The sequence below is a fragment of the Mus caroli genome, unplaced genomic scaffold, assembly GCF_978045245.1.
Source record: "Mus caroli unplaced genomic scaffold, Mus_caroli_1 scaffold_12, whole genome shotgun sequence".
Taxonomy (NCBI): domain Eukaryota; kingdom Metazoa; phylum Chordata; class Mammalia; order Rodentia; family Muridae; genus Mus; species Mus caroli.
This window is the reverse complement of record NW_028227267.1, coordinates 19,527,931-19,752,359: the sequence shown is the minus strand read 5'-3', so window position 1 is coordinate 19,752,359 and position 224,429 is coordinate 19,527,931. Positions and strand designations below refer to the sequence as shown.

General features: G+C 40.3%; 2 protein-coding genes across 2 annotated transcripts; one reads left to right on the top strand and one right to left on the bottom strand.

Annotated features, from left to right (window-relative positions):
• Positions 1-1,233: 1,233 nt before the first annotated feature.
• Dnah12 (dynein axonemal heavy chain 12) lies at positions 1,234-201,620 on the bottom strand. The gene is made up of 74 exons (XM_085828463.1): positions 201,513-201,620; positions 201,195-201,397; positions 198,415-198,496; positions 198,092-198,118; positions 197,054-197,243; positions 195,029-195,101; positions 194,188-194,346; positions 193,788-193,983; positions 191,733-191,921; positions 190,562-190,718; positions 189,778-189,869; positions 182,697-182,875; positions 181,379-181,514; positions 177,521-177,646; positions 176,214-176,348; positions 175,709-175,902; positions 175,121-175,364; positions 165,568-165,753; positions 164,420-164,620; positions 160,887-161,081; positions 126,942-127,063; positions 126,563-126,845; positions 123,067-123,186; positions 122,600-122,756; positions 122,045-122,217; positions 120,429-120,581; positions 119,894-120,133; positions 118,847-119,092; positions 118,383-118,502; positions 113,002-113,111; positions 110,425-110,608; positions 110,149-110,289; positions 106,329-106,412; positions 105,594-105,782; positions 99,730-99,849; positions 95,110-95,298; positions 92,530-92,681; positions 91,391-91,529; positions 89,893-90,059; positions 85,916-86,171; positions 83,811-84,110; positions 82,950-83,128; positions 82,162-82,354; positions 79,585-79,746; positions 73,873-74,067; positions 71,441-71,574; positions 70,432-70,594; positions 69,078-69,158; positions 66,707-66,887; positions 65,896-66,023; positions 63,435-63,524; positions 60,497-60,637; positions 54,106-54,347; positions 52,915-53,062; positions 52,441-52,586; positions 49,524-49,738; positions 48,286-48,478; positions 46,554-46,746; positions 44,036-44,208; positions 41,519-41,659; positions 38,297-38,455; positions 33,335-33,479; positions 23,820-23,970; positions 23,225-23,478; positions 22,902-23,042; positions 20,358-20,495; positions 18,703-18,936; positions 17,497-17,685; positions 15,958-16,061; positions 9,378-9,582; positions 7,628-7,765; positions 6,580-6,671; positions 4,519-4,586; positions 1,234-2,409 (listed from the first exon to the last, which is right to left on the bottom strand). The coding sequence occupies exons 2-74, from the start codon at positions 201,362-201,364 to the stop codon at positions 2,219-2,221; spliced, it is 11,883 nt and encodes a 3,960-aa protein (XP_085684589.1). The 5' UTR covers positions 201,365-201,397; positions 201,513-201,620; the 3' UTR covers positions 1,234-2,218.
• Positions 201,621-214,339: 12,719 nt separating this feature from the next.
• Pde12 (phosphodiesterase 12) lies at positions 214,340-219,401 on the top strand. The gene is made up of 3 exons (XM_021182361.3): positions 214,340-215,950; positions 217,799-217,877; positions 218,454-219,401. Exons 1-3 carry the CDS (start codon positions 214,646-214,648, stop codon positions 218,894-218,896), a joined length of 1,827 nt encoding a protein of 608 aa, XP_021038020.1. The 5' UTR covers positions 214,340-214,645; the 3' UTR covers positions 218,897-219,401.
• Positions 219,402-224,429: the final 5,028 nt, after the last annotated feature.

Genomic DNA, 224,429 nt, shown 5'->3' with positions numbered 1-224,429 from the left:
ATAAAGTGTTATCCCTTGGAAGCCACCCTCCTTTTAGAAGATTTCTATTTTATGTGTATGTGCCTGCATATATGTGTGTACCATGTGCATGTGCCAGAAGAGGCTGATAGATTGCTGCCCTATCCACTCCTCCCTCTTGGGGTAGCCAGCTGGACTGGAGAAAGCTTAGCCAGGCTGGGTGGATGCAATGCAGGGCCTTGGTAGGAGGCGAGTGCTTGGGAAAGAATACACATACCCAGGACCAGCTTCAGAGGGTAGTTTGTTTATTGGGGGTGGGAGGTATTTATGCCTCTGAGGAGGTGTCCAGGGTCTCTGGGACAATGTGTCTGTGGCCCTGTACAATTGGCCAGGACAGGGGTGTTGGAAGCTACTTCATCTGCATACGCAGAGCTTAGGGGAGCTAAGGGGTCAAACAAAGAGTTAGGCCTGAAAATGGTGAGGGTGATAAATTCTTACTAGGGTTAATGATGGGGGAGCCAGCTTTCTGGTGCCAGGTTGGGAAAGGGAAGGAAGCCAATAACTGCCACCCTCATCTGAGGCGTCCTGGGTTGAAGCTCTCCTTGTCTTTCTCCTTTAATCCTGGGCCCTCAGGGTCCCACAATGGATGCCCTAGAGCTGGAGTTCCTGGTGGTTGTGAGCCACCTGATGTGAGCACTGAGCACTGAACCCAGTTCCTCTGCAAGACAGAAAACACTGTTAACCACTGAGCCTCATTTCCAGCCACCTTCTTCTTCACTGAGACTCAGGGCTTGCTGGTTACACAGGCTGGCCAGAGACTTTCAGGGTCTGCACATCTCCACCTTCCCTAGCCCTGAAATTACAACGTGCATGTCACTACAGTCTTGGTTTTAAAAACTTGAAAAAATGTTTCAAATTATGTGTATATTTGTTCATCTCTGTGTGGACTTCTGCACAATGGTGAGCGGCCCACCAAAGCAAGAGGAGGAAATTGGATTCCTTGGATCTGGAGATACAGGCAGTCCTGTGCCACCTGAGGTGGGTGCTGGGAATTGATTTCAGGTCTTCTGCAAGAACAGTAATATCTTATTGCTGAGTCGTCTCTCCAGCTCCCAATATAGCTTTTGTGTAAGGTTCTGAGGACTGAATTCAGGTTCTCATGCCTGAATGTCAAGTGCTTTACCAACAGAGTAAACATGCAACATGCAACATAATACAATTTTGACTACATTTTTATTTTGCTGAAATATTTATAAATTCTCAGTGTATGTTAATATTATCAGTACATACTAAGTAATAAGAACATCAAGTATCAACAATAACAAAGGAAAGATGGAGTTACCAAGATGGCTCAGAGGGTAAAGGGGCTTGGTGTGCAAACTTAATAACCTGAGTTCCAGTCCCCAGGAGGAAGTGGAGTGTCAGCTCCAGAACGCTGCTTTCTGATACACACACACACACACACACACACACACACACACACACACACACTATGGCATGCACACCCGCCCACATCTCTGTCTTTGTCTCTCCTTCTCTTCCTCCCTTTTTCCTCCCTCCCTCCCCCTCTCTTTCTACACACACACAAATAATATTACTAGTAATAAAACAAAATGGAAATTTTAAAATAGTTGGAAGACTTGACATTTCTAATGAAAAACGAAATGCCAAGAGGAGCGATGCTGCTGTAACCATGGGAACTGCACTAACCACCAGCCCTCTTTGCCTGTCACTTCACTTCCTTGATAGTCACAAGGGTACTTGGAGAAATTGAAATAATATCTTAGAAGTACAAGATACAGGCTGTGCTCCTTGCCTTAGCAGTTTCCTCTCCGTGTTTTTAAGTGTTTGCGTGTCCATGCATAGCAACTTCAGGTAGCTGAGAAGAATGTACGGAATGACTGGAGATGAAGATGGACTGCCCTAGTGAAGGGTAATATAATATAATATAAACCTAATTACACCCACTGAATGTCCAAATCTTTCTGTGTGTTTTATCAAGCTTTAAGAAACTCAATGAAATCTATAAAGATTTTCATGTGCTTCAGAGTACTTTGTTTTACATTCTCGCTGAATGTATCCAGCTAAACTCACACAGAAATCTGGTTATAGCACTTTTTAAATCTCGGGGTGGGGGGAGCATCAGATCGAATGCAGCAAAGACAAGGTCAAAGAATGACACCACAATATTCAGTTGGGGAATTTTTTTAAGTAGGTGAAAAGTTATAAAATGATCAGACATTTTCTAAACTCGTTCGACTTAGTTATCCAACTGACAGAGCAAAGCCACCCCACGCTTGATCCAGTGTTGAGTAGGCAGGTCTGTCTTTAACAGCATTGCAATGACAAAGTTGGTAGAGTGTCCTGTAGTGGAAAGAGTCCCTTTACGCTCGCTCGTTTTGTAGAGGGGACAGATATAGGCCTCTGTCTTCACAATCTCAGTCTTTAGATCTTGAAAAAGGAAAAGAAAAGAAGAGAAACATATTCATTAAAGAAAGAGGAAACAGCCTGTTTCTAAAAGAACAACTGTTTACCTTATAATAGAATGGCTAAGATTTTGATTGTGATATTTGGAAGATTTAAATATAAATATAAATAGTTGGTATATTAAGGCAAGCACTTTCATATGGTACATGAGTCTAGGCCAAGAAATGAGGAGTTGACTGTAAAGTTCTGTTCTCTTATGGGACTGGAGAAATGGCTCAGTGGTTAAGACCCTGCCTGCTGTTCCAGAGACCCCAGTTCACTTTCCAGCACCTATATTTGGCACCTCACAACTTTCTATAACTCCAGCTCCAGGAGCTACACTGCCCTTTTCTGACTTCCACAGGCACTGCAAACAGATAGCACACAAAGACAAGCACACAAATTAAAAAAAGAAAACTCTTTAAGATAATTGTGTATGAGCATCTTTGTGTGGGGATGGGTGTATGTGAAGATAAGTTTAGTTTCCCACAGAGCCCAGACAAGGACACGGGATCTCCTGTAACTGGAGTTAGAGGCAGTTCTAAGCCACCCGACATGGGTGTTGGGGAGACATTTTAGGTCCTCTGGAAGAACAGCAAGTACTCTTAACTGCTGAGCCGTCTCTTCAGCCCCATAAAAATAAATCTTTAAAACACAGTTTTGATCTCTTAGCAGGCATGAAAAACCTCTGGAGAGGATACTAAGGGAAGGGAAAGGGGACAAATGGGAGAAGTCAAATATAGTGTGATAGAAGAGATTTAGGGAGGAACGACTTAGATCTCTAATAGGCGTCTTTAGAGCTGCACTGGACATCTTGAATTACAAATGAAGCAAACACCAAGAAGTCCAGTGGCCATGCAGGTGTAAAGCCAGCATTACCTGCCAGCCAGCTTTAGCGTCAACTAGAAGAAGCACCTTACTAATGAGGAAAATATGCCAACTCCTGCAAACTCACAACATAGCCTATGTACAACTCCCAGAAGCCAGATCTAAGGTGTTAGGAGTTTTTCTAAATGAAAGTCGCCCTTGTCAGGGTTGAATCCCATTAATAGGAAAGATGTTTCATAGGTTGGGTGGGGACTATAGGTAATTTGTGAATATGTTTATCCACTGTTATTTAAGAAAGTTGAGTATAAGCTGGGCGTGGTGGCGCACGCCTTTAATCCCAGCACTCGGGAGGCAGAGGCAGGCGGATTTCTGAGTTCGAGGCCAGCCTGGTCTACAGAGCAAAATCCAAACCAAACCAACAAAACAGGAGGAAAGGGAAAGGGGACAAATTGGAGAAGTCAAATATAGTGTGATTTAAAAAAAAAGGAAAGAAAGATGAGCGTGGTAGACAAAGCAAGTGCCTCCTCAAGGGGAAAAACAAAGCAAACAGCAAGCAAGGCAGCATCTTAAGAAGATGGCTAGTTCTTACTTTATGTCTATGTGTGTGTGTCTATGTGTGTGTGTCTATGTGTGTGTGTCTATGTGTGTGTGTCTATGTGTGTGTGTGTCTATGTGTGTGGGGGTCTTATGCCTACTAAGACCAGAATAGGGTGATAGACACCTCAGCTAGAGCTATCAGCGGGTCGGAAGAGAATCTCAGATCCCCTGGAGCTAAGAGTTACAAGCTGTCAAGACAGGCTGGGTGCAGGAAACTGAACTGTACCCTCTGGGAAAATGGCAAGCACTCTTTTTTTTTGGGGGGGGGTGATTTCGAGACAGGGTTTCTCTGTGTAGCCCTGGCTGTCCTGGAACTCACTTTGTAGACCAGGCTGGTCTCGAACTCAGAAATCCACCTGCCTCTGCCTCCCAAGTGCTGGGATTAAAGGCGTGCACCACCACTGCCCGGCCGGCAAGCACTCTTAACTTCTGAACTATTTCCCCAGCCCTTAAAAGCATATCTTTTATAGGCTAAGAGCATAAAGAAACAGAGCGATGGTTCCAGAATAATATAAATGCCACAAAATATTTACAGCACCGATATTCCGTCTTTTATAAATAAAAACTGAAGTAAATCCTACAAGGTTTGAGCAAAAACTTATTCAGGGGACCAATTAATATCTGCCATTATTCCCTGTAAAAATCCAATGCTCTTTGTTACACACTTACTTGGTTTTATCCATATGATGGGCATCAGGTCAAACAAAAGTTTGGGATATTGTTCAGCAAGCAATCCACTGCAAGAGAAATTGATAGACATTATTAGTTACTTCTGAAATCTGCTCATTAGAACAAGATTGCCAATGAGACATTGGCCTTCAATATAAGAGAGGACCAGAGATACAGAGGAAAGATTAGACTTATCGAGAGAGAGAGAGAGAGAGAGAGAGAGAGAGAGAGAGAGAGAGAGAGAGAAGAAGAAGAAGAAGAAGAAGAAGAAGAAGAAGAAGAAGAAGAAGAAGAAGAAGAAGAAGAAGAAGAGGAGGAGGAGGAGGAGGAGGAGGAGGAGGAGGAGGAGGAGGAGGAGGAGGAGGAGGAGGAGGAGGGAAAGGAGGTGAGGGAGGGGAGGAGGAAGCAAAATGAAGAGCTGAGAGAAAGCCCTGAAGATGATGGAAAGAGTCAACCAGTGGAGAAGTCTCAACGCCTGCAAGCGTTTATGCCAGTGAAGCGGACACTGTGCTAACGTAGACCATCCTCAGAACGACCGTGTCCATTCCCAGTCCACAGACAGAGTGGGGCTTCAAGGACTCTGAATAATCTTTTAGAGTTCCTGACAGGGTCAAGATTCAAATGTAAGCTGGGCATGGTGACTCACCCCTATAAGCTCAGCACTAGAGAGGCTGAGCCAGGAGGACAACTGAGTCCAAGTTAGTTCTTGGCTATAGAGTAAGACAAACAAGATAAAAACAAAATAAATTAAAGTTAAAAAAAATAGGTTTGTCTCTCTAGAGACTCTGTTTTCTTTTCAACATGCGGAATCTGTTATCGTTGTTGTTATTGTTGTTGTTAGAAAGGAAGGAAAACAAAACAGTGAGAAGGCAAAGAAGATTGCAACAAATTGATGAGGTGGTAAGACCAGCCATGGGGCTGCACTCCAGCAGGACAGTGCTTAAGAGGATGAGGCAGGGGAATACTGAATTCAAGGTCAGGCCAGCCTGGGCTACACTTCTGTGGGGAATATAACTCAGTAGCAGTGTTTACCCAGCATGAGTGAGACCCTGGGTTTAAGTCCCAGAATACACACACACAGACACAGACAGACAGACAGAGACAGAGACAGACAGACACAGAGAAACAGAGAGCTCAGAAAGAGACAGAGAGAAATGATGTACATCTGGGTATGGCGGTTTGAATTTGGAGATGCAGAGTTTGGAATTGGCCCCGCTGGTTTTAGCCCTGGCATTGGTTCCGTAATGCATCATCATGTCTCCTTCCCTGCCTTTGGAATAGTAATGCGTGTCCTGTAGCAGTGTCTGTAGGAAGTATGTGATCTGCTCTTTGGTTTTACAGGGAGTTAAAGAGATTGCCAGGAGTCTCAGAAGAGCCTTTGAACTGTGGACTCTTAAACAGTGTTTAGAGTGTGACAGACTATGGGGACTTTGGAAGTTGGACTGGATGCATTTTGCATTATGATACAGCTACAGGACTATGGAGACCCGGGAGTGGTCTGGGCCTCTTCGTTCCCTGTCTTGAAGTTATCTCTGTAGAATTAGCATATTGCTCCCTCATTAGCAATTTTCCCTGAGTCCATCTGTCACAGACTCTGGTGCAAAGTCCAACCCTGCCTTTGAAAATAGATTGCTTGGATAAATGAATTGTTAAGACCAGGGTTCCAAGGGAAATTTTTTCTGCCTTTTTATCTCTACTTATTTTAAATCAAGAAAAGCTTGATAGTTTCCTCTCATGTTTCTCAAAACAAAGCTGGAAATCTCTCTCTCACACAATCAAATGTAAACAGATTTTCATTCAGTAACTGGGAGCTTTATTAAGCTGTCAGTTGTTTAAGATCGATTCAGTCCTACACATTACAAGATGGTGAGCAGAAGCTGGAGAACAATCTCACCTACTTACTTTTCTAATAACGAGGCCACTAGAATATTAGCTAAAACTGATAGGACCTAAAAATAATTGCTCACCAACTGTCCCAACCTGAATAATGATTTTGTGTAAGGATTCTGAAAATTCTTTGGTTTCTATGGTGGCAGAGGACCTCTCATTCACAGTACTGACCTGAACCTGTCCCAGCGTGCTCCATCGAGATACAATCCATGAATGTAAACGCCGTCTTCTGGTGCGGTGGCAGAGTAATCGAAAGGAATCACCTGAAGACATTAATACTACTATCAATAACCACATTATTAATATTGCTCACCACATACCTTCATCTCATGAGGAAAACTCTGGTGGATAGCCAGGATACATAAAAATAAAACTTGCTAGACTATAAAGTTTTTCAGCCATAATCTATAAAAATATATAATATTGTATAGCTGTTGGTGTGTGTGTGTGTGTGTGCAGTGTGCACACAAAGGTGTGCGTTAGTGTGCACGAGGATGGATGTGCATCTGTGTCTGGAGGCCAGAGGTCATCCTTGGGCGTCATTCTTCAGGAGCCATCTGCCTTGGTTGGCTGGCTGGTGAGCCTCAGGGATTCAGAGGTGGACGCCTCTGTAGCACTGGGATTACACATGCACGTCCCTGCCCAGCGTTTTTACATGGGTTCTGGTAGCAGATGCCATGTGCCTGTGCGTCAGTGGTGAGCGTTTTACTAACTGAGCTGTCTACTCAGCGTTGTAGAGTTATTTTGAAGCATTTTATCAGGTTTTACTGTACCCCACTTTAATTTTTTTTAACATAAGAACAATGCTGGATTGGTTGTATCAGATAGTGAGATTATGAAAGTTCTAGATACAGCAAGACAAAAGTTATATACTTTATATAACACAAAGAAAAAAAGTAGCCGGGCGTGGTGGCGCACGCCTTTAATCCCAGCACTCGGGAGGCAGAGGCAGGCGGATTTCTGAGTTCGAGGCCAGCCTGGTCTACAGAGTGAGTTCCAGGACAGCCAGGGCTACACAGAGAAACCCTGTCTCGAAAAAAACAAAAAAACAAAAAAAACAAAAAAACAAAAAAAAAACAAAAAAAAAAAACAAAAAAAAAGAAAAAAAGTAATTTAATTTGATTATATTTGGCCTTAACATGTAACTTTTACATATTCTTCTTGCTTAAATATATGACTGATTTATTATCACACCGTTTAGTTAAAGGAGTAATTGTACCTCAAATTCGTAGCCTAGTAAGTCAATAGGGATGGTGTATTTTCTAGCAAAATTCTGCATAGCTCCAGTTAGAAAGGCTTGGGTGAAAAAGAAACCAGAGATCCAAAACACGCTGGGTTTCCCAGAGGAGAACCAGTCCTATAGAGGAGAACAAGTGCATTATGTCTATGTTTAGCACACATAGTAAAGTACACAGTCCACGCGTCACTACACACAGTTCCTGCTTTCATCTAGGCTCCCCTACTTTCATTACAAGATTGTCCCTGACATCAGATGTTCTCCCCGACCTCTTTTTTCCCTAGTTATTCTTCTTGGAAATCCAAAGTGGTTTCAGCATTAATTTGAATAAAGTTAATTTGAAGGTGTCAAATCTCCTGCAAAAGAGATGTCATTTTGAGCATTCATTGTATGGCGTAGCCCAGTGAGGAGCCACCATCTTTAGAACTTGTACCCACTGACTGAAGCTTTACCCTGTGCGTTCTATCCCAGATCGCAGCCCTGGTGTCCCTGTGTCTGCAAGTGCACTGCAGCTCAGGACCAGGACTCTCGGTGTTCTTTCTGCACCAGTGTGCGCAACCCTCTTGTTCCTGTCTTACTCGGCATCTGAACGACGTCACCGAGACACATCTGACTGCATGGTTTGAACCAGATTTGTTGTCTTGCGTAATTCTTCAGCAGCCCATCAAAGTAAAACCAAATGCCCTGTTCACGATCCTCTTTAATCTGGCCCCAAAGAATATTTTTCAGTGTGTCCTTTCCTCTCGGGAACTCTTTTCTCTAACTACCCAGGACAGCCTGGTGGTCCTGTCTGTGCAGAGTGAGTGAGCACTGTGTTTCTCGGCCCCTGGGAAGACACTGCTGCTCTTCCTCAGTCCTGCTGCAGGACTCACTCCAGCTTTTCTGGTGGCAGAACTCTGCCTATCAACTGGAGTGGGACATGTGATTGGTGCCTGGCCAATCATACTTCATGGTGGCAAGTGACACAGGGTAAGTCAAAGATATGGAAGCACCGGTACAACTTTCGGGGAGCACGCTACTCTCAAAGTATGCCTGTAACTCTCCCCACATTGTACTTTGCTTAAACATAGTCTATGAAATAAGGAAGCAGAGGGCCAAGGAAGAAAGCAGTTTCTTACCTTATACTTTCCTGTACCCTGAACATCTCTGTGTATGAGCGCACACATGTCTGCATATGCATGGACACATGCTGGGAAAGGCCTGGAAAGGGAGATTCTAAGAACTTCCTCCCATTTTTGAGATAAGGTAAAAGAAAAAGCTCTGATTTTTAAGACAAAGGACAATGTTGATAAAGCCTTGGGCCATTTTGTGACTTCCTTTGAGAATTAAAGTCACAAGGTAACATTAAACAGTAGTGTCTGGGAACTGCAGACTTAGAACTTTCATAAATATAAATGTCACTTGAGTTTGACTAAAGTAAATGTCCATTTTCTACTTGGTGTTTCTAAGTGTATGTATCTTATAATATTCATACATATGGTTAGATAACCAGGAAACTACTAATTACACTCCATTTAACCTGGGGACTTTGAAATGACCACAGTTCATTACTAGTATCTCCCTATTCAACAATGATAAGTCTATATTGCACTATATGGTCATTTGGGGCAATATTTGAATAAATATTTTTCACTTGAAGAATATACATTTGAAGTATACATTTATCTACCTAAGCTATCAATCTATCTATTATCTACTTATCTACCCATCACTTATCTACCTAAAACTTTACCTCTAAAAACCTCAGCCGGGCCAGGAAATCTGTAATGTAACTTCCAAGGGGCTTCAGACTTGGGTATGATCGTTTTGCCCACATTTCTGGGACTTTTCCAATAAGCAAACTGCCAGAAAGTGCTTCCAAGGCAGAGTCCATCACAACCAAGCCTTTAATAGCCTTCTTGAGGTCCTGTAGAGTATTACGTATAGTTCTAATTAAGCTGCAATGAAAGAAACTGTGTCATCAACATATTTGATAGTACGCATCAATGTACAATCTGCAAAAGAAGAGCCAGCAGGAGACAGTTATAGCTTTATGGGCATGTTTCCCAAAGCACGGCCATGAGTATTGGTTGGTAGTATGTGAGGTAACTGTAGGTGCCATTTGAATAAGTATTTTTTCATTTCAGCCATTACATACTTTTTTTTTTTTTTTTTGAGACAGGATCTTACATGTAATCCTGGATGAGTTGGAATTGGCTGTGTAGACCAGACTGGCCTTGAACTCAGATCCCCCGTCTCTGTTTTTTGAGTACTGGGATTAAAGATGTGCACCACCATAACTGGCAAACCACTTTAAAATTTACAATAATACCAGTCACACACATTGTTTTATATTAGTATCAAATAATATCAAATAATCTTCTGACTATTATTTCCCAGGACCTAAAACTCTAAAAATTATATATTGATAAATTGTAATTGTATATGTTTATGGACTATAAGGTGGTGTTACAATTTTCAATTCAATTGGAAAATTATATTAAGCTCACTAACATGTTACTGCAAATTTCATACTTGCCATGAGAACATTGGGAACTTAGTTTTATGGTATTGAAATGTACCGTGAGCAGAGTTAGTATGCGTATTAGGCATGCTGTGTGACTGGTGTGACAGCCCAAACTTCTCCCTTTTGTGTAGCCGAGACTTTGAAGCCCATCCCCCAGTCGGTCCTCCCATCCCCGAGCCTCGGATAACTGCCATTGTACTCTTCACTCATATAAGATTAGTTCTTGTCCTCAAAAATGAGAGTGTGCAGTAACCGTCCTTCTGGGTCTGGCTTGTTTCACTTAGCAAATATCCTTCAGTTCTATCACTGCTGTCACAGATGAAAGAATCCCTTCCTTTTTAGAATAAACACTGCTGTGTGAGTCTGTGGGGTGCAGGTTGATGCTATAACATGGTAGTTGTGAAGAGTGCCTCGGTAAGCACAGGAGTCAAGGCATCACTGTGACACAGTGACTGAAAACCTTTAGGTAATACATGCCTGAGCTCCCAGGGACTAAACCACCAATCAGAGTACACATGGAGGGTCCCATTGCTCTAGCTGCAGATGTAGCAAAGGATTGCATTCTCTGGCATCAAGGGGAGGGGAGCCCCTTGTTCCTGTGGAGGCTCGATGCCCCAACATAGGGGAATACTAGGGCAAGTAGGTGGGTGGGTCGGGGAGCACCCTCATAGAATCAGGGGGTAGGGGGGTGGAATAGGAGGTTTGTAGAGGGGAAACCAGGAAGGGGCATAACATTTGAAATGTAAATAAAATAACCAATAAAAAATACCGAGACCGCTGGGTGGTGTGGTAATATTTCTCTCTCTCTCTCTCTCTCTCTCTCTCTCTCTCTCTCTCTCTCTCTCTCTCTCTCTCTCTCTCTCTCCCCCCCCCCACACTGAGGGCCCACCATGCTGTTTTCTCAGAGTTGCTATATTAGTGAGGGCGAGGGATGGCTTTTGTGGCTCTCATGTGCATCTCTTCTAGGTGTGGCTAATAGCCTTTCTTCTAATACTTTGCCTTTAGATATCTTGTGTGACAGGTTCAGAGGTTCAGTCCATTATCATCATGGTGGGAGCATGACAGTATCCAAGCAGGCATGGCGCAGGAGATGCTGAGAGTTCTATGTCTTCATCCAAAGGCTGCTAGTGGAAGACTGACTTCCAGGCAACTAGGGTGAGGATCTTATACCTACACCTACAGTGACACACCCATTCCAACCAGGTCACACCTATTCCAACAAGGCCACACCTTCAGATGGTGCCACTCCCTGGTCCAAGGATATACAAACCATCACATTCCACTCCCTGGTCCCCATAGACTTGTTCAAAAACATGAGTCTATGGGGGGCCATACTTAAACATAGCATAATGCAAAATGTATTTACTCCAACTTTCAAAGTCCTCATAGTCTATAAGCAGTCATAACAATGTTAAAAGTCCTAAGTTCAAGGTCTCTTCTGAGATTCATTCAACTTAATTAACTGTAATCCCCAAAGCAAGGCAGGAAACCAGCTGGGCAAACTCCAAACTCTGCATCTCCATGTCAAAACGGTCTTCAGATCTCCACTCCATTTTCATCTTTGTTGACTGCAACACACTGCTTTCTCCTGGGCTGGTTCCACTCCCTGTTAGCAGCTTTCCTCAGCATGCATCCCATGGCTCTGGCATCTTTAACATCTTTGAGTCTCCAAGGCAATTTCAGTGTTACAGCTTCTTGTTTCAGTGTCTGGGATTCCACTTGATCTTTTGGACTCCTCCTAAGGGCTGGTATCACTTTTCCATCTCTGCCTTCTGTAGCACTCTAAGCTCAGGTTGATCCACTCCACTACGGCTGCTGTTCTTGGTGATCATCCCATGGTACTGACATCTCCAATACACTGGGGTATTCCACTCCAACTAGGCTTCACCAATAGCCTCTCATAGGCTCTCTTCAGGGTGCCAAGCCTCAAATCCTTTGCATGACCTCTTCAGTCCTGGGCCATCAACTACAGCTGAGGCTTCACCTTCTCCAATGTCCTTCCCTGGCCTCTCACAGTGCTAAGCCTCAGCTTCTCTCCATGATCCCTTCATTCCTTCACAAGCAGTACCACCTGAGTGACTCTTACACATTACCAAGTCCAGCCGCAGCATGAGGTACAACCTTGGGTATCTCTGGAACACAGTTTCTTTGTGCTCCCAGAAAACACTTTCCAGAAGATTTCACCTCAGTGATGCTGGTCTCTTCTTAATCACTGCTAAATCCTTAGCTCCAGCTAACCAGCATCAATTTTTCCAGTAGTTCCTTCCATTCTTAAGTCTAGAGCCAAAGCCACATGGCTGAAGCTGCCGAGTTCTGCTGCTTACCGGAACTAGAATATGATCCCCTTGTACTATTACATTATCACTAGCTTTATGTTTTCTAAATCCTTCACTGCTTAAGCTTGGCTATCCTGGTTCTTGCTCTGTAGATTGAATGCAGAGATCAGCATGCTTGTCTCATGGGATTAAAGGTGTGTACCACCATGCTTGGATCTAATTAAGATGGGTAGAATCTTGCCTCAAGGTCCCACTCCCTTAATCTGTTATCTCCTAGAACACAAGATTTTGCTCCATTTCACTTCCTGGTACTCCTAATTTAATACTCTAACCATATATTTTATATTTTGCCTTTCTAAGCTTGCTATGCTTGTTCAAACTTCTCTTTGTGAGACTTAACCAGAGAACAAAGTCTCTGCTGGGCTATTTTGAAACTTCCTTTGTCAATGCAATTAATGCAATTAATCCAAGTCTCTTCACCTTAGCCTCAGGCAGACTTTTCAGACAAGGGCAAAAAGTAGTCACATTCTTCACCAAAATACCACAAAAACAGTCTTTATGCCACATTCTGAAATTCTTCTCCTTTGAAATCTCTTGGGCCAGGTCAACACAGTTCAAATCACTCCCAGCAACAAAGTCTTCCATATTCCTACTAGGATGACCCATTAAGCCCCATTTAAAGCATTCCACTGAGTTCCAAATCCAAAGTCCAAAAATCCACATTCTTTCAAATAAAAGCATGGTCAGGCCTATCACAGCAATACCCCACTCCTGGTACCAACTTCTGTCTTAGTTAGGGTTTACTGCTGTGAACAGACACCATGACCAAGGCAAGTCTTATAAAAAACAACATTTAATTGGGGCTGGCTTACAGGTTCAGAGATTCAGTCCATTATCATCAAGGTGGGAGCATGGCAATATCCAGGCAGGCATGGCACAGGAGGAGCTGAGAGTTCTATGTCTTCATCCAAAGGCTGCTAGTGGAAGACTGACTTCCAGGCAACTAGGGTGAGGATCTTATACCCACACCTACAGTGACACACCCATTCCAACCAGATCACACCTATTCCAACAAGGCCACACCTTCAGATGGTGCCACTCCCTGGTCCAAGGATATACAAACCATCACATCCCCCCCCCCAGTCCCCCCCCCCTTACCCCCGGGAGCATCAGATCGTAAAGAAAAAAAATCACATGACTGTTCAGACTAAAGTTCTATAATTTTCCTCTGTGTTTTCTTTCAGTAGTTTTATAGTGTCTGGTTGTTTGTTTGTGGTGTGGGTGACTAGCTCAGGGCCTTATGCATGTTAGGCATGTAGCCTATCACTGACCACATCTTCAGCTCACTTTCAGTCTTGTGTTAAGTCTTTATCTGCTTTAGGTTAGTTTGCACTGTACCCATCCAGTTTCCCCAGCAGCAATGACAATGAGTCTACAGCTCCTCCACTGTATGTCACTGGCATACACTGACTACCAGTGGACTGTAAAAGTTCAGATTCTGTTTTCTGAGCTCTCTCTTCTGTTCCATTGCTTAATGTTGTTTCTGTTACAACCATTTTATAGGGTACATTGAGTATAGGTTGTGTGATGCCTCCAGCTTTGCTCTTTTTGCTTGTGGCTACGTTAAATATTGTGATTCTTCATGAGTTGTGTGAACTTTAGGATTGTTTTTCCTATAGCTCTGAGACATCACATTTAAATTTTCATAAGGGCATCTTTGGATTTATGGACATTTGGATTTATGGACCTCTCTGCAGACCCAATGAATGCAAGCAATGAATCACCAAGGAAAAATATTGGGTAAATGCTATTACAGGTAACATGCAAATATAGAAAGAGGTGGGAAAGGTATGCAAACAGAATATGATGGCGTACCATGTGGTCTCAGTGTGTGAATGACTAAGACAGAATTTGTGTTTGAGGCCAGCTTGGGCTACATAATGAGGTCAAGGACAGTCTGTGCTATGTAGCAAGGCTCTGTTGCACAAAAACAAAACAAAACAATGTATTATATAATGGCTGAAAATGTATCAAAGCATAAAGCACTAATGATCAAATGTAATGACTTATATATTTCCAACACTGCTTTCTACTCAGGTTCAACAGTTGAAAGCACCATATGTATCCCTTAGTGGATAAAGAAACCTGACTAGCTGAGAGATTATGTATATATAATTATTGTATTTGTATAAGAAATACTAAATTATGCTTGGAGACGTAGCTCAGTGGGAGTGCATCTGGCTTGCATCCATGAGACCTTAGGTTCCAGTCTCTAGTCCCACCAAACAAAGAGGCAAGGAAACAAACTCCATCCCCTAAAAAATTCCAGAGTTAAGTAGAGCATCATGGTATTTTAATACACTTTAATATATCGACAAGTCCAGAAAGCAAGATAAACATGGAAATATTACAGAAAACTTGTAATGAAAAAAATTCTTGATCCAATATTGAATTACAAAAAATTCAATAGAAGTCAGAGCACATAATTTATTTAGCATGGTATACCCAAGCCTCTTCGGTAAAAATGGGAGCCAAGCATAGGGCTGCACGCCTGCCATTCAGCACCTTTAGAGGTGGAGGCAGGAGATTAGGAGCTCAAGGCCAGTGCAAGCTTGAGGTCAGCTTGGGCTATGCTCTGTCTCAAAAACCAACCGACCAACAAACCAACAAAGCCTAACAGATAACTGATGGAGAACCTGGTCCACAGCATTTGGAGAAGAGAAAGGAAGCCCATGCCAGTGCCAGGCACTGCCAGAGAAGACACAGAGACCGGTCCAGGCTCACTCTGTCTTGGTTTATTTTATGTTTGTTTGTTTGGTTGGTTTTTGGTTTTTTAAGATTTCTCTTTTTATATATGTGCATGTTTGGTATCAGTGTTTGGGTGCAGTTGCAGGTGGAAGCCAGCGGAACAGAGAATTGGAAACTGTGGAGCTGGAGTTACAAGTAGTTGTGAGCTGTCTGATGAGACTGCTAGGAACGGAATTCAGGTCCTCTGGAAAGGCTGCAGGGGCTCATAACCTCGGAGCCATCTCTCCAGCCCCGTCTTTACTTTGTGAAGAGAGAGGACAGTAACAGAGAAGAAGTCATGTGACTAACAACTATTTCCAGCCAATAAGAATGGTCTCTTTGTCATCATCATTTTTACATGATAAAAGAGTTTCTTGCTTGGCAGTGGTGGCATACACCTTTAATCCCAGCATTTGGGGGTCTGAGGCAGGCAGATCTCTCTGAGTTTGAGGCCAGCCTGGTCTATAGAGCAAACTCTAGGACAGCCAGGGCTATACAGAGAAACGCTGTCCTGAACCCCACTACCCCCCCACCACCACCCCCCACACAAAATTCTCCTGGGGCCAAAGGGTATGGTACTAAAATAACAACAACAACAACAACAACAACAACAAAAAAAAAACCAGAAACACAACCAACAGGAGAACATTTTAATACTTTTTAACGATTTTTAAATTCAATACCAGCATGTCATTTTGTCAGCTTTGGCTGGCTGTGTTCTGAACTCCCAGGGACTTACTTACTTGTTAAACCGTTCCATTTCCTGCACTAACACAGTGTTCATGCTCTCTTCGTACCTCACAGGATAACTCCTCAGTGCTGCTTCAATGTCAAAATCATTTGGGAGCTGAAAGAACATATGCTGAGAATCACAAGTTGCTCTCGGAGCAGACAGTAAGTTTTATTCAGCTTTAAGGTCAATAATAGCTAACACTTAGGTAAGCATTATTATTCCCACTTTACAGATAAGGACATTATATTTCCAAAAAGCTGTGCAGTTTCTTTTTGTAAACTAAGTCTCGTTTTCCAGCAATAAAATGCATTTACAATTTTATAATGGTTTTATGTTCATTTATAATCAATTGTTGCTGGTTAACTTACTCTCCTATCAAATAGCCAATCCTGTAAGTGTAGAAATGGTCTAGGGCCCAGGGAGAGAGAAAGTGTGTGATTTCTATGCAGTATTCACAGACACTGAGGTGACAAGATGACAAGGCTTGTGGACTGCTGACAAGTCCTGAGACATTGGAGTTCATGCTCCTCGAGTGACAAGGGAGTCTCCCAACCAGGGAATGGTTGAACTGAGAGTCAAGTTGCCTTTCCTGTCCCAGAGCCATAGTCCATGCTTGGCACTAAAGAACCTAAGTGCTGTCATCCCAGTGGTTGTGACTCAGCACACTTCCCTTATCCCAAATAAGTCATAGGGCTCTTACTGGAGAGAGAGCATTCGTGAAGTCAACAGCCTTTCCCCACAGAGGAAAACCACGGAGGCAGGTGTGAAAAGAAGCAGACTGCAGAGTCAGCAGCTTGGAAGCCTGGACTGACTACTGGCTTCCACTGTGGTGGCAAGTAGTGCCTCGCCCTTTCCTACATTGATGACCATAGCTAGGATCACCGTGGGAATCCTGTGGTGGTACAGCCCATGGACTCTGGAGGCAAGTGGACTAGGGGCCAGATATGTATGGGCATATTTCCAGTATTTACATTGCAAGGGAACCATAAAGATTGCTGGTGAGGATTATAATCTGTTGTAGTTTCTCTTAGTCACTATTGACCTTCGCCATAGAGTAGAGGTGACAACACAGCACCTCTCTGCAGAACCCAGCAGGCTGAGTCCTTTGGGCTGTACCATGGGATGCACAGCTGCTGGCTGATTACTGACCTCACCTCCTTGAGCTTTCCACCTCCTGAGGTATAAATAAAAAAATCCATGTGTTCCTCAGACCAGCAAGTTCAGAACATTCCATTTTTAAAAAGTCTTTTATTTTTTATTTAGAAATAAAAATAAGCATTATGCACATTAGTTCATCCACAACTATAGTTACTAAGCACTTGGCTATGTAGTAGGCATTTTACAAACTATTTTAAATTAATTTCCCATTAATGTCCTCAAAAAAAATCCTTATAATAATTGAAATTATTCTCACCACCTAGCAGATTTGGAAACCAGTGTTTGAGAAGTAAAATGTCTTGCTAATCATTACACTACCACTTCCTTGTATTCCCAGTACAGGCCACGTTTCCATTACAGCATGAGCGCTGCACTTTAAGTCAACCGTTACCTGTGTGAGGATATCTTCAGTAATTTCTAACAGGACCTGGTCAGTGCTTCCTGAGGAGCCTGTCTGTTTGGCGCCACCCTGGGTTAGGAGCAAGGACTCAAAAAGGACTTTTGTTTGTTGAAGATCTTTGGAGATGTCAACATTTTCGTGTAATCCGAATATTTCGGGCTCTTGAGTAAACGGAAGTTTCTAGGAGAAGATGTGAAGCACACATCATATACTCAGTGGATCAGGATGCGCCACTCAGAAATACGCCGCCTTAGCAGTTACTTTAAGCTCAAGGTTATTTAATATGAATGGGTTTAGAGTTTTCATCCTACCCTAATCTACCTAACAGCAGGGCATAAGTTTCCCTTTGTGCTGTGCCAAGAAGAGGAGAGATTTTCTTCTTACTCGAGACAGAAAGCTAGCTATCCACCAGGAGTCTGCAGACTACACTGAGGTAACGTTAGCCTCCCTTAGTCCCTGCAAGTGTCCCAATCACTGTTTATCACCCCTTAGGGTCCAAGGTTTCCCCTTTGTGTAGTCAGTTCTCTACAGTCACCGTGTAGTTAAATGGCTTTATAAACGCCAAAGGAAACTGCTTCTTTAGGTTTTCAATCTTTCGGTAAAGCTGCTGGATACATAAAATATTAAATTAATACAAGTTATATGCTTTTTCTCCCATTAAGCTGCCTTTCATTCAGACAATACCACAAGGGCAGATGAAAGTTGGTTCTTTTTTGTTTTCCTACTATGAAGCATTAATCCATAAGGCAGATACTCAAAGGGTTAAGAACCAACTAAGCATCAAGTACCAAAAACTTAAGATTTCCTGATGTCCAGTAAGTATCTGAGCAAAAACGAGTTTGAGAGTTCATTAAAATCTTGCTTGCCAGCCAGGCGTGGTGGCATACACCTTTAATCCCAGCACTTGGGAGGCAGAGGCAGGCAGATTTCTGAGTTCGAGGCCAGCCTGGTCTACAGAGTGAGTTCCAGGACAGCCAGGGCTACACAGAGAAACCCTGTCTCAAAAAAAAAAAAAAAAAAAAAAAAATCTTGCTTGCCTAAACTTGTCATTAGTGGATACTGCTCATCATTCACTTAAATTTCTCCCCCTCCACATCTCTCTCATGTGCATGCACAAGCACACACACACACACACACACACACACACACACACACGCAGGCACACCTGTCTTATCCTAGCTTCAGAACACAATTTACCTTAATGAATTCAATGTAGTCATCATAAGTGCCTTTGGGAGGCGCATAATAGTTTCCACTGGGCGAGAACTTGTAGTGAGGATTTTCAATGATGAATGAGTTGTAAAAGTCAGCTAGCATGGTCAACAGGAGGCGCCTGTCCCAGTCGTCTGTCACTCTTCCTCCGTAGTTACACTCCCCAGTCAGGTAGGAGATAGCTTCAAATGGGATTGTGTCATATTCGTTTATAAACAACTGAAGCAAAGATAAAAGTGAGAAAAGAAAAAACTAAATCCTTTCACTTCACTTCAATTTGAAAATGGCAGTCTCTTTTCTTTCCCCCGCCTATGCAGAAAGGGTGTGTGTGTGTGTGTGAAAGAATTATCATGGGTGCTAGGGAATGTATGGTATTCAGTATTTGATTTGGAATTACTTTGTCCCATTCTCCATTTTTCTGATATGTAAATCTATTGCTATTTAATTATTTACGTGAACTTTATCGTCCAGGCTGGTCTCAGACTCATGCCGATAGACCTGCCTCAGACTTTCCAGTGCTGAGTTGGCAAGAGTGAGCCACACCATTCCTGGCTCATATGCCGATGTATGTGCATGTGTGTCCGTGTCTATGCATGTGTGTGCACTAGTGTGTGTGTGTGTTGCAGTGCTATGTTACTGACTGATAGAGTTTTACCTGTCTCTGAATTATAGAATAAATGGTACATGGTTAAGAAAATATTTTTTAAGCTCTCCAGAGTCCAGTTAAAATAAGTCTTGTTTGAGACTCCCATGTTTGCAGGGAAGAGAATTGTCAAGAGATTTGTGAGAGGACTGAGAAAGATGGAAGGTTATTCTTTGAGGGAAAGAATTTTGTGATATATGAAAACATTACCCCTTCCTTTTCTTTAGGGGAAGGTATATGCATGTTCATCTGGGTCTCCCCAAAACTGGAGGAGCCCTCAAGAGAACAGAACGTTAAATTTGTACGATATGCAAGAATTGGAGACAACCCTCCCTATTGACTACCCACTTAGCTGTGAGTTTTGGCTCTTTGGAGAGAGGTATCCTGCTAGCGTGACCAGATGAGGATGGGTTAAAGATGAGTCTCTCGCATGTCTCCACCCCCTAAAGGTATGGAAGATGGATCTAGCTGATGTCTGTGGATTTCAGTGCTGGTGCTGGGAAGGTTGACCTCAGAAAATGCCATCTGGGGTCTGGCAGACGTCAACTTCTTAGTTAGTTGCTTACAGTTGTGTGGCAAATATTTTAAGTAGAATATTTTCCATATTGACTACTAGTTTCAAAATCAGTGTTCAAATCAAAGCCATTCAGCATACATTACAATTTGTAAGTATGGATTTCAGCAACTATATGGATTCTCACAATGCAGGACTTATTTCAGGGAAGGTTTCTCATTCATTATTTTTATAAGATTTGATAAAATACTAATAATTTATTTTCAACCCTTTTTCCCCCTTCAGTGCTGGGGACCAAACTTAGGGCCTCATGTATATGAGGCAAGTGCTCCACTACTGAGCTACATCTCCAGCTAAATATCAATAATTTCTATAAAAATAATCTGTTATCTTTGTTATAAAGGTTGGCATAAATACCATTAATTGTAGCCTAGCGGCTGTTAGGCAGTGATCTTCATAAACGCTGGTTCTGTTTTGTCTTACCTGTAGCTGCCGGATACTGATGCGTAGGTCAGACTCATTAAATCCATAGGGAATATTCCAACCCAGGGGACCAAATTTCTTTCTCTCTTGAACAAGGGCATGAAAAAAGCAAACTCCAAAAAGCAACTTCTCCCACGCCTTTAATGCAGAAATTGTACAAGAGGAAAGTCTGATTAGATTTCCATCAGTAAAACTAGAAAAATAGATGATCTCTTCATTACCAGGGTCTATTTTCAGATGTCATTTCAAACTTCTATTTTAAAATGGCATGTATCTAAAGACATACTTTATATAAAAACATTCATCTTATGATTAATTCAAATGCCCAATACTAAGCAAACCATAATACTAAACTCTACTAAAATACAGATTATTACATTTTATAAATGTGCTGGTTAATGATGCCTGTCGTTCCTAGATTATCTCTGATCTCAGCACTCAGTATTAGCTTGTAGACTTGTGGGCATGTGCTTCAGACTATAGGCGCAAAAGAATGACTAAGAAAGAGAATATGAATAAACTCCAGTATATAATTCCCAGTGTTGTTGCTTTTCTTTCCGAGAGCATTGGTAAAAGCATTTTTAGTTGATGTATTCATGAGGTCTTCCGGTATTTAATATGGACGTCATGGATGCCTCCTGTATCGGTGCTCTGGGGCATAGTCACCCATCTCTTTAGATCTCTCATAGTAGATTGCAAATCTTTGAAGTGGAAACTTTAAACTTAAGGGTTTGGAGAGGGGCCTATGGATGGTGTTTTGCTGGAGCAAACACATGAAGAACATTTTGTTAAGGTGAACACAGCTGTGAAATGCTAACAACATGTATGTATTGCTCTGCCTTACATTGCATAGTTGAGCTGCATTTGTTGGGACTCCATAGAGAGAAATGCACCAAAAATCTTTCTGATGGTGTGCGGCAGTTTCTTGCTGCTTTTGAGGACTTGGGCTGATTGGCAGAGTGATGTCAGCTGAGACAGACCCACATACTGAGGAAAAACCCGTACTGAGGCAAGACCCGTGGAGGGCACGTGGTGTTGGAGGGTATAAATAGGATTCAATGGACAGTATATTGTACATTGAGCATATTTCCTTCAGACCCCACATTTTCTTTCTCATGCCTCTCCCCAGCTTGTTCTATTCCTTTTTATTTCCCTAGATATCTTTGCTTCTACTTTGATGTCATACATATACATGATTTATTATATAAAATAGAGAAAAACAAATTAGAGAAAATATTTTGACTTGGCTTAATTCACTTAGTATGTTTATATATTGTATATTAATTTTTCTGCAAATGACATAACCCCACTCTTCTTTATGGCTGAAAACGTCCACTGTGTCTATGTACCATAGCTCCACAGCTTAGCTACTGAGTAGTACTGCAATAAACATCTGTGTGCAGGTGTCTCTGTAATGTGTTGACTTGGAGCCCTTTGAAGAAGGATCCACAAGTATTGTATGGTAGATTTACTTTTAGTTCTTTAAAAAGTGATGTTTAAAAAGACTTTTATTTCATGTATAATATGTGTGTCTGCTTCCATGGATGTGCAGTACCCATGAGGATCAGAAGAGGACATTGGATCCCCTGCGGCTGGTGTTACAGATGGTTGTGAGACACGCCAGGGGGGTGACTCACTGTTCCCCAGCCTAAATGGCGGCCATTCTTCCTTGGGTCAGAGATAGCCTTAATGTAGTTTTAATTTGTGTGTCTCTGATAACTAGTGAGGTTGTGCCTGTTTTCATGTTTACTGAATGTTTGTGTTTCATCCTTTGACACTATTCATTAGTCCATTGATTGACTGAGTTGTTTAATTTCTTGTTGAGGTTTTCAAGTTGTTTGTATGTTCTAGATATTCATTCTGTCAGCTATATAGTTAGCAAAGATTTTCTCCAACTCTCTAGGCTGTCTCTTCAGTTAACTGTTCCCTTTCCTCTTTGACTTACTTGGAGTGGATTTTCGTGCAGTGTGAGAGGTGGAATCTATTGTCATCCTAATATGATATTCTCAGTACCACTTGCTGGACAAAGTCTCATTCTGTAGCACAGGCTAACCTAGAGCTGCTTACATAAGCCAGGCTCATAGCAATCCTCCTGCATCAGACTCCTGAGTGCTGGTATGACAAACCACGAACCATGATGTCTAACTGTGAAATGATTTTAGTTATATGGTGGAAAACACAGTACGTGAGGTTTTCAAAGGCACATTCCTCAGCATGTAAGTTCTCCTTGCTTTATATCTAGTACTTTGGAAATGCGCAACATACATATTGGTTGAAAGAGTGATTGGTATAATCTAAAACTCTTTTGGCCTTTAGTATATAGACTAAACTACATTCATTCAAAAAAAACTATTTATTTCAGTATTTACTGTGTTATAAGCAGAATATAGACCATGGGGGATAAAATGATGAATCAAGTAGAAACAATTTCTGTCCCATTAGGAAATACACCCAGTTTAGAAAACATACTAAATAAAAACCTTATACTAACATATTTAACTACTGTAAGAACAAAACTGGAGAGTGCTGAGGGCTGAACATTACCAGTTCTTTGCCAGGGCATCCCTTGAAAAACTGAGTATCAGAAATTGGATCAGAGAGATATGATTGAAGGAGATTTAGCCGGAGACCAGTGGGAGGTTCATTAGTCATTTTTACTCCGTTCTGCAGAATCGTTACTGGGAACTAAGACAAAACAAATGTAAAGTATTATGCAAGACAACAATCTTAAGCCCTAAAAATGCAAACACCAGTACATTAAAAATAGGAAAGTCTCTAAGGTTAAGAGTTTAAAACTCAATTAAGAAACACAGTATAACAGACAGCTAAATAAAGGTACTGGGTTCTATCATAGGAATTAAACGTACTTTTGGAGATGGATAGCTTGTAAGCCAAAGCCTAAATGTTGGATTGCAGGTTTCAGGTGAAAAATCTTCACATATTTTTTCTAACATGGGCATCCAGGAGACAGCAAGATGACAATTTTGTAGACAAACCCAAGTTCCTTCTTCTATTGCTGCTGTAATCATTTTTGATGCAACTGGTCCTTGCCCTTGTCCCAGTGAAATAGCTTGAAATTTATTTCCAGACATAGATTTATCATTTGCAAATTTCAGCAGGCCTACAAAGGGCAAAAATAGATGACATCCTTCTTTCTCTATTCTAGCTTACAGTTCCTGTGCATATGTGTGTTATCCTGAAATGGTCTGGCTACCTTTGCCTAAATACCAGGTTTGTTAATGAATTTATAGTCACATAACAAATGTATATTGAACAAAATGTTTTAGTTATAAATTAAAAGCTTACAATATATGCTGCATACACATGGTGCATTCATATACACATATGCAAAGCATACACAGAAAATGAACTCTGTCTCTGTGTGTGTGTGCATGGGTGTGTGTGTGTGTGTGCATGTGCATGTGCGTGTGTGTGTGTGTGTGTTACAGTAGATATACTTACTGGCCATAGGATCTGCTCCAGGAGACAGCACAAAAACTAAAGGGATGGTGCAATTTGAATCCAGGTAACTCTTTGTCAAGTCAAATGGTGGAGGCTCTACAAATTTTTTCCCTAGCTTGTCAGTTACATAATTTGTTATAGCTGGGGTTATCTAGGAATAGAGAAGACACAGTCTTTTGAGCATGTTTTGCTGCATAGCACAGATTTATTGAAAAACACAAAATGTTAAAATTCGAGCATAATTTCCCAAAGGCATACAATGCATCATAAGACCAGTAATTTCTCTAATGTTAAAAAAATAATCTGAAGACTGATAGGACGAGGAAGACTGTCCAAAGGGAAGTGGGCAAGGGAGAGCATCTGTTTACAGAGGAAGAAACACTAGTGAATCAAACACAGGAAGGCACCTCTCAGGACTGGAGAGACAGCCCACAGTCAAGAGTGCTCACTTCTCTTCCAGAGGACCTGATTCTGTTTCCAACACCACATCTTACATCCACAACTATCTGTAACTCTAGCTCCTGCGGAGCCAACAGCCTCCTCTGGTCTCTATGCACGTGCACTCGCGCGCGCGCGCGCGCGCGCGCGCACACACACACACACACACACACACACACACACAGACAGAGCATATTTTCTCTCACACACATACATAAAATAGTTTTTAAAAAAATCCTTAGAAAATAAGATCTTTCCATTTAATATGGAAAAAACTGAAAACTCTCAGCCTATTTTGCGTCCTTTAGGTAATAGTACCCCATGGATTTCTCAGCATTTTTTTCTGGCTAATGTCACATGTGACTGTTTTAGGTAGAAAGATACAAGTATAAATTATTATTATTGTTTAATTTATTTTACTATATGTATTTACTTATTTTTGTATATGTGTTGTGTAGGTCAGAGGATAACTTGTGGGAACTGCCTCTCTCCTTCCACCATGTGGGTCCTAGAAATCAACTTCAAGAGCATTGGGTTTGGCAGCAAATGCCTTTACATTACTGAGTCATCTCACTAGCCCATAGGTAAAAATTACATATATTATTGCCAGAACATAGTTTTATAAGGATGTTTCCTTCAATACCTTCTTTTCAACAGATGTAGTGCTCATGAGGAAGCTTCAATCTGGTTAAGGGACTTTTCTAGATGAGCAAAAGAACCTGAATTTCTAGGTGATCTCAAAAACAAAGTGAGCCTTGCAGGGGAGCCCCTGAGCAGGGACAGCAGTCGACACCTGCTGGGTTTCAAAGCAAAACAGTCTCAGATAAGAACACAAAGAGCTGGAGAGCTGGCTCAGCAGTTAAGAGGCTCACCCTTGCTGAGCACCTGGGTTTGGTTCCCAGCGTCCATGTGGTAGCTCACCACTCCCTGTAACTCCAGTTCCAAGGGATCCAATGCCCCTTTGTGACCTCCATGGGCACCAGGCATGCACAGAGTGTAATGCACATAACATACATGCAGGCAGCACGCTTACAGGCATAAAATAAATACATCTTGGAAGGAACGAAGGTAAGAAAGAAGGAAGTAAGAAATAAAAAGGAAGCTAATTTATAAGCAAATATGTTAAGGTGCCTTACCACGTGTCTTTGAGCTGTGGAGAGAAAAGCTAATTTCTAAGCAGTTCTATATTTTTGGTGTCTTTGTTATAGTGGGTTATTTTATACTAATATTTATTATAAGAAAATATAAATTATAACCATACTTAGATCTATTATTTTGCTTCTCATGCTACGACACAAATAAGTAAAAGTTTTTTTTTTTAAGGCCATAATACCCAAGTATTTGGCCAGATAGTAGTCTACTCTTTGTTGCTAAGACTTTTTAGCAAGATTAATATTTAAATCCACAGATTAAATAAAAGCTGTCCCCTGTATAATGTAACATGGATAGGTCTTATTCAACCAGTGGGACAGTTTAGAGGACAACAAGCAATGGGGACAAATGTCTTCTCAGACCGGTCGCCTGTGGACCTGAGCAGCATTCTCAGTGTTTCTGTGGGTCTCGGTTCTCCTAGGAGTCCTGCTGAGGTGACCATCTCATGACCCCCTTCCTCAAACTCAACAAGTCTCTCTCTACCCGATGGGTTCTGTGGCTTTGGAAATCCCTACATGACACACATATGAATTCAATTTGGTTCAACCCACTTTGTAAAAATTGACCGACTATATAATATCCACCATGCAGTACTTTAAGTCTTGGAGATACACAGCAGAACAAGATATCGGTCCCCAATGTCAAGAGTTCCCTTGTCTCACTAGGCCCACCCTAACAAATGAACAAATATTGAGTTTTCTAGTGGAGTAAGTTCTATGATATGTGAGTTCAGCCTTCAAAACACACAGGACAAAGCAGTAACTCCACAAGGCAGAGGGCTAACTCTAGTGCCCACCAGAGAGCCCATCAGCAAAGCAAATGGGTGCGTCCAGAAGAATCTTATTGGGCCAGTTCAGCAGTCTTTTGTTCTTCAAGAAGAAATTACCCTTAGTTTACTATAGCTTCCTAGCTTTATAAGCTTATACAACTTTCAAATTTTTTAACATGTAGCTTATATAGACATTGTACAGCATCCTAGTTCTATATGCTTTCTGCATTTAAATATTAAAATTTTTATTTAGGATTTATGAAACAAGGTCTCCCTCTGTGGCCCAAGCTAGCATGGACTGCATGGCAGTTCTCCTGACTCCTTACTGCTGAGATCACATTTTCTTTTTCTTTTTATTTATTTTTTTAAATTTTTAATATTTTTATTACATATTTTCCTCAATTACATTTCCAATGCTATCCCAAAAGTCCCCCATAGCGCCCCCCACTTCCCTATCCACCCATTCCCATTCTTTTGGCCCTGGCATTCCCCTATATTGGGGCATATAAAGTTTGCAAGTCCAATGGGCCTCTCTTTCCAGTGATGGCCGACTAGGCCATCTTTCGATACATATGCAGCTAGAGACAAGAGCTCCGGGGTTCTGGTTAGTACATCATGTTGTTCCAACAATAGGGTTGCAGATCCCTTTAGCTCCTTGGGTACTTTCTCTAGCTTCTCCATTGGGAGCCCTGTGATACATCCAATAGCTGACTGTGAACATCCACTCCTGTGTTTGCTAGGCCCCGGCATCGTCTCACAAGAGACAGCTATATTTGGGTCCTTTCAGCAAAATCTTGCTAGTGTATGCAATGGTGTCAGCGTTTAGAAGCTGCTTATGGGATGGATCCCTGGATACGGCAGTCTCTAAATGGTCCATCCTTTCATCACAGCTACGAACTTTGTCTCTGTAACTCCTTCCCTGAGTGTTTTGTTCCCAATTCTAAGAAGGGGCACAGTGTCCACACTTTGGTCTTCATTCTTCTTGAGTTTCATGCGTTTAGCAAATTGTATCTCATATCTTGGGTATTCTAAGTTTTGGGCTAATATCCACTTATCAGTGAATACATATTGTGTGAGTTCTTTTGTGATTGTGTTACTTCACTCAAGATGATGCCCTCCAGGTCCATCCATTTGGCTAGGAATTTCATAAATTCATTCTTTTTAATAGCTGAGTAGTACTCCATTGTGTAAATGTACCATAATTTCTGTATCCATTCCTCTGTTGAGGGACATCTGGGTTCTTTCCAGCTTCTGGCTATTATAAATAGGGCTGCTATGAACATAGTGGAGCATGTGTCCTTTTTACCGGTTGGGACATCTTCTGGATATATGCCCAGGAGAGGTATTGCTGGATCCTCCGGTAGTACTATGTCCAATTTTCTGAGGAACCGCCAAACTGATTTCCAGAGTGGTTGTACAAGCTTGCAATCCCACCAACAATGGAGGAGTGTTCCTCTTTCTCCACATCCTCGCCAGCATCTGCTGTCACCTGAATTTTTGATCTTAGCCATTCTGACTGGTGTGAGGTGGAATCTCAGGGTTGTTTTGATTTGCATTTCCCTGATGATTAAGGATGTTGAACATTTTTTCAGGTGCTTCTCTGCCATTCGGTATTCCTCAGGTGAGAATTCTTTGTTCAGTTCTGAGCCCCATTTTTTAATGGGGTTATTTGACTTTCTGGAGTCCACCTTCTTGAGTTCTTTATATATATTGGATATTAGTCCCTTATCTGATTTAGGATAGGTGAAGATCCTTTCCCAATCTGTTGGTGGTTTTTTTGTCTTATTGATGGTGTCTTTAGCCTTGCAGAAGCTTTGCAGTTTCATGAGGTCCTACTTGTCAATTCTCGATCTTACAGCACAAGCCATTACTGTTCTATTCAGGAATTTTTCCCCTGTGCCCATATCTTCAAGGCTTTTCCCCACTTTCTCCTCTATAAGTTTCAGTGTCTCTGGTTTTATGTGAAGTTCCTTGATCCACTTAGACTTGACCTTAGTACAAGGAGATAGGAATGGATCAATTCGCATTCTTCTACATGTTAACAACCAGTTGTGCCAGCACCATTTGTTGAAAATGCTGTCTTTCTTCCACTGGATGTTTTTAGCTCCCTTGTCGAAGATCAAGTGACCGTAGGTTTGTGGGTTCATTTCTGGGTCTTCAATTCTATTCCATTGGTCTATTTGTCTGTCATTATACCAGTACCATGCAGTTTTTATCACAATTGCTCTGTAGTAGAGCTTTAGGTCCGGCATGGTGATTCCACCAGAGGTTCTTTTATCCTTGAGAAGAGTTTTTGCTATCCTAGGTTTTTTGTTATTCCAGATGAATTTGCAGATTGCACTTTCTAATTCGTTGAAGAATTGATTTGGAATTTTGATGGGGATTGCATTGAATCTGTAGATTGCTTTTGGCAAGATAGCCATTTTTACAATGTTGATCCTGCCAATCCATGAGCATGGGAGATCTTTCCATCTTCTGAGATCTTCTATAATTTCTTTCTTCAGAGACTTGAAGTTTTTATTATACAGATCTTTCACTTCCTTAGTTAGAGTCACGCCAAGATATTTTATATTATTTGTGACTATTGAGAAGGGTGTTGTTTCCCTAATTTCTTTCTCAGCCTGTTTATTCTTTGTGTAGAGAAAGGCCATTGATTTGTTTGAGTTAATTTTATATCCAGCTACTTCACCGAAGCTGTTTATCAGGCTTAGGAGTTCTCTGGTGGAATTTTTAGGGTCACTTATATATACTATCATATCATCTGCAAAAAGTGATATTTTGACTTCATCTTTTCCAATTTGTATCCCTTTGATCTCCTTTTGTTGTCGAATTGCTCTGGCTAGGACTTCCAGTACAATGTTGAATAGGTATGGAGAAAGTGGACAGCCTTGTCTAGTCCCTGATTTTAGAGGGATTGCTTCAAGCTTCTCACCATTTACTTTGATGTTGGCTACTGGTTTGCTGTAGATTGCTTTTATATTGTTTAGGTATGGGCCTTGAATTCCTGATCTTTCCAAGACTTTTATCATGAATGGATGTTGGATCTTGTCAAATGCTTTTTCCGCATCTAACGAGATGACCATGTGGTTTTTGTCTTTGAGTTTGTTTATATACTGGATTACGTTGATGGATTTCCGTATATTGAACCATCCCTGCATCCCTGGGATGAAACCTACTTGGTCAGGATGGATGATTGTTTTGATGTGTTCTTGGATTCGGTTAGCAAGAACTTTATTGAGGATTTTTGCATCAATATTCATAAGGGATATTGGTCTGAAGTTTTCTATCTTTGTTGGGTCTTTTTGTGGTTTAGGTATCAGAGTAATTGTGGCTTCATAGAATGAGTTGGGTAGAGTACCTTCTGTTTCCATTTTGTGGAATAGTTTGTGAAGAACTGGGATTAGATCTTCTTTGAAGGTCTGATAGAACTCTGCACTAAACCCATCTGGTCCTGGGCTTTTTTTAGTTGGGAGACTATTAATGACTGCTTCTATTTCTTTGGGGGATATAGGGCTGTTTAGATCATTAACCTGATCTTGATTCAACTTTGGTACCTGGTATCTGTCTAGGAACTTCTCCATTTCATCCAGGTTCTCCAGTTTTGTTGAGTATAGCCTTTGGTAGAAGGATCTGATGGTGTTTTGGATGTCTTCAGGATCTGTTGTTATGTCTCCTTTTTCATTTCTGATTTTGTTAATTAGGATGCTTTCCCTGTGCCCTCTAGTGAGTCTGGCTAAGGGTTTATCTATCTTGTTGATTTTCTCAAAGAACCAGCTCCTTGATTGGTTGATTCTTTGAATAGTTCTTCTTGTTTCCACTTGGTTGATTTCGCCCCTGAGTTTGATTATTTCCTGCCGTCTACTCCTCTTGGGTGAATTTGCTTCCTTTTGTTCTAGTGCTTTTAGGTATGTTGTCAAGCTGCTAATGTGTGCTCTCTCTAGTTTCCTTTTGGAGGCACTCAGAGCTATGAGTTTTCCTCTTAGAAATGCTTTCATTGTGTCCCATAAGTTTGGGTATGTTGTGGCTTTATTTTCATTGAACTCTAAAAAGTCCTTAATTTCTTTCTTTATTCCTTCCTTGACCAAGGTATCATTGAGAAGAGTGTTGTTCAGTTTCCACGTGAAGGTTGGCTTTCTATTATTTATTTTGTTATTGAAGATCAGCCTTAGTCCATGGTGATCTGATAGGATACATGGGACAATTTCAATATTTTTGTATCTGTTGAGGCCTGTTTTGTGACCAATTATGTGGTCAATTTTGGAGAAAGTACCATGAGGTGCTGAGAAGAAGGTATATCCTTTTGTTTTAGGATAGAATGTTCTGTAGATATCTGCCAGATCCATTTGATTCATAACTTCTGTTAGTTTCACTGTGTCCCTGTTTAGTTTCTGTTTCCACGATCTGTCCATTGGTGAAAGTGGTGTGTTGAAGTCTCCCACTATTATTGTATGAGGTGCAATGTGTGCTTTGAGATTTACTAAAGTTTCTTTAATGAATGTGGCTGCCTTTGTATTTGGAGCATAGATATTCAGGATTGATAGTTCCTCTTGGAGGATTTTACCTTTGATGAGTATGAAGTGTCCCTCCCTGTCTTTTTTAATGACTTTGGGTTGGAAGTCAATCTTATCAGATATTAGAATGGCTACTCCAGCTTGTTTCTTCATACCATTTGCTTGGAAAATTGTTTTCCAGCCTTTCATTCTGAGGTAGTGTCTATCTTTTTCTCTGAGATGAGTTTCCTGTAAGCAGCAAAATGTTGGGTCTTGTTTGTGTAGCCAGTTTGTTAGTCTATGTCTTTTTATCGGGGAGTTGAGTCCATTGATATTAAGAGATATTAAGGAAAAGTAATTGTTGTTTCCTGTTATTTTTGTTGTTAAAGTTGGCATTCTGTTCTTGTGGCTGTCTTCTTTTAGGTTTGTTGAGGGATTACCTTCTTGTTGTTTCTAGGGCGTGGTTCCTGTCCTTGTATTGGTTTTTTTCTGTTATTATCCTTTGAAGGGCTGGATTCGTGGAGAGATAATGTGTGAATTTGGTTTTGTCGTGGAATACTTTGGTTTCTCCATCTATGTTAATTGAGAGTTTGGCTGGGTATAGTAGCCTGGGCTGGAATTTGTGTTCTTTTAGTGTCTGTATAACATCCGTCCAGGATCTTCTGGCTTTCATAGTCTCTGGTGAAAAATCTGGTGTAATTCTGATAGGCTTGCCTTTATATGTTACTTGGCCTTTTTCTCTTACTGCTTTTAGTATTCTATCTTTATTTAGAGCATTTGTTGTTCTGATTATTATGTGTCGGGAGGTATTTCTTTTCTAGTCCAGTCTATTTGGAGTTCTGTAGGCTTCTTGTATGTTCATGGGCATCTCTTTCTTTAGATTTGGGAAGTTTTCTTCTATAATTTTGTTGAAGATGTTTGCTGGTCCTTTGAGTTGAAAATCTTCATTCTCATCCACTCCTATTATCCGTAGGTTTGGTCTTCTCATTGTGTCCTGTATTTCTTGGATGTTTTGAGTTAGGATCTTTTTGCATTTTACATTTTCCTTGATTGTTGTGCTGATGTTCTCTATGGAATCTTCTGCACCTGAGATTCTCTCTTCCATCTCTTGTATTCTGTTGCTGGTGCTGGTATCTATGGTTCCAGATTTCTTTCCTAGGGTTTCTATCTCCAGTGTTGCCTCATTTTGGGTTTTCTTTATTGTGTCTACTTCCCTTTTTAGGTCTAGTATGGTTTTGTTCATTTCCATCATCTGTTTGGATGTGTTTTCCTGTTTTTCATTAAGGACTTCTACCTGTTTGATTAGGTTATCCTGTTTTTCTTTAAGGATTTGTAACTCTTTAGCAGTGTTCTCCTGCAATTCTTTAAGGGATTTTTGTGCTTCCTCTTTATTGTCTTCTACCTGTTTACCAGTGTTCCTTTGTATTTCTTTAAGTGTGTTATTAAAGTCCTTCTTGAAGTCCTCTACCATCATCAGGAGATATGCTTTTAGATCCGTGTCTAGCTTTTCCGGTGTGTTGGGGTGCCCTGGACTGGGCGAAGTGGGAGTGCTGGGTTCTGATGATGGTGAGTGGTCTTGGTTTCTGTTAGTAAGATTATTACGTTTACCTTTCGCCATCTGGTAATCTCTGGGGTTAGTTGTTGTCGTTGTCACTGTTTAAAGATTGGAGCAGAAGCTGTGTTCCACTCACCAGCAGTATCAAAATCCTGTGGCGGGGGTCGTGGGTAGCTGGCAGGTGTCAGCCGACCCTGCGCTCTAGCTACACTGGTGCTGTTCTGGCCGGATGAGGCCTGTGGCCCTACTCAGGCCGGTTTCTGCTTCCCTAACTAATGCAGTCTCAGGTCCCGCGCGCAATTGGATTGGAGCAGGAGCTGTGTTCCACTCACCAGAAGTCTTAAGATCCTGTGGCAGGTGTTGTGGGTAGCTGGCGAGTGTCAGCCGACCCTGCGCCCTAGCTACCCTGGTGCTTTTCTGACCGGAAGAGGCTTGTGGCCCTACGTAGGCCGGATTTCTGCCTCCCCAACCAGAGCAGTCTCAGGTCCCGCGTGACTGGACTGGAGCAGAAGCTGTGTTCCACTCACCAGCAGTCTCAAAATCCTGTGGCGGGGGTCGTGGGTAGCTGGCGGGTGTCAGCCGACCCTGCGCTCTAGCTACACCGGTGCTGTTCCGGCCGGATGAGGCCTGTGGCCCTACTCAGGCCGGTTTCTGCTTCCCTAACTAATGCAGTCTCAGGTCCCGTGCAATTGGATTGGAGCAGAAGCTATGTTCCACTCACCAGAAGTCTTAAGATCCTGTGGCGGGTGTTGTGGGTAGCTGGCGAGTGTCAGCCGACTCTGCGCCCTAGCTACCCAGGTGCTTTTCTGACCGGAAGAGGCTTGAGAGATCACATTTTCTATAACAAGACCCAGAAACGCGAGTTCTTCCCCTTATTCTTTCAACTCTGGCTAGAACTGTGAAAAAAAAAATTCCACTTCCCTTTGCCTATTTCTGTCTCTACATTTTCAGTACAGCCACAGAGCAAGACTGACTGCGATTCCAGTTCCACCATTTTCACAGGTAAGAGGCCCTTCCTAGACTACAGTGTCATTATGTAACATGAAGCGGTTGTGTTTAGGACTGGTACATCATAGACTGCATTTTATCTGGATTTCAATTTTTTTTTTACCTTATCAGGCCTTAGACATCGAAGAATTATTATTTTCTGCAGTTCGTTCAGCGTCTTATCCATTGGTTCTGGAAATTTCATATTGTGCGGCTCTTTGCTGTCATAGATTTCCTCCCACATATATATGTAATTACAAAAATGCTCCCTAGTAGAAAAAAAAAAAAGATTGCATTTTCACTGAAAAATATTTTAAGAGATGACTGAGCAAGGGAAGGAATAAGGCAGCCAGGGGACCATGTTAAAGTCACTAGACTGCAGGAGTTGTTCTCGAGGAAGGCAGAGAATGTGCTCCATCTAGGAACACACAGAGAGGTTTCTGGAGGAGAGGGGACAGAAGCTGGGACCCTGGACCAGGCGGCGGAGTTGTAGTGAGAGTTGGGGCCTGAGTCTCCTACAGCCTCGGGGGTGACAGATACAGCTGACTTCATTCAGCGGTGAGTTTCCTGCCAAATGCACCATAGGGTTGTTTCAGTCTTGAAAAGACACGCCACTTTTTCTTGCTCTCTGATATAAGCATTGTAGTATCTCCACAAAAGAAGAGCACCATGTATGAAGAAATGGAGAGAGATGAGCAGAAAAATAACCGAAGCTTTTTTTTTTCTTTTTCCTATTGTCATCAATGACTAGTCCATATGCTCTGAGTTAGAAAGGGCCAGGGTCAGACCTCAGGCCTCTATGTTCTGGTAAGGGACCAGTTTTACCTCACACTGACAGACATTGCCACAAAGAAGAGACTCCGAGGCTATCAGTTACTTAAAGGTCTCTATGTTCATTACACACGAATATCAACGCCTCTCCTTCATCAACTTGAAATACATTCCGTGTTCTGGGTGTTACCGGGTCATTTGGATGCCCACGCTCTATTGTACTAGTGAAAGGAAATAAAACTTGAGACCTGTGACTCATGTAATGTATGCCAAATAGCCCAAAGAGTTGTTTGTGAGCTTTGAAACCCGGGGCTGAGAACATTGCAGAACAGACCAGGACATGCCCGGGCAGCCCCATTGCCTCCCTATCTCCCACCCCTCTGACCTCAGGCTGCTGATGTTTAAATGGACCAATCATGTGAAACCGCGCCAATTCCTCCCCCAGCCCCACTCCTTTTCTATAAAAACCCCTAGCTTCCAAGCCTCGTGGTCGAATCCACTGTCTCCTGTGTGAGAGACCCGGAGCTCCGCCATTAAAATACCTCGTGTTGTTACATCAAGGCGTTGTGTTCTATTCGTGATTCTTGGGTGCACGCTGAATCGGGAGTTGGGTGAGGGTTTCCCCACTAGGTTCTTTCATTAGCATATCACCGCCAGGTACTTTACTGCTAACTGGGGATTAAAAACCTTAAAACAGGGTAAAGCAACTGAAAACGGATTGCCATTCAGGATTTAAATGAAGTGGATTTGAACTCCCAGCAGCAGCGAGACCATTTCAGGTCTGAGAAGTGTCATGGCTCTAGAAACCAAGAGCAGATGTGAGAGCAAGCTGCCAGTCTGGGCGTGTCCAGACCAGCAGGTCTCAGAAACCTTTGTTTCTGGAAAGTGCTTGCGGAATGAATTACCATCTAAGTCTGAGATAGGTACAGGTCCCCTTTGCCTGTGGTAAAAGATGAGTCCTGGGGGAGGGGGGGGACACAGGGGAGGAGGGGCTGGGTCAAGGGATCTGTTGTCCCAGTACAAAGGCCATAAGCAATAGGCAGCCTGCTCAATCCAACCTTGACCTGCGCTCTGAAGCCTAAAGTCACAGGATGCCAGCTAGGTGACTGAATGCAGGCATGCAAATGAAGTGAAGAAAATAGGTCCAATCAGGGAAGAGAAGTTGAACCTGGGGGCGGGGGACACACTCTGAGGTCAGCAAGTGGTCCTTCTCAAGTCAACCTCTGCAGACACTTCCCTTGTTAAAGAGTTCCAGTTGCCAGGGTGCTTCTCTCAGGCTGCCCGCTGTTTCCCACTTCCTTCACTAGGGGGCGTTCACTCGGCCGAAGTTTTTCCTTTGTGTGTTTGGTTGCTTCTAGCTGTTGCTGCCACTGAGTTAACAGCTACCGACAGCCCACTCTGATTCTTTTGCCCACAAGGTTTGAGCCTTCTTGCTGTCAGAGGCTGTTGGAAAGCTCTGTGTTGGGAGTAGGAGGTTGTGGGCAGACAGAACACCTCTACCTGTGATGTTACCTTCCAGAATGTAAGGTATAACAGGTTGTGTTTCTGTTATGGTGATTCAAATGTTAGCTTCAAGGATACAGGGTTAAATAAAAGTTGCTTTGATTTCTTATAATGCAGGAGCGATAACCCGTGAATCGTTTATGAAACCCTTGGAAACTGATTTTGAGAATCTATTGACTCCCCACTTGGGCCTAAGTAACCTAACTTAGTCACAATAAATATCTTGCCTTCAGTTTATTATGCCTGTCTCTTTTACTTTGGGTCATCTAATTACTTCTGCAGATCTTCCTGTAAGTAACTCACAGTGTCCGTTTAACCCCTATGTCAACCCTTCAAGGCAGAAAGCACAGAAGTGAGTTATAGTTCTAAGCCCGCAGTCACCTTCTGTGCCTTGGAGGCACAAAACCTCAGCGGGATGAACTCCTGCCTCCCAGATGAAGGCACATGAGGACCAGGCTGCATGTCGCAACGAAGTCCTGACTCATCTCCCACAAACCCTTGTGAAGATTTCTTTGGACACTTTGCAGGACTGGAGCGATGGCCGAGAAGATGCCCCTGGACCCACAATGACAACAGGAGATAGGGATTGGTTGGGTGCTGGAGAACAGGGACCTTGGTTCCTCTGCTTGGGCGGAAGCTGGAAACAGCTTTGGTTCTGTTCTGGCCAGAAGCTAGAAATGGCAGGAAAAGTAGGGTGGGCTTTTTTTTTCCTGCTTTGGTCTCTTATCTTTTCTCCTAAATGCACATTTTTGCCTGGAAACTTTGTGAGGTCGTGACTGAAGTCTGAGAGCATCTGGACAACACCGAGGCTGAGCAGGCTGAGCAGCTCACCCCCACTGCCTCACCCCAGTTTCTTCTACAAGCCGGATAAAATCCTCCTGGGCCACTCAGTCCACAGCAGCCTGTTCCCTAGGCCCTGCCTTCTTTCTTTATGCTAAGCTCCCGCCTATGGTCTCTACTAAAACTTCTAAAGCTCGTCCTTCTGGGGCTCAGGAATTTCAGTTTTCAAGTTTACAAGACAAGAACCTGGACTCATGGACTCAGGAAAAGTCTGTGAGCTTATGTACCCGAACTCTAGCCCACCTGAGGCTAGCATTCTCTGGCATACTCAAAACCCCTTCTTTTTGACCTTAACGGCCATCACTTTTCTAGTGTCACTGGGACTAATTAATTACACATACCTCTTGCCCTAAGTCTGCCCCTGTAGACCTAGATCTTATATCAGAGCTCTGAGTATGGACTTGGGAGAGGAGCTACTGGACTCCTTGGTTTCTCTTCCCAGTGTGGCTGCCTGGTCAGCTATCTCTTTTTTTTTTTTTTGACCTTGCAACAAGATAGGCTTTAATCTGGTCTGTATATAGAGTTAGACCCTGTTTCAAACACAAAAAAAACACCCTACATTATTCTATGAGAATTGATATTTTAAATTTCAGATTTGTTCAATTTTAAGATTTTATTATTTATTAATATTTTAAGGTTTATTTTTTTCCTTTTTAAAAAAATTTTTAATATTTTTTATTACGTATTTTCCTCTATTACATTTCCAATGCTATCCCAAAAGTCCCCCATACCCCCCCCCCCACTTCCCTACCCACCCATTCCCATTCTTTTGGCCCTGGCATTCCCCTGTATTGGGGCATATAAAGTTTGCAAGTCCAATGGGCCTCTCTTTCCAGTGATGGCCGACTAGGCCATCTTTCGATACTTATGCAGCTAGAGACAAGAGCTCCGGGGTACTGGTTAGTTCATCATGTTGTTCCCCCTATAGGGTTGCATATCCCTTTAACTCCCTGGGTACTTTCTCTAGCTTCTCCATTGGGAGCCTTGTGATCCATCCAATAGCTGACTGTGAGCATCCACTTCTGTGTTTGCTAGGCCCCGGCATAGTCTCACAAGAGACAGCTATATCTGGGTCCTTTCAGCAAAATCTTGCTAGTGTATGCAATGGTGTCAGCGTTTGGAAGCTGATTATGGGATGGATCCCTGGATATGCAGCTATCTCTTTCATTGGTATATTGGGATGATGTCGCTGCAGGAGACCATGGTTTTGTGTGTGAAGTGTTACCTTATGTGAGGAGACTGTCTTTCTACTAGCCAATAAACTGGAAAATTTTTAGATTACAAATTTTTATGTGACCACTCAATGTTAAGAGTTGGAAGCCATTTTGCAGCTTCCCTGAGAGAGAGAGAGAGAGAGAGAGAGAGAGAGAGAGAGAGCGCAGAGCACTCCTGCCAGGCAGAGTCAAGGCAGGTTGGGATCTATTGGCAGATTTCCTGAGGCATGGACCCATAAGAGGAGGTGCACCCGAGGCTCGAGGCTAGGGACAGAAGAGTCTGTTGACCTTGGTGGAATGAACAGAGGCTTTTAGGATGGGACGGAATGTCTTGTGTACATTTTAGTAAATTGTTTGTTAACTGTAAAGTATATAAAGCTTAAGAAAATTAAACTTAGCCGGGTGGTGGTGGTGCACGCCTTTAATCCCAGCACTTGGGAGGCAGAGGCAGGCGGACTTCTGAGTTCGAGGCCAGCCTGGTCTACAGAGTGAGTTCCAGGACAGCCAGGGCTATGCAGAGAAACCCTGTCTCAGAAAAACAACAACAAAAACAAAAACAAAAAAAAAACAACAACAACAAAAAAATTAAACTTGAGGCTGCTGTAGTACTGACTGGACAGCCCTCCCAATTTCTAACCTTTGTCTCTGAGTCTTCTCTTCTGTCTTTCCTATAATCATCCTCCCTCCCCCCCTCAGAGGACTGTTTGAGTAGTACTGACCAGACCAGGACAGTTAAGTCACCAAATGCACATAGTTACCTGAGTCCATGGAAGACTGGAAGTTCACTTGCTCTGCAAATCTCCTCCCAGCTTTTATCCTGTAGCCAGTCTGGGTCAGGATTTTTCTCAGCACTCTTGAGACTTACTCCTCCAGTTAAAAGAAACATCAGTTCCTGGTATTCAATCTCTTTCTTGGCCCTGTGTTCCCAAACATTAGCTGTTGTAAACTGTTGATGTTAAAATGGGATGCCATCTTCATGCCTGTGTCAGCTATGGATCCTCAGAAATCCTTTCTGCCAGGGGCCCTCAGTGGCCACCCTGGACTGGGCCTCAGGTAGGTTATTTTCCACTAGCCTCCTGGCCCTCCTCTACTCTTACTTACAGAGAGGGCAATAGCAACCTCAGGAAAGAACCAACGCCCAACAAAGACTTCAAACATTATAACTCCAGATGCCTAGGCCCAAAGCAAAAACACAAGCATGAAATATCAAGACAATATGCATCGTCCAGAAGCTTGTGATCCACTGGAGTAGGCCCTGAGAAATGAAATATAGCTAAATCACAGGACAAAGACTTCAAAGTAGCACTTATGCAGATGTTCAAGGACCTTAAAGACAATATGAATAAATTCCTGAAGGAAGTCTGGGAAAATACAAGCAACTGAATGAATTAATGAAAACATTTCCAGACATAAAGGTAGGATTTAACAAAGAAAGAGAATCAATGACAAAAACTCAAAGTGAAATAAAACTGGAAATGGGAATTTTAGAATGTCAAAACCAAGAGGAAAGGCTCACCAGAGCACAAGGCATGGAAGAGAGGATCGAAGGCATTGAAGACAAGGTAGAGGAAATGAATAGCTCAGCCAAAGAAAATGTTAAATCTAAAGAAATTGAGGCACAAAACATCCAGGAAATATGGGACACTGTGAAAAAAAACAAAACAAAACTGTGAATAACAGGTAAGAGGAAGGAGAGGAAAAGCAGGTCAAAGGCAGAGAAAATACATCAACACATGAAAGGGAAATTTTCCAATCTAAGCGAGGAGGTTACAAGAAGCATACAAAACACCACATAGACAGGACCAGAAAAGAAATTCCCCATGACACACAATAATCAAAACACCGAATGTACAAAACAAAGAAAGGATGTTAAAGATTGCTAGGGAAAAGTAGCAACATCTAAAGGCAGACCTACTAGAATAACACCTGACTTTAATGATTAGACAACTATATGCATTAAAGCTAAAATCTCATGTTTATGTTAGATCTTTTGCCTCTGGCTTAGACCAAAATGTAAAAGGAAAATAATGAAGTTTAAAGATAATTATGAATATCTTTATAATAGTCGACTGACAGCAAAGTATTTTCACTAACCAAAGACTATAGACCAGGTAATATTAAAATTAAGAATTTGTGTTAAGAGAATGAAAAGGCATTTTTGACCCTGAATGACAAGCACACATTGTTGTTGGGTTTGGATCTAGATTATATGAAGAACTCATGGAAAACAGTTAGAAAACAACAAAATCCCAATAGAAACAAAGGTATGTGATATAAATAAAACCTCCCCCCAAAACCAAAAACAAAAAAACAACCCAAACCCTATGTGTATGTGTATGTGTATGTGTATGTGTATGTGTATGTGTATGTGTATGTGTATGTGTATGTGTATGTGTGTGTGTGTGTGTGTGTGTGTGTGTATGTGTATGTGTATGTGTATGTGTATGTGTATGTTGTGTTGTGTGTGTGGTGTGACTGTGTCTGTGTGTATGTCTATGGCTTGACATCTTTAATCATCACAGAGATATCATAGAGATGTAAGCTTAAACAACAAAGGAATAATGCTTATCACATACTAAAATGTATTTTGAAAATGACAATAGATGGCACATACCTATAATTCAGCACTTGGGGGACTGAGGCAGGAAGATTGTGGGTTCAAGGCCCTCTACTTAGGAGGACCCTGATGTAAGAGGAGTATTTCTGGGTACTACAAAGTTTTGGTGCATACCTACAACAATAGGAGCTTGCACTGTTGTGGGATATAAGTGGGAGCATCTGGTATATACGTTGTGAGTTTCTTTCTAGCTCTCTTCAAAAAAGAAGTGTGTGCACGAGAGCACCAAGACCTTCACACAATAGTGTTTGTGGTGCTGTTATTTATAACAGTGCCAAACTGAGAACAACTCAAATGTCCACCAAAAGTGGAACAGAGAAACTTTAATGAACTCTTACAATGGAATGCTACAATACAACCAATGCAAACAAATAATATGTTCCCAGATGAATCTTATTAAAGTTAGGTTAATGGGCCAATAAAGAGACTTGCTACCAAGCCTGATGACCTGAGAGTGATCTCTAGGTCCCAGGTGATGGAAGGAGAGAAAGAACTCTTTTACACACACACACACACACACACACACACACACACACACACAATAAAAAGTTTGTGTGATAAGGAAAAAACAGACAAAAGAGCTACATTTGGATACTTTTTCTATAAAAGCAAAATAAACTGCAGCACTGGAGATGAGAACAGTAGCCCCCTTTGGAGAGAATAGGGGGTGAAGCACAGAACAGACTCAGGGATGACTGCAATGCTCTATTTCCAGCGTCACCTTTGTAAGAATTGATTGAGCTTTATGCTGTATTTTGTAAACTTTTATAAAATATGTAAACTTTAAAAATTAAAAATAAACACCAGAACATCAATACGATTGTGGAAACTATTGTTATGCAGGAAATAATGAATTAAGCCAAGCAAGGCATTATACCAATCTCTAAGAAGCCATTTTGTAGATATATTTCCAAGGCAAGCTTTTTTAATCAGTAAATAAGGCCCTGAAGGGGACAGGAAGACCATCAGAGTCAACTAACCTAGGCCCTTGGGGCTCTCAGAGTCTGAGCCACCAACCAAAGACCAGGCTGGACACAGACCTCCCCATTCATATGTAACAGACCTTCATGTGGGTCCTGAGCAGGTGGAGGAGGGGAGGGGCTATTCCCAAAGCTGTTGCCTGTCTGTGGGATGTGTTCTTCTAGGTAGGCTGCCTTGTCTGGCCTGAGTGGGAGAGGAAGCACCTAGCCTCAAAGAGACTTGAAGTGCCAGGGCGGGGGTGTGTGACACTTGCTCAGAGGAGAAGGGGGAAGGGGCACAGGGGAAGGATTGTGATAAGGGGCTATTGGGAGGTGGGCAGTGAGAGGGATGTAAATTGAATAAGTAAAATAAAAATAAAATTAAGGAAACACAAGTCACTTACAGAAGAAGATTAGCACATAACAAAAAGGAGAACAACAACTTGTCTTTCTCGAACAGAGATCGGCATATGTTGCAATATAAGTTGTATGTGAAGTGGTCATTTAAATAGCGCAGGCGCTTTTCCAAGATTTTGGATCTGTTGCTAAAAAGTCAAAAGAGAAGAATATGTTGTCAAACAAATATAGGGAAAGTAAGTGACCTAGATTAACCTATAAAATGTTCTAACTTTATTAAAGTTTTCATCACTAGAAACATTCGAAATCACTCACATACAAATATAAAACTTGTCCCATCTGAGCGATTTCTAATCGTTCTAATTCCTCCAAATCATCACTGAAACTCGTAAATGACAAATGACATTTTAAAATTCTTCAGCCTGTCTGTCTTCCTCCATTACAAGCACAGTGTAAAATCACATTCTAAGTCAGAGCCCTTAGGGATTTTAATTATTCTACCAGGCGCTGACATAGAAAGAAATTTCTTATGGTACATATGTGGGTCTGAGTCACATTTAAATACAAGGCATTTTTTCTTAACACTTTGAAAATATCTCACTTAATTCTCAGAACTACCAGAGGAGACAAGTATAATTACTATTTCTGTTTTTATAAAGAAGGCAACTGGAGCAAATGCACAAAGGGTAACTGTGCCCTTCCCCCCAGCCTTGAGCAGGCTGGCTCAGACCTAGTTTGCCCCAAGGGCTAGCTCACCTAGGGTGGAGTCTTCCAACCTAAGTAAAGTCTATTGTCCTGCTACATCTGTCTTCCTCCAAGACTCCACTACCTGCTGAGAGGCTGAACCTGTTTTCCTGATGCAATCCTGACAAAGCACCAAGATCCTGGCATGGTGGGGGATGGGCCCCACCCTCACCCCCCTTTATAAGCTCGGACTCATAGGTAAACATTGGCCTTGATCAGAGAATTTTGTCTTGGTTCTTTATTTCTCTCACTGCCTTTCCATATGAACCCCATCGTTCCTTTCAGGAACCCAGTAACCCGTGGCCACTGGCAGCTACAGGTAACTGACTCTTCTAAAGTCCTGTGGCTAGTATCAGGTCAAATGGAGATTGAACAACATCAAAATGTGGATACACTCATTGTGACAGTTAAACTTGCTTGTCAACTTGATTGATTTAGAATCATGGTTTAAGATAACCTCTAGGAATGTCTGTGAGGGTTTTTATAGATTAGGTTAAAATTAGGTTGAAATGGTGGCATCATCCCGTGGGCTGGAGGAGGAAGGGAACTGAGCACCAGCGTCTATCTCTGGCTCCCTCCTTTAGAGACACAATGCGACTACCCACCTCACACTCTTCATCACGCCTTCCCCTGCTGGATGGACCTTCAAAGTGAGACAACATAAACCTTCCTTTCTTAAGTTGATTTTTTTTTCAGGTGTTTTGTTTTGTCCTAGCAATAAGGAAAGTAACTAATACATTTATTAATCTGTTAAAGTGAAAATTTCTAGCAAATAAATATAAATGTGGTACAGCCTTTTAGACACCTCAGAGCTGGAAAAAGAGACATTAGAATTGTCAGCAAAAAGAAGTCTTGAGCATCATTGGAATATATAAAAGACAGAAAGAAGAGCCAGGTATGGTGGCACACTTGTAATCTCGGCATTCAGGGAACAGGGACAGAAAGATTGCATCCAAGTCTTTGACTAGTCTGGACTAACAGCTAGTACTAGGTCAATGTGGGCTACATAGTGAGACCATCCCTCTATGCATAAATCTTAGGTGTGTGAAACAATTTTTTAAAGGGAAGACTTTAGATGTCTTTTGCTCTATTTTTCCTTCTTCCACTCAGTGATCTACAATGAAAACTCTACAGAAATAAGTAGAAACAATAATTGATTTTTTTTTTAAATCGAAACGATGGTGAAGAATCCAACCTAGGGAGAATGGAGGTGAAAAAATGTAAAAGCAAAATTCTAGGCCTTTAAGCCCAGGCTTGAGAATGTGACCTTTGTGACTCATTGCTCCAAGGTATGCTAATCATAAAACAGATAGCTACATTCCTCCACCCACCCACTTCCTGGGTTCAAAGAGTGTGCATTCAAAGAAAGTCACCCTGACCATTGAAAGTCACCCTGACCCACCCTGACCATTGCTGGAACCCACTATGCAAATGTGCTATTGTTAGGGCTCTTAGAAACTGTCTTGATAAATAACCCCCACAATTACCAGGTATTCCTTGTGACTCTTGTGACTTTGCACTTCCTTGTGACTCTTAACTGGTATTTTTGGTATTTTTCCAACAATGCCCTCCCCACCTCCTTGAGTTGTGGTTTCTTCCTTTAAATACCCCCTTACCCAGCTACTCGGGGCGCCACGGTCCTCTACCCCTGCGTGGTGTATGACTGTGGGCCCGAGAGCGCTCTTGAAATAAAAAGTCCTCTTGCAGTTTGCAGCAAGACCGTTTCTCGTGAGTGATTTGGGGTGTCGCCTCTCCTGAGTCAGAATGTGGGGGAGTCCTCACGTTGTGGGTCTTTCAGAGGAAGCTAGAAATCTGCTTACCTGTCATGAATGGAGTTGATGTAAAGGTTCACAAACCAGGTGAGAGAGTACTGGTACATGGGATCAATGTTGGCCAGGTCTGCAATGCTAAAGAATAGCACTGAGGAATGTTTGGCGATGGGCCTGTATCCTTCTCGCGACTCTGCTATTTTGAGCTCTGTTTTTTCTGCAACCTGGCAGAGGAGAAGAGCCAAGATGAATGAAAAGGGATTTTCTCCATCATGTGCTTTTCCTATAATGAATTTTTACATATATTTGAAAAGCCTTTAACTCAATGACAAATTTTAAGAGGACAATGTACTTAATTCAAGTACATTCTACGGGAGAGGGGTTCCTAGCTAAAAGCTAGGAAAAAAGGAAAAAGGAAGAATTACAGAGGAAGGACGAGGAAGCTGAGAGACAGTAAAGAGAAAAGGAAAAGAGACAGACCTTACACCCCTCTCTTGTAATCTTCATTAAATAATAAAATTTTCAAAATCTAATATATTTTTTAAAATTTTAGCTAGTCTGAATAGAGGTCTGTTCTTTGTGAACTTTCCCTAAAATAGATAAAATATAATCACAAATGACCTGAAAGTTCTGAACCTCAGTCTTGACTCTAAGAAGGAAACAAAGTTAGCAGCAATTGAGAATTAATAGTCTTTCATGTAAACCTACTACTCCTATTTAAACCTGACTCACATTTCCTTCCTTCCTGCACCCGCCTCTTCCTTCTCAGCAGGGCCACACTGGGGCAGGTGTTGTATAAGAAGCCAAGCTGAACAAGCTGTGAAGGGTAAGGCCCTGTGCTCTTGATTTCAGTTCTGTCCCCAGTTCTTGAGTTCCTGCCTTGGTTGACCTTGATAATGAACTGCAACCTATGAGCCAAATAAATCGTCTCTCCCCCCTACCCCCATGTTGGTTTGAGGCAGTGTTTCACCACAGTAACAGAAAGTAAACAAGGATGTTTCTCCTCTCCGATGAATGGGAAGTTCACCAGTTTCCTTTGCTCTGATGAATAGGAATTGGGAAGACAATATCTCAGCCACACTCTCAGATATGGGTTGCTATAGAATATTTCTCTAAGACACTGTCTTCTTTGCTTCTTCAAAAATGTAAAAATAAGGGAGCAGACACCTGACAGAAAGAATCTTTATCAACACATTATTATAAAACGAAACCTCTTAAACACTTGTCCCAGAGTGGAGCTGGATTGGAAGGGGGCACAGTGAAAAGATGTTGAGTGACTGATATAACCTCTGCTTTGGTTTCTGTTAGATATCTGATATATATCTGATATATAGATATCAGGGTAAAGTGATAGGAGCTGGAGGGATGGCTCAGTGGTTAAGAGTACTAGCTGCTCTTGCAGAGAACCTAATTCAGTTTCCAGCACCCAGATAGCAGTCCAAACCACCTAACTTCACTTCCAGAGGATCTCCTATTCTCTTCTTGCCTCAGAAGGCACGAGGTATGCTTTTAGTGGACAGATATATTAAAAAATCTAATTAAAAAAATTAGCTAGTATTTAGCTGAATTTAGCTAATATATGCAGACAAATACTCATACACATACAAAAATTAAAACAAAACTTAAAAAATTAAAATCATTTAAAAATATTTTTAAAGGGAAGTAAAAAAGAGTAACAAATGTTTTAAAGGGCCAGGTCTGAAGCTGAGGTGGCCAGATGGTTCAGTTCACGTCCTGCAACCTGAATTCCCTCTCCAGAACACATGCAGAAAGCTAGGCATGGTGGCTCCCCTCTGTAAGCCCAGAACTTGTATGGCAAAATAGAAGGCAGGCACAGGAGAGTCAGCTTAATGTTTGTGACAGGGAGCAGCAGCAGAAACAAGAGAGATTTGGCTTCAGTAGGGTAGAAAGAGGGAGCCAATTCCCAGAAGTTGGCCCCTGACTTCCACACATGCACCACTGACCTGTCTCTTCATGCTTCATTTCATAAAGAACTTTTGGAAGGGGGCAGGGAAGAGATGTGCTATGAAAAAATAGCACTTTCCTGTTTGATGAATTTGGAGTGTATTATTGGCTATAGCCCATCTGGCACTTATTTCTGCTCTTCCCTCCCCCCTCTCCTTTTCCCTCTCTCTCCTTCCCTCCCTCCCTCTCCCCTTTTTCCAATAAGCCAACAGAACATCCCCTATTGGTCCAAGAACCACTCACGGCTCAGGCACTCGGGACTTATCTCCACACAGCCCAAACTCCAATGGCTAACTGTGGTGAGACAGCTTTCAAAGGTCAGTTTCTAGGCGAAGAGTCAACTAAAGTGTAAACAGTCCTGACCATGCTGCATACTTAGCCAGGAAATTAATTTGCTTCTTCGGTATATAGAAAATGTATAGACTGAACTACATGTAGAGAAATTCAACAGTAAGATATTCTTTTCTGAGTTTAACATTGTTTTCTAAGCCTGTGTATTTTATCAGTTTTTCTTTTCTTGAAAGCCTATGAGAGGATTTCCCCAGGAACCAGAGACAAACCCAGATACTAGGATCCAAACATTTCCACGAGTCTTGATTTTCACCTGCTGTTTCTTCGTGATCTCATTAGACATAATTTTGGCAGAGTCTAAGACTTTTATTGCACTTTCATCTTCCAAAATGTTGCCTTCTGAAGACGATAATGTTTCTAAAATCTTGGTCTCTATGTCTTTGAGCTGCTTCTTGTTAGCTGCAGACTGAAGAATGAGGGCATTCCGCTCCTCCTCTAACTCTGGTCTAAAAACGATAGAAACATTCACTGTCAATTTGTGGCATTTAATCTAACTTCTACCTAAATATTATGTATAACATTTTGTGAATATTTGAATTACTATATAGATGTAAAAAAATGAATCAATTTTACTATAGTAAGAAGAAAATAACTGCATACCGTGGTGGTTATTTTAATGGTTAACGTGATATAACTTTCCTGGAAAGGAAATCTCAGTGAGGGATTGATTATCTAGACCAGGTCAGCTACCACTTTACAGGCTGGGCCCTGAGCTATGACAGGGAGAGAGGAGACTGAGAGCTGACATGCACACATCTACAGCACTCCTGCTGCTGTGACTTCCCTGCAAAAAAGGACTATCAACAGAATGGTGGGCCAAAATAAACCCTTCCTCCTACAACTTCTTTTTGTCAACCTATTTGGTCACAGCAATAGAAAATAAAAAGGCTCATACAAATATTGATTTGAGAAGTTTAAGCAAAGAAAATTCATTTGTATACTTAAACAACAACCCTAAGATTATGTTAGATTGTTCTTATGATATTGCTGGTTATATATAGGAAAATAAAGATTTCTTATTAATTCACTGGGTTTGTCATCAGTAACTCTTCTAAAATAACCACCATAGGAAGGAGAACTTGTCTGGCTTTTTAAGTGAAAGGCAAAATTGATATTAAGCGTTAATGAGCAAAAATGGAGTAAAACTTCAAAATAATACCATCTGCTATAGAGAGTGTTATAACATAGGCCTTGTTTATTTTTAAACTTTGGAAGTAATAAAGTTACTTTTATATCCTTTTAATTTGATTGCACTTAACAGGCCACTTAATAAAGTCATATTAAGATTCAATTCAAATCTATTATTTTCTCCAGAAGCAGTTCTTTCTGGTAGCTTTCTGGGTTTTGTTATTTTTTTTTTCTCATTTGAAAAACTGTGTATGTTAGTAATGGAAAAATACAAACCAAACAATAAAGCCATAAAAATTACCTATGCTCTTATATATTAGGTAAAATAACTGCTAACATTCAGGTATATTTCATCTTAATCCTCTTTCTTTTTTTTTTATTTTGAACACAGATTCATCCATCATTTTTCAATACATTATTATTTATACCACATATGTAGTTTTATATCCTATCTTCACACCCTATCCTGAGCAGTTTCTAACATTAACACTCTGTACAGACGTCTTTGAACACACTTCTGATTTTATCCATGGCCTACATTACTGTGGACAAAGCTCCTAGCTCCGTCGGATAGAAGTTATGGCAGGTATTCTGAATCTCATCACCCATAACAAAAGGCCGATATAACAAGGCTTGGCTTAAAGTTATTACTGAGCGGCTATTTTTAATGACTATATAACTGATTCATAATAACAAAATATAATATTTTTAGTCATTTCAAAATAGTCCCAAAACAAAAGTATTAATGGCCTACAGATACTCTCTAAACTGCCTGCAGCATCAAAAAAAAAAAAAAAAAACAACAAAAAAAAAACAAGACAAAAAAAACCCCAAAAACCAAAAACCAAAAAACATACCTCTCCTTTGCAACAACAATGCCTAGTAATTGATCTTCAAGCCCTTCTGGAGTTATCATGAAATTGAGCAAAGACACTTTTGTAGCCAGTTCTGGCATGTAGTGCGGATTTCTCAGTTTTGTGGTGATATAAAATTTAAAATCAAAAGAATATTCAATAATGACTTCACCAAGTCTGATGCAATCAATACCACCTATATTCCAGGAAAAAAAATAGACAACAAATGAGCCAAAGTTACTTAGCCTCTCTTCCTATGCACTGCTAAGGCCCTACCTAAATTATAAGCCAAGTCCTAAGTAATTTGAGATAGAAAACGGCTGTGACAAAAGCCATCGCTGTAGAGACAAACAGGCAAGTACACAGTAGGGCTCATTCTGTCATAACATAGGACACTGTACCAGGCAGTCACAGAACTTTATAAATCAAGATATGTTTTGAGTCTGGTGGTGGTGGCACACGCCTTTAATCCCAGCACTCGGGAGGCAGAAGCAGGAAGGTCCAAGCCAGCCTGATCTACAGAGTGAGCTCCAAGATAGCCAAGACCACACAGAGAAACCCTGTCTGGAAAAACCAAAACAAACCACCACCAACAAAGATACTTTTTTTTCCCTGTCAATTTTTTTTTTTTTTTTTTTTTTTTTTTTGGTTTTTCTAGACAGGGTTTCTCTGTGTAGCCCTGGCTGTCCTGGAACTCACTTTGTAGAAAAGGCTGGCCTCGAACTCAGAAATCCGCCTGCCTCTGCCTCCCGAGTGCTGGGATTAAAGGCGTGCGCGCGCCACCACGCCCGGCTACCCTGTCAAATTTTAACTGTGATTCTAAACTTTTTATAAGATTAAGGCTCACCAAAGTATCAGAGCTTGACAGAGATAAATGCTCATCAGCAGAAAGACACATGTGGGTAATGTTTACCTAGATTGAACTCTGGCCCACGTTCTTGTTATTATTCACAATTAATGAACTTTTTGAGGTCAGTGATCATAAGACAAGGGGATTTCAGCCTGGCTTCAACTGTCTCATGCTCTCCACGGAGCTAAAATTCAGGGAAAAGTAGATAAGGCAAAGAAGATAGGCACAGACCTTATCTTAGGATTCCCGCTCAAGCTTCAGTTTTAAAAACTTGTCTCAGATTTCTTTCCATACATAACAATGACATGGGATTTCTAAGTTATTATCATCATTATTAAATTTATGTGTTACTTTTGTGCTTCAAAATAATCCAATCATCTTTCAGTTCTACCTTGTTTGAAAGTTTGTTTAAGCAACAAAGGCTCCAAGGAGGGATCCAAGTCTTCACCAACGTTCTCCAGGAGAAGTGGGGTTCCAAACTGAATGCAGTTCTCCAACGTTCTCATATAGTCCGTGTCCGATAACTTAATCACACTGAGCTGATTATCCTTCTCAGAGTTTTTGATCCATTTATTGGCTTGACCCTGGGGGTCAATCATTAAAGGCCTGGAAATGAAGAGGGAAATTCCAAGAGGGACAGATAAACACGGCAATTTCTTAGCAATCTATGCAATTTAAGTGAATTTTGTCACAAGTGCAAAGTATTTTACTTAAAGATTTTTCTTTTAAAAGGCCTGTGATTATATATGTATATGCATGTGACAGTAATAACTAAAAAAGAGGTTATGAATTTGCCAGGGAGGTAAGCACAGGAGGAGTTCCAGGGGCAGTAGAGGGGAGAGTGAAGATAGAAATTGTATAAATACAGTATTCCTGCATGCAGTTCTCAAAAAATTAAAACAAAAAGTAAAAAAAATGTGTTCCTGGCTAAACCCAGTGGTTGCAGAGCAAAAACAAATAGACATGAAAGTACAGTGGGAACTTGGTGGGAGGACGTAGGAGGCGGGGCTAATGGTGGTGGAAGGAAGTAGGAGGTGGGGCTAGCGGTGGTGCAGGGCTAGCGGTGGTGGGAGGAGGACACAAGAGAACAAAAGGATGAATGTGACCAGAGCACATTATATACACACATGAAATTGTTAAAGGAATACTTTAATTTAGAAAATAAAAGAGAATTTCATTCTTACAAATGAAGAAACTCAGCTCACATTGGTAAAAACCCCAAGGTTCTAAAACTACCCCAGTGTGAGAAGAACTAGGAGTTTGTGACTCGGTGGGCTGGGCTGTTTTCAATATAACAATGTCACCACAGCAATCTTTTCTTTTCTTTTTTTTTTTTTTTTTTTTTTTTTTTTGGTTTTTTGAGACAGAGTTTCTCTGTATAGCCCTGGCTGTCCTGGAACTCACTTTGTAGACCAGGCTGGCCTCGAACTCAGAAATCCGCCTGCCTCTGCCTCCCGAGTGCTGGGATTAAAGGCGTGCGCCACCACGCCCGGCATCTTAATGCACAGCGTCAGCTAGTATAATGTGAAAGATAATTCGCTAAAGGTTTAAAATAAAAGCACATCAGCTTATAAATGATTTTTACCAGTTTGTGAGTAGTACTATAGAGAGCGAGTGCCCAAGGTAAGTTTGGGACACAGACTTAAAAATCTATTTAGGGTGCTTCTCTAGGATAGCAAAGGTTTTATGTTTAAGACTGTCCAAATTGGTAGCTGGATTTGATGGCTTAGTGCTTAAGAGCATTTGCTGCTCGTGCAGAGCAGCTAGCACCCGTGTCGCAGCTTACAGGTGTCTGAAACTCTAGTTTAAGGGAATTTAACACCCTTTTCTGGCCTCAGTGGGAAACCAGGCATGCATAGAGCACACAGAAATACATGCAGGTAAACACTCATGCACATAAAATAAATAAATCTATTTTTAAAGAATATATAACTGATCAGGAGAGAATAGAACAGTGTTTACTCAGGCTGGGCCTTGCTGGAAGGTGGAGGCTGGAGGAGAGAATAGTGTATGGGCATTACATCACTGGAATAGGAACAATTTTCAGTGTTTGGAAAATTAGTCTTCTTTGAGAAAGTCTCCTCAGAGGTTATTGAGCTGGCGCGGCTGGGTTTAAGTCTTCCCATGGGACCATTTCTAACGCACATCCAGATATCACACTTATGAGTTCTCATCTTCAACAGATACTAAGCGTCTGTATTTTTACATCATTCTGATTCAGGCATACTTACTGCCTATATATATATACTGAGGCAAGGATGATTTTTAAAATATTTAATTTGGTAAGATACCTGAATAAAAGGTGAAATCATAAACACTGAGGTGTTCGTACAATAGAATATAACTCTCCCTGAAATATAATACTCCCTGAAACATAACCCTCCCTAAAACAAAGTACTCAAATGTGGAGTAATATGGATGAATCTCAAAACAGTCATGCTGAGAGGAAGATGTCTCATATGTATGTATCAAGAAATAGAGGTGATGTTCTATAACAGTCATAACTAGTCTATGATGTTCTATAACAGTCATAACTAGTCTATGATGTTCTGTAACAGTCATAACTAGTCTATGATGTTCTATAACAGGTATAACTAGTCTATGATGTTCTATAACAGGTATAACTAGTCTATGTTGTTCTGTAACAGGTATAACTAGTCTATGTTGTTCTGTAACAGGTATAACTAGTCTATGTTGTTCTGTAACAGGTATAACTAGTCTATGTTGTTCTGTAACAGGTATAACTAGTCTATGTTGTTCTGTAACAGGTATAACTAGTCTATGTTGTTCTGTAACAGGTATAACTAGTCTATGTTGTTCTGTAACAGGTATATGTTGGGATGTATTTGGAACGGTGGTTTTGTGGGGTGGGATAAGGTCAGGAATGGAGTGAAAAGGAACTCTCCAGGAGGTAGCCTTGCTCTGCATCTTTATGGAGTCAAGTTTGGGTGCACAGCTGTACACTTTTTCTGAACTCACTAAACGGTAAATTTGAGTTTTTCTGTTTTATTATTTCTAATTTTTACCTCAAACAAAAATATATAAACTAAATGATCTTTATCGATAATGTGCATGTTAAGGTTGCTAAGGGGGAAACGCATGACTGCAGCTCATCCATAAACACATTTAGAAAGATGGGTTGGTAAAGGAGTAGCTAGATTCTTGATTAAGCAGCAAATAGGACACAATGCTAGCTGCAGGGTGTAGGGGTGACCATTACACTGGAACTTCTTGTCAGAGTCTTTCAACTTTTGTACATGCTTGAAGACTTCCACATGAGACAGGAGGAAACTCTTTATGTTCCTTACCACCGTCTAGAATTATTAACGATCACGCCGTTGTCTATGGAGAAGGCATCTGTTGGTAGCCCGGCAATATTCCAAGCTCTAATCTTGACTGGATCCCCCAAGGTTTTACTCAATGAGAACTCCTCTGAACATGGGAATTTTTTCTCCTGTAAGAAATAAAAGCGCGAGGTTTTCTTTCATCTTATTAATTGAAATAATTTTAAGTTAAAATACATATTTAATTGTCATAACTAAAGATCAGAATAAAACTGCATTAAAGGTTAGACTTCGGGAGTATTTTACCATCAAAGAAGTGGAGGGAAGGAGAAAAGGAGGGTGGGAGGGAGAGAGAGAGAGAGAGAGAGAGAGAGAGAGAAGACTTCCCATATTTTTAGTGGGTTTTTTTGATGTTCTCATCACCATCATATTTTCCAACACATACTTTGAATGTTCTAAATCAACATTTACTATGTAAATGTCCCGTAAACGGAATACCTTGCACAGCTTGCTCCAATCTTCCGTACATTCTTGTCGAAATCCAGAAGTGAAAGCACCCAGGTAAGCTATGACTCCTGCTGCCACCAAGACGTCACCAGTTAGGTTTTCATATGTTATTTGAAGGTCATCTGCAGCTTGTGACCATCTGTGCAACAAACCAAAGGAGAAACAGCACACGATTGTTTGAGAAGGGCCAGCAGGAGGGATGGCTTAGTTGTTAAGAGCACTGACTGCTCTTCTAAAAGACCGGGGTTCAGTTTTGCGCACTCACATGGTGGCTTACAACTATCTGAGCTAAAGTTCAGGGATCCAGCATTGCCCTCAGGCCTCCACAGGCACCAGGCATGTAAGCGGTGCACAAACATACATGCAGGCCAATTAAAAAGGAAAGTGCACGGCCCTTCTTGTCTAAATCCTATAGAGAAAAGGCAAGTGAGCTGAGGCATTCGGATCCCCTCTAGCTCTGTTACACCGCACTATATGACTTTCTGCATTTCAGTCTTAGAGCAGTGGCTATGTCCGGCGGCACTCTGCCTCTCCAACAACCATAACCTCGAGTTTTTGCTTCAGAATCTTCTTTAGGGTGGTTTTTGTCCTAGTGTTTGTTTCAGTATTTACTTCTAGATAATAAGAACCATTTTTCATTCATTTCAGAAATGCTCTTTTGAAGCAAGACTATTTGATACACATTAAATTACAAAGTTGCATTAAATTACATTAAATTACAAAGTTGCATTAAATTACATTAAATTACAAAGTTGCGGTTCTGCAGACAAGGTTACTAGTTCCCCATTCAACAAAACTGACAATAGAAGTAATTCAAAAATCATTTCACCTGCGCCAAATTACTACATCATGCTATTCACGGAATAAACATGATCAATAATGAAAGAGCTGAGTGTGCAATCCAGCTTAAAAATACAGAGAAAGTTGGGAGAGAATCCCAATAGCACTTAGATTGAAAGTGCTCTCTTTTTCTCCTCCTCCTCTCTCCTTTTGTTTGTTTCCGTTTTGAAAACAAGTTATAAACTCCATCCTCAACACTGATCTTGCTCCTTTGAGAGTCCTAGCCAGGTGCTTTACAGAATGCTGCATATTCTCAAGCATCCACTGTCAAATCAGATGTAACTGTGACAAACAGGTGAGGACAGTCACTCAGTCAAGCCTGTTGAGAAGCAGCAGTTCTACCTTGACTTCTCTCCGCCTAGCCCTCCGATTAGCTTTGAGGCTCGTTCCAGCTTCTTAGCACACAGTTCCACCTGGTACTCTAGAGCTGCCTTTTCCTCTGTCTTCTCTTGAAAAGTCTTCTCTAAGTTTTCCAAATGATGTTCTACTTGGGCCAGTTCAGCTCTCTTCTGATTCAAAAGCTCCATTGTCTCTGCTAAGGACCTCTGAGCCTCTGCTAAGCGAGCTTTCTTTGGAGCCACAACCTGGTAGGGGACAATATGCAGATGTGGGTTTTGTGTAGATGCTATGGGTCAGACATGGGGTTTAACAATAAATTACATATAATAAGCTCTTAAATCTTATATAATGCAAAACACCTATATGCTTCATAAAACACAAATCATTTGGAATTGTAAACTATGGCATACAAAATAAATTATTCCAGGTGCTGGTGAGATGGCTCAGCGGTTAAGAGCACAGACTGCTCTTCCAAAGGTCCTGAGTTCAAATCCCAGCAACCACATGGTGGCTTACAACCATCCGTAACAAAAATCTGATGTCCTCTTCTGGAGTGTCTGAAGACAGCTACAGTGTACACACATATAATAAATAAATAAATCTTTAAAAAAAAAAAAGAAAAAAATTATTCTGGAATAATATAGTTTAATGTAGAGTAAAAATGTCATAATATGTAGCAAAGTGTTTTATTTATTTATTTTTATTAGATATTTTCTTTATTTACATTTCAAATGCTATCCCCAAAGCCCTCTACCCCTCCCCCCTGCCCTGCTCCCCAACCTACCCACTCCTGCTTCCTGGACCTGGCATTCCCCCCTGTACTGGGGGGTATATGATCTTCGCAATACCAAGGGCCTCTCCTCCCATTGATGGCCGACTAGGCCATCCTCTGCTATATATGCAACTAGAGACACAGCTCTGGAGGGTACTGGTTAGTTCATATCATTGTTCCTCCTATAGGGTTGCAGACCCCTTTAGCTCCTTGGGTACTTTCTCTAGCTCCTTCATTAGGAGCCCTGTGTTCCATCCAATAGATGACTGTGAGCATCCACTTCTGTATTTGCTAGGCATTGGCATAGACTCACAAGAGAGAGCTATGTCAGGGTCCTGTAAGCAAAATCTTTCTGGCATATGCAATAGTGTCTGCGTTTGGGTTGTATATGGGATGGATCCCTGGGTGGGGCAGTCTCTGGATGGTCTTTCTTTCCATATTAGCTCCGAACTTTGTCTCTGTAACTCCTTCCATGGGCATTTTGTTCCCCATTCTAAGGAGGAACGAACTATCCACACTTTGGTCTTCCTATTTCTTGAGTTTCATGTGTTTTGCAAATTGTATCTTGGATAGTCTAAGATTTCTGGGTTAATATCTGCTTATCAGTGAGTGCATACCATGTTTGTTTTTTTGTGATTGGGTTACCTCACTCAGGATGATATCCTCCAGATGCATCCATTTGCCTAAGAATTTCATGAATTCATTGTTTTTAATTGCTGAGTACTACTCCATTGTGTAAATGTTCCACATTTTCTGTATCCATTCCTCTGTTGAGGGACATCTGGGTTCTTTCCAGCTTCTGGATATTATAAATAAGGCTGCTTTAAAAATAGTGGAGCATGTGTCCTTATTACAAGTTGGAGCATCTTCTGGGTATATGCCCAGGAGAGGAATTGCTGGATCTTCCAGTAGTACTGGGTCCAATTTTCTGAGGAACCGCCAGACTGATTTCCAGTGGTTGTACCAGTTTGCAATCCCACCAGCAGGAGAAGTGTCCCTCTTTTTCCACATCCTCGCCAGTATCTGCTGTCACCTAAATTTTGATCTTAGCTATTCTGATTGGTGTGAGATGGAATCTCAGGGTTGTTTTGATTTGCATTTCCCTGATGATTAAGGATGTTGAACATTCTTTTTCAGGTGCTTCTCAGCCATTCGGTATTCCTCAGTTGAGAATTCTTTGTTTAGCTCTGTACCCCATTTTTTAATAGGGTTATTTGATTTTCTGGAGTCCTTCTTCTTGAGTTCTTTATTTATATTGGATATTAGTCCCCTATCTGATTTAGGATTGTTAAAAATCCTTTCCCAATCTGTTGGTGGCCCTTTTGTCTTATTGGTAGTTTCTTTTGCCTTACAGAAGCTTTGCAATTTTATGAGGTCCCATTTGTCAATTCTGGATCTTACAGCACAAGCCATTGCTGTTCTGTACAGGAATTTTTCCCCTGTGCCCATATCTTCGAGGCTTTCCCCCACTTTCTCCTCTATAAGTTTCAGTGTCTCTGGTTTTATGTGGAGTTCCTTGATCCATGTAGGCTTGACCTTAGTACAAGGAGATAGGAATGGATCCATTAACATTCTTCTCCATGATAACCGCCAGTTGTGCCAGCACCATTTGTTGAAAATGCTTTTATCCACTGGATGATTTTAGCTCCCTTGTCAAAGATCAAGTGACCATAGGTGTGTGTGTTCATTTCTGGGTCTTCAATTCTATTCCATTGATCTACCTGTCTGTCACTGTACCAGTACCATGCAGTTTTTATCACAATTGCTCTGTAGTACAGCTTAATGTTAGGCATGGTGATATCACCAGAGGTTCTTTTATAATTGAGAGTAGTTTTTGCTATCCTAGGTTTTTTGTTATTCCACATGAATTTGCAAATTGCCCTTTCTAATTCGTTGAAGAGTTGAGTTGGAATTTTGATGGTGATTGCATTGAATCTGTAGATTGCTTTTGGCAAGATAGCCATTTTTACTATATTGATCCTGCCAATCATGAGCATGGGAGATCTTTCTATCTTCTGAGATCTTCTCTGATTTCTTTCTTCAGAGACTTGAAATTCTTATCATACAGATTTTTCACTTCCTTAGTTAGAGTCACAACAAAATATTTTATATTATTTGTGACTATTGTGAAGGGTGTTGTTTCCCTAATTTATTTCTCGGTCTGTTTATCCTTTGTGTAGAGAAAGGCCACTGATTTGTTTGAGTTAATTTTATATCCAGCTACTTCACTGAAGCTGTTTATCAGGCTTAGGAGTTCTCTGGTGGAATTTTTAGGATCACTTATATATACTATCATATCATCTGCAAATAGTGATATTTTGACTTCTTCCTTTCCAATTTGTATCCCCTTGACTTCCTTTTGTTGTCTAATTGCTCTGGCTAGAACTTTGAGTACTATATTGAATAGGTAGGGAGAAAGTGGGCAACCTTGTCTAGTCCCTGATTTTAGTGGGATTTCTTCCAGCTTCTCTCCATTTACTTTGATGTTGGCTACTGGTTTGCTGTAGATTGCTTTTATCATGTTTAGGTATGGGCCTTGAATTCCTGATCTTTCCAAGACTTTTATCATGAATGGGTGTTGGATCTTGTCAAATGCTTTCTCAGCATCTAACAAGATGATCATGTGGTTTTTGTCTTTGAGTTTGTTTATATAGTGGATTACGTTGATGGACTTCCATATATTAAACCATCCCTGCATCCCTGGAATGAAGCCTATTTAGTCAGGATGGATGATTGTTTTGATGTGTTCTTGGATTCAGTTAGTGAGAATTTTATTGAGTATTTTTGCATCGATATTCATAAGGAAAATTGGTCTGAAGTTCTCAATCTTTGTTGGGTCTTTCTGTGGTTTAGGTATCAGAGTAATTGTGGCTTCATAGAATGAATTGGGTAGAGTACCTTCTGTTTCTATTTTGTGGAGTAGTTTGAGGAGAACTGGAATTAGGTCCTCTTTGAAGGTCTGATAGAATTCTGCACTAAACCCATCTGGTCCTGTGCTTTTTTTTTGGTTGGGAGACTATTAATGACTGCTTCTATTTCTTTAGGGGATATAGGACTGTTTAGGTCATTAATCTGATCCTGAGTTAACTTTGGTACCTGGTATCTGTCTAGAAATTTGTTCATTTCATCCAGGTTTTCCAGTTTTGTTGAGTATAGTCTTTTGTAGTAGGATCTGATGATGTTTTGGATTTCCTTAGGTTCTGTTGTTATGTTTCCCTTTTCATTCTTGATTTTGTTAATTAGGATACTGTCCCTGTGCCCTCCAGTGAGTCTGGCTAAGGGTTTATTTATCTTGTTGATTTTCTCAACGAATCAGCTCCTCTTTGGTTGATTCTTTGTATAGTTCTTTTTGTTTCCACTTGGTTGATTTCGCCCCTGGGTTTGATTATTTCCTGCTGTCTACTCCTTTTGGGTGAATTTGCTTCCTTTTGTTCTAGAGCTTTTAGGTGTGCAGTCAAGCTGCTAATGTATGCTCTCTCTAGTTTCTTTTTGGAGGCACTCAGAGCTATGAGTTTTTCTCTTAGGAATGCTTTCATTGTGTCCCATAAGTTGGGGTATGTTGTGGCTTCATTTTCAGTAAACTCTAAAAAGTATTTAATTGCTTTCTTTATTTCTTCCCTGACCAAGGTAACATTGAGTAGAGTGTTCTTCAGCTTCTATGTGAATGTTGGCTTTCTATTATGTATGTTGTCATTGAAGATCAGCCTTAGTCCATGGTGATCTGATAGGATGTATGGGATAATTTCAATATTCTTGTATCTGTTGAGGCCTGTTTTCTGACCAATTATATGCTCGATTTTGGAGAATGTGCCATGAGGTACTGAGAAAAGGTATATCCTTTTGTATTAGGATAAAATGTTCTGTATACATCTGTTAAATCCATTTCTTTCATAACTTCTGTTAGTTTCAATGTGTCTTTGTTTAGTTTCTGTTTCTAGGATCTGTCCATTGATGAGAGTGGGGTGTTGAAGTCTCCCACTATTATTGTGTGGGGTGCAATATGTGCTTTGAGCTTTACTATACTTTCTATAATGAATGTGGCTGCCCTTGCATTTGGAGAATAGATATTCAGAATTGAGAGTTCCTCTTGGAGGATTTTACCTTTGATGAGTATGAAGTGTCCCTCCTTGTCTTTTTGATAACTTTGGATTGGAAGTCGATTTTATTCGATATTAGAATGGCTATTCCAGCTTGTTTCTTCAGACCATTTGCTTGGAAAACCGTTTTCCAGCCTTTTACCCTGAGGTAGTGTCTGTCTTTTTCTCTGAGATGAGTTTCCAGTAAGCTGGAAAAAGTTGGGTCCTGTTTATGTAGCCAGTTTGTTAGTCTATGTCTTTTTAATTGGGGAATTGAGTCCATTGCTATTAAGAGATATTAAGGAAAAGTAATTGTTGCTTCCTGTTATTTTTGTTGTTTGAGTTGGGATTCTGTTCTTGTGCTGTCTTCTTTTAGGTTTGTTGAAGGATTACTTTCTTGCTTTCTCTAGGGTGTAGTTTCCATCATTTTGTTGGTGTTTTCCTATTATTATCCTCTGAAGGGCTGGATTTGTGGAAAGTTATTATGTGAATTTGGTTTTGTCATGGAATACTTTGGTTTCTCCATCTATTGTAATTGAGAGTTTGGCTGGGTATAGTAGCCTGGGTTGGCATTTGTGTTCTCTTAGGGTGTGTATAACATCTGTCCAGGATCTTCTGGCTTCTTCAGGCTTCTCTGGTGAGAAGTCTGGGGTAATTCTAATAGACCTGCCTTTATATGTTACTTGACCTTTTCCCTTACTGCTTTTAATATTCTATCTTTATTTAATATATTTGTTGTTCTGATTATTATGTGTCGAGAGGAATTTCTTTTCTGGTCCAGTCTATTTGGAGTTCTGTAGGCTTCTTGTATGCTCATGGGCATCTCTTTCTTTAGGTTAGGGAAGTGTTCTTCTATAATTTTGTTGAAGGTATTTACTGGCCCTTTAAGTTGAAAATCTTCATTCTCATCTATACCTATTATCCATAGGTTTGGTCTTCTCATTGTGTCCTGGATTTCCTGGATGTTTTGAGTTAGGATCTTTTTGCCTTTTGTATTTTCTTTGATTGTTGTGCCAATGTTCTCTATGGAATCTTCTGCACCTGAGATTCTCTCTTGCATCTTCTTGTATTCTGTTGCTGATGTTTGCATCTATGGTTCCAGATTTCTTTCCTAGGGTTAATATGTCCAGAGTTGTCTCCCTTTGGGTTTTCTTCATTGTTTCTCCTTCCATTTTTAGATCTTGGATGGTTTTGTTCAATTACATCACCGTTTGGTTGTGTTTTCCTGTAATTCTTTAGTCACTTCTCTTTAAGAGTGTTGCCATTGATTTGCTGACCATGCTCCAGTGGAAGACCACACATCTAAGAATATAGGAGCAGCCCAAATTGGGTTTGGTGGGTTAAAAAAACAAGAGGACACAAAGTTGGATAGGTGGGAAGGGAAGTGGGGTGGATCTGGGAGGAACTGGGGAGAAGTGACTATAATCAAGTCTCATTGTATGAAATTCTGAAAAGACTAAAACAAAATCAATTTTAAAATTTAAGGAGCACGTTTTAATTCTGAGAATATTTAAGTAAGAAGTGGATATGCAAATCCTGAAAGTACCTTTGCAACTCTGTCATACACTTCCATGGCCATGATCCATTTGCACAGACCCTCTGCAGCAGAAGACGCTTTAGCGACCTTGGGGGGATCAAATTCAGGGTTTGTCAAATATTCACTGCGAATCTTCTGCATAACAGCCACCTATATAACAAAGATTTAGATTTTAAAACTATAGATGCATCATATAATCATAAAGTGGAGGAAAGTCATATGTAATTTGAAAAAGTTGAGATGACTTATCTGTTGGGTAAAGATATGTGTCACCAAGCCTGATAATCTGAGTTCAACCCCAAGAACTCACACGATGGAAGGAGAGACCTAGTTACCCTAAAATAATGTCCTTTGGTCTCCACCTGAATGCCACAGCACATGTACCTCCCCCTCCCCTTTCCCTCTCCCCTCCCCCCCCCCTCTCTCACACACACATATTAAATAAATGAAATGATTTTTTAAAAGTTACATTATGCTTATTTTAAAACTCAAACATTTAGGGATAATTTCAAAAGTACAAAGACATCAACAAACCAAATGATCCAATTTAAAAAATGGGATACAAATCTAAATGGTAAATTTTGACAGAGGAATCTTTAATGGCTAAGAAACACTTAAAGAAATGTTCAACATCCTTAGCCAACAGGGAAAAAAAGTCAAAACAACTTTGAGATTCCATCTTACACCTGTCAGAATGGCTGAGATCAAAAACCCAAGTGACAGCTCATGCTGGCAAGGATATGGAGTAAGGGGAACACTCCTCCATTTTTTGTGTGAGTGTAAACTTGTGGGGAGCACTCCTTCATTGTTTGTGTGAGTGTAAACTTGTGGGGAGTGCTCTTTCATTGTTGGTGTGAGTGCTAACTTGCACAGTCACTTTGAAAGTCAATTTGGCAGTTTCTCAGAAAACTGGGACTTGATCTCATGACCCAGTTCCACTCCTGAGCATATATATAACCAAAGGATGCTCCACCATACCGTGAGGACACTTGTTCAACTATGTTCATACCGGCTTTATTCGTATTAGCTAGAAACTGGAAACAATCTAGATATCCCTCAACCAAAGAATGGATAAAGAAAATGGGCTACATTTACTCAATGGAGTATTATTCGGCTGTTAAAAACAATGACACTATGAAATTTGCAGACAAATGAGTAGAACTAGGGGGGAAATCATTCAGAGAGAGATAACCCAGACCCAGAAAGACAAACATGGTATGTACTTATTAATAAGTGGATATTAGCCATAAAGTAAAAGATAACCATGCTATAATCCTCAGATCCAAACAAGCTAAGTAACAAGGAAGGCCTAAGGTGGGGATGTTTGAATCTCACTGAAAAGGGGAAATAGAGTAGACCTGGTGGGTAGATGGGGGTGTGCTGGATGGGTGTAGGATCTCGGGATGGAAATAGGAAGGATCAGGTGCTGGGAAAATGGAGGGAGAGAGTACCAGGAGAGACAACTGGAATCAGGGCTGGGGGGGGTGGTGCATCTCTGGAATGAGCTAGAAACCTAGGGAAATGGAAGCTCCCAGTGTGACCCTAGCTAAGACTACTAGCAATGGAGGCTATAGAGTCATCTGCCATCTCCTGTAACCAGGTAAGACTTTCTTTTTTTTTTTTTTTAATATTTTTATTACATATTTTCCTCAATTACGTTTCCAATGCTATCCCAAAAGTCCCCCATAGCGCCCCCCACTTCCCTACCCACCCATTCCCATTCTTTTGGCCCTGGCATTCCCCTATATTGGGGCATATAAAGTTTCAGGTAAGACTTTCAATGGAGGGACTGAGACACCAACCCAGCCACAAAACCTTCAACCTACAATTTGTCCTGCCTACAGGATATGCTGGGGGTAAAGATAGAGCGGACATTGAGGGAATGGTCTAGCTTGATATTCAGGCCATGAAAGGGAGCCTATCCCTGATACTGATACTAATGATATTCTGCTATACTTCCAGACAGGAGCCTAGCTTAACCATCATCAAAGAGGCTTCCCCCAGCAGCTGATGGAAACAGACACAGAGATGCACAGCTAAATATTAGGCAGAGCCTGGGGAATCCAAAGTAATGGGGGAGGAAGCATCATAGGAGGCAGAGGTGCCAAATATACCACAGGAAAACCTACAGAATCAACTAACCTGGGCCAGTAGGGGCTCACAGAGATGGAAACACCACCTAGAGAGCCTGCAAGGGACTGACCTGGGCCCTCTGCACATATGTTTCAGTTGTATAGCTTGGTCTTCATGTGGTACTTATAACAGCAGAAGCAGGGGCTGTCTCTAACCCTGTTGCCTGCCTTTGGGACCCTTTCTCCCTGCTGGGCTGCCTCCATTAGCCTAAATAGGAAAGGATGTGCCTAGTCTTACTGCAACTTGATAGCCAGGGCTAGTTGATATCCACAGGAGGCCTGGCCTCTACTGAAGAGAAAAAGAGGAGGAGTGGAGGGGGAACATGCTGGGGGAAAGGACTGAGAGGAGAGGACAGAGGGAAGCTGTAGTCAGGATATAAAGTAAACAAATAAATATTTAATTAATAAAGTAAAAACTATAGAGAAGAAACAAAATATTCATGATAAAAACCTTAAATGTTTTAAAAAAAAAGACTCAGTGGATTAATAGGAAGTTTGAAAATAGAATACAAACAAACATTAATAAGTAACAATTCAAATGAAAAATCTGATACCTTCTTATTTTATGTAAATATGAGCAATATTTCCTAATAAAGGAACTGTTTATTACACAAAGATATTTAACTAACTTTTCAAAGTTAACACTATACCAAAATAGTAATTTATTAACTCTCGAATCTGAAAGCGGTTTGGTTTTTTTTGTTGTTGTTGTTTTTGGTTTTTGCACTATGAGCATTCACTCTCCAGCTGTTAGTAAATGATCTTCCATATGGTTACAAAATTACACTTAGAGAAGAAAATCCCACATCACTCACTGGGATGTTGTCCTTGTCATACTCCCGCAAATCTCGGAGAAAATTCATATCTCCCAGGAGTTTTTTGCTAGGTCCCCAGTAATCAAATATCTAAAAATAAATTTTATGGAAATGTATTAGCTGTAGAATTAAAAGTACACATTAGTTAGAAAGAAATGTTTACATCTTAAAAATCTTAACTTCTTTTTGAGAACAAAGACTCATTTCCTGCCAGATGTGGAGACACATGCCTGTAATTCCAGCATGCTAGCTAGAGGAGGCGAACAGATCTCTGTGAGTTCCAAGTCAGCCTGGGTAACTTACAGTGTTCCAGGTGAGTCAGGGAGATGTGTGAAACCCTGTCTAGAGAAGAGAGGAGGAGAAGAGAGGAGAGGAGAGGGGTGGGGTGGGGGGGGTGGGGAGGGGAGGGGAGGGGAGGGGAGGGGAAGGGAGGGGAGGAGAGACAAGACTCTTCTCCCTGAGACTATGTCAAGTAAATAAAATATGAAATATTTTAAACAAGGATATAAACATATATTAAAAATTTAATCAGTGAAAATAGAGGTGATTATTTCTTTTGACAATTTAAAAAAAGCAGTTACTGTAGCCACTATGATAACTATTTCATGTAAGAAAATAAACTTTTATGACTTAAGTCTTTTAAAAACCTTTAACCTATAATTTGCCCTGCTTGCAAGATGTGCTGAGGTAAAGGTGGCCCAGATTTTGTGGGAGTGGCCAGCCAATGACTGGTGCAACTTGAGACCCATGCCACAAGAGGGGGCCTCGCCTGAAACTACCTGGAGGGCCAGGACCCAGAGGCTAGATGGCAGCCAGAGACCTAAAATAGAACCAAATATGACTGAACCAAAAAATAAATAGATAAACAAATAAACAAAAGCGACTCCTAGTGATAGTCTACTATCCTTGTAGACCAAAGCCTAGTATAATCATCATCAAAAGAGGCGTCATCCAGTATAAGAGCAGATGCCAAACATTAGGGGGAGCTTGGGGAATCCTGTGGAAAAGGGGAGGAAGGATTGTAGGAGCCAGAGAGGTAAAGGGCACCACAAGAGAATGGCCCACACAATCAACTAACCAGGGCCTGTAGGGGCTCACAGAGAATGAAGCAATAATCAGAGAGCCTGTATGGACTGACCTAGGCCATGTGCATGTGTGTTATGGATGTGTAGCTTGGCATTTCTGTGAGACTCCTAACAGTGAGAGCTGATGTGTCTCTGACTTTTTCGCCTGCACTTTTCGGAAGGGAAACAGAAATAGTGGATTTGAGTTAATAGTGGTGGTGGGTACTGGGAGAAGAGGAGGAAAGGGAAACTGCAGTCAGGATATAATAATATATAAAAGAAGAATAAATAAATAAAATTTAAAATATTTGATTACTTCAATTTTTTAAAAGATTGGTTCTTTTCATTTTGTTTCATTAAATTTGTTTAGTGTATGTGTAAATTTGAATAACTAGACAATGTCTATTTTATGTATTATCTTAATGAAAAATATAATTTTAAAATTAATTTAGGAATTCAAGGCCAGGCATTATAAAACCCTGAAAAGAAAGTGTCTGTAAATTCAGTGTAGAATGCCTTCCTTCTTAAGGGATGCATGCCTTGAATTATAATAGCAATACAGGTTACATTCATTGTGTGTTTGCTGTTTATGAGGCTTTCGATATGAGAGCTTTATATGCATTAAAAGGCTAAGGTCCTCTAACTTTGTGAACTGGATGCTCTGATTATCTTTTGAATAGAATCCCTCAGAGATTCGGACACTTCATCCAGAGGTCACATGGTTACTGGGGCCAAGGTTTCTAAATGTGGATATTCAGATCCACAGCCCTTGCTTTTACGTTATTATTTTATAGACAGAATCTCACCCTGTGCTCAGGCTGCCTTGGAACTCACTGTAGAGCCCAAATAGGCCTGGAATTCACATCAGCCTTCCTGCTTCAGCCTCTAATGTATTAGAATTAGGTCAGCCACAGCCACAGAGTCCTGCCCCGCCCCCTCCCCCACCCCCAACCTCCACCTTTTTGAGACAGGTTCTCATGCTGCCCATGCTGGCCTTGAATGGTGACCTTGATCCTTTTGCCTCAAAACTGGGTTTTGTTTGTTTGTTTGTTTGTTTGTTTTCTTTTACTTCAATTCTAAAAAATCCACACCTGTATATTGTATGTCACACATTCTTACAAATCTTAGCTACAGATTACAGGCCTCAGCACATAGGACATCACAGAAGGGGGTCTGTATGTACAGAAGAGAAAATAGAAGCAACCAGAATTGCAGCTATCTGGTGCTATATTTACTAGGACATATATAGACCCTACTTTCTGCAGTTAATTCTGAGTCCATTCAATCTGGAAAGCAGTAGTTCTTCCCTGGATTACAGGTTGTTGGTATTTAACTTGATAACAGTTGGTACAAAAAGGTTCTGTGCATTCATGATTATGGTTTAAATCAATTATTACCTTGCCTCCTGTTCCTGAAGGATCTGAAATCTTTTCTGGTTTTATATCTTTCATGACACAAACAGCAGCCATGACTAATTTAACACCAGCTGGAGGATTCTTCATTGATTTTACAATTGTAATATCAGCTGGCTGTATTAAAAGACAACAAAGCATCCTTACAGAATAGCTTATTTTTAAATAATGTTGGGACCAGGTGTGGTGGTATTCACTAGTCTCAGCTCTCAGGAGGTGGTGGAAAGGGTGATTATGAACCTGTGGCTAGCCTGGGCTACATAACAAGACGCTATCTCAAAACACTGAAAAGAAGTTATTTGGGGAAATAATGAAAAAAAATTGAGTAGTTTTTGTTTTGCATGGTAATAAAAGAGAATTAGCAACAGAGAACTGAACACAGAACAAGCCTAATAGTTCTCAAATGTTTGAGGGCTCCTAAGTCCTTATGAAGATAACATGTGTTATCTCCTTATTAATTTCCTGACATCTTGGGTTATTCTAAATGAATTACACACATCTAAAGACTTGAAGCTAACATCCACAATGGAGCGAGAAGATATGACATTTGTTTTTCTGGGTTGACACTCGGAATGATTGTTTCCAGCTGATTCTGATTGAAAATTATGCATGACATAGGAAAAACAAATATGTAAATATAGCATTGTATCAAAGAAGACCAGTTTAAATGCAAGCTTCATTTAACTTGACAAATAAACCACAGAGCCCACCATAAGAGAGCCCATGTCCCATTAGCCAAAGACTTGCACATCTCCACCTGTTCTTGATGAAACCCCCCAGGTGGCAAATCCAATACTTTCCTTAAGCGTGTCTAGTGCGGACAGCGCTGCTTCCAAGGCTGGGATTGCCTCAGCCAGGTCACTCTCACACTCGTTTTTCAGAGCCTGGGCTTCCTCGGCCTTCCCGCTGGCTATTTCTTCATCTAACTTCACAAATTTCCTTTTTGCTTCTACTTGTGCAGATTCTACCTCAATTATCTAAACAAAAGAAATGTGGAAACATGAAGACAGAATTTCAAGTAACCTGTTATTTCTTCAAGCCTAGAGACAAGACTAGTTGAACATCCGGGAACTCAACACATGATGGTGGGAGTTAGAAAGGTCTGTTAACGGATGGAAGGGCCATCCAGAGAGTGCCCCACCCAGGGATCCATCCCATATACAACCACCAAACCCAGACACTATTGCATATGCCAGAAAGCTTTTGCTGACAGGACCCTGATATAGCTGTCTCTTGTGAGGCTATGCCAGTGCCTGGCAAATACAGAAGTGGATGTTCACAGTCATCTATTGGATGGAACACAGGGCTCCTAATGAAGGAGCTAGAGAAAGTAACCAAGGAGCTAAAGGGGTCTGCAACCCTATAGGAGGAACAACAATGTGAACTAACCAGTACCCCCCCCCCCCCCCGAGCTGTGTCTCTAGTTGCATATGTAGCAGAGGATGGCCTGACCGGCCATCAATAGGAAGAGAGGCCCTTGGTTTTGTGAAGATCATATGCCCCAGTACAGGGGAATGCCAGGGCTAGGAAGCAAGAGTGAGGGTTGGGGAGCAGGGTGGGGGGAGGATATAGGGGGCTTTGAGGATATAGCATTTGAAATGTAAATGAAGAAAATATCTAATAAAAAAAGAAAGGTCTGTTAAGAAAATTGTTATGAAATTTGAAGGCAAATGGATAGAGCTGGAGACAGTCATTCTGAGTGACAATCCAGACCCAAAAAAACAAATGTCATATCTTCTAACTCAGTTGTGGATGTTGGTCTCATTTAGAACACCCATAGGTGTCAGGAAATTAATAAGGAGGCGGAGAGGGGTTTCAAAGGAGGGAAGACTGACCACAGTGATGTAAACGGGAAAGGAGGGTGATGCTGCAGGAAGGGTTCCGTAGGGTTAGGGAAAGAGATTCAAGGAAGAACAATGAACACTCAAGACTTTCAGAGAGAGAGAGGCTTCTGCTGCAGAAGCCTCCTGAGACATCCGCATACGTAGAGAATTTATACATACTTACATACGTAGTGGAATTACCCTTAACAAGGCCCTACTGGACACTACAAAAGGCCCAATATCAGAAACGCGTTACCTCTATAGGACTTGTTGGCCAATATGTTTCCATAGACACTTAAATACAGCAGGCTATTCCCATTGATCTGGGTGACTCTGCAGAACTAAATGCTAAGACCCTGTTGTTGAAGACGTCACACACTGGATTAGGCATAGAGCTTGAAGAAATCAAGCTGGTGTTTAACTTGGAAGCTTCATCCCTACTGGCTAGCTGTCACAGTGCTGGTGCTGTGCATGTTACCAGAAGAGAAAAGTAATTATCAATCTTACCCGGCTGAGAACCCTGCCAGGTAAGACTTAAGACCTGAGTCACAAGATGCAACCCATACTTGGCACTGTTATTGAGACCGAGAACCACATGGGTTGTAGGCAGGAACCGTTACTATTACTTTGCTGATCCTAACAATTTCTCGTTATAACCAAAGATCAATGTAGCTCTCAAGTCTCATCCGAGACGCTTCTAAGTCACTCACATCCTTCTTCTCAAGGGTTGGGATCATTGCAGAGGAGGGGTAGAGAGACTTTGAGAGGCAGAGGCAGCAGAGGACTACAAAGACACAGAGGAGTTGCATATGTGACCTCAACAACTAGGACAGCATGCACCAGCCCCAGGCAAGCTCACACAACAGAAGAAGAGCGATGGAAAGTGATAGCTGGTGGGAGAGAGGGAATTAGCTTTCTTTAATGGCAGGCCCCTTGGCAGGTCTAACATTCTCTAGTATTTAGGAGTATATATGTGGGACTCAATGGGTTAAACAAATGAAGGCCCAAAGTTGGGTGGGTATAGAATGGGGAGTGGATCTGGGAGGAGATTAAAAGTGGCTAAAATACAATGTATGAAATTCTGAAAGAACTAATAAAATATTTGAAGACAAAGGCCAGTTCTAGAATAAAATAAGAGGAAATATAAATACATGTCACTTTATTTGGAGTTGGGTTTCATAACAGCCTTTAAAAGTGACAGACAAGTAGAACCAGTGAGACTCCCAGTCAACAGCAAAGTGCAAACTCCTTAGGTTCCAGTGAGAAAGAGTTAAGGATTACTTTCAGGACTCGTTTTACAGTATTTGATTGTCCCATGAATCAGTAAAAATATCGATACTATACCTGCATCATACGTGCATTTTCAATTTTAGCAGCCTCCAGTTTGGGCTGTAACTCAACAAGCTCCAGTTTCATTTCACCAACCTAAACAGACAGTTTGTCATTAGGTTTGTACCTCCTATAATAGCTGATATGGAAATCAGAAACGCAAATGCATCATAAAGTTCTGGACATGAAAAATCTTCATTTTCCCCAGTTCTTTGCATGGTTAACAGTATCATGAGGGCATATCCAGTTCTTCTCACAAAAGGCTTTGAATCTTTAGGTATTCACAAGGCACTGGGAAAAGGTAGTAACCGTGGAGGAAATGCACCCAGAGAGGAAGGTACCAGCTCAGGTAATCCCATTATTCTATGGTGTTCTACAATAACAACAGCAACAACAACAACAACAGCAGCCCACTAGTAACTATAACTATTGATAGCACTGAACTCACTAGAAAAAGCCCATTTCATATTTAACATCTGCCAAGATATATTTCTTATACTCTTAAATGACAAATTATTCGAGTTTCTGTGGTTTGGGCCAACTTAAAGAGTTTCTGTAAAAATTTTTTGTGGGTTGATTTATAACCCAAATAACTAAGTGAATCTCCTCTTTGTATTTTTTTCCGGAGCCCCCAGCATGGCAGAATTCTTTATGCTACCTTAAACACATTCTCTAAAACATCTCTGTCAGAATCAGCCAAGAAAATGTCATTCATAAATGATAAGTGATACACTAAGGGACTTGCTTACAAGCTATTTCTAATGCTTGTTGCATAAAATGCATATAGTGACATAAAGTTGGACTACTGAACATTCCCCGTGGAAGTACATTCTAATGGTATCTTTTCATTTGAACACTTACTTCTCTGTAAAATGAGGACTTGAAGACTGATGACCTCCTGTAGTTGGTAAAAGAGTAACTGGGACAAGGGATGTGATGTCCATAACCCAGAACCTTGTACATCACACACTGAGAGTAAACAGCTGCTCTTACAGCTCTTACATTTATCAGTGTTTTTCTTTTCTTTTCTTTTCTTTCTTTTCTTTCTTTTCTTTTCTTTTCTTTTCTTTTCTTTTCTTTTCTTTTCTTTTCTTTTCTTTTCTCTCTCTCTCTCTCTCTCTCTCTCTCTCTCTCTCTCTCTCTCTCTCTTTCTTTCTTTCTTTCTTCCTTTCTGTTTGTTTGGTTTGGTTTTGGTTTTTGGAGTCAGGGTTTCTCTGTGTAGCTCTGGCTGTCCTGGAACTCACTCTGTAGACCAGGCTGGCCTTAGAGATCTGCCTGCCTCTGCCTCCAGAGTGCTAGGATTAAAGGTGTGCGCCACCACCACCCGACTCAGAATATTTTATTATTTTGAACAGCTTATCAGCTTTACCTGAGACTCAGCAAAAGCTAACTGGTCAAGTCCATTCACATAGCGCTGTTTTGCTTCCATGACAGCTTGCCGTTTCTTAGTTAAAAGCTGCCGAAATGAGCCAATAAGTTCAAGATAAGAAGTCGCAGTAACATAGTTATGTCGTCCTAACTCTTCTAAGAACCTGAAAAAGAGTCAGGCAATAGATCACAGCATTAATAGTGGATTTCACAGTGGTGTAAATTCAGCAGAGCATTAAAGATAGGCAGTTATGAATAGAGGTTAAGGTTTATGAAGACCATGTTAAGTATTTAACTTCATGAAACTCTAGAAATTCAAAGTTCTTATCTGAAAAAAAATCAGACAATAATGACATGTTGAAAAAGTACAAATCAAGGATGCCTACGAAAGGTGAATTACTGCAAACAAAGATACAGTCTTTATTTTTCTATGTGTCAAATGCCAGCAGGCTCTAGCCTTTTAAGACACTTGAGCTATTGTATGAGGTAGGCAAGCCTCAGGAAAGGAGACTGCAAATGGGACAAGTATGAGTTATACTGTATGCTACATGCTGACTGAATGTATAAGACCAGTATATTGTATACATGGAAGGACATACAGGGATATACAAGGATGCAGACTACAGCATACTTCCTGGCACCACTGTCCAAGCCAAGTATGCAGGATAACTGACTCTATATGTACAATATAACAGCACTTAAATTCATGCTTCTAGATACAAGGGTTGATGATCAATAGTTAGAACACACATAATGATGCATGTCAGAAAACAATTGTGTGTTTTTAACAGATTCTAACTTCTGCTCATTTTCCAGATCTTTGTGAGGCATTCTTAGAACTTCAAAATAAATCCTTTCTATTGCTTGTTAGCTGAGGGTTTTAATTAATTAAATAACCAGAAAAATTAGAAGACAAAGAAATAACACCAAAATTACTTTTGTGGAAAATACAAGGCACTTAAAATACAAGGCATTTAAGTTGCACAATTTAAAGTATCATCATTACTAACCTTTCTGAAAGGCGCATAATGGAAGTATGAAAGTGTTTACAAATCGGGACTATCTCTTGTCGCTCAACCTTAGTGAGCTCCAGAGTTTCTAAGAAATTCACAGCTACACGTTCAAGAGCATCTTCAGGCCATGGCTGGAAAGAGAAAGAAAAATGTATTAAAGATGAGCAGCCTCAGTGCAGGCATATACGTTGAGACGTAACCTAGGGGAAGAGTTTAGGGTTATGAAGAGGTTAAGGCTTAATGAGAATCAAATAGACTCAGGGCCTGATGCTTTTTAGATTTTTTTATACATTAAAATGAAAACAAGGACACACGATAAGGACTAAAGACTTGTTGAATATTAAGAACATAATTATCCCCTTCTCCACCTCTCTACATGGTTGTCCATTAGGCATCTTGATTTTAGCATGTTCACTATAGACAATGTTGTCTGCTCAGTATCTACTAGACCCTTCTCCCATATGAGAAAGAGGAGAAAACCCTTTTTAATTTGGATTTCTGTCACTGGAAGTCCTTCATAATCCCTATCATGACTCCAAAACTGAAGTTTTTGGGTTTTTTTTACCCAAAAGTTCTTTTTGCCAATCTTTTCTGCCTCAGTGAAGTGCTTTCTTCTGCTCTGTCCTGAACTATGCCAACTGCGGTCTTGCTCCTGGACGATACTCTTGCTGTGTCCTCTGACCAGACCCTTCTTTTCTCAGACTGTGATGTGGTTCACTTTCCCACTTCCTTTATGTTTATGCCCCAGACGATGATAAAGTTCTTCCCAGGATGATCTGTCTAGAACAACTCCTTCCTGTTATTTACATGACCTCTTGTGGTGAGTGTTATCTTCAGAACTTACTAACCAATACCTCACACATCATTTACTCGTTTGTCTGTTACTGGCTTCCGTTCAACCCTTGACAGAAATAAAACCCATGGAAGCAAGGAGTGCCTACAATGATATTTGACAACTAACATTTTAAATATTTAATTAAACAGTTTATGCTTTTCTACTTTTTGTTAGAATATTTTCCAGATTTCCTTTCACCCAGTTTCAACAAAATGCTTTTAATTCTTTCCTTTTAGGGCAGTGTGCATTTTAAGATCCTCCCTTTTGGGGATGGGGAGTTCAGGACAGGATTTCTCTGTGTAGCTCCAGCTATCCTCCCCTGTCTCTGCTTCCCAAAGGCACAACCCACTACCCTCATGTCAGCAGGCCTCTTTTAATTAGAAGTCCTGAACCAAAGAACAGTATTGCTCTTCTTCCAAATAAAGGGGCAATTAATCCTCTCTGACTGCCCTCAGGCTGGCACATTGGTTTTACTGTTGACTTCGGAATTCAGAAGACCTCAAAACATGAGCTCTTCAAGGTCTTGAGCCTTGTGGCCTTCACACTAGAACTGTAGCACTGACTCTTCAAGGCCCCCACTTTGTGAAGTGAAGATCTTGTAAGGCTCCATAATCATGGGGACCAAACCCATTCATAATCCTCCCTCTACACACACACACACACACAGACACACACACACCCCTTTCTGTATTAAATTTTGGGGCCTATAGGCATGGGCTCCGTGTTTAAGAGCACTAGCTATCCTAGAGGACCCAGGTTTGATTCCCAGCACTTATGTAACCATTTACAACTGTCTTTAATTTCAGTTCCAGATATCTGATGCCCTCTCTCCACCTTCTTGGGCATAAGTGGTACACTGACATACATTCAGGCAAGATACCCATACACATAAAATTAAATTAAACTAAAAATAAATTAATTAAAACGTGTAGCTTAGAGGAAAATGCTACTGGCCCAATGGTGAAGGTTTCAGCCACTTTTTGATTAAACTGGAGGCCTGCTCTATAGGAGGACACACACACACTCTCCTTAAATGGAAGAGTTAATTAGTTATTTAACATGAAATTATAATACATAGTTGACACAAAATTATATAATAGAAGTTTGTATTAATCCCATTTATACAATATATACAGGTAATTACATATTTTGTTAATTCACTCTCCCTCCCCCCCCCCCACAAACACTATCTTATGGTTCCACATCACCTTTTTATGTAACTGATTCATCTTAATACTTTAGAAATTCTCTTTCTTCCTCAGTATACACTTTGCACATCAATGTTATGTGTCTTCCTTTTCCTGCCTATTGCCTTTCATGTCTTCTAGTCTAGACTATGAACTCTTTCTAGGAAACACATCATCTTCTCAGCTCCTACTAAGTGAGTACTATAGCTTCTCCTAAGTACTATGCCCATCATCATACTAACTGAACAATGAATATTAGTCACTGCTAATGACTAATTAGCAATGAATTATTAGTCAAATAACTGCTGAATATTAGTCAAGCTTAAATAAATTTGATAAAATTCTTAGAATTAACAACTCTGTTCTCTCATTAAAAACAAAACAAAACAAAATAAAGCAAAACCAACCTGAAACCAATCAATAGTACAACAATTGATGAGGGATGGGAATTGTCTCAGACGATTTCGGAATGCATCTCCAATAGGGCTAAAGGCCACTACGATGTGCAGATTATCTTTGCAACGGTTCACGAAGAAGGCAAACAGGGCTAAGGGACTGAGTTCACCATGTTTATTGCCAGCCTGAGCCACTGGACGGACACCCTACAGAAGAGAAAATAGAAACCTTGTAAATAAACATAGATTTACTATAAGGAGATTATCACCTATCAACTATTAGAATATCAGTTTTATGTTAACTGTCTTTAAATTTTTATTTTTATGAAAAGGGATGATTTTGATATAGTTTATGCTTAGAAAAATCTCTGCCTGCACTATAATTTTGCAATTTAAGATAAAATATCTGACAAGAATTTACCAAGTAAATCAGAAAAATTCATCAAGATTACATGTAGGCCTAAATGCAGCATTGGTTTCAAGAGGAAAAATAGAAGCTACTGCAATGCCCACCAGTAAGAAACAAAACTCACAAAACATCCTTATAACCTTTATACTGGATTTTACATAACTTTTTAAACAACAAAGTGAAAGCAGACTCAGAAAGATAAATATTGAATGCATGCTTTCTCTTATAAGCAAAATTAAGATTTTATATGTGTGTATATATTATACATATATAATAAATATATATGATATATATGATGTACAGTAGAAATGTGGAGAAAGGAGACTACAGAAAGGTTGAGGAGAAGGAGAAGATAATAGGAGGGAAAGAAAAATAGGCCAAATACCAAAAATTTTTCTCTGAAATGTAGAATTTAAAGTAGAAAGGGGAGTTTCAGGGGGAAGAGAAGGTCCAGAGGAAGGACATGAGCTACATACAGTGTCATAAGGAAAATCTGTTAGGTTTATATGCATACTAAAGTAACAAAAACAAAACGATTAAGACATTACCATGTGCTATGGTAAGATCAGCAAAATAAAATAAGTGGAAAAAAACCAATCAAGTTATGTAAGAATACATAGAATCTGAGTCTATCGTGTTAAGTTTAAAACTATGTAGTCTGGAGGCAAGGTATGCCCACTGGTCTAAGAGCAGCACGGCGGTTATGGGGGTAACCAAGCACTTTCTGATCGGACCTGAGGCCTGCTGCTCAGGAGGGATTCATGTCTGGTATAGACAGATACCAGGTACCAAAGTTAAATCAGGATCAGATTAATGACCTAAACAGTCCTATATCCCCTAAAGAAATAGAAGCAGTCATTAATAGTCTCCCAACCAAAAAAAAAAAAAAAAAAAAAAAAGCCCAGAACCAGATGGGTTTAGTGCAGAGTTCTATCAGACCTTCAAAGAAGATCTAATTTCAGTTCTTCTCAAACTATTCCACAAAATAGAAACAGAAGGTACTCTACCCAATTCATTCTATGAAGCCACAATTACTCTGATACCTAAACCACATAAAGACTCAACAAAGATAGAGAACTTCAGACCAATTTCCCTTATGAATATCGATGCAAAAATACTCAATAAAATTCTCACTAACTGAATCCAAGAACACATCAAAACAATCATCCATCCTGACTAAGTAGGTTTCATTCCAGGGATGCAGGGATGGTTTAATATATGGAAATCCATCAACGTAACGCATATATAAACAAACTCAAAGACAAAAACCACATGATCATCTCATTAGATGCAGAGAAAGCATTTGACAAGATCCAACACCCATTCATGATAAAAGTCTTGGAAATTTCAGGAATTCAAGGCCCATACCTAAACATGATAAAAGCAATCTACAGCAAACCAGTAGCCAACATCAAAGTAAATGGAGAGAAGCTGGAAGCAATCCCACTAAAATCAGGGACTAGACAAGGCTGCCCACTTTCTCCCTACCTATTCAATATAGTACTTGAAGTCCTAGCCAGAGCAATTAGACAACAAAAGGAGATCAAGGGGATACAAATTGGAAAGGAAGAAGTCAAAATATCACTTTTTGCAGATGATATGATAGTACATATAAGTGACCCTAAAAATTCCACCAGAGAACTCCTAAACCTGATAAACAGCTTCAGTTAAGTAGCTGGATATAAAATTAACTCAAACAAGCCAATGGCCTTTCTCTACACAAAGGATAAACAGGCCGAGAAATAAATTAGGGAAACAACACCCTTCACAATAGTCACAAATAATATAAAATACCTTGGTGTGACTCTAACTAAGGAAGTGAAAGATCTGTATGATAAGAACTTCAAGTCTCTGAAGAAAGAAATTAAAGAAGATCTCAGAAGATGGAAAGATCTCCCATGCTCATGGATTGGCAGGATCAACATTGTAAAAATGGCTATCTTGCCAAAAGCAATCTACAGATTCAATGCAATCACCATCAAAATTCCAACTCAAATCTTCAACGAATTAGAAAGGGCAATTTGCAAATTCATCTGGAATAACAATAAACATAGTATAGCAAAAACTCTGCTCAAGGATAAAAGAACCTCTGGTGGAATCACCATGCCTGACCTAAAGCTTTACTACAGAGCAATTGTGATAAAAACTGCATGGTACTGGTATAACGACAGAAAAGTAGGCCAATGGAATAGAATTGAAGACCCAGAAATGAACCCACACACCTATGGTCACTTGATCTTTGCCAAGGGAGCTAAAACCATCCAGTGGAAAAAAGACAGCATTTCAACAAATGGTGCTGGCACAACTGGGGGATATCATGTAGAAGAATGTGAATTGATCCATTCTTATCTCCTTGTACTAAAGTCAAGCCTACATGGATCAAGGAACACCACATAAAACCAGAGACACTGAAACTTATAGAGGAGAAAGTGGGGGAAAGCCTCGAAGATATGGGCACAGGGGAAAATTTCCTGAATAGAACAGCAATGGCTTGTGCTGTAAGATTGAGAATCAACAAATGGGACCTCATAAAATTGCAAAGCTTCTGTAAGGCAAAAGACACTATCAATAAGACAAAAAGACCACCAACAGATCGGGAAAGGATTTTTACCAATCCTAAATCAGATAGGGGACTAATATCCAATATACATAAAGAACTCAAGAAGGTGAACTCCAGAAAATCAAATAACCTCATTAAAAAATGGGGCACAGAGCTAAACAAAGAATTCTCACCTGAGGAATACCGAATGGCAGAGGAGCACCTGAAAAATGTTCAACATCCTTAATCATCAGGGAAATGCAAATCAAAACAACCCTGAGATTCCACCTCACACCAGTCAGAATGGCTAAGATCAAAAATTCAGGTGACAGCAGATGCTGGCGAGGATGTGGAGAAAGAGGAACACTCCTCCATTGCTGGTGGGATTGCAAGCTTGTACAACCACTCTGGAAATCAGTTTGGTGGTTCCTCAGAAAATTGGACATAGTACTACTGGAGGATCCTGCAATACCTCTCCTGGGCATATATCCAGAAGATGTTCCAACTGGTAATAAGGACACATGCTCCACTATGTTCATAGCAGCCTTATTTATAATAGCCAGAAGCTGGAAAGAACCCAGATGTCCCTCAACAGAGGAATGGATACAGAAAATGTGGTACATTTACACAATGGAGTACTACTCAGCTATTAAAAAGAATGAATTTATGAAATTCCAAGGCAAATCGATGGACCTGGAGGATATCATCCTGAGTGAGGTAACCCAATCACAAAAGAACTCAAATGATATGTACTCACTGATAAGTGGATATTAGCCCAGAAACTGAGAATACCCAAGATACAATTTGCAAAACACATGAAATTCAAGAAGAACGAAGACCAAAGTGTGATCACTTTGCCAGTTCTTAGAATTGGGAACAAAACACCCATGGAAGGAGTTACAGAAACAAAGTTTGGAGCTGAGACGAAAGGATGGACCATCTAGAGACTGCCGCACCTGGGGATCCATCCCATAATCAGCCTCCAAACGCAGACACCATTGTATATACCAGCAAGATTTTGCTGAAAGGACCCTGATATAGCTGTGTCTTGTGAGGCTATGCCGGTGCCTGACAAACACAGAAGTGGATGCTCACAATCAGCTATTGGATGTATCACAGGGCCCCCAGTGGAGGAGCTAGAGAAAGTACCCAAGGAGCTAAAGGGGTCTGCAACCCTGGTGGAACAACATGAACTAACCAGTACCCCCAGACCTCCTGTCTCTAGCTGCATATGTAGCAGAAGATGGCCTAGTCGGCCATTACTGGGAAGAGAGGCCCCTTGGTCTTGTAAACTTTATATGCCCCAGTACAGGGGAACGCTAGGGTCAAAAAGTGGGAGTGGGTGGGTAGGGGAGTCGGGGGGGGGGGAGAGGGTATGGGGGACTTTTGGGATAGCATTTGAAATGTAAAATAAGAAAATACCTAATAAAAAATTGCAAAAAAAAAAAAAAGAAAATATCATCCTGAGTGAGATAACTCAATCACAAAAGAACATACATGATATGCACTTACTGATAAGTGGATATTAGCCCAGAAACTTAGAATATCCAAGATACAATTTGCAAAACACATGAAACTCAAGAAGAAGGAAGACCACAGTGTGGATACTTTGGTCCTTCTTAGAAAGGGGATCAAAATACCCATGGGAGGAGATACAGAGACAAAGTTTGGGGCAGAAACTAAAGGAAAGGCCATCCAGAGACTGTCCCACCTGGGGATCCATCCCATATACAGTCACCAATCCCAGACACTATTGTGGATGCTAACAAGTGCTTGCTGTCAGGAGCCTGATGTAGCTGTCTCCTGAGAGGCTCTGCCAGTGCCTGACAAATACAGAGGTGGATGCTCATAGTCATCCATTGGACTGAGCACAGGGTCCCCAATGGAGGAGCTAGAGAAAGTTCCCAAGGAGCTGAAGGGGTTTGCAGCCCCATAGGAGGAACAACAATATGAACCAACCAGTACCCTCAGAGCTCTCAAGGACTAAAGCACCAACCAAAGGATACACATGGAGGGAGCCATGTCTCCAGCCCTATATGTAGCAGAAGATGGCCTTGTGGACATCAATGAGAGGAGAGGCCCTTGGTCTTGTGAATGCTTGATGCCCCAGTTTAGGGGAATGCCAGAGCAGGGAAGAGGGAGTGGGTGGGTTAGTGAGCAGGGGGAGAGGGTATGGGATAAGGAGGTTTTTGGAGGAGAAATGAGAAAAGGGGATAAAATTTGCAATGTAAATAAAGGAAACATCTAGTTAAAAAAAAAAAAAGCTAGGTCCCAGAGAAACAGGGTGGTTGTTGGTTGATTGTTGGTTGCTGGTGGACATGGTTTATTAATTAGTCATGTGCAAAGAAGAAATAATAAGAAGAAATTAGATATCCTGATAGTGAAGATCAAACTTGCCCCGAGGAACTCAACACTTTTAATCAGTAGGAAGTAGTTTAACAATTAACATTACCCCCTTCTCCTGGTGTCCGTTTTTCTCCCCTATCTAGTGTTAGGGGGTAGGAGGTAGAAGAATCTACAAGGTAGCCAAAGTCTGGCTACATAAAACAATTGCTAATTTATGAAGGTAATAATCATAAGATAATTTCTGACTCGCAGCTGTGCTAGAATTTAAATTTTACTTGGATGATATATTAAAGTAATATACTTTAAAATGTATAAGCTATGTTTAGTTGCTTAAATTGTATAAGTTACATTTATCCTGAAGAGCTGAACAAAGTTTTCATGATAAAAGGAATCCTTGTTCAGAGAGCAGGACTCCCCCCAAAGCATTTACCTCCATCACTTCTTGTTTCTCGTCTGCTGCAAAAATGTTAGGAACTTCACCGGTATTGAGCACATTGTCGATATCTTCTAGGAAAGCTTCCTCCTTAATCTGAGTGTCTGTGATCAGAAAGACTGTCTTCTGGCCTTTCACACCAACATTTCTCAACAAGGTCTTAAAGAGAAAATGTACTTATAAGCAGAATGTGGTGGACTTGGGCTGGGTTTGCTTTCCCCTTATTTTCCTGTGTTGATGTAAGGGTACTTTGATTCTGCTGGGGCTGTCAGTCAAGAACTCTGTTTTCCCCATCTTTTAGGTGAGCAATCCAAACTACTTAGTGCCCTCAAGTTTCTAGACACAACAGTTGGTTCAGAAGGCGTGTGATTAAGAAGGACTCAGTCAAACTGTTAGTTGGAGGACTGAGATGAACTTAAAACAGTCCTTGTTGTATGAGAAAGGTGCTTACAGAGACCAGTCATGCTGAATGCTACTGTGCCTCCTGGGCAATGAATCAGCTGGAGAAGGGAGACGGTAGAGAGCACTGCCAGGAAATGAAGAGACTACTACTTTGGGTCCTTAAATTGAGTCATGTTAAATGACTATATACCTCTGAACATTTAAATCCTGTAAACCAAAAACTTCCTCTATTTCTTAAGTTAGCTTGAGCTGGTTTTCTTTGTTTTTGGCCAATTGCAAACAAAATACCTGAAGTTAAAATATGGACTTCGTAGTATGATAGAGCTGACTTATATAGGTCTGTTAAAACTGACTCTTGAAATTTCAAGAACTTTTGAGGAGATTTTTAGATATAGCCAGGCTTAAAATTAAGTGATATGACAATGTTCTTCCCAGAAGTCTTAGGTTATCAAACAAAAAGCCCAGGGTCTGAGTTACTTCCCTTGGTGTTGTTAGGCCTGGGCTTCACAGGGACCCCCTACACACACAAAGGAAAAAGAACAGTACAGGCTGTTGCCACTGCTCTTGATCACTCTTCAGACTCCATGGTTTCCCGGCTAAATAGCTTCCATAGAAACTGAAAGGTGCTATGTAGGCTGCTGTGAGAGAAAAGGTCTTACTCAGTGTGAACCCTATGAACTGCAATGCCCAGTGCAACAATGGCATGAATATTCCGGGGTGCAGGGGACAACCAATCATTTTGTGATTGGTTTCAAGGCCTGATCTGCCGGAGGGAACTCATATATGGTAAACTTGGCCAAGAATCCTTGCTTGGAAAGATAACTTTTCCTGAGGGAAAAAAAACCATAAAAGTGTTATTTTTGCTAAGTGGATATAGCGTTTGTGCTGGATAGTTTTATATCAACTTGACACAAGCAAAGTCATCTGAGACGAGAGGACCTCAATTAAGAAAATGTCTCCATAGGCAGTGGTGGCACATGTCTGTATTCCTAGCACTTGGGAGGCAGAGGCAGGAGGATTTCTGAGTTCGAGGCCAGCCTGGTCTACAAAGTGAGTTCCAGGACAGCCAGGACTGCACAGAGAAACTCTATCTCGAAAAACCAACCAACCAACCAACCAACCAACCAACCAACCAACCAACCAAACAAATAAATAAATAAAATGTGTCCATAAAACCAGACTGTAGGCAAGCCTGTAGGGCATATTCTTAATTAGTGATTGATGTGAGAGGACCCAGCCTATTGTAGGTGGCATCACCCCTGGGCTGGTAGTACTGGGTTCTATAAGAAAGCAGGCTGAGCAAACCATGGGATGCAAGCCAATAAGCAGCAACCCTCCATGGCCTCTGCATCAGCTCCTGTCTCTAGGTTCCTGTCCTGTGTAAGTTCCTGTCCTGACTTTTGATGATGGATGCTGTGGAAGTGTAAGCCAAATAAACTCTTTCCTCCACAATTTGTTCCATTACAGCAATAGAAATCCTAACTAAGATAGCATTAAACTTCCTTATAAACACTTCTCCTTTTACCCACTGATTAGTTGGGCTCTCATCCCTCCTTAGAGAATTTTCTTATTGTAGTGGATGGTCATTAACGCAGACTCACAACCAGTCAAGCTGCAGAGAGCAAGTGACAGCGTAGTGCTCAGCTTCAAACAGAAAACCATGTCCCCCTTCTCCCTAGGGTCGGGAAACATCACAGAAAGACTGTAAGAGCCAGCACTTGGGAATGACTGTGTGAGATACTGCTTTTTTGGATAAGATAGGGCTGTTGCACTCATGAACTCAAAGCAGCTGTGGATGTCTATACAAGACCTTCTGGAAAGCATGTATTCACTTGAAATAAATCTTCTCAGACTAGGATAAAGACAGAGTCAGTGCCAACCATGGTAACTTGCATCAGGAAGCCTGTTCTTGTTATCTATCATTTCCTTTAGCTTCAGTGTCTTCAACAGTGAAACAGAGACAGCTATACCTACTTTTTCACAGTGTTGTTCATAGGGCATGAGATTACGTGATTAAAGCACCCAGGAGGTGTTCATCCCTCACAGCAGGCACCCAGTGGGAAGTATTAGCATAACTCCTCAAATATTCATAGCTATGTATGGTGGCTCCCCTTTACTAGTCAAGGAATGAACTATTTTCATTTCTCACTGTAGGTATCATCATAATTTTACCTTGATATCCTCTCTCCACTCATTCATACCATAACTCTTAGAAATTTCTGGTTGGAAAATCTGCATTTTTGCCATCGATGTAGCCAGTTTTGTTAAAGACTGCCGACCACTTCCTCCAAGCCCAATAAGCAAAGCGTTTCCACCAGACTGCTTTAGAATGCGGCATATTCTTGATAAATGTTCCAGGACATACCTGCCAAGAATAGGGTTATTATCCATAGTAATATACATGTAAATTTTCTTACCATTTTATTATATATATTTTATAACATCATGTTTAGTATATAGATACACAAAATTTCCTGAGAAAGTAAACCGTGCAGGAGGTGGGGTTGGGGGAGTTCTTGCTGCAAACAGAATGACTTAAATCCAACTCTCCAGAACTTACATACACATCTGGAGGTAACAGTGCAAACATCTGTAATCCCAGAATGGATAGGTGGGGGAGGGGAGCTTCAGATTCAAGACTCTCTAGAGGCTCATGGGCCCACCTTGCCTGGCTTATGCAGTGGCAAAGAGGTCCTGCTGTAAACAAGTGGAAAGATGAGGACAGGTACCTCCAGGATGTCCTCTGACCTCCATACTCTGTCCAAAAACACAGTAGTTTCTTTTTAGTTCTACAGACTAAGGGGAGGGCTGGCTGAAACAAGAACTTAATAAATTACTGATATTTTATATGGTAAGATATATGACAAGTGTTTATTTATTTATTTTTTTGGTTTTAAATAGTTCATGAAAATTTATAAATAAAAGTTTCAAGCACATACATAAATAGAAAAGAGAAGTACCTAAACACAACAAGATTCATTCTTCTTTTGTGAGTTTGATTATACTCATCTAAGCACTGGTCAACAACCTCATTAAAGTGGTGAATGTCTGGAATTTCAATATAAACTCGATCATCTCCTTCTAGATCAGGATTCATATAATCCCCAAACATGAGATTTCTTAAGTCTTCTTCAGTTACCTATTGAATAGAAGTTAAATTTAAAAATAAATTTAAGAAAAAAAATACAAAAATCTATTTTATGTCATAGTCGACTATTATCTAATTTTTTCAGACATTAAGGTTAAAAATTATATATGTATGACATTAAACACATAAAATGATAGGTTTATGCAATAAAAAGAAAAGATCAAAAGATGTATTTTTGTTTTATGAGTGCTTTGCTGGTACGCATAGAACTGTATCATGTGTGTGCTATGCCTGAAGAGGCCAGAAGATGGCGATAGATTTCCTGGAGTTGGAATTATAGGTGGTTGTGAGGTGCCACGAGAGTGGTAGGACTCTTAACTCAAATCCTCTGCAAGAGCAGCCATTGCTTTTAACTGCCGAGTGTCTTCAGAGACTTTTTCTATAGACTGGAAATTCACCTTTCTGACTTTGTTAAAGAAGAGTCTATGAGAGGTGGTACCATGCTCTGTACTCTGTACCATATCATTAGCAGCTACCATAAAGGACTTCATGCTCTAGATCACATGCATTCTTCTAAAGACTAATCTCAAAATAAACACACATTCACAAGAAAAAGTAAAAGAATAGGTTCAATAAAAGCCAAGTGCAGTTTTGTAAGATAAGTTCATTAATTACAACAGCTGCTGAGATTCTGTTTTCAGCTTGCATGTTTTTGATTACTAAGTATACTTACTGGAGCATTCCCATTCCGCAGATGATGAAAGACAGTATCAAATGACTCCTTAAAGTGGTCTTTTATGACATTTTTAATCAATAGGAAGAGCCAATTCCGATCTTCATCATTAATAAGGCGATCATAAAACACACGGAGAACCTCATGCACAAACAGGCGGATCATAGTGTGTTTGCTCTCTATAGCGTCTTTCTCAATGAGTAAGCAACCCCGGATGACACGTGAGAAATCACGCAAGTTGAAAGTATAATGAGATTTTGCAGGAGTGGGCAGAAGATTTCCCATAGATTGTTTATATACCTGTGAAGGAAAAAAAATGCAACAGTTCAAAAATAAAATGCTTATGATTAACAGTCCTAACAAAGTAGTATAAACAATATTTCATTTATCCTATTAGATTCTATCACTTTGGAACTGTGTATATATTGAGCGTAGCATGGAGTACATGTTTACTTTGCTCTATAGCATTGAACCAGGTCCCACTAAGTTGAATGAACTTACGAGTCCCTTAACCTGAATTCCCTTCGCTCTTACTTAACTTCCCATTTGTTATAATTGTTCCACTACAGATGACCTGAAAGTTACTAAGCAGCTTAAAATTGCAATAGAAACCAAAACCAGTTCACTTACTCTCTAGCACTCCAAATAATGTCTTTTAAATTACCAATAACATTACCCAATCAGTTCTCTCCCTTCCTCTCTTCTGGTTAGACTCTGGTTCCTCTTCCTCCTCCTATTTTAATTGGAGGAATATAGAAACAAAGTATTTTTTTTTCCTGAGTGCTGCATCCATTGTAAGAAAGTTAATATTTTTTTTAAAAGAAGGTTAACTAATTTCAAAATATATCCTGACAAAAAGAATGACATTATTTTTCATTTGGATGTGTTTTATAATTTATCCCCTGTCCCAACATCTCTCCTTGCTTCAAAGAGAGAGAAAAAAGTACCTTTTCTACCTGACCAAGGCCCAACAACTCATCCCAGGTAACATCTGAACCGCTACATTTTACAAATAAAAGCACTTTCTTGTGGTAGAATAAATCTACTCAGTCATGGTTTGAGTCTGAAATGTCCCCGCCAATGGCAGTCATGTTCAAGCTTGATGACAGAAGAGGGCTTAGATGCGGGGGGCTCTGATCTAATGATGGACTCACAGCACAGTGGCATCATCAGGAAGTTAGAGAAACGAGAAGATGTGGCTCAGCTGGAGGCCCATGTAGGCATGCCCTTGAAGATGTACCCAGATCCCTCTCTGTAGAGCTTCCCAAGAGCTTAGTTAGGTGAGGTTGTCACTAAATTTCCTTTGAATGCATTTTCCCTTGTGTCACTGGATGTGAGGCTGTTCTAGCTTCTGAGTGAGGGCAGATAATACACCCGAGCACACCAGGAGGCCTCTGACCACATGGGCATGGGTCTTTACTCCCATCCTTGCATGCTCTTATTTTTCCCAGCAATGTGTAAAAGTGATATGTATATAAGTTTACGGCTTCTTTCTTCCTTCCTTCCTTCCTTCCTTCCTTCCTTTCTCTCTTTCCTTCCTTCCTTCCTTCCTTCCTTCCTTCCTTCCTTCCTTCCTTCCTTCCTTTCTCTCTCTCTCTCTCTCTCTTTCTTTCTTTCTTTTTCTTTCTTTCTCTTTCTTTCTTTCTTCCTTCCTTCCTTCCTCCCTCCCTCCCTCCCTCCCTCTCTCCCTCCCTCCCTCCCTCCCTCCCTCCCTCCCTCCCTCCCTCCCTCCCTCCCTCCCTCTCTCTTTCAAATTATGAATAGCAAGAGGGAAGATAGATAGAAAAGAGAAAATGTAATAACAAACACCACAGTGTAACCTGACCATTCAGGAAATGCCTATGATGTGGCTGGTACTGGCTATGGGAAAATTTCTTACACATGAATTATGCGTCATTTCAGTGATTAGAACACTGGGCCTCCAAAAGGTCAAGCTGCTTGTTCCTGGAGATCCACCTATGGACAGCAGCCAGGGCACAATGCCAGTTAGATTCTCTGCTTCCAAAGTCCATGATCTTCCTGCTCAGAAAGCACCTGACCAGGATCGCTGAGTGGAAACCAAGGCCGGCTAAGGGAACGGCGGCGCATCTGTATTACTCGCTCACCTCCATCGTCCCACTGACTATTTGGTTTCCGAGTACAAAGTACTCTGGAGAAAACGCGTGGGTCCTAAGGTAGAACGCCATGATTGATGAGAAAATTCGGACCATGGTTTCGTCACTGAAAGAATTGATAGTGCAGATGTTGAAATGTCGAATAAAACGGGGGGTGACGGCATTCCTTCCGCCACCTGGAGGACCCATGGCAGCTATCAGCTCTATATCAATCAGTGTGATTTTACTGGTGTCCTTAAGGTCATACCTGGAAAGCACACACAAAGAGAAAAAAAAGAAAAAAAAAAAAAAAGAGAGAGGAGCACAGAATGAAACACGGTAGCCTTAGAAATTCAATACAGTTTAGTTCTGTAGAAGAGAATATTTTTCTTAAGCCGCAGCTCTAACTCTCCTCTCACAGATGGCGATCCTGTTTCCCTTTTCCAACTTTCCCTTTATATCCATGCTTCTTTACAATATGAATCTGTCAAATTTTCCTTTTCTCCAAAACCAGAATTCCTGAAGAGCATTCCTGTGATGTACTTGTAGCTGGTTATGGTTAGGGGTGTCAGTCCCACTTGGCCTACGGTGAGCCTGGTTTGTGCTTGTTATCCTGGAATAATATCAATAACACCCTCCTCCTCTTATTTTCAGCTCTGTCTCAGTTTGAACAATGAATGATACATTACTCTGGTTATAATAAAGTCCTGGTCTTATCATCTTAGGTTTTATCTTCAGAATGCATTAATAATAATCTAAATATTACCTACTCATTTTTTATATAGAGAGGGCTCCATTACAAAGAAATAAAGATGCAAAGAAGTTCTAATTACTTATTTAATTGACAAAATTTAGTTGACCAGTTTCAACAGGCCATCAAGTTCTTTAATATTCAAGCTTTTATCTGAAGAGTGGGAACTTGGGTTCAAAGGTCTTGCAAAAAAATGGTGTGTGTGTGTGTGTGTGTTTTTTTTTTTTTCATCAACTGGTGTTAGGACATCTGTATGTAGAAATTAAATTTAAATACTGACTCTATACACCTTTCACAATGTTTAATTCAAAATGGATCACAGACCTCAAGATTTAAGTGCAAACCCATCAAAGTCTTAAAAGATAACTGTAGCGAGAATTTTGTTTTTTGTTTTTTTTGAAAAACACAGAAATATTATAAGAACATGTTTTAGTTTCCGTCCCAGGTGTAGGTTGTGGGGCGGCTTCAGACTGTCCACAGCAGCCAGCCGAGCAGTATGATTTGCTTCATGCTCTAGCAGGGCTGTGATTTTGCCAGTGGCAGAAAGTTTCTGCAACTGTGTGATGTTTGGAATTCTGGGGACTCTTCTGAAGGTATATAAATGTTGGTGGGCTGCTGGCTGCAGTTTGTTAGTAGTTGTATGCAAAGAAGAAAGGAGGAGGAGGAGGAGGAGAAGGAAAAGGAAGAGGAGGAGGGAGGGGGAGGGGGAGGGGGAGGGGGAGAGGGAGAGGGAGGAGAAGAGAAGAAGAAGAAGAAGAAGAAGAAGAAGAAGAAGAAGAAGAAGAAGAAGAAGAAGAAGAAGAAGAAGAAGAAGAAGAAGAAGAAGAAGAAGAAGAAGAAGAAGAAGAAGAAGAAGAAAGCAAGTCTAGCAAGTCAGGGGAAGCAAGCCAGTAAGTAACATCCTTCCATGGCCTCTGTGTCAGCTCCTGTTTCCTGACTGCTTGAGTTCCAGTCCTGACTTCCTTTGGTGATGAACAGCAGTGTGGAAGTGTAAACTGAATAAATCATTCCCTCCTCGACTTGCTTCTTGGTCATAATGTTTGTGCAGGAATAGAAACCCTAACTAAGACACTAGGGCTCTATAGTGAGATCAAATTGTCTGCTCACGGCTTATAAGAATGGACCCAGAGCTGGGCTTCTCTGACAGTCTTAATGGCTGTTGGTCCAACTACCTGGTCAATCTTGGGAGCTGTCATTTTGGGTCTGACCTGTGCCCATTGGCTTTTGAGGAACACAGGGCACAACAAGCATCAGGTGCGTGTGGGAGGCACCTTCCAGGGGCTATGACCCTCTCCTGTGACAGCAATCAGCAGCGGTCTGCACCACGAAACCGGCCCAGCTGCCTACCCTGTGCCCTGAGTCCTGGGAGGCACCAGATGGGAGAGTTAGTTTTAACTATCAAAATCTAGAATCTCCTACGAGTTAGGTTTCTGAGAATATCTATGGGAGATTAACTTAATTATTTTAATTGTGGTTGGAAGACTTGTCCACTGTGGGCAGTACCATTTCCTAGGCCTGGGGATCCTGGGTTCTATAGGAGTAGAGAAAACAAGCCAAGCTGAAGCATGACGACATTTGCTTCTGACTGTAGACAGACTGTGAATAATTAGTTTTTGATATTCTGGTGTGTTAATTGGGGTTTTACTACTGTGAAGAGACACCATGACCAAGGCAAGTCTTATAAGGACAACATTTAATTGGGGCTGGCTTACAGGTTCAGACGTTCAGTTCATTATCATCAAGGCAGGAACATGGCAGCATCCAGACAGGCATGGTTCAGAAGGGGCTGAGAGTTCTACATCTTTATCTGAAGGCTGCTAGCAGAATAATGGCTTTCAGGCAGCTAGGATAAGGGTCTTAAAGCCCACACCCACAGTGACACACCAACTCCAACAGGACCATTCCTACTCCAACAAGGCCACACCTCCTAATAGTGCCACTCCCTGGGTCAAAAATTTACAACCCATCACACCTGGGTTCTCTCCACCATGGTAGACTGTAACCTAGAAGAGCTCAGATTTATTAGCTCCTTTTCTGTTAAGCTGCTTTTGGCAGAGTATTTTATCACAGCAGCAGAAGAAATTAAGATACTAATTACACTAGCTATTTTTGTAGTTGATATTTATCTAATGCAGTTTAAAACATATCCACATAATATTCATACAACTGTTGATAGCAGTTTTAGTATTAATAGTTGTCAAAATCTGAAAGCAACCAAGATGTCCTTCAACAGGTGAGTGGACTAACAAATTATGGAACATCTGTACAAAGAGACAGTAACTCAACACTAAGAAGGCACGGAAGAAATTTAAATGTGTACTACTAAGTGAAAGAAGCCAGTCTAGAATGCCACACATTAACTGATTCCAAGTATGTAGCTGCTACAGTTTAAATCTGGAATAGTCCCCAAAGACCCACAAAGGAAAGGCTGGATAGCCAGCTGAGAAGCAGCAGAACGCTGGAGAGATGAGGACTAGTCGGAAGTACTCAGGTCATTGGAGACAGGCATTGGAGGGATTGCAGAAACCCAGGATCTTCCGTTGTGCTTCCCAGTTATAAGATAAACAGCTTTGCTTTCCATGAATTCCCCACCATGATGTATTGACTTGCCACAAGCCCAAAACAAGAAGGCCAGCCAACTGTAAGTTGAAACTTGTAAAACTTGTAAGTTGATTGCCTCTGCTTTTTGTTAGTGTAACAAAATGTTTACTAATATTATGGGAAAGGTTAAACTGTAGAAATACTACAAGGATCATTGGTTGCCAGGGGCTTGGTGAGGGTCAGGGGAAGTGGAACACTGCACAGAGCATAAAGCTGTAGAAAATTCTCTATATGTCACCATAATTATGAATGAGTGACATTGTACATTTTAAAAACTCATAGGTCATATAAAACAAAAAGCAAGCCTTATACTAAGAACTCAGATTTATAATGGCATATTGATTCATGCTTAGTAACTGGAAGACACTTGCCGTCTGCTGAGAAGGGTAGTGAACAAGGTGAAGGCAAAAGAGATATGAAAGAAATCTCTGCACTCTCCCAGGATTTATTATGAATCTAAAACTCATCTATATCCTAGAAGATATAGAAGAAATCCTTCCACATTTTCTATATATACCATCAGACCAATAAACACTTTCTGTAAATAACCTGGAAAATATATCATTTTGCTTTGAAAAACTAAAATACAGAATTAGATATGACTTTAGCATGGCTTATTAAGACTTAAAGTATTTACCAATGTCCACAGTCAAAAAACTGTCGTAATAACTCAATAGGGGGCTGTGCTCCATATTTCTCCAATGAAGGCATATTCATATCATCTATAAATACTACACACTTCTTTCCCATAGGTGGTCCAAATACTCCCTTGCGCCTTTTGTCCAATCTAGCCATAATGATGTTCTAAAAATTTAAAAAGACAGAGGCATATTACATATGTTGGCATTATAACCTTGCTGTTATTATCATTGTTTAAGTCAATATCGAGACAGTATCCACAGACTAGCAGTAGCAGCTACCATTTGTTTAATTAGTCAATAACTTAACATAAAAATAGTTAACATCAGAAAAATAACCAGAAGAATCTTTGAAAAGAAATAATGTTATATTTGTTATAAGTTACTCTTAATTGATACTAAATTTTTTTTAAATTTGGTTTATTCGAGACAGGGTTTCTCTGTATAGCTCTGGCTGTCCTGGAACTCACTTTGTAGACCAGGCTGGCCTCGAACTCAGAAATCCGCCTGCCTCTGCCTCCCAAGTGCTGGGATTAAAGGTGTGTGCCACCACCGCCTGGTTTGGTACTAATATTTAAACTCAGCATCATTTCAAATTACATCTATTGAAAACCTCCTCTGCACTTAAAATTGTAACAGGTATGTAGATGCCATGCTTGCATTGCATGTATGTCTGTATGTAAGATTCTATAATACCTCTCACACTGGATACCCCTTTACCTAAGACTTAAAAACATTAATTTTTCTAACAATTGTTGGATTTCATATCCAACATAAATGGGTATGCTTTTTTATATTTCTGGATTTTATGGGGGTTTGTTTGTTGCTTTTTGTTTGTTTTGTTTTCTTTTCGTTTTGGTTTGGTTTGGTTTGGTTTTTTGAGACAGGGTTTCTCTGTGGATCCTTGGATGTCCTGGAACTCACTTTGTAGAGCAAGCTGGCCTCAAATTCAGAGATCTATCTGCCTCTGCCTCCTGAGTGCTGGGATTAAGTTGTGTGCTATCACTTCCCAGCATTATTCCTGATATTTTTTTTTTTAAAACTTGCTTGTCCATTGTAAAACTGAATATCAAAATTCTTTCATTTAAAAATTCTACAGTATTGTAACTTTGCAAGATTTTGAAGTTAAGACAAATCTATTGGCTAAAAACAACAGAAATATGGCTGGACCAATCCTATGAGCAGCAAGTGCCCAGAAAAGCCATACAGAAGAGTATAGAAAGAAAAATTGAATATTCAATTATGCCCACCCACCACCCTTGTGTGCACACACAAGTGTCTCTTACACTTTCTTCTCCAATTAAATCAAATTTTGCTTCTTAGGCCAAAAAAGAAAAAAAAAAAGTGACAAATCTTAAGTGCTAATATAAAAGTGTTATCTTTTGATTCATAGATTTATAAAGTTGCATGTTTGCCATAGAGCTTTAAATACTTTACTATTTATCAAATAAGATAAAGTATCATAATTATAGACCCCACGTTCTGACTTTAACTCACCTGAACCTGATTGGCACTGGTCCGTGCAGAGAAATTAACATAGAAAGGAAAGTACTTTTCCTTTTCCAAGTGATTCATTAGCTTATCCTTCACATACACTGACTTTCCTGTACCAGTCGGACCCACAAAAAGCAGCGGCCTTTATGAAAACAATAAATAACGTAATTCAAGATGGAAGGAAGTATAAATGCATTTTTTATGGAAAGAACACAAATACATATTTTAAAAACTTTAAATAGTAGTCAAATAATTTCTTTCTAATACTCCATACACTTATAATTGTGCATGACAGACTAATAAAGCCCAGGAGATGGCTCAGCAGGTAAAAGCATTTGCCATGCAAGTCTGATGGCCTGAGTTTGGATCTCTGGAACCCATATGAACATCAGACCTGCTAGCTTGTGTCTAATCTCAATGCTACTATGGTGTGGGAAGCAGAGGCAGGAGAATTCTCCAGAAGTTCACTGACCTACTAGCCTGGAGGCACCTAACCTGTGTGTAAAATGTATAAATTTGTGGTGAGTGTGGGTGTGTGTGCATGTGTGTGCACATGCACACTTGTATGTAAATACATATCTATGTGTAGGCAGGCACAGGCATAATACATGTATGGAGCTCAGAGATAATCTTGTTGGTTTACTAGGCATTTCCTCCTTTTGTTTGAGACAGGGTTCTTTCCTGGAAGTTTTTTAAGAAGGTTAGGTTAGCTGGCCCATATGCCTGTCTCTGTCTCCCAGCTTGCTATGGCTGTGATTACAAGTGTGCACCATGTTTCTGGCTTTATACCAACCTGACCTCATTGTTTTTTATATGGAATCTGGTTCCACATGCTTATGAAATAAGGATTTTACTGACTGAGTATATTCCAGAGTATAAAGCTTTTCAGTAATCGCACTGCAAGTGATTTTTGGTAACTTAAGAGGCAATGAACTGTTGTTCTGTTAAAATCTTGGAGTAATAAAAAAAGCTGAATTCTAGGTTCTCCAGTAACAGTAGATGCCATGAAAACACATTAATTAGCTCCTAGACATTGTCTCAGTTACCTGAAACTCAATGACCTCAAAGTGTACTTTAAAAATTGATGCCATTTTATTAGAATGGTCCTGTTAGATTTAGAATTCATGTTTAGAGTTTCTTACTTTGCAGAGGTAATACTCAGATCCATTAGGAAAGTATATCTAATCGTGTCCATTGTAGGGACTATAATGTCTTGAATCTTGGCACGCTTGTCTTCTAAATCAGAACTTTTAATTAATTCATTCCAATGGATCCAGCGACCTCGGTTTCTTAACTGTAAGAGAATATGTTTTAGAATACTGTAACTATACGCTTGCTACATCTGAAAGAATCTTTTCAACACTTATATCATTTGCTTTTTAAAGTTTGAGCATGAAGTAAAGCTTAGCATCTGTAACACACAATGAATTTTTACCAATTGACAAGGAAAAGTTAATGTAGTTGAAAGCTGGGTAAAGAGCAAAAGCATGTCGTTTATAGACTCAATCCAAAGGGCAACAGGCAGTAAAACTCTGCAGCTTGAGATAAGAGGGAGAGGCCGGACACTCACAGCCACAGCCTGTACTTCTGGATCCTCAGCACTGGAAAGAGACTTTCCGTGGTTTTGAAAACTATGTTTTATTAAAAATTCTAAATTAGGGAGGGATGGCTCAGAGCATAAGACCACTGGCTTGTCTTCCAGAGGATGCAGGTTCATTTTTCAGAACCCAAATGTTGGTTCACAACTGTACCTCCAGTCCCAGGGGATCTGATGAACTCTTCTGACTTCTGTAGATACCAGGCATTCACATAGCATGCACACATTCTTGCAGGCAAAACACCAATACACATAAAAAATTTTAAATATTGTAAATGAATCCCCCAAATTGAAAACTTTAGTCCTTTCTTGTTTTATAATGAAATATCACAATAGTCATATAAAATATAATATCTTTAGTTATAAAGCAGATTAATAAATAGATAAGTATGAATCTACTACTCAATACATTAATTTTTAATTATAATTCAAAGAATATAAATAACAGTCTATCATAATTTAAAGAATATAAATATCAGTTTATCATAAACTCAACAAACCTAGAGTTTATGTGTTTTAGTTTTTGAGTTAGCCCTGCTATGTAGACCAGGTTGGCCTTGGACTCAGAGATCCACCTGCCTCTGTCTTCTGAGTGCTGGGACAAAAGGCATGCACCACCACACCTGGCTAAATTTATATCCTCTTAATATCTAATCATCCCTAAATGCCTTGAAAATAGTCTTTGCATATACTAAGTATTTCAAAGTCATTCTGGTGTGACTTAAGTTACGACGTGCTAGATTTTGGGTTGTATCTTTCACGTTCTCTGAAGTAAATGAGCAATACTCTAAGGAAAAGTAAAGCATCGTCTCAAAGAGACCTCAGTATTTGTTTGCCATGTTGTCTCGTTGATCTAGGCTGCTGTTCAGCCAAAAGAATCAGCAGATTGTACTAACAATTAAAGTCTCGAGGTTCTTTTGAACTACTGGCTGAATGTGCTGCTTGTCTGGATGTCAGTAACAGCCTCAACCATTATTTGTCTCTCCTGATTAGTGTAGTCCCCCACCCCCATCCCATCCCCCTGCCCCTCCCCCCGTCCTCCTGCAAAGCAAGCAGGAGTCTAGCACCTGCTGCAATGTTATGGCTGGTGCTAAGAATTTTTTTCTGTGTTCTATCAGGCAAGCAGATGCCACAGCATGCGTGTGGGGAGCAGAGGACAGTTTTGGGGAAATCCATCCACTGTGGGACACACAGGGCAGACTCAGATGTTCAAGTTTCTGTGCCAAGTGTTTTTGTGCCATTGGTCTAGAAACTCGTGTAAAAAAAAACTTTTAGAGTCATACTAAAGTTTTAGAAACATGTATTTTCAAGCTAAAAGTTTTATTAGATTTAAGAAAATGATGCCAGGTATACTGTATGCCTTTAGTCCCAGCACTTGGGAGGCAGAAGCAGGCAGATCTCTGAGTCTGAGGACAGCCTGATGTACAAAGTGAGCTCTAGGACAGTCAGGGCTATACAGAGAAACTCAGTCTTAAATAACAAAACAAACAAATATAGGTTAAGAAAAAGAATAGTTCTTAACTTCTGCTTTCTCTTTCTCAGTGGCAATTAATTACCTATTTAAACTGCATTTTGACATTTACTTTAAGTTTTTAGAAAACATGCTTGTGCTACTGAGATATTCACTCTTTAGAGATTATTTCACTGACTTTCTATTATGACCAATAAAGATAAACTTTCTGATCAAATTCTTAAAATTCTGTGTTTGTGGGTGAACAAGTTAGTTCTCCACTGCTGATTGGGTTTGAATTCTGCCTCCAGATTTTTGTAATTTAGGTAGAATTATAACCAAAGCTCTAGTTAAATCTTATGGTTGTAAAATTAAATTTGCATGAATAAGATGACTGATGAAGTGTTTTCTGATTTAAAAAGGCTTTGATGAATTCTTTCAGAATTCAGTGGAACATTACTCTAAAATTGCACATGACATCATAAGATACAATGAGAACAAGTTCTACAAGGAGAAGTAAGGAGACAGGACTAAGCATCTCTCCATGGGAGTCCTAAACTCTGATGAAAACCCAGATGTTGTGCATGCTGGCATTGTGAGGGCTGGAGGTGCTTTGAGGGCTGACCCAGGGTTTTGTGGTTCACATTTTATCTCAATACACATTTTAGGTCATACCTCATACATGTAGTCATAGACTAGGCCCTTTTCATCAAATGGGCATTCCCATTTACTGATAGAAACTGGCATTGGGGCGTCTTCATTTCTTCCTGATACAGCTGATCGTAGAAAACCATCAAAAGCAAGACGACCATCTGTATCACAACTCGCTCCAATTGACCAAATCAAAGAGAAGATAAAGGAGGCCTGTTGGTGAAAAAAATTATCAACAACTAAAATGTAATATATTAAGACCTGTTTAAAGTACTTGGAAAGGTCATGCAGAGACAAAAACTGAGTATAGATAAATCATATAAAGAGTCGCTTCTTTTGCAATCATGATAAAAAAAAAAACTTAAATGCCTACACAAATGGCTTAGGGGGACATTGATTTAATTTATCATCAAATAAATTTCTACCAGTGAAAATGAAGTGCGTATAAAATATTTGTAACATTACTATTTCTTCAACAGGCATTCTGGTTGTTTAGAGTATGCTACACCCACTGATGCATATACAACTTTTTAAAATGATGTAACTATAATACCGACATGGAGAAATCAAGATAGACAGCAAGTGAGAGGCAAATCAGTAAATATAGTATATTGACATATATAAAATACACACACAGGAAAGGATATATACATAAAATATCTTTACAGGGCTATATGAGGCACTAACAATAGTTACTTTGAGGATGGCTGGTAGACTGGTTTGAGTGGAGAATATCTCTTTTGCCTTTTGAATTGTATTTAATGTGTATGTCTTATCTGGTTAAAAAATATCCTCAAATTTTCATTCAGTAATCCATCTACATAAGTCTTATAAAGTTATTCTGAACCATTTGATAAAAGTTGGGAGTCCGGGTTTATCAAGAGAACAAAAATTTTCTGGAGGTACAAAAATTTATATAGCGCAGACTATTCCTGGAATAGTTATATAAAAGCAAACAATGCTAATGCAGAAGACCTGAAAAGATAATCCTGAAAAGACAACTCCAAGCAAATGAGGAAATGGATAAACCAACTTGATATAACACATCTGTGAAGGGCAGAAGGAGAGAAGGCAGGCAGAAAGCAGGAGGGTAGAGTTGGCTGGAAGCCTGGAACAGGAGATGTCTGAGACAGAGTTCTAAAGCTAAAAAATTGTATTACATTTTAGTTATTTGTTTGTATATGAGTGTGTGTGTACTCTTATGCGTGTTTGTTTACCTGTGTGTACGCACACATGCAGGCATGCACAAAAGCACACTTGTAGAGGTCAGAGGACAATTGGTGGCAGCTGACTCTCTCCTTTCCACTCATGTGACTCCCAGAGAGTCAGGCTTAACAGCATGTACCTTTACCCACTGTGCTAGTGCCCTGGTATATATTTCTTGGGAGCAATAAGGAGGAGGGAAACATGATAGGGAAGAGAAAAAGAGAGAAGGTGCATGAAGAACAAGGGGGTAGATTGGAATGAGTCATAGACAGGAACAAAGAGTTTTAAACATTTTCTTCTTTTGGAAAAAAGACAGCATCTTCAACAAACGGTGCTGGTTTAACTGGATGTCTGCATGTAGAAGAATGCAAATGGATCCATATTTATCACCCTGCACAAAACTCAAGACCAGGTGGATCAAGGACCTCAACATAAAACTGGGTACACTAAATCTCATAGAAGAGAAAGTGGGGAATACCCGTGAACACATTGGTACAGGAGACTACTTCCTGAGAAGAACACCAATGACTCAGAGTCTAAGATCAACAACTGATAAATGGGACCTCATGAAACTTCAAAGCTTCTGTAAGGCAAAGGACAAAGTCAATAGGACAAACTGACAACCTACAGATTGGTAAAGAATCTTGACAAAACCTACATCTAACAGAGGACTAATATCCATATTATGTAAAGAACTACAGAAATTATAAATCAACAAGTAACCCAATGGGGTACAGGACTAAACAGAGAATTCTCAACAAAGGAATCTCAAATGCCAGAGAAGCACTTAAAGAAAAGTTCAATGTCCATAGTCGTCAGGGAAATGTAAATTCACCTCACAACAATCAAAGTGACCAAGATTAAAACAACAACAACAAACCAAACAAACCTCAAATGACACCACATGCTGTCAAGGGTGTGGAGAAAGGGGAGAACACTCCTCAATTGTTGGTGGGATCGCAAACTGGTACAACCACTCTGAAATCTGGAAGTTTCTCAGAAAATTGGAAATAGTTCTACCTGAAGACCAAGCTATAATGCTCCCAGGTATATACCCAAAAGATGCTCCACCATACCACAAGGACATGTGCTCCACTCACTATGTTCATAGCAGCCTTATTCCTAACAGCCAGAAGCTGGAAACAACCCAGATATCTCATAACCAATGAATGGATACAGAAAATGTGTTTCATTTGCACATGGAATACTATTCAGCTATTCAAAACAAGGACATCATGAATTTTGTAGGCAAATGGATGGAACTAGAAAATGTTATCCTGAGTGAGGACATGATATGTACTCACTGACAAGTGGATATTAGACATAAAGTACAGGATACCCTAGATACCATTCAACAAGAGGAAGAACCAATCGAGGATGCTTGAATCACCATTGTGGGGAGGGGCAAAATAGTCATAGGAGGCAGAGAGAGGAAGGGAACTGGATGGGAGATAGGAGGGGGAGAGGAGCAGAATCAGGTATGGGGAGAGATAGGAGAGAGATCCAGAGGTCCAGAGGTCCAGGAGAATGAATGGAAATCTGAAGTTGCCAGGGGTGAGAGACATGGGGCAAATCTCTAGGAAGTCCCAGAGTCCTGGGATGGGAGAGGCTCCCTGGTCAATGAGGGTGACCTTAACCAAGATGCCTAACAGTGGGGACATGATACCTGAAGAGGCACCTCCTATAGCCAGATAGGACCCCCAGTGGAGGGAAAAGGACACCAATCCTCCCATAAAACTTTCAACCCAAAATTTGTCTTGTCTAAAAGAAATGTAGGGACAAAGATGGAGCAGAGACTGAGGAATGGTCAACCACTAACCAGCCCAACCTGAAACCCATCCCATGAGCGAGCGCCAATCCTCGATGCTATTAATGATACTCTTCTATGCTTGCCTAGTAAAACTGTCCTGTGAGAGGCTCTACCCAGCAGCTGACTGAAACAGATGCAGATACACATAGCCAAACACTGGACGGAAGTAGGGTACTCTTATGGAAGAATTGGGGGAAGGATTGGCAGCCTCGAAGGGGATAGGAAATCCACAGAAGGACAGAGTCAACTAACCTGGACCCCTGGAAGCTCTCAGAGTCTGAGCCACCAACCAAAGAACAAACCCAGGCTGGTAGGAGGCCCCAGGCACATATGTAGCACACATAGTTTCCCAATAGGTGCTCTTGTCTGGCCTCAGTGGGAGAGGATGAGCCTAATCTGGCAGGGACTTGATTGATGCACCAGGGTTGGGGGATATGCAGGGGGCCCCACCATCTCAGAGAAGAAGGGGAGGGGCAATGGAGGGAGGGACTCTGTGAGGGGGGATTAGGAGGGGGACAACATTTGGGATGTAAATTAATTTTTTTTAAAAAGATGTGGAGTTAAACCAAATTTTTTTTGTCTCTCTCTCTGGTAATTTCTGCACACTATTGCCATTGTCTTTGGTCTTCTTTGAACTCCAGACATTAAGGTCTTCTTTGAACTCCAGACATTAACTAACAAAGACTACTTACTACTGTGTCCTAAAGAATCCACCGAGGATTCTGCCTGTATCCACTTATCTGGTTAGATACCTTCTCGAAGTCTTGCATAGGTAGTTTCTAGGATGCCTATACTCACGCTTAGTACTAAGACAAAAATCAATTACCCAAAAGCAGGTGAGTTTAATACTGCACCACCTCATTAAGGGACTATCCACATATGGCATTTCGTAAAGAATAGCACAGTTTGAGTCCACTCTGACATACTTTATTTTCTATTTATTTATTGATTGATTGATTGATTGATTTTATTATTAGGTATTTATTTCATTTACATTTCCAATGCTATCCCAAAAGTCCCCCACACCCTCCCACACCCACTCCCCCAACCCACCCACTCCCACCTCTTGGCCCTGGTGTTCCCCTGTACTGAGGCATATAAAGTCTGCCCGACCAATGGGCCTCTCTTTCCACTGATGGCCGACCAGGCCATCTTCTGATACATATGCAGCTAGAGACACGAGCTCTGAGGGGAGGGGGATACTGGTTAATTCATATTGTTGTTCCACCTATAGGGTTGCAGTTCCCCCCAGCTCCCTGGGTACTTCCTCCAGCTCCTCCATTGTGGGCCCTGTGATCCATCCAATAGCTGACTGTGAGCATCCACTTCTGTGTTTGCTAGGCCCCGGCCTAGTCTCACAAGAGACAGCTATATCTGGGTCCTTTCAGCAGAATTTTGCTAGTGTATGCAATGGTGTCAGCGTTTGGAGGCTGATCATACTCTTTAGAGTTGCCTTTAGAATCAGGTGATATTAGAGTACCAGGTCGGGCCAACTTAGTGTTCTCAGCTATTCTTTAGTGATCATCAGTACCTGCTCTGGGGCTTATAGGTCTTTCTGCATATGAACGTTATTTTCTATAACCATACATTTATTTTGTGTTTAAAACCACTTTAAATATAAAACCAACCATAGTCCAGACACGAATGTGCTTGCTATTGGGTTCATTTTCCACAACAGTACAGAGCAGTATTTCAATGAGGCGCGTGAGGGCCACAACCGCATTGATGTTACTTGTAGGAATCAGTTCCTGCAAAAGGGAAAATAATAAGTTGTTTTAAATTTTTTCTATCTTACTTGGAGAAGAAATGAAAGTAAATATTGCATTTAATAAAATTGAATAAGAATATATATAGTATTGATATGTTTTTAAATAACGTTTGAACTTACAGAAAATAAACTGTATTCACAATAAAAACATTTCTCAAGGATTTTGAGTTTGGTTTAGTGTATAAAAAATTGTATGTTTTTGTGGTAACAAGTGGTAACTTGGTTTACAAGAGAAAGAATGATGTTCTAAGAGTAGCAGAAATTAAACCTCTGACAGCCATTCATCCAGTTATTTATTCTATGCTTATCAAAGACAAATTATATACTTAAATAGTCATACAGCAAGCTGGGAGAAGTAGAAACAAGAGACATGATCCCTGAAAAGAAGCAACTCTAACAGAAAAGTTTAATATAGTGAGGTAATTATATAAAGGAGCCAGTCTCTGAAGAGAAATGCTGCTACAGCACTTGGGGTAGAAATAGGCCCAGAAATTATTTCCAGGGAACCTGGGAAAAGATAAATGACAAACAGCCTTCCAAGAGAAGAAGCTGAACTGAATTTTCAATGGAAATAAAAGTTAGGTAAATCGAGGCCGGAGGATGTGTAAGCAGTAGAGTCACATAATAGACACAAGTAGATACAGACTTCTCAGGAGATTCTGCAGGATGCAGAGGCAGGGTAACGACATAGGCTGCAAGAAGTTCATTATGGAAAGAAGCCTCCAAAGAAGAATTTTTAAAGTAGGGAAAAAACAGGATGGGTGAGCGTTTACAATCTTCACTCTAAGATGTAGACTGCACCAGAGCAATGCTCCTGTGGTGATTCAGGCAGGAAATGAGGTCAGAACTGAGGCCAATCTACAGGAAAGGCTGAGGTGAGGAGATGGCTGGAGAAAAGAGAATGGAAAGACAAATAAAAACATTGCCAGGGAGGAAATAAAACAAGTGCATTTTAGAACTTGCCACATAAAGAAAACACGACAGTTGTGAAAAGAAAGCCCATCACCAGTTACATGGAAAGATGCAGCTTATTTTGTATTATTTATTTCTACAGTATTAGGGACTTAAAGCTGATATACTGCTAAGAACTTTTATTTTCTCTATGAAGTCACCATAAATAGTCTTTGTAATGTGAACTGTCTAGTTTTATAAATACCATAACTTTTCTCTTTCTAAAACCACATTTTAAGACGGGAAGCTATTGAGTGTATTTCTGTATCCAATATATTCATTTAAGTTTAGCTAAGTGTGTTCACTATTGCTGAATGGTGGTCTTCCAAAAGACTTTTCTATATTATAATGCAAAGAATTGATGGTGAAAGATCTTTGAAGAGGTAATTAAGAGTCTGGAGATGAGGACATCATTATGTACTATCCAACAGGTGTGAAGTCCAAGACCCCAAGTGCCACAGAGAAGTGCCACAGAGAGAAGACCATGAGAAGCTGGAAGGAGGGATTGGACTCATGCAGCCATGAGCCACAGAACTGGAGTCACCAGAATCTGGAAGACAAAGGAAGATTCTTTCTTAGTATTTCAAGGAGCCACAGCTCTGTCAACATCTGGATGCCAGCCTCTCGTCTCCAGAACCATAAGAAAGTAAAATTCTGTTATCTAAGACACCACATTTTTAGTAATTTGTTATGAAAGCCTTAATAAAATAGTGCAGCATAAAGAGAGTTTGTAAAGTACTAAACACTTGTGTGTTTATGATAACATCTATTTATATTAATGTGTGTGTGTGTGCATGCACACATACACACATGTATCTGAGTGTAGGTGGGCATCAGATCCCCTGGGGGCAGAGTTATAGACAGTTGTGAGCCACTCAACATGGCTGCTGGAGACTGAACGTTGGTCCTCTACAAGAGCAGTGTGTATTCTTGACCACTGAGCATCTCTCTAGCACCTAAAATTTTTATAAAATACAGGAAGGGTTGTCCTTCTGGTCTATACCTCCAACTGAACCTGTGCCAGACCCACATGCATGCCCCCACCCCATAGCCTACCTGTCTCCCAGGAGGTCTTCCCTAACCTCCAGGGGTCCACAAGTGAGACCCCTGCCCCAATACCACACTGACTGGGACCCCAATAGAGCCCAGAAGATATGGGATCCATCCCTCTCTGCTTGAGCCCCATCATCCTTCTGGTCTGCGCCTCTACCTGAACCCCTGGCAGATCAAAAGTGCCTGCCCCCAGACCCAAAGCCAGCCTGTGTCCCAGGAGGTCTGCCCTAACCAAGGACACAGGAGGATTGTTATAACCAGAGACACAGGAGGCCTGCCCTAACCAGAGACAACACTGCCTGCCTTCCAGGAGACCTGCTCTAACCCAAGTCACACAGCTCTGTCTGCCTCCAAGAAGGCCTGCTCCAGTCCAGGACACCCAGGACATTTTACACCAGAGATAACTAGATGGCAAAAGGCAAGCACAAGAACATAAGCAAGGAAGATAATGTAATTTGGAACCACCAGAACCCAGTTCTCCTACCACAGCAATCTCTGGATACCCCAACACACCTGAAGAACAAGATTCTGACCAAAAATCCCATCTCATGGAGATGATAGAGGCCTTTAAGGAAGATATAAATATAAATAACTTCCTTAGAAAGATACAGGAAAACACAAATAGGTAAGAAGCCCTTAGAGAGGAAACAAATAAATGCCTTAAAGAAATACAGGAAACACAATCAAACAGGTGAAGAAATTGAATGAGATGGTCAAAGATCTAAAACTGGAAATAGAAACAATAAAGAAATTTCAAGGGGAGGAAACCCTGGAGATGGAAAACCTAGGCAAGAGATCAGGTGCTACAGATGCAAGCATCCCCAACAGAATACAAGAGATGGAAGAGAGAATCTCAGGCATAGAAGATACCACCGAAGATATTGACACAACAGTCAAAAAAAAAAATTACAAAGTTCAGAAAGTTCCTAACCCCAAACATCCAGGAAATTTGGGACACAGTGAAAAGAACATACCTTAGAATAATAGGAATAAAAGAGGGCCAGAAAACATCTTCAGCAAAATCACAAAAGAACACTTTCCTAATCTAAAGGAGATGGCAATAAACGTACAAGAAGCCTACAGAACACCAAATAGATTGGACCAGAAAAAAGTCCTCTTGCCATACAATAATCAAGACACCAAATGTACAGAACAAAGAAAGAATATTAAAAGCTGTAAGAGGAAAAGGTCAAGTAACATATAAAGGCTGACCTATCAAAATTACACCAGACTTCTCAACAGAGATGCTAAAAGCTAGAAGATCTTGGACAGATGCCATACAGACCCTAAGAGAACACAGGTACTAACCCAGGGTACTATACCCAGAAAAACTCTTAATCATCATAGGTGGAGAATCCAAAATATTCTATGACAAATTTAAACAATATCCAGCCCTACAGAGGATACTAGAAGGAAAAATCCAACACAAGGAGAGAAACTACACCCAAGAAAACACAAGAAAATAATCATCTCATAACAAACCCAAAAGAAAAGAATCATAGACACATAATATCATCTCCAACAACAAAAATAACAGTCACTGGTCTTTAATATCTGTCAACATCAACCAACTCAATTTCCCAATAAAAAGACACAGGCTAACAGACTGGATACATAAACAGTATTCGTCATTTTTGTTGCATACAAGAAACATGCCTCAGCTACAAAGACAGACACTACCTCAGAGTAAAGCACTGGAAAAAAGTTTTCCAAGCAAACTTTCCCAAGAAACAAGCTGGAGTAGCCATATTCTAATATCCAATAAAACAGACTTTCAACCCAAAGTTATCAAAAGAAATGGGGGAGGATACTTCGTACTCATCAGAGGAAATCCACTAAGATGATCTCTCAATTCTAAACATCTAAGCCCAAAATTCGAGGGCAACCATCTTTGTAAAAGAAACATAACTGAAACTGAAAGCACACACTTAACTTCAAACAATAATAGTAGGAGACTTAAACACCCCACTCTCACCAATGGACAGATCACGGGAACAGAGAGACACAGTGAAACTAAAAGAAGGTATGAACCAAATGAATTTAACAGATATCTATAAAACATTTCACCCTAAAACAAAAAGATATACCTTCTTCTCAGCACCTTATGACATCTCCTCCAAAATCAACCATATAATCAGACACAAAAGAAGATTGAAATAGTCCCATGCATTCTATCAGATCATCATGGACTAAGGCTGGTCTTCAATAGAAACAAAAACAATAGAAGCCTGCACACTCATGGAAACTGAACAACTCTCTCTCAATGATAACTTGAACAGGCAAGAAACAAAGAAGGAAATTAAAGATTTTTCTAGAATTTAACAAAAATGAAGGCACAGCATACCCAATCGTATGAGACACAATGAAAGCAGTGTTAAGAGGAAAACTCACAGCTCTGAGTCCCTTCATAGAGAAATTGGAGAGATCCTATTCTAGTAACTTAACAGCACATCTGAAAGCTCTAGAACAGAAAGAAGCAAACACACTCAAAGAGGAATAGAAGGCAGGAAATAACCGAACTCAGGGTTGAAATCAATCATTTAGAAACAAAGAGAACAATACAAAGAATCAACAAACCTGGTTCTATGAGAAAATCAACAAGATAGATAAACCCTTAGCCAAACTAAGGGTACAGAGACAGACTCCAAATTAACAAATCAGAAATGAAAAGGGAGACATTGCAACAGAAACTGAGGCAACTCAAAAAGATCGTCAGAGCCAGGCGTGGTGGCGCACGCCTTTAATCCCAGCACTCGGGAGGCAGAGGCAGGCGGATTTCTGAGTTCGAGGCCAGCCTGGTCTACAAAGTGAGTTCCAGGACAGCCAGAGCTACACAGAGAAACCCTGTCTCGAAAAACCACAAAAAAAAAAAAAAAAAAAAAAAAAAGATCGTCAGATCCTAATACAAAAGCCAACCATTGGCGTGAGGTCAGGGACCCCTGTGGAAGGGTTTGGGTACGGACTGAAGGAGGTGAAGAAGATGGCAACCCCATAGGCAGACCAACAGTATAAAGTAACTTGGACCTTTGGAGGCTTCCAGAGACGAAGCCACCAACCAAAGAGCATACATTGAGTGGTCCATGGCCCCTGGCACATAAGTAGTAGAGGACTGCCTTGTCTGGCCTCAGTGGGAGAGGATGCACCTAATCCTGTTAGAGACTTGATGCCCTATAGAAGGGGGATGTCTGGTGTGTGTGTGTGTGTGTGTGTGTGTCTGTGTGTGTGAAGGGTGTGAGAGGGGAGCACCCTCTCAGAGGCAATTGGGAGGTAGGATGAGGGAAAAATTCTGGGGTTAGGGACGACAATATTTGGAATGTAAATAAATAAAATAAGGATTTTTAAAGGTCTAGAAACTATGGTTTAATACAAATATTCTAAGTAAGTTTAAGCTTTTAAGTTATTTGTAATTTAAGCAATATAAAAGCAAAGAAGTCTGCGTTTGTAAGGAAGATGCTTGTGATCCCGAATTTGAGAGGTGGAGGCAGGAGGATCAGAAGTTCAAGGTCCTCTTCAATTAAATAGTGAGTTCGAGGCCAAAACAAATGAACAAATAGTGAATGAATGAATAAATAAATAAATAAATAAATAAAATAATAAAATAATAGAACAAAGATAAAGAAAAACCAACTTTATTCATTCCTGCATTGTGACTGTAAGTTTAATTGAGTTTTACAGAATCTTCAGAAATTGGAGTCAGTCAGAGAATTACTGTGCTGTTACCTTGCATTTCTTCCTCCGAAATACTAAAGAAGGTGGTACTAGCCAGTCAAAAAGCTCTTTCAGCAGACTTTGATGTTCTGGTTCACTTAGAGGCTCTTTCAATGAGTTCAACCATGAAGTCACTAGCGGCTCCCATCCTAACTGTGAAGGTTCCAAATAAATCATGCCGCAACGACTCACAGTGGCTGGCTGGAGAAAAAGCAGAGGTTTCCTTTGTCCATTTCCAAAAGAGATTGCTTTTTCATGAGTGGTCCCTGACCATTACTGCTACTACCTATAAGTCCTTTGAGGATGTATGTAGGTCACACCCATTTTTATACTCTAAAAAAAACACTACATGTTCCCAATACAGAAAACTATTTTCAGTCAGGTCCTTAGCCGTCTTATACCTATTCATGTTTAGGCATCGTCCAATTATGATTTGAAATGCCCAAACCTAACTCATTTCCTTGAAGGAGTCTTGAATCTTCTGCAAAATGAGGTCAAACACAAGCATCATCTAAGGTCTTTCTCCTCCAATTGCTCCCATGGATGCTCAGTCCGCTCTGTGCTCTCAGGACACTTACATGTAACTGTGTATTGGAATTATTCATTAGCATCTGCTTATCCATTTTAAACATACACTGAGTCTTACCATCTGCCTATCCCCAGTGTTAAACCCATCTGTGGACACAAAATATTTTGATTCAATAAATGAATAAACTATAAACCGAGTATTATATATTAAGAACTTACCGAAGCCTGTGAAAGGTCCATTGTTTCAAAGATGAGGCTCATTTGCGGGGACATTTGAATGATTTCTCCACTCATAAGGCAAAGCTAAAGGCAAATATTTTTCAAATATTTTAAAATTCAGATAGAATTGTTCTGTTTATAGATAAAAGATGTGCTGGGATATAAAAGCATGAATATGGATGGAAGCCAGAAAATAATCCTAGTCTAGCCCTGTGTTTATGATGCCTCCTTAGTTTCATTAATCTAAAATATTTCCTCTTCTATCAAATATGTTCAAAACTTGAATTTATCAATTACATGCTTTCTCTCAAATTCTCATCTTTTCTATTATTAAAACTACCTTATCTCAAGCTTCTTGTCTTAGAGATCATTAAATTTAATAATATCAGTGACTATTATTATTAACTATCAAATTAATTTCGCTACAAAGTCTCAACCACCTCCACTTCTCTCTCTTGTTTCCTCTCTGCTTCTACAATCTTCATTCTAGACTTGGGACTCTCTCTAGTCATATGCCAACAATGAAGTGTCTAACATTGCTGGATTCATCTTGTTAGGTATAAAATAGAGTGGCAAAGAGTTGTACTATACAATACGCTAGCCATGCAGGGCTATTCATATTTAATTTACCAATGTAAAATTAAATGTAGTTCAGTTCTTCGGCACCTTTCTTTTCTTTCTGCACAAGATGAAGTGCATGGACCCTATGCGTGCTGGCAAGCACTCTATTGCTAAGCTGTCTCCCTACCCCAAGTTCAGTTCTTCAGCTACACTAACCACATGTGACTGGCTGATGTCTACCTTAACAGTGCAGACATTTCCAGAATTGTAGAAAGTTCTACTTGAGAGAAATAATCTAGAATATGTTTAAGTGTGTACCCGATGACACCAGTGAACGCTGTTCTGCTTGCTGTCAAGTTAGGACAGGACAGCAGCATCACCCTCACTCTCCTGTGCTGCCACCATCAAACGCAAGCCAACCATCTGGAAATCCTTGCTTTTGCTGTCACCTGCCAGGCCCAGAGGATCTTTTTCTCACCCAACACTCCATTCCTGGCCCAGTTCCATCAATACATCTTATGTTCCTGACCAACCTGTCTTCACTTATTTTTGACTTGCTTTTCTCCAGACATTCATTCCATATATCTGGAAATTTATCTCTTGGGGAAAAAAACCCCATGTAATTCTGATGATTCAATTCCAGCATCTTAGCTCTGCCCACATCAGTTCTCCTGCTCATTAACATCGAATACACCTCTTTTCCTTTACTGCAGAACAGAGTTTTCCCTCCCCTAATGGATCCTGATTATGTCCTCACTCCCTCTGTGCAGACCAACTGCTGCTCCCTAACGTGCTCTCTCCTCATCTTGGTAAGGCATGTCTTGTCACAGCTGGCTTTACTTCCTTTCTTAGGTAAGTTCTGCTTTGTATACGGTGCTTCTACTATTCTCACACCATTATCTTTAGAGAATATTTCACAAAGGCAGCCTTTGGTAGAATGGTGGTTCTAGCCTAATGAACTAACCAGTACCCCAGAGCTCTTGACTTTAGGTGCATATGTATCAAAAGATGGCCTAGTCGGCCATCACTGCAAAGAGAGGCCCATTGGACTTGCAAACTTTATATGCCCCAGTACAGGGGAACCCCAGGGCCAAAAAGGGGGAGTGGGTGCGTAGGGGATGGGGGGGTGGGTATGGGGGACTTTTGGGATAGCATTGAAAATGTAAACGAGGAAAATACCTAATAAAAAAATAAATTAAAAAAAATTAACCCAGTCCTCAGTACTACCCACATACACTTCTATGTTTCTGTAAGCTGGTGGCTCTCAACCTTCCTATGCTGTGCTCCTTTAACATAGTTCCTCATGTTGTGGTGACCCCAACCATAAAATTATTTTGTTGTTACTTCATGACTATAATTTTGCTATGTAATGTAAATTTCTGATATGCAGGATCTCTCATAAGTGGTCCCAAAGGTCATGGGTTGAGAACACTGCTAAGCAGATCTGCTTCCCAGCTTCCACTATGGCTAATTAAAATGCTTTCATTTCTTCTGAAAAGAACTGAGGCTCACCACTTCATAAACACAAATCAGCAAGACTGTATTTTGTCACCACCAACTCTGTGTAGCCAAACTCTGTGTATCAGGTGACACTCCTGTCATCTGATGTGAGAGCAGCCTTCTGTGTGAGTTTAAATCCTTACACTTCATTCTGCTCATTAGCTCCTCCTTTCTGCATCATCCACACCTGTCTGTTAACTTTTCTTTCTCAGTGCGATCAATACTACTGAGTGAAAAATGTGACCAACAATGGTAAGGTGCTTAAACAGACATTTGAGTACTAATTAAATGAATTCACTGTTTAATAGGGTAGTCATTTCATATATTTATTATTAAAAACGTGGGTGGGGGAAAGAGCCCAATGGTAGAGTTCTGGCTAAACATCTGCCCAAGGATTCAGTCCCTAAGGCTACAAAACAAGTATGGAAAAACTGAGACATATTCACACAGTAGAATCCTAATGCAGACCTGAAAGAGAATAAGGAATAAAAATAGAAAACAACAACACTAACACCTTACATACATAGACCCAAACTGGAGAGCACTAAAGAATGTGAGTCTACTAACATGAAGTTCAAAAGGCGCTAAAACCAGTTATTACTTATTAAGTGATGATCTCTAGAAAATATTCTGACTTGGAAGGTGCATGAATGAACCTCTGGGTGCAGAAAATTTGATGCAGCTTTATTTTGGTAACAGCTATGAAAATGTTCAAATACATTAAAATCATAGCATCCACTTTTTAGAATTTTATTACCATTTATTCTCAATAAAAAGAAATATTATAAGACTACCATTGTCTAGTTCTTTTGTATATCTCTCATGTCCCATGGTAACATTTTACAGATAAAAAATAAAGTAACTTTTTTAAAAAAAGAAATGAGACTTTTATTTTCTTCTAACTTCTATAAACTTCTATATGGAAATACAAGATTGAACTAACTTAACTTACTCTTTTTTCTGTGTATGAGTTTTATGCCCACATGTACATCTGTCCACCACATGTGCACAGTGACAAGGAGTGAGTGACAGATGACTGTTAGGCACCAGGTGGGTACTGGGAACGTTGATCCTGGATCCTCAGTCCTCTGAAGAGTAGCCAGTGCTCTTAACAGCCAAGCAATCTTCCCCGGCCCAACTTAAGTTTTTAGTAGATTACTATGGTGGTTTGAATAGGAATGGCTCTCATAGGCTTATATATTTCAATGCTTACTCACATATATTTGAATGACTTTGTCACCGGGCACTACTTAAAAAGATTAAAAGGGTCTTGTTGGAGTAAGTGTGTCACTGGATGTGGGCTTTGAGGTTTCAGTATCCCATGTCAAGGCCCGAGTATCTCCGCCCCCCCCCCTTTTTCTCTCTCTCCTTTTTCTCTCTCTCCCCATGAATTATAGTGCAGCTCTCAGCTACTGTTCCAGTGCCTGTCCACCTTCATTCTCTCTGTCACAATGATAATGGTCTAGCCCTCTGAAACTGTGAGCAAGCCCCAATTAAATGTGTTCTTTTATAAAAGCTGCCTTGGTCATGTTGTCCCTTCCCAGCAATAGAGCAGTGACTAGTACAACTACTATGTTAATGAAGTAGCTTGACTATAACATACTTGTATTCTATTAAAAACAAAAGACTATAGCATAGCCTTCACTGAAAAGATAATTTATAAATGTATTCAATTTTTACATACTTTAGTTTAAATATATAATCCTAGAATTGCTTAATTATATCTGAATAAGTTCTGCTTTAAATAATAGTGATTTACCTTTTTATTATCATCCAATACCGTATTCATACTCTCTATCCACAAAGTATCAATAGGACCATCAAATACAACCCACTTCCGGTCAGGTGATTCTGCTAAGGCAAATTCTCTAAATGTGTTTGCCACAATACCATCAGTCCACTGAGGAAAAAAAGAAAAGCTGAAAAACTTCCCTCATAAAATAAATTGAATTTATCTTTTAAAACATAGAAATACTTCTAATTACTTGCTTTAATATGCACTGTTTATAGAAAAAAATATTATCTTGTAGATTACCTCATGAGACACTGGGTCAAACTGCCCAAAAAGTTGACCCATAGTAATTGATTTGGGGTTTACAGTCCTATACATGACCTTTTCTTCGTCTCCATAGTTGCGTTCATTCATAAGAGTTAACGTGTCCGCCAGCACGTGCAGCACTTCTGTCTTGGCAGCAAAAGGCTCTCCTACCAACATGAAACTATAAGAGACAGAGTTATACAGGAAGATGGTAATAATATGACCAATCAAATTATTTGTACCAGCATAGAATTCATCACTCTGTGGTGATCACCATATATAATTTTTTAATTTCTAAAATATTTCCTCTGATATGATGAAAATACACCTAATTTCTAAACTGATCGAGTCTACATTGAATTTTCCATAATCATAACACTCTCAAAGATACCATATAATAGAACATCTCTATATGACAATACAATTTTATTAGCCCTATATTCTTAAACTAAAAACCAAGACATAAGAAGAGCTGTTTTAAAGCTTTCGATGACTATGGTGATTACAAGTGCTCTTTGCCACTCTTGTAGAAACATCGGGTGTCTAATTCCAACCAATGAGTCATTCATAATAGATAATTTCCAATAAGGGAACTGACAGAGCTGTCTCCCTCCTTTCAAGAATGTGATCCACAGTGTTGAGATGTGGCTACTCTTTGTGACTAGGATAAACAGAGTTCTCCCTGCTATCCTCTAAATGGACATGCAGAATGAATGAAAAATTAGGCTTTGCATTGTAAGTGACAGTGTAGCTTAGCCCATCCTAGGGAAGAAAACTGAAGTATAATGCACTGGCTTAGAAGCCAGGACAAATTAACAGCTTCCAGAGGACAAATGATTGACCTTTGTTATGCAGTGGTAGAATACTTGATGAATTTAACCATTCAGATAAATTGGAAGACAGATAATCTATCTAATGGAGGGGGAAAGGGTAGTGAATACAGAGCTATTAGAAACAATGGAAAGACATCTCTGCATTTAACAAGAAACTATAAAGATGGAGCACAGAGGAGGTGAGGGACAGGTCTGTCTGCAAGTGGATGTGAAGGAGAAGAGAGGGAGCTCAGAAGTTCCAGAACCTGTAGGATTCCCATGCACATGGTCAAAATTCAAGAAAACTTCCAACAATGAAAATTTAGAAGGGCATAAAGGATGAAATCAAGGACCGGGCTATTTTGTCACGGTATTAAAATCTATGAAGGATTAATATGGTTCTCAGTATCGAAGCCCCCATCCTTTGGGAGTTCACCAGTTGATACCCAAAACCATGAGCACTATGCAAGGGTATGTAATACTATGTTCTTTCTTGCATATTCAAAACTACAATACAGGCTAATTTATACATTGGACATAGTAAGAGACTAACAATAGCTAGTCATAAAGTAGAATAATTCTAATAATATACTTTGAAAAGATTATATAACAGTGCTCTCTCTCAAAATATGAAATTGTCCCTTCATATTTTCAGACTGCAGTTGATTGACTGTGAGTAATTTAAGCATAGAAATGGAAACTGCAGGCAGAGAGGGCCACCATCATTATTTTGGAAGGAAACAAGACTGGATGAAAACAGGCTGGAGGTGTAGAATCTCCTAAGCCTGGAAGGGTTAAGTTTCCCACAAGGATTTAGAGAAATAAAACTGTACTTAGGGCAGATGGAGGATTAAAATATATAAAAGCTGATTATAATTTTCAACAGATGTTTACTGATTTCTACCTCCTGAGTCTGGTCTAATAACACATGCATGTGCTCAGCCCTGGATGTGTGAGGGGCGGTTTCCTATTCCTTCACCTTAGTGTATATTTCAAATTTTGTATAATTCAAAGGTTTTTATTTTAACTTCTCAAAAATTGTGATTATTAGACCCCAACTTTCACCAAATAGGAAATGCTGGGACCATTCTTTTGTTACTAAAAGTAACATTTTTTTCTTGTTACTATATGCATGTTGAGGAAAAAAGACAAAAATAGGAAAACCTTTCAAATGTTAAGTCAAGTTCTGTGGAAAACAGCTGATTAGGAAGACCCTCTCAGGAAACAAAAATCAAGCAGTGTTAGGTCCAAGATATTACAAAAAGCATTAGGTTCACACATTTTAAGAGATCCTTTAAGAAAAAAATATTCATATAATTATGAATTCAAAATTACATATCCACCTTATAAAATAAGTTATATGCACAAAATGTTTATAGTTTCTTGGATGGTTCCCTATAAAGACAAGGTCCTAAACTTTATACTCCATTAGTTTCACAATTCAACCATCTCTGAAAATGGGACCATTAGGTGCCCAAGTGGATTTCAGAATTGATGCCTAACAATGTAGCCTGTGTTTACTGTACTTCTGAGACAGGATCTTCCAACCTGGCCCAGATTCAGGCCATTTCTACCTTGATGCTCAAAGTAGGATTAAAGGTGTGCATGTCTCCTCACTTCTTTGTTCTTTGCTGTAAGCTACTGAGAAGAGAGGGGTTATTTGCTCCCTAGCCTTCCAATTATAAAAAGTTTATTGCTTCTTTTCGTTCTTCAGTTTAATTTAAAATAACATTAAACTATGGCAAGTAATCAATATTCTTACCCATGTCGAACAATCATCATTTCATATGTCTGAATAATTTTTTCAAGAAAAAATTTAACAGGCTGAAGATTATGTGTTTGGCAGGTTTCATGTGCACATTCCAAAAATTCCTGAAATAAAATAGAAATGAAATGTGTTTCTATAAAGTGTCATTATAAATTATGTCATACAGAAGGAATTTTTCAAATTAAAAAGAATAAATAGAATTAAAATGCTTTTAATATAACAATCTAAGTTATTAATGATCATAGCATTGGATATATGTTAAAATAAGAGCAATTCTTCTAATGGTGTTTGCCAAAATTCTATTTTTGGTTAAGAATATGCTAGATAACCCTTCATACCATAGCAACTAGGAATAAGCAGAGAAGCTAAAATATCAATAAAAGTTGAAGAACCATAAGGCACTGTATATGCAAATCATCCTGATGGAACTTAAGTTCAGAAGTGGGTAGTCTTTCCTGAGTGTCTTGTCTAGTTTTATGTCAACTCAACTTGACCTAAGCTATGGTCATCTGAGAGCAGAGACCCTCAGTTGAGAAAATCCCTTATAAGATCAGGCTGCAGGCAAGCCTGAAGGGAATTTTCTTAATTAGTGATTGATGTGAGCGGGCCCAGCCTATTGTAGGTGGTATCACACCAAGGCTGGTGTTCCTGGATTCTATAAGAAAGCAGACTGAAGGCAAATGGATGGAACTAGAAAATATCATCCTGAGTGAGGTAACTCAGACCCAAAAGGACATGGTATGTACTCACTAATAACTGGATATTAGCCAAAAAAAAAAAAAAAAAAAAAAAGTACAGACTACTACTCAGGATACAATCCACAGAACTCAAAAAGGTTAACAAGCCAAAGAGCCCAAGTGAGGATGCCTCAATCCCATTTGGGAGGAAGAAAAAAGAATCACAGGAAGGAAGAGGGAGGGAGGGAGGGAAGGAGGGAGGGAGGGAGGGAGGGAGAGAGGGAGGGAGGGAGGGAGGGAGGAGGGGACCTGGGTGGGAAAGAGGACATGGAGGGGAAGAAGGGAACATGATTAGGTATTGGGTGGTGGTGGGGAACAGGACTGAAGTCCTGAGGGCCAGCAGAAAGAATGGAAACAGGCAACCTTGGGAGGTAGGAGGTGTGGAGACCCTCTAGAATGTACCAGAGACCTGGGAGGTGAGAGACTCTCAGGACTCAAAGAGAGGGACCTTAGATGAAATGCCCTACAGTGGGGAGAAGGAATTTGTAGAGCCCTCCTCCAGCAGGAAGACAGGGCATCAAGTGAGGGAGAGGGTTACCATTTCACAGTCACAACTCTGACCCATAATTGTTCCTGTCTGAAAGAACTGCAGGGATGGAGATGGAGAGGAGCCTAAGGAAAAGGAGGTTCAGCGACAGCCCAAATAAGGACCCAGCTCAAGGGGAGGCCCCTTGACACTATTATTGAGGCTATGGTGTGCTCACAAAAAGGGGCCTATCATGACTGCCCTCTGAAAGACCCAACAAGCAGCTGAAAGAGTCAGATGCAGATATTTCACCCAACCAATGGACAGAAGCTGCTGACCCCTGTTAGGGAAAAGCTGGAAGAAGCTAAGGAGAGGACAACCCTATAGAAGGACCAGCAGTCTCAACTAACTTGGACCCCTGAAATCTCTCAGACACTGGGCCACCAACCAGGCAGCATACACCAGCTGTTATGAGGCCCCCAACACATACACAGCAGAAGACTGCCGGGTTTGGACTCAATTAGAGAAAAACGCACCTAATCCTCAAAAGACTGGAGGCCCCAGGGAGTGGGGAGGTCTGGTGTGGATGGGATGGGAGGTGGGGACATCCTCATAGAGATGGGGAAAGGAGGAATGGGATCTGGAACAGTCAGAGGGTAGATCAGGAGGGGGTAAAATCTGGACTATAAAAAAGAGAAAAGAAAAAAGAGAAGAGAAGGGAAGAAGGGAAGGGAAGGGGAGGAGAGGGGAGGGAAGGGAATGGGAGGAGAGGGGAGGGGAGGGGAGGGGAGGGGAGGGGAGGGAAGGGAAGGGAGAGGGGAAGGGAGAGGGGAAGGGAGAGGGGAAGGGAGAGGGGAAGGGAGAGGGGAAGGGAGAGGGGAAGGGAGAGGGGAAGGGAGAGGGGAAGGGAGAGGGGAAGGGAGAGGGGAAGGGAGAGGGGAAGGGAGAGGGGAAGGGAGAGGGGAAGGGAGAGGGGAAGGGAGAAGGGAAGGGAGAAGGGAAGGGAGAAGGGAAGGGAGAAGGGAAGGGAGAAGGGAAGGGAGAAGGGAAGGGAGAAGGGAAGGGAGAAGGGAAGGGAGAAGGGAAGGGAGAAGGGAAGGGAGAAGGGAAGGGAGAAGGGAAGGGAGAAGGGAAGGGAGAAGGGAAGGGAGAAGGGAAGGGAGAAGGGAAGGGAGAAGGGAAGGGAGAAGGGAAGGGAGAAGGGAAGGGAGAAGGGAAGGGAGAAGGGAAGGGAGAAGGGAAGGGAGAAGGGAAGGGAGAAGGGAAGGGAGAAGGGAAGGGAGAAGGGAAGGGAGAAGGGAAGGGAGAAGGGAAGGGAGAAGGGAAGGGAGAAGGGAAGGGAGAAGGGAAGGGAGAAGGGAAGGGAGAAGGGAAGGGAGAAGGGAAGGGAGAAGGGAAGGGAGAAGGGAAGGGAGAAGGGAAGGGAGAAGGGAAGGGAGAAGGGAAGGGAAGGGAAGGGAAGGGAAGGGAAGGGAAGGGAAGGGAAGAGAAGAGAAGAGAAGAGAAGAGAAGAGAAGAGAAGAGAAGAGAAGAGAAGAGAAGAGAAGAGAAGAGAAGAGAAGAGAAGAGAAGAGAAGAGAAGAGAAGAGAAAGCAGGCTGAACAAGCCATAGGGAGCAAGTCAGTAAGCAACATCCATGGCCTCTGCATCAGCCCCTACCTCTAGATTCCTGTCCTGTTTGAGTTCCTGTCCTGACTATCTTTGATGATGAATTCTGATATTAAATGTAAGGTAAAGAAATCCTTTCCAGCTGGGTGTGTTAGTTTACACCTTTAATCCCAGCACTCAGGAGACATAGGCAGGTAGATCTGAGCTTGGGGCCAGCCTGGTCTACAGAGTGAGTTCCAGAACAGCCAGGGCTACACAGAGAAACCCTGTCCAAAACAAACAAACAAACAAACAAACAAACAAACCCTTTCATCCCCAAGTTGATTTTGGTCATGGTGTTTCATCACATCAATAGAAACCCTCACAAGATACTGGGTAAAAATAACTACAACTATGTTATGTGATGTTATGTTATGTTATGTTATGTTATGTTATGTTATACTATGTTATGTCATGTTATGTTATGTCATGTTACTATGGCCCCTTTAATGCTCACACTTTTAATCTCAGCACTTATGAGCAAAAGATATCTATGAGTTTTAGGCCAGTCTGCTCTACATATTGAGATCCAATCCCAGTCTCAGCCTGCCTCTTCTCCCCCAAAACCTAAACTTCTGCTGAAGGAAAGGATCTATAATATAGCTGGATAGCACACAAAACAAGGAAAAAGAAACCAATACTCTTGGGCATATACCCAAAGATACTTCATTCTACCAGAGACATTTGCTCAACCATGTTTATTGCTGTTCTGTTCATAATGGCTAGAAACGGAAACAACCTAGTTGTCCCTAGACAGAGATGTCCCTCGACAGAAGAATGGATAAAGAAAATGGGGTACATTTACACAATGGAGTATTAATCAGACATTTTTAAAAGAATGAGATCATAAAATTCACAGGTAATAGATAAAACTAGAAAACCATCATCTTGAGTGAGGTATCCCAGACACAGAAAGACAATTACGGTACAGTATGATTTGCTTATATGTGGATGTTAGCTATTAAGTCAATGTTAAGTTGCTACCCACTTTAAAAAGCAAGCTATAAAATATTTTTATACAAATCTCAAGAAAGAATTTTGCCTTCAAACAACAAAAGAAACAAGGGGAAAAATGTGCAAAGACAATTAAAATAACATGAGTTACTCCATACATATCAATAATTAATTAAAATAACATGAGTTATACCTTACATATCAATAATTAATTAAAATAATGTGAGTCGCTCCTCATATCAATAATTAATTTGGGTCTGACTCAGGAGATATGGCCCCAGACATTCACCAGGCCGAACAACTTGACTTTAGTCCCTGAGAACCACGTGCTAGAAGGAGAGAACTGACTCCTGCAAGCTGCCCTTCATCTTCTACATGAGAGCTGTGGCATGCATGTGCGCATGTGCACACACATACACAAAAAAGTAATTTTTTAATTACTTTGAACATAAATGGATTGCACAATCCAATAAAAGGGCATCAAAGGACTGAACTGATTAAACAAACACAAAACCAGGCTGGAGAGATGGCTCAGCAGTTAAGAGTACTGACTGTTCTTTCAGAGGTCCTGAGTTCAAATCCCAGCAACCACATGGTGGCTCACAACCATCTGCAATGGGCATCCAATGCCCACTTCTGGTGTGTGCAACAGTGTATCCACATACATGAAATAAATACATAAATATTTAAAACAAACAAACAAACACAAGACCAAAGTATTTGCTGTCTGTTTCATCTTACAGAACATTCACAGAGCAAAACCAAATGGATGAGAAAGATACGCTGTGAAAATAAAAATAAACGAGCAGAGGTAGCTATACTCATTTATAAATAGTAAATAAATATTTATAAATAGTAAAAGGCTAAAAAGACAAAATAAGCTTTAAGTTGAAAACTATAAAAATATCAAAAATTAGAAAATAATAAAAAATAATAAAACATAGAAAGTCTTCAACAATGACAAAGAGGACAGATTTTCAAAAACAAAGCAAAGCAAAGCAAAACAAAACAAAACAAAACAAAACACCAAGGCAGTTGTAAAATTACACCCAGTACTGGGCACGTAATGAAATACTTAGGCTCTAAGGAAGGCACAACAGTGATAATAAATGGTGTCAGTAATCTCCTCTCATTATTTCCCAGACAATCCAAACATCAAATCAATTAAGAAAGAAACCTGAATTACACTTCAGTCCAAGTGAAGCTGGTCGATCTAAAATTCTTCCCAAATAGCAATAGAATACAGATTCTTAGGTATACAAGCTACAAACTAAACCTTAACAGATTCAAAATAAAATCATACCAAGTATCTTTTAATTTTTTCTATTTCAAATTTGATTGAAATTTTGCGTATTTTGATGGTCATAATCACAGGGGTTTTGCTAAATCTTTAAAAAGCTAATATCAATGCTTCACAAACTCTTCCAAATTTTTTTGAAAAATAAGGAATGACTGAAAAGTCCCCTCCAAGACCATCCACACAGAATAAGGTCCCCAATTTAATAACAGTTTATGAATAATTGAACCATTAGTTGAATTTTTTGTAGAGTAATTTTCATGGGTTCACTTACTTTGTAGTCGGCCTCAGGAAGCTTAACACCAGGAAATAAGTCACTAGTTATTCCATTAAATAAGGGTATGTCATGTGATAGAAACTTTGGTTCATTTACATCTTTAATTGATCGAAGAAGCTAAAAATCACAAAAAGAAGTGCAATTTAATTGCCTGTTCTTACATGTTTGTTGCGTGTGCACACACACCCACCCACACACACACGTGCTTAGTCAAAAGTCAAGTTTATTTTATATTGTTCCTAGAATGCCCACAATCAGAAGCTAACACTATGCTTATCAAACCTAAAGGCCTTTATACAAAGTATAAGGTACAATAAACAACCTAAAATTACCCTTTCAATTTTACCTGAAAGACCAAAAGCAACAACTCAGCTGCCTGTGTACAGCTCCTGGTTGATCTCACTAAAGAAATGATCTTTCCACGGAGGTTTTCACAACACACACAGGTAATTAATACTCACCAGTATGTCCTCATTTTCATTGGGGTATTTTAATTTTAGATTTCCAGCTGCCACTAACACCGCTTTCACTGCTCGCATTCCATAGTCATAATGAAACTGTGAGGACAGCTGCTCAGAGCACAGCCTGTAGGTCATCACTATCTTCACAGACAGAGGTTTTGCATTCAGAAATCCATAGGAGTAGAGGGAGATTTCTGCGATGAGGGCATAGTTTGGAACCATCATAGCTACTGTTCTGAAAAGAACCTGAGGCATATAATAAATGAGGTACATTACTTACATAAAAGAGACCATTTTCAAAGTGAAGCAGAAGCAGGATCAAAAGGGAGTGGATGTTCACAGTCAGCTATTGGATGTATCACAGGGCTCCCAATGGAGAAGCTAGAGAAAGTACCCAAGGAGCTAAAGGGATCTGCAACCCTATTGTTGGAACAACATGATGTACTAACCAGAACCCCGGAGCTCTTGTCTCTAGCTGCATATGTATCGAAAGATGACCTAGTCGACCATCAATGGAAAGAGAGGCCCATTGGACTTGCAAACTTTATATGCCCCAATATAGGGGAATGCCAGGGCCAAAAGAATGGGAATGGGTGGGTAGGGAAGTGGGGGGCGCTATGGGGGACTTTTGGGATAGCATTGGAAATGTAATTGAGGAAAATATGTAATAAAAATATTAAAAAATTAAAAAAAAAGATGTGAATAGCCATAGTTGAATGTTTTTATGTACTCGGTAGTTTGGGACTTCTAAAGACGCTTTTGAAAGCTGGGCACAGAAGCATAAATGTGGAATACTGGCTACTCAAGAGACTGATACCAGAGGATTACAAGTCCAACGCCAGCCTTTGCAATTTAGTGGAACGGTCTCAAGATTGTTTAATAAACTTAGCATTGGGCAGCAGTTCAGTGGTAGAGGGTTTGTTTCGTATGATGAGTCCAAGCCTCAGCATCACCAAACACACACATCCTTGGAGCTTTACCTTACACCACATGGGAAGGGGCAGAAGGAAATGAAGAACAAACAAACTCATACTCCCAAAAACTTACCTTGAGGTTGTCTGGCAATTCAGAACGTCCTGCATACCCAGGATTCATGGTAATAGCTACAAAACAGTTTGGATTGAGCCTTAGTTCTGTCCCTTCAAAAACAAACACTTCTAGTTTCTGCTGAATAGCTCTCTGAATGCAAAGAATCTGCTGCGCCACCACAGATAGCACTTCCAGTTCAATTCGGTTGAATTCATCAAAGCAAGCCCACGCACCCGAAGAAGCCAGTCCTTTAAAAAACTAAGGAGACGGGAGGCAAATGGTTACCTTTCTTTCTTCCTTCCTTCCTTCCTTCCTTTCTTTCTTTCCTTCCTTCCTTCCTTCCTTCCTTCCTTCCTTTCTTTTTTTAAAAGACATTTGACCTTCTAACTCAACATTAAAATTAAGCTTTATAAGCTCCAAGGATATCATCTTTACCACTAAAAGCAAAGCTCAAGTAGTACGTAAACTACAACCCAGTACTACTAGCACAGGAATTTGCCTCAGTGTGCCCAGGTAGACCTAGCTGGAAACCGGTGACATTTGACACTACTACCTTTCCCATTGCTAGGTAGTCGAGCCCGTCGGAGCAATTGAACACTACACACTGTACAGCCAGAGCTTTAGCCAGGTCCTTGGTGGTTTCCGTTTTTCCTGTGCCTGCTGGTCCTTCTGGAGCACCTCCAAGGTTTAAATAGAAGGCACCTATCTGGATTTAAAAAAAAAAACAGCTTGTGTGAAAAGAATCTATGATTAACTAAAACAACAAATAAACAAGCAAGCTAGATAGCCATTGGCCAAGTGAAGTTATTTGTATTTGTAGCTTCAAGGAAGCCAGGTTACATTGTTATCTTTCAGGATAGAACTTTATGACTATACAAATGGAAAGTCTAAAGGGTCTCCACAGCTAGTGAAATGTAACAAAATCTCCTTTGTTGTCTAATTCTTCATATGTACTAGTTGTCCCTTCAAGAACAGAGTCTATCTCTGAGGGAGTAAAACTAACTCTGGATGGTTTTCTTTAGAAAATAGATGTGGAGGTCTAGGTAGAAGATAAGAAGGACACTCTCCAGATAGGTAGGTGCAAAGAGGGTAAGCCCCTGGCACGGTGGTGCCGATGGGCCTAGATTCGGAAGACAAACAAATGTGTCATCTATGAGTTCTCTGGACTGTGTTCCTTACTCGGTATGTTCTCCATTTTCTGCATCCTCAGAGAACTGCTCTGTATTTGTCTTATGACTACCGTCTCTTTTCACTTTGTATTATAGTTGATATGCATTCTTCTTTTTCATTAATCAGAGTTTAAATTCAGCAGTGTATGAATTATTTCTCTAATAAATCATCTGCACAAGAACCCTTGCATCATCTGCTACTGGAGAACTCAACTTTACGCTCTAACCACTCGGCATTTAATGGGTTGCTGTTTCTTCATGCTCCTCCTGAATTCCCAGGTTGGGTTGGCAGATGCAGCAAATGAAAATGCACAGGGAAACTTAAATTTTAGACGAACAATGGATGATTTGTTAACAGTTTCCTTGTTTCCCTTACATTATTTAGATGACGTGCACACACACACACACACATCACAAACCATGTAATGATGCTTCAGTTAACAGTAGAGGATGCCAATATCATATGCCATACAACCTCTTCCTGTTGGCCATAAGCAACTAGTTTTGTGGAACATATAGTTTTGCAAATGCATATTTTTGGCATTTGCATGAGACACACTTTGCATGAGAATATATCTCTATCCTTAAGTGACATAAGACATTATGAATATATTTTTAATCACTTGAAATTTAGATTTAACTAGAGGTCCTAGATCTATCATTATTGTGGACTTTTGATAGTTGTACTTCTGTCTTCCTAGAGATAAGTTAATAAAGGAGGGGCCAAAGAGGTGGCAAAGAAGGTAAAGGTATTTGACACCAAACCTGACAACCTGAGTTTACTCCTCAGGTCTCATAAGATAGGAGAGAACAGACTCCTGAAAGTTGTTCTCTGACCTGGGCATAGGCAGCACCCCACTCTCACACATATACACACATAAATACTTGTAAAAATGTTTTAAATAAATGAGGGTAGTTTATATTAAATTTGGAGAAGAAAATAAATTATGAACCAAAAAAGTCAAATTCAATGTGTGAACAAAGTAACTTAAGTGCATACCAATGTTCTGTAACATCTGTCAGTTAAAGGCGTTATGACAAGTCGAGGTGAGTTACCAAGATACTCATAAGCGTATTTGACGTTGCAATTAATGATACGAACTCGAGCATTCTCATATTCCCAGTAATAACGAAGTTGAGCGAGCCACTGGAAATCTGTATCATGTGAGACACCTAAAAAGAATGAAATAAAATCATCAAGTGAATATAACTTGAAAAGTAATTTCTTATTATCACAGCAAATATTAAAGTGATTCATGTTTTCAAATTAAAGACAGGATCATTCAAGATCAGGTGAAGGTGGTGTTTGCCTTTAATCCCAGCAATCAGAGGCATCAGAGACAGGCAGATCCTGCGAGTTTGAGGGTAGCCTAGTCTACATAGCTACTTCCAGAACAGCCAGGGCCACTCAGAGAAACCCTGTCTCAAAAACAAATAAACAAAAAAAGAAAACAAAAGAGCATTCAAAAAAAATCCTGTTAAGAAAAAACTCATGTCTTGGTTTCTTAGACACTATCAATATTTTACATTTTGTAGTAAAGAAACGGTCACCTACCCATTTCAATCATGTCCATGACGACATCTCTAGCGTGGACATCAATTGTAACCAAAGCCCCCAGTGTGATCCTGGTCTGCTTAGACAACTTCCCTCTCACCAGCTCCACAATGTCATTTAGTTGATACTGGAGTTCCTTGTAGTACTTCTTTAATCCCTACAAAATAGCAGCAGATTAATCGACATTACACACACACACACACACACACACACACACACACACACACTCATGACTATGCCTAGAACATATATCTTACATATATACTTACTTATTTATGGAATAACTTTGACTTCATAATCTATTTCAAAATATAAGTTACAGAATGAATTTGTGTAAGCCTAGTAAAAATAACAAGCTTTCAAAAATGTTAATGCTACATATAGAAATTGCAAAGAACAGACAAGAAAACAAAGAAATATGGAACGAGAAAAAGAATGCTGCTGTTTAAAATCAAATGATGCTTTACCTCTGTTCCACCACTTATGATTTCCTGTGTCTCAGAAGTCCAGAACATTTGAGACACACAAAGAACAACCTGGCCAGGCCACTCTCTGACCCAGTCTTTTCTTGCAGACTCTGGATAAGCCTGAATAATTAAAATAAACTTCTTTTAAAAGTTTACAAGTTTAAAAGTTTACAAGAAAAAAAAGAGCTGTAAACATCTAAACATCTAACAATTTTTAAATTCTTTTGTTGGTTAGTTGCCAAAGTTTTTGATGAAAAATATAAATTATTTCTATTATTATAAGGAAAATATAAAAATTTCATTAAACCATTTGAAAAGTCATGCATAAGAAGGGTGAAGATTCTGAAATGGGTTAATGTTTAAGGATAGTTTATGAATGTACAAAGGCTTGAAAACAAGTCAAATATAATAGATATTGATGCTAAAGTTTAATTGAAAAGGAAACTTGCTGGTTAATGTTGTCAACTTGGCAGAGCCACTGGGAGACAGGCCTCTGGCATGACTATGGGGTATAACTTGATTAGGTTGATTCAAGAAGACCCATCTTAACTGCAGGTGGTATTCATTGGGCAGGTGACTCTGGTGTGTATAAAATGAAGAAAGCAAGCTAATCACTATGGCTGTAGTATTGGCCAGCTGCTTTTGGCTCTGGCTTTTGGCCCTTGCCACAGTGGGCTGTACATTGCACTGTGAACTAAAATAAACACTTCCTTCCTTAAGTTGCTTCGGTGAGGTTATTTATCATAGCAACTAAGACAGAGACCATATAATATACTGAAAAGCTGGGTTAGTAGTTAGAATGCCTATGCCACATATCCATAACCTTTCTAAAAACTTATATAATGAGGATATGATTACATTTATTAAATTATATACACCTGAACAATCTGTACATTTGAACTTGAAATATGTTTCTTTCTGCTACTAATACTTTCATGTTTCAAAGCTTTAAGTGTATTTTGGAAGGAAGACTTAGTAGTTAAAAAGTAGCTTGCCTTGATAACAAATGTTAACAGCAAATACAAATTATAAATTAAAAAACTCTATAGAATGAAATTTCAAGTTGATGCTAACGGAAATTATTCTTTAAAAATAATTCATTAAATACAAGAATATATATTACTTCTAAAATGTTTCTTATTAAAATACTTATAGCCACATTCAAATAACAAAGTAACATAAGTGGTAAGGAAAAGCAGCGATTGTCAGATGTGTGGTAAGTACATTTTCTATGCCAATGAAGGTTTTACCTCATGGACAATGTTGGTGCTTTCCTGTGTGTTTTTAGTTTGTTTGGAATCATAGAGAAAAGACCAAAAAAAAAAAAAAATTCAATTGCAAAAACAATGACGCTGCAGAAAAACCATCTCAAGAAAGTGAGCTCTGGGCTAGAGAGGTTGCTCAGTGGTGAAGAGAGTGTAACACTCACTCTTCCAGAGGACCAAAGTTCAGTTCCCAGCACCCATGTCTGGCAGCTCCTAACTGGCAGTAACTCCAGTTCCAGAGGGAGGTGATACCTCTGGCCTCCATGGGCACATACTCTCACACAGAGATACAAAAATACTACATATAATTAAAATAATAATAATTTTGAAAGAGAAGCTTCATAGGGCCCTTTAAGAGAAGGCATCTCACTCATTCCGTGACTTCCTGAAAATCGGCTGCAAGGGCTTATCAAGCTACTCTCACGGCACAGCTGCTCCTCTGTGCCGGTAAAGGCTGAGCAAGGTAACACATACATCTCAATATTACAATATTTTGATTAGCATTAAGTGAGGTCCATAAAAGTATCCAGGTGCTATATTTCCTTCCATTTATAACGTACCCATGCATGTTCATCTCATTTAGAGTTCTAAAGTAATTAAATCTCAAAAGCAACAAATGAACTAGATAATTTATTTAGCGTCATATTTGAGAGGGTCTGACCTATAGATCAGCAAATATTAACGCACATGGCTGTTTGCATACTAAAAATATATAAGTAACACTGCAGCATTCTATTTGTTGGGTTTTTTAAAAAAGGTTTGATTTACTTATTGTGGGGATGGGGATATATGCCAAAGAGCAGGTGTGAAGATCAATAGGCAACACATGGGAATCAGCCCCCCTTTCCATCATATGGATTTTAAAGATGCAACTCAGACTGTCAGACTTGGCAGTAAGAACCTTTACCTGGTTAGACATATCTATGGTTTTCTTGTTTGTTTTGTTTCCTTTTGTTAAGACAGGGTTACTTTGTAGCCCAAGCTGAACTGAAACTGTGTAACCCAGGTTGGCCTCAAACATTGGCAGCACATCTTCCTCAGTTTCTCCAGTGCTGACATTGTAGCCTTGAGCTACTTACTATGTCTTGTACATTTCAATTTTGAAATTTACAAAATAAAATTTTGATCTTTACCACCTCCAAAGACCTACTTCTCTTCTCTCATTCCCTTAGAGTAAATCTCACCTATATATGCTCATGTCAAAAATACTAAAGTAGTTCTTAAGACCTTCTCCCTTCTCCCCCTTTTACTGGAAAATCAATTTAAGACCTGTTAAAATTGGATGCAATTATATTTCTCTGAATAATGTCTGAATTCCTGCATGTCTCTGCCCCTTGTCTAGTGTCAGCCCATACATTTATCTTCTAGGCTAATGCAGAGTTTCCTAATTTCTCTTCCTGTTTTGATAATCTACTAATCCATTCTTTATACCATAGTCCTAGTGGTATAAAAATATAAACCAGATTATGACTTCCCCAATTAAAATACTCTTAACCTTCCTGTGTGAACAAAGCGACTTCCTGGGCATCTTCCTTTCCACCTCCCTAGATCTTCATTCTCTATTACGTTTGCTCTACTGCAGACTCAGAGGTCTTCTGGTGGTTTCTCACAATCCTTCAACCTTTTTGTGTCTTGGGCCTTTACACAGGGTACCAATATGTCCACTCTTTTTTTTTCTTTATATATTTTTTAAATTTTTTTATTTATTTATCATTTTATTTGTTTACATTTCAAATGATATCCCCCTTCCCAGTTTTCCTTCCACAAACCCCCTATCCAACCACCCCTCCCCTTTACCTTTATGAGGGTGCTTCCCCACCCACCCACTTCCATCTCACTGACCTAGCATTTCTCTACGCTGGGGCATCAAGCCTCCACAGGACCAAGGGCCTCTCTCATAAGGCCATCCTCTGTTACATATGTAACTGGAGCCATGGGTCCCTCCTCTTTATCTAGTTATTTTCTCTTTCTCTTTAATATCTTAAACTCAGGCTAACTTCCTTTGTGAGCCTATCCCTGGACCCTCTCCCATCCTAAACAGATATACTTTATTATTCTCTCTAATGATACATTTTCCTCTTATACCAGTATTGTTGTGTGTGTTATGATGTGTATTATTCTCATCAATTCTTACTAGTAATGTTAGAAATACAGAGAAAAAAATAATGCTCGACAAACAAACAACAGTCTTTTTAGAATATAAATTATCCATCTAATCCTAGGAAACATACCAGTCTGGAGGCAGCAATCACATCACGAATGCTTCTGAGCATTAGGTCTTCTACTTGAATGAGCCATTTCTCTACAGCGCCCCTCGCTGCAGACGTGGAGATCACTGCAATCAGCTCCACTCGCTCACCCTCAGAGCTATACATGGCTTTAATATCCAGATTAGCCAGGAACTCCAACTTAGCAATGCCCTCAAAGCATTTTTTTAAGTGTGGCTGAACTCTGAGTGGATCTTTGGTCTCTGACAAAATCTCTAGCATTTCATCATTAGATAAAAAGAAAAAGCTAGAAAAGAAACATAGGAATAAAACACCCTTAGTGGCAACTCATCACACAACAGAAGATGTGTTCGGTAATAGCACTGTTGATCATCTACCATACCGGGGGAAGAAAAGACGCTTCTTCTCAAGGTACGCATTCAGTCCTTTCATGATTTTCTCCAAAAGGTCATTGCAATTCTGTAGTTTTTCCAACAAGCCTGTTAAAGAAGTAGCAGCAAGCACCTAAAAGACACAGTTCATATGAGACATACTCATGTGCTTGACATAAGACATAAGCACTAATGTACATATGCAAAATGTTAACTTTTTTGAAACTTTATGAAATCGGTAGTGAAATATACCCTCCCCTTTGTGGTCTCCCTTCCCCCAGCCTGGAACCTGCTTGCTCAAGGGTGGAGCTACCTGCTCATTCATCCTGCCACGCCTACTGCTGGAACCTGCCTTTGCTGCCTGGAGGCACACACGTGTTCGTCCTGCTACTGGACCCTGAGTTACTTGGCGGGAAATTGGGTTCCCTCCCCCTTCCTTTATAACTGAGTGTCTGAAAATAGTAAAATTGAGCTTTGATCAGAATGTTGTCTTAGCTCCATTCATTCTTCCGCCCCGTCTAGATTCCTCTCTTTTCAGCTTGAACTGCCATTCTCAGTTGAACCGTTCGTGTTGTGGACTGCGGGCAGGCCGCAACAGTTGGCGCCAGAACTGGGACCTGAAGAATGGCAGAGGGATGCTAAGAGAAACCACTGCTGTGTGGAGCTCCACAAGAAAGGAAAGGATCTTCGTATCGGAGCATCGGAGCAACAGACAGGTACACATGCTAGCGCTAGCCTAAAATTTCAGTTTTGTAAAGTGTTGCTGAGGATGCGGTAGGATACGAATCAATTTTGAATCAGTGCTGACCCAACACTGTTTCTGCTTGGGGTCAGCAGCTCGTTAATCGGAACTAGATACGGAGACAGGCGGTGTGCCGCAGCTTTTTAGAAAGCTGCTTAGGTGGAAGAAGGAAGGGTTTAAAGTCATGGATCAGGCGGTTGTTTTTAGTTTTCAGGAGTTGTTTCAGGCCAGAGGAGTAAGGCTTGAAGTACAATTAGTAAGAAATTTTTTAGATACGATAGATAGCTGTTGTCCATGGTTCAAGAAAGAAGAAATGATAGATTGTGGAACCTGGGAGAAAGTTGGTGAGGCCCTGAATATCGCTCAGACAGATAATTTTACCCTAGGTCTCTGGGCGCTTGTAAATGATGCTATAAAAGATGCAACTTTTCCAGGGCTAAATTGCCCTCAGGCGGAGCTTGTGGTATCTCAGGAGGAGTGCCTATTAGAAAAGGCCTCCTCAGAAAAAGATCACTAAGGAGCAAGCAAGAATGATTGTAAAACAATGTCCTAAATGTATTACATTATCTCCAGTGCCACATCTAGGAGTCAATCCTAGAGGCCTTATGCCTAATCATATTTGGCAAATGGATATAACTCATTATGCAGAATTTGGAAAACTAAAATATATACATGTTTGCATTGATACCTGTTCAGGATTTCTCTTTGCTTCTCTGCATACAGGGGAGGCTTCAAAAAACGTAATTGATCATTGCCTACAAGCCTTTAATACCATGGGATTGCCTAAGCTTATTAAGACAGATAACAGGCCATCTTATTCTAGTAAAAACTTTATTGCATTCTGTAAAGAATTCGGTATCAAACATAAAACTGGAATTCCTTACAACCCCATGGGACAAGGAATAGTTGAACGTGCTCATAGCACCTTAAAGAATTGGCTTTTTAAAACAAAAGAGGGGCATCTATATCCCCCAAGGTCACCAAAGGCTCATCTTGCCTTCACCTTATTTGTCCTAAACTTTTTGCAAACTGACATTAAAAGTCAGTCTGCAGCGGAACGCCACTGGCACCCAGTTACTTCTAATTCTTATGCATTGGTAAAATGGAAGGACGCCCTGACTAATGAATGGAAGGGTCCGGATCCAGTTCTAATCTGGGGAAGAGGCTCGGTTTGTGTTTTTTCAAGAGATGAAGATGGAGCATGGTGGCTACCAGAGAGATTAATTCGTCAGGTAAACACAGATCCTGTCTCTTCTCGTAAGTATCATTCTAAAGACTAAAATTCCTCTTGTGCTTAGAATTCAGCTGGGAGTGGAAGCTCCCAGAAACTGTTTTCCTCTGAGCCAATTCCCCTACAGGAGGCCGGAGATTAGCTTTAGTTTTACAATTTGCATCTAAATAAACTACCTTGACTTCTCCAAACAGAAAATTTACAGTGCTACTCTCTCATTGTTTAGATTTCTTTCTTTTCTCAAGCAGGTCAATCTACATTCTCCGGTTCTCCGCCCCTAAGAGCAAACAGGTGGTACTGCTAATCTCCCTTCCAAGGACATCCCAGCACGTGGCTTTCAGCCTGAGATAGGATTTAGATTTACCAGGAGAGCTAGGGAAGTAAAAATTTCATATATTTACAGAGATTAGTTCTTATTTTGATAGAGATGGGCTTAGTCCCTTAGCTGGCCTCTGGCTTTTCACCCTTGCTGTTACTGCAAGGTGTCCTTGGTTCCTCAGGCTAGGGAATAACAGGGATGAAGAGGAAAGACTTCCAGCTCCTATTTTAACCACAGTTAGTGATGTTAATACTGACATAATTCTTGTCTAGGCCTTGCTAAATCTGAGGTTGACAAGTCTCATATAGAGACCGCGCATAGCTCAGAATTGCGATACTGATTCATAATCATATGAATACAGTATGGGTACCGCTTGGCGCAGGAGATTACTGCGGAGGGAAGGTCCAGCTTGACCGTTTCTGAGTTCCCTGTGCGACACACCTGATTTGAAGGAGGTTGGTATCTGACTCCAGCTAAAAACCAAAAATACCTAAGGCTCTGCCTCCCCTCCCCAAAAGATACCAAGAGCCACAGATGTGAGTTGTTATAATGCTCACGGGAGGAATCAGGTCAATGTCCACCCAAGTCAAGGTTAAAGGCCCACTCATCTATGGATGAGAAAATCATTTGATCACCTCTGTTAAGCATTGCCTATTTAAACTTAATTAATAGGGGGGAGAGAGGTTGGAGACCTTACTGTCGAAAGGGCAAGCCCTTCACTGCCTCCCACCCAAATAAAAAAGCCAACTGGCCTTGTACTAAAGAGCTGGTCTTACCCCTTCTCCCTGTTTTCCCCGCCTGTCATCAAAAATTGCGGAGGAATATCAGCTCAGTGTTATTCTAAATTTGTTTAGTTAAACTCAGCCAGGGTTCCAACGCCCTACTTAAAATGCAAACAGGTAGTTACCTATTCAGCACTAATTAGCATTATAAAGTCAGAGCCTATTCTGTTAGTGGTTTACTAGGATAATAAAGACAGTCTTAGCCAAATACAGTTTACCATTAGAAAAGTTAGGGAATCCCATGGAAACAGGTTTTTTCTTTAGCCCTAAGAACTCAGGCAGAACTATTGAACATAAATAATTTTTCTGCCTCAGGCCAGCCTCTTTTTTTGTCTTTTTTGTTTGTTTTGTTAACTAATGGGAGGAGATGTGGCCTCCCTTCCCCCAGCCTGGAACCTGCTTGCTCAAGGGTGGAGCTACCTGCTCATTCATCCTGCCACGCCTACTGCTGGAACCTGCCTTTGCTGCCTGGAGGCACACACGTGTTCGTCCTGCTACTGGACCCTGAGTTACTTGGCGGGAAATTGGGTTCCCTCCCCCTTCCTTTATAACTGAGTGTCTGAAAATAGTAAAATTGAGCTTTGATCAGAATGTTGTCTTAGCTCCATTCATTCTTCCGCCCCGTCTAGATTCCTCTCTTTTCAGCTTGAACTGCCATTCTCAGTTGAACCGTTCGTGTTGTGGACTGTGGGCAGGCCGCAACACCCCTTCATTTTGAAACAGGTCTCACTTTGTAGCCCAGACTGGACATGGACTTGTAATTCTCTTTTTACTCTATCCCCACAAATGCTGGGATTGGTGGAACCACATCCAACTTTGAAATTTCTTTTATAATATAAAAAATAACAAAATTTACTACATCATATATATTATAATCCAATAATAACATTAGTTACAAGTGATGTTATGATTATCATGTATATTTTTATTATTTATTATTGTAGGTTTTATAACTGTGAATTTTAAACATAATCTACATCATGTTTTGGCAATCTACATCTCACCAGTCAAATCTAGCTGGCTGCTAGCTTTTGTATAGTCCTCAAACTAAGAATGTTTTTTATACTTTCAGAAGGTTAAGAAATTAAAAGAGGACTAGGGAAGCAGCTTAGTTGGCAGCATGCTTGCTTAGTACGCATGAGGCCTAGGGTTCTAGTGCTAGCATCATGTATGAACTGAGTGTGCTGTCCCGTGGCTGCACCCCACACTTTCACAGGTAGATGCAGGAGGATCAGAAGCTCAAGGTCATTCTCAGCTACACAGAGAATTTGAAGCAACTTGGGCTAGAGGCCCTGTCTCATTAAATTAAATTAAATTATAAAAATGAAGGCAGTAATGCTATTTCATAGCCTAAATAAAAATGTGGTAAGTGTCTATAGGCAAAGTTTTATTATGGTGGAAACATGCCTGTTTGTTACATGTTAGTTCTGGCTGATTTTCACTATATGATGGAAGAAGAAGGGATTAAAAAATATTCTGTTGGAGACTGACACTGAGTCATAAGCCAAAGTTCCCCTCCCTTCTTGAGAAACTTCCAACCTTTTGAAAGGACTGCTGACAGAACATCAAGATCAGATAATAGTATCTACAAACTTCCTGTGAAAAACCACAGGATGTTCCCTGAGCTAAGAATAGATAGTGTGCAGTTATGCAGAACCACCACCACCCCCGGGCTGAGGCACGAGCAAGTTTCTCCCTCTTTACTTCCTCCTTCTTACTGCTTTTATTCTGTAACCTTGCTCTCAATAAACAGATCTTGATAGGATCGTCTACTTGGTCTCCTCCTTCTTTCCCACCTGTTTCTCTTTCAGGCAAGGTCCCCCTTTGACCCCCCTGAATAACTGGGTCCTGCGGGTCAGGACAAGTGGTGCCCAAAGTGGGGCCCAACGTAGGGCCCAAGGTATGAACCCTCACTGGATGGAGCCCATTTTCCTGAGAAGGTTGCCATGACGAAGCCGTTTTGAGGAGCGCTCTCACGGCTCATGAGAGAAAGTCATCCTCGGTGAGTTAACATTTCTCTGTCCTATAGAAATGGGCCGAAAACTTTCTAAAGAGGCACGCTTCCTTAAGGATCTCAAAGCCTCTCTCAGGGAAAGAGGAGTTAGAGTTAAAAAGAAAGATTTGACAAAATTTTTTATCTTTGTCTCCCAAGTCTGTCCATAGTTCATAATAGATGAACCAGAGATTCATCCCCTTAAATGGGAAAAGGTAGGACGTGATCTTAATGATCTTTTAAATAAAGAAGGACCAGATGCAGTGCCTACTCAGACCTTTTAGTTATTGGGGTCTTATTAGAGATGTCATTAAATCATCCTCAGCTGAGGCAGGCAAGATTGTTTTATTGGCTGAAGATTTCCTTAAACCAATTTCTTGCTCAGCCTCTATGTCCTCTGTAAAGATTGCAGACCCACAGTTGCCACAACCTCCCTCACCATGCCCCTCTGTTATTATTAATATGTCTTCCTCAGAGGACCCGGCTGTTTGCCCCAAAAAGCCTGTCCAACCCCTCTATCCTCATCTGCCCACCGATGCAGCCGCATCCAGTGAGCCAAAATTACAAGAATCAAAGCTTGCCTACTTCGTATACAGTTATTATAGATTTAAAAGTTTGTTTTTTCCTTTGCATCCTAATAATTGTAAAGGGTTTGCTTCTAGTGAACTGGTGATCACTAGAAAATTTTGCCTCTAGGTATGGCTAATATAGCTTTACATTGTGTAAGAAATTTTTATTGTCTCTGCTTCAATACAAGAAGCTGAGAGTTTGAATCTTTCAGTGTATATTGTTTCCTAAGTGGAAAGTATTTTACTAGCTAATGCCTCTAAAGGGAAGTTTATTTCAAATCTTTGCTTTCACACAATGAGCTTTAAAGTTCTGGGGAGTAGTTGTTGCTCCATAAGATTCAGAGGCAATATCTTTTTTAATATTTAGGGTCATACTAGAAAATTGTGGTACAGAAAAATCTAAGAAAGAAAAATTGATTTGCTTCAAAATTTTATTTTCAAAAGCTTCCTGGAGATGTTAATTGGCTAAGGCCCTCTGAGGAGAGTGATTTGGAGGAAGAGGCTGCCCGATATCGCAACCCTGATTGGCCACCCATTGCGAACACAGTGGCACATTCTAGGTCCCCTCCTTACCCCTCCACTTCTGAACTTTGTGCACCTGTGGTCATTCCACCGCCTCCACAAGGTGATTACCTTTTACAGGCCAAAAATCAGCTATCTAAACAAATTTCCGACCTTAAAGAGGTCCTAAATTTATAGAAACAGTTTGCCGATCTCTCCATAGAGCTCTCCTTTTTTCAGGAGACTGTGAGATAGACCATTTTCCCTGGTCCATTGATGGCTCTGGTCCCTTTCCCTTCTCACCCTAACAAAGCCTCTCAAAAATCTCATTCTAACAAAATCTCCCAGAGAGTTAGTTCAAAAAAAAAATCCTTGGAATTCCCTGTGTTAACCCACCAGAGCTCCAAAGGGGCTTCCTCCTCAGAGGAGGACCCCACCGCTGATACAGAAAATGGCGAAAAAAGCAAGTGATAGTGAAACTGAAAATGTGACCGCAGCCGCAGCTCCCAAGGCCCCACCACAAGAGATGACTGAGTATAAAAGAGTAAAGTTTAAGCCTTTTAAGGATCTTAATAGTGCAGTAAAAAATTATGGTCCTGATGCACCCTTTACTGTTTCCATGCTTGAAGCCCTCTCCGGATTGGGATACCTCACTCCCACTGAGTGGTTTGGAGTTACCCAGGCAGTTTTGACTCGTGGACAGTTTTTGTCTTGGAAAGCTGATTTTCTAGATAGGTGCCAATCTCTCGCAAGGCAGAACCAGAGAGATCCCAAAGTGCCTGCAGCTGAGTGGACTCTTGATAAACTCAGCGGACAGGGGAAATATGTGACTGAGAAGTGCCAACTTAAATTCCCCACCAGACTCCTGTCACAGGTTAATGAGGCTGCCCTTGGGGCATGGCGGGCTATCCCTTCAAAGGGCTCTATGACTACCCCATTGACCAAAATTATTCAGAGAGCAGGAGCCTTACAATGAATTTGTGGGGAGACTCTTAAAAACTGCTGAAAAGGTCCTGGGACCTGAAGAAAATAATAGCAAGTTTATAAAACAATTCTGCCTGTAAGGCTGTTCTTCAAAGCCAGACTAAAAATAAGACCCTTGATGATTTCGTGAGACTTTGCTGTGGCATAGATACCTTCACCCATAGGATCTCGCAGAGCCTTTGTCAGAGTGTGAATTTGGCTGCCTTGCAAGCTGTTGGCCCTTCCAAAAGTTGTTTTAAATGTGGACAGCCTGGACATTTTGCCAAACAATGCCCCCTGACACAGGGCGTATCGACTGCTCTGCCTCGGCCCCTGGGGGCAACACCCCCAATGCCCAATACTGCGTGCCCCAGGTGCAAAAGAGGCAAACATTGGGCGAATCAATGCCGATCCAAGACAAATGCCATGGGTAATCCTTTGCCACCCCTTCAGGAAACTGCTTGAGGGGCCAGCCCTGGGCCCTGAGACCCATCCATTTCCTGCCGGTCTCAGGGACCAGCCAGCAGACAATAATGTCTCAGCCTGTGACTGCTCCACTCAATTCTTCAGAGCAACCCCAGGGAGTGCAGGACTGGACCTGTGTACCTACACCAGTACAATTTTAAAACCTGAAAATGGTGTTCAAGCCTTACCTACTGGTGTTTTTGGTCCTCCTCCCCCTAATATGTTTTTTCTCATTCTGGGATGCGCCTCATCCACCATCAAGAGCCTCATTCTTCACCCTTCCCTGGTTGATAATGACTTTACGGGAGAAATTAAGATTTTAGCTAGTTCCAGCTCAGGGCCAATCTTACTCCCTCAAGGACAGCGGGTTGCACAGGCTTTGCCCCTCCCACTGAACACCCAGAACCCGGTTATTGGAAGGCGTAGGGGGGCCTCTCAGCCAGGGTCCTCAGATCTTTTCTGGGTCCAGATGGTGTCTAGAGAACGTCCTATGCTATGCCTTAAGTTAGAGGGCCGATGGTTTGAGGGCATTGTGGATACAGGGCTGATGCCACTGTCCTTGAAAAAAATTCCTGGCCCTCGGGTTGGCCACTTCAACCTTCTCTTACACATTTACAGGGCATTGGCCAGTCTAAAAATACCTTACAGAGTTCTAAAATTTTGACATGGGAAGATTCAGAAGGGAATTCTGGCACAGTGCAGCCTTTTGTTGTTGTTGAAGCCCTACCAGTTAATTTGTGGGGAAGAGACATTCTCTCTCAGATGAAAGTAATTATGTGTAGTCCAAATGAGATTGTAACCCAACAGATGTTGTCTCAAGGCTTTTTGCCAGGACAAGGCTTAGGAAAGGAGGGCCAAGGTTTGCCTACACCCATAAGCGTTTCACATGAGAGTGATCGCACTGGGCTAGGGTATCAAAGTTTTTCTTGAGGGCCATTGCTCCCCCTTCTGCTGCTGTTGCCGCTTCCCTGCATCAAATTTTTAATTATACCTGGGCGATATTGAATGTCGTGGGAGATGTTGCCAACTCCACCTCCCGTATTGCCACTGAGGCCTTTTGGCCCACCCTGGAGGTAGATCTTTGCCAATTGGCGTTTGGGGTCAGTCCTGACTGGGGGGCACCTGATCATTTCCTCCCCCAGCCCAGGGCGCTTGAATTGAAGGATTCCAAAACTGACCCTGGTTGCAGTAATTCCATCAGGAGAGCAGCCCTTGCCCTATTAAAGTGGGGACTTTATGTGTGCCCTGGTGGACATAGAGATCAGTCCCTGGACCGAGGGTGTGGGTATGAAAAGGATTTTTATCATGCCACCTGGGGGTGTGAGACTACTGGAGATACCTCCTGGAATCCAACTTCCTCTTGGGATCTCATTACAGTTAAGAGGAGGTATCCAGTAAAATGAGTTTAGAGCTCGGGGGAGATGTCTTTAAATGCCAAGTGTGGGGCAGATTCAGACCTCCAGGGCTGGTGTAACCCTTTGTTAATTACTTTTACAGAGAAAGGAAAAGGGTTCACTTGGGAAAATTCCAGGGGTGCAGAGTGGGGTCTCCGCCTTTATAAAGATGGTCCTGATTATGGATTAACCTTTAAAATAAAATTGCTCAAAACCATCCCCAACCAAAAGCCGGTTGCCATAGGACCTAATCCTATGTTTCACCCAGCAGCCCCTAAAGAGCCTGGGGCCCCCAAGAAGACTGTTCCACTTTATACCGATGTCCCTATTACCTTCTTTCAGCCCGCACTCCTGCAGGCCCGCCCTCCTCGGCAGAACTTATTGTTACCATGATTAATGCCTCACTACAAGTCATTCATGAGGCCAATTCTACCCTTGCGAGGGATTGTTGGATTTGTTATTCGTCCCAGCCTCCTTTTTATGAAGGAATAGCCCTTTTTGGAGAGGTGATTGCCACCAATGATATTTCCTTTCTAAGATGGCATCTGGAGTCTAAAGAAGGACTGAATCTTGGCCAAATATCTGGTATTGGTCTCTGTCTTTTGGGACCCCAGATGCTTCCCCGCTTGCCCCTGTTTGAAGTGTGTAATCAAACCCTGGTTGTTAATACCTTTCAATATGTATGGCCCCTAATAATACTTATTTTGCCTTCTCTTCAGGTTTAACTACCTTTATAGTTACCTCCACCTTTTCAAAAGGCAGAGAATATTATGTTTTGACTAAATTGCTTCCTCGCTTGACAGAATATCCGCCTGATGATTTTCTAAGATTCTGGGAGAGAGGGTCCACACTTCCATCGAGGCACAGGAGAGAGCCTATCACAGCTGTCACCCTAGTGGTTCTCCTTGGATTAGGAGCTGCAGGGACAGGGATAGGGATTGCCTCCTTAGTGACCTCCAATCAACAGTATACCCAACTTAGTATAGCTATAGATAGAGATCTTCAGGGGATGCAGGCTGGGTTAAAGAACCTTGAAGATTCTGTTACCTCGCTTTCTGAGGTAGTGTTACAAAACAGAAGAGGGTTAGCTTTGCTTTTCCTCCAACAAGGAGGACTGTGTGCTGCTTTAAAGAGGAATGTTGTTTTTATACAGATAAGACAGGGTTAGTAGAAGAGAGTCTGAAAAAGGTAAAGAGAGTTTAGAAAACAGAAAAAGAGAATGAGAAAAAAAGTGAATCCTGGTACCAGAATTGGTTTTCCACTTCTCCATGCTCTTTACCTTGTTGCCCAGTATTTTGGGTCCTGTGGTAGGAGTACTTTTGCTCATATCTTTGGACCCTGGGCATTTAGAAAGTTAACAGAGTTTGTCAAATCACAAGTAGATGCAGCCTGTAAGAAGCCAGTGTTGGTATACTATCATCACCTTGAGGTCCGAGACATTGACCAAGATACTTACGCTGATCCCCCAGACACCCCTTTGGTGGGCCTAGATTTTATGGTCTTGGACTCAGGTCCTAACCAGGGATGCTTTGGTAAGCTATGGAGACATCAATGACGGGAATAGCATGATGCCACATACCAGAGGCACACCCATGATAGGCTGTAGAACACCTCAATGATGGGATTATTGTGAGTCCATAATCCAGGGGCCCACTCTGAGATGAGAGTGCTGGATGTGGGGGCAACTCACATAGCCTAAGACAGAGACTCTACCCTCAAAATTCAACCACTTTGGGTGCTGGTTTTGGATGCACATCATGTAGCCTACAGCAGATATTCCATCTACCATATGGCCAAAGGCTGAAAGCTCCATCTATAATATAAAAGAGGGGGATATGTTGGAGGCTCACACTGAGTCATAAGCCAAAGTTCCCCTCCCTTCTTGAGAAACTTCCAACCTTTTGAAAGGACAGCTGACAAAACATCAAGATCAGATAATAGTATCTGCAAACTTCCTGTGAAAAATTGCTGGATGTTCCCCGAGCTAAGAATAGATAGCATGCTCCCTGGCAGTTATGCAGAACCACCTCTGCCCCCAAGTGGAGGCATGGGCAAGTTTCTCCCTCTTTACTTCCTCCTACTTACCGATTTTATTCTGTAACTTTGCTCGCAATAAACAGACCTTGATAGGATCATCTGCTTGGTCTCCTTCTTTCCCACCCATTTCTCTTTCAGGCAAGGTCCCCATCATACACCCAGAATAACTGGGTCCCGTGGGTCGGGACAATATACTACAGGCCTCACAAAGCCTAAAGAAACATATTAACTGGCTTTTTACAGAAGAAGACTGATGACCACTAATCTACAAGAAATGGAAGAGCGTCTAAGGAAAAAAGTCATACATCTCTGTAATTAACGCTCAATAAATCTACTACTTATTTAGTTTTTCCCACAGCATTGGAAAAGATATTCCTTAAGTTGAATACATTTTAAAACTAGATGCATAGCTATGGTTTATGCTAAAAGAGTGAAAAATACTTGCTTTCAACATTAGAATCCAGTAAAAGGTACTATTAATAGGAAAGAAACACGGGGGTTGGGGAGGCAGAAATCCGGCCTGAGTAGGGCCACAAGCCTCTTCCGGTCTGAACAGCACCTGGGTAGCTAGAGCACAGGGTCTGCTGACACCCGCCAGCTACCCACAACACCCGCCACAGGATCTTAAGACTTCTGGTGAGTGGAACACAGCTTCTGCTCCAATCCAATTGCGCGTGGGACCTGAGACTGCATTAGTTAGGGAAGCAGAAAACCGGCCTGTGTAGGGCCACAAGCCTCTTCGGGTCTGACCAGCACCTGGGTAGCTAGAGCACAGGGTCGGCTGACACCCGCCAGCTACCCACGACACCCGCCACAGGATTTTGAGACTTCTAGTGAGTGGAACACAGAGTCTGCTCCAATCTTTAAACAGTGACAACAATAACAACTAATCCCAGAGATTACCAGATGGCAAAAGGTAAACGTAAGAATCTTACTAACAGAAACCAAGACCACTCACCATCATCAGAACCCAGCACTCCAACTTCGCCCAGTCCAGGGCACCCCAACACACCGGAAAAGCTAGACCCGGTTATAAAAGCATATCTCACGATGATGGTAGAGGACATCAAGAAGGACTTTAATAACACACTTAAAGAAATACAAAAGGGGCCTGGAGAGATGGCTCAGTGGTTAAGAGCACCGACTGCTCTTCCAGAGGTCCTGAGTTCAAATCCCAGCAACCACATGGTGGCTCACAGCCATCCATAATGAGATCTGACACCTTCTTCTGGAGTGTCTGAAGACAGCTACAGTGTACTTACATATGACAATAAATAAATCTTAAAAAAAAAAAAGGAAAGGGGGCTGGCGAGATGGCTCAGTGGTTAAGAGCGCCAATTGCTCTTCCAAAGGTCCCGAGTTCAAATCCCAGCAACCACATGGTGGCTCACAACCATCCATAATTCCCTCTTCTGACTCCCTCTTCTGGTGTGTCTGAAGACAACTACAGTGTACTTACATATAATTAATAAATAAATAAATAAATAAATAAGAAATACAAAAGAACACTGGTAAACAGGTAGAAGACATTAAAGAGGAAGCACAAAAATCCCTTAAAGAATTTCAGGAGAACACTGCTAAACAGGTAGAAGACATTAAAGAGGAAGTACAAAAATCCCTTAAAGAATTACAGGAGAACACTGCTAAACAGGTAGAAGACATTAAAGAGGAAGCACAAAAATCCATTAAAGAATTGCAGGAAAACCAGACCAAACAGGTGATGGAATTGAATAAAACCATCCAAGACCTAAAAAGGGAAGTAGAAACAATGAAGAAAACCCAAATTGAGGCAACACTGGAGATAGAAACACTAGGAAAGAAATCTGGAACCATAGATACGAGCATCAGCAACAGAATACAAGAGATGGAAGAGAGAATCTTAGGTGCAGAAGACTCCATAGAGAACATCGGCACGACAATCAAGTACCATTCTTGCATCAGACCAATTTCCCTTATGAATATTGATGCAAAAATCCTCAATAAAGTTCTCGCTAACCGAATTCAAGTACACATCAAAACAATCATCCATCCTGACCAAGTAGGATTCATCCCAGGGATGCAAGGATGGTTCAATATACGAAAATCCATCAATGTAATCCATTATATAAACAAACTCAAAGACAAAAACCACATGATCATCTCGTTAGATGCTGAAAAAGCATTTGACAAAATCCAACACCCATTCATGATAAAAGTCTTGGAAAGATCAGGAATTCAAGGCCCATACCTAACCATGATAAAAGCAATCTACAGCAAACCAGTAGCCAACATCAAAGTAAATGGTGAGAAGCTGGAAGCAATCCCACTAAAATCAAGGACTAGACAAGGCTGCCCACTCTCTCCCTACCTATTCAACATTGTACTTGAAGTCCTAGCCAGAGCAATTAGACAACAAAAGGAGATCAAGGGGATACAAATCGGAAAAGAAGAAGTCAAAATATTGCTTTTTGCAGATGATATGATAGTATACATAAGTGACCCTAATAATTCCACCAGAGAACTCCTAAGCCTGATAAATAGCTTCGGTGAAGTAGCTGGATATAAAATTAACTCAAGCAAGTCAATGGCCTTTCTCTACAAAAAGAATAAACAGGCTGAGAACGAAATTAGGGAAACAACACCCTTCTCAATAGTCACAAACAATATAAAATACCTTGGTGTGACTCTAACTAAGTAAGTGAAAGATCTGTATGACAAGAACTTCAAGTCCCTGAAGAAAGAAATTAAAGAAGATCTCAGAAGATGGAAAAACCTCCCATGCTCATGGATTGGCAGGATCAACATTGTAAAAATGGCTATCTTGCCAAAAGCAATCTACAGATTCAATGCAATCACCATCAAAATTCCAACTCAATTCTTCAACGAATTGGAAAGGGCAATCTGCAAATTCATCTGGAACAACAAAAAACCTAGGATAGCAAAAACTCTTCTCAAGGATAAAAGAACCTCTGGAGGAATCACCATGCCTGACCTAAAGCTGTACTACAGAGCAATTGTGATAAAAACTGCATGGTACTGGTATAACGACAGACAAGTAGACCAATGGAACAGAATTGAAGACCCTGAGATCAACCCACATACCTATGGTCACTTGATCTTTGACAAGGGAGCAAAAACCATCCAGTGGGAAAAAGACAGCATTTTCAACAAATGGTGCTGGCACAACTGGCGGTTATCATGTAGAAGAATGCGAATTTATCCATTCTTACCTCCTTGTACTAAGATCAAGCCTACATGGATCAAGGAACTCCACATAAAACCAGAGACACTGAAACTTATAGAGAAAGTGGGGGAAAGCCTCGAAGATATGGGCACAAGGGAAAATTTCCTGAATAGAACAGCAATGGCTTGTGCTGTAAGATCGAGAATCGATAAATGGGACCTCATAAAGTTGCAAAGCTTCTGCAAGGCAAAAGACACCGTCAATAAGACCAAAAGACCACCAACAGATTGGGAAAGGATCTTTACCTATCCTGAATCAGATAGGGGACTAATATCCAATATATATAAGGAACTCAAGAAGGTGGACTCCAGAAAATCAAATAACCCTGTTAAAAAATGGGGCTCAGAACTGAACAAAGAATTCTCACCTGAGGAATACCGAATGGCAGAGAAGCACCTGAAAAAATGTTCAACATCCTTAATCATCAGGGAAATGCAAATCAAAACAACCCTGAGATTCCACCTCACACCAGTCAGAATGGCTAAGATCAAAAATTCAGGTGATAGCAGATGCTGGCGAGGATGTGGAGAAAGAGGAACACTCCTTCATTGTTGGTGGGATTGCAAGCTGGTACAACCACTCTGGAAATCAGTTTGGCAGTTCCTCAGAAAATTGGACATAATACTACCAGAGGATCCAGCAATACCTCTCCTGGGCATATATCCAGAAGATGTCCCAACCGGTAAGAAGGACACATGCTCCACTATGTTCATAGCAGCCTTATTTATAATAGCCAGAAGCTGGAAAGAACCCAGATGCCCCTCAACAGAGGAATGGATACAGAAAATGTGGTCCATTTACACAATGGAGTACTACTCAGCTATTAAAAGGAATGAATTTATGAAATTCCTAGGCAAATGGATGGATCTGGAGGGCATCATTCTGAGTGAGGTAACATATTCACAAAAGAACTCACACAATATGTATTCACTGATAAGTGGATATTAGCCCAAAAACTTAGCATACCCAAGATATAAGATACAATTTGTTAAACGCATGAAACTCAAGAAAAACGAAGACCAAAGTGTGGACACTGTGCCCCTTCTTGGAATTGGGAACAAAACACCCATGGAAAGAGTTACAGAGATAAAGTTTGGAGCTGTGAAGAAAGAATGGACCATCTAAAGACTGCCATATCCAGGGATCCATCCCATAATCAGCTTCCAAACGCTGACACCATTGCATACACTAGCAAGATTTTGCTGAAAGGACCCAGATATAGCTGTCTCTTGTGAGACAATGCTGGGGCCTAGCAAACACAGAAGTGGATGCTCACAGTCAGCTATTGGATGGATCACAGGGCCCCCAATGGAGGAGCTAGAGAAAGTACCCAAGGAGCTAAAGGGAACTGCAACCCCATAGGTGGATCATTATTATGAACTAACCAGTACCCCAGAGCTCTTGTCTCTAGCTGCATTTGTATCAAAAGATGGCCTAGTAGGCCATCACTGGAAAGAGAGGCCCATTGGACTTGCCAACTTTATATGCCCCAGTACAGGGGAATGCCAGGGCCAAGGGGTGGGGGTGGGTGGGTGGGGGATTGGGGGGGTGTATTGGGGACTTTTTGGATAGCATTGGAAATGTAATTGAGGAAATTACCTAATTAAAAAAAAAAGGAAAGAAACACGGGAACTGACACCAATTGAGTTCTCAACTGTTTTCCCTGGTAAACATTTGCAAACACACATAGGACCACTTGTACTGACCACACCCTCTCCATTATTTCTACTGATCACATGCTCTCCACCATTGTAATGACCACACTCTCTCCATCACTTGTACTGACCACATTCTCTTTATTACTTGTACTGACCACACTCTCTCCATCACTTGTACTTTTCACACTCACAACATTACTTGTACTGACCACCTTTCTCTATCACTTGTACTGATTAAAATCTTTCCAACACTTATACAGATCATATGCTCTGAACCATTGTAGTGACCATACTCTCTCCATCATATGTACTGACTACACTCTCTCCATCACTTGTACTTATCACACTCATAACATCACTTGTACTGACCACACACTCTGCATCACTTGTACTGATCACACTCTCTCCATCACTTGTACTGACCACACTCTCCATCATTTGTTCTGATCACAGTCTCTCTATCATTGTACTAATAACACTCTCTCCATGATTTGTATTGACCACAACCTCTGCATTACATGTACTGACGACACTGTCTTCATCACTTGTACTGACCAAACTCAATCCATCCCTTGTACTGACAACACTCTCCATCACAAGTACTGATCTAAATCTCTCCATTACTTGTATTGATCACACTCTCTCAATCATTGTACTGATAACACTCTCTCCACAACTTGTACTGACCACATACTCTCCATCTCTTGTACCGATAAAACTCTCTCCATCATTTGTACTGACCAGACTCTCTCCATTACTTGATCTGATCTTACTCTCTCCATCACTTGAATTGATCACACTCTCTCCATCATTGTACTGATCACACTCTCTTCATCACTTGTACTGACAACAACCTCTCAATCACTTGCAATGACCATGACCCTTCTATCACTTGCACTGACCATACTCTCTCCATCACTTGTACTGGCCACACCATCGAAATCACTTGTACTGACCACAACTTCTACATCACTTTTACTGAACACACCCTCTCCATCACATATTCAGATCTCACATTCTCCATCACTTGTACTGACCACACATTCTCCATCACTTGTACTGATCACACTTTCTTCATCTCTTGTTTTGACCACACTCTTCATCACTTGTACTGATCACACTCTCTATCACTTGAACTGATCACAGTGTCTCCATCATTTTCCTGCTAACACCCTCTCCATCACTTGTACTGACCACACTTACACCATCACTTGTACTGTCCACACTCTCTGAATCACTTTACTGATCACACTCTCTACATGACTTGTAGTGACCACACCCTCTCCATCACTTGTACTGATCACACTCTGTCCATCACTTGTACTGCCCACGTTCTCTCTATCACTTGTACTGACCAAATTTGCTTCATCATTTGTAGTTGCCACACTCTCCCAATCACGTGTACTGACCACATGCTTTCCATCACTTGTTCTGAATACAGTCTCTCCATCATTGTCCTGATAACACACTCCCCATCACTTGTACTGATCACACTCTCTGAATCTCTTTTACTGATTACACTCTCTGCATGACTTGTAGTGACCACCAACTACTTTTACTACTCACATTCTCTCCGTTGCTTCTACTGACCACACACTCTTCATTACTTGTACTGACCACACTCCCTCCATCACTTGTACTAACCACAATCTCTCCTTCACTTGTACTGTTCACACTCACTCCATCACTTGTACTGATCACAGTCTTTCCAACATTGTACTGATAACACACTCTCCTTCACTTGTACTGACCACACTCTCTGTATCACAGGTACAAACCACACCACCTCCATAACATGTACTGACCACACCATCTCCATCACTTATACTGACCACACCCTTACCATCACTACTGACCACTATCTCTCCATCAGTTATAATGACCACAACCTCTCCATCACTTGTACTGATCACACTCTCTCCTTCAGTAGTACTTACCACAGTCTCTCCATCATTGTACTGTTAACACAGTTTCCATCACCTGTATTGACAACACACTCTCCAACACTTATACTGACCACTCTTCTCTATATCACTAGTACAAATTACACCTTCTCAATCACTTTTACTGACCACACCCTCTCCATCACTTGTACTGACCACATACTCTCCATCTCTAGTATTCATCAAACTCTCTCTATCACTTGTACTGACCACACTCTTTCCATTACTTGTATTGACCACACACTCTCTATCACTTGTACTGAACAGTCTCTCCATTATTTTCCTTCTAACATCCTCTACATCACTTGTACTGACTATACCCACTACATCACTTGTACTGACCACACATTCTCCATCACTTGACTGATCTAACACTCTCCATCACTTGTATTGATCACACTCACTCCATTAGTTGTACTGACCACACTCTTCATCACTTTTATTGACCATAATCTCTACAACACTTATATTTACCACACCCTCTACATCTCATGTCCTAATCACAAACTCTCCATGACTTGTACTGATCACACTCTCTGAATCACTTTTAATGATCACACTCTCTGCATGATTTGTAGTGACCACAAACTAACCTTCACTTGTACTGATCACACTCTCTTCATCTCTTGTACTGATTATAGTCTCTCCATTTTTGTACTGATAACACACTCTCCATCTCTTTACTGACAACAATCTCTACATCACTTATACTTACCACACCCTCTTCAGCACTTGTACTGACCACAATCTGTCCATCAATTGTACTGACCACAGCCTCTCCATCACATGTATTGACAACACCCTCTCCATAAATTGTACTTATCACACTCTCTCCATCACTTGTACTGACAGCACCCTCTCCAAAACTTGTACTGACCACAACCTCTCCATCACTTGTACTGACATCACACTCACCATCAATTGTACTGTATAGACTCTCTCAATCACCTGTACTGACCAAACTACACATCACTTGTACTGATGAAACTCTCTCCATCACTTCTACTGATCACAATCTCTTTATCACTTGTACTGATCTTACTCTCTCTATCAATTGTAGTGAACACAGTCTCTACATCATTATACTGATAACACCCTCTCCATCACTTGTACTTACCACACTCTCTCCATCACATGTACTGACAATAACCTCTTCATCACTTGTAGTGATCACATTCTTTCCAGCTCTTGTAATGATTACAATCTCTGAATCACTTTTACTGATAAAACACTCTCAATGACTTGTAGGGACCACATCTTCTTTATCACTTGTACTGATTACACAGTCTCCATCACTTGAAATGATCACACTCTCTGTATCACGTTTATTGATCACACTCTCTAAATGAATTGCAGTGACCACACAATCTCCATCACTTGTATTGATCACACTCTCTCCATCACTTGTACTGTCCAAAGTCTCTCCAGCACTTGTACTGACCACACTCTCTCCATCTCTTGTACTGACCACACTAGCTCCATCAACTGTATGGACCCCATGATCTCCATCATTTTTACTGATCACTCTCTCTCCATAAGTTTTACTGATCACAGTCTCTCCATCAGTGTACTGATAACACTCTCTCCATCACTTGAACTAACCACACTCTCTACATCACTTGTATGGACCACACCATCTCAATCACTTGTACTGAACACATTCTCCCCATCACTTGTACTAACCAAACTCTCTCCATCACTTGTACTGTTTGCACTCTCTCAATCACTTTTACTGATCACAGTCTTTTCATCATTGTACTGCTAACACACTCTCCATCACTTGTATTGACCACACCCTATCCAACACTTGTACTGACCACACCCGCTTCATTACTTGTATTGACCACAACATCTCCATCACTTGAACTGACCACACAATCTCCATCACTTGTACTGTTCAAACTCTCTCCATCCTTTGTACTGATCACACTCTCTCCATCACTTGTACAGATCACACTCGCAGCTTCACTTGTAGTGACCACACTCTCCCCATTACTTGTTCTGATCTAACTCTCTCCTTCACTTGTATTGATCACAGTGTCTCCATCCTTGTACTGATAACACTCTCTCCATCACTTGTACTGACCATACCTTCTCATTCCCTTGTACTGACCACACTATCTCATTCACCTGTACTGACCATCACCTCTCCATCACTTGTAATGACCAGACTCTATCTTTCACTTGTACTGATCAAATTCTCCATCTCTTGTACTGATTTTTTTCTCTCCATCACTTGTACTGACCACATTCTCTCCATGACTTGTAATGATCACACATTTTCCATCATTTGAACTGACACTCTCTCTCCATCATATGTACTGACCACACTCTCTCCATTATTTGAACTGATCACACCCTCTCCATCTCTTGTATTGACCTCACTTTCTCCATCACTTGTACTGACCACCCTCTCTCCATCACTTGTACTTACTACACCCTCTCTATCACTTGTATTGATCACAGTTTATCCATTATTGTACTGCTAACACACTCTCCATCAGTTGTACTGACCACAACCTCTCTGTCACATGTACTGATCATACCCTATCTATCACGTGTACAAACCACACCCTCTCCATCACGTGTACTGAGCACAAACAAATCATCTCTTGTACTTATCAAACTCTCTCCATCCCTTGTACAGATCCCACTCTCTCCATCACCTGTACTACCACACTCTCTCCATCACTTGTTCTAACCACACACTCTCCCTTACTTGTACTGTCCACACACTCTTCACCACTTGTGTTGACCACACCCGATCCATCACTTATGCTGATAACACTCTCTCCATCATTTGTACTGACCACACCTGATCCATCAATTGTACTGACAACACCTTCTCCCTCACTTGTACTGACCACACCCTCTCCATCAATTATACTGATCATGGTCTATCCATTATTGTACTGCTAACACACTCTCCATTAGTTGTACTGACCACACAATCTCCATCACTAGTACTTATCAAACTCTCTCCATAACTTGTAAAGATCACACTCTCTCCATCACTTGTACTACCACACTCACTCCATCACTTGTTTTGACTACATACTCTCCATAACTTATACTGATCTAACTCTCTCCATCGCTTGTATTGATCTCAGTCTCTCCATCATGGTGCTGATAACATTTTTTTCCTTCACTTGTACTGACCAGAATCTCTCCTTCACCTGTACTGACCACCACCTCTCCATCACTTGTACATACCAGACTCTCTCCTTCACTTGTACTTATCATATTATTCATCACTTGTATTGATCAAACTCTTTCAATCACATGTACTGATCGCACTCTCTACATCACTTGTACTGATCTCAGTCTCTCTGTCACTTGTTCTGATCACACCCTCTCCATGACTTGTACTGATCACACACTTTCCATCATTTGAACTGACCACTCTCTCCATCATGTGTACTGACCACACACTCTGCATAACTTGCACTGATCTAACTCTCTCCATCACTTGTATTGATCACAGTCTCTCTCCATCAAGGTACTGATAACACTCTCGCCATCACTTGTATTGACCACACTATATCATTCACCTGTACTGACCACCACCACCTCTCCGTCACTTGTAATGACCAGACTCTATCCTTCACTTATATTGATCAAATTCTCTATCACTTGTACAGATCACACTCTCTCCATCACTTTTACTGACCTCAGACTCTCAATCACTTGTACTGATCTAACTCTCTCCATCACTTGTCAAGTTCCTTCTCTTTCCATCTCTTGTACTACCACCCTCACTCCATCACTTGTTCTGACCACACTCTCTCCATAACTTGTGCTGATCTAACTCTCTGCATCACTTGTATTGATCACAGTCTCTCCATCAAGGTACTGATAACACTCTCTCCTTCACTTGTACTGAACACACTCTCACATCACCTTTACTGACCACCAACTCTCCATCACTTGTACTGACCAGACTCTCACCTTCACTTGTACTGATCAAATTCTCCATCACTTGCAGTGATGAAACTCTCTATCACTTGTACTGATCACACTCTCTCCATCTCTTGTACTGATAACACTCTATCATTTTCACTAGCTACACTCTTTCTATCACTTGTATTGACCACACACTCTCCATCACATGTACTGAACACACTCTCCCCATCACTTGTACAGTCTACACTGTCTCATTCACCTGTACTGACCACCACCTCTCCGTCCCTTGTAATGACCAGACTCTATCCTTAACTTATATTGATCAAATTCTCCATCATTTGTATTGATTAAACTCTCTTTATCACTTGTACTGATCACACTCTCTCCATGACTTGTACTGATAACACACACATTTTCCATCATTTGAACTGAACACTATCTCTCTATCACTTGTCCTGACCACATTCTCTTCATCATTTGTACTGATCACACTCTCTACATCACTTGTACTGAACTTATTCTATCCATCACTTGTACTGACCTGAGTCTCTCCATCACTTGTACAAACCACACTGTCTCCATCACTTGTATTGATCACACACTCTCCATCACTTGTACTGACCACACTTTCTCCATCACTTGTACAATTCACACTCTCTCCATCACTTTGACTGACCATACTCTCTCCATCCCTTGTACTGATCAAACTCTATCCATCACTTGTATTGATCACAGTATATCCATCATTGTACTGTTAACACACACTCCATCAGTTGTAATGACCACACCCTCTCTGTCACTTGTACTGACCATACCATTTTCATCACGTGTACTGTCCATACCATCTCCATAACTTGTACTGATCACATAATACAATTCATCACTTGTACAGATCACATTCTCTCCATCACCTGTGCTACCACACCCACTCCAACACTTGTCCTAACCACACACTCTCCATTTCTTATATAGATCACACTCTCTCCATCACTTGTACTGACAAAACACTCCCCTCATTTGAACTGAACACACTCTTTCCATCACTTGAACTGACCACACTCTCTCAATCACTTGTACTGACCGAAATTAAAACTTCACTTATACAGACGACACTCTCTCCATCACTTTTACTGAACACACTCTCTCCAACACTGGTACTGATCACAGTCTCTTTATCACTTGTAGTGACCACACACTCTGTATCACTTTTACATAAAACACACTCTTCATCAATTGTACTGATCACACTCTCTCCATCACTTGTACTGACCACACTCTCTCCATCACTTGTACTGACCACACACTCTTCATAACTTGTACTGATCACACTCTCTCCTTCACTTATACTCATCAAAATCTCTCCATCACTTGTACTGACCATAATCTCTCCATCACTTTTACTGACCACATTCTCTCTATCACTTGTAATGATCACACTCTCTCCATCACTTTTAATGCCCACAATTTCACCTTCAATTGTAGAGACCACACTCTCTCGATCACTTTTACTGATCAAACTCTCTCCATCACTTGTACCTATCACACTCTCTTTATGACTTGTAGTTATCTCACTCTCTGCATCAATTGTAAAGAAAACAGTTTCTTCATCACTTATACTGATCGCACTCTCTCCATTTCTTGTACTGTCCACACAATCTCCATCATTTGTATTGACAACACCCTCTTGATCACTTGTACAGACCATACCCTCTCCATCAATTGTACTGACCATATTTTTCCATCACTTGTACTGACCACACATTCTTCATCACTTGTTCTGACCACAATCTCTCAATCACTTGTACTGTCCACACTCCATCAGTTGTACTGACAATACTCATCCACCTGTTGAACTGAACACACCCTCTCCATCACTTGTACTGATCACAATATCTCTAATGTTTGACACTCTCTTTATCTATTTTATTGATCACACTCCCTCTATCACTTGTACTGTCCACACTCTCCTTCACTTGTATTGATCACATTCTCTCCATCACTTGTACTAACCACACTCTCTCCATTACTTGTACTGACAACACACTATCTTCATTTGAATTGACCACACTCTCTCTATCACATGTACTGACCACATTCTCTCCATCACTTGTACTGATCACACACTCTCCATCACTTGTACTGACCCCACCCTTTCAATAACTTTTACTGACCAAACTCTCTCAATCATTTGTACTGAGCACACGCTCTACATCACTTGTACTAGTCACACTCTCTCTATCACTTGTACTGATCACACTATCACATTCACTAGTACAGACGACACTCTATGAATCACATTTACTGATCTCACTCTCTACATCAGTTGTACTGACCACACTCTCTCCATCACTTTTATTGACAACATACTCTCCATCACTTGTCCTGATCACACTGTCTCCATCACTTGTACTGTCCACACTCTCACCTTCACTTATAGAAAACACTCTCTCGATCACTTTTACTGATCACACCCTCTTCTTCTCTTGTACTATCACACTCTCTTTATCACTTGTAGTGACGACACTCTCTGCATTACTTGTAGAGAAAACATTCTCTTCATCACTTGTACTGACCACACACTCTCCATCACAGGTACTGACTACACACTCTCAATCACTTGTACTGACCACACTCTCTCCTTCATTTCTACTGACCACACTCTCTCCATCACTTATACTAATCACACTGTCTCAATTACTTTTAATGACCACACACTAACCTTCACTTGTACAGACCACACTCTCTCCATCACTTTTACTGATAACACTCCCTCCATCCCTTGTACTGCCAAAACTCTCACAATCACTTGTAATGATGTCACTCTAGGTATTACTTGTCCAGACCACACTCTCTCCATCTCTTGTAATGACCAGACTCTCTCCATTACTTTTACTGACCACACCCTCTCCATCACTTGTACTGCCCAAAATCTCTCAGCCAGTTGTACATACCACACTCTCACCATCACTTTTACTGACCACACTCTCTCCATCACTTGTACTAACCACACACTTTCCATCACTTGTACTGATTGCTCTCTCTCCATCACTTGTATGGAACATACCTTCTACATCACTTGTACTGATCACACTCTCTCCATCCCTTGTACAAACCACACTCTCTCCATCCCGTGTATTGACCACACTCTTTCCATCCCTTGTACTGATCACAATCATTCTATCACTTGTACTTACCACACTCTCTCCATCACTTCTAGTGTCTACACTCACTCCATCACTTGTACAGACCACACTCTCTCCATCACTTGTACTGACCACACACTCTCCATTACTTATACTGATCACACACTCTCCATAACTTGTTCTGACCACACTTTCTCTATCTCTTTTACTGACCACACTGTCTTCATCACTCGTAATGATCACACTCTCTCCATCACTTCTACTGACCACACTGTCTCCATCACATGTAGTGACCACACACTGCCCATAACTTGAACTGACCACACTCTTTCCAACATTGTACTGACCACACTCTCTCCATAACTTATACAGACCACATTCTCTCCATAACTTGTATAGACCACACTCTCTCCATCACTTGTAGTGATCACACTCTCTTCATCACATGACTGAACACACTCTCAGCATCACTTGTATTGACCACACTCTTTCCATCCCTTGTACTGATCACAATACCTCTATCACTTTTACTGACCACACTCTCTCCATTGCTTCTAGTGTACACACTCTGGCGATCACTTGTACTGAACACACTCTCTCCATAACTTGTACTGATCAAACTCTCTCCATCATTTCTACTGACCATACTCTCTCCATCACATGTAGTGACCACACATTCCCCATCACTTAATCTGACCACACTCTTTACATCACTTGTACTGACCACACTCTCTCCATTATTTACACTGACCACATTCTCTACATTACTCTTAAGGAACACACTCTCTCCATCACTTGTACTGACCGCACACTCTCCATCACTTGTACTGATCACATTCTCTCTATCACTTGTTCTGACCACACTCTCTCCATCCTTTGTACTCACCACACTCTCTACATGATTTGTACAGATCACACCCTCTCCATCACTTGTACAGTCCATACTCTCTCCATCACTTGTACTCTCCACACCCTCTCGAACATTTGTAATGATCACACTCTCTCAATCACTTGTACTGATCACACTCTCTCCATCACTTGTACTGATCACACACTCTCCATCACTTCTACTGACCACACTGTCTGCATCACATGCAGTGACCACACACTCCCCATCACTTGAACTGACCACACTCTTTCCATTACTTGCACAAACCACACTCTCTCCACCACTTATACAGACTACTTTCTCTCCATTACTCATACAAACCACACTCTCTCCATCATTTGTACTGAACACACTCTCTCCATCACTTGTACTGTTTGCACGGTCTTCATCACTTGTAATGATCACATTCTCTCCATCACTTGTACTGACCACACCCCCTCCATCACTTGTAATGATCACACTCTCTCATTCACTTGTACAGACCAAACTCTCTTTATGATTTGTACTGATCACATTCTCTCCATCACTTGTACTGACCACACTCTCTCCATTACTTGTACTCGCCACACTCTCTCCATTACTTGTACTCGCCACACTCTAATCACTTGTACTGACCACACACTCTCCATCACTTGTACTGATCATACTCCCTCCATCACTTGTTCTGATCACACACTCTTCATCACTTATACTGACATCACTAGCTCCATCGCTTGTAATGACCACACTATCTTCATCACTTGTACTGAACACACTCTTTCCATCACTTTACTGACCACACTCTCTCCATCTCTTGTACTGATCAAACTCTCTCTATCACTTGTACTAATCACATACTCTCCTTTGCTTATAATGACAACACTCTCACCATCACTTGAATAGACCACACTCTGTCCATCACTTGTAATGACCACACTCTCCCCATCACTTGTACTGACACCACTCTCTCAGTCACTTGTACTAATCACACTAATCACTCTCCATCAATTTACTGACCACACCCTCTCAATCATTTGTACTGCTCACAGTCACTACATTACTTGTCCTGACCACACTCTCTCCATGATTTGTACTGACCACCCTCTCTCCATTACTTTCATGATCACACTCTCTATATCACTTGTACTGATCACAGTCTCTCCATCATTGTACTGACAACACTTTCTCCAACACTTTTACTGAAGACACTGTCTCCATCACTTGTACTGACCACACTCTCTCCAACACTTTTAGTTATCACACTCTCTCCATCACTCGTTATATCCATACTCTCTCCATCACTTTTATTGACCACACTTTCTCCAACACTTGCACTGTTCACACTCTCTACATCCCTTGTACTGATCACACTCGCCATCACTAGTACTGACCACACTCTCTCAATTAGTTGTATTGATCAAACTCTCTCCATCACTTAAACTGATCACATTCTCTCCAACATTTGTACTGTCCACATTCTCTGTATCACTTGAACTGAACACACACTCTCCATCATTTGTACAGACCACACTCTCTATATGACTTGTACTGATCACATTCTCTCCAACATTTGTACTGTCCACATTCTCTGTATCACTTGAACTGAACACACACTCTCCATCATTTGTACAGACCACACTCTCTATATGACTTGTACTGATCACATTCTCTCCATCACTTGTAGTGACCATACACTCTCTATTACTTGTAGTGATCACACTCTCCCCATCACATGAACTGACCACACTCTCTCCATCACTTGTACTAACCACAGTCTCTCTGACACTTGTACTAATCACACTCTCTACAACCTTTTTACTGATCACACTCTCACCATCACTTGTACTGACGACACTCTCTCCATCACTTGCACTGATCACACTCTCTCAATCACTTGTACACACCACACACTCTCTATCACTTGTACTGTTACACTCTCTCCATCAATTGTACTGACCAACTCTCTCCATCACTCCTACTGTTTTCCACTCTCTATCACTTGTACTGTCCACATTTTCTCCATCATTTGTACTGAACTCACTCTCTCCATCACTTACACTGACCACATTTTCTTTATCACTTGTACTGATCACAGTCTCTCTATCATTATACTGATAACACTCTCTGCATCAATTGAAGTGGCCAGACCCGCTCCGTCACTTGGATTAACAATATCCTCTTCATCACTTTACTGATCACATTCTCTCAATCACTTGTACAGACCAGACAGACTCTACCTATCACTTCTACTGATCACACTTTCTCCATCACTTCTACTGATCACACAATCTCCATCACTTGTACTGATCACATTCTCTCCATCACTTGTACTGACCACACTCTCTCAATTACTTGTACTGATCAAACTCTCTACATCACCTGTACTGACCATACACTCTCCAACACTTTTATTGACAACACTCTCTCTATCACTTCTACTAATCACCATTGCTCCATCACTTGCATTGGACACACTCTCTCCATCACTTGTACAGATAACAGTCAATCACTTGTACAAACACATTTGATCTATCACTTTTACTGATTACAGTCTCTCCACCACCTGTACTGATCACACTCTCTCCATCACTTTTACTGTGACACTCTCTCCATGAGTTGCAGTGACCACATTCTCTCCATCACTTGTACTGATCACACTCTCTTCATCACTTTTACAAACCACACTCTCTCCATCACTTGTACTGGCCATGATCTCTGCATCATTTGTACTGAGCACACGCTTTCCATCACTAATACTCACCACACTCTCTCAATCACTTGTACAGATCATACTCTCTCCCTCATTTGTACAGACCATAGTCTCTTCATTACGTGTAGAGACCACACATTCTCCTTCACTTGTATTCACCACACTCTCTCTGTCACTTGTACTCATCACACTCTCTCTTTCCCTTGTACTGATCACAGTCTCTGAATCATTTTTACATACCACACTCTCTCTATGAGTTGTAGTGACCACACACTCTCCATCACTTGTAATGACCACAGCCTCTTCATCATTTGTACTGAACACACGCTCTCCATCACTTTAATTGAACACACTCTCTCCATCTTTTTTACTAATCACAATTGTTCCATCACTTGTATTGGACACACTCTCTCCATCAGTTGTACAGATCTCAATCTCTCAATCACTTGTACAAATTACATTGTCTGTATCACTTGTACTGATAACACACTCTCCATCACTTGTACTGATCACACTCTGTTCATCACTTGTACTGAAAACAGCCTCTCCATCACTTGTACTAATCACACTCTTTCCATAACTTGTACTCATCACATTCTCTCAATCCCTTGTACTGATCACACTCACTAAATCACTTTTACTGATCACTCTTGTTCCATGAGTTGTAGTGACCACACACTCTCCATCACTTGTACTGACCACACTCTCTCCATCACTTCTACTCATCAACTCTCTCCATCACTTGTACTGATCACACACTCTTTTTTTTTAATTGGGTATTTATTTCATTTACATTTCCAATGCTATCCCAAAAGTCCCCCACACCCTCCCACTCCCACTCCCCAACCCACCCACTCCCACCTCTTGGCCCTGGCGTTCCCTTGTACTGAGGCATATAAAGTCTGAACAACCAATGGGTCTCTCTTTCCACTAATGGCTGACCAGGCCATCTTCTGATACCTGTGCAGCTAGAGACACAAGCTCTGAGGGGTACTGGTTAGTTCATATTGTTGATCACACACTCTTAATCACTCTCCATGAGTTGTAGTGACCACTCTCCATCACTTGAACTCATCACAGTCTCTTCATCAGTTGTACTGACCCCACCTTCTCCATCACTTTTTTGACCACACTCTCTACAACATTTGTACTAATCCTAATCACTCCATCACTTGTACTGACCATACTCTCTCCATCACTTACAGGTCACAATCTCTCAATCACTTGTACAAACAACATTCTCTCTATCACTTGTACTGATAACAGTCTCTCCATCACTTTTATTGATGACACTCTCCCCATGAGTTGTAGTGACCAAACACTCTCCATCACTGGAACAGATCAAACTCTCTCCATCACTTGTACTGGCCACACTCTCTCTATCACTTGTACTGATCACACTCTTTACATCACTTTTATTGACTACACTTGCTGCATATTTGTACTGAGCATAACCTCACCATCACTTGTGCAGACCATACCCTCTCCATCACTTGTACTGACCACACCCTCTCCAACACTTTTATTGACCTCATGCTCTCCATCACTTATACTAATCACATTCACTCCATCAGTTATACAGACCACACTCTCTCCATCACTTGTAATGATCACAATCTCTCAATTCCTTGTACAAACCACACACACTTTCTCTCTATCACTTTTGCTGATCACACTCTCTTTGTCACTTGTACTGACCATACTCTCTCCATTACTTGTACTAACCACACTCTCTCCATCACATATACTGATTACACTCTTTCCATCAATTGTACTGATCACACTCTCTCCATCACTCCTACTTAACACACTTTTCAATATCACCTGTCCTGAACACACTCTCATCATCTCTTGTCTGACAACAGTCCCTCCGTCACTTGTACTGACTACACTCTCTTCATCACTTGTACTGATCACACTCTCTCCATCACTTGTACAGTCCACATTCTCTCTATCACTTGTACTCATCACACTATCTCCATCCCTTCTACTGATCACATACTCTGAATCACTTTTACTAATCACACTCTCTTCATGAGTTGGAATGACTACACACTCTCCATCACTTGAACTGATCACACACTCTCCATCACTTGTAGTGTCCACAAACTCTCCATCACTTGAACTGACCATATTCTCTCTAATTCTTTTACTGATCACACTCTCTCCATCATTTGTCCTCTCCACATTCTCTACATGACTTGTACTGACCACACCCCCCTCCAACAGTTGTACTACCCACACTCTCTCCATCACTTGTACTGATCACACTCTCTCCATCACTTTTACATATCTCACTATCTCCATCATTTGTACTGACCACACTTTCTCCATCACTTGTAATGAACACACACTCTCCATCACTTGTACTGATCACACTCTGCCCATCATTGTACTGATAACACTCTCTCCAACACTTGTACTGACAACAATCTCTATAACTTGTACTTACAACACTTTCTCCACCACTTTTTTTTTAAAATATTTATTTATTTATTATATGTAAGTACACTGTAGCTGTCTTCAGACACTCCAGAAGAGGGCACCAGATCTCGTTACGGATGGTCGTTAGCCACCATGTGGTTGCTAGGATTTGAACTCTGGACCTTTGGAAGAGCAGTCGGGTGCTCTTACCCACTGAGCCATCTCACCAGCCCTCTCCACCACTTTTACTGACCACACTGTCTCCATTACTTGTAATAATCACAACCTATCCATCAGTAATATTGACGACACCCTCTCCATCACTTGTACTGACACCACTCTCTGCATCACTTTTACTGACCACACTCACTACATCCCTAGTAATAACCACACCCTCTCCATGACTTGTATTGACCACACCCTCTCCATAACTTGTATTGACTACACCCTCTCCATCACTTGTACTGTCCAGACTCTCTCCATCACTTGTACTCATCACACCATCTACATCCCTTGTACTGATCACACTTTCTGAATCAATTTTATGGATCACACTCTCTCCATGTGTTGTAATGACCACACACTCTCCATCATTTGTACTGTCCACAATCACTCCATCACTTGAACTGACCACACTCTCTCCATAACTTGTACTGATCACACTTTCTCCATCATTTGTACTGACCACACTTTCTCCATCAATTGTACTGACCACACACTCCCCATCACATGAACTGACAACACTCTCTCCATAACTTGTCCTGATCACGGTCTCTCCATCACTTGTAATGGCCAGCCTCTCTCCATCACTTATACTGACCACCCTCCCTCTATCTCTTGTACTGACCACACACTCTCCATCACTTGTACTTACTGCACTCTCTCCATCACTTGTACATCACTTACACACTCTCTCCATCACCTCCACTGACCACACACTCTCAATCACTTCTACTGATCATACTATCTCCATCCCTTTTACTGACCACACACTCTCCATCACTTGTACTAATTGAACTCTACCCATTACTTGTAAGGATCACACATTCTCTATCACTTGTACTGACCTCCCTCTCGCCACCATTTACTGAAAACTCTCTCTACATCATTTGTACTGAACACACTCTCTCCATCACTTGTACTGATCACACTCTCTCTATTACTTGTTTTGATCACACTCTCTCCATCACTTGGACTGACCACACTCACTCCATCACTTGTACTGACAATCCTCTCTCTATCACTTGTACTGACTACCCTCTCTCCATATCTTGTACTGACACCATCTCTCCATCACTTGTACTTATCACACTCTCTCCATCACTTCTAATGACCACACACTCTCAATCACTTCTACTGATCACATTATCTCCATCACTTTTACTGAGCACACACTCTCCATCACTTGTACTGACCACACTCTCCCAATCACTTGTACTGACAACACTATATTTATCACTTATAATGATCACACACTCTACATCACTTGTTCTGACCACACACTCTCCGTCTCTTGTACTGACCACACTCACTCCAGTTTTTGTACTGACCACACTCTCTCCAACTTTTGTAGTGACCACACTCTCTCCATCCCTTTTACTTACCACGCGGTCTCCATTACTTGTACAGACCCCACTCTCTCCATCACCTGTACTTTCCACACTGTCTCCATCACTTTACTGTTCACACTCTCTCCATCACTTGTACTGATCACACTCTCTCCATAAATTGTCCTGATCATGCTCACTCTATCACTTGTAATGACCAGCCTCTCTCCATCACTTATAATGACCTCCCTCCCTCCATCTCAGGTACTGACCACAAACTCTCCATCACTTCTACTGACAACACCTCCCCATCACTTGAACTGATCACAACCTCTGCATCAGTTGTACTGACCACACTCTCTCCATCACTTGTACCCACCGCACTCTCTCCATCACTTGTACTGATCATACTATCTCCAGGACTTGTACTGACCACCCTCTTGCCATCATTTACTGAAAACACTCTCTCCATTATTTGTACTGAAAAAACTCTCTCTATTACTTGTTTTGATCACACTCTCTCCATCACTTGTACTGACAATCCTCTCTCTATCACTAATACTGACCCCCATCTCTCCATCACTTGTTCTGATCACACTCTCTCCATTACTTTTACTGATCACACTCTCTCCATCACTTGGACTGACCACATTCTCTCCAAAAGTTGTACTGATTCTTGTCTCTCCATCACCTGTACTTACCACACTGTCTCCATCACTTGTACTGATCACACTCTCTCCATCACTTGTGTTGATCCCACTCTCTCCATCTCTTGTACTGATCACACTCTCTCCATCACTTGTGCTACCACCCTTTCTCTATCACTTGTACTGACCAAACTCTCTCCATCACTTGTACTGACCACACTCTCTTCATCACCTGTACTGACCACAGTCTCCATCACTTGTACTGTCCATACACTCTTTATCCCTTGTACTCACCACAATCTGTCTATCCCTTGTACTGATCACACTCTCTCCATCACTTGTACTGATCACACTCTCTCCATTTCTTGTCCTGACCTCACACTCTCCATCAATTTTACTGACCACACTCTGTCCATCACTTGTACTGACTATACTCTCTCCATCACTTGTACTGACCACACTCTCTCCTTCACTTGTACTGATCACACTCCCTCCATTACTTGTGCTAATCACACTCTCTCCTTCACTTGTACTGATCACACTCTCTCCATCCTTTGCATTATCTCATGGTTTTATGTATTTGCTTACTTTCCAAGGTGGTTGAATATAGTGCATGTCAGTTCAGTTCCTGTTCATCTAAAGTAGTTACAGAGTGTGTGTGTGTGTGTGTGTGTGTGTGTGTTTGTTTGTTTGTTTACGTAGTACTTTTATGAAGTAAAAACAAAATTATTTTTATACATTCAATCTTATGTTTTTATGAATTTACATTTTATGAACTTTCCAATTTATATACAATGAGTGAGTTGTGTTTTAATAATCAGAAAAAAATGAAATGTTTTCTTTAAAGCCCCAAATAAGGTTCACCTGTTACAAGAAAGGAAACAAACTCTTCACCTTTGGATCCTTAGCACAGAACTTCATGATGTCCTTCCAGTGTCTGTCAACTGTCTGAAACTGCCGCCCTTCCTCGGGCATCTGCTGCATGATATCCTCTGAGCAGAAGATGGGCTCTAAGTACAGCCACTGAGCTTGCACTTTTAACCATTCATCAATTGTCTCCTGGATCCGAATCAAACGGTCTTCCCAGGCCTTAATAAAAAGTATATTGTACTAAATTCCAGGTTTCAAAAGGAAAAACTATAAATTATTGGGGAGACATATTTAGAATTCCCTATTATTTTAATATCAATACAAAACAATTTACACCTTAAGATCTCTTACAGGAGACTCAACTAGACTTAAAAAAAAACAGTATGAGGTTTCCCCAAATCAATGAAACTCGCTTTGGTAATGATCATAAAGTTATTTCATATCCTCATCTTTCTAGGAATCACTCCAAATCCTAAATGTATATCCTGCTCTACACCAGGGATTATCAACTATGGATGATGCTATTCTACATACCAGGCAACATTTCAGTGTCTGAAATATCATAATGTCTGTGCTATAACAATGTGAGTTATTACATCTAGTAGGAGGAGGGTGCTGTTAATATCTAGTGGATGGAGGCCAGAAATACTGCTAATGTGCTTCAATATGTAGAACAGTCCTCACAACAAAGAATTATTCAGCCCAGGACCAGAGAGATGGTTTATGGATAAAATTAGTCTTCCCAATAAGATTGATGTCTAGAATTTGATGCCTAAAATGGGGGACCATACAGTGGAAGGAGAGAACAAGTCTCTACAAGTTGCCCTCTGACCTTGGCACATGCACTGTGACATCCCTGCATGCACACACATACACAAACACACACAGTAATAAATAAACATATAAAGAAAAAAGGAACATATATATATGTATATATATGTGTGTGTATATATGTGTATATAAGTGTGTGTGTGTGTATATATATATATATATATATATATATATATATATATAGAGAGAGAGAGAGAGAGAGAGAGAATTTTCAGCCCCAAACATCAATAGCTTAAAGTTTAATGATCTTGCTCTAAATCAGCATAGTTTGAAGAGAATTTAAAATAAAGTAAAATAAGCCTCCATATCCTCAGAGATTCCCTAGAGTTAGTAAGTGTGTAGCTTAAGGTCTTTGGTTTGGAGCTTAATCTCTATTTTTTTAAACCATAAAAGAACTTCTAAATTACTCTTCTTAAACAAGAACTTTCTAACATATGTGTGTTATATATATACATGCGTGTGTTCTAACATATATATGTTTCTAACATTTAGAGAAGAGAATAGTTTATGTGTGTGTGTATATATATACATATATATAATTTTTTAAACAAGAAAGGCCAAGCTAGCCAGGTTTATAGGAGCATAACCAGTGTTATGTCCTCCTTGAAAACCACAACTGTTTTCCTCAAATGCTGGCAGCCAAGATCATCTATGAAGCACTGTTAATTCTAAAATTAAATATTTCACATTTTAAAATTAAATCAAAACATTACAATGTACCAAATAAATATGTAAAGTTGTTACTTGTCCGTTAAAAATACAATTAAAAATAATATCTGGTTTTAAAAAACTGCCTTGGTTTAAATCTCAATTCCATCATCTAATAGCTAAGTGAATTTTGGCAAATTTCTCAACCTTAGCTTTCTTATCTATTTAAACAGATAATAACATCTACTATGAAGGTCTGCTGTGGGGATTAAATCAGTTAGTAAATATGAAACCACTAAAACAGTAAATATCGGCATAGTAAATATCAATCAAAACTGGGATCAACAAGTCAGTGATTTCTCTTTTCCTCAATTTAAATAGCCCCCAATTAGAATTCTGATATTATTGTTAGTTACTTATAGGAACTTAAAGGGATAATGCGCCAGTTCATAAGTTGGAGGACAGATCTTTTGACTACAAACATCCTGTCGGGTTGGTTCTTTGTTTCAAATAAAACTGAGGAACTAGGTTAAATCAGCCAAGGCTACCCAGCTCCTTTCCAGGTCATGTAGATTATTTTTTTAATGATATGTAGGGGAATTTCTCTCTGCCACCTTTGAACATTCAATGTATTTCAAAGCATGATATCTATCTATCTATCTATCTATCTATCTATCTACCTACCTACCTCCTGCCTATCTTTTTTAGATAAGGCCTTGTCATATATTCTAGGCTAGCCTCTAACCCTCTAGGTAGCATAGGTTAGATTGGAATACATGTTGATTCCCCTGCCTCATGTTCCTGAGTATTGGGATTATAAACTTTGCTAGGAACAGGTAAGAAGTAATCCCTAATTGTGCATGTAACAAAAATCTGCCTAGATGGCTACCACTACAGTAGATGACTATATTAGAAACATTTATCTCTTCAGAATAAATGTCCACGAATGCACGCACACTTGTACACTCATATGTACATGCACAAGTACATGTGTGTGAATACACACAGCACCAAATTCCCTTACTTTCTTTGTTCAATGTTTTAGGAGTTATCCTCGGTATTTTCCTTACTTTATACAGTTTATAACTCTTTCTTAATCTTTTATCTCCTGGTTGAACTTTTTAGCTTTGTACTCACTAAAGGGCAAAAACACTGGACTTCATTATACTATGAATTATTGTCATAATTTGTATTTTTCCATAGTTACCCATTTCAACAATAAAGAGATATCATTTATTTTTTCTGAAGTGGAAAGTAACTCATTATTTACTTTCATGCTTGTCGTTTACAAATAGAATTAAACAGTGACCCAGGGAACTTTACTGTGAGGCTACAGTGTAATATGTGCTCTGAGCTTTCTAAAATTAGAAATTCCTAAGAATAAAGTTTTTAAATTTTGGTTGCTAAAAACTCTGCTTGCCAGTCTACAGTGTGCACTTAACATGTGTGAGATCAGAATGAACAAGAAAATGTGAGTTTATTCAGCAGCAAGTCTCAGAGGGTGAGAATATTCTAGGTCTAGATAAGATTGTATGGCAGCTAGAAGCTTCCAGGACTAGGACTAGGCCTAGGTTAGCAGAATGAGACAGCAAGCCTCAGAGACAAGTTTTATTGGGAGAACAAAAGTTACATTTATAATTACCGAATAAAAATCTTATAAAATCTGATTTTCTTCTTAAAAGTATTAATCTCTCAAATATTCTGCACGTCAAATTTTTGTTTATTTTTAAAATTTCATAATGCTTTGCCTTTGTATTGTTTACTGTGTGCATACAGTACCCACTGAGGCCAGATGAGGGCATCAGATCCTCTGAAACTGCAGTTGCAGATGGTTATTAACCATCATGTGGATGCTGGGAACCAAGCAAATGCTCTTACCATCACACTCTCTCTTCAGCCTCCTATTGCATGTTAATCTCCAAATGTGTATTTCTGTTTCTCACCACATAAAATACCAAGATTCAGTTATATCACTTGAGTAGACACTTTAAAGCCATCCACAAATATTTATGTGAGAACTTATATGAATTAAGATAGGCATTTTTATAAATGACCAGGAGCTATCATATTTACCATACCTTGATCTCATTTTCAAATGGTTTGATAAAAGGTGAGCCTCTCATTGTCTGAGTTTTTATAATTTGATCATCAAGAATTGCCTGAATCTCGTCCACTGAAGAAAGGATACCAATTCCAGTATCACGATACAGACTTATATGAAAAGAAATATCATCCCAAGTTGCTATCATAGCATTCATGGACCTCTCTAAGGAAAATTCCTGAAAGGGAGAAATGCAAAAAGACTAAGATGATCAAAATAAGAGTGGGGTGGGGGTTGGGGACAGGATGATGAAAAAAAGGGAACTTATTCAATTTTTCTGGGTAACTCACTAAGCATTGGGCATATACCATAATCTTCATAACTGTCTGTGTGTGTCTGCCTGATGTCTGTCTATTATCTATCTATCTATCTATCTATCTATCTATCTATCTATCTATCTAAGAGGGGGCTTTTTTAATTATTTAAAAGTTCTTTTGAGAGGCTATGGGCCTAGGATAAAACCAAACACTACTGCTTTGCTTAAGGAATGTAACAATAAAATGACATTCTGCTACACTCATAGGTCAGTGCCTTGCTCAACCACCACCAGAGATGCTCCCTCCTGTAGTAGATATTGCACGAAAATTTTCTATTTTCAATTAAAAATAGAAAAAATATTACTAAGAAAAATGAAGGTTTTTAAAAAAAATTTTAGTTACTATGAAAACTGTTAAAATGGACAACAGAATAAAATACTCACTGTATTATCTCTGAAGTGGCCTTTTGCAGATAGCCTGTGACTTGAAGTTTTCTGCTTATTCTAAGAACCCTCTCTAAAGCCATACTGGGAATACACACACACACACACACACACACACACACACACACACACACACCATATCCATCCACCCAGGATTCTTAATGGAATAATCATACACCAATACTAGTATCAACCACCAACTGTATCAGAATGTGGCAGAATTAGGCGGATGTCAAAGGAGCAGTTTCTAGTCTGCATTTCAGAGAGGCAAGATCATGTTTATGTCATGGAAGGGTTGTCTTCAATCATCACCCACTCCCTCTCTCTTCCCATTGCTATCCTGCACTGTATACATTACACCAAGACAGAGCTGTGACTGGCAGAGGACGAAGCCCTCAAGGGTTTCACTTTATCCACATGCTTACCTTACTTGCACCAGCACTTATGACTTCAAAACTTTCTAAATATGGAGAAAGGTTTAATTTTAAAACTTTTCTCAGTGTAGTTCCAGAATCTGGAGTCAAGTCATACCCCACAATTTCTGACATCTGTTTCCAGTGACGAGCTCTCATTCCTGGATTGCACAGGATGGAGACTGTAGGGATATATTCCTAAGGATGAACACAAACAAGAATGTCATTTGACTTCCATACAGATGGTTGATAATAGGGAGATTGAATTTCTTCAAATTACTTGAGCACAACCAAAACATCAACTAGATTTAGAGGAAAGGAAGAAGGAACAAAAGTACTCCAAAGTTCATTGGCAATGTTAGGCATATAAAATAATCAAGAAATTACCAAAGTAAGAATTAATAAGAAAAAAATTCCGCCGGGCGGTGGTGGTGCACGCCTTTAATCCCAGCACTCCGGAGGCAGAGGCAGGTGGATTTCTGAGTTCGAGGCCAGCCTGGTCTACAAAGTGAGTTCCAGGACAGCCAGGACTACACAGAGAAACCCTGTCTCGAACCCCCCCCCCCCAAAAAAAAAACGAAAAGAAAAAAATTCCATGAACCTTAGTATCACAAAAAACAAAGGACTTAATAACAAATTTAAGAAATGTGGAGGACTACATAATAAAATTTACAAATATAATTTTAAAAGAAATAGAGATCTAAATAATTGGAAAGGTGCTTCCATGCTGGAAGAATAAATTATGTTAAGGACAGAGTAGAGGAGGGATATGAGGAAAGAATAATCAGTACTACAAACCTTTTAAAACAGTTGCCTAAAAACATACCACTGTGGGGCTTTCTAAAATACACACACACACACACACACACACACACACACACACACACATATTTAAAGAGTTTAGATGTAGTTACTCTATATCAGGGTAACAATTCCCTCCTCTAAACACCACAGGACAACACATGAAAAGTCAGGAATAGGTTTCCTCTCTACCATAGACACCCCCCCCCCCAAATATTACATCTGTCTTAGTTTGGGTTTTACTGCTGTGAACAGACACCATGACCAAGGCAACTCTTATAACGATAACATTTAATTGAAGCTGGCTTACAGATTCAGAGGTTCAGTCCATTATCAAGGAAGGAACATGGTAGCATCCAGGCAGGCATGGGGCAAGAGGAGCTGAGAGTTCTACATCTTCATCCAAAGACAGACAAGAGAAGACTGGCTTCCAGGAAGTTAGAATGAGGATCTTAAAGCCCATGTCCACAATGACACACTTCCTCCAACAAGGCCACACCTCCTAATAGTGCCATTCCTTGGGCAAAGCATATTCAAAGCATCACAATAGGCTATTGTCATTGCTCTTACTTGCCCTCCAGAACCTTATTGCTGAAGATACCACACACTTGGGTCACAGAACATGGAGAAATAAAGCAGATACTGACCCAGATAAGTCATACCTAATGGCTAGTTTTTCTAATGCTAGAAGGTGCTAATGTATGCTGCCAGAGGACAAAAGGAATTCAATCTTATCCAGCTGTGAGTCCTGTGAGCTACAACAACTGCCCTGGTAAGATAAACCCTCTTGTGCAATAGTAACGTTTAAATGTTATGGAGTAGTCATGGGAGTTCAGTCACTTCTGATTGAACATAGTGCCCACTGTACACAGTGGGAACCATGCTTGGTACCATGGTCAAGGCTAAAAAGCTGTGGCCAGAGAGGCCATAGTCCCTAGAGAGAGAACATACTAGTGTTACTCTGCAAAATGGGCACAGTATTAAATTGAGTCCTAAGAACTTAATGTTACATCCATAGATTAATGGATCTCTCAAACCTCATCAGAGGAGCTTCTTTTTGTAGTAGATGATAATTAACACAGAGACTACACCTGAGCAAGGTACAGAGAGCAAAGACTGGAGTAATCAACCCTAAATGGAATATCGCTGTCACACCCTATCTTCGCAAGGCCCTAACGTCATGATAGAAGAGTGGATGGGAAGATGGCAAGACCAGGGGCAGTGGATGACTCTAAGGAAACACAGTTTTCTGGACATAACAGGAAGGTAGTTGCACGTATAAACTTAATAGTAGCTGTAATAGCATGTACAAGACCTGTGCAAGCCCAAGCAGGATGAAATCCCACCAGTGGATGAGGATGGTGGCCATAAAGTCCCATTTCTGATTAGGAGCTATTGTTTATAGATAATTGCTGAGAGAGGAAGAGTCAGTTTTCTTTAAAGGTGTAGCCCCTGGTAGATCAATCTTGTTGTAGTGGATGGACACACACCCAAGAGTATAGGCAGCACAAATTGCACACTATGAAGGCACAAAGTTGGATGCATACGGAAGGGGAGAGAATGGATCTGGAAGGATCTTGGGGTGAATGTAATCAAAATACAAGGTATGAATGTTCTAATACATTCTCTACTGTTACAATAAACCAATGACCAAAAATAACTTGGGGAAGAAAGCATTTATTTGACTTACAGGATACAGACCATCATTGAGGGAAGCCAAGACATGAACCTAGAGGTAGGAACTGAAGCAGAGCTTGTGGAAACATGCTGCTTGCTGGCTTGTTCTCCCTGGCTTGCTCAGCTACTTTCTTTTACAACCTAGGCTTACCTGCACAGGGTTGGTGCCCCCTACAGTGGTCTGAGTCCTCCTACATCAATTATCTGTCGATGTAATACCCCTACAATCATGCCCACATGCCAGTCTGATAGAGGCAGTTCTCCACAATTGAAATTCCTTCTTCCCAAACACATCTAAATTTGTGTCACGTGGACAAAAAATAATCAGAACAATTAAATTTGCAACTATATAGTTAATAAATAGTTAAATAAATAGTTAATAAAACTATTTATAAAAGATTAAATCGTCCTAAGATAATAGTACTATATGGTCTATAAATTTAATCCCTATCTTAGCGACTTTTCTATTGCTGTGAAAAAACACTGCAACCAAGGCAACTTATAAAAGCAATCACTTAATTCAGGTGCAGTTTCAGAGAATTAAGAGTCTGTGATGGCAGAGTGAAGGAACAGCTAAGAGCTCATATCCTGATCCACAACCAGGAGGAAAAGGGAGACCACTAGAAATCCCAGGAGTGTTCTGAAACCTGAAACCACCACCACCACCACCACCACCATAGCACACCTCCTTCAAAAGGCCATACCTTCCAATCTTTCCCAAAGGGTTCCATTAACTGAGGACTATGAACCTATTGTGGGCTATTCTCATTCAAATTACTACAATCCCCATCCAAACCCCAGCAGAAATCCACAAGCAGATTGGGAAAATGTAAGTTAATGAGAATTGCCTCAGCAAATTTCAAAAAGAACAAAGTTGGGGGACTCACACTTCCCAATTTCAAAACATATTATAAAAAATTACATAATAACTTTTGGAGCCCATCCTAGTCAGAGAGGTAAATATACTAACTTCAGATCTCCACCTATCCCTCGTCTTCTCCAACCAATCCCCCAGTCTTATCCCAGTTTGCTGCAGACCAACTACTGCTGCCTTACCTTCCTCTCTTCTGCCCCTGCCTAAATCCACTCCACTTCTGCCCTGTGCTCCAATAGAGATCACTTAGCCCTCCTCCTTCAACTTTCCTTCCTCCTTCATCACTTAATCCTGGCCCTCAACTCTGGCAGGTATTTTCTAGAAACCTACAGGCCACTATGACCAGGGAGGCAAGTAGGCTAACTACAGATCTATTCTTCTCTTCTAGATAAAATTCTCTAGTCTTCTTCCCAGTTCTGTAGCTGACCACCTGTTACAGCCTCCCTTGTCCCCACCTCTATCTCCAATGGATCACAGAGATCTTCCCCTCCAAATTTCTTCACCCCTACTCATTGCTTTATCCCAGTTCCCAACTCCAGTAAGCATTCCCTGGGAGCCATGCTCTGACCAGGGAAGCTTGCAGTCTAACAGTGGATCTTCACCTCTCCCTCCTCTTTTCTAGTTCCCCAGTCTTGTTCCCATCTCTGTAGCAGACCACCTCCTGTGGCCTACACCTACCCCTGCTGCATTCCCAATGGATTATGTAGAGCTCCACTAACCTTCCTCCTCCCTCATCCTGTTATTCCAACCCAACTCCAGCAGGCATTCTCTGAGAACCTGGCAGCCAAGTCAGCCAGAGAAGCAAGGAAGCCAGCTATGGATCTTCACTCTCCATCCTCTCCTACATATCCAATCCTCCAGTCTCAATCCCAGCTCTGTAGCAATCTCTCTGTTGTGGCCTCTCCTCATTTTCTGTCATCATTCCCAGGAAATTTAGCAGATCCTGGTGGAACAGATTCTGCTCTGCTGTGGACATCCTCAGACCCTGCTCTCCTAGCCTGCTCACCATTCCTAAGTGTTAGCTCCCAATATCTAGGAAGACATTTTACACAGAATCCTCAGGGGCCACACCTATCAGGATCACAGAAGAATTTCCTACTGGGCAACACACAGCTAGCACGCTTTCTTAAACAGAGAGGACAACAGAAACCATGGATCAAAACACTTGCCCACCAGAGACAAGACCAGATATCAACACCTTGAATTACAACCCTCCCAAATGCAGATGCCTAGATGTTAGCATGAAAACACAATAACAGCAAGGATAATATGTCTTCACTAAAGCCCAGCAACCTTAACACAGTATGCTTCAATTACTGCAATACAACTAAAGCAGAAGACAGAAACCTTAAATTAGCCTTTATGATAGAATATTCTGAATAAATCCCTTAAAGAAATCTATGAAACACAAACAGTAAAAGAAAATAAACAAAACAGTTCAAGACCTGAAAGTGGTAATGGAATCAATAAAGAAAACCAAAACTGAGGGAAACTGGACATGAAAAATTTAGGATTTCAAACAGGAACCTTAAAGGCAAGCCTCACCAACAGAATACAAGAGATGAAAAAAATGAACGCCAAGCAATAAAAGACATGGTAGAAGAAATGGATACCTTTGTCAAAGAAAACATAAAATCATTTTTTTTAATGCTGGCATAAAACATCTAAAAAATCTGGCACACTATGAAAAGACCAAATCTAAGAAAGACAGAAATAGAGGAAGGAGAAGAAAACCAGTGAAAGGCATAAAAAATATTTTCAACAAAATCATAGAAAAAAATTTTTTCTAACTTAAAGGAAATGCCTCTCAAGGTACAAGAAGCATACAGAGCACCACAAGTACTAGATCAGAAAAGACATTCTCCTTGGCACATAATAATCAGAACGGCAAATAAACAGAATAAGAAAGAGCTACATTAAGAGCTACAACAAGAAAATACAGATGTAGTAGACCTATTAGCATTAGTCTTCTCAGTGAAGACTCAAAAAGCCAGATGGGCCTGGACAGATGTCCTTCAGAATCTAAGAGACTACAAATACCAGCCCAGACTACTATACCCGCAAAACTTTCAGTTATAATAGATGAAGAAAATGAAACATTTCATGATAAAACAAACTTTAAGCAACATTTATTTACAAATAGAGCCCTACAGAAGGCACTAAAAGGAAACCTCCAACCTAAAGAGGTAGAACACACTCAAGAAAACACCAAAACAAATTCCAAAAGAAGGGAAACACACACACACACAACACCACAAAAACAAAACACCAGGAATCAACAAACACTGCTCATTGATATCTCTCAACACCAACCAGTGGTCTGTGCTGCAACTCTAAGATGCTAGATCACTATACCTTGCAAAACTTTTAATCACCATCGATGGAGAAAATAAGATATTCTATAGTAAAGTCAAATGTAAACAATATCTCCCTACAAATGCAGTCATACAGAATGTGCTAAAAGGAAAACTACATCCTACCGAGATTAACTACAGACTAACAAAATGGATGCAAAAACATGATCCATCCTGATGTTTCATCTAAAAAACACACTTTGACATCAAGGCTAGATATTACCTCAGGGTTAAAGGTTGGAAAAAGATATTCCAAGCTAATGGACCCAAGAAACAAGCTGGGACAGGCACTTTAATATCTAACAAAATAGACTTCAAAACCAAAACTCAGCAAAGAGACGGGGAAGAACCCTACATACTCAGCAGAGGAAAAATCCACCAAGAGGACATTTCCATTCTTAACATCATGTGGCAAATACAAGAGCACCCAAGTTTGTAAGAGAAACACTGCTACAGCTCAAATAACATATTTACCTTCACACATTGATAGTAGGAGACGTCAATACTCAAGTCTCAGCAACAAAAAGATCATCCAGACAAAAACTAAACATAGAAATTGCTAGAGCTGACTGATGTAAAGAAAAAAAGCAGGGAGGGGAGGTGGTGGTTGTGGTGCTGCACATAACAGATATTTACAGAACATTTTACACAAACACAAAAAAGAAGTTGAACAAGGTATCTAGAAATGGAAAGATCTTCCATGTTCATGATTTGATGGGATTAATATAGTAAAAATGGCAATCCTGACAAAAGCAATCTACAAGTTCAATGCAACCCCCATCACAACTTCAACACGATTCTTCACAGATCCTAGAAGGCCAATTTTCAGCTTCATGATAAGGCCCTATTCTGAAGACACAATGCATTTCAGTTGTAGGATATATATCAAGTTGGAACTGACTGGAAAATTTCCTCCATGCTGGCTAGCATTCATAGTGATGGAAAGTACTATGCAGGCTGCTGGGGAAGAGAAGACATTGGTGATGTTACCTAGTGCTGGACCCTGCATGCTACAATACTGACCTACCAGGCAAGATGTGCTTACAGGTGCAATGGTGACATGAAGGTTATTGGGATAATCAACTACATACTGATGCTTCACAGAAGGGAGCCAATGCCTGGTACTGTAACTGTAGTGACAAGCCCAAGGCTCAAGAGGTCATAGGCTCTAGAGGGGAACACCATTACTGTTGTTCCATTAAATATACAGATCAAACTGCCTTCTAAATAGCTATGTATAGACCTGTAGATTAGTATTGCTCTCATCTAGGCAAAGAAGTGTCTATCTTTGGTGGGCAGCAGTTAATGCAGAGACTGCCAGAGTGCTAAGAATTAAGTTCTTATTGAGTGCTTAGAGCTAAATGGAACCTCTTTTTCACATACCTGCCTTGGGCTCAGGGAACATTGTAGAAAGAATAGTGTTAAGAATATAAGAGCCAGCAGAAGGAAAGAAGCCTGTGAAATGCTTTCTTGGAGATATAACATAATTGTCATGAATTGCTGTAGCTACTTGTTACCTGTTCGAGGCCTGCTCAATATCAAGTGAACAAGATTAGGTAACATTCCAGAGGGCATCACTAATTGGACTTTTGGTTTTGTTTTTGTTTTTAAAGGAGAAGACCTGAAGGAAGAACAGTATGGGCCAGGAGCCAGGATGGGGCTTATACGTCTAATCACAGCGCTGCCATTGTGAGCCCAGTCCATGCTACACAGTGAACAGACTAAGCAGGGAGTACAGAATGACCTTGTCTCAGTAAAAAAGGGCAAAAGATCTAAAAAGGAATTTCTCCAAAGAAGGCGTGAAAATGGCCTATATGCTCATGAGAAGATATTCAGCCTTCAGGTAGATGCAAGTCAAAACCAGGTGATTCCACTTCATACTCACTAGAGTGGCCAAAGTACCAAAGATGACCACGGCAAGTGTAAAGTGCGTTACCCAGCAAGCAGCAAGCTCCTTTTTCCTCTCATGTGACCCATGGGAATGCTACTAAGCTGACTCCACAGTACCAGAGGGACTGTGGGCACAAGTAAAGCACAGAAAACCCAAAGAAGGAGAAACAGAGATTAATTACATAAAAAAATAGATGTTATGATCACTCTTATAGTAACAATTTTAACAACTTATGATATTCAAGGTAAATTAAGCAAAACAAGGGAGTCATAGCACATGCTACGTGTTACAGAAAGTAAGATAATATATTCAGAGTTATATATGTAATGATGTCTGAAAATACTTGGGAAAGTGCTACCACTGACCATCTGAGAAATGGAGATGAGAGATATGAGAGGAGAGTTTGCAGATCATCACTTTTGGACCAGGAACTGTATCAAACATTGAAAGTAATCCTTACACAGTTTACTACTTTTATAATGAGGCAACTCCTCCAACCACTGGAAGCGTATGACTCGGATAGGGCAGAACTTCAGTCACATCACAGACCTGTAGCCTGGGCACACTAGCTACACACTTGGTATCTCCACTAGAACCACTGGTGCATTATTCGCTTTATAAAGGAAGGATGTGACAGCTAGTGTGGCAGTCTGTGCCTGTAATTCTAGCACTAGAGAGGTAAAACAGGGAGATCATGAAGTTGAGGTCAGCCTGAGCTACATGAGTTCCCGGCCAGGATGGGCTGCATGATAAAACGGATGACATGGGTTCGATTCCAAAACCTACATGGAGGAAGGAGAAAACTCACTCCTGTGTGTTGTTGTTTGGCTTCTACACACATGTAAGGCATGCATGTGCATTCACAGGAAGATGCACCTGAGCAATGACAACCACAGTGGTCCTCTAGTCTCTACACATGTGCGTGGATGGATGCCTGCACATAAACATGCTCCTCCATACACGAGCGCACAGTAAACACATGTGTGGGTACAAGTGCATACACATTAATATTTTTGCCTAGAATGAAGAAGGTGGGAATTTGATCCAATGCTGAGACAAAAATATTTTAAAATTGCACTGGTGATGTAGATCTCTATTCCCATCTTTCGTTTGTTTTGGGTTTTGTGAGACAAGATCTTACTAGCTTGCTCAGACTAGCCTGGAACTTGTAATCCCTCTACCTCAACCTTTACGTGCAAGGATGAAAGTCATATGCCACATCAACCTCCATATTTCCCTTTTTCTTTAAGTATCAATGTTATTCTCTTGAAACAGCAATCTCAGAGCTACAGGAAGTTCACAACTTACCCTGAAAAACTTGTAAATATGGGAAAGAACCAAGTTGATGCCAATTTGAATAAATCTTCCATTTTGAATAGGGGTCAAGAAAAGTTTAAGTTCTAAGACCTCTCTGGATGAGCGACATCCTGGTTGGCAAGTTGAGACATGAATGCTGGGCAAGTCGCCCTGTCATCGTTGAGCAAACCAGCCAATGAGAACAGGATAAGTGTACCATGAAGGCAGGTTCCTGGGTGGAAAATGTAACTGAAACTTGGCACAGATGTTTGTGGCTTTTGTGATTTGTGTGCTTAAAAGCTTGAGTGCTTGAAAGCATTCTGGCTTGGATCACAGTGACCCCATAACAGTGAGACAAGGGGGGGTGCTCCTTGCACAGAGTCAGTTTAAAAAGCTGAGGAGGAATATGATTAGCCCACTTTGGGCCATATGCTTACCCCCAAACCAATTACCACAGACATACAAATAATGTATTAGGACTAGCTCACCTCGCAGCAGGTACTCAGAGGAGAAGACTGGTTAGCTATTGACTAATCCCTTTTTACATGGATCTGGACTAATGACATATACAAAGTCTAAGTTCAGAGGATGGATTCTATATTTTACATAATATACAAGTTAATATTGCAAGGAGATTTATAACATTAAAATGCCATTTGAATACATTTATACCTTAAAAGACTTTATCTGCTCCATTACTGTGGTACACATAGTAATCGTAGGATTCTCTTTTGGTTCTTCTTCAGGTTTCTCTTCCATCAGAGATCGTTTTCTTGCTGCCTTTCTTCTTTCTTGTAATTCTTTCTTTTGCTTAGTGTGGAAGAACTTCAGTGTCCTAAAAACTTCTCTGGAAAACTCATCTATGTCAGCTTCCATACTTTCTCCATTAAGGTCCAGAAACCCTCCATCCATCCACCTGAAGTTAAAGGAAAAGTCATTTTAAAACTCACATTTTTTAACTAGACAGAAGTATTAAGAAAATTTTGTGTATATTCCTCATTTTTTTTCTGTAAGAGAGACAACTAAGGCACACAGGTAGAGCTGATGGAAAAAGAATAGATTGAACAGCATCATTTCAACAACAGTGCCTGTGCTAAAACATGCATCCAATTACAAATAGGCAATAATACTATCCAAGTAAATGCAAACTTGACCCCACACATCTAATTTTGTGTTAGTAAGCCAGCTACATAAAATGCAGACTAAGAACACTGTTTATACCATTTGCTTAATTTTTTTTATTATGTTACCCAAAATTACCGTTTTTCTGTTCGCTGCCACTTCAGAACAAAATTAAAAAACTTCTGGTAGGGCTCAATGGTGACTTTTAATTTTTCCAGTTCAGGATACTTTGTCAATTCCCATTTGAAAAGTTCCTCTTCTTTATTAATAAACTGAACAGCTTCTTCTGATTCCTGAATCCGTTTCTGTAGCTGTCTTACATCTGCCACATACTAAAAGCAAACAAATGTCCATTTTAGAAATATCCAGATGATATTATAACAAGACTGCATAATACTACATCAGGTATGTTCTTTTATTTATACAGTGACCTTAAATATTAACTTTACAACATCACTACAACGAGGAGTAATATATCGTTACACTATGTGATAATAAATGAAGTCAAACAGTATCAGGCTTAAGAATCAAGTAAACCTTTGTTTGATATGGTAAATTCATGCTTGCTTATTTTGAAACCAGTGTTAATCTGCCCTGTATTAACCTATAGCTGACCACAGTCACAGCCCTATATGTATCTGACCTGATGCATGCGGTCCAGTTCTGCAAACTCCGTGAACTCCTCCATGCGACGTGATTCTTTTTCTATTTCCAAAATCAGTTTTTCTCTCTTGGCTACTAGTTCATTTTCTTTTGCATGTTTAGCATTCTCAATGAGCTTTTTAAAAAGATAATTTAATGATATTAGTTAATGCAGTATAAAGAAAAGAATTTACAAAGAAAAACATGAATGTTTTATAGTAATTTAGAGAAAATGGGAACAGAATCATTTTCTTTATTGACTGATGTAAAAATGCAAAATGTAAATCACAGAGACAAATTTTCCAAGAGCTTTCACAACACAAAATTATTAATTATATAGTTTGACTTTTTAATGTATTTGGTATAATATTAAAAGCTAACATTTTTGAGTATACACATACCATACATCAAGAGCTGTTAAGTATCCTTTCTATGTTATTATTTTCTCTTCAAAGAAAAAGAGATATATGGAAGTCGAGAGGGACATCAAAGTTACAAGATCATAAAAGAAAAAAAATCTTGTCTATCCCATGCTTCTCATTATTATTCTCTTATGTCTCCCAATTCAGGATAAAGCAACTGGTTACTTCTTGGGGTTTTAAATTATATTCAGTCTGATATAAAATCCTAAAGCTGCAACTTCCAATCTCTGTGAATTTGAACAAGTGAATCAACTTCTCTGAGTTTCATTTTAATCATCTATAAAATGAGGCAAATAGGAGTGGCTGGCATCTTATGCGTATTTAATAATTTAATAAACAGGAGCCACTTAGGTCAGCGCTGACTATGACTTGCTGTAATTTTTTTGACCTCTTGCTTTCATCCTACATTTACTCAAGCTGCTGAGTTAAGCCTAGAAGCATGTTCTAAGCTGGCAAGGCCATAACAGGTAACAGACAGACACATCGAGGCACATTAAGTTCCTAAAGTCAGTGGCAAATTGGTATGAAAATGAAACATCCACACTGTACTTAAAATGCCAGAAATGTGGACAGTGAGACGGCTCAGCCAATAAAGGTGACTGCCACTAAACCTGATAGCCTGAGTTCAATACCCAGGCCCCATAAGTAGAAGTAGAGGCAACTCCTGAAAAATTATCCTCTTTTCTCCACATGCATGCCATAGCACATACACACACACACACACACACACACACACACACACACACACACATGCACATATGCGAGCACACACATACAGAGAGAGAGAGAGAGAGAGAGAGAGAGAGAGAGAGAATGAAAGGAAGGAGGAGGGGAAATGATACTAAAAATGACAGAACATGAATTATACACTTAAAAATATACTTACTTCATCATTCTCATCAAAGACAGGGGTAATTTTAGTAGGCCACAAGAGGACAGTTGCATTTAAATTTAAGTCTTCTTGAGACATTAGAAGAGCATCTAAAAAGTAACTCATTTGGCGTTTAGATTCCTACAAAAGAAACTCTAGATATATATATCATATAAGAAGAATAGAGCCAACAATCTCTAATGTTCTTTCAAATTTAACATTTTATGTACTGTCCAACTCACATAGATATTTCAACAGTTTAATTCCTATGTTTATTTGGCTTTAAGCCATATACCTATACCTTAATGTAAGTTTTAAAGCACTTTAAATGTACTGGTGGCACAGGCTTGTAGGATTTGCTGAAGGAGGCAGAGGCAGGAGGACTACCAGGTTGAGGCCAGCCTGGGCTAGACATTCTTAGCAGGGCATGGTAGAGAATGCCTTTAATTCCAGCACTCAGGAAGTAGAGGCAGAGGCAGGTAGATCTCAATAAATTCAAAGCCAGTCTAGTCTACAGTTGACTTCCAGGACAGCCAGGGATACACACACACACACACACAAAAACTCTGTCTCAAAAACAAAACACAAAACAACAAACCCCAAAACAAAAAACAAACAAAGCTGGCTTAGTGTGCAATACACTTGCTGCACAAGACCTGAGTTTCACTCCCCAGCATTAAACAGTAAACAGGTGTAGTGGCGTGTGCCTGTGATGCCAGCATGGTGAAGATGGAGACAGGATGGTCTGAGGGACTTATTAACCGGAAAGACTTGCTGAACAAACAAACAAGCAGGAGAGGGAGAAAGGAAGACAACTGATGTTGAATTCTGGCCTCCACACACAAAGCCCATGTGCATCTCCCCCACAAACACATTTACATTTACAAAGTTATTTCTTACTTATTGTTGACTTAATATAAAGGTAACTCTTTGACTCTTTGTATATGATTTTATTTTTTTTAAAGATTTATTTATTTATTATATGTAAGTACACTGTAGCTGTCTTCAGACACTCCAGAAGAGGGCGCCAGATCTCGTTACGGATGGTTGTGAGCCACCATGTGGTTGCTGGGATTAGAACTCTGGACTTTCGGAAGAGCAGTTGGGTGCTCTTACCCACTGAGCCATCTCACCAGCCCTGTATATGATTTTAAATGGTAATCAAATGTTTGGCAACCTTTGAAACTTTTTATTTTAAAATATCTTAAATAATCTTTGTTCTTATGATTTGGTTTTTTGTTTTGTTTTGTTTTGTTTGGGGTTTTGGTTGTTTGTTTGTTTGTTTGTTTTTGTTTTGGGGTATTTTTCGAGACAGGGTTTCTCTGTGTATCCCTGGCTGTCCTGGAACTCACTCTGTAGACCAGGCTGGCCTCGAACTCAGAAATCCACCTGCCTCTGCTTCCTAAGTGCTGGGATTACAGGCATGTGCCACCACTGCCTGGCGATTTATTTTTTAATCTTTGATGATAAATACTTTTATCATAGTTTTTCTTATTCTACGTCTCTAGTAATATTATCATCTTTTTGTCTATTTAGCATAACAACAGTAGCCCAGAAAGCACTGTGGTGTGACGGGCAAAGGAAAAACCCTTCATACCGTAGATGTATCTAATTGGAGAGGCAGAATACTTTACTCCCTATGGCTCTCATTGATTATATGTTTTACTTCAGTGCTGTAACACTAAAAATAAACTTGGGGATGGCAAGATGATCTAGTAGGAAAAGCACGCCAACCTAGGTTAGAGTCCTGGGAACCACACAAAGGGTGACCGACTCCCTCAGGCTGTTCTCTGACCTCCATACACAGGTCCTACCATGTGCACACTCCCACAGGTTCACTAACTCATTCATTTAAATGTAATTTTTAAAAAGTTAGATCTGGTGGTACTCTAGGATGTTCAGAAAGGAAGATGGGAAGTTCAAGGCATGCCTAGGCCATACTGTACAATTAGCAATACTCTCAGCCTCCTCCTCCTTCCCCTCCTCCTCCTCCTCCTCCCTCTCCTCTCTCCTCCACGCACACCTGAGAGAAATGCATGGATGTTTTCTCCAGGATTAATGCTCAGAAATGTTTTCTGCTGCATACTCATTAATAACAACAAATAATAACCAAACGTCCAGAATATTACATGTTAGAAATGCTTTTGTGGTGCAGATATAGCTACATGTCTGTGTCCATGTGTTGTGGACGCCAGAGGTCAACCTCTGGTATCACTACTTAGGATCTGCCTATATTATTTATTAATTGACTTTGGTTTTATGAGACAAAACAAAGGTCTCTCTGTAGCTCTGAAGAGACTGAGGTAGCAGAATAAACTCCATTTTGCTTTTAAGACTCCATTCTAAGTTAACTTGCCCTTAGAGAGGCATGGCCCCCACCCTTGAGGTCTGAGAAAAAGCATGAAATGGCCCTGGCAGTTGCAAAATAGACACAACTTCTGCAGCTGGCTGATACCAACAGAGTGGGCTAAGAAAACATAAGTCGTTCCCAAGTCCAGGTGCTCCCTTTTGATGTGTGCTCCCTCCCTGCGATTTAACCAGGTGCTGAAAACCAGTTAGCTTAAAGGCCAATGCTCCTTTACCCTCTCATGTAACACCGAGGCTTGGAATCCCCTGCTTGCAGGTTTTATTTTCCTTTGTAAACTCCTTTCCCCTAGACCTGGGGGCTGCCCTCCTATCCTGTTGCATCATCAGAAAGGTTTGGGGCCCAGGCTCTCGAGCTTGAATAAAGACTCTCATGTGCCTGCATCAGAATTGTGGTTCCTGGTGGCCTCTTTGGGGTTTTTGCAATCTGGACACAATAGCTCTGGAAATCCTGGGAAACTGCTATGTAAACAAGGCTGGCATCGAATTCACATAGATGCTGCTGCCTTACCTGCAGAGTGTCCAGCTGCCCACCTTATTGTTTTCAGAGAGTGTCTCCCTGACCTGAGGCTCCATGATGAAAATAGGTTAGCTTTCCAGCAGGCTCAGGATCCTCCTGTTTCCGCCTCCCCTGACCTAGAATTCTACGAATGCACACCAGGCCTAGCTTTTTATGTGGATGCTGGGGATCAAGCCCCAGTCCTTGTGCTTGTGCAGCAAATTTAGAAAATAAATTAATGAATAATACCAGAAAAGGGCTATGGTGCAAGGAAAGTTAGATGAAAAAGGTGACATTAACTGATATTAACACTAGTAATGCGCAAAAAGCATACAAACAAGATGACTCTTCTTCAATAAATATCAAAGCCAGGGAAACTATATGTATTAGAAATACACACTTCGTTGGCAAAGCTATAAAGGAGAGTAAGAAAGTTGTAATCAAAATGAGGACAGTGCTCACATGTTGACAGGATGGGCCGCGATGATGGGTGCCTGTAGTGTTGCTTCTATTTTTACCCTGGGTAGGAATTACTTATTTTTAAAACATCCTAAAGTGGGGAGGATACCCAGGGGGGTTCCCACCATCTCAGAAGAGAAGGGGAAGGGGAGGGGGTAAGGACTGTGGGAGGGAGTGACCGGGAGGGGGCAGTGAGCGGGATGTAAAGTGAATACGTAAAAATAAATACAAACAGGATGAAAGTTAAATATGTTTAGATGGGTATAGAATCTTGTTCAGGGTTTAAGATTACTATTAGATGTCAAGAGTCAAAAAAAATGTTTTCTTAATTTTGTTTAAGAATATGTACATAATTGGTGAAAATAAAGAACATCAAACACACCATTTCAGAGAGAATCACATAGAAGTCTACAGGGAAGGAGACAGAAGAACACAAGAGGCTTCTGGGTTGTCCTGCTTTTTGACCTGAGCGTGTCAATACTCATAACTCATGGTATTTTCTAAGTTTTTGTGTTTTGTTTTTGGTTTGTTTGTTTGTTTGTTTGTTTTACCTGGATCCTTAGAGCCAAGTCAAGAATTCCTACGGTTCGAGCTCTTTCTACGAAAGCGATTAGCTCCATCATTTCTTCTGTGGTCTCAGGAACTCGTAGCGCATGGTCTCTAATTGCTTCAAATTCACTGCAAATACTGACAGAACATTCTGACTTACTATATTTATGGTAATTAATTTATAGCATATTTAATAAATATGTCCTATGGTTATAAAATAGGAAATCTCTATGCTAAAAACAACTGGCTGGTCCATTAATAGATAATATAATATTTAAGCTTAGCTTGTCTGAGGTCACCATAGATCATATCAATAGAAATCAAGCTAATATTTTCAAATGAAAATCTGGCATGTTTTTTTTTTCTGGTGATCTCTTAAACTCTCTTCAAGATTGAAATAAGTAACGTAGCAGACCTTAAATCTAACAGCCCTGATATAATCCTGCTTCAGCTGCTACAAGAGTGCTGTTTAGTTTTGTCAGTTTGACACAAACTAAAGTCTAATGAAAGGAGGAGACTTCAACAAAGGACTTGTTTCCATCCGACTGGCCTTTTTTCTCTTGGTGCCAAGACTAAACCCAGGGCCTGAAGATTCTGGGCATGTGAACTTCTCAGTGGGAGAATCCTGCCCACTGTAGGTGGTGCCACCCCTGAGCCAATAGTCCTGAGCAAGACAAGAGGAACAAGCCAACCACGTTGGCAGCCTTTTTCTGTGTTGCAAGGTTCCTGCCTTGAGTTTGTGTCCTGACTTCCCTCAATGATGGAATATGATCTGGGTGTATAAGCCAAATAAACCCTTTTCTCCCCAAAGTTGTTCTTGGCCATGGTGTTTTTCACAGCAATGGAAGCTTACTAGTTTTGTGAATTTAGGCCAACCTTCAAGTTCCAGTTTCTGTATTTATGAAACACAGCTATTAATCCATCCTGCTGGAATATGTGATACAAGAATAAATGTATGTGTGAATGAATGAATGAAGCATAGTTCATGGCCCTGTGAAATTGAACAATGTAAAAAAAAAAAAAGATCAAATCCTTGTTTAAATGTTCCAAACTCTGATAACTTAGAATATCCTATGTAGAAAAGCATGAATCTAGGTACCCTGTCTCATTATTTAACAATAGCTATATTTTTCAGATTTGGCTTCCTATGCTTTAAAATGTTTGTATTGTTATGCCGCCACTAGAAATATCAGAAAAAAATCCTCCTATGCTAGGAAACATACATGTATATTTTTAATCTTTTGTTTTTAAACAAGAGTAATTTTGATGAAATGTTTCTTTGGCCCCATTATTCTGAGTAGAGCAATTAATTTTACTTACGATTCATTTTCTTTTCTATGTTTTGAAGCTATGTCATTTAATAAAATGTTGGCAAAGGCTCTTGCTTTATTTGTCAAGCCTATCTTCAAGTCTTCACAGTCCAAACGAACCATAGGATAATGAGCCCACTGGGGCAAAAGCATTATTTCTGAAGCAAGATTGAAAAATTTTTCTATAAACTTTAAAGAAGAGTATTAAAAAAAAGTTAGCATTTTATAGTTAGTGACTTTATAGAACTATATTATAATGAAATTTTTAATCACCATACATTATTCTTGCTAAATAACTCCTATTCCTTTTGATTTACAAACCTTTTTTCTCTTGGTGGCAAGATTAAACCCAAGGCCTGAAGATTCTAGGCATGTGAACTTCTCAGCCAGTGCCCAAACATTCTCATTCTTTTTATGGTGAAATTCAATCTACTAGCAAATATCAGTGTGCGATAGCCTAAAATCTGCAATGTTTCCTCAATTAAAAAAATATATGTCCGAGTCACTTCATTTCTGTTTGGAAACAAACCTACACTATACAACAATGTTTATAGCTGCATATATTTGTTTTTGCCATTATTGAATACCACTCTGAAGGTTCTCATTCAATCTTTAGGAAAAGAAATATAAGAAACCTTTTGTTTTGTGCTAAAGTAGGCCAGAGGGACAGAAATATTATGTTCTACAGTTACCAAAGATCCAAGATCTTGGAATTTATATCTTGTTAATATTTAAACACTGAGATGATTTTCGAAAATGAAACAAAATAATATAAAACATAGACAACACATGTTACATTTTGTGCAAGTGAAACAGGCTTGCAAACTCTGAGCAATCCGACTTAAAGTCACAGCACCCTAATGATTCCCTCACCTTTTCTCCTTGTTATCCCTACTCTACCCACAGCCAAACAGCTGCTCCTTTTATCCATCGTGATAGATTTCCTTTAATTTTCATCTCAAAGTTATCTATTTTTTTACAGCTTTTATTTAATGAATTGAGTTTAACCTTTCCATCATCTAATTGATCAGAGGGCATTAGCTAATTTAATGATTATCTTGAACACCTGCTTTGTTGTTAGCTTGAAAAATAATAGCCAAAAAGTAAATAGTGCTGATGTTAACAGAGAACAGTGAGCACTGAGAAATTTAACAAGGAAAGGGGAAACCACAAAGCAAGCCATCACTTTCCATGTAAAGTTGTCATGAGACAAAATTATACAACACTAGGTTTACATAATACAAAAATGCTGGGGGGGGGGCAGGGATGAAAATCCCTATATGATACAGAATCTCCTTGTACTCTACTATAAATATGCCCATAAACATATTCAAGAAAACAGAGGAAATAGAAGGAAGAATGAAACTCATCAAAAAACCCTGCAGAACTCAGAATCTGAAATGAGAATGTCACTTTACTGTCAGAGAGAGGCACAAAGAACACAACAAAACCAGAAAACCAGTTAACCATACAGCTATCATAAGACCTCATCTATCAGTAATTAATCAGTGTGTTAGGTTCTACAATCTAAAGACAAAGTGACTGACAGGCTAGAGAGATGTCTCAATGGTTAAACTGCTTGTTCTCCACATGAGGACCTGAGTATGGTCCCTAGCACTCCTGCAAGGCTGGGTATGTATAATGGTGTGCCCATGGTTCCTCCCTCTCTTCTCATAGCAATAGTGTAAATCATATGAACAGATCACACAGCAAAGCCCAACCAACGTTGAAAACTTGGAATCATATAGAATATGCAATGAAACTAGAAATCCACACATGGAAATTAAACAACTTACTTTTAAATAATAAGTGGATCAATAAATAAATAAATAAATAAGGAAACTCAATTTTTTTTTCTTCTACATCAGTGAGATTGCTCAGTGGGTAAAGGCACTTGCCACAAAGCTTGAGTTTGATCACTAGAAACCACGTGGTAGAGATAGAACTGGCTTCCAAGCTTGCAATCCCACCAACAATGTCACCTGAATTTTTGATCTTAGCCATTCTGACTGGTGTGAGGTGGAATCCCAGGGTTGTTTTGATTTGCATTTCCCTGATGATTAAGGATGTTGAACATTTTTTCAGGTGCTTCTCTGCCATTCAGTATTCCTCAGGTGAGAATTCTTTGTTCAGTTCTGAGCCCCATTTTTAATGGGGTTATTTGATTTTCTGGAGTCCACCTTCTTGAGTTCTTTATATATATTGAATATTAGTCCCCTATCTGATTTAGGATAGGTAAAGATCCTTTCCCAATCTGTTGGTGATCTTTTTGTCTTATTGACGGTGTCTTTTTCAGAAGATGTTCCAATCGGTAAGAAGGACACATGCTCCACTATGTTCATAGCAGCCTTATTTATAATAGCCAGAAGCTGGAAAGAACCCAGATGCCCCTCAACAGAGGAATGGATACAGAAAATGTGGTACATTTACACAATGGAGTACTACTCAGCTATTAAAAGGAATGAATTTATGAAATTCCTAGGCAAATGGATGGACCTGGAGGGCATCATCCTGAGTGAGGTACCACAATCACAAAGGAACTCACACAATATGTACTCGCTGATAAATGGATATTAGCCCAAAAACAGGATACCCAAGATATAAGATACAATTTGTTAAACGCATGAAACTCAAGAAGAACGAAGACCAAAGTGTGGACACTGTGCCCCTTCTTAGAATTGGGAACAAAACACCCATGGAAAGAGTTACAGAGATAAAGTTTGGAGCTGTGACGAAAGTATGGACCATCTAAAGACTGCCATATCCAGGGATCCATCCCATAATCAGCTTCCAAACGCTGACACCATTGCATACACTAGCAATATTTTGCTGAAAGGACCCAGATATAGCTGTCTCTTGTGAGACAATGCCGGGGCCTAGCAAACACAGAAGTGGATGCTCACAGTCAGCTATTGGATGGATCACAGGGCCCCTAATGAAGGAGCTAGAGAAAGTACCCAAGGAGCTAAAGGGATCTGCAACCCTATAGGTGGAACAACATTATGAACTAACCAGTACCCCAGAGCTCTTGACTCTAGCTGCATATGTATCAAAAGATGGCCTAGTCGGCCATCACTGGAAAGAGAGGCCCATTGGACTTGCAAACTTTATATGCCCCAGTACAGGGGAACGCCAGAGCCAAAAAGTGGGAATGGGTGGGTAGGGGAGTGGGGGGGGGAGTGTATTGGGGACTTTTTGGATAGTATTGTAAATGTAAATGAGGAAAATACCTAATAAAAAAATTAATTCTAAAAAAAAAAAAAACTTAAAAAAAAAAGAACTGGCTTCCACAGAAATATTACTGTAATGTGTAAACACACAATGTAAAAAGAATATTCCTCATTCCTGGGCATATACCCAAAAGATGGTCCAACATGTAATAAGGACACATGCTCCACTATATTCATAGCAGCCTTATTTATAATAGCCAGAAGCTGGAAAGAACCCAGATGTCCCTCAACAGAGGAATGGATACAGAAAATGTAGTACATTTATACAATGGAGTGCTACTCAGCTATTAAAAACAATGAATTCATGAAATTCTTAAGCAGATGGATGGAACTAGAAAATGTCATCCTGTGTGAGGTAACCCAGTCACAAAAGAACACACATGGTATGCACTCACTGATAAGTGGATATTATCCCAGAAGTTAGGAATACCCAAGATACAATTTACAGAGCACGTGATGTTCAAGAAGAAGGAGGACCAAAGTGTGGATCCTTCGGTCCTTCTTAGAAGGGGGATCAAAGTACTCATGGAAGGAGATACAAAGACAAAGTGTGGAGCAGAAACTGAAGGAAAGGCCATCCAGAGACTGCCCCACCTGGGAATCCATCCCATATACAGCTACCAAACCCAGACATTATTGTGGATGCCAACAAGCGTTTGCTGACGGTAGCCTGTTACAGCTGTCTCCTGAGAGACTCTGCCAGTGCCTGACAAATATGGATACTTGCAGCTAGCCATTGGACTGAGCACAAGGTCCCTGATGAAGGAGCTAGAGAAAGGACCCAAGGAGCTGAAGGGGTTTGCAACCCCATAGGAGGAACAACAATATGAACCAACCAGTACCCCCAGAGCTCCCATGGACTAAACCACTAACCAAAGAAAACACATGGAGGGACTCATGGCTCTAACTGCATATGTAGCAGAGGTTGGCCTTGTGGGACATCAATGAGAGGAGAGGCCCTTGGTCCTGTGAAGGCTCTATGCCCCAGTGTAGGAGAATGCCAGGACCGGGAAGCAGAAGTGGGTGGATTAATGAGCAAGGAGAGGGGAAGGGATGGGGGGGGGGGGGGGTTCGGAAGGGAAATGATGAAAGGGAATAACATTTGATATGCAAATAAAGAAAATATCTAATAAAGCATTTTACCAAAGGGGGAAAAAGAAATATTCCTTCCTTCTTTCTTCCCTCTTCCTTTGTTTTTTGTTTGTTGTTGCTGCTGCTGTTGTTTAATACTGGGCTTGTCACACAGCAGTCTAACCTTAAGTCACATTTTTACTTTCTATTTTGAGGTAGGGTCTCTCTTAGTTGCGCTGGTTGAGTTTGAACCATATCTGTAGCCCAGGCAGTTCTTGAACTTACTACCTACCTGCCTGCAGCCTACTATTCTCCAGGTACGGACAAGTGGTCCAGTCGATGCACATTAGTAAGCATGGCACAGAACATTAGAATGAAGAGCAAGAACCTGTGCTCATCTCAGGGTCTGCATGAGCAGATGACCAGGCTGGGCAAAGTGTGGCATGCCTATCTACCCTCTGCTGTCAGCAAGAAAGAAATACTAGGTGGACTTTTAAACTCATTTTCTCTTACATTTGCATTGCTGCGCTTCCTTGAATGACTTTCTCACACCTTACCCCATGTTACTTCCCTGCCCCCTTTTCCATTTATTACTTTTGTTTGGGGTGAGAAGGGGAAAAAGAAAAATACAGGCAAGAGAAAGACCTAAGGACAGGTAACTCTTTTAAAAACTCCCAAATAAAAATAAACCAATGAATGACTAAAGAACTCAATTCAAATGACGAGAAAATCATCAGTGTAGATTAGAAATTCAGGTAAGAGATAAATATTCCCCAAAACTTTGGAAACTTTGGAAATTAAGAACTCACCAAAATAATTTGGTAGAAAGAATGTCCCCATGCCATGGACTATATCAAATAGACATATGGTTTCTGTAGTTTCTCTTGCTTTTTATTCCTAATTATATTATATTTTGATTTTTTTTTTTTTTTTTTTTTTGGTTTTTTGAGACAGGGTTTCTCTGTGTAGCCCTGGCTGTCCTGGAACTCACTCTGTAGACCAGGCTGGCTTTGAACTCAGAAATCTGCCTGCCTCTGCCTTCCAAGTGCCAGGATTAAAGGTGTGCACCACCACTGCTGGCATATTTTGATTTGTTAACATGTAAGAAATTATTTCAGTCTTTTAAAAAAATTCCTTTAGCTTTTGAGATTATAATTGCATCATTTCTCCCTTTTCTTTCATCCCTCCAAGTTCTCCCACAAACCCTCCCTTATTCTATTTCAAATTGATGGCCTCCTTTATTTTTTACTAATTATTGCTTGTTTCTTTTCTATTCTCTTCTATCTCCATACAAATATCTGCTTCAGATCAGAGCTCAGTTGGGCATGGTACTGTGTTCCTATGATCTTGCATTTGAGAAGTAGGAGAAAAAAGGATCAGGCATATAATACAGGCCAACCTGGACTATGTACTTAGTTTCAGATTAGCCTGAAGTTTAATTTTACTGACTACTCTGACCTCTACATGTCATGGTACATGCGTCATGTCATGGTACATGCGTACATACTCTCTCTATAAACAAACAAACAAACAAACAAACAAAGAAACAATACAATACCATTTTATTAACTCAATACATGACTGAATTAATAATTAAAATAGTTACGAGGTAAATCAACTTAACTAAACTGATGCTTTGGATAAGAAATTCTATTCACATTATCTGAAGCACTTATACCTAGAGCAGGAATATCCTAATTAAAAAAATTTCCAAAAGTATTCATTAAAAATAAACAGAATTATCCTTCTGAGAGCTATCCTATCCAAGTTAGCATGCCTATTCACACTGTGATTGCTCAAGTCTTGTTTCTGCAGCTTTTCTAGGAGAGACAGTCTCACAGCATGGTATATGGCATTGTAGCTCTTCATGATAATGACTGAGAGAGGGAGAACTAGAACTGTGACCCCCAATTGTCTATCCAAGATAAAGTGCTCAGTCCTGGAACCATATACATACAAACAACAAAAAAGAAATCCAGGGGTGGGGTGGGGAGGGGGCTGGAAGGAGGAAAGGGAGAGGGAGAATGATGTAATTATATTTTAATTAAAATGCATTTAAAAAAGCAGTTGTCTGTAATGGTCTCAGTTGGTCGAAGTGCAGAGAACAATTGTGAGATGCCCAGCCTCATTTGTAACTCAATCCCTGCATCTGAGGCTCAGAGAATATTGTGAAAAGAGGTGGGAAAGATTGTAAAGCCAGAGGACCAGAAAATGTGCTGTGAGATTACATCTCCTAGAAGTGACAGGGAAGGTATACCCAGGATATTGCAACAACAAGGCCTTCAAAAGAACAACACCAATAGATATGCTTACGTGGAAAGGGAAAATCTCAAGGAATGGTGGGGGCACCACAGACAAAAAAAATTACAGGTGCCTGAGGACTTCTGAGAGAGAGAGTGATTAATTTTCCAAGATGACAACCCCCCTAATAGGTTATCCAATCCCAAGTGGTCAGTCCTAAAAGTATATATGAGCAAACAACATTAAATGGAGTCAGCATGCTGTATTTATTTATATTTAGGGATGTGTGTGTGTGTGTGTGTGTGTATATATATATATATATATATATATATATATATATATATATATATGTGTGTGTGTGTATTACATATATGACTAAGTATATAAATATACACACATATATAACAACAACAAAGAAAAAGCAGCCATGAATTTGGGAGGGAATGAGAGGTATGTGGTGGGGGCTGGAGAAAGGAAAGGGAAGGAGGCAAATGATGTAATTATAATTAAAACTATGAGCAAATATGAGAGCGTGGAATCAGCACTTACCTCTGTGTACTCATCAAAAGTGTGGTTTTCTGCCTGGAACCTCTGTATCATCTCTGTTGCAGTCCCGTCAAGGAGCCAGTTGTATTTTGTAACTGAAAATTAATATTCCAATTAAAATTTGAATAACATTTTAATATAGTAAAATGTGTTTTGTATTATCATCGAGTAGCCTACTCAAGTATGAACATATGTGGATTACTACATTTAAAGAAATAAGAGTAATAAGATTTAATAGTCATTGCTTTGCATGCTAACCTAAAAAAAAGTTAATAAAAAAATTTCAAAGTAAAGATTGAAGAGGCAAACCAAGTTAAAGACATTTTGAAGCTAAGAAGACAAGATTATTCAGTACATTGCAAAGAGAGACTAGAACTGTCTGCTTAGACACAGCTTAAATGTTAGATGTAGTACGATACTTGAAGCTTTGAAAATAATTTGGAGGAATAATTATGTCAGATAGAACCTGTCAAAGGCTTTACATTATGATAGCAGATACATAGATGCAGTAAAATTAAACTTCAGGCTTTTCAAAACTGTTTTCAGAAACTAACTTGAGTCACCTTGCTTTAGGTAATTTATTAGTCAAACTGCTCTTCTTTTCGCAACTGTTGACTTCATCACCCTACTCCCGCAACCCAGATGACAAAACCCAAGTTCCTTAGGTCTGATCCATGACTAATGAATGCATGCTACTGCTTATCTCTGGCTCTTTCAAAACAGCAGCAGGAAACCTGACCAAATTCTAGCTGAAACGAAGAAGGATAAAATTATAGCTCACACGTACCGTATGTTTTGTGGTGTGCTTTTGCACCTTCTAAGTTATGCTGTATGGCTGTCCTCAGTGTGCAGAGGGCCCACTGTAGCACATGTTCTGGAATTTCTGTATCAAGATTGACAGGCGATGACGTTCCTGACAGCCAAGAAGGTACTGTTTGGACAGTCTAACAGAAATAAAACCAAAAATGAATGTCATAAATATCTAACTGAACTGATCAATAAAATTTTCTTTAAATTTCTGTGGTCCAAGAAAAGTCCGCTGAATCAAAAGTAATAATTTAATAGTAAATAATTTGTAATACAATATAGAAACTTAAATTGGAGCTATGCTTGATACACGTCTGAACCCCAGCAGATTGTCTATAGAGGCTAAAACAGGGGCATGCAGAGCTCCAGGCTAGTCTAGGCTACAAAGTGATTCCATGTTTCAAAATGTAAAAATTCACAAACAAAGCAACCACCACAAAAAAAAAAAAAAAAAAAAAACAGGGCTGGTGAGATGGCTCAGTGGGTAAGAGCACCCGACTGCTCTTCCGTAGGTCCAGAGTTCAAGTCCCAGCAACCACATGGTGGCTCACAACCATCCGTAACAAGATCTGGCGCCCTCTTCTGGAGTGTCTGAAGACAGCTACAGTGTACTTACATATAATAAATAAATAAATCTTTAAAAAAACAAAAAACAAAAAACAAAAAACCTGAAGCACCTTAAGTTTATTTAGCTTTCTATCATTTTATAAGTATTTATTAACTAAAAAGCATTAGAAAGAAGAAATATGACTCATACTGCTTTGTTTTTGAGACAGTTTTCCTATGTACCCCTGGTTGTCCAACTCTCTTTGTAGACCAAGCTGGCCTCAAACTCATAGATCTGCCTGCCTCTGTTTCCCAAGTGCTGAGATTAATAGCATATGCCATCATGCCTTAGATTTTTTTTTAAGGTGCTCACAACTTAGTACCAAGAAGAACACACAAAAGCATTAGTTCAGAACAATAGGAAAAGGTCAAAAGAAAAACATTTCTAATTAACATGTTTTCAAAGGAGAAAACATTTTATAACTTAAAATAACTGGGAGGGGAATAAAAAGCCATAATATTTTATGTTTATACAGAGTACGGTGACATTCAATTAAAATACTGGAATACAGCAGTCTAAGGACACAGAGATTAAGAAGTAATACCTGCAGAGTTTCAGAGATCCGCTCTATCAAACCCAAGACAACATCCTCCAAATCTTGAAAGGTGGGATAAAATTCCATTTTATCATCATCAAATGTCAATTCCATCTTAAATATTGGAAGCCTATTTAGATATCTTGGATCAAAGAGTGTTACGAATTCTTCTACAGTTCTCCATAAGAGATCCTTTAGCTACATGATATCAAAAATTACCATTATTTCAGAAAGTTTAAATTTAATCTTTATCTAAAATGAATTATTGGTATAATTACATGAACTCTATAAACTTGGTTACTCCCTGGAGTCATAACCATCTTAATAAATATCTAAATAAATAATAAATAGAAAGTCAGGCAGTGATGGCACATGCCTTTAATCCCAGCACTCTGGAAGCAGAAGCAGATGGAATGGTGTGTGTGAACCCACCTGGTCTACAGAATGAGTATCAGGATAGCTAGAGCTATGCAGAGAAACCCTGTCTTGAAAAATCCAAACCAAATCAAAAGAAACATAAAAATAAATAAACAATAAATAGAACAATATTTGCAAACCAAATTTATGTAATAGAATATTAGCACTCTAAAAAATATCTGTGCAGAATTTCCACATTTATTAGTAAGCTTGTCCCTGGCACATAAAACATTTCAGAAGACTAAACAATATGGAGAAGACTGGGGATTAGAAAGGCTTACATATGGGGGCAAGAGTGGAAAATGGCCTCATACTAAAGAAAGCTCCTACAGTCAGGAGGGGCAACTGTCAATCACAATTTTGGGAAATTGTTTTTTTTTGTTTTTTTTTTTGGTTTTTCGAGACAGGGTTTTTCTGTATTAACCTTTGAGAAACTTGAATTCTACATGATGAAAATGTTTATACTGCAGAAATCAGTAAACAGAAGAACTCAGGATATTTTTTCTTCTGGACATCCAGGTTTCTAGCACACCACCCTTCTACATGCAAGGGCAGAACCATGGTAACTTAGAAATGTGCATAATGTTTCTAAGTATGAAAAGTGCATTCTTACTTAGAATCAACCTTTGGATAGTTAGCCCAGAAGACATGCGTGAATCTGAACAATCTTCCAATGTGCTTCATCTTTTCTTACCAGATAACCATAGTCCTCGGGAGAATAAAGGCAGGAGGGAAGAAACCTACGAATACTTGTTACTGTGTTGGATACAGCTACCAATTACATATTAGCAAGGTAGAACATGTGAACTTTTAGAGATCTTCACTGAAAAGGAATGTTTTCATTCAAAACTAATTTTTTTAGAATTGTATGTCTAAAGTAGTAGATATTTAAGGGGTCCACAAAGCAATTGTACAAGATTAATGTTCTCTTTATGTTTATCTACTAAAAATGATCAAAAACATTTGAAATAACCACTTCATGAGAATTCAATAAGAATAACAAGAATAACCATCTTATAATTAAGTCAAAAATGTATTTACTAGGCTGGCCTTTTTGTTAACATACTGCAGTAAAACTAGAGACCAGCTGCTCTTCCAGTGGACACAGGTTTAATTCCCAGCACCCACACAGCAGCTCACAGCTGCCTGTAACTCCAGGATCCAACACCTGTACACATGCAGGCAAAACACAAATACACATTAAGTAAACAAACAAACAATCTATGTGTGTGTTTGATATGTATATGAAGACAGGCAGTTCTTGACGTGGTACATGTATGTGCCATGGTACTCGTGTGAAGGTCAGAGGTCAACTTTTTGGGAGTCAGCTCTTGTCCTTCACCTTGCTGAGGCAGGGCCTCTCTTGTTTCTGTGGTGGCACTGGCTATGGTGAGCTTCTGAGCAGCTCTCTTAGCTCCTTCATCATCTTACTGCAGGATTGCAGATGCACGCTGCTGCATGCATTCAGCTTTTTACACGGATTCTAGGAATAGACCCTGGGTGGCTGTGTGCCCAGCTGTTTGGCCTACTGAGCCATTTCCCTTCCTTAGCTTACTTTTTAAAAACTGCTTAGCACTGTGCTTAAATAAATTTTATTTAAAGGATTGACTTTTAAGTATTCAGGATACATATAGAGCACGTACATACCTGATTTGACATAAGTATGGAAACACAGTTATAAAAGGAATCCAGTTTTTCTGGCTTGATGCCTTCTAGTGCCTCCTTCTTAGTAAACAGATTTATAACCTTTGGATACCATGTGTTCATTATCTTCTCTTCTGATTTTCTAGCTTGAATTGATAGATCATTTCTCAGTGCTTCACAGTCAATTGGGCCTCTAGCTCTATTGATGATAAAAGAAAATAACCCAGACAAATGACAGATTGGTCTTGATATACAGCTGTTGAATCAGATAACATATAATTTTAAAGTTCTGAAATATAAAGAAAGGCTTAGAGATGTCTAAGTCAGTTTTAAAATGATGTAATAAAATATGCCAAAGAGTCATTCAACCTTTAACTTTTAACTAATACATATAAAATTTTACCTAATTCCTGTTAAGTCCAGCAGAATTATTTTAGCAAATGCTGTATAACCAAGCTCCAGTAACATTTTCATAGTTGGATGAACAACGTGCAAATTAGCTAATATTTGACTTCTTGCTTGCACAAAGTTAGAATGCCAAGGATTGGAATAATCTAGACCTCTGAAAAAGCAAAGCAGCACATTAAACAGGGTTGAAATGGCTGGCGTACCACAGTTCTGAGAAGTTACTGTTACAGTGAAGGACTGGGGACTTGGGGGAAGGAATTATGGTCAGGAATGAAAGCCTTTTGAGTGTGAGCACTCGGTTTTGAAACTGCACATTAGCTTCAGAGGAGAGAGAGAATTTGTGTCTGAAACAGACTTGTGGCTTGCATGTTCTGTTAACTTTTCCTTTGCTCTAGATCAGCTACCCAAAATACAGAAGTCAGAACAGTTTTATGTTTATGGAAAATCTGTCTGGCACATATCAAAGATTACTCAAGGGTAAGTTAGATTTTGCTTCTTGGTTTATTATTATTATTAGATCAAGTTTCATCTAAGTCACTGCATAGCTGAGGTTGGCTTTGAACTCCTGATTCTCCTACTTCGATATTCTGAGTCCTAGGATTACAGGTGTAAGATACCTTCCAGCATACATTAGATTACATTGAAGTATTTTTCATGTAGGTTTTCCTCCTAATGTAGGTAGAACTAGATGATTGATGTAGAGAATATCTTTGGAAATTTTTAAAGAAAATATCTTTAAGCTTCCTGATTGTAGACTTGAATGTAAGGTCAGTTCATTTTAAAATTGAATCCCAATGTTATAGATGTCATACCATTTTTAAAAATAGTTTACTCACTCAGGAGATTCAGGCAAAGGGCCCCCTTCATCTTCCAGCCACTTAACTGGAGGCTTCACAAGAACACTCTGTACTAAAATACACATGTGTGTTAATAATTCCTGAAAAACCCTTGTAAGATCTATTCTCTAGCTTGATATTGTAAGGTAAAGTTTGCTGTACATCGAAATAAGTATAAGGGAAAACTCCCTTTCTTGCACACAATCAAGCTTGTAGCACTGTTTTGACCTTCCTTTGAAGGTGAGTTTCCATACAGGAAGACTCCTTAGGTCTCAGCCCTTTGCATTCTATATGTTCAAAGATCACTGACATGACCATTTAAGAAATTCATTCTAAGATAGCTACCAGGGACTGTGGAAAATGGGAGCTGAGGAAATGGTAAAAGGTTAGGGAATTTCAGCTAGCAAGGAGGACTATGCTGAAGAGAGCTATTGTACAATACTGTGAAGACAGTTATTAATAACATTGTTTACAAATATGTATATGTAATCGTACTTTTAAGCATTATCAGCACAAGCATGAAGTACTTCATGTTAACTGGTTTACCTTCACGTGTTTAATTTAGGGGCTGGCGAGATGGCTCAGCGGGTAAGAGCTCTTCCGAAAGTGAGTTCAAATCCCAGCTTACAACCACCCAACCACCCATAGTGAGATCTGACGCCCTCTTCTGGTGAGTCTGAATACAGCTACAGTGTACTTATGTATAATAATAAATCTTTGGGCCAGAGCAAGCAAGGACTGAATGAGCAGAGTTGACTGGAGCGAGCAGGGTTGACAGGAGGAAACAGAGGTCAATTCAATTCCCAGCAACCACATGAAGGCTCACAACCACCTGTACAGCTACAGTGTACTCAAATACATAAAATAAAAAAAATAAATCTTTTAAAAAATGTTTAATTTAGTTTAATTAATTTAATGCATACATTATTTTGAAGCATATTGTATGGCTGTGAGTTGATACTCTGTCTCACAAGCAATGACAACAGTATTCCAATAAAAATTGCAAAGACTAAAGTACATTAATGTCTTCTAACATTATAAAAATAGGATAGCTGGGCTGGAGAGATGGCTCAGTGGTTAAGAGAACTGTCTGCTCTTTCCAGAGGCCCTGAGTTCAATTCCCAGCAACCACATGGTGGCTCACAACCATCTGTAACGGATCTTTTGCCCTCTTATGGTGTACTTCTGTACATACAATAAATAAATCTTTAAAAAAATAGGATAGCTAAAACCATATAGACAAAATGAGAAATCAAATAGCAATAAATATTAGCTGATAAATACAAAAAGTACCCTTAAATTACAGTCTTTAGATTGTAGTGTCAAAAATAAAACTATAGATAAAAATTGTACTGAAGGGCTGGTGAGATGGCTCAGTGGGTAAGAGCACCCGACTGCTCTTCCAAAGGTCCAGAGTTCAAATCCCAGCAACCACATGGTGGCTAACAACCATCCGTAACGAGATCTGGCGCCCTCTTCTGGAGTGTCTGAAGACAGCTACAGTGTACTTACATATAATAAATAAATAAATCTTTAAAAAAAAAATTGTACTGAAGAAACACATGTACTTAAAATACATAATGTTCAATATTCAACTTCTACTATTTTGGCTTATTTTGGTTTCTGTTTGTTTATTTGTTTGCTTTGCTTTTTGTATTTTCTAAACAGGGTTTCTCTGTGTAGCTTTGGCTGTTCTGGAACTCACTGGGTAGACCAGGCTGGCCTTGAACTCAGATATCTGCCCGCTTCTGCTTTCCAAATTCTGGGATTAAAGGTGTGTGCCTCTACTGCCAGGGATGTTGTTTGGGTTATTGTTTTTGTTTGTTTGTTTGTTTTTAGACAAGATCTCCTGTGGCCCGGGCTGGTCTCAAACTCACTGTCCAACTGAGGGTGACCTTGAACTCTTTATTCCCAAACTTCAGCTCTCAAGTGCTGGTATTACAGATGTGTGCACAGAGCTGGTATTACAGATGTGCACATGGGGCAGTGGTAGAGGAAGCTTAGTGTATGCCAAATGTTACTTACCCAAATATCTCTTCATGCTTTTCTCATAGTCCATTGACACCTCGTCTATGAGACTTCCAAGCAGTTCTTCACTTTTTTCCCCTTCCTTTAGGTGCTCGGGTATCAGCATTAACATGTTGTCCAGCCATTGTGGCTGGATGGGTACTATGGGACTATTCTCTACACACTGCTTCATGAAAATGTAGTTTAACTTGGGAACATCAAAAGAACAAGCCAAACGGTCAGCATGATTTAGCACTTCAGTCTAGCGCCTAAATTCTGTTCTCTAAAACAACATTCTTTCAGAATAAAAAAAATTTCTAAAAATCTCTCTCTCACACATATACATAAGTAAATAATAAATGTAATTTTTTTTAAACTAGATAAAATAAACCCAAAATCTTGACTACTAAAAAGAGGTCCTTCCATAATACTCTTAGCTCATAAGGAGGTTATATTTTCAGGCCTCTAGCCCCTCCCCCCAAAATCTTAATGGACTTAGAAAGTTTATAGCGCATCTGCAAACATGCTCCACAATTTCCTCTTATCAGCAGCTCCAAACGTGTCTGCATCCTTTACTATTAAATAAGTTGTCCGTGTTGTCTGTCGCATGTCTACCAGTCAGCTCACAGTCCACACTGTCACTCATGCAGGGTCTCTAAGACAAAGCTCAAGCACTACCCGGCACATAGCTAGTACATAGTAACTTTCAGTAAGTACTTGTTAAGTGAAAATAAACATTATATCACTATTAGGATAATTACTACACTACTTCTATGAGAGAGATGTATTTCTTTTATAACCGCTATCTTGAATGTTTTCAATAGTTTAGAATAAGAACTAAAGTATTTATACAGATAATCCTCAAATAAGGGATGGTAACATAAATACAACTCTTGAAAACCTCATTTGTTGCCCACAACATCCTTGCTTCTTTGGATAAAGAAATATAAATCTGTTTAGACTTCTTTCCTAGGAAGAGACTTGGTAGGTGGTCTTAGAATAATATTTTGTAGTAATTATTTTGAACATTTTCAAGACAAAAGAAATCCAACTCACTCCTCTTTTCTTTATTTCACTGGTCATCTGTCAAAAACAAACAAACAAACAAAAAAACCAAGGATGAAGTTTAAAACATTTTCATCAAATAAAATATTAAATATACCCATTCTTTAAAAGTGAGTTCTAAAGCTGAACAATGGTGGTGACGCCTTTAATCCCAGCATTTGGAAGGCCGAGGCAAGAGGATCTCTGAGTTCAAGGCTAGCCTGGTCTACACAGAGAAAGCCTGCCTCTACAACCAACCAAACAAAACAAAACAAAGACTGCTGTTGCAATGGATATAAGCAATAGAGTTGTACAGGGTTAGAGAAAGAACTCACAGTCTCAGGGAAATCTGGCTCTGGCAATGGAGGTGTTCGTTTATTCAGGGTTTTGTCCAGACTTTTTTTAGCTCCAGAAATTCTGAAATTTACAATTAGAAAGTTATGTGACAGAAATGAACATTAACTACTAAATTTTTGTTTTTTTGTTTTTTTGTTTTTTTTCGAGACAGGGTTTCTCTGTGTAGCCCTGGCTGTCCTGGAACTCACTTTGTAGACCAGGCTGGCCTGGAACTCAGAAATCCGCCTGCCTCTGCCTCCCGAGTGCTGGGATTAAAGGCGTGCGCCACCACGCCCAGCTCTAAAATATTTTAAGTTGAACATTTCAGACATCTAAACTAATACTAAACAGAGAAATCTTCAAGAGACCTTTGCCTGACTACAATTTTATTTATTTATTTACTTTCAAACTTGAACTTCCTGTATAGTTGAGGCTGGTCTGCAATTCATGGCACTCCTACTGTCTCAGCTTCCCAGGGTGTTGAGATTACAGGTATGACTCATTATGACTGCCTCTGACTGAACTTTTTATGAGAAACAAATTCTAGTGGCTATTACCAATGTTATCTTAAATTTTAAATTATTCAAGAACACCATAAAGAAGTAATACTAAAAATGAAATCATTTTCAATTGTAACTTACTGATAGCTTACAAATGAACCCTGATAAAGACTAAGTCAGTCTTTGTTCAAATGCCAGCAAGTCAGAGAAAGCGTTCCTTATACCCTGTATTTAATATCTCCTGAAGATTTCACAAAGCTTTCTCTTAGCTGACATGACATCAAGACTGAGAAGACTAGGAAAACAAACTGGGGACACGTGAGCCACAGTCACATGGAATGAGCACCAGAAATACTTAAGCCATCACAATGCTGGTGGCATGACATAAGCTGAGGAAAATAAATATATCACATAAACTCCAGTCCTTTTTTTGTTTGTTTGTTTGTAAAGAAATATGTAGAAGGTCTACTTTCATTATTATTAACATAGTCCTATGGTTGGGAACTTTGAGGCAGTATATTTTATCAAGCAGCAAATCAAAGTGGTATAGATCTGAAAGACCCTGTCTTCAAAACAAAACAAAAAACAAAACAAAACAAAAACTGTCTGGTCATCCATGCATTTCTGCAGTAGCACCACTTTCCACTTGCACTTGCTGCTTATCAAAATATCTCTAATAATTTCCTGTCATGTTCCTGACTACAACATTTGGCCGACCTTCCTCCCTTCCTCCCTTCCTCCCTTCCTTCCTTCCTCCCTTCCTTCCTCACTCACTTCCTCCCCCTCCTCTCTATATCCCTGACTGATCTGGAACTTGGTACGTAGACCTGCTGGTCTTGAAGTCACAAAGATCCACTTGCCTCTGCCCCTCAAGTGCTAGGATTAAAGGTATGCACCACCATACCTGGCTTATTTGGAGTTTGTTTGTTTGTTTGTTTGTTTGTTTGTTTGTTTGTTTTTGAGACAGGGTTTCTCTGTATAGCCTTGGCTGTCCTGAAACTCACTTTGTAGACCAGGCTAGCCTCGAACTCAGAAATCTGCCTGCCTCTGCCTCCAGAGTGCTGGGATTAAAGGCGTGCGCCACCACGCCCGGCTGGAATATTTTAAAGGCATCCACTGCCCTAAAATACATCTTAAACTCTTTATCATGGCCTATAAAACCCTGAACAATCGGCTCCCTTCTCCTCTTCATCTTCTACAGTCTTCCCCAAGCCTATGGTACCTTTGTGATCCTGGCAGTTGTCAGTTCCTGTTTCCTGACTTTGGTGGTTGCTATCCATGTCCCTAAATTGACTTTCTCCTGCTTATTTAAGTGGAAGGTTTCTTCCCATTCTTTTGTTATCTATTTAAATATTGTGTCTACAAGCTGTTCCTGTCATGCTACTGGGATAATGTTCTATTATATTATCTTATTATTTATTTTTTTATTCATACAGGATACTACTATGCTAACCCAGGATAGCCTTAAACACACAATCCTCCTGCCCTGGCTTTCTTAGTACCGAGATTATAGGCGTGTGCCCCATACCATGCTTTCTCTATCTTGTTTCTTCAAAGGACTCATCACCTTCCCAGGCAGAGGAGGCACACGTCTTTAATTCCAGCGCTAGGGAGGCAGAGGCAGGCAAATCTCTGATTTCGAGGCTAGCCTAGTCTATACAGTGAGTTCCAGAACAGCTAGGGCTACACAAAGAAACCCTGCCTCAAAAAAATAAAAAGATTAAAAACTACTCATCATCTAAAGCAATGGTAGTCAACCTTCCTAATGCTGCAACCATTTAATACAGTTTTTCATCTAGTGGTGACCCCTAGCCACAAAATTATTTTTGTTGCTACTTCATAACTGCTATCATTATGAATTGAAATGTAAATATCTGTGTTTTCCAACAGTCTTAGGTAACCCCTAAGAAAAAGGGTCAGTCAATCCTCAAAGGGATCACAAGCCATAGTTTGAGAACCACTGATCGAAAGAGTTCTTATAACTTGGCTCACAATTGCCAGGGTAGGTATGATACACACACACACACACACACACACATTAAAAAGGTTTTAAAAGAATGAAGAGGGAAAAAGATCTCTAATAACATATATAAGTCAAAATATATATAAGTTTATATATAAGTTAAAACATTGTGATTAATTCTCAATTGCTTTTCTAATTAATTTGAATTTTAATTCTTATTTTACCCATGGACAATCTGTATAGTCTTCTAAATTTTTGGATCTAGAACACTGATCGTTAAGGCCAAGCAATCCTTAGTTACTAGCATGCTACTTACACTAACTGATTGATCTGCTGCTGCTGCTCCTTAGACCGTCTGTACTTTAGCAGCTCACTCTGTTTTGGTGTGTCGACCCCTATGTTTTTGGGGGGTTGAACAATGGGGGGCAACTTCAAGTTCAAAGCTTCCTTTTCTGCTGCGATGGCAGTTTTGTTAGGATCTGACATCTTGGTCTCCTAAGTATTAAAACACACTACACCCTGAAAAGAAAAAGTTCATACAGCCATTATTGTATGAAATCAAGCCTGAATATATTCAGTGTATCTTACATATCGGTACTGTAAACAAAATCCATAGCTGTCCAGATTCTCTTACCAAGTATGGTAGTAGTTAAAGAATGGCAGTTGAGAGGAATGGGCCGGAATTCTAAACAGGGCTCTGCCAGCTATGAAGAAATGAAGCCAGATACTTCCCCCTTGCAATCTGAAATTAAGGAATTGAATTAGACATGCTCTAAACAGCCTTTCACCTCTAAAATCCCGGGTTTGTTGTTTCCCCCTAGATGCAAAAGACAACAAAATCCCCCTCCCCCAAACTGATATTTAATATCATTAATATTTTTTTCAAAACATTATTGACTCAGTCTGCCTAATATCATAGAAAGTGATGTGCCACACCACCTCCAGTAGGATCTGTGTGACAAGTTCCACAGACTGAGGCGATTGACCTCAAAAGGGGGAGGCCTCCTGGAACGGGTTGTAGAACTCTTCGCTGGAGAAAAAAAATATTGCGCTGTAGTTCTCATGGTAATCTATCTGTTTTGTTTTCTCTTATTCGTTTTCTTATTTACATGTTCCTGGTAACCTAGGCCAAGATCTTAAGAGAGAATAATGGGTAAGAAACCATCCCTAGAGATGGGGCCACTAACATGACCTTATCCCCAGGGAAACCAATGCTTTACTTTCTAAATCATTTACAAAACTATTATGATAAAAACTTTCCCAACAATAAAATTTCATATGGCTACATGTGTGTCATCAGAGGTGGATTTTGGTATATGGTAAAGAAAGCCTTAACTAGAAAGAATTAAAATAGTTTAAATTTATACATTGAAGATTATAAAAAATCAGGCACTAGATGTTAAATAATAATTGACCCTGGGGCTGGAAAGTTAGTTCAGTGGTTAAGAGCACTGACCATAAAGATTTATTAACCTGCTCTTGGAAATGTGCCACTAGCCTTGGACGACAGCCCCCACTGAATACATCCTTTTAGAATTGTTATATTTTGGTGATTTATAATGTTACCTGTTCTGTTTTGTGATTCACTAAATACATAAAGTTGTAATGCTTGGATGATTTTTGTGCTTTACTGTGCCAATGATTTTTGTTGGTATCTGTGATTGTTTCACTGGAAATAGTTTCTAAGAGATTTAATGTTTGGTTTTTTAATGTATAAAACCCCCTGCTTGAGAGCTGCAGAATACACTCAGATTCAAACTGCCTCTGTTTGTCTCTGTTTGTCACCGCTGAATCCTTACCCACCTAGCTTCAAGGACCCTCATTCCAGGGGCCCCCATACCCCACTAGGGTGGTCCGTGGCAGTAATGATTGACAAATAATAGCCATAGTTAATGCAAAGCAAATATAAAACATAAACACTCAGCAGTGTAACTATGGTATCAACTACACTTGCCCCAAATGCCCCAGGGTTTGGAGATTTTCTGCAGGCACCCAAATCATAGATCTTAGAAGGAAAGGAAGAGAGCAGGGGGTGGCGGCGCAGGCCTTTAATCCCAGCACTCGGGAGGCAGAGGCAGGCGGATTTCTAAGTTCAAGGCCAGCCTGGTCTACAAAGTGAGCTCCAGGACAGCCAGAGCTATACAGAGAAACCCTGTATCGAAAAACAAAAAGCAAAAAAAAACAAAAACAAAAACAAAAATAGGAGGAAAGGAAGAGAAATGGTACCTGATTCTTCTCTTTCACCACTCAGACACTGACAAGAGTTTTTCCTCTGCAGGGCTACTGCCATCCAGTAGACACAACATAGTCACCATGGAAACTGTCTTGCCTACCAAAAGGGCTGGGTGAAGGTTGCTACAAGAGGCAGTTGCTGAACTAAGAGAGACTTAAGATTGGGTTCGGTCCTCTGCTCTGGAAAAAAATGAGAGACTTAAACAGTTACACTGCTTTTCACTCAAGTGAATTGAGGGCAAGTTGATTTTTGTTGCTGTTGTTGCTGTTTAACTAACTGCCTTACCTTGGAAAGAGTCCAGGAAATCAAGATTTTCAGATTGCAGGAAAAGGCATGAGTAGAAAATTGAATCTATTGGAGAATATATAATTTATATAAATATTCATTGTCAATGAAGAATGGAGTCTTCAAGTGTCCCCATAGTGGCTTTCTGTAACTACTGTAACCAAGCCTCAATACAATTTATCTTGTCCTTATATTTGCCATTTGTTTTTTCAACACTTTCAGGAAGTCCTTACCAAAAATCGAACAGGTTAAGGTGTGCAAACTTTGTAGCTGTGTTTAAGGAAGGAACACTGTAACTTGAAACTCCACTGGATAGTCCAGGAAGATTATGAGGGATGAATAAAAAAATTGCTGTGGAGTATTTTGTTTCTGTTAGCATACCTAGTAATGGGTTTCCCTCTGAGACTCGATATGGGTTTCTCTGTCACTCCTGTACTCTCCCTCCTGAGCTCTCCGCACACTGCCTGGCTCCTTCCCTCCACTCAGTTAGCAGTCTCTTCTACTTTATCACTGTGTTTCCATTCAAAGAAACACCTGCCATGAGAAGCCATGAGATCTATGTCTGCCTTGTTTCAGTGGACGTGATGTGACCTGTCACATTTAACAACTTGTCCTCCACAAGCTACAGTGATTCCTCTGGCATTCCAGGGATAGCTGGAGTTATCAGTTTTATATTGGTAGTTTTCAAAGGCCAGGCCAGGAGTGGGGAATAGTGTTTAAACACTTTCCTTCTTCCAGAGCCTTATTTTTCCACCCAAGGGCCTACAGGTTTTGCCTGGGTGTATTTGCTCCAATGATTCTGTCAGGGTTAGCTCATTTGTCCTATTTTCAGGGTTGGCAGGGTCCTCCCTCTTCTACTCTGAGGAACTGTTCGGTACTGAAGGTTTTGGAGATTTTAGTGCTGAATTTTCTTCTTTCCCTGGCAGAACAACAAAGCAACAAGGTTTTTTCTCAAAAACACCCCTCTTGCCAAGGGTTGGAGGAAAGGAGGCATGGAAGACCACAATTTAGTTTGGAGCATACTTTTCTAAAGTTGATTTCTTTTTTCAGTTTCCAGACGATAAATTTATTGATTTTTTAGCAACATTTGAGTGTTTTCTGTGTGCTAGTCACCATCTCAAAGTTTTTAATGATGAACCATCATATACTACTGCCTTGCACACCATAAGTGTTCCATATGTATGACTTCAGTAGGGGAATGAACTTTATAGAACTCTGTGGCTTATTAAATTGAGTGTCTATGTGTATAAAACAAAACAATTGTATGTTTATGTGATAGGGTTTTTAATGCTATTTTTATTAGTCTAAAATACAAGGATAACAGGGGAGGCAAATACAAATTAATTTAGTGATCTAGTGAAGAAATTTTATAATATAATCAAATCACCAATAACTTGACATTAATCTATGAAGACCATCTTTAGCCAACCTGTCTCCATCAGTAGACCCTTTTAAAAAGTTTTTTAAATTAAATACCTATTCAAACCCTTTGTCAGTTAACAAATTGGGTTATTTAACTGAAAAAAATTACTTGATGTGTGTGATGGGGGGCAATGCCACTATTACCCTGATCCAAAACCACACAAGGACACCCTCAAAAAGAGAACTACAGACCAATATTCCTTATGAACATAGATGTAAAAATGTTTCAATAAAATATTTGTCAACCAAATTCAGGAACATGTCTGTCTTAATGTTCTATTGCTATGAAGAGACATGACCATGGCCACAGCAACTCTCATCAGGGAAAGCATTTACCAGTTTCACAGGTTTAGTTCATTGTCATTAGGGCAGTGGGGCATGGCAGCATGCAGACAGCAACTGAGACTTCTACACCCAGATCTACAGGCAACAGGGAGAAAGAGACTCTGGGCTTGGAAACCTCAAAGCTCACCGCCAGTAACTTCTAACGAGGCCATGCCTCCTAATCCTTTCAAATGGTGCCACTCTCTATTCACTTATAGGAGCAATTCTCATTCAAACCACCATAACATCAACAAGATTATACACCATGGTCAAGTTGGCTTCATCCTAGAAATGCAGATATGGTTCAACATACATAAATCAATAAACACAACCTACTACATAAACAAACTGAAAGACAAAAACGACATGATCATCTCATGAGGTACAGAAAAGGCCTTTGACAAAATACAACATCTCTTCATGAAGGACAGACTAGAGATACAAGAGCCATACCTCAACATATAAAGGCAATTTAAAGCAAGCCGTCATCAACATCATCCTAAATGAAGAGAAACTCAAAGCAATTCTGTTAAAATAAAAAAAAAAACAAGACAAGAATGACCATTCTTTCCACTCCTACTCAATGTATACCACTTGAAATCTTAGAAAAAGAAGACAATGAAGGGAGATCAAGGAGAGACAAACAGGAAAGAAAGAAGCCAAAGTGTTCATTTGCAGGTGATATGATTTTATATATAAAAGACCATAAAGACTATGCCAGGAAACTTCTAGAGCTAATAAACACTTTCAGCAATGAAGCAGGATACCAAATTAATACGCAAAAGTCAGTAGCCTTCCTATATATAAATGATAAACATGCTGAGAAAGAAATCAGAGAAACTATACTTTTCTTTTTTTTAAAAGGTTTATTTATGTATATGAGTACACTGTAACTATCTTCAGACACACCAGAAGAGGGCATCTGATCCCATTACAGATGGTTGTGAACCACCATGTGGTTGCTGGGAATTGAACTCAGAACCTCTGGAAAGAACCGACAGTGCTCTTAACCTCTGAGTCATCTCTTCAGCCCCGAAATAATACTTTTGACAATAGTCTCAAACAAACAAACAAACAAACAAACAAACTTTGGAAAAACTCCAATCAAGCAAGTGAAAGACTTGTATAGTCAAAACTATCAGGCTTTTTTTCATTGGGAGAACTTTAATGATTGCTTCTATTTCCTTAGGGATTATGGAATGGTTTATATAGTTTACCTGGTCCTGATTTAACTTTGGTACTTGATATCTGTCTAGAAAATCATCCATTTCATCTAGATTTTCCAGTTTTGTTGAGTATAGGCTTTTGTAGTAGGATCTGGTGATTTTTTAAAATTTCCTCAGTTTCTGTTGTTATCTCTCCCTTTCCATTTCTGATTTTGTTAGTTTGGATTCTGTCTCTGTGTGCCTTAGTTAGTTCTCTAAGGATTTAACTATCTTGTTGATTTTCTCAAAGAAACCAGATCTTAGTTTTGTTGATTCTTTGTATTGTTCTCTTTGTTGCTAATTGGTTGATTTCAGCCCTGAGTGTGGTTATTTCCTGACTTCTACTCCTCTTGGGTGTGTTTGCTTCTTTTTGTTCTAGAGCTTTCAGGTGTGCTATTAAGTTTCTAACGTAGGATCTTTCCAGTCTCTTTATGAAGGCACTCAGACCTATGAGTTTTCCTCTTAGCACTGCTTTCATTGTGTCCCATAAGTTTGGGTATGCTGTGCCTTCATTTTCATTAAATTCTAGAAAGTCTTTAATTTCCTTCTTTATTTCTTGCCTGACCAAGTTATCATTGAGTAGAGAGTTGTTCAGTTTCCATGAGTATGTGAGCTTTCTATTGTTTTTGTTTTTATTGAAGACCAGCGTTATTCCTCAGTGATCTGATAGAATGCATGGGATTATTTCAATCTTCTTGTATCTGTTGAGGTTTCTTTTGGGTCTGATTATATGGTCAGTTTTGGGGAAGATACCATGAGGTGCTGAGAAGAAGGTATATTCTTTTGGTTTAGGGTGAAAAGTTCTGTTAAATCCATTTGGTTCATAACATCTGTTAGTTTCACTGTGCCTCTATTCAGTTTCTGTTTCTGTGATCTGTCCATTGTTGAGAGTGGGGTGTTGAAGTTTCCCACTATTATTGTGTGAGGATCAATGTGTGTTTTGAACTTTAGTAACATTTCTTTTACAAATGTAGGTGCCCTTGCATTTGGAGCATAGATCTTCAGAGTTGAGAGATCATCTCTGGTGGATTTTTCCTTTGATGAGTATGAAATATCCTTCCCTATCTCCTTTGATAACTTTTGGTTGAAAGTCTATTTTATTGTATATTAGAATGGCTACTCCAGCTCGTTTCTTGGGACCATTTGCTTGTAGATATTTTTCCAGCCTTTTACTCTGAGGTAATATCTGTGTTTGTCACTGAAGTGTGTTTCTTGTATGCAGCAAAATGCTAGGTCCTGTTACATATCTAGTCTGTTAGCCTGTGTCTTTTTATTGGGGAATTGAGCCCATTGATGTTGAGAGATATTAAAGATTAATCACTAATCATTGTTAGTTCCTTTATTTTTGTTGTTAGAGGTAATATTATGTTTGTGTGTTCTTTTTTGGGGGTTGTTATGAGATGATTAATTTCTTGTTTTTTTCTTGGGTGTAGTTTCCTTCCTTGAGTTTTCCTTCTAGTATCCTTTTTAGAGCTAGATTAGTGGAACAGTGTTGTTTAAATTTGGTTTTGTCATGGAATATCTTGGTTTCTCCACCTATGGTGATTGAGAATTTTGCTGGATATAGTAGCCTGGGCTGACATTTGTATTCTCTTAGGGTCTGCATGACATCTATCCAAGATCTGGCTTTTAGAGTCTCTATTGAGAACTCTGGTGTAATTGTGATAGGTCTGCCTTTATATGTTACTTGGTCTTTTTCCCTTTACTGTTTTTAATATTCTTTGTTCTGTGTATTTAGTGTTTTATTATAAGACAGGAGGAATTGCTTTTCTGATCTAATCTGTATGGTGTTCTGTAGGCTTCTTGTACACTTATGGCCATCTCTTTCTTTATGTTAGGGAAGTTTTCTTCTATGACTTTGTGGAGATTTTATTTATTTATTTATTTATTTATTTATTTATTTATTTATTTTTGCCCTTTGAATTGGGAATCATCACTCTTTTCTATACCTACTATTCTTGTTTGGTCTTTTCATTATGTCCTGAATTTCCTGGAAGTTTTGAGTTAGGAGCTTTTTTTCACTTTGTATTTTCTTTGACTGTTGTGTCAATATCTTCTATGATATCTTCTATGCCCGAGATTCTCTCTTCTATCTCATCTCTTGTATTCTGTTGGGGATGCTTGCATCTGTAACTCCTGATCTCTTTCCTAGGTTTTTCATCTCCAGGGTTGCCTCCCTTTGTAATTTCTTTATTGTTTCTATTTCCATTTTTAGATCTTTGACTATCTCATTCAATTCCTTCACCTGTCACACATGACCCCTGCAATTCTGCAGCCTTCAAGCTGCCAAACCCAGTTCCACAAGGAAGTATTTTACATATTAACAAGTTTAGCTAAAGATAACAGTCTTGGCTCCTTCCAGGAGCTTCCAAGTACTAACCCTGAGGAAACAGTTCCCAGAAAATTTCACCTCAGTGTTCCTAAACTCTTATTAATCACAGCTGTTTTGGTTTTTGTTCTTTTTCAAACCTAGAAAACCAGCATCTATTTTATCACTTAAATAAAGGTTTTGTAATGGTTTGTATATCCTTGGACCAGGGAGTGGCACCATCTGGAGGCGTGGCCTTGTTGGAATAGGTGTGACCTGGTTGGAATAGGTGTGTCACTGTGGGGTGTGGGCATAAGATCCTCACCTTAGTTGCCTAGAAGTCAGTCTTCCACAAGCAGCCTTTGGATGAAGATATAGAACTCTCAGCTCTGCCTGTGCCATGCCTGCCTGGATACTGCCCCATGCTCCCACATTGATGATAATGGACTGAACCTCTGAACCTCTAAGCCAGCCCCAAGTAAATGTTGTTTTTTTTTTTTTTTAATATTTTTATTACATATTTTCCTCAATTACACTTCCAATACTATCCCAAAAGTCCCCCATAGCGCCCCCCGCTTCCCTACCCACCCATTCCCATTCTTTTGGCCCTGGCATTCCCCTATATTGGGGCATATAAAGTTTGCAAGTCCAATGGGCCTCTCTTTCCAGTGATGGCCGACTAGGCCATCTTTCGATACATATGCAGCTAGAGACAAGAGCTCCAGGGTTCTGGTTAGTACATCATGTTGTTCCAACAATAGGGTTGCAGATCCCTTTAGCTCCTTGGGTACTTTCTCTAGCTTCTCCATTGGGAGCCCTGTGATACATCCAATAGCTGACTGTGAACATCCACTCCTGTGTTTGCTAGGCCCCGGCATCGTCTCACAAGAGACAGCTATATTTGGGTCCTTTCAGCAAGATCTTACTAGTGTATGCAATGGTGCCAGCGTTTAGAAGCTGATTATGGGACGGATCCCTGGATACAGCAGTCTCTAAATGGTCCATCCTTTCATCACAGCTACGAACTTTGGTAAATGTTGTTTTTTATAAGACTTGCCTTGGTCATGGTATCTGTTCACAGCAGTAAAACCCTAACCAAAACAGGTTTCATTTCCCAGATTCTTAATTCAATTATATCACACAAATGGCCCTGATTGAATCTTTGAGGATTCTGAAATGTGAGGAGTGAGGGAAGTCCTGAGTGTGTGAAGTACTGAACTGAGTGTGGTGTTGATATGAGATCTCACTGGAAGGAGGAAACACCCCAAACTGAGCCAATTCTATTGGTGGGCAAGCAACCTACTCTTAAGCATAATTTGTTTTCCCTGTGAGATTCCCTTGGGGAAAATGAAAACTTTATTTGTAAGTTGCTATCAATTGGAGATAGCTTCTGGGTTAAGGAGGGGGCATGTGTCCACTTCCCCTTTCAACTCCAGGACCTCATCTGGTACTGAGTTGTGCAGACCCTGTGCGTGCTGCTTCAGTCTCTGAGTTTATATGTGTACTAGCCCTGTTGTTTCTACAAGGCTTTGATTCCTTGGTGTTCTCCATCCCCTCTGGCTCTTATTCTCTTTCCACGTCATCTTTCGTATTGTCTCCTGAGTGGAGGAATTTGATGGAGACATTCCATTTAGGTTTGAGAGTTCCTAGGTCTCTTATTCTCTGTATAATGTCTGGTTGTGGATCTCTGTATTTGTTTCAAACTGCTGCAGGAGGAAGTGAAAACTCTAGTTCTGACCCAAGAATACAATTTGAAAAATCAGATAAACTTATTTTCCAAAGCCTTGACTATTTAAAAGGGAGTTATAGATATGACATCACAATGTGATCCTCTAGCTAAATCTAATGGCTACACTTGTGTAGCTGAGAAAGGAGGATTGCAAGTCTGAGACCAGTCTGGACTCAGTGAGAGCCTGTGTCAAAAAACAAAAGACAAACAAACAAACAAACCCCAAATACCAAAAAAAAAAAAAAAAGTGATTCTCTAATATGTATACCAAACATTTCTTTTTTTAAAAAGGAAATTTTATGTGTATAGGGTTTGCCTGAATGTCTCTGTGTGCCTGTGAAGGCCAAGAGGGTGTTGGATACTGTGGAGCTGGATTAGGCAGTTGAAAGCCATCATGTGGGCATTAGAACTGGTTGGTTCTCTGGAAGAGCAAGCTAGTGTCTTGACCACGGACCATGAAGTTGCTTCTTTACAAAAGAAATATTGAAAATACTAACAGATTTCATAAGACCAATTTAAAATTCAGGATTAAAAAACTACGGTCAAGAATTCTGAATGGCTCTAAACTTACATAAATGTTTTTAAATTTTGTGTATGCATGTTGTGTGTGCTGGGAGTATGCATATCACATAGCTTGTGTGAGGCCAAAGGACAATTTGGTTGTGGAATTTGTTTTCTCCTTTGACCTTTATGTGGATTCTAGGTATCAAACTGAAGTTACAGGACTAGTATGGCAAGTGCTTTTTTTCCTATTCTAAGCCATCTCACTGGCTGCTAAATTTGAACAGATTTTGCATAAGCTCTTCACATTTTGCCCCAAATAAATTTTGATTGTTACTAGCATTATAATAGCATATACAGTGTGTCACAAATATTTTAAAAGCACAAAACCTAAAAGAAACAAGTTAGTGATCATGCTATTGCACATCTGTAATGCCAGCACTGAGGAAACTCAGGTGGAAAGCTGTGGGCTCAAAGCCAATCAGGGATACACAGTGAAATCCTATTTCAAAATAAAAAGAAGAAAGAAAAGGGAAAAAAAGAGAAAAGAATGGAGGGTTTGGGAAGGAAAAATAATAGATAAAAGGAAAAGATAGATAAGTTGACTTTTTTAATTTTTATAAAATGGCAAATGGAAATTATTGTGAATTCAATGCCCCATCCCTTCTTCAGTACTAGAGATTGAACCTAGTGCCTTGTACCTATTAGGCAAACACTCTACCACAAGCCTGACTTTTGAATTATGTGGGGAAATAACCCAAACTGATAACAAGTACTATTCAAAACTTCTGGATACTATCACCCAAAACTACAGTTTCATTTTGACCTTAAGTATAAATAATATCTAAGCAATCAGTGTTTACAGCCAATATCATCTATTGTAATGAGTTTTTGTTTTTTTTTGTTTTTTCTTTTTTGAGACAGGGTTTCTCTGTATAGCCCTGGCTGTCCTGGAACTCACTTTGTAGACCAGGCTGGCCTTGAACTCAGAAATCCGCCTGCCTCTGCCTCCCGAGTGCTGGGATTAAAGGCGTGCGCCACCACGCCCGGCTTCATCTATTGTAATGAAAGTAATCAGAGGAAACCAGTCTTCACATATGAGTACTGGAAGATTTATACATGATACATAGGTAGACATGATTGTTTTTTTTTTTTTTTTTTTTCGTTTTTCGAGACAGGTTTCTCTGTGTAGCCCTGGCTGTCCTGGAACTCACTCTGTAGACCAGGCTGGCCTCAAACTCAGAAATTCGCCTGCCTGTGCCTCCCAAGTGCTGGGATTTAAGGTGTGTGCCACTACACCCAGACATGATTCTTATAGGTATGTTTCTTTCATATTGATTGGAGGTAGCACTACATAGTCCAGCCTGGTCTAGAACACATGTGCCACCACATCTAGCTTAGTTTTGTAGTTTTCCTTTTAATTTGAAACTTAAAAAAAAAAATCATGTGTCTATATTGACACACGTGTTGTGTGTTGTGGGGAGCTGAACATGCACACATATGCTCATGTGTAGAGGTCAGATGTCAATTTCCAGTGTCTTTACTTAGGAAAAACCACCCTGGTTTTTTGAGACTGGTTCTCTCATTGACTTGGAGCTTGTATTTAGGCTAGGTTGTCTGGCCCAGAACCCCAAGGCTCCACCTGTAATCGCAGAGCTGGGAATACAAGCACATACCATTCTGCCTAGCATTTTCATCTGGGTTCTGGGGATCAAACTTAAATCCTCATTCTTGCGTGGCAAACACTATACCAACTATGCTATTTGCAGACTTTCTTTCTCTAAGGCCTTCTTAAATCCTCACAATTGCTAGCCAAGTACTCTTATCACTGAACTGTACCCTTAGTTTGTGTTTCTTCTTCTTTTTTTTAATTTTATTTTATCTGTATGAGTACACTGTTGCTGACTTCAGATACACCAGAAGAGGGCATCAGAACCCACTACAAATGGGTTGAATTGAACTCAGGGCTTCTCAGGAGAGCAGTCAAGTGCTCTTAATCACTGAGCCATCTCTCCAGCCAGTTTGTGTTTCTTGACATTAAAAATAAAAGTATTCCTAGCCCTTTCCCTCCAATATGTATTATCAAAATCATACTTTTGCTTAATCTCTCAAGTTTCAATTATATAATTACAAATGAGGCTAAAAGTCAATTTAATAAAAGTATAGCTTCAGTCGTGGCATTTACAGCTGGGCATGCTGGTGTATGCCTTTAATCCCAGCACTCAGGAGGCAGAGACAGGCAGATCTCTGAGTTCCAGGACACTCAGGAATACACAAAGTAACCCTGCTTCGAAAAACAAAAACAACAAAAAGGCATTTGCTTATTACTTTCAAGCTTGTGGATTAAAAACAAGCTTTCCAGCCGGGCGTGGTGGCGCACGCCTTTAATCCCAGCACTCGGGAGGCAGAGGCAGGCGGATTTCTGAGTTCGAGGCCAGCCTGGTATACAAAGTGAGTGCCAGGACAGCCAGGGCTACACAGAGAAACCCTGTCTCGAAAAATCAAAAACAAAAAACAAAAAACAAAACAAAACAAACAAACAAAAAACCAAGCTTTCCACGAGATTTGACATAGTCAGAATTACTTCTTGAAAAATAAAAAACCATGCAAACAAAAGGTCTGGGCTGGCGAAATGGCTCAATGGGTAAAGATGCTGTCAGGCCTGACAATCTGAGTTCAGTAGAGTTGAAGGGTCTTTCTTACAGACTAGTGCTCTCTGGGCTCACTGTTCCAGTCAGATAGGACTTCGTTTTGGTCTACAAATAAACCAAGATCATTCGTGTTAAGAGTTTTAAAAGAAATAAAAATAGAAATAAAACTCTCGGCGAAATTTAATCTTCAAATTAAGTAAAATGGGGAGGGGTTTAGCGTCTTCGTTTAAAGAGTTCTTAATTAAAGTTTTACCTGAGTCCTGTAATTTTATTTGCTAAACCTTGCAACCCTACAAAGACAAGGTCTTCCAAGCTCTTTACTACCTAAACCACTAACAACTTTCGAAAACATGTCTGTACTTTTTCTGTCATTTACTATGCTGTGTAGCTTTGACTCATTCTTCCTGGGTTCCAAGGCGGATAGGAAACCTACCTCAAAACCTAACAACAAAAGCGCGAGGCTCAAGTACATTATGCATCTTGTGTTTTGTATCCTCAGAGCTCACAAGCTGGTGGAGGAAGCCGGCGGGCGGCTCGGAGCTCCTTAGCTACCATAGGCTCCACACTTGTCGTGCTTAGCGTCACTCAACCCGCCACACCTCGAAAGACCAGGGAACAGGTCCGCCAACTGTGCAGAGCGGACGCTGCAATCCTGGGGAGGAGGCCGGCGCCCACACAGCCATAACCAGAGCAACTGGAAATGACAGAAAGCCTAGTGTTTCCCGGAGGCACCGCCCAGTCACTTCCGGTTCCGTAAGCCTATTGTTCCCGCCCTCAGCCTACACTTTCAACAAAACTTCAGGTTCTGGTAGTTCCCTCGGGCACTCTTATATTTCCTTCACTCTTCGCCTTTTACCCATGCTTAAATAGAAACACCAAGGCGCTCGAAACTCGAGACCGGCGGTCAAGACAAGAAGGAGCGAGCAAGTGGCCTTGGCGAAAGTGCGAGTCGGGAACACCGCGCGCTTGATGCTCACACCGCGGCTTCTGCTTGCCGCCGACCGGAAGTCCACGGTCTGAATGGGTCTTGTACCCGGCCACGGCCGCTCCTCCCGGTGGACTTGACAGCGGGCGACACTGGATCTCTGATCTCGTCGGCTGCCAGGTTCATGTGGAGGCTCCCGGGCCGCAGCGCGCTTCGTGGGGTCCGGTCGGTGGTGGAGCGACGCAGCCGGGTCGAGGCAGGGACTCACGAGGCGGTGCGCGCCATGGAGCGCGCGGTGGTGCGCTGTGTGCCCTCGGAGCCCAAGCTCAGCCTGTCTTTCGCGTTGGCCGACGGCAGCCACAAAAACATGCAGCGGGACCAGAGCGAGCCTCTGGGCCGGGCCCTCAGCCGGATCGCTACCAACGCCCTCAAGGGACACGCAAAGGTAGCGGCCGCCAAGAAGAGCAGGAAGAACCGAGCCCACTCGAGCGGTGGCGCGGCCTGTGCGGCGACAGGGCCTGAGCCGGTTGCGACCTGCGAGCCGGTGGTGAAGCTGTACTACCGGGAGGAGGCGGTGGCCGAGGATGTGCTCAATGTGGACGCCTGGCAGGACGGAGCGGTGCTGCAGATCGGCGACGTCAAGTACAAGGTGGAGCGCAACCCGCCCACCTTCACGGAGCTGCAGTTGCCGCGCTACATCATGGCTGGCTTCCCTGTGTGCCCCAAACTCGGCCTGGAATTTGGGGATCCCGCCAGCTCCGTGTTCCGCTGGTACAAGGAAGTCAAACCCGGGGCGGCAGAACCTGGGGACAGCGGCCCCGCGTCCTCGTCTCACTCTTCGCAGCCTTCAGCTTGGATCGAGACCGGTGTGGACGAGCGCGTCTACACCCCGTGCAATGCAGACATCGGGCTCCGGCTCCGGCTTCACTGTACGCCGGGCAATGGGCAGCGCTTCGGGCCAAGCCGCGAGCTAGAAAGCCTGTGCCCGGTGGAGGCCGGGCCTGGCACCTGCACTTTTGACCATCGACATCTGTACACCAAGAAGGTGACGGAGGACTCTTTCATCCGCACTGTCTCCTACAACATCCTGGCTGACACGTACGCCCAGACTGAGTTCTCTCGGACGGTCCTGTACCCATACTGTGCCCCCTACGCCCTGGAGCTTGACTACCGCCAGAACCTCATACAGAAGGAGCTCACAGGCTACAACGCAGACCTCATCTGTTTGCAGGAGGTGGACCGCGCGGTGTTCTCCGACAGCCTGGTACCGGCCCTGGAGGCCTTCGGGCTGGAGGGCGTGTTCCGAATCAAGCAGCACGAAGGCCTGGCCACTTTCTACCGGAAGTCCAAGTTCAGGCTCCTTAGTCAACATGACATCTCTTTTCAAGAAGCCCTCAAGTCGGACCCACTGCACAAAGAATTACTAGAGAAGCTGGCTTTGAATCCATTAGCACAGGAGAAGGTCCTCCAGAGGTCGTCTGTCCTTCAGGTCAAGTAGCTCTGCTTGTTTTCTTCATACTCGGCCAGGATTAGGGGTTGCGGGAGTAGAGGGGGCTGGGTATTAGTACTCGTCATTGGAAATAAGCATTTCTTTAAAGTGTTTTTGCCCTAGCATCTTGAAAGTGTAGCCTGTTCCTTAATTCGGCACATTTTAACCTCTCCTTGTGTGCCTATCCTGCCGCAGGCTGCCTTCAACAAGATGAATAGAGACATTCCTTAGTGCTTACAATCCAGGTAGACATAGTAACTTGTCACACACGTACCATTTTAAGTGCACTTTAAAGCACTCCCAAGTGTAAGTCCCTCCTTTTTTAAGATGTTTCGTCTCTATTGTTAACTAGTGTGTAAGAAAAAGTAATTGGCTTTTCTATCTGTTTTTACAGATACTATCCTTTTTTAATAAATGAGAAAATGTTCTTTTTTTTTTGGTTTTTCGAGACAGGGTTTCTCTGTATAGCTCTGGCTGTCCTGGAACTCACTTTGTAGACCAGGCTGGCCTCGAACTCAGAAATCCGCCTGCCTCTGCCTCCCAAGTTCTGGGATTAAAGGCGTGCGCCACGGCTTGAGAAAATGTTCTAATGCCCTTATGCTAGTTGAAAGAAGTATGAAGGGCTGGAGAGATGGCTCAGTGGTTAAGAGCACTCACTGCTCTTCCAGAGGTCCTGAGTTCAATTCCCAGCAACCACATGGTGGCTCACAACCATCTGTAATGGGAACCAATGCCCTCTTCTGGTGTGTCTGAAGACAGCAACAGTGTACTCACATATATTAAATAAATAAAAAGAAAGAAGTATAAAGCCAGGATTCATAGCCACTTGACAATGTTAGCATTATTGTTCAGGGTGTGAACGTAGCTTTAAACTGTGGGTTTGTGTTTTGTTTTGTTTTATTTTATTTTGTTTCCTTTGTTGAATTTTGTTGATACTTTTGAGATAAGGTCTCACTGTGTATCGGTGAATGTCTTGAACTGGATATGTAGGTCAGTCTAGCATGAACCACTGAGTCACCTGCCTCTTAAGTGCTGGGATTACAGTTGTGTGCTACTAAGCTCATCGCCTTTAAGGGCATTTTCAGAGTTTTTTATGTAATGGGTTTTGTTCAGAGTAAATGTCTACCCATTTTCAAGCACCATTGTGTTCTGTGCACTCTTATGTAAGTTCATTTAATTGAATACACACATCTATGAGGGAGGTGATATGGTTTCTTTACCTTACTCCGAGGCACAGTGCTGTAAATGCTAGACTGTTCAAACAGATCTGACTCCAGGACAAGTAAGTGCTTTCATACTTGAAAACAGTTCAATCCCTTTTCTTTCTTTTTTTTTTGTTTTTTTGTTTTTTTGACACAGGGTCACTCGGTAGACCAGGCTGGCCTCGAACTCAGAAATCCACCTGCCTCTGCCTCCCAAGTGCTGAGATCAAAGGCGTGCACCACCACTGCCCGGTGAAAACAGTTCAATCTTAAATTTATCAACTACAATGTAGTTTTTCATAATGGTGTATATTGGATGGTTACTAAAATGTTATATTTATTCATGTTACATACCTTAAAACTTGTAATGTCAGATTTAAAAATTGGTGTCTTAGTTTTCAAGAGATTGTGGAATGAAATAGCTCAGCCTGAGAGTCAGGTATTATGGCACCTGCTTTAATCCCAGAACTTTGGAGGAAGAGGCAGACGATTTTTATGAGTTCCAAGGCCAGTCTAGTTTACATAGTGAGTTCTAGGACAGCCAGGAGTATACAGTGAGAAACTGCCTCAAACAACCAAAACCAAACCAAAAATACTTTCAGGAGTTCGGCAGACACCAACTGAACATTGATGTTTCCTATTACAGATTTCAGTTCTTCAGTCTACAACGGACTCTTCGAAAAAGATATGTGTTGCTAACACCCATCTCTACTGGCACCCAAAAGGTAGGTTTTCTTTAGCTTTACAATGTCTTAAACATTGAGACTCAATGTTATTAAAGCTGTATGCTCACACTCACATACACACACCTACACCTATGTGTGTGTGTGTGTGAGTGTGTGTGTGTGTGTGACAGGTGGAATGTGTAGAGGTCAGAGTTGGTTCTCTTGCTCCACCATATGGGATCCTGGGATTGAACTCAGGTCATCAGACTTGGTAACAAGCACTTTTACCAGCTGAGCCATCTTGCTGGGCCCAAGACATAGATTTTTTTGTAAGCAACTTGAAATAATAGCCTATAATATCTGAGTGACATTCAAGATAAGAGTTTGATAAGGCTCAGGTGGTGGTACACACATGTAATCAGCTCTGAGGATGCTGTGGCAGGAGGATTTCAAGTTCTAGGCCAACGTGGATTTCAAAACTCTTATCAAAAAATCAAAAGTAAGGTGTGTGTGTGTGTGTGTGTGTGTGTCTGTGTGTGTTGAATGTAATTCAGGTACCATGATTTGTGGGTGCAATGTGCTCTCGGGGGGGTGCTTTAAAAAAATACTTAGCACTAATTTTGTTTGTGTTTGTAGGTGGATACATTCGTCTCATTCAAATGGCAGTAGCCTTGGTTCATATTAGACATGTCTCACGTGATCTCTATCCTGGCATACCAGTTATATTTTGTGGCGACTTTAATAGTACACCATCAACAGGCATGTATCATTTTGTCATCAATGGCAGCATTGCAGAGGATCATGAAGACTGGGCTTCCAATGGGGAAGAGGAGAGATGCAGCATGTCTCTCACACACTGTTTCCAACTGAAGAGTGCTTGTGGTGAGCCTGCTTACACAAATTATGTCGGTGGCTTTCACGGATGTCTAGATTACATTTTCATTGACTTAAAGACTTTAGAGGTTGAACAGGTGATCCCATTACCTAGTCATGAAGAAGTTACCACCCACCAGGCCTTACCTAGTGTTTCTCATCCTTCTGATCACATAGCACTTGTATGTGATTTAAAATGGAAATAGATTTTACTTCACTAACTCTGAAAGGAAGCTAGGAACTTTTCAAAAAATGTAATATGAAACAAAGCTCATATATAAACCTTCAATGAGGCAACACTAGACTTAACGGTCATTCCCTACTGGTTATGTTCCAGACGGCTTCGTTATAGAACTAATTCATCTTTGCATCATATAATATCTTTATCCTCTTTTTTTAAATTCCCTACATTTGGAGGAAAACATATTTATGACTAGCAAGAATAAAATTGAAATATTGTGTACATTTTATAAGTTTTTTTAAGCTGGTAATTAAGATTTTTAAGTACTATTTGAATAATCTCAATTTTTCTTTCACAGCACATTTTACATTGAATTATGTTAATATAATTGGGGAAGGAGGGGACATGTAGGTAAAACGTGAGAGACTTCAGAGACACATGGAATACATTAGTCTGTCACTACCTCAATTTGGTTAGAATTTATTATAATTTTGGAGCTTTAACAAAAGATTAAAATGTACCATTACCAATTCTTTTAGCTTCTTCCTTTTTCAGTTAGGAAGGTATTTTCCTTCTAGCATTGTTTTCCAGTGTACAAATGACGGTTCAAATGCATCTAATTTGTCTTCTCACTTGCACTTCAGCTCATTTTAATAGTAGGATACAAGCACAAAAGAGTATTCAAAGGGACCGGGGACATGACTTGATCCCTTGCCTTTGCTCTTACTCATAAAATATAAGCACACAGGGAAAGGGGGAATCAGGCGTGGTGCTTTATAGCTGTAATCCTAGACTCAGGAACCTGAGGCAGGACTGCTTCGAGGTCAGTTCTGGTCTGGGTTACACAGTTCAAGGCCAGCTTGGGCTACATACATAGGGAAAAAGGGGACAGTGGGTTTTTGTCAATATCTGAAATAAACTTTTTATAGATGTAAGCATTATAGCTTGAGGAACAGAACAGTGCCACATAATTTATATAAGAAATTTTAAGATGAAGCCAACATTTGAAATTGCAAGCTGGGTTGATTAGTACCTAGTTTAGATGCTTTACTACATTTGTTCTCTCCACGTCTTCTTCTTGGTAATGCTTTAGCTGTTGCTTTGTCATGTCCAGGTTTAACTGTAGCACAAGCATAGCTTTCTGCACTTAATTTCTAGCATAGATAATAAAGGCCTCTTATACCTCAAAAAGAGGTCTTATTTTCCAGTCTTCAAATTATTTAATCTGTAAATCCATTTTTCCCCATATTCTTCTAATGTGATCTGTGTTTTCCATATTCTGTTATCAGATACTCTTAGGTTAGTAAGTCTGAAAAATATAAGCATTTCATTTGCACTTCACATTGAATCTTTATTCAAATTATTTAAAGGGAAACATAAGGTGGCAGTTTCTTGGGATGCTTAAAATAAAAAAAGCTGATGAAAAGTTGATGTTACCAAATTGTGCCTTCATAAATATGGTAGTTTCTCTTCCCAAGGGTCAAATTCAGGGCACTCAGTTATATTCCCAGCCATGTACATGCCACTTTTGAGAGCATTTTAGTGGCAGTTTATATAGTCAGAACTAGTTCTTTTGCAAAATATTATTTCAGTATTATTTTATTTCTGTGTTGCTGGGGATTGAACCCAGAACCCTGAGCATGCTAACCATGCTTAGTACTACCAAGCTGCATCAGAGCTACAACCCTCTCCAAAATTGGTTTTGTTTTGCCTTCAGATAACCATGTTGACAAACTTACATGAACTCTTCAGGAATTAACAGTAATTTACTCAGCAAGAAGTGAGCATTTTGAAAGAAAAATGTTTGTAATTCATACCCATGCATTGACCTCCTGCATTAACTCCGTGGCGAAATTGAACTGTGATTTACCAAACATACCATGTCCTAAATCCTTAAATTTGATATTTGTGGATTAAATGGTATAGTCAGATTATATACAGATATTTCAGGATATTCTGATAATGAAGTGTAAAGATCTGACTCCAGCTTACAGGTGTGCAAAGGTAGGAGCACTGCACAAACTCTATGAAGAAACTTATTTGTACTTAGGACAGGACAAGGTGTTGATCAGAAGTGTTTAAAGTTGTCTTCGTGATTGAATTTTTCTATTAGTTTTGAAATTTTTAGTATTTAATGATTCTGAGAACTCTAGCAACTTTGTGGCAAACCACATTTATGTCACAAGTTCTTCGTAAAGGAAATGTGAATATTTTAGAGTATGTTATTCTGTTAAAATCAACTCTTAAAGTTGTCCCAGTAACACTAACAGTTTGCAGTTCATTAGCAAAAATATCATTTCTGGCTACAGTATCTTTTCTTTAAAGTTCTAAAATGTAAAATCTCTATATTGTAAGGGAAGATAAAATTTGTAGTATTCATCTTAAAACTCAGTAGGGAAGTCTTCTGAAATACGGCCAACACCAATTTTCTAAACACTATTTAAAAATGTGTTTGAAACCCTTTTGCTCAGCATACTTGCAGGAAGTATTATCTTGATTTCATTTGTAGAGAGGATAAGGGCTTTCACTTATAAAGTAAGTTCTGTGGCCCTGATTTCTAAGAAATATGCCATTTCTAGTAAGTGGTGATGAGTTGTATTACCTGGGTAAATTTTAGCATTACAATACAACAATACTGCATTCTGATTACAATACAAAAGCTAACCATTTAAATGTATACAGCCTAGTTGTATTTAATACATTCACTGTTGTGTAACTGATTCTAAGGCATTTTCATCACTTCAAAAGGAAAGCCTAAATTATATCCTCATTCTCTACCAGTATAGACATATCATCTGCCAGTTCTGATATATCTGTCTGTATTGACTGGATGTTTTTCAAGCTTATCTGTGTAACAGTATGTACCAATACTTCATCTTTTTTACACATTTTCTACTGCATGGATAATACATCTTGCTTATGTGAGCATTTGGATTGGCTAGTTTGCTGTTGTGAGTAGTACTGTGGAGATTGGAACATCCTCTTTTTGTTAGTACTAGGGAATCAAACCCTGGGCTGGTGTATGGACTGCTCTGAGCTGCACACCCAGTCCAAACATCTGTTTTCAGTTCTTTTAGAGTATATAATTTGGTGAATTGCTGGGTCATAATTCTCTGTAGCTTTCTGCAGCAGTGCCATACTTTCCCACAGTGGCTACACTATCCTAAACCTCCCTCACTGTTATATACAGGTTCAGGTTCCCTCCATCCTCACAAATTATATCCATTTTTTGAACAGCCATCCTAGTTAACACTTCAGTGACACACTTTGAACTTTGGAATTGCAGTTGTTGCAGTCACAAGCAAGCTTATCTTAAAATACAGCTTATCAGACCTCTTCCCAGAGCCACCTTCAGCAGCTGCTACTTATTTTTATGATTTTTGTGCCAAGTAGGAAAGGTTTTACTGCTTCCTTTAAAGAAAACTGAATATCAAAGTTAAAAATACAACCTTGACTATAAAGAATTTTGGTAAAGGCCTAAGACCTGCACAACAAAAGGCCATACTTCACGCTTCAGCAATTGCAGAGAACTTACTTTAAAATCTAAAAGGTACAGATTAGCAGATGGCAAGAATGGCTAAGTTTTGAGAAAATTAGATGGATATAATTGAGTATAATTTATAATAATAAATTATGTATAATCATTGAAAGTTCAAGCTATTCTAGTTTTTTTTTAAAAAACATCTCTAAATTCAAGCTAACGTAAACTTTAAGCCAATAAACTTAAGCTGGCATTTACCCTGTTAAATAAGAGGTAGGGAAAATATTACTTGACCACTTAAGGTAGTGTATTAATAATACAGATGCTAAAATTTAATTTATATAGAGGCTAATTTTAAACATTAAACTTATCAGTTGAACTGGTTGATACCATCCACTATATAACTATTAATAGTGACATTGTAAACAGTAAACCTGAGCCTGAAAAGACCACTTGTTCTTCCAAAGGACCCAGAGTTCATTTCCCAAGACCCACATGGTGGCTCACAACCTTTTGTAACTCCAGGTCCAGGGGGCCCACATCCTTAACTGGCATCTCTGGACTCCAGGAATGCAGGCAAAACACACTATACCTGTAAACTTAAAAATCACCAAGAAAAAAATAAACAAAAACTAGATAAACAACCGTGGAAGCAGTCGGTTCAGCTTTTCAGCTTCCAGTCTGATTATTCTGATGGGAATCTCTTGATTTGTCAAAACCCAAGCTCTGCAATGTTTTGTGGGTTTTTCCTGAGGGTTTTTCTATGTAGGCCAGGCCGAGATTTGCCTCCTAGTGTGAGGATTAAGGGTGTGTACTACCACCACTTGGCTCTGAAATACTTTTTTTTTTTAATTGTTCATTTTTGGGCGTGATGGTGCATGCCTTTGGTCTCGAAGGCAGAGAGGCAGGTAGATCTCTGAGTTCAAGGCCAGCCTGGTCAGAATTACAGGCTGACCAGGCCTGTTACCATGTTTTGAAAAACAAAAACAATTTCTTTCGGACACTAAAAAACTATCTCCATCATATATCCATTTTGTGGTGAATTTAAGCCTATTTCATCTGGCAACTCTCTCATACCCTGGAGAGTTGCCATTGCACATTTCCTTAGGATACTGAAATAGTTGTAGGTTGCATTTTTGCTAGTTTGTATGTGCTTCCTAGAACTATTGGGGTTGATTCCGTAGGGAACTTGACAGTTTAGTTGACTTTCTTATATTGAAAAGGCACTTTAAAAAGAATTTATCGCCGGGCATGGTGGCGCATGCCTTTAATCCCAGCACTCAGGAGGCAGAGGCAGGCGGATTTCTGAGTTTGAGGCCAGCCTGGTCTACAAAGTGAGTTCCAGGACAGCCAGGGCTACACAGAGAAACCCTGTCTTGAAAAACAAAGACAAAAAAAGAATTTATCATACATAAAGCATTATTGCTAACCATACATCCAGACAAAGTGACATAGAAAATACTCTGTATTTTGACAGCTGTTAAAGGTGGCACATAGCAGTAATCCTAGCACTTGGGAGGTGGAAGTAGATGAATCCATTCAGTGTCATCCACAGCTGTTTAGTAAGTTGGAGGCCAGCCTGAATTATGAGACTGACAGTTAAAATAAAATTGGGTTAATAGTAGTGTTACAGATTATCTAAAACAAATTACATAACCCTTTCATATTTCCCACCATCCTAATCTTTCCCTATTCTTAAACTGGTGGTGGTAACTTTAAGAGCTTTTGGTATTTGAATGTCAGAAAAATCCTACTTAAACGTAGTTACTCCGTTTGCTCGGGCAACCCCTTTACCTGTCTCCATGAAATGTCTATTTCGGACTTTCATAAATACGTACTTCAGAAAACATGTATTTTGTGACTGGCTTCTTTTCACTTAGGCTGTTTAGGTATTTCCATGTTGTAGCATCAGTACTGGGATTTTTAAAGATGAATTTTCCATTGTTAGGCTATACTATATTTCATCAATCTACTTGTAGGTTAATGGACATTCATACTGCTTCCACAAATAATTTTTCTGTCTTTGTGTACAATTTCTGTGTGGGTGTTTTCATTTCTCTTGGGCATTCCTCTTCCA

Coding starts and splice junctions, on each gene's coding strand:
- Dnah12 (XM_085828463.1), bottom strand. CDS start 201,364: ATGTCAGATCCTAACAAAACTGCCATCGCAGCAGAAAAGGAAGCTTTG. Junction 91,530..92,529: donor CTGAGTATTACCTCTGCAAA/GTAAGAAACTCT, acceptor GTTTTCATAAAG/GCCGCTGCTTTTTGTGGGTC. Junction 20,496..22,901: donor GATGCCCTGGCAAAGAACTG/GTAATGTTCAGC, acceptor TCTGCATTAAAG/GCGTGGGAGAAGTTGCTTTT.
- Pde12 (XM_021182361.3), top strand. CDS start 214,646: ATGTGGAGGCTCCCGGGCCGCAGCGCGCTTCGTGGGGTCCGGTCGGTG. Junction 215,951..217,798: donor AGAGGTCGTCTGTCCTTCAG/GTCAAGTAGCTC, acceptor TTCCTATTACAG/ATTTCAGTTCTTCAGTCTAC. Junction 217,878..218,453: donor TCTCTACTGGCACCCAAAAG/GTAGGTTTTCTT, acceptor TTGTGTTTGTAG/GTGGATACATTCGTCTCATT.